The 287,866-nt window shown below is 44.4% G+C and overlaps 4 protein-coding genes across 6 annotated transcripts in view; all 4 read left to right on the plus strand.

Moving 5' to 3' along the window:
- Nucleotides 1–39,235: 39,235 nt before the first annotated feature.
- On the plus strand, nucleotides 39,236–58,381 carry LOC121282411 (extensin-like). Its single transcript, XM_041196128.1, has 5 exons — nucleotides 39,236–39,252; nucleotides 39,507–40,169; nucleotides 49,146–49,710; nucleotides 49,792–49,899; nucleotides 58,331–58,381. The coding sequence occupies exons 1-5, from the start codon at nucleotides 39,236–39,238 to the stop codon at nucleotides 58,379–58,381; spliced, it is 1,404 nt and encodes a 467-aa protein (XP_041052062.1).
- Nucleotides 58,382–60,081: 1,700 nt separating this feature from the next.
- On the plus strand, nucleotides 60,082–173,339 carry tmem9 (transmembrane protein 9). Of its 2 annotated transcripts, none has more exons than XM_041195392.1 (5): nucleotides 60,082–60,237; nucleotides 64,481–64,572; nucleotides 107,659–107,767; nucleotides 109,032–109,163; nucleotides 173,126–173,339. In XM_041195392.1, the coding sequence occupies exons 1-5, from the start codon at nucleotides 60,169–60,171 to the stop codon at nucleotides 173,327–173,329; spliced, it is 606 nt and encodes a 201-aa protein (XP_041051326.1). In that variant the 5' UTR covers nucleotides 60,082–60,168; the 3' UTR covers nucleotides 173,330–173,339. The 2 variants fall into 2 exon arrangements, with proteins under 2 accessions (XP_041051326.1, XP_041051327.1); XM_041195393.1 differs by lacking the exon at nucleotides 173,126–173,339 and adding an exon at nucleotides 148,064–152,857.
- Nucleotides 173,340–173,616: 277 nt separating this feature from the next.
- On the plus strand, nucleotides 173,617–174,316 carry LOC121282037 (achaete-scute homolog 5-like). Its single transcript, XM_041195394.1, has one exon. It carries the CDS (start codon nucleotides 173,626–173,628, stop codon nucleotides 174,211–174,213), a length of 588 nt encoding a protein of 195 aa, XP_041051328.1. The 5' UTR covers nucleotides 173,617–173,625; the 3' UTR covers nucleotides 174,214–174,316.
- Nucleotides 174,317–229,458: 55,142 nt separating this feature from the next.
- LOC121281904 (DENN domain-containing protein 2C-like) overlaps nucleotides 229,459–287,866 on the plus strand; it is a 218,084-nt gene continuing 159,676 nt past the window's right edge. The window contains exon 1 of one of the 2 annotated variants that reach the window (XM_041195063.1): nucleotides 229,459–229,659. The gene's annotated coding sequence lies outside the window, so the exon portion shown is untranslated. Of the gene's footprint in view, nucleotides 229,660–230,089; nucleotides 230,109–287,866 lie in introns of those variants that run through there. The other variant, XM_041195065.1, reaches the window with a different exon arrangement.

Consider the following 287,866-nt stretch of genomic DNA (forward strand, 5'->3'; position numbering starts at 1 on the left):
CGACTAAAACACAGCCCTTGTACTCACCGACTAAAACACAGCCCTTGTACTCACCGACTAAAACACAGCCCTTGTACTCACCGACTAAAAGACAGCCCTTGTACTCACCGACTAAAAGACAGCCCTTGTACTCACCGACTAAAACACAGCCCTTGTACTCACCGACTAAAACACAGCCCTTGTACTCACCGACTAAAACACAGCCCTTGTACTCACCGACTAAAACACAGCCCTTGTACTCACCGACTAAAACACAGCCCTTGTACTCACCGACTAAAACACAGCCCTTGTACTCACCGACTAAAACACAGCCCTTGTACTCACCGACTAAAACACAGCCCTTGTACTCACCGACTAAAACACAGCCCTTGTACTCACCGACTAAAACACAGCCCTTGTACTCACCGACTAAAACACAGCCCTTGTACTCACCGACTAAAACACAGCCCTTGTACTCACCGACTAAAACACAGCCCTTGTACTCACCGACTAAAACACAGCCCTTGTACTCACCGACTAAAACACAGCCCTTGTACTCACCGACTAAAACACAGCCCTTGTACTCACCGACTAAAACACAGCCCTTGTACTCACCGACTAAAACACAGCCCTTGTACTCACCGACTAAAACACAGCCCTTGTACTCACCGACTAAAAGACAGCCCTTGTACTCACCGACTAAAAGACAGCCCTTGTACTCACCGACTAAAAGACAGCCCTTGTACTCACCGACTAAAAGACAGCCCTTGTACTCACCGACTAAAAGACAGCCCTTGTACTCACCGACTAAAAGACAGCCCTTGTACTCACCGACTAAAACACAGCCCTTGTACTCACCGACTAAAACACAGCCCTTGTACTCACCGACTAAAACACAGCCCTTGTACTCACCGACTAAAACACAGCCCTTGTACTCACCGACTAAAACACAGCCCTTGTACTCACCGACTAAAACACAGCCCTTGTACTCACCGACTAAAACACAGCCCTTGTACTCACCGACTAAAACACAGCCCTTGTACTCACCGACTAAAACACAGCCCTTGTACTCACCGACTAAAACACAGCCCTTGTACTCACCGACTAAAACACAGCCCTTGTACTCACCGACTAAAACACAGCCCTTGTACTCACCGACTAAAACACAGCCCTTGTACTCACCGACTAAAACACAGCCCTTGTACTCACCGACTAAAACACAGCCCTTGTACTCACCGACTAAAACACAGCCCTTGTACTCACCGACTAAAACACAGCCCTTGTACTCACCGACTAAAACACAGCCCTTGTACTCACCGACTAAAACACAGCCCTTGTACTCACCGACTAAAACACAGCCCTTGTACTCACCGACTAAAACACAGCCCTTGTACTCACCGACTAAAACACAGCCCTTGTACTCACCGACTAAAACACAGCCCTTGTACTCACCGACTAAAACACAGCCCTTGTACTCACCGACTAAAACACAGCCCTTGTACTCACCGACTAAAACACAGCCCTTGTACTCACCGACTAAAACACAGCCCTTGTACTCACCGACTAAAACACAGCCCTTGTACTCACCGACTAAAACACAGCCCTTGTACTCACCGACTAAAACACAGCCCTTGTACTCACCGACTAAAACACAGCCCTTGTACTCACCGACTAAAACACAGCCCTTGTACTCACCGACTAAAACACAGCCCTTGTACTCACCGACTAAAACACAGCCCTTGTACTCACCGACTAAAACACAGCCCTTGTACTCACCGACTAAAACACAGCCCTTGTACTCACCGACTAAAACACAGCCCTTGTACTCACCGACTAAAACACAGCCCTTGTACTCACCGACTAAAACACAGCCCTTGTACTCACCGACTAAAACACAGCCCTTGTACTCACCGACTAAAACACAGCCCTTGTACTCACCGACTAAAACACAGCCCTTGTACTCACCGACTAAAACACAGCCCTTGTACTCACCGACTAAAACACAGCCCTTGTACTCACCGACTAAAACACAGCCCTTGTACTCACCGACTAAAACACAGCCCTTGTACTCCCCGAGTAAAAGACAGCCCTTGTACTCCCCGAGTAAAAGACAGCCCTTGTACTCACCGACTAAAAGACAGCCCTTGTACTCACCGACTAAAAGACAGCCCTTGTACTCACCGACTAAAAGACAGCCCTTGTACTCACCGACTAAAAGACAGCCCTTGTACTCACCGACTAAAAGACAGCCCTTGTACTCACCGACTAAAAGACAGCCCTTGTACTCACCGACTAAAAGACAGCCCTTGTACTCACCGACTAAAAGACAGCCCTTGTACTCACCGACTAAAAGACAGCCCTTGTACTCACCGACTAAAAGACAGCCCTTGTACTCACCGACTAAAAGACAGCCCTTGTACTCACCGACTAAAAGACAGCCCTTGTACTCACCGACTAAAACACAGCCCTTGTACTCACCGACTAAAACACAGCCCTTGTACTCACCGACTAAAACACAGCCCTTGTTCTCACCGACTAAAACACAGCCCTTGTACTCCCCGAGTAAAAGACAGCCCTTGTACTCCCCGAATAAAAGACAGCCCTTGTACTCCCCGAGTAAAAGACAGCCTTTATACTCACCGAGTAAAAGACAGCCTTTATATTCACCGAGTAAAAGACAGCCTTTGTACTCACCGAGTAAAAGACAGCCTTTGTACTCACCGAGTAAAAGACAGCCTTTGTACTCACCGAGTAAAAGACAGCCTTTGTACTCACCGAGTAAAAGACAGCCTTTGTACTCACCGAGTAAAAGACAGCCTTTGTACTCACCGAGTAAAAGACAGCCTTTGTACTCACCGAGTAAAAGACAGCCTTTGTACTCACCGAGTAAAAGACAGCCCTTGTATTCACCGAGTAAAACACAGCCCTAATACTCACCGAGCAAAACACAGCCCTTAGGCTCACAGAGGAAAACACAACCCTTATACTCACCCAGTAAAATACTGCACTTATACTCGCCTGGTAAAATACAGCCCTTATACGCACTGGGTAAAACACTGCCCTGGTTAGTCACCGGGTAATATACAGCCCTTATACACACCAGGTAAAACTCAGCCTTTATACTCACCGAGTAACACACAGCCCTAATACTCAACGGTTAAAACACAAACCTTACACTTACTGGGTTATACTCGACAGGAAACACACAGCCCTTATACTCACCAAGTAAAACACAGCCCTTCAGCTCACCCAGTAAAACACAGGCCTTACACTCACTGAGTGAAACACAGCCCTTATGCTCACCCATTAAAACACAGCACTTATACTTGCTGGGTAAAACACAGCCCTTATACTCACCGGGTAAAATTCAGCCTTTATACTCACCAAGTAAAACACAGCCCTTATGCTCACCAGGTAAAACATAGCCTGTATAATCACCGGGTGAAACTCAGACTTTGTACTCACTGAGTAAAACACAGACCTTGTGCTCTCTGAGTAAAACACAGCCCTTGCACTCACCGAGTAAAACACATCGCTTGTTCTCACTGAGTAAAACACAGTCCTGATAATCGCCAAGTAAAAAACATCCCTTATACTCAGCAAGTAAAACACATCCTTAGTACTGACCGAGTAAAACCCAGTCCTTATACTCAATTGAGTAAAACATAGCCCTTTTGCTCACCAGGTAAAACTCAGCCTTTATACTCACCGAGTAAAACACAGCACTTGTAATCACCATGTAAAACACAGACATTATGCTCGCTGGGTAAAACAGCCTTTAAACTCACTGATTAAAACACAGCCCTTGTACTCACCTAGTAAAACACAGCCCTTGTACTCACCGAGTGAAACACAGCCCTTGTACTCACCGAGTGAAACACAGCCCTTGTACTCACCGAGTGAAACACAGCCCTTGTACTCACCGAGTGAAACACAGCCCTTGTACTCACCGAGTGAAACACAGCCCTTGTACTCACCGAGTGAAACACAGCCCTTGTACTCACCGAGTGAAACACAGCCCTTGTACTCACCGAGTGAAACACAGCCCTTGTACTCACCGAGTGAAACACAGCCCTTGTACTCACCGAGTGAAACACAGCCCTTGTACTCACCGAGTGAAACACAGCCCTTGTACTCACCGAGTGAAACACGGCCCTTGTACTCACCGAGTGAAACACGGCCCTTGTACTCACCGAGTGAAACACGGCCCTTGTACTCACCGAGTGAAACACGGCCCTTGTACTCACCGAGTGAAACACAGCCCTTGTACTCACCGAGTGAAACACAGCCCTTGTACTCACCGAGTGAAACACAGCCCTTGTACTCACCGAGTGAAACACAGCCCTTGTACTCACCGAGTGAAACACAGCCCTTGTACTCACCGAGTGAAACACAGCCCTTGTACTCACCGAGTGAAACACAGCCCTTGTACTCACCGAGTGAAACACAGCCCTTGTACTCACCGAGTGAAACACAGCCCTTGTACTCACCGAGTGAAACACAGCCCTTGTACTCACCGAGTGAAACACAGCCCTTGTACTCACCGAGCAAAACACCACCCTTAGGCTCACAGAGGAAAACACAACCCTTATACTCACCCAGTAAAATACAGCACTTATACTTGCCTGGTAAAATACAGCCCTTATACTCATTGGGTAAAACACTGCCCTGGTTAGTCACCGGGTAATATACAGCCCTTATACTCACCAGGTAAAACTCAGCCTTTATACTCACCGAGTAACACAAAGCCCTTATACTCAATGGTTAAAACACAAACCTTAAACTCACTGGGTTATACTCGACAGGAAACACACAGCCATTATACTCACCAAGTAAAACACAGCTCTTGTACTCACCGAGTAAGACACAGCCCTTGTTCTCACCGACTAAAACACGGCCCTTGTACTCACCGTCTAAAACACGGCCCTTGTACTCACCGTCTAAAACACGGCCCTTGTACTCACCGACTAAAACACGGCCCTTGTACTCACCGACTAAAACACGGCCCTTGTACTCACCGACTAAAACACGGCCCTTGCACTCACCGACTAAAACACGGCCCTTGCACTCACCGACTAAAACACGGCCCTTGCACTCACCGACTAAAACACATCCCTTGCACTCACCGACTAAAACACAGCCCTTGTACTCACCGACTAAAACACAGCCCTTGTACGCACCGACTAAAACACAGCCCTTGTACTCACCGAGTAAAAGACAGCCCTTGTACTCCCCGAGTAAAAGACAGCCCTTGTACTCCACGAGTAAAAGACAGCCCTTGTACTCCACGAGTAAAAGACAGCCCTTGTACTCCACGAGTAAAAGACAGCCCTTGTACTCCCCGAGTAAAAGACAGCCCTTGTACTCACCGACTAAAACACAGCCCTTGTACTCACCGAGAAAAAGACAGCCCTTGTACTCACCGACTAAAACACAGCCCTTGTACTCACCGACTAAAACACAGCCCTTGTACTCACCGACTAAAACACAGCCCTTGTACTCCCCAAGTAAAAACAGCCCTTGTACTCCCCGAGTAAAAGACAGCCTTTATACTCACCGAGTAAAAGACAGCCTTTATATTCACCGAGTAAAAGACAGCCTTTATACTCACCGAGTAACAGACAGCCTTTATACTCACCGAGTAACAGACAGCCTTTATACTCACCGAGTAACAGACAGCCTTTATACTCACCGAGTAAAAGACAGCCTTTATACTCACCGAGTAAAAGACAGCCTTTATACTCACCGAGTAAAAGACAGCCTTCATACTCACCGAGTAAAAGACAGCCTTCATACTCACCGAGTAAAAGACAGCCTTCATACTCACCGAGTAAGACAGCCCTCATACTCACCGAGTAAATGACAGCCTTTATACTCACCGAGTAAAAGACAGCCTTTATACTCACCGAGTAAAAGACAGCCTTTATACTCACCGAGTGAAAGACAGCCTTTATACTCACCGAGTGAAAGACAGCCTTTATACTCACCGAGTAAAAGACAGCCTTTATACTCACCGAGTAAAAGACAGCCTTTATACTCACCGAGTAAAAGACAGATTTAATACTCACCGAGTAAAAGACAGCCCTTGTACTCACCGAGTAAAAGACAGCCATTGTACTCACCGAGTAAAAGACAGCCTTTATACTCACCGAGTAAAAGACAGCCTTTATACTCACCGCGTAAAAGACGGCCTTTATACTCACCGAGTAAAAGACGGCCTTTATACTCACCGAGTAAAAGACGGCCTTTATACTCACCGAGTAAAAGACAGCCTTTATACTCAACGAGTAAAAGACAGCCTTTATACTCAACGAGTAAAAGACAGCCTTTATACTCACCAAGTAAAAGACAGCCTTTGTACTCACCGAGTAAAAGACAGCTTTTATACTCACCGAGTAAAAGACAGCCCTTGTACTCACCGAGTAAAAGACAGCCACTGTACTCACCGAGTAAAAGACAGCCATTGTACTCACCGAGTAAAAGACAGCCCTTCTACTCACTGAGTAAAAGACAGCCCTTGTACTCACCGAGTAAAAGACAGCCCTTGTAATCACCGAGTAAAAGACAGCCCTTGTACTCACCGAGTAAAAGACAGCCCTTGTACTCACCGAGTAAGACACAGCCCTTGTACTCACCGAGTAAGACACAGCCCTTGTACTCACCGAGTAAGACACAGCCCTTGTACTCACCGAGTAAGACACAGCCCTTGTAGTCACCGAGTAAGACACAGCCCTTGTACTCACCGAGTAAGACACAGCCCTTGTACTCGCCGAGTAAGACACAGCCCTTGTACTCACCGAGTAAGACACAGCCCTTGTACTCACCGAGTAAGACACAGCCCTTGTACTCACCGAGTAAAACACAGCCCTTGTACTCACCGAGGAAAACACAGCCCTTAGGCTCACAGAGGAAAACACAACCCTTATACTCACCCAATAAAACACAGCACTTATACTCGCCAGGTAAAATACAGCCCTTATATGCACTGGGTAAAACACTGCCCTGGTTAGTCACCGGGTAATACACAGTCCTTATACTCAGCAGGTAAAACTCAGCCTTTATACTCACTGAGTAACACACAGCCCTTGTACTCACCCAGTAAAACACAGGCCTTACACTCACTGAGTGAAACACAGCCCTTATGCTCACCCAGTAAAACACAGCACTTATACTCACCGGGTAAAACACAGCCCTTATATTCAGAGGGTAAAACTCAGCCTTTATACTCACCATGTAAAACACAGCCCTTATGCTCACCAGGTAAAACATAGCACTTATACTCACCGGGTAAAACTCAGCCTTTGTACTCACTGAGTAAAACACAGACCTTGTGCTCTCTGAGTAAAACACAGTCCTAATTCTCACCGAGTGAAAAACAGCCCGTATAGTCAGCAAGTAAAACACATCCCTAGTACTCACTGAGTAAAACACAGTCTTTATACTCAATTGAGTAAAACATAGCCAAAATGCTCACCAGGGAAAACACAGCCCTTGTACTCATGGGGTCAAACACAGCCATTGTACTCACCGGTTAAAACTGAGTCGTTACACTGAATTGAGGAAAACATAGCCCTTATACTCACCAGGTTTTACTCACCAGGTAAAACACAGCCCTTATACTCCCATGGTTATTCTCAATGGGTAAAACACAGCCCTCGTACTCCCCGAGTAAACCACAGCCCTTGTACTCCCCGAGTAAACCACAGCCCTTGTACTCCCCGAGTAAACCACAGCCCTTGTACTCCCCGAGTAAACCACAGCCCTTGTACTCCCCGAGTAAACCACAGCCCTTGTACTCGCCGAGTAAACCACAGCCCTTGTACTCGCCGAGTAAACCACAGCCCTTGTACTCGCCGAGTAAACCACAGATCTTGTACTCCCCGAGTAAACCACAGATCTTGTACTCCCCGAGTAAACCACAGCCCTTGTACTCCCCGAGTAAACCACAGCCCTTGTACTCCCCGAGTAAACCACAGCCCTTGTACTCCCCGAGTAAACCACAGCCCTTGTACTCCCCGAGTAAACCACAGCCCTTGTACTCCCCGAGTAAACCACAGCCCTTGTACTCCCCGAGTAAACCACAGCCCTTGTACTCCCCGAGTAAACCACAGCCCTTGTACTCCCCGATTAAACCACAGCCCTTGTACTCCCCGAGTAAACCACAGCCCTTGTACTCCCCGAGTAAACCACAGCCCTTGTACTCCCCGAGTAAACCACAGCCCTTGTACTCCCCGAGTAAACCACAGCCCTTGTACTCCCCGAGTAAACCACAGCCCTTGTACTCCCCGAGTAAACCACAGCCCTTGTACTCCCCGAGTAAACCACAGCCCTTGTACTCCCCGAGTAAACCACAGCCCTTGTACTCCCCGAGTAAACCACAGCCCTTGTACTCCCCGAGTAAAACACAGCCCTTGTACTCCCCGAGTAAAACACAGCCCTTGTACTCCCCGAGTAAAACACAGCCCTTGTACTCCCCGAGTAAAACACAGCCCTTGTACTCCCCGAGTAAAACACAGCCCTTGTACTCCCCGAGTAAAACACAGCCCTTGTACTCCCCGAGTAAAACACAGCCCTTGTACTCCCCGAGTAAACCACAGCCCTTGTACTCCCCGAGTAAACCACAGCCCTTGTACTCCCCGAGTAAAACACAGCCCTTGTACTCCCCGAGTAAAACACAGCCCTTGTACTCCCCGAGTAAAACACAGCCCTTGTACTCCCCGAGTAAAACACAGCCCTTGTACTCCCCGAGTAAAACACAGCCCTTGTACTCCCCGAGTAAAACACAGCCCTTGTACTCCCCGAGTAAAACACAGCCCTTGTACTCCCCGAGTAAAACACAGCCCTTGTACTCCCCGAGTAAAACACAGCCCTTGTACTCCCCGAGTAAAACACAGCCCTTGTACTCCCCGAGTAAAACACAGCCCTTGTACTCCCCGAGTAAAACACAGCCCTTGTACTCCCCGAGTAAAACACAGCCCTTGTACTCCCCGAGTAAAACACAGCCCTTGTACTCCCCGAGTAAAACACAGCCCTTGTACTCCCCGAGTAAAACACAGCCCTTGTACTCCCCGAGTAAAACACAGCCCTTGTACTCCCCGAGTAAAACACAGCCCTTGTACTCCCCGAGTAAAACACAGCCCTTGTACTCCCCGAGTAAAACACAGCCCTTGTACTCCCCGAGTAAAACACAGCCCTTGTACTCCCCGAGTAAAACACAGCCCTTGTACTCCCCGAGTAAAACACAGCCCTTGTACTCCCCGAGTAAAACACAGCCCTTGTACTCCCCGAGTAAAACACAGCCCTTGTACTCCCCGAGTAAAACACAGCCCTTGTACTCCCCGAGTAAAACACAGCCCTTGTACTCCCCGAGTAAAACACAGCCCTTGTACTCCCCGAGTAAAACACAGCCCTTGTACTCCCCGAGTAAAACGCAGCCCTTGTACTCCCCGAGTAAAACGCAGCCCTTGTACTCCCCGAGTAAAACACAGCCCTTGTACTCCCCGAGTAAAAGACAGCCCTTGTACTCCCCGAGTAAAACACAGCCCTTGTACTCCCCGAGTAAAACACAGCCCTTGTACTCCCCGGTTAAAACACAGCCCTTGTACTCCCCGGTTAAAACACAGCCCTTATATTCACCCAGAAAAACGCAGCCCTTATATTCACCCAGAAAAACGCAGCCCTTATACGCACCCAGTAAAACAAGCCCTATAGGCAAACATTAAAACACACACTTTATACTAATTCAGTAAAACACCGTACTTATACTCACCGAGGAAAAGACAGTCCTTATGTCCATATGCTCACCAGGTAAAACTCAGCCTTTATACTCACCGAGTCAAACACAGCCCATATGATCACTGGGTAAAACGCAGCCCATATGCTCACCGGGTAAAACACAGCCCTTATGCTCACCGTGTAAAACACAGCCCTTATGCTCACCGTGTAAAACACAGCCCTTATGCTCACCGTGTAAAACACAGCCCTTATGCTCACCAGTTACAAGTCAGCCCTTATACTCACCAGGTTAAACACAGGCCTTATACTCACCAGGTTAAACACAGGCCTTATACTCACCAGGTTAAACACAGGCCTTATACTCACCAGGTAAAACACAGCCCTTATACTCACCAGGTAAAACACAGCCCTTATACTCCCATGGTTATTCTCAATGGGTAAAACACAGCCCTTGTACTCCCCGAGTAAACCACAGCCCTTGTACTCCCCGAGTAAACCACAGCCCTTGTACTCGCCGAGTAAACCACAGCCCTTGTACTCGCCGAGTAAACCACAGCCCTTGTACTCGCCGAGTAAACCACAGATCTTGTACTCCCCGAGTAAACCACAGATCTTGTACTCCCCGAGTAAACCACAGCCCTTGTACTCCCCGAGTAAACCACAGCCCTTGTACTCCCCGAGTAAACCACAGCCCTTGTACTCCCCGAGTAAACCACAGCCCTTGTACTCCCCGAGTAAACCACAGCCCTTGTACTCCCCGAGTAAACCACAGCCCTTGTACTCCCCGAGTAAACCACAGCCCTTGTACTCCCCGATTAAACCACAGCCCTTGTACTCCCCGATTAAACCACAGCCCTTGTACTCCCTGAGTAAACCACAGCCCTTGTACTCCCCGAGTAAACCACAGCCCTTGTACTCCCCGAGTAAACCACAGCCCTTGTACTCCCCGAGTAAACCACAGCCCTTGTACTCCCCGAGTAAACCACAGCCCTTGTACTCCCCGAGTAAACCACAGCCCTTGTACTCCCCGAGTAAACCACAGCCCTTGTACTCCCCGAGTAAAACACAGCCCTTGTACTCCCCGAGTAAAACACAGCCCTTGTACTCCCCGAGTAAAACACAGCCCTTGTACTCCCCGAGTAAAACACAGCCCTTGTACTCCCCGAGTAAAACACAGCCCTTGTACTCCCCGAGTAAAACACAGCCCTTGTACTCCCCGAGTAAACCACAGCCCTTGTACTCCCCGAGTAAACCACAGCCCTTGTACTCCCCGAGTAAACCACAGCCCTTGTACTCCCCGAGTAAACCACAGCCCTTGTACTCCCCGAGTAAACCACAGCCCTTGTACTCCCCGAGTAAAACACAGCCCTTGTACTCCCCGAGTAAAACACAGCCCTTGTACTCCCCGAGTAAAACACAGCCCTTGTACTCCCCGAGTAAAACACAGCCCTTGTACTCCCCGAGTAAAACACAGCCCTTGTACTCCCCGAGTAAAACACAGCCCTTGTACTCCCCGAGTAAAACACAGCCCTTGTACTCCCCGAGTAAAACACAGCCCTTGTACTCCCCGAGTAAAACACAGCCCTTGTACTCCCCGAGTAAAACACAGCCCTTGTACTCCCCGAGTAAAACACAGCCCTTGTACTCCCCGAGTAAAACACAGCCCTTGTACTCCCCGAGTAAAACACAGCCCTTGTACTCCCCGAGTAAAACACAGCCCTTGTACTCCCCGAGTAAAACACAGCCCTTGTACTCCCCGAGTAAAACACAGCCCTTGTACTCCCCGAGTAAAACACAGCCCTTGTACTCCCCGAGTAAAACACAGCCCTTGTACTCCCCGAGTAAAACACAGCCCTTGTACTCCCCGAGTAAAACACAGCCCTTGTACTCCCCGAGTAAAACACAGCCCTTGTACTCCCCGAGTAAAACACAGCCCTTGTACTCCCCGAGTAAAACACAGCCCTTGTACTCCCCGAGTAAAACACAGCCCTTGTACTCCCCGGTTAAAACACAGCCCTTGTACTCCCCGGTTAAAACACAGCCCTTATATTCACCCAGAAAAACGCAGCCCTTATATTCACCCAGAAAAACGCAGCCCTTATACGCACCCAGTAAAACAAGCCCTATAGGCAAACATTAAAACACACACTTTATACTAATTCAGTAAAACACCGTACTTATACTCACCGAGGAAAAGACAGTCCTTATGTCCATATGCTCACCAGGTAAAACTCAGCCTTTATACTCACCGAGTCAAACACAGCCCATATGATCACTGGGTAAAACGCAGCCCATATGCTCACCGGGTAAAACACAGCCCTTATGCTCACCGTGTAAAACACAGCCCTTATGCTCACCGTGTAAAACACAGCCCTTATGCTCACCGTGTAAAACACAGCCCTTATGCTCACCGTGTAAAACACAGCCCTTATGCTCACCGTGTAAAACACAGCCCTTATGCTCACCAGTTACAAGTCAGCCCTTATACTCACCAGGTTAAACACAGGCCTTATACTCACCAGGTTAAACACAGGCCTTATACTCACCAGGTTAAACACAGGCCTTATACTCACCAGGTTAAACACAGGCCTTATACTCACCAGGTTAAACACAGGCCTTATACTCTCCAGGTTAAACACAGGCCTTATACTCACCAGGTTAAACACAGGCCTTATACTCACCAGGTAAAACACAGCCCTAGTACTCACTGAGTAAAACACAGCCCTTGTACTCACCGGGTAAAACACAGGCCTTACACTGAATTGAGTAAAACACAGCCCTTATACTCACCAGGTTTTACTCACCAGGTAAAACACAGCCCTTGTGCGCACCCAGTAAAACACAGCACTTATACTCACCGGGTACAATACAGCCGTTATACTCATTGGGTAAAACACTGCCCTGGTAGTCACTGGGTAAAACACAGCCCTTATACTCACCGGGTAAAACTCAGCCTTTACACTCACTGAGTAAAACACAGCCCTTGTACATACCGGGTAAAATGCAGTCCTTACACTGAATTGAGTAAAACACAGCCCTTATACTCACCAGGTTTTACTCACAGGTAAAACACAGCCCGTATACTTACTGGGTTATTCTCAACGGGTAAAACACAGCCCTTATACTCACCGAGCAAAACACAGCCCTGAGGCTCACCAAGGAAAACACAGCCCTTATACTCACCCAGTAAAACACAGCACTTATACTCACCTGGTAAAGTACAGCCCTTAGGCTCACTGGGTAAAACACTGCCCCGGTAGTCACCGGGTAAAACACAGCCCTTATACTCACCAGGTAAAACTCAGCCTTTATACTCACCGAATAACACACAGCCCTTATACTCAACGGGTAAAACACAGACCTTATAGTCACTGGGTTATACTCAACAGGTAAAACACAGCCCTTATACTCACCAAGTAAAACACAGCCCTTGTGCTCACCCAGTAAAACACAGGCCTTACACTCACCGAGTGAAAAACAGGCCTTACACTCACTGAGTGAAACAAAGACCTTATGCTCACCCAGTAAAACACAGCACTTATACTCACCGGGTAAAACACAGCCCTTATGCTCACCAGGTAAAACATAGCACTTATACTCACCGGGTAAAACTCAGCCTTTGTTCTCACTGAGTAAAACACAGACCTTGTGCTCTCTGAGTAAAACACAGTCCTAATTCTCACCGAGTGAAAAACAGCCCGTATAGTCAGCAAGTAAAACACATCCCTAGTACTCACTGAGTAAAACACAGTCTTTATACTCAATTGAGTAAAACATAGCCAAAATGCTCACCAGGGAAAACACAGCCCTTGTACTCATGGGGTCAAACACAGCCATTGTACTCACCGGTTAAAACTGAGTCGTTACACTGAATTGAGGAAAACATAGCCCTTATACTCACCAGGTTTTACTCACCAGGTAAAACACAGCCCTTATACTCCCATGGTTATTCTCAATGGGTAAAACACAGCCCTTGTACTCCCCGAGTAAACCACAGCCCTTGTACTCCCCGAGTAAACCACAGCCCTTGTACTCCCCGAGTAAACCACAGCCCTTGTACTCCCCGAGTAAACCACAGCCCTTGTACTCCCCGAGTAAACCACAGCCCTTGTACTCCCCGAGTAAACCACAGCCCTTGTACTCCCCGAGTAAACCACAGCCCTTGTACTCCCCGAGTAAACCACAGCCCTTGTACTCCCCGAGTAAACCACAGCCCTTGTACTCCCCGATTAAACCACAGCCCTTGTACTCCCCGAGTAAACCACAGCCCTTGTACTCCCCGAGTAAACCACAGCCCTTGTACTCCCCGAGTAAACCACAGCCCTTGTACTCCCCGAGTAAACCACAGCCCTTGTACTCCCCGAGTAAACCACAGCCCTTGTACTCCCCGAGTAAACCACAGCCCTTGTACTCCCCGAGTAAACCACAGCCCTTGTACTCCCCGAGTAAACCACAGCCCTTGTACTCCCCGAGTAAACCACAGCCCTTGTACTCCCCGAGTAAACCACAGCCCTTGTACTCCCCGAGTAAAACACAGCCCTTGTACTCCCCGAGTAAAACACAGCCCTTGTACTCCCCGAGTAAAACACAGCCCTTGTACTCCCCGAGTAAAACACAGCCCTTGTACTCCCCGAGTAAAACACAGCCCTTGTACTCCCCGAGTAAAACACAGCCCTTGTACTCCCCGAGTAAAACACAGCCCTTGTACTCCCCGAGTAAAACACAGCCCTTGTACTCCCCGAGTAAAACACAGCCCTTGTACTCCCCGAGTAAAACACAGCCCTTGTACTCCCCGAGTAAAACACAGCCCTTGTACTCCCCGAGTAAAACACAGCCCTTGTACTCCCCGAGTAAAACACAGCCCTTGTACTCCCCGAGTAAAACACAGCCCTTGTACTCCCCGAGTAAAACACAGCCCTTGTACTCCCCGAGTAAAACACAGCCCTTGTACTCCCCGAGTAAAACACAGCCCTTGTACTCCCCGAGTAAAACACAGCCCTTGTACTCCCCGAGTAAAACACAGCCCTTGTACTCCCCGAGTAAAACACAGCCCTTGTACTCCCCGAGTAAAACACAGCCCTTGTACTCCCCGAGTAAAACACAGCCCTTGTACTCCCCGAGTAAAACACAGCCCTTGTACTCCCCGAGTAAAACACAGCCCTTGTACTCCCCGAGTAAAACACAGCCCTTGTACTCCCCGAGTAAAACACAGCCCTTGTACTCCCCGAGTAAAACACAGCCCTTGTACTCCCCGAGTAAAACACAGCCCTTGTACTCCCCGAGTAAAACACAGCCCTTGTACTCCCCGAGTAAAACACAGCCCTTGTACTCCCCGAGTAAAACACAGCCCTTGTACTCCCCGAGTAAAACACAGCCCTTGTACTCCCCGAGTAAAACACAGCCCTTGTACTCCCCGAGTAAAACACAGCCCTTGTACTCCCCGAGTAAAACACAGCCCTTGTACTCCCCGAGTAAAACACAGCCCTTGTACTCCCCGAGTAAAACACAGCCCTTGTACTCCCCGAGTAAAACACAGCCCTTGTACTCCCCGGTTAAAACACAGCCCTTGTACTCCCCGGTTAAAACACAGCCCTTATATTCACCCAGAAAAACGCAGCCCTTATATTCACCCAGAAAAACGCAGCCCTTATACGCACCCAGTAAAACAAGCCCTATAGGCAAACATTAAAACACACACTTTATACTAATTCAGTAAAACACCGTACTTATACTCACCGAGGAAAAGACAGTCCTTATGTCCATATGCTCACCAGGTAAAACTCAGCCTTTATACTCACCGAGTCAAACACAGCCCATATGATCACTGGGTAAAACGCAGCCCATATGCTCACCGGGTAAAACACAGCCCTTATGCTCACCGTGTAAAACACAGCCCTTATGCTCACCGTGTAAAACACAGCCCTTATGCTCACCGTGTAAAACACAGCCCTTATGCTCACCGTGTAAAACACAGCCCTTATGCTCACCGTGTAAAACACAGCCCTTATACTCACCAGTTACAAGTCAGCCCTTATACTCACCAGTTACAAGTCAGCCCTTATACTCACCAGTTACAAGTCAGCCCTTATACTCACCAGTTACAAGTCAGCCCTTATACTCACCAGTTACAAGTCAGCCCTTATACTCACCAGGTTAAACACAGGCCTTATACTCACCAGGTTAAACACAGGCCTTATACTCACCAGGTTAAACACAGGCCTTATAGTCACCAGGTTAAACACAGGCCTTATACTCACCAGGTTAAACACAGGCCTTATACTCACCAGGTTAAACACAGGCCTTATACTCACCAGGTTAAACACAGGCCTTATACTCACCAGGTTAAACACAGGCCTTATACTCACCAGGTTAAACACAGGCCTTATACTCACCAGGTTAAACACAGGCCTTATACTCACCAGGTAAAACACAGCCCTAGTACTCACTGAGTAAAACACAGCCCTTGTACTCACCGGGTAAAACACAGGCCTTACACTGAATTGAGTAAAACACAGCCCTTATACTCACCAGGTTTTACTCACCAGGTAAAACACAGCCCTTGTGCGCACCCAGTAAAACACAGCACTTATACTCACCGGGTACAATACAGCCGTTATACTCATTGGGTAAAACACTGCCCTGGTAGTCACTGGGTAAAACACAGCCCTTATACTCACCGGGTAAAACTCAGCCTTTACACTCACTGAGTAAAACACAGCCCTTGTACATACCGGGTAAAATACAGTCCTTACACTGAATTGAGTAAAACACAGCCCTTATACTCACCAGGTTTTACTCACAGGTAAAACACAGCCCGTATACTTACTGGGTTATTCTCAACGGGTAAAACACAGCCCTTATACTCACCGAGCAAAACACAGCCCTGAGGCTCACCAAGGAAAACACAGCCCTTATACTCACCCAGTAAAACACAGCACTTATACTCACCTGGTAAAGTACAGCCCTTAGGCTCACTGGGTAAAACACTGCCCCGGTAGTCACCGGGTAAAACACAGCCCTTATACTCACCAGGTAAAACTCAGCCTTTATACTCACCGAATAACACACAGCCCTTATACTCAACGGGTAAAACACAGACCTTATAGTCACTGGGTTATACTCAACAGGTAAAACACAGCCCTTATACTCACCAAGTAAAACACAGCCCTTGTGCTCACCCAGTAAAACACAGGCCTTACACTCACCGAGTGAAAAACAGGCCTTACACTCACCGAGTGAAACACAGCCCTTATGCTCACCCAGTAAAACACAGCACTTATACTCACCGGGTAAAACACAGCCCTTATACTCAGAGGGTAAAACTCAGCCTTTATACTCACCATGTAAAACACAGCCCTTAAGCTCACCAGTTAAAACATAGCACTTATACTCACCGCGTAAAACTCAGCCTTTGTACTCACGGAGTAAAACACAGACCTTGTGCTCTCTGAGTAAAACACAGTCCTAATACTCACCGTGTAAAAAACAGCCCATATACTCAGCAAGTAAAACACATCCCTAGTACTCACTGAGTAAAACACAGTCTTTATACTCAATTGAGTAAAACATAGCCAAAATGCTCACCAAGGAAAACACAGCCCTTGTACTCACCGGGTCAAACACAGCCCTTGTACTCACCGGGTAAAACTGAGTCGTTACACTGAATTGAGTAAAACACGGCCCTTATACTCACCAGGTTTTACTCACCAGGTAAAACACAGCCCTTATACTCCCATGGTTATTCTCAAAGTGTAAAACACAGCCCTTATACTCAACGAGTATATTTACCGAATAAATCACAGCCTTTATATTCACCAAGTAAAACACAGCTCTTATACTCAGCAAGTAAAACACAGCCCTTCTACTCACCCAGTAAATCACAAACCTTCTACTCACTGAGTAGACCACAGCCCTTATACTCACCAAGTAAAACACAGCCCTTAAACTCACTGGCTAAAACTCAGCCTTTGTCCTCACCGAGTAAAAGACAGCCTTTATCCTCACCGAGTAAAAGACAGCCTTTATCCTCACCGAGTGAAAGACAGCCTTTATCCTCACCGAGTGAAAGACAGCCTTTATCCTCACCGAGTGAAAGACAGCCTTTATCCTCACCGAGTGAAAGACAGCCTTTATCCTCACCGAGTGAAAGACAGCCTTTATCCTCACCGAGTGAAAGACAGCCTTTATCCTCACCGAGTGAAAGACAGCCTTTATCCTCACCGAGTGAAAGACAGCCTTTATCCTCACCGAGTGAAAGACAGCCTTTATCCTCACCGAGTAAAAGACTGCCTTTATACTCACCGAGTAAAAGACAGCCTTTATACTCACCGAGTGAAAGACAGCCTTTATACTCACCGAGTGAAAGACAGCCTTTATACTCACCGAGTGAAAGACAGCCTTTATACTCACCGAGTGAAAGACAGCCTTTATACTCACCGAGTGAAAGACAGCCTTTATACTCACCGAGTAAAAGACAGCCTTTATACTCACCGAGTAAAAGACAGCCTTTATACTCACCGAGTAAAAGACAGCCTTTATACTCACCGAGTAAAAGACAGCCTTTATACTCACCGAGTAAAAGACAGCCTTTATACTCACCGAGTAAAAGACAGTCTTTATCCTCACCGAGTAAAAGACAGCCTTTATCCTCACCGAGTAAAAGACAGCCTTTATCCTCACCGAGTAAAAGACAGCCTTTATCCTCACCGAGTAAAAGACAGCCTTTATCCTCACCGAGTAAAAGACAGCCTTTATCCTCACCGAGTAAAAGACAGCCTTTATCCTCACCGAGTAAAAGACAGCCTTTATCCTCACCGAGTAAAAGACAGCCTTTATCCTCACCGAGTAAAAGACAGCCTTTATCCTCACCGAGTAAAAGACAGCCTTTATCCTCACCGAGTAAAAGACAGCCTTTATCCTCACCGAGTAAAAGACAGCCTTTATCCTCACCGAGTAAAAGACAGCCTTTATCCTCACCGAGTAAAAGACAGCCTTTATCCTCACCGAGTAAAAGACAGCCTTTATCCTCACCGAGTAAAAGACAGCCTTTATCCTCACCGAGTGAAAGACAGCCTTTATCCTCACCGAGTGAAAGACAGCCTTTATACTCACCGAGTGAAAGACAGCCTTTATACTCACCGAGTAAAAGACAGCCTTTATACTCACCGAGTAAAAGACAGCCTTTATACTCACCGAGTGAAAGACAGCCTTTATACTCACCGAGTGAAAGACAGCCTTTATACTCACCGAGTGAAAGACAGCCTTTATACTCACCGAGTGAAAGACAGCCTTTATACTCACCGAGTGAAAGACAGCCTTTATACTCACCGAGTGAAAGACAGCCTTTATACTCACCGAGTGAAATACAGCCTTTATACTCACCGAGTGAAAGACAGCCTTTATACTCACCGAGTAAAAGACAGCCTTTATACTCACCGAGTAAAAGACAGCCTTTATACTCACCGAGTAAAAGACAGCCTTTATACTCACCGAGTGAAAGACAGCCTTTATACTCACCGAGTAAAAGACAGCCTTTATACTCACCGAGTAAAAGACAGCCTTTATACTCACCGAGTGAAAGACAGCCTTTATACTCACCGAGTGAAAGACAGCCTTTATACTCACCGAGTGAAAGACAGCCTTTATACTCACCGAGTGAAAGACAGCCTTTATACTCACCGAGTGAAAGACAGCCTTTATACTCACCGAGTGAAAGACAGCCTTTATACTCACCGAGTGAAAGACAGCCTTTATACTCACCGAGTAAAAGACAGCCTTTATACTCACCGAGTAAAAGACAGCCTTTATACTCACCGAGTAAAAGACAGCCTTTATACTCACCGAGTAAAAGACAGCCTTTATACTCACCGAGTAAAAGACAGCCTTTATACTCACCGAGTAAAAGACAGCCTTTATACTCACCGAGTAAAAGACAGCCTTTATACTCACCGAGTAAAAGACAGCCTTTATACTCACCGAGTAAAAGACAGCCTTTATACTCACCGAGTAAAAGACAGCCTTTATACTCACCGAGTAAAAGACAGCCTTTATACTCACCGAGTAAAAGACAGCCTTTATACTCACCGAGTAAAAGACAGCCTTTATACTCACCGAGTAAAAGACAGCCTTTATACTCACCGAGTAAAAGACAGCCTTTATACTCACCGAGTAAAAGACAGCCTTTATACTCACCGAGTAAAAGACAGCCTTTATACTCACCGATTAAAAGACAGCCTTTATACTCACCGAGTAAAAGACTGCCTTTATACTCACCGAGTAAAAGACAGCCTTTATACTCACCGAGTAAATGACAGCCTTTATACTCACCGAGTAAATGACAGCCTTTATACTCACCGAGTAAAAGACAGCCTTTATACTCACCGAGTAAAAGACAGCCTTTATACTCACCGAGTAAAAGACAGCCTTTATACTCACCGAGTAATAGACAGCCTTTATACTCACCGAGTAAAAGACAGCCCTTGTACTCACCGAGTAAAACCCAGTCCTTATACTCAATTGAGTAAATTTAGCCCTTATGCTCACCAGGGAAAACAGAGACTTTGTACTCACCGGGTCAAACACAGCCCCTGTATTCATCGGGTAAAACTGAGTCCTTACACTGAATTGAGTAAAACACAGCCCTTGTACTCACCGAGTAAAAGACAGCCCTTGTACTCACCGAGTAAAACACAGCCTTTGTACTCACCGAGTAAAACACAGCCCTTGTACTCACCGAGTAAAACACAGCCCTTGTACTCACCGAGTAAAACACAGCCCTTGTACTCACCGAGTAAAACACAGCCCTTGTACTCACCGAGTAAAACACAGCCCTTGTACTCACCGAGTAAAACACAGCCCTTGTACTCACCGAGTAAAACACAGCCGTTATACTCACCGAGTAAAACACAGCCCTTATACTCACCGAGCGAAACACAGCCCTTATACTCACCGAGCGAAACACAGCCCTTATACTCACCGAGCGAAACACAGCCCTTAGGCTCACAGAGGAAATCACAACCCTTATACTCACCCAGTAAAACACTGCACTTATACTCACCTGGTAAAATACAGCCCTTATATGCAGTGGGTAAAACACTGCCCTGGTTAGTCACCGGGTAATACACAGCCCTTATACTCACCAGGTAAAACTCAGCCTTTATACTCACCCAGTAAAACACAGGCCTTACACTCACTGAGTGGAACACAGCCCTTATGCTCACCCAGTAAAACACAGCACTTATACTCGCTGGGTAAAACAAAGCCCTTATACTCACCGGGCAAAATTCAGCCTTTATACTCACCAAGTAAAACACAGCCCTTATGTTCACCAGGTAAAACATAGCCTTTATACTCACCGGGTAAAACTCAGCCTTTGTACTCACTGAGTAAAACACAGACCTTGTACTCACCGAGTAAAACACACCCTTGTACTCAACACGTTCTATTCACCAGGTAAAACATAGCACTTGTACTCACCGAGTAAAACACAGTTTTTATACTCAATTGAGTAAACACAGCAGTTATACTGACCGAGTAAAACACAGCATTGTACTCACCAAGTAAAACACAGTCTTTATACTCAATTGACTAAAACACAGCCCTTGTACTCCACGAGTAAAACACAGCCCTTGTACTCCACGAGTAAAACACAGCCCTTGTACTCCACGAGTAAAACACAGCCCTTGTACTCCACGAGTAAAACACAGCCCTTGTACTCCACGAGTAAAACACAGCCCTTGTACTCCACGAGTAAAACACAGCCCTTGTACTCCACGAGTAAAACACAGCCCTTGTACTCCACGAGTAAAACACAGCCCTTGTACTCCACGAGTAAAACACAGCCCTTGTACTCCACGAGTAAAACACAGCCCTTGTACTCCACGAGTAAAACACAGCCCTTGTACTCCACGAGTAAAACACAGCCCTTGTACTCCACGAGTAAAACACAGCCCTTGTACTCCACGAGTAAAACACAGCCCTTATATTCACCCAGAAAAACGCAGCCCTTATACGCACCCAGTAAAACAAGCCCTTATACGCAAACAGTAAAACACACACTTTATACTAATTGAGTAAAACACCGTACTTATACTCACCGAGGAAAAGACATTCCTTATGTCCTTATGCTCACCAGGTAAAACTCAGCCTTTATACTCACCGAGTCAAACACAGCCCATATGCTCACTGGGTAAAACGCAGCCCATATGCTCACTGGGTAAAACACAGCCCTTATACTCACCAGTTAAAGGTCAGCCCTTATACTCACCAGTTAAAGGTCAGCCCTTATACTCACCAGGTTAAACACAGGCCTTATACTCACCAGGTTAAACACAGGCCTTATACTCACCAGGTAAAACACAGCCCTAGTACTCACTGAGTAAAACACAGCCCTTGTACTCACCGGGTAAAACACAGTCCTTACACTGAATTGAGTAAAACACAGCCTTTATACTCACCAGGTTTTACTCACCAGGTAAAACACTGCTTTTATACTCACCAAGTAAAACACAGCCCTTGTGCTCACCCAGTAAAACACAGCACTTATACTTACTGGGTACAATACAGCCGTTATACTCATTGGGTAAAACACTGCCCTGGTAGTCACCGGGTAAAACACAGCCCTTATACTCACCAGGTAAAACTCAGCCTTTACACTCACTGAGTAAAACACAGCCCTTGTACTCACCAGGTAAAACACAGCCCTTAGCCTCACAGAGGAAAACACAGCCCTTATACTCACCCAGTAAAACACAGCCCGTATACTTACTGGGTTATTCTCAATGGGTAAAACACAGCCCTTATACTCACCGAGCAAAACACAGCCCTTATGCTCACCAAGGAAAACACAGCCCTTATACTCACCCAGTAAAACACAGCACTTATACTCACCGGGTAAAATACAGCCCTTAGGCTCAGTGGGTAAAACACTGCCCTGGTAGTCACCGGGTAAAACACAGCCCTTATACTCACCTAGTAAAACACAGTCCTTACACTGAATTGAGTAAAACACAGCCCTTATACTCACCAGGTTTTACTCACCAGGTAAAACACAGCCCTTATACTCACTGGGTTATTCTCAACGGGTAAAACACAGCCCTTATATTTACCGAATAAATCACTGACTTTATATTCACCCAGTAAAACACAGCTCTCATACTCACCAAGTAAAACACAGTCCATCTACTCACCCAGTAAATCACAAACCTTATACTCACTGAGTAGACCACAGCCCATATACTCACCCAGTAAAACTCAGCCTCTATCCTCACCGAGTAAATCTCAGCCGGTCTGCTCTCCGGGGAAAACATAGCCCTTAACCTCACCCAGTAAAACACAGCCTTTGTTCTCACCGGGTAAAACTCAGCCCTTATAGACAACATGTAAAACACAGCCCTTATGCTCATGGGTAAAACACAGCCCTCGTACTCAACAGGTAAAACACAGCCCTTATGCTCACTGAGTAAAAATCAGCCCTTATACTCAACGAGTAACACTCTGCCCTTATACACAACATGTAAAACACAGCCCTTGTACTCAACGAGTAACACTCTGCCCTTATACACAACATGTAAAACACAGCCCTTGTACTCAACGAGTAACACTCTGCCCTTGTACACAACATGTAAAACACAGCCCTTGTACTCAACGAGTAACACTCTGCCCTTGTACACAACATGTAAAACACAGCCCTTGTACTCAACGAGTAACACTCTGCCCTTGTACACAACATGTAAAACACAGCCCTTGTACTCAACGAGTAACACTCTGCCCTTGTACACAACATGTAAAACACAGCCCTTGTACTCAACGAGTAACACTCTGCCCTTATACACAACATGTAAAACACAGCCCTTGTACTCAACGAGTAACACTCTGCCCTTGTACACAACATGTAAAACACAGCCCTTGTACTCAACGAGTAACACTCTGCCCTTGTACACAACATGTAAAACACAGCCCTTGTACTCAACGAGTAACACTCTGCCCTTATACACAACATGTAAAACACAGCCCTTGTACTCAACGAGTAACACTCTGCCCTTGTACACAACATGTAAAACACAGCCCTTGTACTCAACGAGTAACACTCTGCCCTTGTACACAACATGTAAAACACAGCCCTTGTACTCAACGAGTAACACTCTGCCCTTGTACACAACATGTAAAACACAGCCCTTGTACTCAACGAGTAACACTCTGCCCTTGTACACAACATGTAAAACACAGCCCTTGTACTCAACGAGTAACACTCTGCCCTTGTACACAACATGTAAAACACAGCCCTTGTACTCAACGAGTAACACTCTGCCCTTGTACACAACATGTAAAACACAGCCCTTGTACTCAACGAGTAACACTCTGCCCTTGTACACAACATGTAAAACACAGCCCTTGTACTCAACGAGTAACACTCTGCCCTTGTACACAACATGTAAAACACAGCCCTTGTACTCAACGAGTAACACTCTGCCCTTGTACACAACATGTAAAACACAGCCCTTGTACTCAACGAGTAACACTCTGCCCTTGTACACAACATGTAAAACACAGCCCTTGTACTCAACGAGTAACACTCTGCCCTTGTACACAACATGTAAAACACAGCCCTTGTACTCAACGAGTAACACTCTGCCCTTGTACACAACATGTAAAACACAGCCCTTGTACTCAACGAGTAACACTCTGCCCTTGTACACAACATGTAAAACACAGCCCTTGTACTCAACGAGTAACACTCTGCCCTTGTACACAACATGTAAAACACAGCCCTTGTACTCAACGAGTAACACTCTGCCCTTGTACACAACATGTAAAACACAGCCCTTGTACTCAACGAGTAACACTCTGCCCTTGTACACAACATGTAAAACACAGCCCTTGTACTCAACGAGTAACACTCTGCCCTTGTACACAACATGTAAAACACAGCCCTTGTACTCAACGAGTAACACTCTGCCCTTGTACACAACATGTAAAACACAGCCCTTGTACTCAACGAGTAACACTCTGCCCTTGTACACAACATGTAAAACACAGCCCTTGTACTCAACGAGTAACACTCTGCCCTTGTACACAACATGTAAAACACAGCCCTTGTACTCAACGAGTAACACTCTGCCCTTGTACACAACATGTAAAACACAGCCCTTGTACTCAACGAGTAACACTCTGCCCTTGTACACAACATGTAAAACACAGCCCTTGTACTCAACGAGTAACACTCTGCCCTTGTACACAACATGTAAAACACAGCCCTTGTACTCAACGAGTAACACTCTGCCCTTGTACACAACATGTAAAACACAGCCCTTGTACTCAACGAGTAACACTCTGCCCTTGTACACAACATGTAAAACACAGCCCTTGTACTCAACGAGTAACACTCTGCCCTTGTACACAACATGTAAAACACAGCCCTTGTACTCAACGAGTAACACTCTGCCCTTGTACACAACATGTAAAACACAGCCCTTGTACTCAACGAGTAACACTCTGCCCTTGTACACAACATGTAAAACACAGCCCTTGTACTCAACGAGTAACACTCTGCCCTTGTACACAACATGTAAAACACAGCCCTTGTACTCAACGAGTAACACTCTGCCCTTGTACACAACATGTAAAACACAGCCCTTGTACTCAACGAGTAACACTCTGCCCTTGTACACAACATGTAAAACACAGCCCTTGTACTCAACGAGTAACACTCTGCCCTTGTACACAACATGTAAAACACAGCCCTTGTACTCAACGAGTAACACTCTGCCCTTGTACACAACATGTAAAACACAGCCCTTGTACTCAACGAGTAACACTCTGCCCTTGTACACAACATGTAAAACACAGCCCTTGTACTCAACGAGTAACACTCTGCCCCTTGTACACAACATGTAAAACACAGCCCTTGTACTCAACGAGTAACACTCTGCCCTTGTACACAACATGTAAAACACAGCCCTTGTACTCAACGAGTAACACTCTGCCCTTGTACACAACATGTAAAACACAGCCCTTGTACTCAACGAGTAACACTCTGCCCTTGTACACAACATGTAAAACACAGCCCTTGTACTCAACGAGTAACACTCTGCCCTTGTACACAACATGTAAAACACAGCCCTTGTACTCAACGAGTAACACTCTGCCCTTGTACACAACATGTAAAACACAGCCCTTGTACTCAACGAGTAACACTCTGCCCTTGTACACAACATGTAAAACACAGCCCTTGTACTCAACGAGTAACACTCTGCCCTTGTACACAACATGTAAAACACAGCCCTTGTACTCAACGAGTAACACTCTGCCCTTGTACACAACATGTAAAACACAGCCCTTGTACTCAACGAGTAACACTCTGCCCTTGTACACAACATGTAAAACACAGCCCTTGTACTCAACGAGTAACACTCTGCCCTTGTACACAACATGTAAAACACAGCCCTTGTACTCAACGAGTAACACTCTGCCCTTGTACACAACATGTAAAACACAGCCCTTGTACTCAACGAGTAACACTCTGCCCTTGTACACAACATGTAAAACACAGCCCTTGTACTCAACGAGTAACACTCTGCCCTTGTACACAACATGTAAAACACAGCCCTTGTACTCAACGAGTAACACTCTGCCCTTGTACACAACATGTAAAACACAGCCCTTGTACTCAACGAGTAACACTCTGCCCTTGTACCCAACGAGTAACACTCTGCCCTTATACACAACATGTAAAACACAGCCCTTGTACTCAACGAGTAACACTCTGCCCTTATACACAACATGTAAAACACAGCCCTTACACTCACCCACTAAAACACAGCCCTTGTACTCACCCACTAAAACACAGCCCTTACACTCACCCACTAAAACACAGCCCTTACACTCACCCACTAAAACACAGCCCTTACACTCACCCACTAAAACACAGCCCTTACACTCACCCACTAAAACACAGCCCTTACACCACCCACTAAAACACAGCCCTTACACTCACCCACTAAAACACAGCCCTTACACTCACCCACTAAAACACAGCCCTTACACTCACCCACTAAAACACAGCCCTTACACTCACCCACTAAAACACAGCCCTTACACCACCCACTAAAACACAGCCCTTACACTCACCCACTAAAACACAGCCCTTACACTCACCCACTAAAACACAGCCCTTACACTCACCCACTAAAACACAGCCCTTACACTCACCCACTAAAACACAGCCCTTACACTCACCCACTAAAACACAGCCCTTACACTCACCCACTAAAACACAGCCCTTACACTCACCCACTAAAACACAGCCCTTACACTCACCCACTAAAACACAGCCCTTACACTCACCCACTAAAACACAGCCCTTACACTCACCCACTAAAACACAGCCCTTACACTCACCCACTAAAACACAGCCCTTACACTCACCCACTAAAACACAGCCCTTACACTCACCCACTAAAACACAGCCCTTACACTCACCCACTAAAACACAGCCCTTACACTCACCCACTAAAACACAGCCCTTACACTCACCCACTAAAACACAGCCCTTACACTCACCCACTAAAACACAGCCCTTACACTCACCCACTAAAACACAGCCCTTACACTCACCCACTAAAACACAGCCCTTACACTCACCCACTAAAACACAGCCCTTACACTCACCCACTAAAACACAGCCCTTACACTCACCCACTAAAACACAGCCCTTACACTCACCCACTAAAACACAGCCCTTACACTCACCCACTAAAACACAGCCCTTACACTCACCCACTAAAACACAGCCCTTACACTCACCCACTAAAACACAGCCCTTACACTCACCCACTAAAACACAGCCCTTACACTCACCCACTAAAACACAGCCCTTACACTCACCCACTAAAACACAGCCCTTACAGTCACCCACTAAAACACAGCCCTTACACTCACCCACTAAAACACAGCCCTTACACTCACCCACTAAAACACAGCCCTTACACTCACCCACTAAAACACAGCCCTTACACTCACCCACTAAAACACAGCCCTTACACTCACCCACTAAAACACAGCCCTTACACTCACCCACTAAAACACAGCCCTTACACTCACCCACTAAAACACAGCCCTTACACTCACCCACTAAAACACAGACCTTACACTCACCCACTAAAACACAGCCCTTACACTCACCCACTAAAACACAGCCCTTACACTCACCCACTAAAACACAGCCCTTACACTCACCCACTAAAACACAGCCCTTACACTCACCCACTAAAACACAGCCCTTACACTCACCCACTAAAACACAGCCCTTACACTCACCCACTAAAACACAGCCCTTACACTCACCCACTAAAACACAGCCCTTACACTCACCCACTAAAACACAGCCCTTACACTCACCCACTAAAACACAGCCCTTACACTCACCCACTAAAACACAGCCCTTACACTCACCCACTAAAACACAGCCCTTACACTCACCCACTAAAACACAGCCCTTACACTCACCCACTAAAACACAGCCCTTACACTCACCCACTAAAACACAGCCCTTACACTCACCCACTAAAACACAGCCCTTACACTCACCCACTAAAACACAGCCCTTACACTCACCCACTAAAACACAGCCCTTACACTCACCCACTAAAACACAGCCCTTACACTCACCCACTAAAACACAGCCCTTACACTCACCCACTAAAACACAGCCCTTACACTCACCCACTAAAACACAGCCCTTACACTCACCCACTAAAACACAGCCCTTACACTCACCCACTAAAACACAGCCCTTACACTCACCCACTAAAACACAGCCCTTACACTCACCCACTAAAACACAGACCTTACACTCACCCACTAAAACACAGCCCTTACACTCACCCACTAAAACACAGCCCTTACACTCACCCACTAAAACACAGCCCTTACACTCACCCACTAAAACACAGCCCTTACACTCACCCACTAAAACACAGACCTTACACTCACCCACTAAAACACAGCCCTTACACTCACCCACTAAAACACAGCCCTTACACTCACCCACTAAAACACAGCCCTTACACTCACCCACTAAAACACAGCCCTTACACTCACCCACTAAATCACAGCCCTTACACTCACCCACTAAAACACAGCCCTTACACTCACCCACTAAAACACAGCCCTTACACTCACCCACTAAAACACAGCCCTTACACTCACCCACTAAAACACAGCCCTTACACTCACCCACTAAAACACAGCCCTTACACTCACCCACTAAAACACAGCCCTTACACTCACCCACTAAAACACAGCCCTTACACTCACCCACTAAAACACAGCCCTTACACTCACCCACTAAAACACAGCCCTTACACTCACCCACTAAAACACAGCCCTTACACTCACTGGGTTATACTCACCGGGTAAAACACAGCCCTCATATTGACTGAGTAAAACACAGCCCTTACATGCATCCAGTAAAACACAGTCCTTATACTCACCCAGTAAAACACAAGCCTTATACTCACCGAGTAAAACACAGCCCTTATACTCACCGAGTAAAACACAGCCCTTATACTCACCGAGTAAAACACAGCCCTTATACTCACCGAGTAAAACACAGCCCTTATACTCACCGAGTAAAACACAGCCCTTATACTCACCGAGTAAAACACAGCCCTTATACTCACCGAGTAAAACACAGCCCTTATACTCACCGAGTAAAACACAGCCCTTATACTCACCGAGTAAAACACAGCCCTTATACTCACCGAGTAAAACACAGCCCTTATACTCACCGAGTAAAACACAGCCCTTATACTCACCGAGTAAAACACAGCCCTTATACTCACCGAGTAAAACACAGCCCTTATACTCACCAGGTAAAACAAAGCCCTTATAATCACTGGGTAAGACACAGCCCTTAAACTTATCAGCTAAAACGCAGACTTTATACTCACCAATTAAAACACAGCCCTTCTACTCACCATGTAAAACACAGCATTTCTACTCACTGGGTTATACTCACCATGTAAAATACTGCCCTTATACTCACCAGGTTATACTCACTGGATAAAATAATGCCGTTATACTCACTGGGTTATACTTACCAGGTGAAACTTAGCCTTTATAGTCACAGAATAAAACCTAACCCTTATACTCACTAGCTTCTACTCACCGGGTAAAACACAACCATTATACTCGTCAGGTAAAACTCAGTCTTTATGCTCACCAGGAAAAACACTGCCCTAATGCACGCCGGGCAAAACACAACTCTTATATGCACCAAGTAAAACATAGTCCTCATGCTTGCCGGAGAAAACACAGCCTTTATACTCACCGAGTAAAACTCAGCCTTATCCTCACCGGGTAAAATTCAGCCTTTATACTCACTGAGAAAAACACAGCCCTTATACTCACTGGGTTATATTTACTGAATAAAACACAACCCTTACACTCACTGGGTTATACTCACCGTGGAAAATACAGCCCTTATACCCACCAGGTTATACTCAACGGGTAAAACGCAGCCTTTACACTCACAGAGAAAAACACAGCCCTTATACTCACCAGGTAAAACACAAACCTTATATTCACCGGGTTATGCGCACCGGGTTATACTCACCGGGTGAAATTCAGCCCTTATACTCACAGAGTAAAACACAACCCTTATATTCACCAGGTTCTATTCACTGGGTAAAACTCAGCCCTTGTGCTCGCCGAGTAACACTCAGCCTTTATACTCACCGGGTAAAACATGGCCCTTAAACTCGCCGGCTAAAACTCAGCTAAAACAAAGCCCTTGTACTCACCGCGTAAAACACACTCCTTATACACAACTGAGTAAAACACAGTCCTTATACTCACCAGGTTATATTCACCAGGTAAAACACAGCACTTGCAATCACCGGGTTATAGTCACCGAGTAAAACACAGTCCTTATACTCATTGAGTAAAATACAGCCCTTAAACCCACCAAGTAAAACACAACCTTTACATTCATCGAGTAAAACACAGCCCTTATACTCAACGAGTAAAACACAGCCCTTATACTCACTGGGTTATACTCACCGAGTAAAACACAGACCTTATGCTCACCCAGTAAAACACAGGCCTTATGCTCGCCAAGTAAAACACAGCCCTTATACTCGCCAAGTAAAACACAGCCCTTATACTCGCCAAGTAAAACACAGCCCTTATACTCACCAGGTAAAACAAAGCCCTTATAATCACTGGGTAAAACACAGCCCTTGTACTCACTGGGTTATACTCACCACGTAAAATACTGCCCTTATACTCACCAGGTTATTCCCACCACGTGGAACTCAGCCCTTGTACTCACCGAGTAAAACACAGTCCTTATACTCACCGAGTAAAACACAGCCCTTGTACTCACCGAGTAAAACACAGCCCTTGTACTCACCGAGTAAAACACAGCCCTTATACTCACCGGGTAAAACACAGCCCTTGTACTCACCGAGTAAAACACAGCCCTTATACTCACCGAGTAAAACACAGCCCTTATACTCACCGAGTAAAACACAGCCCTTATACTCACCGAGTAAAACACAGCCCTTATACTCACTGAGTAAAACACAGCCCTTATACTCACCGAGTAAAACACAGCCCTTATACTCACCGAGTAAAACACAGCCCTTATACTCACCGAGTAAAACACAGCCCTTATACTCACCGAGTAAAACACAGCCCTTATACTCACCGAGTAAAACACAGCCCTTATACTCACCGAGTAAAACACAGCCCTTATACTCACCGAGTAAAACACAGCCCTTATACTCACCGAGTAAAACACAGCCCTTATACTCACCGAGTAAAACACAGCCCTTATACTCACCGAGTAAAACACAGCCCTTATACTCACCGAGTAAAACACAGCCCTTATACTCACCGAGTAAAACACAGCCCTTATACTCACCGAGTAAAACACAGCCCTTATACTCACCGAGTAAAACACAGGCCTTATACTCACCGAGTAAAACACAGGCCTTATACTCACCGAGTAAAACACAGGCCTTATACTCACCAAGGAAAACACAGCCTTTCTACTCACCCAGTAAATCACAAACCTTATACTCACCGAATAACACACAGACCTTATACGCACTGGGTTATACTCAACAGGTAAAACACAGCCCTTATACTCACCAAATAAAACACAGCCCATGTGCTCACCCAGTAAAACACAGGCTTTACACTCATCGAGTGAAACACAGCCCTTATGCTCACCCAGTAAGACACAGCCCTTATACTCACCGAGTAAAACACAGCCCTTATACTCACCATGTAAAACACAGCCCTTATACTCACCGAGTAAAACACAGCCCTTATACTCACCGAGTAAAACACAGGCCTTATACTCACTGAGAAAAACACAGGCCTTGTAAACACCGAGAAATACAAAGCCCTTGTACACACCGAGTAAAACACAGCCCTTGTACACACCGAGTAAAACACAGCCCTTGTACACACCGAGTAAAACACAGCCCTTGTACACACCGAGTAAAACACAGCCCTTGTACTCAGCGAGTAAAACTGAGTCCTTACACTGAATTGAGTAAAACACACCCCTTATAATCAGAAGGTTTTATTCACCAGGTAAACCACAGCCCTTATACTCACAAGGTTATTCTCAACGGGTAAAACACAGCCCTTATATTCACCGACTAAAACACAGCCTTTATATACATCCAACAAAAAATCAGCTGTTGTACTCAGCCAGTAAAACACAGCCCTACAACTCACCCAGTAAATCACAAAACTTATACTCACTGAGTAAAACACAGCCCTTATACTCACCAGGTTAAACACAGCACGTAAACAGACCGGCTAAAACTCAGCCTTTATACTCACCGGCTAAAACTCAGCCTTTATACTCACAAAGTAAAAGACAGCCTTTATACTCACAAAGTAAAAGACAGCCTTTATACTCGACGAGTAAAAGGCAGCCCTTGTACTCGACGAGTAAAAGGCAGCCCTTGTACTCGACGAGTAAAAGGCAGCCCTTGTACTCGACGAGTAAAAGGCAGCCCTTGTACTCGACGAGTAAAAGGCAGCCCTTGTACTCGACGAGTAAAAGGCAGCCCTTGTACTCGACGAGTAAAAGGCAGCCCTTGTACTCGACGAGTAAAAGGCAGCCCTTGTACTCGACGAGTAAAAGGCAGCCCTTGTACTCGACGAGTAAAAGGCAGCCCTTGTACTCGACGAGTAAAAGGCAGCCCTTGTACTCGACGAGTAAAAGGCAGCCCTTGTACTCGACGAGTAAAAGGCAGCCCTTGTACTCGACGAGTAAAAGGCAGCCCTTGTACTCGACGAGTAAAAGGCAGCCCTTGTACTCGACGAGTAAAAGGCAGCCCTTGTACTCGACGAGTAAAAGGCAGCCCTTGTACTCGACGAGTAAAAGGCAGCCCTTGTACTCGACGAGTAAAAGGCAGCCCTTGTACTCGACGAGTAAAAGGCAGCCCTTGTACTCGACGAGTAAAAGGCAGCCCTTGTACTCGACGAGTAAAAGGCAGCCCTTGTACTCGACGAGTAAAAGGCAGCCCTTGTACTCGACGAGTAAAAGGCAGCCCTTGTACTCGACGAGTAAAAGGCAGCCCTTGTACTCGACGAGTAAAAGGCAGCCCTTGTACTCGACGAGTAAAAGGCAGCCCTTGTACTCGACGAGTAAAAGGCAGCCCTTGTACTCGACGAGTAAAAGGCAGCCCTTGTACTCGACGAGTAAAAGGCAGCCCTTGTACTCGACGAGTAAAAGGCAGCCCTTGTACTCGACGAGTAAAAGGCAGCCCTTGTACTCGACGAGTAAAAGGCAGCCCTTGTACTCGACGAGTAAAAGGCAGCCCTTGTACTCGACGAGTAAAAGGCAGCCCTTGTACTCGACGAGTAAAAGGCAGCCCTTGTACTCGACGAGTAAAAGGCAGCCCTTGTACTCGACGAGTAAAAGGCAGCCCTTGTACTCGACGAGTAAAAGGCAGCCCTTGTACTCGACGAGTAAAAGGCAGCCCTTGTACTCGACGAGTAAAAGGCAGCCCTTGTACTCGACGAGTAAAAGGCAGCCCTTGTACTCGACGAGTAAAAGGCAGCCCTTGTACTCGACGAGTAAAAGGCAGCCCTTGTACTCGACGAGTAAAAGGCAGCCCTTGTACTCGACGAGTAAAAGGCAGCCCTTGTACTCGACGAGTAAAAGGCAGCCCTTGTACTCGACGAGTAAAAGGCAGCCCTTGTACTCGACGAGTAAAAGGCAGCCCTTGTACTCGACGAGTAAAAGGCAGCCCTTGTACTCGACGAGTAAAAGGCAGCCCTTGTACTCGACGAGTAAAAGGCAGCCCTTGTACTCGACGAGTAAAAGGCAGCCCTTGTACTCGACGAGTAAAAGGCAGCCCTTGTACTCGACGAGTAAAAGGCAGCCCTTGTACTCGACGAGTAAAAGGCAGCCCTTGTACTCGACGAGTAAAAGGCAGCCCTTGTACTCGACGAGTAAAAGGCAGCCCTTGTACTCGACGAGTAAAAGGCAGCCCTTGTACTCGACGAGTAAAAGGCAGCCCTTGTACTCGACGAGTAAAAGGCAGCCCTTGTACTCGACGAGTAAAAGGCAGCCCTTGTACTCGACGAGTAAAAGGCAGCCCTTGTACTCGACGAGTAAAAGGCAGCCCTTGTACTCGACGAGTAAAAGGCAGCCCTTGTACTCGACGAGTAAAAGGCAGCCCTTGTACTCGACGAGTAAAAGGCAGCCCTTGTACTCGACGAGTAAAAGGCAGCCCTTGTACTCGACGAGTAAAAGGCAGCCCTTGTACTCGACGAGTAAAAGGCAGCCCTTGTACTCGACGAGTAAAAGGCAGCCCTTGTACTCGACGAGTAAAAGGCAGCCCTTGTACTCGACGAGTAAAAGGCAGCCCTTGTACTCGACGAGTAAAAGGCAGCCCTTGTACTCGACGAGTAAAAGGCAGCCCTTGTACTCGACGAGTAAAAGGCAGCCCTTGTACTCGACGAGTAAAAGGCAGCCCTTGTACTCACCGAGTAAAAGGCAGCCCTTGTACTCACCGAGTAAAAGGCAGCCCTTGTACTCGACGAGTAAAAGGCAGCCCTTGTACTCACCGAGTAAAAGGCAGCCCTTGTACTCACCGAGTAAAAGGCAGCCCTTGTACTCACCGAGTAAAAGGCAGCCCTTGTACTCACCGAGTAAAAGGCAGCCCTTGTACTCACCGAGTAAAAGGCAGCCCTTGTACTCACCGAGTAAAACACATCCCTTGTACTCACCGAGTAAAACACAGCCTTTGTACTCACCGAGTAAAACACAGCCCTTGTACTCAGCGTGTAAAACTGAGTCCTTACACTGAATTAAGTAAAACACAGCCCTTATACTCACAAGGTTTTACTCACCACGTAAACCATGGCCGTTACACTCACATGGTTATTCTCAAAGGGTAAAACATAGCCCTTATATTCACCGACTAAAACAAAGCCTTTGTATACATCCAATAAAACACAGCTCTTGTACTCTGCCAGTAAAACACAGCCCTACTACTCACCCAGTAAATCACAAACCTTATACTCACCGAGTAAAACACAGCCCTCAAACTCACCGGCTAAAAGTCAGCCTTTATGCTCACCAAGTAAAAGACAGTCTTTATACTCACCGAGTAAAAGACAGCCTTTTTACTCACCGAGTAAAAGACAGCCTTTGTACTCACCGAGTAAAGAACAGCCCTTTTACTCACCGAGTAAAACACAGCCCTTTTACTCACCGAGTAAAACACAGCCCTTTTACTCACCGAGTAAAACACAGCCCTTTTACTCACCGAGTAAAACACAGCCCTTTTACTCACCGAGTAAAACACAGCCCTTTTACTCACCGAGTAAAACACAGCCCTTTTACTCACCGAGTAAAACACAGCCCTTTTACTCACCGAGTAAAACACAGCCCTTTTACTCACCGAGTAAAACACAGCCCTTTTACTCACCGAGTAAAACACAGCCCTTTTACTCACCGAGTAAAACACAGCCCTTGTACTCACCGAGTAAAACACAGCCCTTGTACTCACCGAGTAAAACACAGCCCTTGTACTCACCGAGTAAAACACAGCCCTTGTACTCACCGAGTAAAACACAGCCCTTGTACTCACCGAGTAAAACACAGCCCTTGTACTCACCGAGTAAAACACAGCCCTTGTACTCACCGAGTAAAACACAGCCCTTGTACTCACCGAGTAAAACACAGCCCTTGTACTCACCGAGTAAAACACAGCCCTTGTACTCACCGAGTAAAACACAGCCCTTGTACTCACCGAGTAAAACACAGCCCTTGTACTCACCGAGTAAAACACAGCCCTTGTACTCACCGAGTAAAACACAGCCCTTGTACTCACCGAGTAAAACACAGCCCTTGTACTCACCGAGTAAAACACAGCCCTTGTACTCACCGAGTAAAACACAGCCCTTGTACTCACCGAGTAAAACACAGCCCTTGTACTCACCGAGTAAAACACAGCCCTTGTACTCACCGAGTAAAACACAGCCCTTGTACTCACCGAGTAAAACACAGCCCTTGTACTCACCGAGTAAAACACAGCCCTTGTACTCACCGAGTAAAACACAGCCCTTGTACTCACCGAGTAAAACACAGCCCTTGTACTCACCGAGTAAAACACAGCCCTTGTACTCACCGAGTAAAACACAGCCCTTGTACTCACCGAGTAAAACACAGCCCTTGTACTCACCGAGTAAAACACAGCCCTTGTACTCACCGAGTAAAACACAGCCCTTGTACTCACCGAGTAAAACACAGCCCTTGTACTCACCGAGTAAAACACAGCCCTTGTACTCACCGAGTAAAACACAGCCCTTGTACTCACCGAGTAAAACACAGCCCTTGTACTCACCGAGTAAAACACAGCCCTTGTACTCACCGAGTAAAACACAGCCCTTGTACTCACCGAGTAAAACACAGCCCTTGTACTCACCGAGTAAAACACAGCCCTTGTACTCACCGAGTAAAACACAGCCCTTGTACTCACCGAGTAAAACACAGCCCTTGTACTCACCGAGTAAAACACAGACCTTGTACTCACCGAGTAAAACACAGACCTTGTACTCACCGAGTAAAACACAGCCCTTGTACTCATCGAGTAAAACACAGCCCTTGTACTCACCGAGTAAATCACAGCCCTTGTACACACCGAGTAAAACACAGCCCTTGTACTCAGCGTGTAAAACTGAGTCCTTACACTGAATTGAGTAAAACACAGCCCTTATACTCACAAGGTTTTACTCACCATGTAAACCACGGCCGTTACACTCACATGGTTATTCTCAAAGGGTAAAACATAGCCCTTATATTCACCGACTAAAACAAAGCCTTTGTATACATCCAATAAAACACAGCTCATGTACTCAGCCAGTAAAACACAGCCCTACTACTCACCCAGTAAATCACAAACCTTACACTCACTGAGTGAAACACAGCCCTTAAACTCACCGGCTAAAACTCAGCCTTTATGCTCACCAAGTAAAAGACAGTCTTTTTACTCACCGAGTAAAAAACAGCCGCTATACTCACCGAGTAAAAGACAGCCTTTATACTCTCCGAGTAAAAGACAGCCTTTATACTCACCGAGTAAAAGACAGCCTTTATACTCTCCGAGTAAAAGACAGCCTTTATACTGTCCGAGTAAAAGACAGCCTTTATACTCTCCGAGTAAAAGACAGCCTTTATACTCACCGAGTAAAAGACAGCCTTTATACTCACCGAGTAAAAGACAGCCTTTATACTCACCGAGTAAAAGACAGCCTTTATACTCACCGAGTAAAAGACAGCCTTTATACTCACCGAGTAAAAGACAGCATTTATACTCACGGAGTAAAAGACAGCCTTTATACTCACCGAGCAAAAGACAGCCCTTGTACTCACCGAGTAAAACCCAGTCCTTATACTCAATTGAGTAAATTTAGCCCTTATGCTCACCAGGGAAAACAGAGACTTTGTACTCACCGGGTCAAACACAGCCCTTATACTCACCGAGTAAAACACAGCCCTTATACTCACCAAGTAAAACACAGCCCTCATACTCACCAAGTAACACACAGCCCTCATACTCACCAAGTAACACACAGCCCTCATACTCACCAAGTAACACACAGCCCTCATACTCACCAAGTAACACACAGCCCTCATACTCACCAAGTAAAACACAGCCCTCATACTCACCAAGTAACACACAGCCCTCATACTCACCAAGTAACACACAGCCCTCATACTCACCAAGTAACACACAGCCCTCATACTCACCAAGTAACACACAGCCCTCATACTCACCAAGTAACACACAGCCCTCATACTCACCAAGTAACACACAGCCCTCATACTCACCAAGTAACACACAGCCCTCATACTCACCAAGTAACACACAGCCCTCATACTCACCAAGTAACACACAGCCCTCATACTCACCAAGTAACACACAGCCCTCATACTCACCAAGTAACACACAGCCCTCATACTCACCAAGTAACACACAGCCCTCGGACTCACCAAGTAAAACATAGCCCTCGTACTCACCAAGTAAAACACAGCCCTCGTACTCACCAAGTAAAACACAGCCCTCATACTCACCAAGTAAAACACAGCCCTCATACTCACCAAGTAAAACACAGCCCTCATACTCACCGAGTAACACACAGCCCTCATACTCACCGAGTAACACAGAGCCCTCGGACTCACCGAGTAACACGCAGCCCTCGGACTCACCGAGTAAAACGCAGCCCTCGGACTCACCGAGTAAAACGCAGCCCTCGGACTCACCGAGTAAAACGCAGCCCTCGGACTCACCGAGTAAAACGCAGCCCTCGTACTCACCGAGTAAAACGCAGCCCTCGTACTCACCGAGTAAAACGCAGCCCTCGTACTCACCGAGAAAAACGCAGCCCTCGTACTCACCGAGAAAAACGCAGCCCTCGTACTCACCGAGAAAAACACAGCCCTCGTACTCACCGAGAAAAACACAGCCCTCGTACTCACCGAGAAAAACACAGCCCTCGTACTCACCGAGAAAAACACAGCCCTCGTACTCACCGAGTAAAACACAGCCCTCGTACTCACCGAGTAAAACACAGCCCTCGTACTCACCGAGTACAACACAGCCCTCGTACTCACCGAGTAAAACACAGCCCTCGTACTCACCGAGTAAGACACAGCCCTCGTACTCACCGAGTAAGACACAGCCCTCGTACTCACCGAGTAAAACACAGCCCTCGTACTCACCGAGTAAAACACAGCCCTCGTACTCACCGAGTAAAATACATCCCTTGTACTGACCGAGTAAAACACATCCCTTGTACTCACCGAGTAAAACACAGCCCTTGTACTCACCGAGTAAAACACAGCCCTTGTACACACCGAGTAAAACACAGCCCTTGTACTCAGCGTGTAAAACTGAGTCCTTACACTGAATTAAGTAAAACACAGCCCTTATACTCACAAGGTTTTACTCACCACGTAAACCATTGCCGTTACACTCACATGGTTATTCTCAAAGGGTAAAACATAGTCGGTGAATATAAGGGCTAAAACAAAGCCTTTGTACTCACCCAGTAAAAGACAGTCTTTATACTCACCCAGTAAAAGACAGTCTTTATACTCACCCAGTAAAAGACAGTCTTTATACTCACCCAGTAAAAGACAGTCTTTATACTCACCCAGTAAAAGACAGTCTTTATACTCACCCAGTAAAAGACAGTCTTTATACTCACCCAGCAAAACGCAGCCCTCGCACCCACCCAGCGAAACGCAGCCCTCGCACCCACCCAGCGAAACGCAGCCCTGGCACCCACCCAGCGAAACGCAGCCCTGGCACCCACCCAGCGAAACGCAGCCCTGGCACCCACCCAGCGAAACGCAGCCCTGGCACCCACCCAGCGAAACGCAGCCCTGGCACCCACCCAGCGAAACGCAGCCCTGGCACCCACCCAGCGAAACGCAGCCCTGGCACCCACCCAGCGAAACGCAGCCCTGGCACCCACCCAGCGAAACGCAGCCCTGGCACCCACCCAGCGAAACGCAGCCCTGGCACCCACCCAGCGAAACGCAGCCCTGGCACCCACCCAGCGAAACGCAGCCCTGGCACCCACCAGCGAAACGCAGCCCTGGCACCCACCAGCGAAACGCAGCCCTGGCACCCACCCAGCGAAACGCAGCCCTGGCACCCACCCAGCGAAACGCAGCCCTGGCACCCACCCAGCGAAACGCAGCCCTGGCACCCACCCAGCGAAACGCAGCCCTGGCACCCACCCAGCGAAACGCAGCCCTGGCACCCACCCAGCGAAACGCAGCCCTGGCACCCACCCAGCGAAAACGCAGCCCTGGCACCCACCCCAGCGAAACGCAGCCCTGGCACCCACCCAGCGAAACGCAGCCCTGGCACCCACCCACGAAACGCAGCCCTGGCACCCACCCAGCAAAACGCAGCCCTGCACCCACCCAGCAAAACGCAGCCCTGGCACCCACCCCAGCAAAACGCAGCCCTGGCACCACCCAGCAAAACGCAGCCCTGGCACCCACCCAGCAAAACGCAGCCCTGGCACCGCACGGGTGGCCCAGCAAAACGCAGCCCTGGCACCCACCCAGCAAAACGCAGCCCTGGCACCCCACACCAGCAAAACGCAGCCCTGGCACCCACCCAGCAAAACGCAGCCCTGGCACCCACCCAGCAAAACGCAGCCCTGGCACCCACCCAGCAAAACGCAGCCCTGGCACCCACCCAGCAAAACGCAGCCCTGGCACCCACCCAGCAAAACGCAGCCCTGGCACCCACCCAGCAAAACGCAGCCCTGGCACCCACCCAGCAAAACGCAGCCCTGGCACCCACCCAGCAAAACGCAAGCCCTGGCACCCACCCAGCAAAACGCAGCCCTGGCACCCACCCAGCAAAAACGCAGCCCTGGCCACCCACCCAGCAAAACGCAGCCCTGCACCCACCCAGCAAAACGCAGCCCTGGCACCCACCCAGCAAAACGCAGCCCTGGCACCCACCCAGCAAAACGCAGCCCTGGCACCCACCCAGCAAAACGCAGCCCTGGCACCCACCCAGCAAAACGCAGCCCTGGCACCCACCCAGCAAAACGCAGCCCTGGCACCCACCCAGCAAAACGCAGCCCTGGCACCCACCCAGCAAAACGCAGCCCTGGCACCCACCCAGCAAAACGCAGCCCTGGCACCCACCCAGCAAAACGCAGCCCTGGCACCCACCCAGCAAAACGCAGCCCTGGCACCCACCCAGCAAAACGCAGCCCTGGCACCCACCCAGCAAAACGCAGCCCTGGCACCCACCCAGCAAAACGCAGCCCTGGCACCCACCCAGCAAAACGCAGCCCTGGCACCCACCCAGCAAAACGCAGCCCTGGCACCCACCCAGCAAAACGCAGCCCTGGCACCCACCCAGCAAAACGCAGCCCTGGCACCCACCCAGCAAAACGCAGCCCTGGCACCCACCCAGCAAAACGCAGCCCTGGCACCCACCCAGCAAAACGCAGCCCTGGCACCCACCCAGCAAAACGCAGCCCTGGCACCCACCCAGCAAAACGCAGCCCTGGCACCCACCCAGCAAAACGCAGCCCTGGCACCCACCCAGCAAAACGCAGCCCTGGCACCCACCCAGCAAAACGCAGCCCTGGCACCCACCCAGCAAAACGCAGCCCTGGCACCCACCCAGCAAAACGCAGCCCTGGCACCCACCCAGCAAAACGCAGCCCTGGCACCCACCCAGCAAAACGCAGCCCTGGCACCCACCCAGCAAAACGCAGCCCTGGCACCCACCCAGCAAAACGCAGCCCTGGCACCCACCCAGCAAAACGCAGCCCTGGCACCCACCCAGCAAAACGCAGCCCTGGCACCCACCCAGCAAAACGCAGCCCTGGCACCCACCCAGCAAAACGCAGCCCTGGCACCCACCCAGCAAAACGCAGCCCTGGCACCCACCCAGCAAAACGCAGCCCTGGCACCCACCCAGCAAAACGCAGCCCCTGGCACCCACCCAGCAAAACGCAGCCCTGGCACCCACCCAGCAAAACGCAGCCCTCGCACCCACCCAGCAAAACGCAGCCCTCGCACCCACCCAGCAAAACGCAGCCCTGGCACCCACCCAGCAAAACGCAGCCCTCGCACCCACCCAGCAAAACGCAGCCCTGGCACCCACCCAGCAAAACGCAGCCCTGGCACCCACCCAGCAAAACGCAGCCCTGGCACCCACCCAGCAAAACGCAGCCCTGGCACCCACCCAGCAAAACGCAGCCCTGGCACCCACCCAGCAAAACGCAGCCCTGGCACCCACCCAGCAAAACGCAGCCCTGGCACCCACCCAGCAAAACGCAGCCCTGGCACCCACCCAGCAAAACGCAGCCCTCGCACCCACCCAGCAAAACGCAGCCCTCGCACCCACCCAGCAAAACGCAGCCCTCGCACCCACCCAGCAAAACGCAGCCCTCGCACCCACCCAGCAAAACGCAGCCCTCGCACCCACCCAGCAAAACGCAGCCCTCGCACCCACCCAGCAAAACGCAGCCCTCGCACCCACCCAGCAAAACGCAGCCCTCGCACCCACCCAGCAAAACGCAGCCCTCGCACCCACCCAGCAAAACGCAGCCCTCGCACCCACCCAGCAAAACGCAGCCCTCGCACCCACCCAGCAAAACGCAGCCCTCGCACCCACCCAGCAAAACGCAGCCCTCGCACCCACCCAGCAAAACGCAGCCCTCGCACCCACCCAGCAAAACGCAGCCCTCGCACCCACCCAGCAAAACGCAGCCCTCGCACCCACCCAGCAAAACGCAGCCCTCGCACCCACCCAGCAAAACGCAGCCCTCGCACCCACCCAGCAAAACGCAGCCCTCGCACCCACCCAGCAAAACGCAGCCCTCGCACCCACCCAGCAAAACGCAGCCCTCGCACCCACCCAGCAAAACGCAGCCCTCGCACCCACCCAGCAAAACGCAGCCCTCGCACCCACCCAGCAAAACGCAGCCCTCGCACCCACCCAGCAAAACGCAGCCCTCGCACCCACCCAGCAAAACGCAGCCCTCGCACCCACCCAGCAAAACGCAGCCCTCGCACCCACCCAGCAAAACGCAGCCCTCGCACCCACCCAGCAAAACGCAGCCCTCGCACCCACCCAGCAAAACGCAGCCCTCGCACCCACCCAGCAAAACGCAGCCCTCGCACCCACCCAGCAAAACGCAGCCCTCGCACCCACCCAGCAAAACGCAGCCCTCGCACCCACCCAGCAAAACGCAGCCCTCGCACCCACCCAGCAAAACGCAGCCCTCGCACCCACCCAGCAAAACGCAGCCCTCGCACCCACCCAGCAAAACGCAGCCCTCGCACCCACCCAGCAAAACGCAGCCCTCGCACCCACCCAGCAAAACGCAGCCCTCGCACCCACCCAGCAAAACGCAGCCCTCGCACCCACCCAGCAAAACGCAGCCCTCGCACCCACCCAGCAAAACGCAGCCCTCGCACCCACCCAGCAAAACGCAGCCCTCGCACCCACCCAGCAAAACGCAGCCCTCGCACCCACCCAGCAAAACGCAGCCCTCGCACCCACCCAGCAAAACGCAGCCCTCGCACCCACCCAGCAAAACGCAGCCCTCGCACCCACCCAGCAAAACGCAGCCCTCGCACCCACCCAGCAAAACGCAGCCCTCGCACCCACCCAGCAAAACGCAGCCCTCGCACCCACCCAGCAAAACGCAGCCCTCGCACCCACCCAGCAAAACGCAGCCCTCGCACCCACCCAGCAAAACGCAGCCCTCGCACCCACCCAGCAAAACGCAGCCCTCGCACCCACCCAGCAAAACGCAGCCCTCGCACCCACCCAGCAAAACGCAGCCCTCGCACCCACCCAGCAAAACGCAGCCCTCGCACCCACCCAGCAAAACGCAGCCCTCGCACCCACCCAGCAAAACGCAGCCCTCGCACCCACCCAGCAAAACGCAGCCCTCGCACCCACCCAGCAAAACGCAGCCCTCGCACCCACCCAGCAAAACGCAGCCCTCGCACCCACCCAGCAAAACGCAGCCCTCGCACCCACCCAGCAAAACGCAGCCCTCGCACCCACCCAGCAAAACGCAGCCCTCGCACCCACCCAGCAAAACGCAGCCCTCGCACCCACCCAGCAAAACGCAGCCCTCGCACCCACCCAGCAAAACGCAGCCCTCGCACCCACCCAGCAAAACGCAGCCCTCGCACCCACCCAGCAAAACGCAGCCCTCGCACCCACCCAGCAAAACGCAGCCCTCGCACCCACCCAGCAAAACGCAGCCCTCGCACCCACCCAGCAAAACGCAGCCCTCGCACCCACCCAGCAAAACGCAGCCCTCGCACCCACCCAGCAAAACGCAGCCCTCGCACCCACCCAGCAAAACGCAGCCCTCGCACCCACCCAGCAAAACGCAGCCCTCGCACCCACCCAGCAAAACGCAGCCCTCGCACCCACCCAGCAAAACGCAGCCCTCGCACCCACCCAGCAAAACGCAGCCCTCGCACCCACCCAGCAAAACGCAGCCCTCGCACCCACCCAGCAAAACGCAGCCCTCGCACCCACCCAGCAAAACGCAGCCCTCGCACCCACCCAGCAAAACGCAGCCCTCGCACCCACCCAGCAAAACGCAGCCCTCGCACCCACCCAGCAAAACGCAGCCCTCGCACCCACCCAGCAAAACGCAGCCCTCGCACCCACCCAGCAAAACGCAGCCCTCGCACCCACCCAGCAAAACGCAGCCCTCGCACCCACCCAGCAAAACGCAGCCCTCGCACCCACCCAGCAAAACGCAGCCCTCGCACCCACCCAGCAAAACGCAGCCCTCGCACCCACCCAGCAAAACGCAGCCCTCGCACCCACCCAGCAAAACGCAGCCCTCGCACCCACCCAGCAAAACGCAGCCCTCGCACCCACCCAGCAAAACGCAGCCCTCGCACCCACCCAGCAAAACGCAGCCCTCGGCACCCACCCAGCAAAACGCAGCCCTCGGCACCCACCCAGCAAAACGCAGCCCTGGCACCCACCCAGCAAAACGCAGCCCTCGCACCCACCCAGCAAAACGCAGCCCTCGCACCCACCCAGCAAAACGCAGCCCTCGCACCCACCCAGCAAAACGCAGCCCTCGCACCCACCCAGCAAAACGCAGCCCTCGCACCCACCCAGCAAAACGCAGCCCTCGCACCCACCCAGCAAAACGCAGCCCTCGCACCCACCCAGCAAAACGCAGCCCTCGCACCCACCCAGCAAAACGCAGCCCTCGCACCCACCCAGCAAAACGCAGCCCTCGCACCCACCCAGCAAAACGCAGCCCTCGCACCCACCCAGCAAAACGCAGCCCTCGCACCCACCCAGCAAAACGCAGCCCTCGCACCCACCCAGCAAAACGCAGCCCTCGGCACCCACCCAGCAAAACGCAGCCCTCGCACCCACCCAGCAAAACGCAGCCCCTCGCACCCACCCAGCAAAACGCAGCCCTCGGCACCCACCCAGCAAAACGCAGCCCTCGCACCCACCCAGCAAAACGCAGCCCTCGCACCCACCCAGCAAAACGCAGCCCTCGCACCCACCCAGCAAAACGCAGCCCTCGCACCCACCCAGCAAAACGCAGCCCTCGCACCCACCCAGCAAAACGCAGCCCTCGCACCCACCCAGCAAAACGCAGCCCTCGCACCCACCCAGCAAAACGCAGCCCTCGCACCCACCCAGCAAAACGCAGCCCTCGCACCCACCCAGCAAAACGCAGCCCTCGCACCCACCCAGCAAAACGCAGCCCTCGCACCCACCCAGCAAAACGCAGCCCTCGCACCCACCCAGCAAAACGCAGCCCTCGCACCCACCCAGCAAAACGCAGCCCTCGCACCCACCCAGCAAAACGCAGCCCTCGCACCCACCCAGCAAAACGCAGCCCTCGCACCCACCCAGCAAAACGCAGCCCTCGCACCCACCCAGCAAAACGCAGCCCTCGCACCCACCCAGCAAAACGCAGCCCTCGCACCCACCCAGCAAAACGCAGCCCTCGCACCCACCCAGCAAAACGCAGCCCTCGCACCCACCCAGCAAAACGCAGCCCTCGCACCCACCCAGCAAAACGCAGCCCTCGCACCCACCCAGCAAAACGCAGCCCTCGCACCCACCCAGCAAAACGCAGCCCTCGCACCCACCCAGCAAAACGCAGCCCTCGCACCCCACCCAGCAAAACGCAGCCCTCGCACCCACCCAGCAAAACGCAGCCCTCGCACCCACCCAGCAAAACGCAGCCCTCGCACCCACCCAGCAAAACGCAGCCCTCGCACCCACCCAGCAAAACGCAGCCCTCGCACCCACCCAGCAAAACGCAGCCCTCGCACCCACCCAGCAAAACGCAGCCCTCGCACCCACCCAGCAAAACGCAGCCCTCGCACCCACCCAGCAAAACGCAGCCCTCGCACCCACCCAGCAAAACGCAGCCCTCGCACCCACCCAGCAAAACGCAGCCCTCGCACCCACCCAGCAAAACGCAGCCCTCGCACCCACCCAGCAAAACGCAGCCCTCGCACCCACCCAGCAAAACGCAGCCCTCGCACCCACCCAGCAAAACGCAGCCCTGGCACCCACCCAGCAAAACGCAGCCCTGGCACCCACCCAGCAAAACGCAGCCCTCGCACCCACCCAGCAAAACGCAGCCCTGGCACCCACCCAGCAAAACGCAGCCCTGGCACCCACCCAGCAAAACGCAGCCCTGGCACCCACCCAGCAAAACGCAGCCCTGGCACCCACCCAGCAAAACGCAGCCCTGCACCCACCCAGCAAAACGCAGCCCTGGCACCCACCCAGCAAAACGCAGCCCTGGCACCCACCCAGCAAAACGCAGCCCTGGCACCCACCCAGCAAAACCAGCCCTGGCACCCACCCAGCAAAACGCAGCCCTGGCACCCACCCAGCAAAACGCAGCCCTGGCACCCACCCAGCAAAACGCAGCCCTGGCACCCACCCAGCAAAACGCAGCCCTGGCACCCACCCAGCAAAACGCAGCCCTGGCACCCACCCAGCAAAACGCAGCCCTGCGCACCCACCCAGCAAAACGCAGCCCTCGGCACCCACCCAGCAAAACGCAGCCCTCGCACCCACCCAGCAAAACGCAGCCCTCGCACCCACCCAGCAAAACGCAGCCCTCGCACCCACCCAGCAAAACGCAGCCCTCGCACCCACCCAGCAAAACGCAGCCCTCGCACCCACCCAGCAAAACGCAGCCCTCGCACCCACCCAGCAAAACGCAGCCCTCGCACCCACCCAGCAAAACGCAGCCCTCGCACCCACCCAGCAAAACGCAGCCCTCGCACCCACCCAGCAAAACGCAGCCCTCGCACCCACCCAGCAAAACGCAGCCCTCGCACCCACCCAGCAAAACGCAGCCCTCGCACCCACCCAGCAAAACGCAGCCCTCGCACCCACCCAGCAAAACGCAGCCCTCGCACCCACCCAGCAAAACGCAGCCCTCGCACCCACCCAGCAAAACGCAGCCCTCGCACCCACCCAGCAAAACGCAGCCCTCGCACCCACCCAGCAAAACGCAGCCCTCGCACCCACCCAGCAAAACGCAGCCCTCGCACCCACCCAGCAAAACGCAGCCCTCGCACCCACCCAGCAAAACGCAGCCCTCGCACCCACCCAGCAAAACGCAGCCCTCGCACCCACCCAGCAAAACGCAGCCCTCGCACCCACCCAGCAAAACGCAGCCCTCGCACCCACCCAGCAAAACGCAGCCCTCGCACCCACCCAGCAAAACGCAGCCCTCGCACCCACCCAGCAAAACGCAGCCCTCGCACCCACCCAGCAAAACGCAGCCCTCGCACCCACCCAGCAAAACGCAGCCCTCGCACCCACCCAGCAAAACGCAGCCCTCGCACCCACCCAGCAAAACGCAGCCCTCGCACCCACCCAGCAAAACGCAGCCCTCGCACCCACCCAGCAAAACGCAGCCCTCGCACCCACCCAGCAAAACGCAGCCCTCGCACCCACCCAGCAAAACGCAGCCCTCGCACCCACCCAGCAAAACGCAGCCCTCGCACCCACCCAGCAAAAACGCAGCCCTCGCACCCACCCAGCAAAACGCAGCCCTCGCACCCACCCAGCAAAACGCAGCCCTCGCACCCACCCAGCAAAACGCAGCCCTCGCACCCACCCAGCAAAACGCAGCCCTCGCACCCACCCAGCAAAACGCAGCCCTCGCACCCACCCAGCAAAACGCAGCCCTCGCACCCACCCAGCAAAACGCAGCCCTCGCACCCACCCAGCAAAACGCAGCCCTCGCACCCACCCAGCAAAACGCAGCCCTCGCACCCACCCAGCAAAACGCAGCCCTCGCACCCACCCAGCAAAACGCAGCCCTCGCACCCACCCAGCAAAACGCAGCCCTCGCACCCACCCAGCAAAACGCAGCCCTCGCACCCACCCAGCAAAACGCAGCCCTCGCACCCACCCAGCAAAACGCAGCCCTCGCACCCACCCAGCAAAACGCAGCCCTCGCACCCACCCAGCAAAACGCAGCCCTCGCACCCACCCAGCAAAACGCAGCCCTCGCACCCACCCAGCAAAACGCAGCCCTCGCACCCACCCAGCAAAACGCAGCCCTCGCACCCACCCAGCAAAACGCAGCCCTCGCACCCACCCAGCAAAACGCAGCCCTCGCACCCACCCAGCAAACGCAGCCCTCGCACCCACCCAGCAAAACGCAGCCCTCGCACCCACCCAGCAAAACGCAGCCCTCGCACCCACCCAGCAAAACGCAGCCCTCGCACCCACCCAGCAAAACGCAGCCCTCGCACCCACCCAGCAAAACGCAGCCCTCGCACCCACCCAGCAAAACGCAGCCCTCGCACCCACCCAGCAAAACGCAGCCCTCGCACCCACCCAGCAAAACGCAGCCCTCGCACCCACCCAGCAAAACGCAGCCCTCGCACCCACCCAGCAAAACGCAGCCCTCGCACCCACCCAGCAAAACGCAGCCCTCGCACCCACCCAGCAAAACGCAGCCCTCGCACCCACCCAGCAAAACGCAGCCCTCGCACCCACCCAGCAAAACGCAGCCCTCGCACCCACCCAGCAAAACGCAGCCCTCGCACCCACCCAGCAAAACGCAGCCCTCGCACCCACCCAGCAAAACGCAGCCCTCGCACCCACCCAGCAAAACGCAGCCCTCGCACCCACCCAGCAAAACGCAGCCCTCGCACCCACCCAGCAAAACGCAGCCCTCGCACCCACCCAGCAAAACGCAGCCCTCGCACCCACCCAGCAAAACGCAGCCCTCGCCCTCGCAAACGCAGCCTCGCACCCACCCAGCAAAACGCAGCCCTCGCACCCACCCAGCAAAACGCAGCCCTCGCACCCACCCAGCAAAACGCAGCCCTCGCACCCACCCAGCAAAACGCAGCCCTCGCACTCCACCAGTAAAACGCAGCCCTCGCACTCCACCAGTAAAACGCAGCCCTCGCACTCCACCAGTAAAACGCAGCCCTCGCACTCCACCAGTAAAACGCAGCCCTCGCACTCCACCAGTAAAACGCAGCCCTCGCACTCCACCAGTAAAACGCAGCCCTCGCACTCCACCAGTAAAACGCAGCCCTCGCACTCCACCAGTAAAACGCAGCCCTCGCACTCCACCAGTAAACCGCAGCCCTCGCACTCCACCAGTAAAACGCAGCCCTCGCACTCCACCAGTAAAACGCAGCCCTCGCACTCCACCAGTAAAACGCAGCCCTCGCACTCCACCAGTAAAACGCAGCCCTCGCACTCCACCAGTAAAACGCAGCCCTCGCACTCCACCAGTAAAACGCAGCCCTCGCACTCACCCAGTAAACGCAGCCCTTGCACTCACCCACTAAAACGCAGCCCTTGTACTCCACCAGTAAAACGCAGCCCTTGTACTCCACCAGTAAAACGCAGCCCTTGTACTCACCAGGTCAAACGCAGCCCTTGTACTCAACAGGTAAAACGCAGCCCTTGTACTCAACAGGTAAAACGCAGCCCTTGTACTCAACAGGTAAAACGCAGCCCTTGTACTCAACAGGTAAAACGCAGCCCTTGTACTCAACAGGTAAAACGCAGCCCTTGTACTCAACAGGTAAAACGCAGCCCTTGTACTCAACAGGTAAAACGCAGCCCTTGTACTCAACAGGTAAAACACAGCCCTTGTATTCAACAGGTAAAACACAGCCCTTGTACTCACCGACTAAAACACAGCCCTTATACTCACCGAGTAAAAGACAGCCTTTCTACTCACCGAGTAAAAGACAGCCTTTCTACTCACCGAGTAAAAGACAGCCTTTCTACTCACCGAGTAAAGCGCTGCCTTTATACTCACAGAGTAAAACACAGCCCTTATACTCACCGGGTAAAACACAACCCTTATATTCACCGGGTTATGCTCACCGGGTTATACTCACCGGGTGAAATTCAGCCCTTATACTCACAGAGTAAAACACAACCCTTATATTCACCAGGTTCCATTCACTGGGTAAAACTCAGCCCTTGTGCTCGCCGAGTAACACTCAGCCTTTATACTCACCGGGTAAAACACGGCCCTTAAACTCACCGGCTAAAACTCAGCTAAAACAAAGCCCTTGTACTCACCAGGAAAAACAAAGCCCTTATAATCACTGGGTAAAACACAGCCCTTGAACTCACCAGCTAAAACTCAGACTTTATACTCACCAAGTGAAACACAGCCCTTGTACTCAACGAGTAAAACACAGCCCTTGTACTCAACGAGTAAAACACAGCCCTTGTACTCAACGAGTAAAACACAGCCCTTGTACTCAACGAGTAAAACACAGCCCTTGTACTCAACGAGTAAAACACAGCCCTTGTACTCAACGAGTAAAACACAGCCCTTGTACTCAACGAGTAAAACACAGCCCTTGTACTCAACGAGTAAAACACAGCCCTTGTACTCAACGAGTAAAACACAGCCCTTGTACTCAACGAGTAAAACACAGCCCTTGTACTCAACGAGTAAAACACAGCCCTTGTACTCAACGAGTAAAACACAGCCCTTGTACTCAACGAGTAAAACACAGCCCTTGTACTCAACGAGTAAAACACAGCCCTTGTACTCAACGAGTAAAACACAGCCCTTGTACTCAACGAGTAAAACACAGCCCTTGTACTCAACGAGTAAAACACAGCCCTTGTACTCAACGAGTAAAACACAGCCCTTGTACTCAACGAGTAAAACACAGCCCTTGTACTCAACGAGTAAAACACAGCCCTTGTACTCAACGAGTAAAAAACAGCCCTTGTACTCACCGAGTAAAAAACAGCCCTTGTACTCACCAAGTAAAAAACAGCCCTTATACTCACCAAGTAAAAAACAGCCCTTATACTCACTGAGTAAAACACAGCCCTTATACTCACCAGGTTATAGTCACCAAGTGAAACTCAGCCCTTATACTCACAGAGTAAAACACAGCCATTATACTCATCGGGTAAAACTCAGCCTTTAAGCTCACTGAGTGAAACACAGCCCTTATACTCACCAGGTAAAACTCAGTCTTTATACTCACCGAGTAAAACACAGTCCTAATACTCACCGCGTAAAAAACAGCCCTTATACTCACTGAGTAAAACACAGCCCTTGTACTCATCGAGTAACACACAGTGCTTATACTCAAATAAGTAAAACATAGGCCTTATGCTCACCGAGTAAAACCCAGCACTTGTACTCACCAGGTAAAACACAGCCCTTATGCTCACCGGGTAAAACACAGCACCTATACCCACCAAGTAAAACACAACCTTTATACTCACCGGCTAAAACTCAACCCTTGTTCTCACCGAGTAAGACACAGCCCTTGTACTCACCGAGTAAGACACAGCCCTTGTACTCACCGAGTAAGACACAGCCCTTGTACTCACCGAGTAAGACACAGCCCTTGTACTCACCGAGTAAGACACAGCCCTTGTACTCACCGAGTAAGACACAGCCCTTGTACTCACCGAGTAAGACACAGCCCTTGTACTCACCGAGTAAGACACAGCCCTTGTACTCACCGAGTAAGACACAGCCCTTGTACTCACCGAGTAAGACACAGCCCTTGTACTCACCGAGTAAGACACAGCCCTTGTACTCACCGAGTAAGACACAGCCCTTGTACTCACCGAGTAAAACACAGCCCTTGTACTCACCGAGTAAAACACAGCCCTTGTACTCACCGAGTAAAACACAGCCCTTGTACTCACCGAGTAAAACACAGCCCTTGTACTCACCGAGTAAAACACAGCCCTTGTACTCACCGAGTAAAACACAGCCCTTGTACTCACCGAGTAAAACACAGCCCTTGTACTCACCGAGTAAAACACAGCCCTTGTACTCACCGAGTAAAACACAGCCCTTGTACTCACCGAGTAAAACACAGCCCTTGTACTCACCGAGTAAAACACAGCCCTTGTACTCACCGAGTAAAACACAGCCCTTGTACTCACCGAGTAAAACACAGCCCTTGTACTCACCGAGTAAAACACAGCCCTTGTACTCACCGAGTAAAACACAGCCCTTGTACTCACCGAGTAAAACACAGCCCTTGTACTCACCGAGTAAAACACAGCCCTTGTACTCACCGAGTAAAACACAGCCCTTGTACTCACCGAGTAAAACACAGCCCTTGTACTCACCGAGTAAAACACAGCCCTTGTACTCACCGAGTAAAACACAGCCCTTGTACTCACCGAGTAAAACACAGCCCTTGTACTCACCGAGTAAAACACAGCCCTTGTACTCACCGAGTAAAACACAGCCCTTGTACTCACCGAGTAAAACACAGCCCTTGTACTCACCGAGTAAAACACAGCCCTTGTACTCACCGAGTAAAACACAGCCCTTGTACTCACCGAGTAAAACACAGCCCTTGTACTCACCGAGTAAAACACAGCCCTTGTACTCACCGAGTAAAACACAGCCCTTGTACTCACCGAGTAAAACACAGCCCTTGTACTCACCGAGTAAAACACAGCCCTTGTACTCACCGAGTAAAACACAGCCCTTGTACTCACCGAGTAAAACACAGCCCTTGTACTCACCGAGTAAAACACAGCCCTTGTACTCACCGAGTAAAACACAGCCCTTGTACTCACCGAGTAAAACACAGCCCTTGTACTCACCGAGTAAAACACAGCCCTTGTACTCACCGAGTAAAACACAGCCCTTGTACTCACCGAGTAAAACACAGCCCTTGTACTCACCGAGTAAAACACAGCCCTTGTACTCACCGAGTAAAACACAGCCCTTGTACTCACCGAGTAAAACACAGCCCTTGTACTCACCGAGTAAAACACAGCCCTTGTACTCACCGAGTAAAACACAGCCCTTGTACTCACCGAGTAAAACACAGCCCTTGTACTCACCGAGTAAAACACAGCCCTTGTACTCACCGAGTAAAACACAGCCCTTGTACTCACCGAGTAAAACACAGCCCTTGTACTCACCGAGTAAAACACAGCCCTTGTACTCACCGAGTAAAACACAGCCCTTGTACTCACCGAGTAAAACACAGCCCTTGTACTCACCGAGTAAAACACAGCCCTTGTACTCACCGAGTAAAACACAGCCCTTGTACTCACCGAGTAAAACACAGCCCTTGTACTCACCGAGTAAAACACAGCCCTTGTACTCACCGAGTAAAACACAGCCCTTGTACTCACCGAGTAAAACACAGCCCTTGTACTCACCGAGTAAAACACAGCCCTTGTACTCACCGATTAAAACACAGCCCTTGTACTCACCGAGTAAAACACAGCCCTTGTACTCACCGAGTAAAACACAGCCCTTGTACTCACCGAGTAAAACACTGTCCTTGTACTCACCAAGTAAAACACTGTCCTTACACTGAATTGAGTAAAACACAGCCCTTATACTCACCAGGTTTTACTCACCAGGTTAAACACAGCCCTTATACTCACTGGGTTATACTCACCGGGTAAAACACAGCCTTTATACTCACCCAGTAAAACACAGCCCTTATACTCACCCAGTAAATCACAACCCTTATACTCACTGAGTAAAACACAGTCCTTATACTCACCAGGTAAAACTCAGCCCTTATACTCAACGGGTAAAACTCAGTCCTTATTCTCACCAGATAAAGCACAGCCCTTATACTTGCCGGGTAAAACTCAGTCCTTATACTCGCAGGGTAAGACACAGCCCTTGTATTCACTGGGTAAAACACAGCCCTTATACTCACCAGGTAAAACTCAGCCCTTATACTCACCAGGTAAAACTCAGCCCTTATACTCACCAGGTAAAACTCAGCCCTTATACTCACCAGGTAAAACTCAGCCCTTATACTCACCAGGTAAAACTCAGCCCTTATACTCACCAGGTAAAACTCAGCCCTTATACTCACCAGGTAAAACTCAGCCCTTATACTCACCAGGTAAAACTCAGCCCTTATACTCACCAGGTAAAACTCAGCCCTTATACTCACCAGGTAAAACTCAGTCCTTACACTCGACGAGTAAAACACAGCCCTTGTACTCACCAAGTAGAAAACAGCCCTTATACTCACCGAGTGAAACACAGACCTTGTACACACCAAGTAAAACACACTCCTTATACACAATTGAGTAAAACACAGCCCTTATACTCACCAGGTTATATTCACCAGGTAAAACATAGCACTTGTACTCACCGGGTTATACTCACCGAGTAAAACACAGTCCTTATACTCATTGAGTGAAATACAGCCCTTAAACTAACCAAGTAATACTCAACCCTTATACTCACCGGGTAAAACACAGCCCTTATACTCACCGAGTAAAACACAGCCCTTATACTCACCCAGTAAAACACAACCTTTATACTCACTGATTAAAACACAACCCTTATACTCACCGAGGAAAAGACAGCCCTTATGCTCACCGGCTAAAACTCAGCCCTTGTTCTCACCGGCTAAAACTCAGACCTTGTACTCACTGAGTAAAACACAGCCCTTGTACTCACTGAGTAAAACACTGTCCTCACACTGAATTGAGTAAAACACAGCCCTTATACTCACCAGGTTTTACTCACCAGGTAAAACACAGCCCTTATACTCACTGGGTCATACACAGTGGGTAAAACAAAGCCCTTATACTCACCAAGTAAAACATAGCCTTTATACTCACCGAGTAAAACACAGCCCTTATGCTCACCCAGTAAAACACAACCCTCATACTCACGAGGTAAAACTCAGCCATTATACTCGCCCCGTAAATCACAGCCCTTATACTCACTGAGTAAAACACGGCCCTTATGCTCACCCAGTAAAACACAGTCCTTATACTCACCGAGTAAAACACAGCCCTTATACTCACTGGGTAAAACACAGCCCTTAGACTCCCCAGATAAAACACAGCCCTCATGCTCGCCGGGTATAACACAGCCCTTATACTCACCAGGTAAAATACAGCCCTTTCACTCACTGGATAAAACTTAGTCCTTATTCTCACCGAGTAAAACACAGCCCTCATGCTCGCTGGTAAAACACAGCCCTTATACTCACCAGATAAAGCACAGCCCTTATACTCGCCGGGTAAAACTCAGTCCTTATACTCGCCGGGTAAGACACAGCCCTTGAAATCACTTGGTAAAACACGGCCCTTATACTCACCAGGTAAAACTCATCCCTTATACTCGACGGGTAAAACTCAGTCCTTACACTCGCCGGGTAAAACTCAGCCTTTATACTCACCGAGTAAAACACAGCCCTTATACTCAATGGGTAAAACACAACCCTTATACTCACTGTGTTATGCTCACGGGTGAAATTCAGCCCTTGTGCTCGCCGAGTAAAACTCAGCCCTTATTCTCACCAAGTAAAACACAGCCTTTATGTTCACTGAGTAAAACACAGCCCTCATGCTCGCCGGGTAAACACAGCCCTTATATTCACCGGGTAAAACACAGCCCTCATGCTCGCCGGGTAAAACACAGCCCTTATACTCACCGGGTAAAACACAGCTCTTATACTCGCCAAGTAAAACACAGCTCTTATACTCGCCAAGTAAAACACAGCCTTTATACCTCATCAGGTAAAACACAGCCCTTAACTCACTGGGTAAAACACAGCCTTTAAACTCACTGGGTAAAACACAGCCCTTATACTCACACGCCATCTACTGTCCTACTGCAGCATCCTTATCCACACAAAACGTACAGCAGCATGAGGAATACTTGCTTCCTTTTGCCAACAATGAACAGTAGTGGGCTGGTCAAATATATCTTGGGCTTCCTTTATATTTAAAATTTTATTTTATTCATCAAGGCAAGGGATGTTAACACTGGAACATTTCATTTCGACCACCATTGATGGGCATGGCGGTGGCAACAACAATAACAACTTGTATTTATATAGCACCGAGCTAAAGAAAAGATAGAAATAGATTATTTTTTACAACATCTTTCACAACCTCAGAATGTCCCAAAGCATTTTACAGCCAATGAAGAGCTTTTGAAATGTTGTGATGTAGAAAATGTGGCAGCCATTTTGACACAACAAGCTCCCACAAACAGCAATGTGATGATGACCAGACAATCTGTGTAGTATAAGGATCTGGCATAGAAAGGGTGAAGGTGAGACTGAGTACGGTACCATGCACACTGTGATGTAAATGGACACATGACCTGAGTCTAAGGAGCAGCCTTGGACAGAACAGAGATGTGTGTAGAGGCAAGCAAGAAGACAGCTCCTAACTTAGACCTCATACTGATAATATGTATGTAGTTACTAGTAGCTAATAAACACTTACTGTTACACTATACAAGACTCCAAATCTCTTCATGAGACCTACTGAACTACATACAATATCTTATAACAATCTGTTTTAGTGATTTTGGTTGTGGGATAAACATTGGCCAAGACATCAGGAAGAACACCCCCCTCATTTCTTCAAATTGTGCCCTGAGAGCGTTTATATCAACTTGAGAGGGCAGACAAAGCCTCGCTTTCACATCTCAATCAAAAGGCACACCTCTGAAAGAGTAGCTCTCCCTCATTTCTGCACTGAAGCGTCATCCTAGATTTTGAGGTTATGGCTGTGGAGTGGGACTTGAACCAAACTTACTGACTCAGAAGCGAGAGTTCCACTCAGCCATGGTGAGAGGGATATTAGATCAAAAACTTCATCAAGGTGGTTTTAATGATGGTCTTAAAGTTGGAGCATGAGATGGAGTTAGTGAGGGAATTCTAGAGCATGGGGACGTAAATGGCTGAAGACATCTGCCATTGATGGGCAGAGGAGTGAACGGAGGATGTAACATATTGTTGCCGCCTGCTGCTCAAGCTCTGAAACCCAGATCTTGAACTCCTCAGGCTGACGAGAAGTGCCCTCGAGTTCCCACATGGCACAGGATATGCATTTGAAATGACTGAGGTGTCCTACCTCTCTTTATTAAACCACTATCAGAAATAAAACATAAAGCTTAAAAATATTAACATTAAAAGCTTGAAATACACATTTTTTTAAACCAGCTTTAATTATTCTAGTTCCTTATCTTAGATCCTTACTTCTATACTAATCCTCAATCATAATCTTAGTTCCCTCGGGCTCAACTCCTGCTCCTCAGTTTTGAAATTGTATGTTCCCTTTTTCATCCTATTGTTTTGTGATATTTTCTGTTACTCTCTCCATGCCTGCGCTTTATTTGTGCTCCTTGATTCTCCAAAGACTCTCCCTTTCATTGGTCAATAGTTGTGTACTCTTTAAAAATTCATTTGTTCAGGGGAAGTGGGCATCGCTGGCCAGGCCAGCATTTATTGCCCATCCCAGATTGTTCTTGAGAAGGTGGTGGTAAGCTGCCTTCTTGAACCGCTGCAGTCCATAAGGTGTAGGTACACCCACAGTGTTGTCAGGGAGGGAGTTCCAGGATTTTGTCCCAGCAAAATTGAAGGAACGAGGCGATATAGTTCCAAGTCAGGGTGGTGTGCGGTTTGGAATGGATCTTACATGTGGTGGTGTTACCATATGTCTGTTGCCCTTGTCCTTTGAGGTGGTAGAGATCATGGGTGTGGGTTCAATATACTTTAATGAAGTGAGGACTTGGGGCAATTTGATTGATGTCCACAAAATAACGAAGGGACTAATTTGTCTTCACAAGTAATGTCAATGAGATTTGCTTGCAAGGCCCAATGTTTATAAGTTAAGCAACAGTAGTGGAAGGTTGCATGTTGGGTGGCTCTTCTTTTCCCAGAGAATGGAACAAGTAGAGGTATGGAACAAGTTGCCAGCTCAAATCATGGGTGCTGATTCATGGAATAGAATCATAATCATAGAATTATAAAATCATACAGTGCAGAAGGTCATTCAGTCACTTGCACCAACTCTTTGAAAGAGCTATCCAATTAGTCCCGCTTCCTTGCTCTTTCTCCATAGCTCTGTAGATTCACTGAGTATCTTCAAAAGCGAGTTGCATGGATTCCTAGCTGGAGCAGAGATTACCACATACAAAATGTGGCTGCCAAGTAACAGTAATAATGGTCAATATCATCTTCTCTACTAGTTTTGATCATCTTAGGAGAATCATGAGGGAATTTTCCATATTTTTCTCCTAATTGGTTTTTTGTTTCTCCCAGGAGATTGCACAGCATGTGATGGATAGAAAGTGCCTGAATAATGCTTCATAAGGCATCACCATTGTATGCTGGATGGAACAGCTGGACCTTCACTGCCTAACATTGTTGTATGTATGTTTCTTATTTACAAATGAGCTCAGAGAGGGCATGTGGGAAAAATCGGAGAAAAAATAGAAAAGTGAGTTCAGGGCTAGTCTTGGGGAAGTCTTGGGGAATGTTTGCCTTGATGAGCAAAGAGAGGAGAAGGATGCAGCAGATACAGCTGAATATATGGTTTCATTCTTAGAAACAAAGAAGCTCATTGGCACTTGTTAGATGTGAAAGTGGAGAAGGGAGGAGAGAAGATTTAAGGCAATGGCTGATAGTCAAGAAAAGAAGCTGGGGGTTCTTTTTATTCTCCAGGATTACCCTGAAATAATGAGCAATATTAGCAGAAGAGAATGAGGCCTGATACTGCTGCATGTGGTTCAGCGGATCAGAGGTTTGATGACTAAACCACTCATGTGACAGATATGCTTCAGTCTGTGTCCCTTGCACTAGAGAGGGTGGAGATGAGTACCATACCAGGTAGACCAACCAGAGTGAGAGAGTGTAAGAGTTTTAATTGGGACAACGACATCAAATGGAATGGCTAAGCAGATAGACACCTAAAGAATTGTTATGGCAAATAGAGGGCAAAAGCTACACAGATGGGAGTTGATAATGCAGTTGTAAACAAATCGCTGGAGCATTTACTTCAGGTGTAGATGCAGATGGAAATGGGTTTGCAAGAGGGTAGGAGTGGAAAGAGTTACAAAGAGAAGATCAGAGATGGTTTTGTGTGTGATGTAGACTATGGAACTAGAGGGACCCTATGTGATGGGAAACTTGATGGGGTCACTGTGAACTTGGATGTTTATGTGGAGAGAGAAGTTAAGGAGGGTGCTGAAAATAGCAAAGAGGTGGGAAGTTGAACAGAGATAGAGGTTGAAATCACCGTGGGTGGATGAGGAGTCGCTCAATGCATAGCTCAATAACAGAAATACCTTATATCATGGCAATATCCCATTATTCCAATGTGCCTGATGCATCAAACTTCAATATGCCCCTGGCATGCAACCCTGGATCATGAAATCTTGCAGTCCGCACCACACAGTTTTGGACATCTTCTTGTTATGGAAGGGGGCAGCAAGTTTCAGACTTGAAACTTGAAAGGCCCCTTTTACTAAATTGGCCACCATCAATAATTAATTTCTGTTTCTCGGCCATTACCAAAATTTGGAAATTCCGCAGGCATCTTCAGCACTTAGCTGAGTCTGCATATGTCAGTTTCCTCAGATCTATTATTAACATCAAGAAAATGGGAAAAGTGAGACTTCTCAACACAAACACACTTTTTAATTGGAGCTATGGTTATTTGTTTAAAACAAGTTGAGAAATTGTCCTCCCTGATGAAGGATAAGTGACAGTTCTGCATTTGGACTGTTCCTTGAGATAAAACAGGGGCATCCAGATTGCACTCTGGATTTTGTAGTCCCCCCGCCCTCGCCCTCGCCCTCGCCCTGAAAACAGCAGAACTGCGCAGGCTCAGGACTACAATTCCCATAGGGCATGGCGGCCGGGAAACTGCATAATTGTCAGCCTCACAGACCAATCAGCAGGCTGGTTTTGGGGTAGTGGCGCTCCGTTGCGCCAATGGGTAGTGGCCGGGGGCGGGATTGAGCCAATAGGTAGAGGCCGGGGGCGGGATTGAGCCAATGGGTAGAGGCTGGGGGGTGGGATTATCTGTTTGGTGTTGCGATTGCGGGTTTGAGGCCTTGGGTTTGTTTCGTTTTTGCCTGTCCGTGAGGAGTGAGGCCATGGCAGTCGGTACTGTGTTCATGGTGCTGTATCTGCTCGTGGTGTTGGCGTTGTCTGAATCCTCCAAGGTAAGAGCCGATGTCTAGGCCGCGGCTCTATCCCTATCCTGGTGCAGGGAGGGTTGAGGGGGAGAGTGCCCATTGTACAGACTCACCTGATGGTACCCAGAGTGTTTATATATCTGTGCAGTGGGGCTGTTAGCAAGGATCCTCTACTGCAACAGGCGCTGTGATTCTATTTATATGTAAAATTATATATTATTTCTGTTGTATAATAACATGTTTACACATGTATATTTTCTATCGCATCTTTGTGTGTACATGGTCTATACACACATCGCCCCAGTACTGTACCCTGGTAGAATTTGGGTGAACCGCCATCAATGGGAGAAATGCAACAAGCAAACATGAAAAACAACAAAACCTACCACTCTGGGCTTTTGTTTGGATCAAGATTCTATGCACCCACCCTTCAGATTTGCGAAGAACCTCGCTCCCCCCCCCCTTCAGGAATTATAACTGCCTTCAAGAAGGGAGATATATCGTGCTGTGGAATCTGTCAGGGTATTTCCCTCTTGTCCATAGCAGGCAAAATCCTGACACTTTCTCCTGAATCACTTCCTGTGCCTGCAGAAATCCTCCCAGGGACATAGACCTTTAGACCTTCCAGAGGAACCTCCGACATGGCCTTTGTTGCCAGACAAATCCTAGAAAAATGTCAAGAACAAGACCAGCAACTCCTCATTACATTCATCGACCTGATGGAGGCACTTGACTCAGTAAACTTTGAGGCCCTGTGGATTGTGCTCCAAAAATTTGAATGTCCAAAAAATGTCTCCAGCAACTGCTTCATGATGATATGATTGCAACTGTCTTGAGTGGGAGATCTGAAACACAGGTCTTCAAAATCTGGACCAGTGTCAATCAAGGCTCTGTGATAGCCCCCATACTATTTACAGTTTACCTGTCAATGGTTATTCCTCATCAAAGACCAACTATCCTCTGGTGTCAGTATTAAATACCGGTGAGATGGAGAACTCTCTTTTTAAAAACTCAAGTCACCGTGCCAAAACTAAACTGATCATCATAGACTTACATGATCTACAGTATACAAATGACTGCAGTGCCATTGCCCACTCTGCACCAGATTTGCAAGTATTCTCGATCTCTTCAATCCCACATATGAGAAACCCAGCTTGTCCTTCAATGTGCCAAAACAAAACTCATATCAACCCACACCTGGTCAGGCAAATATTCCATGGTCAAACATGTTGAAGGAGAGACTCTGGAATATGTTGAGCACTTCCCATACCTTGGTAGCCACCTCTCTAATTGGCATTCTTCTCATTGGCATCTTTCAAAGTGATTGCAGATTTCTTTTTTTTTTGGACAAAACATAGTGCTCCACAATAAACAGCTCCACAAGCATTTGGGCAAAACTCCTGCAAAACTGATACTGTGCAGATGGCTGAAAAGGGTCTCCCTGCCATGCCTTGTTTTCTCAACTTTCAAATGCTTAGCATTACAGGGGAGAACAAAGACACTCTGAAGCTCCCCTTGCAGGGCAGAAGGATTGACATTAATGACTAGCAGGAGCTTGCTACCTACCATTCAAAATGGCAACAACTTGTCCATCAACCTGCATCACACTTTTGAGTCACAACATCTGAATGATGAGGCTGAGCGGCGGCAGAGAAGGAAGAAAAGGAAGCAAATCCTGCACCTCGGATCCTATTACCTTGTAGGATGCCCTGTCCCATGTACTCAGAGATATGCGGGTCGAGAATTGGCCTGTTCAGTCACATGAAGACCCATGGCAGAAACTTGTGACCCTGAGTAGATGTCATCCTTGAATTTTGGTACAGCTGAACAACAACAGATATAAAGTGGTAGCACTCTTGCCCTTGAGTCTATCAGTTTCAGGTTCAAGCTTCACTCCGGGCTTGAGTACAAAAATCAAGGCTGACGTTCCGGTGCAGTACTGAGGGAGCATTGTACTGTTGGAGGTGCCCTCTTTCGGATGAGACCTTAAACCGAGGGCCCATTGCCTGTTCGGGTGGGTTGTAAAAGATCCCATGGTACTATTTCAAGGAAAAGCAGGGAAGTTATTCCTGGTGTCCTGGTCAATATTTATTCCTCGCTGAGTATCATAAAAGGAGATGGTTGTTTGTGGGAGTTTGCGGAATGTAAATTGGTTACCGTGTTCCCCACATTACAACAGTGACTACATTCCTAAAATATTGTATTGGCTGTAAAGCACTTTGAGACGTCTCGTGTTTGTGAAAAGCATTATATAAACGCAAGCCTTTCTTTCTTTACTGTGCATAGCATAACATTTATATGCATGTGTGTATGACAACATTTTTAAGGCTCAGATTTTTCAGTCAATGGCAAAGTGACAATGCTTGTTGCTGACTGAAGAAAGCTGCCCACAAAGATCAACCAGACCCTGAGCCATGGATTTGCCCTTTTCTGACATGCATTCTATTCTGGCACCTGCTATAGGGAATCTTTAGCTTTTATTTTTATTCATACTTGGGATGTGGGCATCTCTGGCAAGGCCAACATTTATTGCCCTTGAGAAGGTGGTGGTGAGCTGCCTCCTTTGAACCGCTGCAATCCGTGTGGTGTGGGTGCACCCACGGTGCTGTAAGGGAGGAAGTTCCAGAATTTTGACCCAGCGACAGTGAAGGAACGATATATTTCCAAGGCAGGATGGTGAGTGGCTTGGCGGGGGAACTTCCAGGTGATGGTGTTCCCATATGTCTGCTGCCCTTGTCCTTCTAGATGGTAGCGCTCGTAAGTTTGGAAGATGTCGTCTAAGTAGCCTTGGTGAGTTCCTGCAGTGCATCTTGCAGATGGTGTACACTACTGCTACTATGCGTCAGTGGTGAAGGGAGTGAATGTTTGTGGATGGGTTGCCAGACAATCAGGCTGCCGTGTCCTGGTTGGTGTCAAGCTTTTTGAGTGTTGGAGCAGCGCTCATCCAGACAAGCAGAGAGTATTCAATCAGAGTGCTGACTTATGCCTTGTAGGTGGTGGACAAGCTTTGAGGAGTCAGGAGTTACTTGCTACAGAATTTCTAACCTCTTGTAGGCACAGTATTTATATGGCTGGTCCAATTCAGTTTCTGGTCAATGGTAACCCCCAAGATCCTGCAACGGTAGTTCCATTGAATGTTATGTGGTGATGGTTGGATTCTCTCTTGTTGGAGATGGTCATTGCTTGGCACTTGTTTGGTGCAAATGTTACTTGCCACTTGTCAGCCCAAGCCTGGATATTGTCCGAGTCTTGCTGCATTTGGACATGGACTGCTTCAGTATCTGAGGAGTTGCAAATGATGCTGAACATTGTGCAGTCATCAGCGAACGTCCACAATTCTGATCTTACATTGGAAGGGAGGTCATTGATGAAGCAGCTATGACACTACCCTGAGGAACTCCTGCAGTGATGTCCTGGAACTGAGATGATTGATTGACCTCCAACAACCACAACCATCTTCCTTTGTGCTAGGTATGGCTCCAGCCAGTGGAGAGTTTTCCCCTTGATTCCATTTGACTCCAGTTTTGCTTGGGCTGCTTGATGCCAAATCGTTTTGCAGACAGAAATAATATGCACACACTCTGCACCTGTTTCAGCTAAACAAAATAAGTGACTGCCCTGATGAATGAGCCAACGAATGGCTATACATTGACCAAACAGGATCAAGCTGTCTGGTTTAAATTTCAAACAATGCTTGGCAGTTAACTGTCAGTCACCATCACTGGTGCATTCTCCATGGCAACACCTCTGCCAACCAGAGTCCACTTGCCAACCAATCAGCACACTCCCCTTATACAGTTTTTCCCCTTGTATTGGTATTCTTGCGAAGTCCCCTGATGAGTGCAAGATGAAAAGCTTCAGCATGTCTCGTTGTTCAGCAGTATTCAAGTTCTGGACCACCAAATGACTTTTTCACTTCTCCCCTCTATCTGTTTTTCCAAATTTTTTTCTTTATCCCTTTTTCTCCCTGTTACTCTGTAATGATGATTATCCTATTGTGAATTTCTAAAAAAAAAAATCTGTTTCTAGTTTCAAGTTTTGAACTTGTGTGCTTTCTTTTTATTTCAGTTTTGGCCTTCCTGCTATTTGTAGAACTGCTCCTTTTGTTGCTGTATAGCCCCACTTTAGGGTCAATAATGAAGCGTTTATCCAAAACTCTTTATCCTCCTGACCTGTTCTGTAGTGCTAGGAGCAGGTGTTGTAGAACGTATCTTAACTGAATGTTAGTGATCTGAAGGGATTCTTAACTGATTTCTGACTCCTTCTCTAGAGCTCTGAAGATGTGAGATGCAAGTGCATCTGTCCTCCATACAGGAACCTGACAGGCCACATTTACAACAAAAACGTCTCCCAGAAAGACTGGTAAGGCATGGTCCTAACATCTTAATATTCCACTATTAACAAGAACAGACTTTCAGATATTGCATGGAAATGGGAGTCAGTGGATGAAATTCTGGTTTTATTGGATGGGATTCAGGGATTTTTACTGCTGCACTGTGGATTGATTTCAGCAATTCAATCTATTTTTCCATTAAATACTGAAAATCAGAGGCATTGGTTCTAAGCTGTTTATCAGAAAATCCCAGTAATATTGGAGAGTTAATGATGCGGTAGGTTGTTACCTAATGGAATGTCTGAGGTAGCTTGTGTGAACATAGTGAGTTAACAATTGTTTGGTCCTCCCCTCCAGGAGTCCAGGTGACTTTACTTGTCAAGTTCCGAACAGTGTACAAGCTAGTCTTCTGGTCTCTCACCTGGATCTAGCACACAAGTGGATCAAAAGTTGACCCAGCCACAGACTTGAGTATGACTTCAGTTGGCTGAGAATAGTTTTTAAAGTTGTTTCCCATCCAATGAAAACTAAGTTTGGTCCTACCTGCAAACAGGGACTATGAACTGAAATAGAGGAAGGAGGCAGGTGAAAGCTTTTAAACTTCTAATAGATTTAGAAAGACTTTAGTACAAAATACTGCCTATGCTGGAAATCTAAAATAAGAGCAGAAAATGCCAGAAATACTCTGCAGATAAGTCAATGATGAAAGGTTACCCACTTTCTGTTTCTCCTTCCACAGATGCTGCCTGACCTGCTGAGCATTTCCAGCATTTTCTCCTTTTATTTGCGATGATGTTTGATGAAATGAAATAAAACCAAGCATAAAATGAAAGGTTAAAAATGGATTAAAAAGAGCATAAGAATGTAGAACAGGAGGACCAGTGGAGCTGGTGTTTTAATTTTAATTGAGTTTTAAGTGTTTATTTTAGTCCCATACAATTAGCTCTACAGTGCATTAAATGCTACATAACCACATTGTGAGACTCATCATCTTTATACAGCTGTGGAAGCAATCCACTTATCTAGTTCAACCTGTTGACATCAGAGTGTCAACAGAATGAGTTTAATGATGTGGAGACAGAGGGAGGCTGAAAGTTTAGATGATTTGTTGGTGCCAGGCTATCACTGCAGCAGATTGTAAATGGATCATTGAAAAACCATTCACAGGGTAAGGCTATACAACATAGAATGGGAACTAATTGTAATGGTTCATTTTTGTGTCAACCCAATTTTCAAATATTTCATGCAATAATGTGCATTCCTGTCTGACTTACTAAAGTTGCTGTTTGTCTCCTCACCTGTTCCTTTCCAGACCGCTGCTGGTTCAGGAATTTGCTGAGGCCTTGAGTGGCATTTTTTTTCAAACCAGAAATGATATTATGGTTTGGAAAGTTTCAGGGACATCATCTCCTCGGGACCGAGGATGACTTTCTTCCACTCTAGAATTGTGGGTCCTGAGATGCCTAAAAAGTCCAGTGCTTAATCCACACACTCTGCCACAGGTTTTGATGAGGTGGATGGGAGCGATGCTCACATTTTGGTACCCTCCTTCCACTGTTTGTGCTTGGCATCCACCTGGGCCTGTCGGAGATGTTTGGAATGATTGGCACCTTCGCAGATGTTTCTTCTCCCGTTTGGGCGGTCTTGAGCAAGAGACTCCCACAGATCGGTGGGGATGTTGCATTTTTTGATGGAGGCTTTGAGGACATCCGCGAAACATTTCCTCTGCCCTCCTCGTGACCATTTGCAGTGCCGAAGCTTGGAATAGAGAGCTTGTTTTGGGAGTCTTGTGTCAGGCATGCAGACGTTGTGGCCTGTCCAACGTAGCTGATTAACCGTTGCCACGATACTGGGGATGTTGGCCTGAGAGAGGGCACTGATATTGGAGTGCATATCCTGAGACATGCAAGATTCACAAAGGATTAGGCTGCTGCTATTTGTTGAATTTATCAGAACAGTTATAAGAAAACAAATTTTATTGTAAAGCACTAATGGCATAATAAAACTCAACAGAGGTGTTCTTCCAGGAAAGAACACTGCAAATAGTTAAATAAGCATTATTCAGCACAAGGGGTATGTGGGGGCAGGAGAGCTGCTGCATCATTTTAAGTTCCTCTGGGAACGTGGTAGGTGTGGGCTGGATGTGCATTTTAGATCCCACCTGATTTTATGCTCCTTCACAGTCACTGGGCCTTAATCTCAGAAAAGGTGTGAAACTGGCATCTGACTCAGTTGCTGCTGGGCAGGTTAGGTTAAAATGATTCCTTTGTAGTCATTAACTTCAGGTTATATTTGTTATCTTCCAATTCTTCAGAACTGTTTTAGAATCTAAGGAATTCTAAGGATGCAGAAGTTGCAAAGTCTGGTTCAGCTTTGGAGAATGGCCAGGAAGTGAAATGGAGTCAGAGCTAGGCAGCAGCTTGTGGCAGGAATCAAAGACAATTGCTTCAGTTCCCAATTCAGTTTAATTGGAGAAAATTTCGTTTCATCCACTAGACTTGGACAAGCAATGAGAGGGATCAGAGGCAGGGGGTCGGGGGGGACGTCGAGAGGAGTAGCAGTGGTGCGGTGGGTGTTGTCAACATACATGTGAAACCTGATTTTTTTTTTGATGATGATGTCACTGAATTGCAACATGTAGATGAGAATTACGAGGAGCCCAAGGATCAATCCATGGGGGAACTCCAGTGGTAACAGAGACCAGGAAAAGAAGCCATTACAGCTGATTCTCTGGCTGTGATTGGACAGGTAACAATAGAGCCCGCTGCAGGTGTTGGAATGGTGTGCTCAACCCTGTCAAAGGCTGCAGACAGGCTAAAAGGGATGACGAGGGGACACGTTCCTTGGCCATTGTCACCTAGAATGTCATTTGTGACTTTGAGGGTCATTTCATTGCTGTGGCAGAGGCAGAAGATTGAAGAACGATGGTATTTGCCTGAACTGGCCTTTTAGCTACTGTAAATCGCAGCACATAAATCAAGCCAGCATATAAGACAATCCCGTTTTCTGGCCCCAAAAATTATTTTTTTGCATATGCTCAGTTTATAAGCGAGCCCTCCCTTTTTCAGACATGACAGACCCATTAGTAATCAGCCCAATTTTTCACCCCAATTATGCATGCTTTACTGGCGCCGTTATATCTGGGTACAAGATATCAAGCAGGTGATGTAGGCTGTGTTGCAAAGATCTCACTCTTTGTGAGATGACATTTAAAAATGGCAACCACCCCACCAGCAGTTCAATTTTATACTCAATGTATAAGTTGACTCCCATTTCTGGAGGGATTTTTTTGAGACTTCAAAAGTCTACTTATATGGCGACATCTATGGCATTTAGGGGTAATCATTGCGGTGTAAGCAGGTCTGTATGACGTATGTTTATACATTGAAACATGAAGGAGACAACATAGGCAGTTTGACCGCAGTATAATAGCCACCAGACAGGTGAAGTCATCCACAGAAGAGGGAAGGGCCATTGCAGATAAGATTCACCTTAATTCTGGCAAAATCATAGCATGCCCTCAATTTGAATGTTTTTGTTTTCAAGTCATTCCCTTAAAAGTAAACAGACTTCCAGAATCAAGTGTGCCTTTTGGTTTGTTTAAAACATGCACAAAATGTTAGGTGACAGCATTAAAGACATCAGTTATCTCTGTGTAGAAATGGGAAATTCACATCTTTTCCTTTTCCTTTTATATACCAGTTCTTTGCCAAACCATAATTCTTCCTTGTGGGAGCTTCCAGCAAATAAAATAAACTGGTTCTTTTGGACAGGAACTTGATTAATTTTGGCATTGAGCATTTGACCTGTCAGTTCAGATACTAGTGTTTTAATGTGGGTGAAGTAAAGAGGAAACAGATTCTAGTCTATTACCCCAGGTCATGGCAGTTCATTTTAGCTGTAAACATTAACTGATTTAAGCAATGTACAGAAAAGCATGAATCTATATTATATATTAAAATCACTGAATGGATCACCAAATTTTATGCACCCGGCACTGTAATAGCTGTTTTTATAGGATGACGTGCTGGAGTTTCAACTATCTGCAGTATTGCACTCACCACTGCGTGCATCGGCAACAACATGTTTCCTGTTATCAAAAAGATTGGCTGCAAGTTGTTGTCGGGAAATTGTCTATGATTAAGGATAACGTGACTGAATAACTTGAACATTTTCAGAGATGGCTAGCATGGATTTTCTAAATATTCTTTGTGGGACATGGACATCATTGGTAAGGCCAGCATTTGTTGCATCCCTAATTTCCCTTGAACTGAATGGCTTGATAGGGCACTGAAGAGTCAACCCATCGCTGTGGGTCTGAAATCACATGTAGGTCAGACCAGATGAGGATGGCAGATTTCCTTCCCTAAAGGACATTAGTGAACCAGATGGGCTTTTACAACAATCGATCATAGTTTCATGGCCATCATTACTGAGACTAGTTTTCAATTCCAGATTTATAATTGAATTAAATTCCACCAGCTGCCATGGCGGGATTTGCACCCCTGTCCCCAGAGTGTTAGCCTAGGCCTTTGGATTGCTTATCTAGTGACATTACTGCTATGCCACCATTTCCCCCCCGACCCCAAATTTTTAAAGGATGTATAATGCATAACAAATCTGATTGAAATTTTTGAAGGGGTGACTAAAGTAGTGAACAAGAGAATGTCTATGAATATTATTTATATAGTCTTTCAGAAGGCACTTGATAAAGCCCTTCTTAAGAGATTGATAATCTAAAGCTGAAACTTATGGAATTAAAGATTAAATTATTGATCTGGTCAGCAAATTGACTGCGTGGAAGGAGATGAAGTAAGGATAATGGGCAGGTATTCTAAGTAGCAGGATGTGACTACTGCTTAAAAAAAATTACGCCCCCACCCTGAGAAGGCTGTCAATGCAGTTTTTGCAATGTGCCCCAAAGTCAAACAGCGGGTTATGAATCAGCACACAGTATGGAAAAATAAATTGAACTCTTAAATCTTAGGTTTTGAGGCTGCTGTCCTTATCTGGTCTGGCCTATGTATGACTCCAGACCCACGTCAATGTGGCTGACTCTTGATGGCCTAACAAGTGTCCCAGTTCAAGGGCAATTAGGGATGAGCAATAAATGCTACCCTTTCCAGTGATGCTTACCAACAAACATAACAGTGAGTCAAAAGGTTGATTTTTGCTGAGTTTGAACATATTCAAAGACTTGTGTACATACACCCACAGGTCTTTCTGTTCCTGTACCACTTAAATATTTTAACATTTAGTTTATATTGTCTTTCCTCATTCTTCCTATCAAAATGAATCATTTCACGTTTCTCTGTTTAACTTTGTCTGTGATATGTCTGCTCATTTCATCAGTCTTTGTCCTCCTTAACTGTTAATAGTTTCCTTGCTGTTTAATACATTTGAGTTTCTTGTCATCTGCAAACTTTGAATTACCCTCTGGGTACCAAAGTCCAAGTCATTAATATATATCAGAAAGAGCAGTGGTCCCAACACCAACTCCTGAGAGATACCACAGCATGGCTTGAAAATCACAGAATCGCAGAATTGTTACTGTGCAGAAGGAGGCCATTCAGCCCATCATGTCTGCACTGGCTCTATGAATGAGAATTATGACTTCGTGCCATTCTCCTGCCTTTTCCCTGTAACCCTGTACATTGTTTCTATTTAAATAGTCACATAATGCCCTCTTGAATGCCTCAATTGATCTTGCCTCCATCACACTTTCCGGCAGTGCATTCCAGACCCAAACCACTTGCTGTGTGAAAAAGTTTTTTTTCTTGCATCGCATTTGCTTCTTTTGCAAATCACTTCAAACCTGTGCTCTCTTGTTCTCAATCCTTTTATGAGTGGGAATAGTTTCTCCCCATCTACTCTGTCCAGCCCCCTCATGATTTTGAATGCCTCTATCAAATTCCCTTTTAGCCTTCTCCTCTCCAGGGAGAACAGTCTCAGATTCTCCAATCTATCTTCATAACTGAAGTTTTTCATCCCTGGAGCCATTTTTGTAAACCTCTTCTGTACTCTCTCCAATGCGTTCACATCCTTCCTAAAGTGTGACACCCAGAACTGTACATAACATTCCACCTGAGGTCTAAATAGTGTCTTATATAAATTCAGCATAACCTCCTTGGCTCTTGTACTCTATGCCACTATTAATAAAGCCCAGGGTACTGTATGCTTTAACTGCTCTCCCTACCTGTCCTGTCACCTTCAATGCCAGGTACACACAGATCCTTCTGCTCCTGCACATCTTTTAGAGTTGTACCCCTTATTTTATATTGCCCCTCCATGTTTTTTTCTACCAAAATGCATCACCTCACACTTCTCCGCATTGAACTTCATCTGCCACCTATCTGTCCACTCCCCCAACTTTGTCTTTTGAAGCTCTATACTGTCCTCCTCACAGTTGACAGTACTTCCAAGTTTTGTATCATTCGCAAATTTGGAAATTGTCCCCTGCACAGCAAAATCTAAATTCGGGATAGTGGTAAAGGGCAGAGAGGGACAAGAGTGTATATCATATATAATGTATATCAGGAAAAGCAAGGGCCCCAATGCCCACCCATGGGGAACTCCACTACAGACTTTCCTCCAGACTGAAAAATATTATTTTTATCATCATTATCACTGTTAATCATTACACATTTCCTGTTAGCAAATTTTGTATCCACATTGCTACTGTTCTTTTCGATGAGCTATAAATTTTCTCAAGTCTGTTGTGCAACACTGTATCGAATGCCTTTTCAACCCTATCTGTTATCTCTTCAAAAAACTCCAAGTTAGTTAAACATGATTTTCCCTTAAGAAACCCATGCTGGCTCTTCCTAATCAACTCACATATTTCCGTGTGACTAGTAATTGTTTTAGAAGCTTCCCCACCACTGAAGTTAAACTAACTGATCTGTAATTGCTGTGCTTATCCTTACAACCTTTTTTGAACAAGTTCGTAATGTTTGCAGTTCTCCAGTCCTCTGCCACCACCCCTGAGTTTCGAGAAGACTGAAAGATTATGGCCAGTGTCCCTGCAATTTCCACTCCCGCTTCCTTCAATACCCATGGGTGCATCTCATCCGGCCCCAGTGCCTTGTCAACTTTAAATACCGACAGTTTATCCAATACCTGCTCATCAATTTTGGACCCTTCTAGTGACAGAGTTTCCTCTTCTGTCACCATGGCCTGGGCAGCACCTGCAAAGTATTCATTTAACACCTCACCCATGTTCCCTGCCCCCATGTATAAATCCCCCTTTTGATCCCTAATTGGCCCTACTCCTCCTATTACCAAGTTTTTACTATTATGTGCCTATAGAAGACTTTGGGATTCCTCCTTATTTTGGCTGCAATTCTTTTCTCATAATCCCCTTTTGCTTCTCTTCTTTGCTTCTTCACCTCTCTCCTGAATCTTCTGCATTCAGCCTGGTTCTCAGTTGTATTTTCTACCTGACACCAGTCATAAGCACACTTCTTCTTTATCTTAATTTCTATCTCCTTTTTTATCCAGGGATCTCTGGATTTGTTTGTCCTACCTTTCCCTTTTGAGGGCATATACCTTGACTGCCTGAACTATTTCTTCTTTGAAGGTAGCCCATTGCTGAGCCGCAGTACCACCAACCTTTGGTTCCATTGTATTCGGCGCAGCTCCATTTTTGCCCCATTGAAGTCAGCTCTTCCCCAGTTAATCTTACTCTGGATTGCCCATTGTCCTTTTCTACCATCAAACCTTATGATACAATGATCACTGTCTACTAAATGTTCCCCTGCCTATGCTTGATCTACTTGGCCCACCTCATTTCCAAGAACCAGGTCCACCAGTGCCTCCTTTCTTGTTGGACTGGACATATACTGCTGTAGAAAATTGTCCTGAGCGCACTTTAGGAACTCTTGCCTCTCTCTGCCCTTAACACTACCACTATCCCAGTCTACAGTTGGGTAATTAAAGTCCCCCATTATAACTACTCTATAATGGTTGCACCTCTGTAATTTCCCTGCAGATTTGTTCCTCTACATCCTTCTCACTAGTTGGTGGCCTATAGACTACCCTGAGCAATGTAATTGCACCCTTTTTCGTTCCTTAGCTCTAGCCAGATTGATTGTGTCCTTGAACTCTCCGGGACATCCTCTTTCTCCAGCACGGCAATGCTCTCCTTAACCAATACAGCCAACCCTTCTCCTCCTCTTCCTTTTCTATCTTTTCTGAACGCATTGTACCCAGGAATATTTAACACCCATTCTTTCCCTTCCTTGAGCCAGGTCTCTTGTTATCACCACAATATCATAATTCTGCATGGCAACCTATGCCTGTAACTCAACAATCTTATTTACTATACTCTGTACAGTCACAGACATGCAGTAACCCTGATTTAGACTTCATTACTTTTTCCTTACTTCGACTCTGCCTATTAACTTACTATTCTCTATTCTGGTGCAACCTGTCTATCCCAGTATTTTGTGCACCCTGACGTTTTTCTCTAATATTCTCTCCTTGCTTCCACATCCCTGTCGAGTTAGTTTGAAGCCCCCCACCCACCCACCAACAAAGCTAGTTATTTAAAGACACTTCCCAACAGAGCTAGCAAAACACCCCACAGGGAACTCAGTCCCGGCTCTTTTCAAGTGCAACACGTCCGGCATGTCCAGGTGCCATCTGCCCCAGAACCAGCCCCAGTGTCCTAGGAATCTAAAGCCCTTCCTTCTGCTGTATCTTTCCAGCCACGCATTCTTCTGCCTTATCCTCCTATTTCTGTACTCACTTGCATGTGACACTGGGAGTAATCTGAAAATTACTACTTTGGAGACCCTGTTTGCTAATTTTGTACCTAGGTCCCTAAATTCTGTCTACAGGACCACATCTCCCTTCCTACCTAAGTCATTGATACCAATGTGGACCATGACCTCTGGCTGTTTACCCTCCCGCAGAAGAATGTCCTGTAGCCGCTCAATGACATCCTTGACACTGGCACCAGGAAAAGCAATATGCCACCCTGGAATCACATCTATGGTTGCAGAAACCCCCTAACTAACAAATCCCCTATCACTATTGTTCTTCCTTTCTTCTTCCACCCCTCCTGTACAGCTGAACTGCTTGTGGTGCCTTGAACTTGACTGCACTCCTCTGAGGAACCAAAGCCCTCACCAGTATCTGAAATGGAAAACCAATTAGCGAGCTGGACCCCAGGGGACTTTTGCACTGCCTGGCTGATTCTCTTGGGCTGCCTGGCGGTCACCCATTCCCTTTCTGCCTCCGTGCTTCTAAGCTGCGTGTGACCACCTCTCTGAATGTGCTACCCACGTAGTTCTCAGCCTTGCGGATATGCCACAGCAACTCCAGCCACTGCTCGAGCGCCGAAACCCAGAGATCAAGTTTCTGCAACTGGAAGCACTTCCTGCACATGTTGTTGTCTAGGCCACCAGTAGTGTCCACGGCTTCCCACATATTGCAGGTCACACATTCTACACGACCAAGTTGCCTGTCATGTCTTAACTTCCCTTAAGTTAACTTTATTTTACTTTTGTTTGCTTGTATTACTTTACTGGCCCTGACTTCCCCTTATTCCTAGTGTTTCTTACTCAAATCTAAGTAGCTAATTTAAAAATAATATGCTTTTCTAATTATTTAGTTATTTAAAGACACTTCCTAACAGCAGTTTCTTACCAACCAATGAACTTAACGGTTTTCCTGCTTTGTCACTGTTTGATTTTTTTTTTATGTTGCTTCAAACTCTGCTCTGAAGGTGAGGTTTACACCCAGTTTCTGCTCAGCTGTTCCTGTTTCCGACTTAGGATAATCCCTATGTTTACCACACCCCTTTCCCACGTGAGCCTAATTTGTTACTCACTTGGTTTCCATCTCACTCCAGCATAGTCGCCTGTCTCCTCACATGCCCCTTACTGCAAAACAACCATTCATCACTACAATAAAAGCAAAATACTGCAGATGCTGGAAATCTGAAACAAAAACAGAAAATGCTAGAAAAACTCAGCAAGTCTAACAGCGTCTTTGGAGAGAAAAATATAGTTAACATTTCAAGTCCTTATGACTCTTCACAGCATCTTACTAAGCAGATCAAATCTCCTGTGAACTGAAACCTCTACCTTTTATACATTCCACATATGAGAAAATGTATCATGGTTACCACTTCCTATTGTATATCACAATAGGCACCATTTGGATGACCCACCATGTTTTCCTGACTACTGTGAAGGGCAATAAATACCTCACTACTAAACTATTGTATTCGGGGTAAGACTAGTAGTTGAGTTAATGTGCACACTAGTTGTTACACAGATGCTTTACAACAATGTACATTCTGTTTCCTTTAAAACAAAAAAATATTGATTGCTTAGCCATTTGTGGATAATTTATATTTTCTGCATCCCATAATCTGCATTATATATAAAATTTGCTAGTATTTTTATGATTCCTGTAGAGACCAATAACTATTTAAAAGATAATTGAATTCCCAGTGACTAACTGAAAGGAATTGCAAAACAAGATTTCAAATTTTAAGACATATACTGTAATAAACTAAAAGCAACTTGACTAAACATTACTTGGTAGGCAACTAATACTCTAAACTACCGGAAGATGACCCTTATTAATGTCCTAACGTGACTGATAACCCCATTCCGTGTACATATACACTTGGAGGCGGCGGTGTAGCGGTAATGTCACTGGACTAATACTCCAGATACCCAGGGTAATACTCTGGGGACCTGGGTTTGAAGCCCACCACAGCAAATGGTGAATTTGAATTCAATAAAAAAAAGTCTGGAATTAAAAGCCTAATGATGACCATGGAACCATTGTCGATTGTTGTAAAAACCCATCTGGTTCACTAATTTCCTTTCTTTAGGGAAGGAAATTTGCTGCCTTTACTTAGCCGGGTTTATATGTGACTCCAGACCCACAGCAATGTGGTTGACTCTTAAATGCCCTCTGAAATGGCCTAGCAAGTCACTCAGTTCTCGAGGACAATTAAGGATGGGCAATAAATGCTGGCCCAGCCAGCAATGCCCATTTCCTATGAACGAATATGTTAAAAAATCAGAATCACCACAGGATTTTACAGTCTTTATAGGAAATATTCCACAGTCACTCCCAGCTTCCATTGAGTTCATGTCTCTCTGTTTTGCCAAGATGTTATGCTGCATGTTAGTTTTCAAAGAATTTCTGAACGTATACCAGCAGTAAGGCCCACTCCAGCAACTGCTCCTTCCAACCTTGCCTGTACAAGTCTTGAGTGCCACAAGATGAGTCTCTTCGACTAGAAACTGTCTTCTCCCTCATATCCTGCCTGGTAGTTCATAAAAAGCCAGCACACTCCTTTCAGCTGGCCCCACTAGCAGCTTTTTGTCTCTCTCAGACCTCCTCTCTCTGACCCCCCCCTCTCTCTCTCTCTCCTTCATCCAAAAAAACTGAGACAGAAAGTCTGCAACAGTTAGCCCAGCTGCTCTTTGTTTCAGATGTGAACGTTTTGTGCCTTTTGGGCAGAATTTGAAGCAGATTATGTGACCCTCTTCGTTCCTCCATTTTACCTTGAATTAAAGAGAGAGTACCAAAACATAATCATCTTATAAAACATTGCATTCGTAACAGTATTTTGAAGAAGGATTGTCCACTTAGCTGACACATTATGACATAATTGGCCTCTGAATGCAGCAAGTGGCATGAACAATGATTTCTCATTGGAACTAGATATATATCTAAATAACATTACAGTATGTACAAACCATTTACCTGACAGAAGGAAAGGAATTCCTTTTTGACTACAGCTAACTGAAGCCAATCTAATTTTATACATTTGTTAATTATATTTGTGAAGCAAATAGGAGTAAGATGCCTCTGGATTTAGACTTGAGCATTGCCTCCAACAGTTCTTATTTTACTCTTATAAATATTGAGACTATATCACAGCATCTAACTCCACAATGAGTAGTTATTTTGTACAGAACAGGAAGGTCTCAAACTCCACCTCTGATCTACGCTTAGTCAGCAGGAGGGATGCTACCATTGTCCTCAGTACCTCCAGATTAGGGAGAGGAAAATCAAGCAGGGCTTCAGCACATAATTGCTGACCACCATCTTTTGCTTAAAGTGCCATATATCAGAGTGCTGTCTAGCATTCCAAGCTGACAAACAGCCTCGAGTCTCCAAAAAGGAGTATTGAGACCAGCCTCCTGGTTTGAACCATTTGATACTATTACATACACCATTTACAGCACTTAATGTGAGTGAGTATCATATTCCTTCTTTCTTTGGACAGAAAATCTAGACATAAAGAAACCTGCACTGTATATTCATTAAAGTAGTATAAGATGTGCCACAAAAATTGTTGTAACTTGACCCTTTTTGATTGAAGTGCTTCAGACAGCAGCTGAAGTAAACCACGCAAAGGTAATGATGACATTTTATCAGACATGTGAAAGCCTTTGAAAAAATAAATAAAAGGGTCTACTTATTTACAGTTTTGTATTTGTTTGCATTTAATTGATGTTTTTACATTTTTTTTAAAGTTCCTTGCGTGTGGTCCAACAGATGTAAAAGCCTTTTGACCACTTTTCCCCTCTGACCCAGTTTCCCCCCCGCCCCCCCGATTCCCCATTTCTCCTGAACAGACTTATCTTGTTTTTGTTGGGATACAGTTCTTCGGGTATCCCCCCATACCTTTAGTACTTCCCCCTCATGGCCACTCATCATCTGTAGATCAAGGCCTCATCAGCAGACTATTTGACTGAGTCCAACCTTCCCTTATCTAACCCCCACATGAGGCAAGTGGGAGCATAAACACTGCTGGTTTATCTTTTTTGCTACTCCCTAACCTAGTTTGCTGAGGTAATTTGTAATGGCCTAGTAACATTGATCAGGGAGTGAACCTGACCTTAATGCCTACACGGTCTGTTGAGCCATTAGACAGCTCTCTACAAAATTCTAATTTAAAAGATGAGCCATTTTTAAATGCAGAAATGGAGGAAATGTGGGGCAAAGAAAATTTGCAGTGACTTACCTAAAACTTCCAAATAAAGCACATTGATGAGTTCTGGTTCCTTATGGATTGATGTCATAAACATTGAAGCTCTGTTATATGAAGACCCTGTGTTTTCCCCAGCTGTATGCCATTATAAGATGGATGCAGTTACTCATGAAAGTGTACTTTTTCCTCCCATAACATAACGTGAAATAATATCAACACATCCGTTGAATACTTGAATATGATATCGATTTAGATTGAAGCATCAGAGGGCCTGCAATTCATTTTTAAATGGGATTATTTTTGCTGCAGTGGATGGAAATTTCAATCTTTATTTGCTTTAAAAAAACGGAATGAGTGAAGACTCCACTGTAGAAGCAGAGGTGTGTACATGGGAATACAGCTTGCATCTTTGCCAAGGCAGAAGCCAGACAGGGTGTGGGAGGGACTGGGCGAGGAGGCATGTTTATGGCATGAGTTCAGAGGTGATTTTGTTTCTCTTGAAAAGTCATTGAATATTTTAATGAGTTAAATAATTAATACTTCCACATCAAGATGAAAGTGAAGAAAAATGCACTTTTATTCTTAAATATTTTTGTGTCTAGTACACATCTCAAATGTTCTTTTACAGCCCTCTGGAAATATAGTCAGCCTAGTTGGTTTCAGGTGGATGGCAACACCCTAACATTTATGCATTGAGGGGTCATAAGTCATTGGTAAAGCACTGAAGGAATGTTCTTACAGCCTGCAGTCATCTGAATTCATATCCACTAATAACACTCCACAGATCCGTATGACACACTGCTGCCCTGATGTAACCTATGATGCAGCACCAACTGTATTTGTATAGCATATGCTTAGCATAGTGGCACATAGACAAGCAAAAGGTGTACATTGCAATCTTTGTGTCTCAGTGTGATATAAAACCTTAAGAGTAATGTTCAGGAGCTTTGTTAACAGAAGCTGTAAATGCATAAGCTGATGGGAAAGATGGCTGAGAGAGCTGATTGATTGGTGGGGAGTGCTCAAGTTTTTCCCGAGTTGGATCCCTTCTGTACATGAGTTAAATGATCCAGGATTGTTAGAGCTTTCTTTCACCTAAGATGTAGAAAGGTCTTGTGCCCCTAGCACCCTACATAGATTCTCCAGACATTTCACAGTTGCCCTGTCTTGGCTGCACCTGGTTGCTATCCCAGCGAATGTACAGAACCATTACAAATGAAATAATATGAAAACCAGCTGAAACTGTGTGAAATCTGTGGATGACTGACATTTAGATCACACTTGCAGCTAACCCAGAGAATGTATAATTATAAGCTGAAACTGAATGTTTACTCAGTATCTGCCCATCCAGGTGTGTACATTACACACACAACACAGGGAGAAATGTGATCATATTTGTATTCAGATTTTTTACTCCAGAAAAAGCAGCTGTAACCTATGTTTGTATTTCAATAATTGGGATACATTTTTGATTTTTACAAGAAGCAGGTGATATTGTAATTAAAAATCAGGAAACAACAAACTTGCTAAATAATTACTTTGTATTGGTCTTCACTGTAGAGGATATGGATGAAGAACAATCACAGAATCACAATGATTACAGCACTAAAGGAAGCCATTAGGCCCATCGTGTCTTTGCTGGCTCTCTGAAGGAGCAATTCGCCTACTTCCATTCCCTGGTCTTCTCCCTGTGTAGCTCTGCACATTCTTCCTTTTCAGATAATCCAATTTACTCTCTCTAAAGGCCTCGATTGAACTTGCCTCCACCATGTACTTGGGCAGTGCAATCTAGATCCCAGCCAATTGCTGCATGAAAATGTTTCTTCTCATCTCTCCATTGCTTCTTTTGCCAGTTACCTTAAATCTGTGCCCTCTCATTCTCGATCCTTTCACACATGGGAACAGTTTCTCCCTATCAATACTGTCCAGAGCCCTCATGATTTTGAATACCTCTTATCTAATCTCCTCTCAAGCTTCTGTTCTCCAAGGAAAACAATCCCAACTTCTCCATTCTATTTACATGAAGCAAAGTTCCTCATCCTTGGAACCATTCTTGTGAATCTTCTTTGCACTGTCTCTAATGCCTTTGTATCTTTCCTAAAGTGTGGCACCCAGAGCTGAACACACTACTCCTGTTGAGGCTGAATCAATGTACTGTACAAGCTTAACATAACCCCCTTTCTTTTGTACGCTCTGCCCTTATTAATAAACCCTGGATACTATGTGCTTTATGTCGTCTTCGATGATCTATGCACATATACGCTCTGGTCTCTCTGTTCCAGTATCCCTTTTAGAATTGTATCTTTTATTTTATATTGTCTCTCCATGTTCTTCCTACCACAATGAATACTCCATACTTCTCTGCATTAAATTTCATCTGCCCATTCCACCAACCTGTCTATGTCCTTTTGCAGTTCTACACTATCTTCCTCACTGTTCACGGTGTTTCCAAGTTTAGTATCATCTGCAAATTTTGAAATTTTGCCCTGTACACCAAGGTCTGGGTCATTAACATATACCAGGAAGAGCAGGGATCCTAACGCCAAATGTGGGGAGCTCCACAATAAACCTTCCTCCAGCTTGAGAAACAACCGTTAACCACTACTGCCTGTTACCTGTCACTTAGCCAATTTCGTTTCCACGTTGCTACTGTCCCTTTTATTCCACGAGCTCTAATTTTGCTCACAAGTCTGTTGTGTGGCACTTTATCAAATGCCTTTTGGAAGTCCATGTACACCACATCAACAGCATCGCCCTCATCAACCCTCTCAATTACCTCATCAAAAAACTTCAAGTTAATTAAACACAATTTTCCCTTAATAAATGCATGCCAGCTTTCCTTAATCCACATTTGCCCAATGACTTGAGGAAAGGTAAAAATAAATTAAGCGGAGGAAGTTACTAGATTTCATTTTTTTTTTGAATTGCTAATAGAGAAAATAATGAAACTGAGCACTGATGCCCCAGAACATTGAAAGAAGTAGCTGAGGAAATTGTAGATACTTTAGTCATGGCGCACACACACGTGCACACACGTTGTGAGGAAGTTACCAGAACCTATTATATGGAACAGAATGACAAAGCACTTGGGCAAATGTGATTTTACATGTCTAACGATCCTATTGAATTTTTTTGACGAGATAACAAAGATGGTGGATGAAGGAGTACAGTGGATGTTGTTTATATAAAGTTTCAGTGGAATTTGATAAAGTTTCAAAGGCAAGACTGTTAATAAAGATGAGAGCACGTTGGCAGTTTATTGACATGGGTAGGGAATTGGTTAGGAGGTAGGAGACAGTAGGGATAATAGGTTTGTACTTTCGTTGACAGGATGTGACTTGTGGTGATCCCACAAATCTATACTGGGATCTCAGTTTTACACTATCTCTCTATGACTTGGAGATATGGCACTCTATCCTTTCATCCAGGTTTGCTGCCAACACCAAGTTAGGTGTCACAGTAAATAGTACAGCTGGAAGGAAAGTTGCAAAGAGACTTCAGCAGACTAAGCAATGGGCAAAATTACAGCAGATGGAGTTCAATGTGGGGAAATGTGAGCACATCCACTTTGAACTGAAAAAGAATATATCAGGGAATTTTCTAAATGGTGAAAAGCTAGGAGCTGTGGAGGAACAGAGAGATAGGCACCCATGTACAAGAACCATTAAAAGCTAGTGGAGAGGTCCCAAAAAATAATTTAAAAAGCAAATTGAATGCTGACTTTTATCTCAAGTTCTTTCATCCATACTTCCATCTATTTCCCAGAAGATCACTGTGTTAAGAACCTCTTACCAGTGACATTGTGCTCTTACACATGAAGCCTCATTCTATCGGCTTGGTGCACTGGAGGATCTTGCAGTTGATCATTTTTTGCTGGCACTTGATGTGTAGGATGTTATGTTTTTGAGTAGAACTTGTCAGGCTACTAAATGCGATAGCACTAATTGATCCAGGATTTGGATGATGACAAGGGCCCTGTACTCTTTGTGGCTCGCTGTTTGATTGTGACCCTGTGATGTGCCTGGGGATGTTTTACTTCATTAAAAAGTGCTCCATAAATGCAAGTTGTTGCTGTTGAGTGTCAATTGTGGCTCAGTTGGTAGCAATCTCGCCTCTCAGTCAGAAAGTTGAGTTTAAGTTGCACTCAAGCACAAAAATCAAAACCGACAATCCAGTGCAATACCAAGTGAGTGTTGCATTGTTGGAGCTGCAGTCTTTCAGGTAAGTTGTTAAGCTGAAGCTTCATCTACACTTTTTAAGGTAGACATAAAAGACCCCACCGCAGTATTTCAAAGAAGAGCAGGGAAGTTATCCCCAGTGTCTGGCCAATATTTATCCCCCCCAGTCAGCATCACAAATACAGATTATCTGGTCACTATCACATTGCTGTTTGTGGAAGCCTACTGTGCATTAGATTGGCTGCTACATTTCTCACTTCGAAAGTATTCATTTGCCTAAAAACATCCCTTAGTCATGAAAAATACTCTAGAAATGCAAGTTCTTTTGTGCTTCCTTGCTTGCTTTCACATCGGTACTCTATAGGGAAATGCACTTTTAATTGGTAAACTGTAACATTGTGCTTTCTATGTGATCTTAATCCATCAGCTTGAATTTCTCCTATTACTAGTTGCAAACCCTTGAGAAACCAGTTTGGAGTTGGAGGTAGCCAAGCTCGCCTGGCCACACTGGGCTGAAGCCAGATCAGTTTAACTCTCTGGTCTTGTTTCTATCTCCCAGATGAGACTCCCTCCCAATCCCAGTTGGAATCAATACCTAGCTGGCTGGTGAAAGCAGGATTTTGGGTGACAGGAGGCTGCAGCCAGAGACCGTGACAGTCAGGTAAGTACACCAGGGTGGGAGAGGGGTGGGTTACTGTCCAAGTTCAAGCGTAGATGGGGTAGGGTGGGGTGAAGCATGGGGCAGAAAAAGTTTGAGCCTTTCTATGGGCCCCAAAGAAACAGTCCTGTTCCTCATAGCCCTCAAGGAAACCTTAAAAAAAACCTTTTTAATCTTTGCTTCTTGAGCTCCTTCAGCGCATACTGCTGCTGGATGCTGGCGCTGCACTTGGCATTATTTGTTAGTCACCTTATTGTGCCTTGAAGTTGTCAGTGTGCTGTTATATTGTATACACCAAGTTTTGTATGTTCATGAGGGCCTTCCTACTTGTAGCGAAGGCCTTCTAAATTACCGGAAACACACCAGTTAAATCATCAGCAATACGAGTGTGGCACCACCCTAGAGAGCAGATGTTGCCTCTATTTTAAACTCCTTCACTGTACACCCTCAGTGCTCCCTACCCTTGGTCCTAATCATAGTTTGGAAGAACAATTTGATTGTACTTGGTGCTTTTCAGTGATGGAATAGACTTCAAAGATATTTCACCTGCCTATCATTCTTGTTTAATCCACCCCAGTGACTACATGGGTTGCTCCTTTGACATATATCTATCAAGTCTGTCTTGTTTCTGCCCCCAGTTAGAGTTCATTTTAAGCATAAAGTTTCTATAGCGCTTGCAGAATGGATAGACCTGTAAATGCCAATCTGTTAATTGTTCATCTAACGTATATTTTTTTTTGCATGTTACATTTACTAGCTGTCAGTGTAGTGAGAGCAGAGTGTCATGCTTAAGCCCTTTAAGCTGCTGTGTATTTGATGTAAACCAATGCTACGCCAATTAGTTTCAGTGCTACATCTGGTGGACAATCAGACCCTTCAAAGATGTCCTTTTGTGTTGAGGTTGTTTTGAATGGTAACAATGTCATTCAGTAACCATTGGCAAGATAAAACACATTATTCAGTGTTACTTAATGTGCTTTACAGACTGAGAACCTTGGGGCAAAAAGCCTGCTACCTTTGCAGAGGGACAGGTAATTAGAAAGTGAATAGAATGTTATCATTTATCATGAGGGGAATTAATTACAAAAGTAGGGAGGTTATGCTTCAGTTATATAGGGCTATGTTGTGAGACTATATCTGGAGTATTGTGTACAATACTGGTCTCCTTTTTCAAAGAAAGATCTAAATGCTTTAGAAGCAGTTCAGAGGAGGTTTACAAGATTAACACGAGGAATAGGCGGGTTATGTTTTGAGGGAAGGCAGGACAGGTCAGGCCTGTATCCACTGGAATTTAGAAGAGTAAGAGGCAACTTGAGTGAAACGTTTATGATCCTGAGGCGTCTTGACAGGGTGGATGTGGAGAGGATGTTTCCTCTTGTGGGAGAACCTAGAACTAAGGATCATTTTTAAAAATAAGGGGTTGCTCATTTAAGACCGAGATGAGGAGAAATTTTTTCTCTGAGGATGGTGAGCCTTTGGAACGCTCATCCTCAAAAGGTGGTGGAAGCAGAGTCTTTGAATCTTTTTAAGGCAGAGCTAAAAATATTCTTGATTAACAAGGGAGTGAAAGGTTATCGGGGGTAGGCAGGAATGAGAGTTTGAGGTTACAATCAGATCAGCCATGATCTTATTGAATGGTGGAGCAGGCTCGAGGGGCTGAATGGCCTACTCCTGCTCCTAATACGTATGTTTATATGTACAAATCTTGACTAGCTTATAGTGTACGTGTATATACCAGAGTAGTGTGAGCATCAGGTTAGTGTTCTAGCTACGTGGCATAACTGTATTGTATATTTTTCACATTGAGTTATTGAAAATTGCAGCATGGAAATAAGCCATTAGGTCCCTGCCTGTGTTAATGCTGCACATGAGCGTCCTCGTCTAGTATAAAAGGGAATCCAAAACTGTTCTTTAGGTATATAAATAGTAAACAGAAAATAATTAGAAACCAAAAAAGGGATTTTATCCCTTATGGCAGAGGCCATGGCTGAAGTATTAAATGAGTACTTATCATCTGTCTTTACCAAGGAAGGAGATGCTGCCCAAGTCACAGTGAAAGAGGAGGGAGTTGAGACACTGGATGGGTTAAAATTGATGAAGAGGAGAAAATAGATAGGCTGACTGTTGATAAGTCACCACATTCAGATCGGATGCGTCTGAGGGCACGGAAGTAAGGGGGAAATTGCAGAACTACTAGCCATGATCTTCCAATCCCCTTTGACACAGGCAGTGTCAGGCGATTGGAGAATTGCAAATGTTACACCCTTGTTCAAGAAAGCATGTAAGGATAAGCCCAGCAAATACAGTTGGTTTAACAACAGTGGTAGGAAAGCTTTTAGAATAATTCAGGGCAAAATTAACAGTCATTTGGACAAATATGAATCAGTTACTTGAAGCTAGCACAGACTTGTTAATGCAATCGTGTTAACTTGATTGAGTTTTTTTGATGAGGTAACGGTGAGGCTGGTGAGGGTAACGTGTTTGATATGGTGTACATGGACTTCCAAAAGTTATTTGATAATGTGCTACATAACAGGCTTGTCAGTAAAGTTAAAGCCCATGGAATAAAGGGTACTGTGCCAGAATGGATGCAGAGTTGGCTGAATTAAAAGAAACAGAGTAGTGATGCATGGTTGTTTTCAGAATGGAGGAAGCTATATAGTAAGGTTCCCCAGCCATCAGTGTGAGGCCCACTGCTTTTCTTGATGCATGTTAATAAGTGTGCAGGTCAGAATTTCAAAATATGCAGATGGCACAGAACTTGCAAGTATTCTGAGCTGTGAAGAGGCTATTGATAGACTTCAAGAGGATACAGACAGGTTGGTGGTATGGGTGGCACGGCAGACGAAATTTAAAGCAGAGAGGTGTGAATTGATGCATTTTGGTAGGAAGAACATGGAGAGGTATAGTGGTATGGTAACTGGACTAGTAACCCAGAGACCCAGGGGACCCAGGTTCGAATCGCACCACAACAGATGGTGAAATTTGAATTTCATGAAAATCTGGAATTAAAAATCTAATGACCATTAAACCATTGTCGGTTGTCATAAAAACCCACCTGGTTCACTAACGTCCCTTAGGAAAGGAAATCTGCCTGGTCCGGCCTACATGTGGTTCCACATTCACAGCAGTGTGGTTGACTCTGCAATGCCCTCCGAATTGGCCTACAAGCCACAGTTGTATCCAATCACTAAAAAGTCAATAATGGTCTGTAATGTCTGACTAGTGTCGGAAAGTGCTGGCCCGCAGAAATTAGGAGAAATAAATGCCCACTTACCTGGTCTTGAAAATTGCATTGCCACTTCCGTTTTCTGAAGCTGCTTGGGGCCTGCGTCGAAAGACTCCTCGTAGGCCCCAGCAAAGTCCAAATCCAGTGTATTCGAGGAGGCCACGGCCCCTTTTTTTACGGCACTTGCTGCCATAAAACGGATAAGTTTAAAGGGCCAAGGAAATTGATAGGCCAGGGGAAGGTAAGTGTTTCAGGTAAGTAGATAGTATTTGGGGGTTGGGAGGTCTGGAGGCTGGGGCGGCCCTGGGGTCCGGAGGCCGGGGCGGAGTGCGGAGACCCGTGGGGTCAGTCTGGGTCTTTGCAATAGAGGTTTTAATTCTTCTAACTCTTTCTAGGTAACTATTGGTGTAACACTGGAGGAACCATGGAAGTTTGTGATTTAAATCGTATTTTCGGATTGTTCCCAGTGCAGCACAATTATCCAAAGGAAGTTCACATTTCTGGGCAATTGCTGCGCAAACCCCTGCCTGGGAACTTGCCAGAGGGATTCCCCAGTGCATCTTTGGGGTACCCCCAAAATCCGACGCTAGTGAGTGTGGAAGTTATGAGCCATTAGGAAATTAAACTGGACAGACCACCCAGCATTGAGCAAGGCACCAGAAATGACAACGGCAAACTTGGCCCTGCAAAGTCCTCCTTATGAACATCTGGGGGCTTGTGCCAAAATTGGGAGAGCTGTCTCTCAGACTAGTCAAGCACCAGCCTGACATCGTCACACTCACAGAATTACACCTTACAGATAATGTCCCAGACACCATCACCATTCCTAAGTGTGTCCTTTCCCATTGGCAGGACAGACGCAGCAGAAGTGGCAGCACAGTGGCAAAGAGTCAGGAGGGTGATTGCTCTGGGAGTCCTCAACATCAGCTCCGGACCCCAAGAAGTCTTGTGGCTTCAGGTCAAACGTGGGCAAGGAGACCTCTTGCAGATTACCACCTACCGTCCCACTTCAGCTGGTGAACAAGTACCCCTCATTTTGAACAACACTTGGAGGAAGCACTGAGGGTGACAAGGGCACAGAATGTACTCTGAGGCTTCGATGTCCATCACCAAGAGTGGCTATGTAGCACCACTAGAGACTAAGCTGGCAGAGTCCTAATGGACGTAGCTGCTAGACTGAGTCTGCAGCAGGTGGTGAGGGAACCAACAAGAGGGAAAACATACTTGACCTCATCCTCCCTGACCTGCCTGCCGCAGATGCATCTGTCCTTGAAAGTATCAGTAGGAGCGACCACCGCACAGTCTTTGTGGAGACAAATCCTGTCTTCACGTTCAGGATACCCTCCATTATGTTGTGTAGAACCTTGCTAAATGAGATTGATTTCGAACAGATCTGGCAACACAAAACTAGGCAATCATGGGGCACTGTGAGCCATCAGCAGCAGAACTGTACTCAGACACAATCTGTAACCTCGTGGCCTGGCATATCCCCCGCTCTACCATTACCACCAAGCCAGAGGATCAACCCTGTTTCAATGAAGAGTGTAGGAGGACATGCCAGGGGCAGCACCAGGCATATCTAAAAAAAAAGGGTGCCACCCTGGTGAAGCTACAACACAGGACTACTTGTGTGCCAAACAGCAAAAGCAGCAAGTGATAGACAGAGCTAAGCGATTCCAAAGCTGACGGATCAGATCTAAGCTGTGCAGTCCTGCCACACCCACTTGTGAATGGTTGTGGACAATTAAACAACCTCACTGGAGGAGAAGACTCCACAAATATCCCCATCCCCAATGATGTAGAGCCCAGCACAACAGTGCAAAAGATAAGGCTGAACCATTTGGAACAATTTTCAGCCAGAAGTGCCAAGTGGGTGATGCATCTCTGCCTCCTCCAGAGGTTCCCAGCATCACAAATGCTAGTTTTCAGCTGAATTGATTCACTCCATTTAATATCAAGAAGTGGCTGAAGGCACTGGATACTTATTGCAAAGGCTATGTGCCCTGACAATATTTCCGGCAATAATACTGAAGACTTGTGCTTCAGTACTTGCTGTGCCCTGGTACAGTTTCAGTACAGCTACAACACTGGCATCTACCTGGCAATGTAAAAAATTGCCCAGGTATGTCCTGTACAAGAAAAGCAGGACAAATCCAACTGGCCAATTACAGCCCCATCAGTCTACTCTCGATCATCAGTAAAGTGGTGGAAGGGGTCATCAACAGTGCTATTAAATGGCACTTGCTTAGCAATAACCTGCTCATTGACGCTCAGTTTGAGTTCCGCCAGGCTCACTCAGCTCCTGACCTCATCACAACCTTGGTTCAAACATGGACAAAAGAGATGAACTCCAGAGGCAAGGTGAGAGTGATTGTCCTTGACTTCAAGGCCACATTTGACCGTGTGTGGTATCAAGGAGCCCTAATGACACTGGATTCAGTGGGAATCGGGGAAACTCTCCACTGTTTGGAGTCATACCTAGCACAAAGGTGGATAATTGTGGTTGTTGGAGGTCAAACATCTCAGTTCCTGGACATTACTGCAGGAGTTCCTCAGGGTAGTGTCCTAGGCCCAACCATCTTCAGCTGCTTTATCAATTACCTTTCTTTCATCATAAGGTCAGAAGTGAGGATGTTCTCTGATAATTGCACAACATTCAGCACCATTCGTGATTCCTCAGATACTGAAGGCCATGTCCAAATGCAGCAAGACCTGGACAATATCCAGGCTTGGGCTAGCAAGTGGCAAGTAACATTGGCCATACACAATTACCAGGCAACGACCATCTCCAACAAGAGAGAATCTAACCATCATCCCTTGACATTCAATGGCGTTACCATTGCTGAATCCCTCACTATCAAGATCCTGGGCCAGATACTGAACTGGACTAGCCATATAAATACTGTGGCTACAAGACCAGGTCAGAGGCTTGAAATCCTGTGACGAGTAACTCACCTGACTCCCTAAAGCCTGTCAACCATCCACAAGGCATAAGCCAGGAGCGTGATGGTGTACTCTCCACTGTCTCGATGAGTGCAGCCCCAACAAGACTGGAGATGCATGACACCAACCAGGAAAAAGCAGCCGTCATGACTGGCAGCACATCCACAAACATTCACTCCCTCCACTCCTGACGACAAGTGGCAGCAGTGTGTACCATCTACAAATGCACTGCAGGAACTCACCAAGCCTACTTGGGCAGCACCTCCCAAACCACGAACACTACCATTGAGAAAGGCAAGGGCAGCAGATACATGGGAACACCTGGAAGTTCCCCTCCAAGCCACTCACCATCCTGACTTGGAACTATGTCACCATTCCTTCACTGTTGCTGGATAAAAATTCTGGAACTCCATCCCTCACAGCACTCTGGGTGTACGTACACCACATGGACTGCAATGGTTCAGGAAGGCAACTCACCACCACCTTCTCAAGGGTAATTAGAGATGGGCAATAAATGCTGGCCTAGCCAGCAACGACCGCACCCCATGAATTAATTTTTTTAAATTACAATTCTGAAGGGGTTGCTGGAGCAGAGGTGTATGGTGACCAATTATTGATGGTGGCAGGGGAGGTTGTGAAAGTGGTTAATAAGGCATTATCGGGACTGAACTTTATAAATAGTGGCATAGAGTAAGGAGGCTCTGGTGAACCTTTATAAAACTGGTTTGTCCTCAACTGGAGTATTGTGTCCAAATCTGAAGTCTTGATGCAGTCATGTTGCTGCAGTCTCTGAGGGTCAGTTAAAGTACTTGCCCTCAGTTTTTTAGTTTTGGGAGCGTCCTGGGCCCTGATGTTATTGGCAGTGGGAGTTGAAATTCAGCTGAAGAACCCAAAAGCTACAGTTGGACACTCTTGAGAAAAGTTCCCAACTGTGGGAAGGGAGCATCAGCTCTGCACTGTAGTTGGACAGACTGGGTTAAGTCCAGTGATCCAGTTGGATAGCAGAGGGTGGATTTGAGACTTGGGGGCTTAAGTGATAAGCAGTTAGATATTAGGCTAGGGAAGATTGAAACCTTCTTTGGGGGGTCTAGAGGGAGCTCTGCTGCTTTTCTTGGTCCCGAAGGAGTGCTAAAGGAGTCACATCTTGGGGAGTTGGCAGTTCCTGCCTAGGGTCATTTGTGGAAATTCTAGAAGCCAGGCCTCCCCCTCGTTTGTTAAATCGAAGTTGCAGTGTGGTTTTTGCCCATTGAGAGACATCACAGACATGCCATTCATTGCACAGCAAATTCAAGAAAAATGCAAGGAGCAGCACCAGATGTTGTGCATGGCCTTTTTCTACCTCTCAAAAATCTTTGACTCTGTCAACCACGAAGACTTTTAGAGTATCCATCTCAAATTTGGCTGCCTTCAGAAATTTGTCACTATCCTCCACCTGCTCCCCAATGACATGCAAGTTGTGATCCTCACCAACAGAACTACGACAGACCCTATCTCAGTGAAGTCTGTAGTTAAAGTTTGTGCCATTGGACCAACCCTCTTCTCCACCTTCCTCGCTGTAATACTGCACTTCTACAGAATGAAGTACAAAGAATCTACAGAACAGATGGGAAACTGGTCAACTTACCCCATCTTCAATCCAAAACCAAAATTCACTCCAACTTTAGTCGTCGTGTTCCTTCGTGCAGATGACGCTTATGTGTGCGCTCACTGAGAAATTGAGCTCCAGGTCATTGTCAGTTCTTTCTCCGAAGCTTATGAGAAAATGCACCTTTCGCTAAATAAGACAAAGACTAAGGTCCTCCTCCAACCAGTTCCCACAGCACAACACCGTCCCCAAACGATTAAGGTCAACTGCGAGATCCTGGAAAATGTGGACCATTTTCTGTATCTTGGGAGCCTCCTCTTGACAAAGGCAGACATAGATGATGAAATTCATCGTTGCCTCCAATGTGCCAGCTCAGTCTTCGGCTAACTGAGGAAAAGGACATTTGGGGACCAGGATTTCAAGCCTGAGGCTAAGGTTTACCGGGCAGCAGTAATCCCCCCACTCCTATATGCTTCAGATACTTGAACAACTACAGCATGCAACTCAAAGCACTGGAGAAGTACCACCAGTGTGCCTTCACATGATGCTCCAAATTTGGTGGCAAGAAAGGTGATCCAAGACCAGCCCCCTCTCCCAAGCCAATGTGTTCAGCATAGAGGTGTAAATCACTTGAAATCAGCTCTGCTGGGCAGGACATGCATGACACCAGACCTCTAAGGAACTGTTTGACTTGGAGCTCAGTCTTGGCAGGAGACTCCCAGGAAGACAGTGGAAACATTTTGGGAATATCCTCAAAGCATTTCTGAAGAGGTCAAACAGGCCCCTCAACTCATGAGAATCCCTGGCTCGTGACCAGCCAAAATGAAGAAAGTTCATTCCGGGAGGCACTGCAAAAATCGAGAAACTTCATCGGGAGCAAGCAGAGGCAAAGTCAAGGTGTCATAGGAGCATGCAAACCTCCAAACAACTCAACTGCCCAACCATTTGAGTACCACCACAGCATGTGGCAGAGTCTACAGATTACGCGTTTGATTTATCTCCAAATTCATTAAACTGCAGTGGAAGCAAGTCATCCCGATCCTGAGGGACTGACTAAGACGGGTGGGGAACCTTTTTCTTATCAAGGACCATTCACACACAGACAAAAATCATTTACAGGCTGCACACACACACAAATCAACAGTGTGGGTAGAGCTTTAGTACATAAAACTGCATTGTCAACTTGCAATCTGCTGATTTGAGCTCTTCCCACAGAACAGCAGCCATAGTCAAAGATGTTTCTCAGCATTCCTGGTGTCATTCTTTTGTTTAAATTAGATGACAAGTTTCCCAACCCAAAAGTCTAGCACTATCCTAACGTTCGCCCGGGACTTAATTGTTTTCATGCACCATCATGATCAGTTACAGAGACAAACGAGCAGCCATGCTGTCAGGATGAGATTGTACCGATCTCAGTAAAAATAACATCTGAGATAACAAAAAAAAGTAATTCATTTAGGCAATAGAAGGATCTAATACTGTATTGAGACTTTACACAAAGCATCTGAGCTCATTTTAATTTTTGAAAATCTTGCTGCGGGCTGGATGAAGTTGAGCAACAGGCCAGATCTGGCCCACAGACTGTAGGTTCCCCACCCTGGCCTAAGAAGAGTTTCTGCAAGAAGCAACTTTTTTCCAAAATACGTTTAAGTTTAAGTTTGAACTTATCATTTAAAGGAGAAGCAGACAGCATACTGTTAAGTGCTCGATCAGTGTGTTTGCAAGTATCTAATTTTATACTAAACTGTTTATAAGAAATATTGATTGTAACTTCTTTGTGTATATGTTCCTATATTACTGTATGACTGTCATTAATCACAGGACTCACAGCAACAGGTAGGGCCCTGCTTAGATTTCAAAAATGTCACCCCATGGCCTCAAAATGATTCTAAGAAAGTGGAACATGTCTTTCATTGAAATGTGCACACAGTTGCTGATGGACAGTATCTTTAATACAATGTGCATGCTGATCTTCCTCAGCATTTGAGCTATATACTGGCCCTGCTATATACTGTACATTCAAATATTATACAGGTAGATCTGTTCACAATTAATGATCAGCATTAAATGATGTGGTGTTAAATCACTCACTGCGATTGTTATATACCCAGGATGCTTAAGCAACGGCTTAACACTTCAAAGAAATTATTTATTTGAAGGTGGACCTACTGAATTTGTATCAACCTGTAGACTATGCACCTGTTACATGTGAATGGGTTATGATTCAGACGCTCATTCTTTAACAGTGTAATTGTCAGCATAAGTATGTTGTTGCATGTGGTGCCACTACATTTAATTAGGAACTAGCCCACTCAGCTTCTATACATCTTATAGGTCTCGGACTGTTTGTGCAGATGGCAATAGTGTTGTGAACCAATGTAGTGACTGAAGGGAAGTAACTGGTGCCAGATTACAAAAAAGAGACTAACTTGAGAAGCTATAAACCTTAGCACTCTGCACTACTAAGTAAAATATTAGCACCTTAACAAAGATGAAAGTGGTAGCAGGAGAATCAGTCTGAGGAAAGTAGAAAATGTGGCTTCACAGGTTATAGATCTTGTTTAACAAATACATTCGAATTCTTTCAGGATACAGCAGTCTTAATTGAGGGCAGCTTAGCATATTTAATAAACCAATATATCAGATTAATGTACCCAGACCATAGCAAAGTGTTTTAGAATGTCACATAGAAACTGGAAAAACAAAAAGGAGAGGGAGCTGCAGGTTTAAGAGAAAAGCATCCAATACTGTGAGCACAACTTGCACTATTGACAAAAGGAAACTGGATCATGGGGCTGTCCAGCTCAAAGGCTACAGCACAAATCCCAGGGAGTGTTACTGTACAAAGCATTGGTCTGCCCCCCTCTTGAGTATTCTGAGAGGTGGAGCACCCTGGCCTTGGAGGGAGCACAGAGTAGAGCTCTAATTTACCAAATGGAGTTGAACTCAAAACTCCAGGAAGAACTACAAATGCTACGACATATATTTTAAAGGAAAGGGAACTGAGCGATGATCTTCATTGAGTTATTGAAAATGCCAGAGAGATGTTTAAAGTGACTAAACTCCAGGATGAGGAACATGGATTCAAAACTTAAAAACGAGCGTTAATTCATAGTCACGGAGTCGCCGCAGAGTTGCCTCGCATGGCCATGGGGTCCATGTCAATAGTTAGATCATTTTGTAGATAAATTTAAAAATAAAATTTAAATTAAAAATAGCAGCATTGTTTAAATTTGCATTTTGTTTTACATTGCATCACTATGTAGTTGCTGCCTGCCCTGCTAAATGTTTCTACCATTTTCTCTTTTTATTATAGTTGAAACCTGATTGAGTATTGCAAATTTGGGAATTATATACTTCTAATGTAGCCACATGCTGCACTAATGGGTTTTGGGTGCGAGGTTGTCCCTTATTATAATCTATCTCAAAGAAACTGGCTTGGAAGCACCCTTTTCCTCCTCCTCCTCAACCTAAACATGGAGGAGAATTCTTTGGGAGAAAAAACCACTTTCCTGCACTGTACAATATACATGGAATCAGGAGCTGCATGTTGTCAGCCCTTTGGTTAGCAATGGTGATCTATGAAATTTTGTATTGCATCTATCCTCAGAATGTGATCAGGTCTTCGCATCAGTTACTCTGGTCTGTAACTTCAGAGCTTCAGGGCATTGTATCTGGGAGGTACCCCATAGAATGTCCCCCCACCCTCAAGAAGTTCCCAGGTAAGGACTGTACAGCAATTGCCCTGGAAGTTCAAACTTCCGATGGGCAATTTCCCTGCAAAGGGAACCGTTCGAAAATGCAATTTAAACCGCAAACTTTGGATGGTTCTGATTATGTTGCAGCAATAGTTACCCAGAAAAAGTTAGAAGTAAGTCTGACTTAATTGAATTCACGATTCCAGATCTATTGCAGCATACAACCCAAAGTGAGAACAGATTGGGTTGTATGCTGCAATAGATCAACCCAGCATCCCCTTTTTTTTAATTGAGATATGGGCATCGCTGGTAGGCCAGCATTTATTGTCCATCCCTAATTGTCCTTGCTCAGAGGACATTTAAGAGTCACATGTAGACCAGAGGATGGTAGATCAGTGAACCTGATGGGTTTTATGACAATCGACAACGGTTTCATGGTCATAATTTTTATTGAATTAAAATTTCATCACCTGCTGTGGTGGGATTCAAACCTGGGTCCCCAGAGCATTACACTAGGTCTCTGGAATATAATGATATGAGGCTTTATTACTCTTTACTATGGGCATGTAGAGTAAAGATTTTACCTACAGATAACTAGAACAGTTTGGGTTTGATAATCTTTTAAATCTTTTAAATAAATTTCAGCAGGTCTGGCAGCATCTGTGGAGAGAGAAACAGAGTTAATGTTTTTTTTTGAGTCTGTATGACCCAATTATACTTTCATGGTCATTGTTACTGAGACTAGCTTTCAATTCCAAATTTTATTAATTCAATTTAAATTCCACCAGCTGTAATGGTGGGATTTGAACCCATGTCCCCTGGGCCACTGGATTACACATCATGTGAAATTACCACTACCCCACAGCACCCACCCCCAGTTTGGGTTTGATACTCTTTTTGAGTAAACCTGTTTCCATCTGTTTCAGATGAAGTTACATTGTTTCATAGTTTGCCATTGTGAGATTTGAACTCTTGATCTTGGGGTTACAAGCCCAGTACCATAACCACTTGGCTATTTAGGCCAAGCCCCCAGTTTGGGTTTGATGGTGCAGTAGGGAACTTTGTGCTTTAATCTTACCTTTAGTTGCCCAGCTGTGTTGAATCTGCTGGCATTGTCACCTGCACAGATATAATGAACCAAATGGTGGCTGCCTGTGGTGTAAGCCTTTCTGTATTTCTGTAAACCATTATACCCTTGTATGTACCCTGTACATTTACAATATGGAATCCTTGGAAGCTGCTGTTGCAGATTGTCAGAAATATAGTGAACATAAGTGGGGGAATTGAGACACCTTGTATAAATATGCCCTGCTGAATACATGCTACTCGGGCTCTCTGAAGCCTTCAGTCAGAGCCTTCATCAGGCTGCATTGAATGGCTGCAATCTCTAGTCCCAGTGATGATTGTCACAGTTATTACATTATTTTTTCTCACAAGTGAGTTGTTTCAGGGCCTTGCAAATATTACTGCTGGCAACCACTAGATGGTGCGCAAGAGTAAATTGTGACTGAGTGTCTGGCCTTACATTGATGTGTCTTTAGCACGCTGTGAACGGGAGCTCACCATAAGAATCTGCATCTTTCAGTATGTCATGGTGTGTTGGACTCTACCGTGATAGTCTACATGTTTGGTCCTAAAAAAGACTTGGGCGGTGCAAATCCTTCTGTTTTGTTCTATCCTGTACAGTGTGCAGGATTTCAAGCTGGGGCCTTTGGGCCTTTAGGGTCAGCACTGGGATCCTAGTGGGCTGTTGAGATCTTTGATTTCTTTCCAAGCATCACTAGATTTTTGCATTTCCCAGTATTTTTAGATTGACTAGCACTATTGCTGTATGTTCATATTATCATTTTCAACAGTGATATCACTGTTTATTTTTAGGTTGCTGACATTGTTAGAACCTGGGCATGTCAATATTCGCCCTGAGATTCCCATGCAGAAAAGTATTGCCTTTATTCTGTTCTCTCAAACCCTGTCTAAACTCTTCAACCCAGCAGAAATGTTTAAAATAAAACAGAAAATGCTGGAAATACTCAGATATGGAGAGAGAACAGAATTACTGTTTCAAGTTGGTAACCTTCCATCATAAAATGGTTACAGCACAGGAGGCCATTTGGCCCATCATGTGAATGCCAACTCTCTGCACCAGCAGCTCAACTAGTCCCACTCACCTGCCCTTTTCCCAAAGCCCTGCAGCTTTTTTCTCTTCAGGCACTTATCCAATTCACGTTTGAAAGCTCCCATTGAACCTGCTTCTATCACACTCTCAGGCAGTGCATTTCAGCTCCTAACCATTCAGTGTTTAAAAAAAAATGGTTTTCTTCATGTAGCCATTGGTTCTTCCCCCATTCATCTTAAACGAGTGTTCTTTGGTTCCTCAACCCTTATGTCAATAGGAACAGTCTCTCCCTATCTACTCAGTCCAGACCCCTGTGATCTTGAATATCTTTATCAAACCTCCTCTCAACCTTCTCTTCCCCAAGGAGAGCAGCCTCAGCTTCTCCATTCTGTCCATGTAACTGAAGTCCCTCAGCCCTGGAACCATTCTCGTGAATCTTTTCTGCAGCCTCTCCAGTGCCTTTACATGCTTCCTTGGGCTGACAAGTGGCAAGTAACATTTGCACCACACAAGTGCCAGGTAATGACCATCTACAACAAGAGAGAATCCAACAAGAGATAACCTAACCATCACCCCCTTGACATTGAATGGCAATTCCATCACTGAAAGACCCACTATCAACACTCTGGGGATTACCATTAACCAGAAACTGAACTGGACCAGACATGTAAATACTGTGGCTACAAGAGCAGGTCAGAGGCTACGAATCCTGCAATGAGTAACTCATCTCCTGATTCCCCTAAGCCTGTCCACCATCTGCAAGGTACAAGTCAGGAATATGATGGAATACTCTCCGCTTGCCTGGATGAGAGGAGATCCAACAACATTCAAGAAGCTTGACACGATCCAGGACAAAGCAGCCCGCTTGATTGGCATCCCATCTACAAGCATTCACTCCCTCCACCACCTATGTACAGTAGCAGCAGTTATACCATCTACAAGATGCACCGAAGGAACTCATCAAGCCACCTTAGATAGCACCTTCCAAACCCATGACCACTACCATCCAGAAGGACATGGGCTGCAGACACATGGGAACACCAGCACCTGGAAGTTCCCCTCCAAGTCACTCACCATCCTGTTTTGGGAAATATATCACCGTTCCTTCACTATCGCTGGGTCAAAATCCTAGAACTCCCTCCCTAACAGTACCGAGGGTATACCTACACTACATGGACTGCAGCGGTTCAAGAAGGCAGCTCATCACCACCTTTCAAGTGTAATTAGGGATGGCCAATAAATGCTGGCCCAGCCAGCGAAGCCCACATCCCATGAATGAATTTTAAAAAAGGCATCCTGGATTCTGGCTTCATAAAGAGTGGCACAGAGTACAAAAACAAGGAAGTTATAATGAACCTAAACAGTGGTTCGGCCTCAAGTGGTGTGTTGTGTCCAGTTCTGGGCAGAACACTTTTTTGAAAATTCGTTCATGGGGTGTGGGCATCGCTGGCTTAGCCAACATTTTATTGCCCATGTCTAATTGCCCTCGAGAAAGTGGCACTTTCTCCTGTTTTTGTGGATTTGCCCTGATTTTTGTGTACAGGACATACCTGGGCAATTTTCCACATAGCTGGTTAGATGCCAGTGTTGTAGCTGTGCTACACTGAACGGCTTTGCTAGGGCACGGCAAATTCTGCAGCACAAGTCTTCATTCCAAAGCCAGAATGTTGTCAGGGCCCATAGCCTTTGCACTATCCAGTGCCTTCAGCCGTTCCTTGATATCACGTGGAGTGAATTGAATTGGCTGAAGACTGACATCTGTGATGCTGGAGACCTCCAGAGGAGGCTAAGATGGATGACCCATTCAGCACTTCTGGTTGAAGATAGTAGCAAATGCTTCAGCCTTATATTTTGTGCTGATGTGCTGGGCTGCCCCATCATTGAGGATGGAGACATTTATGGAGCCTCCTCCTCCAGTGAGTTGTTTAATTATCCACCACCGTTCATGACTGGATGTGGCAGGACTGCAGAGCTAAGAACTGATCCATTGGTTGTGGGATTGATTAGTTTTATGCTGTTTGGCACACAAGTAGTCCTGTGTTATAGCTTCACCAAGTTGACAGCTCACTTTTAGGTGTGCCAGGTGCTGCTCCTGGCATGCCTTCCTGCACTCCTCATTGAACTAGGCTTGATCCCCTGGCTTGATGGTAATGGTAGAATGGAGGATATGCCAGGGCATGAGCTTACAAATTGCATTCGAGTACAATTCTGCTGCTGCTGTTAGCCCACAGCGCCTCATAGATGCCCAGTCTTGAGTTGCTAGATCTGTTTGAAATCTATACCATTTAGCACAGTGCTAGTTCTGTTGGGGAGTATTTAAACTGGGGTGGGATCCCAGGAGTAGGATCAGATAGGTCAGATTCAGATCAGAAAAACGGAGGTAGAACATTAGCTAGGGACGTTGTGATAGACATGGAGTTGCAAGAAAAGCAAAGTTTACAAAGTGTCCAGCAAGGGAAATTGACGGGGTTAGACTGTTTATACTTCAATGCAAGGAGTATTACAAACAAGGTAGATGAGTTAAGGGCACGGGTAGACCATGGCAGCAGGATGTCATTGCTATAACGGGGACCTGGCTAAAGGAGGGACAAAACTGGCAGCTTAATATCACTGGTTATAGAGTCTTCAGACACAATAGAGTAGGAGATAAAAAAGGAGGGGAGGGTGGCACTAATAGTTAAAGAATCAATTCCAGTTGTGAGAAGGGATGATATACTAAATGGGTCAACAAACGAGGCTTTGTGGATTGAGCTTAGAAATAAAAAAGGGGCAGTCACACTACTGGGAGTATACTACAGACCTCCAAATAGTGGAAAGGGAGATAGAAGAACAAATATGTAGGCAAATTTCTGTTTGTAAGAACAAGAGGGCAATAATAGTAGGAGACTTCAACTATCCTAATATCAATTGGGATTCAAACAATATAAGGGGTACTGAGGGAGAAAAATTCATGCAGTGTGTCCAGGAAAATTTTTTCAACCAATTAGTGACAAACCCAATGAGAGGAGATGCTCGACCTAGTCTTCGGGAACGAGAAAGGACTAGTGGGTGAAGTAACAGTTGGCGACCATATCGGGGACAGTGATAATTTGTCTCCATGTTTACAAAGGAAAAAAAGGATGTAGATATAGTAGTCCAGGAGTAACACTGCGAGATATTGGACGGGATAATCATAGAGAGGAAGTACTCGAAGGGTTGAAATCCTTGAAAGTTGATAAGTCACCAGGGCCAGATGGATTGTTTTCGAGGCTGCTGAAGGAAGTCAGGGAGGAGATAGCAGATGCTCTGAGGATGATTATCCAATCTTCACTAGATACAGGGGAGATACAGGAGGACTGGAGAAATGCAGACGTAGTTCCATTGTTTCAAAAGGGATCAAAGGAAATGCCAAACAATTATAGGCCAGTTAGTCTTACATCGGTGGTGAGCAAATTAGTAGAATTAGAGAGATAGGATAAACTGTCATGTGGAAAGGCATGGACTAGTCAGGGATGGTCAGCATGGATTTGTTAAAGGGAGGTCTTGCCTCACAAACTTGATTGAATTCTTTGAGGAAGTGACAAGAAGGGTTGATGAATGCAGTGCAGCGGATGTTGTGTACATGGATTTTAGCAAGGCATTTGACAAGGTCCCACATGGTAGATTGGTCAGGAAAGTAAAAGCCCATGGGATTCAGGGTAATGTGGCAAACTGGATAAAAGGTTGGCTTCATAACAGGAAACAAAGGGTAATGGTCGATGGATGCCCTTGCGAATGGAAATTTGTCTCAAGTGATGTTCCACAGGGCTCAGTGTTGGGACCCTTGCTGTTTGTGTTATATATTAACGATTTGGACGTGAATGTGGAGGGCATGATTGGGAAATTTGCAGATGACACAAAGATTGGCCTAGTAGAGGATAGTGTAGAAGATAACCATAATCTCCAAAACTATATAGATGGGTTGGTGGAGTGGGCAGTAAAGTGCCAGATAGATTTTAACATAGAGAAGTGTGAGATCATACATTTAGGGAAGTCAAACAGTTACAGGGATTACACAAAATAAAAGGGAATATACTAAGGGGTAGATGAAGTGAGAGATCTTGGCATACAAGTACACAAGTCCCTGAAGGCAGCAGTTCAAGTAGACAAGGTTGGTTAAAGAAGGCATATGGAAGGCTCTCCTTCATTGACAGAGGTATAGAATATAAAAGTAAGGATATAATGTTGGAATTGTACAAAACACTGGTGAGGCCACAATTGGCGTATTGTGTGCAGTTCTGCTCACCACATTACAGAAAGGACGTAATAGCTCTGGAGAAAGTGCAGAGGAGGTTTACTAGAACATTCCCAGGGTTAAGAAAGTGTGGCTACGAGGAGAGATTGGATAGGTTGGGGTTATTTTCCCTTAGAACAAAGAAGGCTGAGAGGTGACTTGATTGAGGTATACAAAATTATGAGAGGAATAGATAGAGTGGACAGGATAAAATTGTTTCCCTTGGTGGAGAATTCTAGAACCAGGGACATAGATTCAAGATAAGTGGCAGAAGGTGTAGGGGGAACATGAGGAAAAACATTTTTGCACAGAGTGTAGTGGGTGTCTGGAATTCGCTGCCCAAGTTGGTGGTAGAGGCAGAAACTCTAAACTCTTTTAATGGGTACCTAGATCTGCACCTTAAGTGCTGTAAGCTGCAGGGCTGTGGGCCAGATGCAGGAAGGTGGGATTAGAAAGGGGACCTGGGGGTCCTCAGGCTGGCATGGACAAGATGAGCTGAATGGTCTCCCTCTGTGCTGTAACCTTTCTATGGTTCTATGGGTAGTGCCACACAACAGATTGGAGGGTCTTTTCAATGTGAAGGCAGGACTTTGACTCCACAATGACTGTGTGGTGGTCACTCCCACCAATACTGTCATAGTCAGATGCATCTGCGGCAGGCAGGTTGGCGAGGATAAGGCCAAGTATGTTTTTCTCTCTTGTTGGCTCCCTGTGTCCTTTAGGACTCAGCCAGCTCATTCAGTAGTGGTGCTACGAGCCACTCTTGGTGATGGACATTGAAGTCCCCACCCAGAGTACATTCTGTGCCCTTGTCACACTCAGTGCTTCCTCCAGGTGATGTTCAACATGGAGGAGCACTGATTCGTCAGCTAAGGGAGGACGGTATGTGGTAATTAACAGGAAGTTTCCTTGCCCATGTTTGACCCAATGGCATGAGATCTCATGGGGTCTAGAGTCGATGTTGAGGACTCCCGACTGCATACCGTCTGACTGTATATCACTGTGCCGCCACCTCTGCTGGGTCTGTCCTGCCAGTGGAACATGGTGACCCAGGGATGGTGATGGTCGTGTCTGAGACGTTATCTGTAAGAAATGATTCCGTGAGGATGACTATGTCAGACTGATGTTTGAATAGTCTGAGACAGCTCTCCCAATTTGGGCACTAGCCCCCAGATGTTAGTAAAGAGGATTTTGCAGGGCCAACAAGGCTGTGTTTGCTGGTTTTCCAGTGCCTAGGTCAATCACTCTCTTTGAGACTTTGTAGCAGTCTGGTACAATTGAGTGGCTTGCTGGGCCATTTCAGAGGGCATTTAAGAGTCAACCACATTGCTGTGGGTCTGGAGTAAGGATGGCAGATTTCCTTCCCAAAGAGCATTCATGAACTAAATGGGTTTTACAACAATTGACTGCTCATTAGTAGACTTTTAATTCCAGATTTTTATTGAATTCAATTCGATAAATTCAAATTCTACCATTTGCCTTGGTGGGATTCGAACCTGGGTCCCCAGAGCATTATTGTCACTGGATTACTACGCCTTCACTTCCCCCTATTCTCAACTTGCCCTACGAACTTCAAAGGTTTGTGCACATATGCCTCCCTGACCCAAGGTGTCAGCTGTGGCTCAGTTGGTAGCACTCGCACCTCTGATTCTGGATTCAAGTCCCTCTCCAGGGCTTGAGCACAAAAATGAAGGTTGATACTCCAGTTCAGTTGAGGGAATGCTGCATTTTTGGAGGGTGCTGTTTTTTGGATGAGGGATTAATCCAAGGCCCCATATATCTGCTCAGACAGATGTAAAAGACACCATGGCACTATTTTGAAGAAGAACAGGAGTATTATCCCCAGTGTCCTGACCAATATTTACCCCTGTATCAACAAAAAAAAATTATCTGGTCATTATCACATTGCTGCTTGTGGGAGCTTGCTGTGCACAAATTAGTTGTAGTGTTTTCCACATGCAAAAATGACCACACTTAGTAAATACTTTGACTGCAAAGTGCTTTGAGACATCCGGTGATCATGAAAAGTGCTATATTAATGCAAGTCTTTCTTTTTTTGACCTTTCTCTTCCTGCATTCCCTTCAAAATTACAGAGCTGGGAAATGTTAGAATGTAATAGGTTTTAAGCAAGTGAAAAGGAGTGGATGGAGAAAAAAGAACAAAACGGAAAGCCTGTGATTGGGTGGAAAGCAGGAGAGATGCGGTCTCCCCTACAATGGGGACACCTCCCCAAATGGGGAGCCCTCCATCAGCCCACAAGTGTGACTCCGAGGGCCACCTGTCATTTTAATTCTTGCTCTCATTCTGACTCCCCTGTCCTCAGCATCCTGCAGTGTTCCAATGAAGCTCAACTTTAACTTATGGAGCAACACCTTGTTTTACGATTAGGCACTTTACAGCCTTCCAGACTCAACATTGAGTTTAGAAATTTCTGGTAGTCACCTCAGTCCCAATTTTGTTTGTTTTTTTTCTGTGCTGGTTTTGGTTTTTTCTTGTTCCCTCACTTTTTGCTTTCAGACAGCAACAGAGCATGATTCTGTCGTTTGCACCTCCTGATGCATCATTTATTTCTTTTTTTGTCCCATTACCACTCCCTTTGGCTTTGCATCTTTTGTAATTTAATCTCCCCGCCTTCCACCCTATCACCAACCTGCCCTTTTACCCTCATACTCCTACTCTTCACTTACTTCAAACCTATTACATCTCAAACTTTTCCTAGCTCTGTTGAAAGGCCATTGACTTGAAACATCCTGTTCCTCTCTCCACAGATACTGCTAGACTACTGAGTATTTCCAGAATGTTTTTATTTTAGATTTCCATCATCTGCGGTATTTTGCATTTTTCCAAGTCTGGTAATCAGAATAGCTTTGAACTTAATAAACCCGTCTGGACCATTCGCATATCCACCTATCTGATTAAATTGCTAAATTTCCAATCTACACCTAGCAGATTACAAGTATAAAAGTATAGAAAGAGCCTTATAAAGAGTTACTTCTGAAGGTACAAAAGAAATATACAGTCTTTTAGTATAAATATCCCTTCTATTGTTGGACTAAAAATTTTGATGGTTGATTGTCCCGTGAAAGTAGATGCCAGATTTCAGGCAACTAGAATTTGTTCCCTTTTGTTATTGCTTATATACCTGAATATCTCAAAATTGAGTTACATTTCAAGTAGTGATGTGGCATCTTTTTATTATCAATCTTCTTTCTTTCATTTATGGGCTGTGGGCATCGCTGGCCAGGCCAGCATTTATGCCCATCCCTCATTGCCCTTGAGAAGGTGGTGGTGAGCTGTCTTCTTGAACTGCTGCAGTCCCTGTGGTATAGGTACACCAACAGTGCTGTTAGGGAGACAGTTCCAGGATTTTGACCCAGCAGCAGTGAAGGAACTGCATTATAGTTCCAAGTTAGGATGGTGAGTGGCTTGGAGGGGAACTTCCAGGTGGTGGTGTTCCCATGTGTCTGCTACCCTTAACTTCTGTGTGGCAGCATTCGTGGTTTTGGAAGGTGCTGCCTAAAGAGCTTTGGTGAGTTCCTGCAGTGCATCTTGTAGATGGTACACAGGGCTGCCATTGTGCGTCGGTGGTGGAGGGAATGAATGTTTGTGCCAATCAAATGGACTGTTTTGTCCTGGATTGTGTCGAGTTTTTTGTGTTGTTGGAGCTGCACTCATCCAAGCCAGTGGAGAGTATTCCATCACACCCCTGATTTGTGCCTTGTAGATGGTGGACAGGCTTTGAGGAGACAGGAGGTGAGTTACTCGTCGCAGGGTTTCTAGCCTCTGATCTGCTCTTGTAGCCATAGTATTTATATGGCTAGCCCAGTTCAGTTTCTGGTCAGTGATATCCCCCAGGATGTTGGTAGTGGGGTTTCAGTGATGGTGATGCCAATGAACGTCAAGAGACAATGTTAGATTACCTCTTGTTGGAGATGGTCATTGCCTGGCACTTGTCTAGCACAAATGTTACTTGCTGCTTGTCAGCCCAAGCCTGGATATTGTCCAGGTCTTGCTGCATTTGGACATGGACTGCTTTAGTACCTGAAGAGTCGCGAATGGTGCTGAACATTGTGCAATCATCAGTGACCATCCCTGCTTCTGACCTTATGAAGGGAAGGTCATTGATGAAGCAGCTGAAGATGGTTGAGCCGAGGACACTACCCTGAGGAACTCCTGCAGTGATGTCCTGGAACCAAGATGATTGACCTCCAGCAACCACAACCACCTTCCTTTGTGCTAGGTACGACTCAACCATTGGAGAGTTTTCCCCCTGATTTCTATTGACTCCAGTTTTCTAGGGCTCCTTGAGCACACTTGGTCAAATGCTTCCTTGATGTCAAGGGCAAGTCCCTCTCACCTCACCTTTGGAGTTCAGCTCTTTAGTCTGTGTTTGAGGCTTGTAAGGGTATTTGATATTTAGGAAAGACAGGCAAAAAGAAAAAGGAGGTTGGGTGGCGTGGTTAGTTAAAAATGAAATCAGTGCAACAGTGAGAGAGGATATTAGCTCAGAAAATCTAGATGTAGAATCAGTCTGGGTGGAGCTGAGAAGCACAAGGGGTGGAAAACATTAGTAGGAATTGTCTATAGACCTTCAAACGGTAGTGGTAACATAGGGGACAGCATTAAACATGAAATTAGAGATGCATGTAACAAGGGTGCTACAGTAATCATGGGTGACATTAATCTACGTATAGACTGGGCAAACCAAATTAGCAATAATACTGTCACGCATGAACTCCTGGAGTGTGTACGAGATGGTTTTTTTAAACCAGCACGTCGAGGAACCAAGTAGGGAAAAGACTAACCTGGATTTGGTATTGTGCAATGAGAAGGGGTTAATTAATGATCTTGTTGTGCAGGGTCCTTTAGGGAACAGTGACCATAATATGATCAAATTTTTCATTAGAATGGAAAGCGAAGTAGTCCAATCCGAAACTAAGGTCCTAAATCTAAACAAAAGAAGCTACAAAGTGTGAGTTGGCTAAGAAAGATTGAGGAACTTCATTGAAAGACATGACAGTGGATTGGCAATGGCTAATATTTGAGGAACAAATGTATGCATTGCAACAGTTATACATTCCTTTCTGGCACAGAAACACAACAGGAATTCTAGCCTAACCATTGCTAATGTAAGAAATTAAGGATAATATTAGACCCAAAGAGGAATCATGTCAAGTTGCTAGAAAAAGTAGCAAGCCTGAGAATTGGGAGCAGTTTAGAATTCAGCAAAGGGTGACCAAGAGATTGATTAAGAGAGGAAAAATGAGAATGAGAGTAAAATTAAATGGAACATAAAAGCAGACTGTAAAAGCTTCTACAAATATGTAAAAAGAAAAAGATTAGTGAAGATAAATGTAAGTCCCTTAAAGTCTGAAACAGGAGAATTTATAATAGAGAACAAGGAAATGGCAGAGCAATTAAACAACTACTTAGTTCTGCCTGCACAGAGGAAGCCACAAGTAACTTCCCAGAAATGCTAGGGAACCAAGGGTCTAGGGAGGAGGAGGAATTGAAGGAAATTAGTATTACTAAAAAATAGCGCTGGAGAAATTAATAGGACTGAAAGCCGATAAATCCCAAGAGCCTGATAATCTACATCCCAGGGTACTAAAGGAGGTGGCTATGGAAATAGTGAATGCTTTAGTTGCCATCTTCCAAAATTCTATAGTTTCTGGAATAGTCCTGGCAGATTGGAGGGTGGCAAATGTAACCCCACTATTTAAAAAACGAGGGAGGGAGAAAACAGGGAATTACAGACTGATAGGGAAAATGCTAGAGTCTATTATAAAGGATGTGATAACAGGACACTTAGAAAATATCAACAGGATTAGACAAAGTCAACATGGATTTATGAAAGAAATCATGAGGTTTTTGAGGATGTAACGAGCAGAATAGATAAGGGAGAACCAGTGGGTGTGGTGTATTTGGGTTTTCAGAACGCTTTTGTTAAAGTCCCACACCAGAGGTTAGTATGCAAGATTAAAGCACATGGGATTGGGGGTAATATAGTGACATGGATTGAGAATTGGTTAGCAGATAGGAAACAGAGCAGGAATAAATGGATCTTTTTCGGAGTGGTAGGTGGTGACTTGTGCAGTACTGCAGGGATCAGCGCTTGGGCCCTAGCTATTCCCAGTATATAGTGATTGGGTGAGGGATCCAAATGTAATATTTCCAGGTTTGCTGACGACACGAAACTTGGTGGGAATGTGAGTGGTGAGGATGTTAAGAGGCTGCAAGGTGATTTGAACAGGTTGAGTGAGTGGGCAAATACACGGCTGATGTAGTTTAATGTGGATAAATGTGAAGTTATCCACTTCGATAGGAAAAACCGAATTGCAGAGTATTATTTAAATGGTGATAGATTGGGAAATATCGATATACAAAGGGGCCTGGATGTCCTTGTACACCAGTCACTGAAAGCAAGCATATAGGTACAGCAAGCACTTAAGGCAAATGGTATGTTGGCCTTCATTGTGAGAGGACTTGGAGCAAGGATTTCTTACTGCAAATGTACAGGGCCCTGGTGAGTCCACACCTGGAGTATTGTGTGCAGTTTTGGTCTCCTTACCTAAGAAATGACATGCTTGCTGTAGAGGGAGTGCAACAAGGGTTCACCAGACTGATTCCTAGGATGGCATGATTGTCATATGAGAGATTGGGCCGACTAGGCCCGGATTCACTGGAGTTTAGAAGAATGAGAGGGGGTCTCATTGAAATGTATAAAATTCTGGCAGGGTTGGACAGGCAGACTGAATGTAGGGATGATGTTTCCTCTGGCTGGGGGGGTCTAGAACAAGGGGTCACATTCTCAGGCTACAGGGATGTCATCTGATTCCTGCTTTGTCCCAGGACATACCTGGGCAATTTTACACATTGCCAAATGCATTGAAGTGATAATGCATTGAAGTGATATTGCACTGCTGCAGAGTTGTAGAATCAGTCCAACACTCTGTTTACTGAAACAAAAAAGGAAAAATGTTCGATACGCTCAGCAGCCAAGCAGCATCTGTGGAGAGAGCAGAAGACAATGTTTTGGGCGTAGACCCATAGACATTGACTGACATGCAGAGTGCCCCCAATGTTTTCTGTTTTGGTTTCGGATTTGCAGCACCTGCAACATTTTGTTTTTTATCCACCTATTTGTTACATGTCTCATTTGCACCAAGATATGCTTTGAAAGGTAATGATAGGTGCAGTGTAATTTGCTCCTTCCACTTCTACACCCCCATTCCCAAATTAATGCAAAATACTGCTTCCAGGAGGGTAGCAGGAGTGCCCTCATGATTTAAAAATTATCGAAAAGTTAGTAAACCTATCACAAGTACCAATTAAATTAGATTGCATCACAGACATATGCACCCCATCAACAAAACAAAACGTGCCATTAGATGGAAAGCTTTTGAAAACCAACTGCATGTTAAAAGTTGCACATTTTTTGAGTGTCCTAGTCATTCAGTAATAGATGCTGTCTTGTGTTTTCAGTAATTGTCTGCATGTTGTGGAGCCCATGCCAGTGCCTGGCCGGGATGTGGAGGCTTACTGTCTGCTGTGTGAATGTAAATATGAAGAAAGAAGCACCACTACAATTAAGGTACAGCCAAGTCTTTTCCATGTCATCTGATTCCGTTCCCCCTCCCTAAAGCACTGTCCACCAGCTCCCTTAAGAATAGCTCCGAGCACTATTACTCATCAAGGTGACCCTTTGTCCGATGTGTTGGAGCTGATTTGTAAAAGTGTGCTTTGGATTTATTTCATAGTTCTGTTCATGTTTAGAATCATACAGCACAGATGGAGGCCATTTGGCTCTTTCTGTCTATGCCAGCTCTTTGAAAGAGCTACCCAATTAAACCCACTCCTCTTATTATCGGTCCTTCAATTTTCTCCTTTTCGAATATATGTCCAGTTTTGAAAAATACTATTTAACCTCCATCTTTTTGAGACAGTGCATTCCAGCTCCTCATAATTCTGTGCATAAAAAGAATTCCTATTTCTCCCCGCCATTTCTTTTGACAGATATCTTAAAGCCGTGTCCTCTCTTACTGACCCATCTGTTAGTGGAAACAATTTCTCCCTATCTACTCTATCAAAACCCAATCATGATTTTGAATACCTCTTACCAAATCTCCCCATAACTTTCTCTGCTCTCAGGATGATAATCCTGGATTTCTCAAGCAGTCCTTGCCGCCTTCACCTGTCATTTGGTGTGGTGACTGAAAACGAACTGGGAAGAAAAATGTTAAATTAGCTCAACCACTGCAGCTTAGTCATACAAATCAGGGAGGTCCCAGATTAAAACTTCAATCTGCAGTGAGTTTGCTGATTTACAACCAAAACAGAACCTGTCAAGCTGCAATTGGCCTGGCTGGGGGAGGAAAGGAAATAGCAAAGGGTTCCTGCTTCAGGTGACTATTGTGAGACCTTTGCTGAAATTGTATGCAAATCAAGTGGCGAGGCCTACTTCCTGCAGTTGAATAATCAATTAATCCTTACTATTGAGGCATGTACATGCATAATGATCATTGTCAACACTTGCTGGAAAAAGTAGGGAGGAAAATAGAGCACCCAGTTCATTAGTTTTGCAGATCATGGATGCAGCCTTGCAAATCAATGCTGTCTGATGTAGAACAATAGCACTCCAGAACACTGCTGCCTTCATTCTGAAGATTACTTTTGAAAGTTCCAGATTGGTTCACTGTCTAACTGTGGGAAATGAAGTTGATGTTAATCATGCAATGTTTCTTGTTTAAAGGAGTCCATTTGTATCACAGGGAGTAATGGGAAAATAAGCAAATGTGGGGCTGAAGTTTATGAATAATCAAAGATAGATTTACTCTTTTTAAATCTTGATTTGACAGGTAACAATCATTATTTACCTGACTGTTGTTGGAGCTCTGTTGGTGTACATGGCATTCCTGATGATAGTGGACCCACTTATCCGAAAGCCAGATTCATACATTCAGCCTCTGCACAATGAGGAAGACACTGAGGTAAGGAAAGTGAATGATAATTCTAGGTGGGTCTATATAAGTAAGGGGGGTAGCTACAAATATGTGGATCATTCACCTTTTCATGGCAAATATATTCCAGATGTGGGCGCTTCTTATTATAGGGTTTGATTTGCAAACACAATTTATTTTTGTACCCTGTATTTGTTACTAATAAGTTAACCTCTTTAACAGAGAATGTGATATACTTTTTCTTTTAAATCTTTAAAGCTATCCTTCATTACTTCCCATTGACTTTGGGAATGTTACAGATTAAACGGATGGTGACACTGCCTATGACAAAGTTTATTTAGCAGCATTCGTTCCACACGAAGGGTTCCCACTTAAACCAAAAGGCACAGAAATTCATATTGAACATGGAACTGGGTCTCAGCTAATGTACAAAATCAGAAACTGAACAGTCATGAAAGATGTAATGCAAGGATGGGGGATATAATGAACACAGTCCAGAGCTGATAGTGTTTTGGATTCTTTTGTTTCTAATTTCTGTTAGTGATCTCTTAATAGGCCAGCAATCCCCTTGTGCAGACAAATAGCAAATGAAAATTAACATTGATAAATGCATTGTAATAGTTGAACAAATGTGCATTATAAGAACAGTGAAATGAATTGATCTGAATGAGAGAGACTTGGAAAAGGATTTGGAAGTGTGGACGCATTGTAAGAATATATGACCAAACCATAGGGCACTCTGAGGTTACACTCTGGCTTTACGATGCATGCACATTCATCTCCAATGTAATATTATCATCAATTGCTATCTCACTCACCATCGCAATATTATCATTAATCATTCAGTACCTCACTCTCCAATGTAATGTTAATTACTCAGTACATCACTCTCCAAGGTGATATTATTAATCACTATCTCAGGCAGCTTCTAAAGCCCCAAGTCATAAAGAGAGAATGTATTGCAGTACCTTTCAAAAGTTGTACATTCCATTTGTGTCAACACACTGGTGCTTTGGCCTGTTGATTTGTATGCAGTGAACACAAGGAAATTTATACGTAGACTACTTGATGGCCTTGTGAGTAAAGCACTGCACAATCCAGAAAGGTCCCACGTTTGACTCGTGACCTATGCCTGGTTGACTAGGGAAACAGTTGGAGAACTGCTAATGGCCACGATGCCTCAAGGTTGAGGAGCAACAAGTAAGACATTTTTTCTGCTCCTTGCTGCCTGATAGCCCCTACTGAAAAGTATACATGCAAGAATGTTGTAGAATTTGGGATTTCTTTACCAGATCCCTGAGCTGTGAATGGTATGGTTCTGTCAGCAGCATTAGAGAAGCATGTTGTAAGGTATGTCACTTCCAATACATCTGACAGAAGGCTAGCATTAGTGGAGGGAGAGGATTGGGCCACATTATCTTCTCTCCACCTAGAAATGTTGATTGAAACCATACAATAGTAGAGAGGAGAGGAAAAGACCGATCTCTCTCGCCTACCCCACCCAGCTCCTAAGATCTCTGCCGTCATGAAAGAGGAGACCGGTAATGTCATAGAACACCAACTTCTGCAAGTTCTCCTCCAAGTCAAATCCTATCCTGACTTTGTCGTGTATTCCAGTTACTTCCTCAAAAGCTGATTCAAAAACCTGGAATTCCTACCAAGTGTCACCACCATTGCTGGAATCATTTTGGGAAAAGGCGCTCCACTGGCACCTGCTTTGAGTACCTCGAAATGGACATTGGATGTGACAACATTGGAAAGGCCAGTGGTGAAGGATAAAACAGGAGCTAAACTTTTATAAGCATTTATTCACATAGGTGCATGTTTGTAATGTATACCTCCTAAACTCAAACCTCAGTCTGTTCCGGTTTATAGGAGCCCAAGTGAATCCTGATTTAATGCTCACCACCTTCATCCAATCAAACACAATTAATATAAAACTAACATCCATGACGTTTTTTTAAAGGTTGAGCACCTAAGCCTCTGTCTTGGACTGTCTCCCTGTTTCAGCTCAGTGTGAATAAGGGAAGAAAATAAGTAGGATTGGCTGGAAGAAGTTGTCTAAACAAGAAAAAGTCTGATTTATGCTACAATGATGGGCTGGAGCTTTCCTTCATTGTAAAAAAACATGGACACATTGCCTAGATATGATTTAATTTCAGCAGCATTTTTTCACTGGATCAAAAAGTTGTAGCCTCAGGGTTCATTCAGAATGTTGATATTTAACTTAGACTGATGTTCTGGTGCAGCACTAAAGGAGTGCTGCATTGTCAGAGATGCATTCAGATAAGGCGTTAAGTGTAGCTCCTTTCAGCCTAATTTGATTCAAGTGAGCACTAACAATTCCATGTCACTATTCAAAGAAGAGCATTGAATTATCTCCATTCTTCCCTCAACCAATGCCACCACAAAAAAACAGATGAACTGTTTGTTCACCTTACTGATTTTTGTGATAATTTTCTTGTGCAGAATGATGCCTATGTGTTGCCTACAGAGCATAGTCGCTATATGCAGCACATTAAGGTGTTAAAATGAGCTGATAGTGTGCTATATAAATGTGGGCCTTGTATATTATGCTCATGTTTTCTACTTTCTAATTAATTTTCCAGTCACTGAGGCCATTGTCTCAAGCCTTTGCTTTTGGGATTATTTTTGTTGAGTGTTGTCCCCTTTTTGTTATTTTATTGTGGGGGAAGCTATGTTTAATCTCCAACTGAGTTTTACTTTGAGAATTTCCTTGTTCAATGGTTTTGGCTTTTAAAATTACCTGTGCAATCTAAAAATAAAACGTATATTTAAGATCAAACAACTTAAAGAAGCTTACCACACTTCCTGCCGCTCCTGTTTCAATAGAATTATTGCAGTCATTTCCTACTTTGTTTACAGTGTAGTGATGCTTCTAATACCAGGTTGGGTGAAATTAATTCATGCCAGTCTGTGTGAGGGCTGATGAGAGCCAGTGTAGGTGGTCTGATGATAATGACAGGAAATGAAAAATGATGTAAGTGCTTATTATGGGGTAAGAAATGACAGTGTTAGGCTGGTCGAATATCGGTAAGCAACGCACGGTCAGACACTTCAGGATATCATTATCAGCAGTAAAAAGTGTATCTCTGTGTTTAAAGGCAATCTCTGGACAGAGCAGGTTGTCACAACATGCGACTTCTATGGCTGTGCCGCGATGTTGGATAACGTCTGAAACCCAAAATTTCACTTTGTTGATGGTACTCGTGCTTTTTGAAGTTAATGATCAAGAGCAATTACAACTCAGCTAATTTCCATACACCTGTGATGGGTCTGATTGAACATAAAGAAGTCTGTGCCTGGTCTCCTCTTTGCTCTAGTGGGTGATGCCACACAGACCAGAAGGATCCCAAGTTTAGGCCATAGCCTGTACTGAGTTGACCAGCACAGCATTTGGAGACCTCACTACCCCAGGCTGAAGGGAACAGCCAATTTCCTTGCTCCCACTTGCTTGGTGAGTACTGGTAGATGGTTTCACATTCTTTAAAAAAAAATTGCAAGGCCTCTTTTTCATTTGGACAGGTTAAGAAACGTGGTGGTCAGGTCAGCTCAGACTAAATCCAAGAGCTTACATATGGTGTCCACACTTGTTGTCCAAAGTGCTGTCTTTCAGATGTAGCATTAAGCTGAGGCCCTCTCTGTCTGTCAAATGTATGTAAAATATTATATACCCCTATTCAAAGAAGAGCAGGTGTTCCCCATGTATCCTGTTAATATTCCACCTTTAACCAGCATTCACTTATTTGCTGAAGATGGGACATGGTTTTTTGTGATTGGCCACTGGTTTTGCCCATGTGACAGTAGTAGTTGCACTTCCAAGATAATTCGATTGAGTTGAATTCTGGCAGCCGTCTGATGAAAAAAGTGATGTGCTGCTCAGCAGTTAGGTGAGAAGTGTTCTCACTGCAGATGTCAGACTCCAGTAAGGAGACACGAATCATGGCCAGAGTGCTTCCATGCTAGAAAACGATCGAAAATATTATCAAATAATTTCTGTTTTGTCATCTAGTGAGCTGTGGGAATGGTTGAGGCAGAGATCAATGGAAATGCTCTGGGAAAATTGAAATAACATTTGAGGTGGATGCAAGGTAATGAGGGGTGAGCAGTGCATTGAGATTAGTTTTGGATTGCTCTGATAGAGAGGCAGCTTGGACACAATAGGCCAGATGGCATCCCGTCCTGTAAATTGCTGCAGTATATCCTGGAGCATCGTGTAGAATTAGTTGATGTAATAGTATTTTACAAATGTGCTTTGGTAAAGAAATCTGGTGTCCTTACCTGGTCTGGCCTATATGTGACATCAGACCCTCAGCACTGTGATTCAGTCTTAACTGCCCTCTGAAATGGCCTAGTAAGCCATTCAGCTGTATTAAACCACTATAGGAGAGTCTAAAGAGTAAAAGCAGATGGACCACCTGGCATGGAGCTTGGCCCATCAGACCTGTAGAATCCTCCTCACTAACACCTGGAGACTTGAGCCAAAATTGGCAGAGCTGTCCCACAGTCTAGTCAAGCACAGACTGTCCGAGTCATACCTTAGAGTCTATGCTCCAGACTCCTCCATCACCGTGATAAAAGCAAAATACTGCAGATGCTGGAAATCTGAAACAAAAACAGAAAATATTGGAAGAACTCAGCAGGTCATCTGTGGCGAGAAAAAATTAACGTTTTGAGTCCATATGACTCTTCTTCAGAAATGTTAACTATTTTTCTCTCCACAGATGCTGTTAGACCTGCTGAGTTTTTCCAGCATTTTCTGTTTTTGTCCTCCATCACCATCTCTGTGTATGTCCAATCCCACTGGCAGAACAGATCTTACAGAGGTGACAGTGTCAACAGTGGTATATAGTTGGAGAGAGTGGCGCTGGGTGCTCAACATTAATTCAAAAACCAATGAATTCTCATGTTATTAGGTCAAAATTGGGCAAGGAAACCTCCTGCTGGTTACCATGTACCACCTCCTTAAGCTGATGAATTAATACTCCTCCATGTTGAACATCCATGGACGCACTGAGGGTACCAGAGGCACACTGTACTCTGGCTAGAGGCCTTTTTATTTACTCATGGGATGTGAGCATCACTGGCAGGCCAGCATTTATTGCCCTTGTGCACGGGTCAGTGGGTCACATTACTTTGGGTCTGTAGTCACATGTAGGCCAGACCAGGTAAGGTTGGCAGATGGGTTTCCTGAACCAGATAGGTTTTTACAACAATTGGCAATTGTTTTGTGGGTCATCAGCAGACTTTTATTTCCTGATTTTATTGAGTTCAAATTTCACCATCTGCTTTGCTGGGGTTCAAACCCAGGTTCCCAGAGCAATATCCTGGGTCTCTGAATGCTAGCCCAATGACAATACCACTATGCCAGCACCTCTCCATAAATCCTCAATGTGCATCATCAATAGTGGTTTGGTAGCACCAGTACTGACCAAGCTGGCTGGGTCCTGAAGCAAATTGCTGCCAGGTTTGGATTGTGGCAGGTGGTGAAGGAACTGGAGGAAGTGAAAATTCTACTTGACCTCACCTCACCAATCTAACTGATGCAGATACATTTTTTTATGACAATATTGATAGGAGTGATCACAGTACAGTCCTAATGGAAATGGAGCCCCATCTTCATACTGAGGGCACCCTCCATTGTGTCATGTGGCAACACCATGCCAAATGGGAATCAATTCATTAGAGACCTAGCAGCTCAAAACTGAGAATTTGTAATGCATTAGGTGTCATCAGCAGAATTGTAATCTGCAACCTGTAACCTCATGACCCAGGATGTCCCTCATACCATCAAGCCAAGCAACCAACTTTAGTTCATGAGGAGAGTAGAAGAGTATGCCAGGATCAGCACCAGGTTTACCTGAAAAACGATAGTGACCGAGTAATCCTACAACACAGGACTACATGCATGCTAAACAGCAGAAGCAGCATGCTATATAGAGCTAAGTGATCCCACAACCAACCGATTAGCTCAAAAGTTCTGCAGTCCTGCCAAATCTAGTTTTGAATGATGGTGACCAATTAAAAAAACTAACAGGCGGAAGAGGCTGCATGAGCACCCTTATCCTGAATGAAGGCAGAGACCAGCACGTGAGTGCAAAAGACAAGGATCATCCAAGTAATATCAGCAACCTATACCAGTGAGCGAAGACTGTGAGCCACGGCAATGTCCCAGCTGCAATGCTGAAGACTAGTGCTACAGAATTAGCTGCACCTCCATCCAAGCTTTTCCAGTGCAGCTACAACGCTGGCATCTACTGACAATGTGGAAAACGGCCCAACTATGTCCTGTGGACAAAAAAGCAGGACAAATCCAATCTATCCAGTTACTCCCTTTTCAGCCTGTTTTTAGTTACCAACAGAGATGGAAGGTGTGGTCAGCAGTGCCATCAAATGTCATTTACTCAACAAAGATGCTCAGTTTGGGTTCTCCCAGGACCACTTAGCTCCAGCACTCATTACAGCCTTGGTCCAATATAGACAGAAGGTCTGAATTTGAGGTGAGATAAGAGTAAATATTTTTGACATCAGGGAAGCAATGCACTGTGTGTAGGTGGTGGCATAGTGGTATTGTCACTGGACTGGTAATCCAGAGACCCAGGGTAATGGAGAACTGGGTTCAAATCCCACCATGACAGATGGTGGAATTTGAATTCAATGAAAATCTGGAATTAAAAGTCTGATGATGACGACCATGAAACCATGCCAATTGTCATAAAAACCCATTTGGTTCCCTTTAGGGTACGAAATCTGCTGTCCTTACCTGGTCTGGCTTAGCCTACATGTGTCTCCAGACCCATAACAATATGGTTGACTCTTAAATGCCCTCTAAAACAAGAGCAATTAGGGGTGAGCAATAAATGCTGGCCTAGCCAATGACACCCACATCCCATGAGCGAATAAAAATAAAGCAAAGCTAATGGGCGTCAGGCTCTGCACTGGCTGGAGTTATACATAGCATGTATACACTGTTCCATTCACAATTTGTCAGATGATGAAACACTCTGCACTTGCATGTTGTAAGCCTGACAATATCCAGGCTTGAACTGGTGAGTAGCATTCTTTCCATGCAAGTGCCACACCAACAGAAAGGAGTTTAACTGCCAATGACATTACCATTATCAAATCTCCCACCACCAACATTCTGGGAGTCATCATATGGCTGCTTTGTCCTGGATGGTGTCAAGCTTCTTGAGTGTTTTTGGAGCTGCACTCATCCAGACTAGTGGAGAGTATTCCATCACACTCTGACTTGTGTCTTGTAGATGATGGACAGGCTTTGGTGAGTCAGGAATGAGTCACTCACAGCAGGATTCCTAGCTTCTGACCTGCCCTTGTAGCCACAGTATTTATATGGCGAATCCAGTTCAGTTTCTGGTTAATAGTAACTTCCAAGATGTTGATAGTGGGGGATTCAAGAATGGTAATGCCATTGAATGTCAAGGGACGATGGTTAGATTCTCTCTTGTTGTAGGTGGTCATTGCCTCATTCTTGTGTGGCGTGAATGTTACTTGCCACTTGTCAGCCCAAGCCTGGATATTATCCAGGTCTTGCTGCATTTTGACATTTACTTGAGTCTCCAAAGCACAAGTCAAGAGTGTAATGAAATACTTTCCGTTTGCCTGGATGAGTGCATTTCTAGCAACACTCAAGAAGCTTGAGTCAATCCAGGGCAAAGCAGCCTCTTGATTGGCACCCCATCCACCACACCCCAGTACAATATGCTTATTATATATGATCTACACGATGCATTGCAGCAACTTGCCAAGGCTTCTCCAATAGCAGCTTCCAAACATGTGACTTCTTCCACCTAGAAGGAGATGGGCAAGTAGTGCATGGGAGCACAATCGTTTCCAAACTCTCCCCAATTCACATACCTTACTTGGAAATGTACCACTATTCCTTCATCATCAAGTTAAAATCCTGGAACTCCCTTCTTTACTGCGTTGTGGGAGCAACGGTTCAAGAAAAAAGGAAATAGGGAAGTACAATAAGTGCTGCCCTTGCTAGCAATGCCCACATCCTGTGAATGAATTGAAAAAGGATATGCAAACAAAAATTATATTTACAGTAAATCCTCCTCAATGGTTATGCAATTATACTTTCAAATCTATACAAAAGTGTTGGCATAGTCAAATTTTACTACCTTCCAGCTTTCCATCAGTTTACATCAGAAGCGTTCTAACCCCAATCCTAGCTTTAATGTGCAGAAACTGTAGCAACCTAGTAATGGATGACAGTGGGAGAAGTCAGACAAACTGAAAATGCAACTTTCAAGCAGTTTATGACTGCTTTAAGCCGAAGTGTACTGTTGTGCTGGAGGAGTCCAGTGTGTGGGTGGTCTGAGAGATGTATCAAAACATTGTGCTGCCTTGTGTATCTTTCCCCATTTCTCTGTGGGCAGTCATGGTTCCAACACAGGTTGACAGCAGGCTGCTGCAATTGAAGGGCATGATCTTCTAAGCAGTACTAGTTAATAACAGAGCTTTTGTGTATTACATGAATAATGAATGCTTAAGATTCAAGGCTGAAGCACCCTCTCTTATAAATTGATTCCTAAGTGTGTGTGAGTAGATGTGTATCTTTATACTTGAATGATATAAACAATTGCAGAGTACTTGATGTTTTGATGTTTTGCTTTCCCCTGCCATTTTTGAGTTTGGGATTACTTGTGTTTCTTTGAGTCTACATTGACTTGAGTAAAGCTCAAGCTGTCAGCTTTGAGGAAGTATGCTTGTTTTCAGTTGTGCAGTTGTGTTCCTACTGTAAGATGTGAATTAATCCTTTGAGTGCTGGGCGGAGATCTGAATGTGTCTGGCAGTTTGTCTTTGTCACGGGAGATTTGAGTTGCCCTTACAGTCATGGTTTTAATATATTACTGGTCAGTTTTTTTTTGTAGTTGGTGGTTCTTGTTGTGGAGGCTCTTTGATCATAGCTTGTCCTATTTTTCAAGTTTTTTTATTGTAAAGATAGTGAAATCCTATGGGTTCTAACCTGGTTTTAAAAAGATCCCTGCTAAACCAGCACAAGACAAAGGAATGACTATTTTCAGCCAATATTAGTATTTAAATATTGAAGGGAGAGAAACCTATCAACAAAAATTGCTCATATTTCTCACATCACTTCAGAGAACTCATAAGATGGTGTCAGATTTTGCCTCTGGAATCAATGTGATGAACAGAGTAATATCCCCAATAAGTTGCTAAATAGAAGGGACAGAAAAAGTAGGAGGAGTGAGGGTTTTGTGGCCATGTGTGAAGAGTTATGTACTCCTATATCTCGATAAACCATCAGTGGGAAAGCCTTTACCAATCAGGGGATTCATTCATATCAGGAGGAAAGCCCTCAAGAATGTTAAATTTTACCTCAGCTGATAAAGCGCTGCAAAGAGATAGCACTGCAACACAAAATGATGCATTAGTGCCAATAGAAACAAGGTTCTGATAATCTATGGAATTCATAATTTTTCAAGAAACTGAAAATATACAACACGTTCTCACACACTGGCCCGAGAATGATTGTCAAAAGTCTTTTAGGGGTCAGATGATGCCAAAGAAAAGTGGACCAGTTACTTTCATTGCGCCCTTGCCATTTATAAGAGTACCCAATTTTACCAAAGTAAACTCTTAGTAAACTGCTGTATTCAATATTTTAATTGTTTGCTCTTGTTTCATTGCAGATTTGCTGATTGTTTTCTCTAAACTGTTTTTGTAGTTAAACTTTAATTCTGCAATGGATTTAAGGAAATTTGTGGACATTGGTTGAGGATAGGATTTAACTTGACTGGGTGACGTCTATGGTCAAATAGCCTACCTGTGTTTATTTTGTAGGTAATTTAAAGAATGTCTAAAAGCCCTTGGTAATAGAAGGCAACTGATGTGTGCAGTTATATCTCTGCATAAGTCTTTCAGGAGCGGGCAAGAATTTAATGCAAATCTAAATGGCCGTAAAGCGAGTTTTGAGCCTAGAGCTGCCAGGTTTACCAGGTCTTTTGGTTGATGCAGTATTTTAGAGTGTCCAATCCTTATGACGGTATTGCAAGAGGTGAGGTGAAGGTAAAATAAACCCCATAGTGCTGATAAGGGAAGAGTGGGTGTTGCTGTGGATTTGGAGTTTGCAAACAGAAGTATCCTGTGCCAAACTGGAATGAAGGTGGCCAAGACAGCAAAACTGTGCAAACGAAGACAGACAAGATCTGCTTCCTTCTGTAATTTTGGGGGTTTATTTTTGGTTTTTGGTTAACGTCAAACATATTACCAATCATTCCCAAAGATGGAGAACTGTAATCTGCACTACATTGTGTGTATTTTGACTGAATAGTGATTGTTTTGTAGGTTGTGCTAGGTTAATCCAGACCCCTTTTGTGCAGCCAAGTAAGTGATGTTTAACTGTTTCAGTGTTATGATGTACTACGCTAGCAGATATATCTTGTGTTGTTCATGGTGAGTCAAAGAATACATTGGTCCAGATCTTCTGTTCTCCAGAGGGTCATACCCTGGAGGTACCCCTTGGAAATCCCAGCGCACTGGTTACATGGGAATTGTCTGGTAAGTTTCAACCTCTGTTGGGCAGTTGTCCTGCGTAGGGAACCCTCCAAAATTATGATTTTAAAGTCAAAGACTTAGCAGAATAGTTACTCTGGAGAAGTTAGGATTAAAACCAGATCTAACTCCTGGGTAAATATAATACTGGCCTCCCACAACCCAACCTGCTGACTACCCACCACCTGACTACCCTCCCACTCCCAACTCCACTCCTGACTCATCCTAGCCCCTCACCCATGTACCTTACACACTTACTTTCTCTCCTAACTTGTCAAAGTGGCTGGAACATTTAAACCTACCGGAATACGGCAGCTAGTGCTGTTAAAAGAAGGGCATCGTTTCGCTTCCCCCTGCGCCCCTGCTCTCCGAGGAAAGGCCTCCAGGAACAGCTATGCTCTACATTTCTCAGCAAGCCTGGGTTGGAAGTCTGAGTGAGAAATGTGGAGCTCCAGTTTTAGATAAGATAGGAGTGGAGTGGCGATCCAATGGTGATTACCACTCTACGGAAGATTCGGCTTGCTGTTATTAGAAGAATAGGGTTCTTATCAACAAAGGATAACAGGGAAGGTGTTACACAACAAAAACAAAAGTACCTGGAAAAACTCAACAGGCTGTAAAGTGCATGGTCGGAAGATGAGGTGCTGTTCCTTCTAGACTCTTCCGACTAGGCACTTTACAGTCTTCCGGACTGAATATTGAGTTCAACAATCTTAGATCATGAACTCTCTCCTCCATCCCCACCCCCTTTCCGATCCTCCCCCCCTTTTTTCCCAATAATTTATATAGGTTTTTATTTTCCCACCTATTTCCATTATTTTTAAATGTATTTCCATCCATTGTTTTATCTCTACCTTTTAGCCTTTTTCAATTCCTTCACCCCATCCCACCCCCAGTAGGGCTTGTCCTGCTTTCTACCCTTAATTAGCACATTCCTTAGACAATATCACCACCTTCAACACCTCTTTGTCCTTTGTCTGTGACATCTTTTGGTTTTCTCCACCTATCAATGGCCCTCTATCCAGCTCTACTTGTCTCCCCCCACCTTAAACCAGCTTATATTTCACCTCTCTTCTATTTTTACTTAGTTCTGTTGAAGGGTCATTCGGACTCGAAACGTTAACTGTGTTCCTCTCCGCAGATGCTGCCAGACCTGCTGAGTTTTTCCAGGTATTTTTGTTTTTGTTTTAGATTTCCAGCATCCGCAGTTTTTTGCTTTTATCAAGGTGTTACACAAAGTGTCTAAAGAACCCAAGAAATAGGAGCAGGTGTAGCCCATATGGCCTGTCAAGCCTGCTCCAATACGATTATGGCTGATCTTGGACTTCAACTCCACTTCTCATCCATTCCCTATATCCCTTGATTCCCTGAGAGACCACAAATCTGTCTCTCCCAGCCTGAATAGATTCAACAATGAAGGATGCACAACCCTCTGGGGTAGAAAATCCCAAAGATTCACAGCCCTTTGAGTGAAGTAATTTCTCCCCATCTCAGTCCTAATTTGATTGACCCCTTATCCTGAGACTGTGCCCCAGTATTTTAGATTCCCTCTTACAGGGACTGTACAACAAGCAGGACTTTTGATATTTTTAGGCTGTGACTTACTGGCAAAACATAACAGGTTAGTCTGAACCTGTCAGCATGGACATGCTCATAGGAAATGTTTATGTAGCAATTTTCAATAGATTCAATGACCCATGTAAGAATTTTATATACAATTTGATAAAGTAATGTGTGCACTCGCTTACTATCCACAAAAATTTATTCTCTGTCACTTATATGTAAGCCATTATTAATTCCTATGCTGCCCCCTCAAAATCTATCAACTACTTATAAGGCTCAGATCAGGGTTATGCTGGAATATTCACCATTTGGGTGGAAATTTGGCCTCTTCTGCAGCCTTGATTTTAACCTCCCCACCATTGCAATCATACTTTTAGCTGCCAAGGCCCTAAGCTCTGGAATTCCTTTGTTAGGCACTCGAAATAGTTTAGTCATATTTATATTTGTGGATATTAGGAATGAGTTTTAGTTTTAATGTTTAAGTTTGGTTTGTATTTCTAATATGTGTGTTTAAAAAAAGAGTTTTTGTTTCACTTTAAAAGATGCCTGCATTTTTAATAAGTTTTATGACCTTTGAAGTAGAGAGCTGTGTTATCAAGTGTGTAGTAGTTTAGGGAAGTTAAAACAAAGTAGAAATAAACTGTCTTGTTGCCTAGCAACAAGGGTCCCGAGAGGGAGGCCCGGCACACACACACACCGAAAGCAGTTTGAGTTCAGTTGGTCACTGTGCTTTAAAGTTGAAAGGAGTTGCTAGCAGAAGCAGCATAGGAGAGGGACAGATAGCAAGTCCCAAACTAAAGTTGAAACCAGCTGCCAGGAGAGGCTAGACAGGAGGGAGCTGCAGGAAGCATGTTTCCCCAAAGAACAGAAGAACAGGGGTTCCAAGAGACCATCTAGTTAAAGGGAACGTACAGGAACCTGGAAAAGGCCCTGTTAAATGAAGTTAAGACTGAGGAGCAGAGAAAGGCCCCAAGCTTAAAGGGAGAAGCTGCAGGATGCAGATTTAAAGCAATATAGGTTTGTGAGAAGCCAGACGATCCAAGGAGAAAGCTTAAGTTCTGTAACACTTTACTATGGGCATGTGAGGCAGTGGTACTCTGTTGGCATGGCTGAGTCAGAGAGAGAGAGTGCGTGGAAGGAAACTTGAATGCACATGGCGATCCAGGGCCGGGGAATATCAGAAGGAGAATTCGAAACCCTGGAGGTGGACCCGTATGAAAGGCGTCAGAAAGGAAGTGTCATTTGGGAGAAGATTCCAAAGCGAGTTCTTCAAATTTGGAGATTGAAACCCGATGTGAAAGGAATTCAGTGAGACCAGTTGGCTCATGGTGTGACAAGCGTCTGGGGGGAATTAATGAAAGATCCATAGCATCTGTTTGGGGTGGCATCTGTCAATTGGTTTCGGAGTGTGGTATGTCTGACCATAGGTCGCTTATTGGTTTACATTAATGTTCACAATAAGTACACAGTTCAAGTATAAGGTAGCTTTTGTAACTTGTGTTATCCTTACAAATCTGTATAGATCTATGAAGGTATAATTGTGGGTGAAGGAGTATTGTAATATAGTTCATCTTTTCTCGTTTAATAAATGTTTTATTCTTTTCTTAAAAGTTCATCAGCTGACTCCAGTGACTCTGTTCAGTAGCCACACTCCATGTATCTAAATGATAAAACCAAAGTTAGGATCTGTCAAGCCGGGGTCCACTCTGGGATCTGGCTCCCCCAGTAGTAACATCAGCTGGGATCATAACACCCTCCATAAACCTCTTTGCCTGTCTACCTCTCATTCCTCCGTTAAGATCTCCTTCAAACCTACTTCTTTGACTAGCATTTGCTTATCTGTCCTAATATCTCCTTATGTGGCTCGGTGTAACATTTTGTCTACAGGATGCACTGCAGCAGCTCACTAAAGTTACTTCAACAAAGCATTGCCGCCCTACAACCTGAGTTGCCTTTATTTTCTTTGTGCATGGCCTGTTTTGCTGCTCCTGATTACAGCATAGCCTAGCAGTTTAAAAGGAAAGTTGCCTGCAGCTGTAACCTGTACCACTGAAATTAATATTGTGAAAGCACTGTCATCTGGCAGTTTACACACCATCCTGACCTTGCTGCATTTCACCATTCCTTTTCCTTCTCTGGGTCAGACTTCAGGAAGTTCTTACTTCGCACCATGTCTACAAGGGCTGGAGAATGCCCAACTAATTCCTCGGAAACTAGAGATGGGCATTAAATTCAAACTTGCCTATGTTGCCCACATACTGAGCATAATTATTTTTAAATAGTGATCTATAAATTGCCATTGATATGTTATTACTGAAAATAACAATCTATCTGTGACCAATGATTAGTTAATCCTGAACATTTGTTAGTTTAACTGTGGCCATCAATTTATTATTTTGATTATAGATTATCGATGTATGGCCATTAATTAGCTAAAATCTACCAGTGATCATAAATTCAGAAGCGTCTAATGTGGCTCAAATTTTTGCTTAACATCAGGGACACTGCCTAATCTTGGCTTTGCTTTGCCTTAACGAGCTAAGGAAAAGACAGTGAAGTCAAATAAAAATTAATAGATGGATTTTAAACAATGACGAAAGAAATATTAAGGTGTTTAGTATCTGTGAAAGTGGATAAATCACCAGACCCAAATGAAATGTATCCCAGGCTGCTAAGAGAAGTAAGGGAAGAAATGGCAAAGTCTCTGACGATTTTCCCATCCCCTCTGGGTACAGGCATGGTGCTAGAGGATTGTTAACATTGTACTGTTGTTTCAAAAGGGAGGAATGAATAGCCCAAGCAATTACAGGCCCGTCTGCCTAACCTGAGTGTTGGGAAAATTATTGGAAAAATCGAGAGACAGTATAAATCATCATGTAGAAACACACTGATTAATCAAGGGCAGTCAGCAAGGATTGGGGAAGAGGGGGTAATGTCTGAAGAACTTGGTTCAATTTTTTGTGGGGGTAAGAATGGGTATCAATTAGAGCAACATGCTTGTTGTAATCTATGGATTTTAGGAAGACTCTTGACAAGGTAGACATAGCAGACTGGTCAGAAAAATAAAAGTTCGTGCAACCCAAGGAAAAGTGGCAAATTGAATCCCAAATTGGTTCTGTGGCAGGAAGCAAAGGGTAACGGTCAACAGGTGTTTTTGTGACCAGAAGGCTGTTTGCTGTAGGACTCCACAGTGCTCAATACTGGGTCCCTTGTTTTCCATGGTACATATCAATGCTTTCGACGTAGGAGGCATGATTAAGAAGTTTGCAGGTAATACAGTATTTGGCTGTGGGATTTTGGTGAGGACGAAAGCTGTAGATTTCAGGAAGTTATCAATGGATTGGTCAGGGGTAGAAAATTAGCTAATGGAATTCAATCTGGAGAAGTGAGAGGTAAAGCATTTGAGGGCGGCAAACAAGGCAAGGGATAAACACAATAAATGTTAGGATAATAAGAAGCGTAGAGGAACAGAGATACCTTGAGTACATGTCCACAGATTCCTCAAAGTAGCAGGACAGATGGGTAAGGCGGTTAAGAAGGTATACAGGAAACTTTCTTTTATTAGCCAGGGCATAAGAGTGTAAGAACAGTGAGGTTCTTATAGCATTGTAAAAAAACACTACCTAGACTGCAGCTAGAGGACAGCATATAATTCTAATCACTGCATTACAGTAAGGGTGTCATCACCCTAGAGAGGGCACAGAAGAGATTTAGGAGGATGTTACCAGGAATGGAGAATTTTAACTGAGGAAAGATTGAGTAGGCTGGGGTTATCTTTGGAACACAGGAGGCTGAGGGAAGGTTTAATTGAGGGGCCCAGATAGTGGATAGGAAGGACTTATTTCCATTAGCACAGAGTTCAATAACCAGGGGCATAGGTTTAAAGTAATTGGTAGAAGGATTAGAGGGGAGTTGAGAATTTTTTTTTTCAAGCAGAGTGTGGTGGGAGTCTGGAACTTACTGCCTGATGCCAAAACCTCTGCTTTTTTTAAAAAAATGGATATGCACTTGAAGTACTGTACTCTACAGAACCACGAACCAAAAGCTGGGAGGTGGGATTTGGCTGATTGGCACTTTTTCAGCCAGCAAATTCACAGTGGGCTGAATGACCTCCATCTGTGCCATAATTATTCCCTGTTAATTTGATGTCTTGTACCTGAGACCCCATTCGAGCTTTACTTTTAAGATTAAGGTTTTCAATGTCAAGAGTCAATAACATTGGTACAATTAAGTGATAAGACTGCAAGCAATAAAACTAAGCTTGGGGGTCTCATATCAAAGTTCAATGTGTGGAAAATCGACTAAGATAATGCCATTTAACTGCTTTATTGGTAAATTTATAGTCTTAATTGTAGCCGTGTTATTTTTCCTGATTGTATGCAGTTCATGAGTCAGCATGTTTTATGTGCTAGCTAGCTACATCTTTTGGCAATGGTAATGTTTCTATCAACAGTGGTGTAATAGTCTAACACACAATGAGTCAGTTTTTTTTGTTACCCAAAGCAAGCAATAACACTTTTGCAGATTAGGTATTCATTTGGATGACTTAAATGCCTTTGCTTTGTCTTGAATTAACTCGTTTAGTGGGCTATTTAGCAGTCTCTTGGAAGTCCTATTTATCCTATTGCACTACATTTTTGTGAGAATTGTTTAAAAATTGCTTCTGCTGCATTTTGAAGTGCTTCAGAACACAGCGGTAGGTAAGAGGGTCTGTGTCCAGTAAGAACATTGGCACATGGCAGATGATGTGTGCCTATCTAAATTAACAAGCCTCCATATGCACCTGTGCAGTTAATCTTTTTGATCTAATGCTGATTTGAAAATTAATCATTTAATGTGTTCATAATCCTGAAGAAAACTGAATATTCGGGTGAATCCAGATTCCTTTTCCAAACTTAGGGTGCTTACATTGAAGTATTTATCTTTGTTCAGTACATACTGTGAAGGTAAACGTTATCCTTAATTTCCTTCTCTTTTATGATTTGAAAGATTGCTTTAGGGTTGCTACTCCATAGACACAGTGGGTCCTGAGTGTCTGTTAATATCTAATTAATTTAATAGAAATTGAGCCATCCAAGCAATCCTGTAAAAATGAAAACCCATTGTGCTTCCATGTGCCAGGAAGAATTCATTATTAATTTAAGGTTTTGAAAGGATTTTAGCAACAGAAAAGCAAATTTCAAAACCCAAGCCATGATCCTCCAGGCATCCAGATCCCTAGATTCTATTCTATCCTATTCAAAAAAGGAGAGAGAGAAAGCGAGGAACTACATGCCAGTTGGTTAGCCACCAACTAGTGTGGAAAAAGCTACAACTTATTATAAGGGACCTGGTAGCACACGTGGAAAATCAATATGATTGGGCTAAGTCAATACGGTTTTATGAAAGAAAAAGAGTGTTTTGCAAATCAATTAGTTTGTTGAGGATGTAACTAGTTGAGTGGAATAGGGGGAACCAGTGGATGGTGGTGTAACTCTTGAGTACAAACACGTTTCCATCTGTTCCTATTCAGATGAAGTTACATTGTTTCATAGTTTGCCATTGTGAGATTTGAACTCTTGATCTTGGGGTTACAAACCCAGTACCATAACCACTTGGCTATTTAGGCCAAGCCTGGATGGTGGTGTAACTCTTTCGAGTACAAACCCATTTCCATCTGTTTCAGATGAAGTTTCATTGTTTCATAGTTTGCCATTGTGAGATTTGAACTCTTGATCTTAGGGTTATAAACCCAGTACCATACACTTAGGCCTAAATGGCTATGATGGCTGTAACTCTTTCGAGTACAACCCCATTTCCATCTGTTTCAGATGAAGTTACATTGTTTCATAGTTTGCCATTGTGAGATTTGAACTCTTGATCTTAGGGTTACAAACCCAGTACCATAACCACTTGGCTATTTAGGCCAAGCAAAATATTTTTGGAGAAACAGTTTCTGAGAGCAGGTAGTCTTGGGCTTGTAACTCTTTCGAGTACAAACCCGTTTCCATCTGTTTCAGTTGAAGTTACATTGTTTTATAGTTTGCCATTGTGAGATTTGAACTCTTGATAACTGTTTCGAGTACAAACCCATTTCCACCTGTTTCAGATGAAGTTACATTGTTTCATAGTTTGCCATTGTGAGATTTGAACTCTTGATACTCTTTTGAGTAAACCTGTTTCCATCTGTTTCAGATGAAGTTACATTGTTTCATAGTTTGCCATTGTGAGATTTGAACTCTTGATCTGGGGGTTACAAACCCAGTACCATAACCACTTGGCTATTTAGGCCAAGCCAAAGTCAGAGCCGACTTCCTTCGAGCCAGAATTGAACCAGCGACCTAAGGATACCAGCTAGGACGATCACCTACAGTCCCCTGCTCTCACAGCTGAGCTATCGAAGGGGAGCCCTTAATAGGTGATACTCTTTTGAGTAAACCTGTTTCCATCTGTTTCAGATGAAGTTACATTGTTTCATAGTTTGCCATTGTGAGATTTGAACTCTTGATCTTGGGGTTACAAACCCAGTACCATAACCACTTGGCTATTTAGGCCAAGCCCCCTGGATGGTGGTGTAACTCTTTCGAGTACAAACACGTTTCCATCTGTTTATTCAGATGAAGTTACATAGTTTCATAGTTTGCTATTGTGAGATTTGAACTCTTGATCTTAGGGTTACAAACCCAGTACCATAACCACTTGGCCATTTAGGCCTAAGTGTATGATGGCTGTAACTCTTTCGCGTACAACCCCATTTCCATCTGTTTCAGATGAAGTTACATTGTTTCATAGTTTGCCATCGTGAGATTTGAACTCTTGATCTTGGGGTTACAAACCCAGTTCCATAACCACTTGGCTATTTAGGCCAAGCCCATGAAGTTGCATTGTTTCATAGTTTTGCCATTGTGAGATTTGAACTCTTGATCTTAGGGTTACAAACCCAGTACCATAACCACTTGGCTATTTAGGCCAAGCAAAATATTTTTGGAGAAACAGTTTCTGAGAGCAGGTAGTCTTGGGCTTGTAACTCTTTCGAGTACAAACCCGTTTCCATCTGTTTCAGTTGAAGTTACATTGTTTTATAGTTTGCCATTGTGAGATTTGAACTCTTGATCTTGGGGTTCCAAACCCAGTACCATAACCACTTGGCTATTTAGGCCAAGCCCCCTGGATGGTGGTGTAACTCTTTCGAGTACAAACACGTTTCCATCTGTTTATTCAGATGAAGTCACATTGTTTCATAATTTGCCATTGTGAGATTTAAACTCTTGATCTTGGGGTTACAAGCCCAGTACCATAACCACTTGGCTATTTAGGCCAAGCAAACACTGTAACTCTTTCGAGTACAAACATGTTTCCATCTGTTTCAGATGAAGTTACATTGTTTCATAGTTTGCCATTGTGAGATTTGAACTCTTGATCTTGGGGTTACAAACCCAGTACCATAACCACTTGGCTATTTAGGCCAAGCAAAGATGTAACTCTTTCGAGTACAAACACATTTCCATCTGTTTCAGATGAAGTTATATTGTTTCATAGTTTGCCATTGTGAGATTTGAACTCTTGACCTTGGGGTTACAAGCCCAGTACCATAACCACTTGGCTATTTAAGCCAAGCGAAAAAATGCTGAAGCCAGTTTGTAACTCTTTCGAGTACAAACACATTTCCATCTGATTTTCAGATGAAGTTACATTGTTTCATAGTTTGACCAGTGTGAGATTTGAACTCTTGATCTTAGGGTTACAAGCCCAGTACCATTACCACTTGGCTATTTAGGCCAAGCCCATGGATGGTGGTGTAACTCTTTCGAGTACAAACCCGTTTCCATCTGTTTCAGATGAAGTTACAGTGTTTCATAGTTTTGTCATTGTGAGATTTGAACTCTTGATCTTGGGGTTACAAACCCAGTACCATAACCACTTGGCCATTTAAGCCAAGCGAAAAAATGCTGAAGCCAGTTTGTAACTCTTTCGAGTACAAACACATTTCCATCTGTTTTTCAGATGAAGTTACATTGTTTCATAGTTTGACCAGTGTGAGATTTGAACTCTTGATCTTAGGGTTACAAGCCTAGTACCATTACCACTTGGCTATTTAGGCCAAGCCCATGGATGGTGGTGTAACTCTTTCGAGTACAAACCCGTTTCCATCTGTTTCAGATGAAGTTACAGTGTTTCATAGTTTGACCAGTGTGAGATTTGAACTCTTGATCTTGGGGTTACAAACCCAGTACCATAACCACTTGGCTATTTAGGCCAAGCAAAACTTTGTACTAGGTGTAACTCTTTCAAGTACAAACATGTTTCCATCTGTTTCAGATGAAGTTACATTATTTCATAGTTTGCCATTGTGAGATTTGAACTCTTGATCTTGGGGTTATAAACCCAGTACCATAACCACTTGGCTATTTAGGCCAAGCCTGGTAAGATGGCTGCTTTGTGAGAATCTATGGTATGCACATAACAGTCATTGTTTTTCCTGGTTTGCCATTGTGAGATTTGAACTCTTGATCTTGGGGTTACAAACCTAGTACCGTAACCACTTGGCTATTTAGGCCAAGCTTTTACATTGTTTCATAGTTTGACCAGTGTGAGATTTGAACTCTTGATCTTAGGGTTACAAGCCCAGTACCATTACCACTTGGCTATTTAGGCCAAGCCCATGGATGGTGGTGTAACTCTTTCGAGTACAAACACGTTTCCATCTGTTTCAGATGAAGTTACATTGTTTGCCATTGTGAGATTTGAACTCTTGCTCTTGGGGTTACAAACCCAGTACCATAACCACTTGGCTATTTAGGCCAAGCCCTCATAGTTTGCCATCGTGAGATTTGAACTCTTGATCTTAGGGTTACAAACCCAGTACCATAACCACTTGGCCATTTAAGCCAAGCGAAAAAATGCTGAAGCCAGTTTATAACTCTTTCGAGTACAAACACATTTCCATCTGTTTTTCAGATGAAGTTACATTGTTTCATAGTTTGACCAGTGTGAGATTTGAACTCTTGATCTTAGGGTTACAAGCCTAGTACCATTACCACTTGGCTATTTAGGCCAAGCCCATGGATGGTGGTGTAACTCTTTCGAGTACAAACCCGTTCCCATCTGTTTCAGATGAAGTCACATTGTTTCCCATTGTGAGATTTGAACTCTTGGTCTTGGGGTTACAAACCCAGTACCATAACCACTTGGCTATTTAGGCCAAGCATGTTGGCAGCTATGCACTAGGTATCCATCTAGTTTCATAGTTTTGCCATTGTGAGATTTGAACTCTTGATGAAGTTACATTGTTTCATAGTTTACCATTGTGAGATTTGAACTCTTGATCTTAGGGTCACAAACCCAGTACCATAACCACTTGGCTATTTAGGCCAAGCGAAAAAATGCTGAAGCCAGTTTATAACTCTTTCGAGTACAAACACATTTCCATCTGTTTTTCAGATGAAGTTACATTGTTTCATAGTTTGCCATTGTGAGATTTGAACTCTTGATCTTAGGGTCACAAACCCAGTACCATAACCACTTGGCTATTTAGGCCAAGCGAAAAAATGCTGAAGCCAGTTTATAACTCTTTCGAGTACAAACACATTTCCATCTGTTTTTCAGATGAAGTTACATTGTTTCATAGTTTGACCAGTGTGAGATTTGAACTCTTGATCTTAGGATTACAAGCCTAGTACCATTACCACTTGGCTATTTAGGCCAAGCCCATGGATGGTGGTGTAACTCTTTCGAGTACAAACCCGTTTCCATCTGTTTCAGATGAAGTTACAGTGTTTCATAGTTTTGTCATTGTGAGATTTGAACTCTTGATCTTGGGGTTACAAACCCAGTACCATAACCACTTGGCTATTTAGGCCAAGCGAAAAAATGCTGAAGCCAGTTTATAACTCTTTCGAGTACAAACACATTTCCATCTGTTTTTCAGATGAAGTTACATTGTTTCATAGTTTGACCAGTGTGAGATTTGAACTCTTGATCTTAGGGTTACAAGCCTAGTACCATTACCACTTGGCTATTTAGGCCAAGCCCATGGATGGTGGTGTATTTGAATTTTCCAAAAGCATTCAATAAGGGGCATGAAGAGGTTATTAGACAAACAGACTCACAGGATTGGATATTAAAAATATTAGCATGACTTGAGGATTGCTTAACAGACGGAAAACAGAGTGGGAATAGATCGGTCATTTTCATTGGCAGGCTGTAATTAGTGATAATGAATGGCAGACCATGCTGAAATGGTCAAATGGCCTACTCTTGCTTCTATTTCTTGTATTCTTTAGTTCTTGTGATTTGGAAGCAGTCAAGGGCTTATTCATTAACTGTCAGACCCGTACTCTATGCTGCTATTTATAATATCCAAAATTCTACTGGCTTTATTTACCTTAGTTTGTGAAATTATGTATTTGAACCCTAGGTGTTTATCTACATCTTTTAGTGTTTTTTATTCCCATTAAAATGCATTTGCCCGTTCTGATTACCTAAGCCTTTTATAGTCATCCAAATCTTCCAAACCTCCTTCCTTGGTACCATAAAATTTTGAGATTGTGTTCCTTTCATCCCAAGCCCAAATTATCTGTAGATATCAGAGAAAAGTGAATTGAGCACTGGAGTACGCAGTCTTTCTCCAATCCGAACAATATCCATTTGCTTTAATTCCTTGTTTCCTATTCATTAATCAAACTTTATATTCCTGGCACTACGTTTTGTTATGCCATATGCCTGAATTTTTGATACAAACTCCTTGTGAGGCAGTTTATAAAATGCCTTCTGAAAATCCATATATACTACATCTACTGCATTCCTTAACCTTTCCAACTGGTCACTTCTTGAGAATGAGGAAAGGGCGCAAACATGTTTGTTTGAGGTAGCAGTTCCATGGAGACAATGTAACATTAACAGTTTGAAACCTCACTACCTAGGTCCTCCACCTAGCTAATTGATATGGAAATAACTGGATGACACACTTTGGGAACTAAAGTTACCATTTAAGATCGTAAGAAATCAGAGTAGGAGTAGGCTGTTCAGCCCATCAAACCTACTCCGCCATTCAATAAGATCATGGCTGATCTGATTGTGGCCTTAGTCCACTTTCCTGCCTGTCCCCCAAACCTTTGATTCCTTTGTCAAAGTACTTATGGCATTTTGTTTATTTTATGTGGGCATCTTTTATAGAACACTGTGGGTATATTGTGTTGTTACAAGAAGGCAGAGAGCATAATAAGAGTTCATTAGTGACCTTCTAAATCTTGCACTCTGTTTTGGAGCCAATGGAGAGTGTCTTGCTCTCCATAATAACTAAGTATGGCTGCAAAAAGATGGAGAGTATAGAATACATTAAATCTAAGATAAGAATATGCTTTGTGCTCCTTTGGATTTAGCAATCTGTCTTTTTCAATTTTGATGCCAGCTTATCCCATAGTTTAGAAATCTACATATTTAATGGTTACTTATTGAGTTGTTTTTAGCTCAGCTATCTTGGTTTATTATCCTGTTTTGTTTCTGTAGAAATTACTTCTTAATGATTTCTTTTGGAATTTTAACTGGTTAAATCACCTTTCTCTCTTAATCCGCTTTTCCCCTATCCTATTGGTTTATCTTCTAATAGGTTAAACTCACTTGTCAGTGGTCAGAAATCTAGAATCAACTTGGTTTCCTTTCTTTTGAAGGTTTTCCTCATGACCACTTTCTTCATACAGTAGCCAAAGCGCAACACTGTCATTTTTGTGTAGTATCTTTAGAGGTCATGGGGCTTTACTTTGAGTTTCTGCTCTTTGTACCGCCCTAAAATCAATAGCAGAATCTCAAAAAAAAACATCTGAGATGTTTGTTGGCAGGAATATTCGGGATAGTGTATGCCTTTATTTCTAGACCTTGACTTTTCCAACACACTCCTGGCTGGCCTCATATCTGCCACCCTCCATAAATGTAAGGTCATCCAAAACTCTGCTGCTCATATCTTGACTCGCAGCAAACCATTCACCTGTAACCTCTGTGCTCACTTGGCCTACATTGGCTTCCATTTGAGTAATGCCTCTATTTTAAAATACTCATCTTTCTTTTCTTTCAAGTACTTTGCTCCTCCCTGCCTCTAATGTCCTCCAGCTCGAAAGCCCTCCGAGATATCTGCGTTGCTCCAGCTTTGGCTCCTTGCCCACACCCTCAGTTTGACTGCTGTACTATAGGTGGCCATACCTTCAGCTAAAGGCCTAAGCAATGGAATTCCCTTATTAAACTCCATCTTTACTTGTTTCCTCCTTTCAAGACTCCCGTTAAATGTCTACCTTTTTGGCCAAGCTTTTGATTATGTCGTAATATCTCCTCCTGCGGCTGAGTGTCAAATTTGTTTACTGCTCTTGTGAGGTGTCTTCAGTTGTTTTACCTTGTTAAAAGTGCTATACAAATGCAAATTGTTGATGTATATGGAGACACAAACTACTTGCATCTCCTTCAGTAAGAGGACATTCAACATTTTATTTGATCATTTGAAAGAAACATCTATTGTACTGTAAGTATTTGTACATTCACATGTTCTTCCCACAGGTTAAGAATACCGTTGTTTCCACTAATTGTTTCCTCTCTCCCTCTTCCCTTCTGCCTCCTCAGCTGCTGATGGCACTGACTGATGCTGGGGTGCAGTTCAGCAGGCACTTGGAGCCTTCTGGTACCTCACCCAGTGGCCATTTGCCACATGTGAGTGACTGTTGGCTATTTAATCATTGGGGATAGCACTGTTAAACCTAATGTGCAGTCCAGCATGGAGATTGAATAGCTGTCAGGTGTAGGAAACTTGGCTGATTCTTCTCTTCACCTCTATAACCCAGGCCAATCAAACCAATATTAGCATTCCTGCTGCCCAGCACAGCAGAACTCGACCAACTTAAAGGAGACCAAAATTAAACCTGGATGTGACCTCCTTGTTCTCTGTGGCACTTAGTTATTTGTTAAGCATCTCTTTGCGCACTGAGCCACTAGAGTAGTAAGTGTGACTTTTCTCGCAAGTTAGTACACCACTGTGACCTCAGGACTGGGAGATCGTGCAGTGGGGATTTTTTTTGAGAGGACCATAAGATCCCAGTTGTTCATTCATGATGCCATTCCAGTGGCTCATTAAGTTTGTTTATGCATGTGAGAAATCGGATGACAGGGCTCATACCTGTACCTATTTTCTTAAGCTTCAAGCTGCTCTACTGTACATTGATTGATGCAATACATGTATGATGAGCATTGTTGAAAGCTCCAATTAAATCTAGCCTTTGATATTTGTTGCTCAATGAAACCCCTCCTTTGATAACAGTCACTTCCCATTTAATGTTGCTGTTGACAGAACTGCAGCACTCTCTGACTGTTTCATGTTTCCTAGTCTTTTAAGATGAATTTTTCTCAACTGCAGCATGTATGTGTTTGGTGTGAAATGTGTCCTGTTGATTGATATGCCTCTGATCTTTGCAAAGTGTTGAGATTGATGGATTCCTCACCACTCTACTTCTCAACACTTCTTTGACCATGCTGCTCACAAGTCAATATTTGTATTAGTCACCACCATATATTAATCAAATTCGCAGACAGAGTTAAATGAGCCCTAGGTTTTTTTTTATTGAATTGACAACACCTCTGCAAACCTTCTTTGGCATCAGTCTAGATTTTTCCCATTTCCTCTGCGAAAATTTGAGACGAATATATGGTGGGAGACCATTACTAAAGAATGGGCGTGTCATTGTTGCGATCATGCATTGTGGTGAAAAATCAGAATAGTTTATAGTTATGTAATGTTGTGAATGTAGTAATTATATTGAGGTGCTTTGGAGAAGTGTGATGCTGATGAGTAGCAAACCCAAGAAAAGATCAAAAAAGTAGGTTTTGAAGAGGCTTTTGAAAGTGGGAAGAAAAGTAACAAGCTGGTTGGATTTAGGAAGGGTGATCCAGATTGGAGAGGTCAAAATTGCTAAAGGCTGCACCATTAATGATGCATTGGAACAATGGGGAGGTGATTAAGAGTAGACCGTAGTAAGAAGAGCAGTGAGCATGCACTGGCATAACTCCTTGGGGAGGTTGCAAAGATAGAATAAGCTAAGACTCATTAAGGGAATTTGGTGCAAGAATAAGGTTTTAAGCTCATTCCTTGGGGAGTGAAGAGCCCTTCGAGACTGACAAGGACAGTAATGTGAGTGGGATGGAAATTAATGTGGAATAGGATAGAGGTAATTTAGTTCTGATAAATTGGACTTTATGCAGGTTAGATCAGAGAAAAGAACACTGGAAGGTAAGCCTGGAAATTAAGGCTCTGCTAAAAGTTTCTATGGTGGTGAGTGATGTTGCAGAATTATAAACATTCTTGCTGATAATGGATGCAATATTGGAACTCGGTTCAGCATCAAACAGGACACCAAAGCTCCACACTGTCATGTTTTGCCTGAGCAAGCAGCTGCGAAAGGGGAATGGGGTTGGGAGCTAGGGTGTAGTGTTTTTGACAGGGGTCAGATGGCTTGCCTTCAGCCTTGATAATAATTTGGAGAGGAATCACTGGCTCATTCACAATTTTGTCGGATAATACTGGCTTAATGCTCCTTTTACATGACAAACCCTTTCAATGAATGAATACTCAAAATACCAAGTGTAGTTATCAGTAATTAACCAATACTAATACAGAGAGGCAGGTCAACCAATTGAATCTGACCAGGATCAAAAGATATTAAATTTCAAGAGCAGAATGTTTTAATATACATTGGCCTGCATTTTGTGGACAATGGCAAAGCGAAGGCACTTGCTACTGATCTTGATGAAGCTGCCCACAAAGATGTAGCAATCTCTGTGGCCTGGATTTTCCCTTTCACGACATCAGTGCGAATCTGACATCAAGTCAAGGGGCTGTCCAGGTGTCTAATATCAGTATCATCAATCACATTTCACAAACAACAGGCAAGGAAATAAAATGCACTGAATTCTTCACTTTTAATTAAAAATTTAAAGGAAAATCGAATGGGCCATATACATGGGATTGAGGTAGAAGCTGAAAAAACATTTTTTAAAATAAAACTTTTTGAAAACTTTTTAACCAATGATTATTTTTAATAATAGAGAAATTTGACATTCTACAGAAATAAAATTAGTTTTTCTGGAAAGATGAGGCATTTCTGAACCTAGTACACCTTCAAAAATCAAGCTGGCTTCATTCAACAAGGTGTAATATTTTCAAGGGTTATTACAGTGAAACTAATGGTGTAAAAGGTCAAGTTTTCATCAGTTTATAGTGATTTTCTATTTGATTGCAGCCTGGGGTGACTTCCTCCCAGGATGTGCTGTAGAAAAATAGAATCATTGTCAGCATTTTCTGGATTTCTACATTATTCTGCGCATGTGCGAATTCCAGATATTGCTCAGTTTCATTGATGTAATGATGGTGTCATTACCACCATAAAATCTTGGTGATTGTATAAATTACACTGGTGAAACTATACTGGTGCTGGGCACCATGCCATCTTGGTACATATACATATCACAATGACTTCAAATCTGGCTTTTAGCCCCTGCATAGTACTTCATAAACTTCATTCTATCCTGCCCATTCCCAGTTTGGCTAAAAGGACTCATCAGTGGATTTGCTCTCTTCTTAAGCTTTTTGGCAGTATTACTGATCTCTCTCAGATTACAATTCTATTTCTTATGGATACCTCACCTGTAACTCACTCAAGGTAAAAGAATGAACTACAGTAAAGATTCTCCCAGTAAATCCATTTGCCTCCTGATGAGAGGGACGAGGCAATTTTACATGAAGGTGTGCTGTCAATAATGCATGTGCAGTTCTTCTGCCATTAGTGCCGCTTTGGTACAAAGCCCACAGTCTCCAGAGACACTCTCTTGTAGGTCCTGCAAGTTGCCATTGGCCTCCACTTCCATTTTTTGCATAATATTCTTTTGTTTAGCGGTGGTGCCGTTAAATAATGGAAATGACACATAGTTTGAACACTGCTGATCTGGAGCCATAGTATTAAATGTAGAAAGGTTAAATATAGACAAGAGAAGGGTAATTTAACAGATGCCTATAAAATGGTGATGGGGTTTGATCAGGTAGGCATAGAGAAGATGTTTCCACTTGTGGGCAAGTCCAATTCCCTTGGACAAAGGGCTTAGACACTGTTGCTCCAACAGTACTGTCATAAAGGAAGTGTTCTGTCCATTGCTGTCAAACTAACCATTGACTTTTGCAGCAACCAAAGAAACAAACCTGCTTAGTTTTCTGTATCTGGCTCTTTTCATTTTTCTACAAAGTGTTGAGTTTGGTTTCCAAAGATTAATTAATCTTCTGTTAAAATCCCTAGCAGTTAAATATGAATTGCATCAAATTTCACACTGCAATTAAGATATAAAGCCTTGTAACTACTGCATACTTTCACATAAATTAATTTCAGGACATCCTATGCTGTCTGTTGGCCCACCTGCAAATAATTGGCAATGTAGCAAGTCAGCAAACTGAGGCTGAGGTTGTTCAGCAGTAATTTGTATACATGCTTCTGCATCATACTGGATTTACTGCCGAGTAATCAGCCAGAACTGCTGGTAAGGAAACACTTTGAACAGAGATCATAACATGATCAAATTCAATACATGTTTGAGATGGTGATGTGAGAGTCACAGAACAAAGTTTTAAACTTGTGCAAGGAAAGAATGAGTCATAAACTGACCATAATAAACTACATTGATAATAGATAAACCTACAGATAAACTGTGGAAATTACTCAAAGAAGTATTGGTACAATTGCAGACCAATAAAACTAGTTTTGTGTGCTTGTGTGTGGTGTTTGTGTGTCTATACATATTACGTATGTATTTGTCGACATAAAGGACTGAATTTTTCAGTCAGCAGATAAAGAATGACACTTGCCACTGACCTTGAAGAAAACTGCCCCCAAAAATCTAGTGATCTCTGTGGGTGGATTTCCCCTCTACCCATGGCAGTTTAAATCTGGTGCCAAGTCATGGGCATCGCCAGCAGTGATATCAGCAAGCAGGGTAAGCAACCTATCACATTGAATTATTCTAACAAACAAGAAAACAGGAAGTTCAAAGCACTTGATTATCCATAATTTTTAATTTCAATTTTCAGAAAGTGAAATAAATAACTATGACCAAGATAGAAATAGAAACTTTAAAGTATATGTAAAACATGGGCTTTTTTTTATCATTTGACATTTGACATTTCAGTACTTGTGAACTTAGTACACTGTTTAAGAATCCAGTTTCACCTGACTGAACAAGATGTAATGTCAAGGGTCTTGATGGCAAGATGAATAGCATAAAAGTGGAAGTTTTTGTCAATTCACTGATTTCTTAGGTATTGCTAATTCTCTGTGTATCTGCTGCCTCACAATTTGCTGACAGTTTAAACGGAATGACAACTGCAATTTCTGTCAGTTTCACCATTATTACTGATGCAAAACATAGACTATGTATATTTAATGTATGTGTGTTGTGTATTGGTGGAATCAGGCAAGATAACATTCCAGATACGCTCCATGTTCATGCAAGGTTAGCATTATGTATTAGCTGAATTAGTATATATGTGCCAATGCACTACAGAAAAATCTGTATTTTAGCCAATAGATTTTCTTGTTGAATTCTTGTGATAGTCCTAATAGATTTTTAGATGTTTATTTTTAGGTGACATTTTAATATAAAATGCCTTTTAATTATATATATTATTCACAAAAAAAGCATCTAATAACTTTCAGCAAATTGCTCCTATCGCCACCAAATGGCCATGAGTGCCTCACTCTGTTTTGACAAGCAAATACTACAGCTGAGAAGTTTGCAGAGTTCAGATGAACTCTGCTAACATCTCACATGCTACCATTAAGTTTTCTGAAATTCCTGTATTAACACAAAGGGAAGGTGTAAGTTGGAAATACACTAATATAGAATATTGGTAAAAGGCTTCCTTAGAGAATGTTACCATCAGGACTACAAGTCAGAGGAGGTTCTGATCATCTCTACAGTGTTCTATTCAATCACAGCTCAAGTACTGTGGCTCCCTGTATTTACCATAACAGGAGAGGCATTCAAGTGTCTGAGGCAGTGTAAAGAAGAACTATGGACTCGGATTTGTAAAAGTAATAATTTGGAAATTTAACAAAGTTCTTTGCAAAGTCACAGCGCATGGAATGGATTCCCATACAAAGTTGTAAAAACAAAAGCCATTGCATTCTGTAGTAGGAGGAATTATGAGTCATTGTGCGTGGAAGAATTAAGTTCGACTAATCAGTATCCCCATTAATTATCTTGTCAACACTAAAATATTCTATGTAGAATAATTGGAGCTTTCAAATCTGAAATTAAGATTTTTGTTAGGTAAGAGAATCAAGGGATTATCAAACCAAGGCAAGTAAACAGAATTGAGGTGAGGATCAGGCAGGATCTAACTGAATGGTGGAGCATTGCTTGAAGGGCTGAATGGCCTACCCCTGTTCCTAAGATTCTTATGACACCTGCAGCAGCACTACCACAGACCTTGCTGTAAACTGGATTTGGGCCAAGCTCACCACAAATACAGTACTAGACTCTACTGTGGGACTATTCATTTAAGAACGCTCCCTGGAACTGTGTACAGTACTGAGTACATTTCCTCTTGCAGTCATACCAGTCATGAGTCTGGACATTGTTAACCTGTCTAGGACCCTGTGAATTTTAAGTGCTGTATCAACTCTTAAAAATAATCCAGGAAGTACACAGCGATAATTCTCTGTGTAATTCACAGTTAATCAACTAGTAAGACCTGGGAAACGGGGAATATGTTTCCTTTCTGTGGTAACTTCTTTAGAATGCTCAAGGCTATTGAGATCTTAGCGGCGGAAACAGATGCAGCAGATAACATTTTCCCACACCCATGCCTGAGGAAATACTCCTTGAATGAATGACAGATGTTTTACTCAGGCATTTACATTTAGTACTTCAGATCATCGAGTGATTTTAAAGTGCTTGGCTACAGGAGCCTGATAGTAGTGCAATATACACAGTTGTAACAGAAGGACCACCAGCCCAGCAGAAAGTGATGCTAGAAATTTAGTTTATTGCAGTACTTTCCTTGCTGCAAGTTTATCTTATTAATACTGCAGAGTGAATTCAGCAGCACTGTAATCTGTACAAGATTTACTTATGTACTTTCATAACAATTGTGTGTCAGTTATATAGCGTCTTTCACAACCTCGAGGCATTCCAGAAGTACTGTATAGCCAATTCAATACTTTTTGAGTGTGGTCACTGTTGTAACGCAAGGAAGAGGGCAGCAAGAATCCACATACAGTATTATGATGATGACCAGTTAATCTGTTTTCAGATAAAAGCAAAATACTGCAAATGCTGGAAATCTGAAACAAAAACAGAAAATGCTGGAAACACTCAGCAGGCCTAGCAGATGATTAACTGGTCATCATCAAGTGATGAAAAAAAAAGTTAGCGTTTCAAGTCCATTTGACTTCTTCAGAGCTAAAGAGAAGTCATGATGTGATGAAATTTATGCTGTTTAAGGATGGGTGGAGGTGAAACTGGATAGAAGGCCAGTGATAGGTGGAGGCGAAGGAGAGATTGCCAGAGATATCATGGACAAAAGGACAAAGGGGCTGTTAATGATAGTGGTACTGGCTAAAGGAGCTGCTCATGGTGGCACTAAGGTCAGAAAGCAGAATGTGATTATAGGACAAAGGTAAGCACTCTGGGAAGAACAACACGAAGAAATGACAGATGGCCCTTGGGGGGAGAGGACAATGGTGGGGTAAAAGATTGAAAATAGGATACAAGTTGGGGACAAAACAATTAATAAAAATGAAAATAAATGGATTAAAAATGAAAGTAAATATTGAAAAAAGGAGTGAGGATGGAGGAGAGAGTTCATGGTCTGAAGTTGTTGAACCTAATTTTAAGTCCGGAAGGCTGTAAAGTGCCTAGTTGGAAGATAAGGTGCTGTTCCTCCAGTTTGCATTGGACCTCACTGGAACATTGCAGCAGGCCAATGACGGACATGTGGGCATGAGAGCAGGATGGGGTGTTGAAATAGCAAGCAACAGGAAGCTCTGGGTGATGCTTGCGGACAGACCAAAAGTGTTCCACAAAGCAGTCACCCAGTCTGCATTTGGGGTCTCCAATGTAGAGGACACCGCATTGGGAGCAGTAATTGCAATAGACCAAATTGATGGAGGTACAAGTGAAGCGCTGCTTTACCTAAAAGGAATATTTGGGCCCTTGGACGGTAAGGAGGGAAGAAGTAAAGGGCCAGGTGTTGCACCTTCTGTGATTGCATGGGAAGGTGCCGTGGGAGGGGGATGGTGTGATGGAGGAGTGGACCACAGTCCCTACGGAATGCTGACGGGTTTTGGGTGAAGGAAAGGTGTGTTTGGTGGTGGCATCATGCTCTAGTCCACCAACTCCAATTCCATAGGGGGACCGTTCCCTCTGGGTCACCCTGGCCCACTCCTCCATCAGCTCCAACACTTCATTCCCCTTCCATGGCACCTTCCCATGCAATCGCAGAAGGTGCAACACCTGGCCCTTTACTGCCTCCCTCCTTACTGTCCAAGGGCCCAAATATTCCTTTCAGGTAAAGCAGCACTTCAAATTGGTCATTCTCTGCTCCCAATGCAGTCTCCTGTACATTGGAGAGGCCAAACGCAGACAGGGTGACTGCTTTGCGGAACACCTTCAGTCTGTCCACAAGCGTGACCCAGACCTTCCTGTTGCTTGCCATTTCAACACACCACCCTGCTCTCATGCCCACATGTCTGTCCTTGGCCTGCTGCAATGTTCCAGTGAAGCCCAATGCAAACTGGAGGAACAGCACCTCATCTTCCGACTAGGCACTTTACAGCCTTCTGGACTTAATATTGAATTCAACAACTTCAGACCATGAACTCTCCCCTCCATCCTGACCACCCCCACCCTTTTTTATCCCCTTTTTTAAATAGTCTCTTTTATTTTTTATCCACTTATTTTTATTTATTTTCATTTTTATTCATTGTTTTATCCCCACCTTGTTTCCTTTTTTCAATCTTTTTCCCCACCACCGGCCCCACCCCACCTCCACAAGGGCCATCTGTCACTTGTTCATGTTGTTCTTTCCAGAGTGCTTACCCTTGTCCTGCTATTATCACATTCTGCTTAGTGCCACCATGAGCACCTCCTTTAGCCAGTACCACTATCATTAACATCCTTTTGTCCATGACATCTCTGGCAATCTTCTCTTTTGTCTCAACCTATCAGGGGCCTTCTATCCAGCTTCAGCTGCTCCCCCCGGCACCACCCCCCCCCCCCCCCTCACCTTAAACAGTATAAATTTCATTACTTCTCCTTAGCTCTGAATAAGAGTCATATGGACTCAACATTAACATTTTTTCTCTCCACAGATGCTGTTAGACCTGCTGAGCTTTTCCAGCATTTTCAGAATGTGTTTTCAGATGTTGGCTAAGGGATAAATATTGGCAGCACAACAGGGAGATCTCAAGATAGTGATATAGGATCTTTTGCACGCATGTGAGGAAGGGAGATAGGGTCTGTTTAACATTTCAGCCAAAAGACAGCACCTCAGTGCAGCATCCCTCAGTTACTGCACTGGGGTGTCAGTCTAGATTATGGGCCCAAGCCTCTGGATTTGAATTCATAACTTCCTGACCCGGGGAGTGTTATCACAAGCTACAGCTAACAGTAATTAGACATGTTCATTGCTCTGTCCTTCAAACTAGAACTTTTCCTGGTGTTAGAAGAAGCACAGTAATTATTAAGTTCTGTAGATCAGCTGAGAGGCTAGTATGAGGACAGCTGTACAATGAAGTACTTGACACAAAGTGTTGATGTCAACTGTTTACTTGCTGCAGCAGACACTTTGCTGTCACAGCCAGATGGAAGCTGGAACCCTCCTGACCAAGGCTTTGGCTTCTGCAGCATTGCTCTGCAGTAAACAGGTTGTTGCTGAGTTAAATTCCTGGACTTAACAGCATTGTTGGAGTACCTTCAGCACATGCGCTGCAGCGGCTCAAAAAAAAGACACAGCACTTCCATCTCAGGGTAACCGGGCAGCAATAAATGCTGACCTTTCTGGCATGTTTTCAGTGCAACTCCATTTGTACAATGAGTGCTGCTCACAGTTAATTTTATAACTATGTTAAACACTTAATACAGTTGGTGCTTTTGTTTCACTCCCAGTTTGCACCCTTAAATTATATTGTGGTGAATGTTTGTCCAGCCCTATGTCGTCCAACCTTGCAGTTAGAAACTTGTATGTATCTTATATTCTTATTGAAAGCTGATGGAGCTAAGGTTTAAGATCATGTACAAACTATAATCCACCTTCTGCATAGACTAGAGAGCTTCTCCTGTAAGTTCTCAATCAGATGAGGCCATTAAATAATCCAAGGAGTGTGATCCAGCAGACATAGGTACTTTGAGGAGGGGTGACTAAAGTTCTGCATTTGTAGCTTTTATCAAAGGTGAAGTTGTGCACAGTTAGTGAGCTGGATTAAAGATGTGTTTGGAAAATAGAAACAGCAAGTTTATGGTTCGCAGAAAAAGGTATGGGGCAGTTAGCTGAACCCTGGTGGACTCCCTTCTGCAGCCTCTGCTACTTATATGTAACTTATAACAATCAATGATATCTCCGATAATGTCACAATTGTTGTTGCTGTGAAGGAAATAAATCCAAGTGTATTTAAAAGTGGGAGAGTTAAGGATTGATCATTGGAAAATGTAACATGTTACATTGCAATCAGGAAACCTGAAGGACAGACACATTGTAAGTCTGCTGTCAGACATGGAAATAGAAAAATTTAGGTGAATTGTTGGCCATCCATGAAAACTATCTTAAGTTGAGATTCCTGTTGGTACTTTTCAAATTGTGATGTCTTTCAGGGTCACAGGATTGCACTTCAGTATTGGTTATTTTAACCAGGATAATTAATTGCTCACAGATTGCATGAAATTCTGATCACTTTTTTTTACTTTCAAGCAGACCTGGATGTGTTGGAAGAGTCAGAAATGTAACAAAAATTATTCCTAAATACTATGTTATCAGTATAGGTAGACCGAGATGATCTGTTGTCATTTGAAAGTTCTCATTGCAGTATTGACTACAGGTTAATACTACATGTGAAAAGCTGATACATGGTAAACACAAAGTAATACAGTATCATCAACAAGTGCCATCAGAGACCGATAACTTACCCATACAATTAGTCTGTGTACCATCATAGACCGGTACTTACCTACACAGTTAATCTGTGTACCGTCACAGACCAGTAGTTACACAGACAGTCTGTGTACTGTCACAGAATTAGTATTCAGTTCACTGAAATAAATGCTCTCGCTGCTGCAGTCCTGAAGCTTGCAAGTTAGCACAGGCTTCACCACAAGTACCACAACTGGCTGAACACAATACAGCTTCCTTTCCTTAAAGTACATTGAAATTTGACTACTACATTATAAAACCATGGTGAGTAAAATACTGGAAGATAAAAACACTTCCTATCTCATGGATATACCAGCTGACTTTACACTTTGTTGAAAGATTAAAAATTACATTAAAAAAATATAAGGAGGATCTTGAAGATCTTAAACCTTAAACAGAATATTTATTTCCAAGTAATCCACAGTTAAATAGCACTTAGTACATTTATAGCTATCACATACCAATCTTTGATCCTTCAGCATGGATCTTGCATCAGTAACATGGGGCAAGCTGAACATTAGTGTTTCTATACCACAATCCCATATATCATTGAATCCTACAGCACAGGGAGATCAGTTCACCCATTGTGCATGCGCCAACTCCTTAAAGGAGTTGTCCAATTAGTCCCACTCCCTTGCTCTTTGCTCATGATCTTGTCAATGTTTCCTTTTTCATATATATCCAGTTCCATTTTGAAAGTTACTATTGAATTAACTTCCACTACAGTTTCAGACAGTGCGTTCCAGATCATCATAACTCTGTTTTCTTTTAAAAACAATCCCGGCATCTCCCCTCTGATTATGTAGTATTAACAGCACAGAAATAGGCTGTTCAACCCAACAGGTCCATGCCAGTGTTTATGCTCCCCACGAGCCTTGTCCCACCCTTCTTCATCTAACCTCAACAACATACCCTTCTATTCCTTTCTTCTTAATATGTTCATCCAGCTTCTATGCTAGTCACCTTGAACTACTCCCTGTGGTGGCGAGTTCTACATTCTAATCACTCTCTGAGTAAAGAAGTTTTGTTCTGAATTCCTTATTGGATTTATTTGCGACTATCTTGCATATATGACCCCTTGTTCTAGTCGCCCCTGCAAGTGGAAATACCTTATCTACGTCTATCCTAGTAACCACTTTCAAAATCTTAAAAACCTTTCAAGTCATTCCTCAATTTTCTTTAGCAAAAAAAGAGCCCCAGCCTGTTTAATTTTTCCTGATAGCTCTAGCCTCTGGTTTGGTATCACCCTAGTAAACATTTTTTTGCACTTCCAGTGCCTCTAATTCCTTATTTGTAATGTGGAGACTGGAGCTGTTCACAGTTCCCCAAGAGTGCCGTCCCTAATTCACCCATTTACTGGTGCCTTCCTCCAATTGCCCCTTTTTTTTATATAGCACCTTTTGCATTGTAAACATTCTGAGGTGTTTCAGATGATCTTCTGCCAGTGAGAACCATTTCTTCTCTTTTACTCTTTCAAATCCTTTGTGATTTTGAACACCCCTATAAATATCCCATAGCTGCTTCTGCTCTACAGAGAACAATCCCAGCCTCTCTAGTCTCAAAACACTTCATAATTCTGAATACTTTTTGATACATATTTTTAAATTACAAATAAATGGGAGTAATGGAGACTGTAATCTCCTCTTGGGGTTAGGAGAAGGAACTCTAGTTTTCCTATCTTGGGGTACCTAATAACCAACAGGTACAATGGAATCCTCAACCGAAACACAACTTTTAAACAAAACTTAGTTCGCTGACCTGGGTACAGTTTGCACCTATATGGTTTTATACTGCTACAAATTGAAATGTTGCAGTCTATTACAGTCAGTTGCCCACAGTCATCTTATAGTCACAATCATGCCAAGCCACTGGTGCAGCTTTTGCAGTATCACACTAATGGTGGGAGCAGAAACTTGGCTATGCAGTTGGTGGGCAATGCAGAAATGAGGCCCCTATAAGATCATGGCTGATCTGATTGTGGTGTCGATACCACTTTCCAGTCCAGCACCTCCCCCGTAACCCTTGACTCCCTTGTCAATCAAAGATTTTTCTAGCTCAGCCTTGAATATATTCAATGATCCAGCCTCCACTGCTCTCTGGAAGAGAATTCCAAAGATTAATGACCCTCTAAGAAAAAAAATTCACCTCATCGCAGCCTTAAATGTGTGACCCCTAATTTTTAAACTGTGTCTTCTAGTTCTTGTCTCTCCCGAAAAGGGGACATCCTCTCAGCATCTGCCCTGTCAAGTCCCCTTAGGATCTTCTATGTTTCAATAAGATCACCTCTCATTCTTCTAAACTCCAATGGGCATAGGCTCAACTGCTCAGCCTCTCCTCATAAGACAACCACTTCATCCCAATAATCAGTCAAGTGAGCCTTCTTTGAACTGCTTCTGATGCAATTATATCCTTTCTTAGTCAACAATTAACAATCTTCATTAAAAGGGAGTATCTAAGAGAAGAATTTTGAAAACCTCTGGAAAGGCTCAGAAGGAATTTTGGCTCAAATGTTGTCTTTGTCGAGGCTAAAGGAGATAGGATGGGAGCAAAAAAACCTGAAAAAAAATAGCTGATAGAACAGTTCAAGGAGTGCCAATGAAGACAATTCAGCAATAGATTTAAAACACTTAAATCAATGCACTACTTACAACCTTTAATCACAAAACACCCATAACTGATGTCACAGCATCGAATCTTAATGGACACAAACATTACTGAGTACATATGAACATCGGGAAGTGCTGTATGGGTTGTTCAGTGCCTTCCTTACATATTTTCATGTAGTGGTCCCCTGGCATTTGGCTGGCACTTTCATTTCCCATTTTGCACACTCCTCTAATAAACAAACCGGATGGAGCTTTGACATCACAAAAATCTGCACACTTTTGCCATCAGGTTTGCCTTTATCTCTAATTAAATGTTAGTTTCTCTGATATATATTTACTTCTGACTCAAACTTGTACATCCCCAACCTCCATCACTTCACGATTGGCAACTGTGCCTTCAGCTACCTGGGGTCCAAGCTATAAAATTCCCTCCCTATATCCCTAAACCTTCTCTTTCTTAAAAGTTCCTTAAAAGTTACCTCACTGTGTAAAACTGACCTAATACCTCCTTACATGGCTCAGTGTCAAATTTTGTTTGATAATGCTCCTGTGAAGCACCTTGAAACTATGTAAAAGATGCTATGTAAATGTAAGTTATTTATCTGTTGGCATTTGCATGGTTTACTCTGGAAATGTATACAATTGATTTTTATAATTATAGAGAAACCAAGTAAAGAACTAGTTGGGAAAGAGTAGCAAAGGAGGTGAGATAATGCAGAAAGAATGATTGATTATGGGATAAGAAATTTGAGATTTAAAGGGCTGAAGATGATGGGAATAATGAAAGATGGAGGAAGATATGGTGTGATTTGAGATCTGAGATTAAGAGTAGTGAATTGCAATGTCATCACCTTGAGCAGGAAGAATGTTTAAGATGTCGTGCCTATACCTTAGAAGGGATAAAAGAGGAAAAGAAGTATTGGCCACAGTAATATGACTAAATCAGACTTGGAAAAGGAAGACTGTTAATAAATGCAATGAGAGAAAATCATCCACTTTAATTATCTTTATTGCAGGACACACGCCCATTTGCTCCATCCCATGGTCAAGCCCGTGCCAATACTGTTCTCGAGAGAGTGGAGGGAGCCCAGCAGCGGTGGAAGCGTCAAGTGCAGGAGCAACGGAAAACTGTCTTTGACCGACACAAAATGCTTAGCTAAACGTCACGTCTTTCAACTCATTGATTCAGGCCTAGTCATGTTTTCACTTTGAAGCATGAAAGTTGGTGTTAATTCTGAAAACTTAATGCTTTCTCCCAGCTTTATTTTAACCAGTCCGGTTATATGCATCACACATCAAAGTGAAGCATTTAAACAGTTTGCATGGTATTCCCTTTGAGGATGTGACTCTGTAAAGTGAATCCCCTAATGTCCCCTTTAAGTGCAGCTCCCTAATTAAATGTTCAAAAGAATACAACCCTGCACGTGTGAGGAAGCTTTGGTAGAAAAATATATAATAGAGCTTCACTGCCAAAACCCAATCGAAATTCTCTCTGCTTTTTCTGTTAAAGGGACAGGGTGCTCTATGCATTCCCCCATCTCCCCCCCAATCCCATGATGATGTGAATTAAGAGTACTACCCCATTCACGTTGTAAGTAAAGGGGACTTTCTTGATCACATCCCCAAAGTGCCCTGAGATAGTAGTTCAAAGTAATCAAGTACGGAGAAGAAAAGCCTGAGAGACAGCAGTAAGTGTACAGATCACTTTTCTTCTTTTTCTTTCTTTGTCACTCTCCTCTCGCTCTCATGTTTAGTATGATATGCTGGTCCAATATTCTATATACTGCACTGTGAAACTTTGTTCTGTGAAACAGTTTTCTCTCAAATTTTTGTCATGGAGAGGTGGCTGCAGTTTACAATTAGTCCTTCCACTGGAAATGTTTTACAGGAGATAAAGGAATTTGTGCTATAAATGGAAAATAAGTTTGACCACTGTAAAAAAAAAAAAACTTGGTTTACATTTGCTATCACCCATAGTGAATGTAGGCACAAATTCCTCCTCATACTTAATGAAACAGAGTTTTACAGTGCCCTGTTGTGTAAGTGCTTTCTGTTGTTACTTGGTGCTGTTTCTGGTATTCGAATGCTGAATGCCACGTGTTTCATATTGACATGTTCTTCCTATCCTGATCACCCTTAATATTCTTTTTCAATAATGTAGAGCTCAGATTTAGAGCTTTTGAACCTTGGGTTCTATTCTTGATTTATTAGTTTTCAAGCATCTTGAAGTGTTTTGTTACTTTGGGAACTTGCTTTAAAGGAGTACACTTGGGCTAAGTCCTAGTGTAAACATTTTTTTTAAAAAGATTACAAGGAAACTCGCTTTGAGGTGGCTTGCTCCTAGATTAATGGGATGCTGCCTTTCAGAATGAGCAGAAGCACAGTACATTATTTAAAGGATGCTTTGTCATTCAGCCTCTACTCCCACTGCCCAGGCTGGAAGAAGTCCAAGTGCAGACTCCCTGGCCCCCTTACAGAGTATGTTTTAACATTTGTGTTTCAGAATAAGCCCAGTGCTGATTGGTGTGATGTAAGTTTCTTGATGTATGTTCACTGCTTGGCCACTCTTGTGTCTAAGTGTAATTGTTGCTGTGGAAACTCTGCAGCTCGCTAACGTTTATAAAGCCCTAGAGTATAGCCTTTTTTATTCAGAGGTGACATATAAACTTGGACAGTAGATTTGTGTTATACTTAGAGTATTATTATGTTGTTCTGCAGCGATGGTAACATGGTACCGTGACAAACAGCTAATAATGCAGGTTGTCGTCTCCATTATTTCATACAGCTACTCATTTCTGCACTATTGGTCGGTTGAGGTAATTCCTTTGTTGCCTGTTAAGGAGTTAATTTGAGATGTCTCAACACTCCTTCCAAACAAGCAAACAGTAGAATTTAGACTAATATTTTAATGGAAGTGGATATGGAAACTCCAATGTATTTGGAGTTGTATTTATAGAGATCCAGATAACCTGGGATCTAGTGAACTTTTATTAAGATGGATGACCACAGCTGATGCCACCGTGCCATAGTGTTTTATTGTATCATGGAATGGCTGGACATAAATTGGTTTCTGAAACTCTTGTGTCTAGCCACGATTAATTTGCTAGGGAGGACTGGGAGTAGAGCAGTATTGGCCAAGATCTGAGGAACAGGTTTACCTATTTGCTCTTAGTTGACAAGTAATGTACTATAGCACAAGGTAAAGGGCAAAAAACAATTATTAGAATTCTATTGTTGAAAATCATCTGCAGTTAAAGTATCTCCCTGTCATACATGTGTTGGAGATGACTAACTGACCAAATAGAATATGTTTCGCACAATCCACCGATCCTAGTTGAGCAAGTTATATTCACATTGAACAGACCTCTGTTGTACAGGCCGGAATAAAAAAGGAGCAATTCCTGTCCTGTGTCATATATCAGCCCTTACAAGGCAAGGGTGCTACCATGTGTTGCTGAGAGAAGATCCAGCAGGTCAGTCAGCTCTTCTAATGGAGACTTTGTAGGAAATCACCAAATGCAATTCTATTTTGTCAAAAACGGGTTCTTTAATTTTAAATAAAGGAATACCATCTGAAAGAGGAATAAAAATATTGAGAAGTATCCCAATGAAGCAAAGGAGCTGAGTCAAAGTTGAAGCTTTAGACATTAAAGCGATGTTTATGGTGCCTGCAAACTGGTTGCTTGTTTTTCAGCCTTTTCAAAGTTTGTAGGTAACCCGCCTTGAGCAAGTTGGCAAGAGGAATTCTGCATTGTTGGCAAAAGAGTTTAATGCGTGAAGTCTTTTAGTCTAGCCTCAGTTTGGCATGGCTCTGCCCATGAAATCTTCCTGCTCTTTGATCATATCTTAACAGTAGCGGTCAGGTTACTAGTTTTGTGATCATACTTGTTACAGGTTCAAGTCCATGGACTCTGTAATGCCTGTACCTTAATCTATCTCTGTGATTGGCTCAATTGATTTCCTGTATCTAACCTTTTTACCTCTTTGAGTTAGAGAAGGGAAAGAAGATAAAAGGTATCATCACCATCTTTCTCCAGTGTAACTACACTTACATTGGGCCAAGTCATATTACAGTCCCAATCTTTCAGGAAGTCCCTTGAATCTTTTTGAAGACAAGTTGTTGTTGAAACTTGTAGAGGGGGGTCAGTGCCCATTTAAATTGAAGGTTCTCCAATACGCCACTGGAATCTCCTGGCTATTCTTGGTTTATGTAGGTCAGCAACTAGTCAGTGCTGCGGTGTGTACCACTTACGTTGGAAATTTCTGTGTTGCATTTTTGTAAAAAAAAAAGTATTAAAAGTTATTTTGTGAATACTTCCACTTTGCACAATGGAATCTAATGTCTAAATACTGACTTTAACAGAGACTTTTTGTGTAACCTGCTGGTTGCAGGAATTTCCATGTGTTTGCATGTTGACATAGAAAGGCCAAGGTGCAGTGGATAACCTGAGAAGTGAAGTCAGTATTTATTTTGTTACACTCATGGGCTGACAATATTCTAAAACAAATTGGAGATTGTGTACATTCAGTACATAACATCAGACAGTCCTAATGTCCAGGAAATCACTTACCAGATCATCACCTGCTAACATTAGTAACAAAATCTAACATTGCCCTTCCCATCAGCTAGTCTGGACTTTGAGATTTCTTTAATCTGTGGATCAGCTCACATTTTTGTAGATTTGTCAACTCTGATTTGATTCCTCTTGGTTCATTTTCCTCTGAAAATCAAATTAGCTACTACCTGCAAAGCATGCTCAGGAAGCTCTTGCTGCAAAATTAAACAACACTTCAGCGTTATCTAAAATTTTCTGGCTTAAATGAACACAAATTGTAAAAGATACTAGGTTACACTTAGCTTTGTTGGTACTTTTCATAATGGGATAACTGGATACAGCGACACTGTTAATTATTGCCTACATAATCACTACACTTCAAATGTAATTCATTTTGTGAAGTGTTTTGAGATGCTTCAATGCGATAATGTGCTTTGGAAATATGCAAATTAATATATACCTTAGTCATTGCACTGTTACTTGTACAAATTTACTAGAAAAGAACTATTTGAGGTTGTATAATTATTTGTTAACTAGAATGTTGTTTTTTCTGAACTGTGATTGGTAATTTTGTTGTTTTAAATAGAAATAAGCTGCATCAGTTTTCTTTGAGATATATCTTCCCTTTGATGCTGTCCCGATACCTGTAGTCTGAATAAGTGTCTAGAATTGCAGCTTTTGATTCATGGTAAACCCAGTATGGATTTTGCCCCAGCTTGAAATTTGCAAAATAACCCGCCCGAGACAAAAGCTCTGGTACGACAAATATTTCTCCAGGGGATGAAGTACGTGTTAGCATGGGCCTTGAGCGTGTCAGATCATTTGATCTGTGCTGATTGTAGCAGAGGGAGAAAGACGCAATGCATTGTGATCTGATCATCTCACCACACACACAGGACAAGGCAAAAGCCTACACACTAAAGCAGGAATCTTTGGAGATGTTCTGTAAGCTGAGCTAGTTAACCTGGGCACAACTTGATAAATGTGTTTATTCCAGCGGCAATATCGTTCTGACATTGTGTAAAAGCGCCACAATATCCCCAATATCTGTCCTTTTTTCCCCTCTAATGGTCTCACTGGTACTTAAGAGCTTAACGTCTCACTTTTTCCGCATGTGATTTACTGACTTGAAGTGGAACCATTTTGTTGTGTGTTCAATTTCAATGCTTTTGCCCCTGTAGAAATGACCTGTTTTATTTTCTATTTTATACACTGCAAGAGGAATCCAACACATAATAAAGATTACAAGAAGCATCAAGTGTTTGGTAGTTTATTCTAGGAGAAGACTTTGTCTTTTTCCATTTAATTCCTGTGTTCCTGTTATCATACTTGCAGCTCACGCCATCACACAACAATGACATTCTCTACTTTCTTCTGTATTAGCTATTACAGCGAACTGTTAAGAACTGTACACAGGTAATGATCCCAATAAATGCATTACTTAATATTAATCATCAGATAACATTGTAGTAGTGACTGGCAGGGCTAGGCTGGCAGAGAACACTTGACGCCTCCCAATGTAAAAGGAGGCGGGAGTGTCTGCCTGTAATGATTTTGTTTCATGGCTTCCAGTTTGTGAACCGGATCCTCCTCTGACTGACTGCACTGTGGTTAGCACAGACTATGGGTTCAGATGATAACAAGCCGTGATCTGTTGTCATATGGGTAAAATATAATTAACATTAAACAGTAATTATTGTGTTTGTTATTACATTGCAATCGTATAATTAACAATTTGAAAACAAAATTAATCAGGTTAACGCCCTGTTCTTGATTTGCAAAGCTGATTTCAAGGCCTGCTTGGAACACCAGATCTAAAATCTTTAATATTAAAGCCTTGGTATGCAAAACAAATGCGCTTTGTGGGTGCTCAATGTGGTGTGTTTGTGCTCTCCGATTTCCTCTCCCAAAGCCTTCATCTCTTATTAGGTTCTGGTTCTATTGCTGCTGATTGCCCTCCAGGACTTGACTTCTCACGCCAGCATCTTGGCTGATACATTCAGCGTGGTGAGTTAGATGATATACAAGACAGAAATAATGATGTAACTTTTACCTGCATTTAAAAAGAGGGAGAAGAGCAGAGAATAGAAGAGAAAGACAGAAGTATTCTTTTTTGATACCAGGGCATGGCCTTATAGTTGGGATCTTTACTCATCTAGCATTCTGGCTCGGAACGCATTACTTTTTTATTCATTCACGGGATGGCTATTGCTGGAAAAGCCAGCATTTATTGCCCACGAGAAGGTGGGGGTGAGCTGCCTCCTTGAACCACTGTGGCCTATATGGTGTAGGTACACCCACAGTGCTATTAGGGAGTTCCAGAATTTGACCCAGCGACTGTGAAGGAACGGCAATATACTTCCAAGTCAGGATGGTGAGTGGCTTGAAGGGAAACTTCCAGATAGTGGTGTTCTTGCACATCAGTGATAGGGAAACCTAGGATGACTGCAACCTGCTTACAATAAAAAAAATTGTTCACTTTATTAAAAGAAGGGCATTTACTGATTCACAAGAATACATCTGCATACAACTTTTACAGCTGGCTAGACCACATTTGGTGAACTGTGGACAGTTCTTGGAACCTCACATTAAGAGGATATATTGGCCTTGAAGGGAGTACGTTTACTATGATCCTTGAACTCCAAGGGTTAAACTATGAAGAGAGATTACACAAAGTAGGGTTGTACCCCCAAGAATTTAGGCAGTTAAGGGGTGAAAACACACACTGTTATGGACAGGAAAGAGAGGTGAACTGAACTCCTTTACTTTTCTCGCTGTCTGTCTATAAGCAGAGGTGTTTTAATTTTTGAAATAGGCTGTGGCATGTTTCCCCAAACCCTCATTCTGTGATTTTTTTTTTTGAATTTTTAAAGCAACTCGCAGCAAACTCTTCATCGGGGTTAAATCAAAAGTATTGTTCATTCGTATATTCAAACCCAGGGGATTGTCTTCGCAACAATGTGTACACACACAAACACAGAAGAAGCAGATGAGGAAAAAAAGAACTTTACAATTACAAAAAAAAACGGAGAAATGGATATCAATTCACGTGAATGTCAGAATCCAGTGAGGGACCCTTCACGTAGGCATTAAAGTTCAGGTGGGTTCAGCTAGCTGAAAGCAGGAGTTGCAGAATTCCTTTAAAGTTGGTGATGACGCAGAAAAATGAGGTTGGTATACAGAAACTTGATCCATTATACAGGCAATGGCAGGAATCTTCCAGAGAACCAGGATTTGTTGTCAGCCTGGAGTCTGGTTTTGGTGTTGACAGGCTGGATTTTAACAGCAGAGACTGTCCTGTGAGTCCAGGAAAGTAACTTCAAAGATTTTCAAAAGCCAAAGGAGATTAGGTCATATGAGGTTACCCACTGATGAATCAGTTTCAAGGTAACAATCAGTTTATATGTCTCTGGTCAAAATATTGTTCAACTTAGGAGATAGATGATGGTTATTTGCACCTCCGTGGGCATAACAAGTTTCAATGGCTCTCTTTGTAATATGCCCAGGATGGGGCGACAGACCATCTGCTGTCCCCTTGTTTCATTGATTGTAATGTGTCCACACAATGATAGGTGTGAGATTCCACAAGGACGAGGGCTGAGCTTTGTACTGTAATTACTGTTGGAAGTTTCCAGAACTGAAACCAACTTGAAAATCATGTGACTTGTAGCAACCATGTTTTGGTCCAGGAAAGCCCATTTTTAAATAAGCAGAAAGTAAGATTTGATTTACTCAGTGTCTGATTTCTTTCATGTCTTATGGACATGACAATAAGGCCAATATAGAGAAACCATGTCTGCTAGCTGAAGACGCCAGGACTAGGAGGCATCATCTAAAAATTAGAGCCAGACCCTTCAGGGCATGAACTTAGGAAACACTTCTTCACACAGGGTGGTAGAAGTTTGGAATTCTTCCACAAACAGCAATTGATGTTAGATCAGGTAATAACTTTAAAACTGAGATTCCTGTTGGTTATCTGAAGATATTAAGGGATATGGGGCAAAGGCAGATGTATAGAGTTAGGTTGCAGATCAGCCATGGTCTTATTGAAAGGCTGGCAGAACAGACTTGGGGGTGGGAGGATTGGTGGTGTTCAATTACCTCCTTTTATTCTTATATTTCCACTCTCAGGTTGATTAACAGTCAGCCTCCAACGAGAAGGTTCATTCTAAGCTGCAAGCAAGAGTGGTTAGCCTATCTGGAAGGGTTTTATGGGCCAGAGCCCATACACTCAACCCTTCACCACTGGATATCAGAGCTAGATCTATGCTTGCCGAGAGTGAGATTCAAATGCTGCATCTACTGACTGAGGACTGGAATGCTACCAATATTCAGATGGTTTGTTCCGGTAAGATCAACATATATGCCTGTGTTCATGCCAGATACGGACTTGAAGCAATCTAACCAAGTGAAGGGGCTGAGAATGCTAAACAGTTTATGTAGCATAATTGATTCTTTGCAAGCAAATGATTTAAATATCCTCCCAAGATTTGATGGAAATGGAGTAAGCTGCACATTGGTACTTGCAGAATAAGTTCCCTATTAATCACATGGATCAAGACCACCAATGTTTAACTGAATCCCATAAGCAAAACTGGCCAGAGCCTCAGGTAGGCAGTCAGAAGGTTTAGTGGAATTGCCCTTTAAAAGCAACTCTCCAGAAATCTCATGTAGCATAAATCTCTTGACCAGGCATTTGCTAACTCTGCCATGTTCTCTTCCTCATACAGTGGAGCTGCAGATTTATGACATATTAAACATGTGATAGTGTAAATCCTATATAATATCGCAATATCACAAGCTAATTCACAGATAAGTGAATTTCTCAGCGCATTCTGAGTGCAATTTTGTAAGCAGAAGGGCTCAGACTAAGTGTTAACAGAGCAGACAAGACCCCTACTGGATATCAGTCCAAACTGCATCACCCAACTACTCATCCAATAAGTGCATGGGCTGTGGGTTCAAACCTATCACTTTGCCATTTCTAAATCCAGGACAGATTTGAGAGAATGTTCATAGACCATTTGTGTTGGATCTCTATTATATGCAAATCTTTAGATTCTTTCATACATGGCTCCACTGCATATAAATAGATACCTGTAGGGGGCTGATTCTGTGGTGCTATACACTGGGATAGTCCCTTTGTCAACCAATGGTAGTGCTACCCTTACGTTGCAATCAGAGGCTGTTTATCCTCTGTCATCAACAAGTGATAGAATTGAAATGAAGGCTAGGTTTGTGCAGATGGGGAGGGAGATTGAACAATTGCCTTGTTCCCATTTCTTACTGAGGTGCAATTCTGCTGACAGTTGCATTTTGGTTGTTATGGTGCTTGTATCTACATTGTGCCTTAGTTTCATTCACTTAACACCTTGTGCAATTCTATGGGTCTTGCTCTCTTTTTACTTGAACACACATTTGAAACTTATATGGGGAATAAGCTTTTTTTTGTTGCAGTGTTTACCATACCTTTTAGTTTTTTCCATTTTTGGAGATTTATCAATAATATTTCTATGAGAATAAATTGGAGGAGGAATTATATTTTTCCATTATAATAGACACTAAACCTGAATCGGCAGCAGAGGATAAATGGCCTCTTTTCAAGCTCCACAGGAAACTCAGTTGTACAGCAGTTGCCTTCTGCATTAAGGACACCAAGAACCATGTTGTAACATAGGGGCAGCCCTGCCAGTGGCTTGCAAAGACACCATTATTCTCATTGTTATGCACATTGGCCATTTTCAGCTGCTGTTCTAATGCTGAGTATGCTGGCATCTGTTATTGGACTGTAGTAACCCAAAGACCCGGGCTAAAGTCCCTGGGACATAAGTTCAAACCCCACCGTGGCAGCTGGAGAATGTTAATTCAGATGGTAACTTTTTATTCCAATCAGTATGATCATGAAACTACTGATTGTTCTAAAAACCCATCTGGTTCACGAATGCCCTTTGGGAAGGAAATCTATTGTCCTTACCCAGTCTGGTCTACATGTGGCTCCAGAGCCACAACAATGTGGTTGACTCTTAACTGCTCTCTGAAATGGCTTAGCAAGCCACTCGGATGCACCAGACCACTATGCTTGCAATGGTTCAAGAGTGCAGCAAAGCAGTACCTTCTCAAAGGCAATTAGGGATGGGCAATATATGGCCAGTGACATCCACATCATGTGCATAAATGAGAAAACCAGGAGAGTGGGTAAAACTATTTCCTCCAGAAAGTGAGTCAGTAAGTAAAGCTTATAAAAGTTCAAATAATTGGCAGAAGAACTAGAGGGGCAATGAGGAGACTTCTTTTCACACTGAGTTAAGTTCAGGATTGGACTACCTGAAAGCAGATTGCATCAGAACTTTCAAAAGGCAATCGGGCATGTACATGAAGAGGATTCATTAAAGGTCATGGGTAAAAAGCTGGGCTGTGAGAATTTGATAGTTCTTTTAAAGAGCTGGCATGGGTGGATAGCCTCCAGTGCAGTAAGATTCTATGATATTTGCACTTCTCTCAAACAAGTGAATAATATATTGACCAATACATTCACCTCACTTTTCCACTGAATATGCAACACAACTGCAGTGGATGCTGGACTTCCCAAAGTGAAAGGGATCACTATTATGTGTTTAATCTGAAACCTACCATGTTCTCTATATTGGTCTCTGCTCTCTGTCTTGCTCCCCCGTTACTTCTCTTTTAATTTCTGTCCTCTTGTTCTCTCTTTTTATATTACTCTCTATACTGTTTGCTTTCGCTGTTCTCTCTGCTTTCTGCATTTGTGTCACAATTCTCAGTGTTGCTGTCTGTTTGTTTGTCCTTTATAAGTTCTGTGCTTCCTCCAAAATGGAACAGGCTCATCTGGGAAGGCACTGAACACATGGAAAGACTTCATCAGGAACGTGCGGAGGCATAAAGGGAGTGCATAATCCTCCAAACAACCCACTTAGCTGTATATAATAAAAGCAAAATACTGCGGATGCTGGAGATCTGAAATAAAAACAAAATGCTGGAAAAACTCAACAGATCTGGCAGCATCTATGGAGAGAGAAACAAAGTTAACATTTCAAGTCCAAAATGATTTCTTCAGAAGGCAGAACACAGTACCAAAGAAGAGTCATATTGAACTTGAAACATTAACTCTGTTTCTCTCTCCACAGATGCTGCCAGACCTCCTGAGTTTCCCCAGCACTTTTGTTTTTAACCCTTTAAGCACCACCTACCCTGCATGTAGCAGTTTGCAGATCACGCTTTGGACTTATCAACCATCTTAGCACCCATCAAACTGGAGTGGAAGCAAGTCATCTTCAATCCAGAGGGATTGACTAAGAAGTTGTTCCTCTTGTTTTTTCTCTCTGCGTTCTGTGTATTCTCTATTATCTGTTCTCCTCTTGTTTTGTCTTTCTCCATGTTGTTCTCTCTGTTCTCCTCATTGTTCTCTGTGTTCTCTCTGCTCTCTGTTATTTTCTCCATTCTGTCTCTGATCTGTGTTCTCTCTCCTCTTATATTGGTCACTTTTTTTTCCCTGTTTTATGAGTTCCCTTATATTGTTTGTCGATTTTAGAAATTTCAATGCCTTGCTCTTCTTTCCCTTGATCTTTCTTTTGTTCTCTGATGATTTCTGTTGATAAGTATTTTATACGCTATTTCATGTATCAGTCAATTCTCTCATCTCCAATTTTTTTCAGCCATTTGGCTCTCTGGGAAAATCAGCAGATAGACTTCAAGATAACCATTAGAACCCAAGAGCTGCTTTATGTGTACTATAGACTTAAAAATGCACTTCACTTACATGAATCTGGCACAAGATGGCAGAGATGTGAACCAGCCCAGCTCGGAATGCAAGTCCATTTTGCTGCCCCAATGAATCATAGAGTCATTATGGCACAGAAGAAGGCCATTCAGCCCATTGAGTCCATGCTGGAGAAGCAAAAGCAACTTTTTCTTACCATCCCCCCCAAGGTTAGCTACTTCATGCTGTGTTTAAAACATATTTTATTCTATACATTTGTATTCGTAAATGTTTACCTTACACATTTATACCTCTATTCACACATCCAGCCATCTCTCTTACATATCATTTCCTCTCTTATGTATTTCTCTTTTCTACCCCTTCATTTTATATATCTGTCCATCTCTCTATTGTACATATATTTATGCATTTCTCCTTCACGTATGTCTCTTCCTAAATTAGACGTCTGTTTCTCTATCTTATACTTCTCCCTATTTGTTTTACACAGCTATTTATCAATATTTAACATTTTATACATTTGTTTATACATCCATCTATCTATCTCTGCATTTTACACATTGGTGTGTCTCCCGCCTCTGAGTCAGAACATTGTTCTGACATTGACATTTCTGAGAGAGTGTTTTCAGTGAGACAGTAAACCCAAATCTCATCTGCCTGTTCAGATGGAAACAAAAAATCCTGTTGCACTTGATTGGGAACTCATCCTCATGCCCTGACCAACATTCATCCCATCACTAGCACCATTACTAGAACAGATTAACTAATAACTTACCTCACTACTGTTTGTGGGATCTTACTGTCCATAAACTGGCTACTACATTTGCTAGTCTAACAATAGTAATTCTACTTCAGAATTATTCATTTATTGGTTGTGATGTACATCATGGAGACTTGAAAGGTGCTTTAAAAATGGTTATTTATTTGATGTGCTTATTTATCGATTTTGTCTTGTTCACCAATCTGTGCAAGCCACATGTTTATTTTACCTGCACAATTATTCAATTCTCTACAACATCTCTGTTTAGGATGACATCCATTTTCCTTCCAAACTGTCTGTCCATCCACTTGTCTATTTTTAATCAATCTTTATCTGGCTGTTTATTTGCTTTTCTTGCTGACTATTTAGTACCAATTATTTCTCTATATGCCTCTTTGTCCAACTCTCTGTCTTTTAGTTGCTTGCCTGCCGAGATCTCTTTGTTTTTACCCTGTGCTGTGCAGCAGACTCCAATTTTGGGTTCTTTCTCCAGCTCCAGTATGACTCACACAGAAGCTCTGCCCTGGAGGCATAAGAGTGTTTGAAGTGAGATCAGGTATATGATTGCTGTGTGTCAGGACACCCAACTGACAACAGAATATTAATGAGAGCCACATCAAGTCTTCTGCCAACGTGCACAACCTCTATACACACATACACATACACACCTTTACAACCTGCAGGGCGGAATACACTGACACCAGCAAGGTCTGGCTACATTGCAACCCTTCCTCACTTTCTGTCCACAGCTGGGATTATAGAATTACTCAAATTCACCAAAAGAACCACAGAATGTTGGATCTTTAAGACTGAAAGAGCAGGATTATTTATATAAGGTAAGAATGTACACCGGTCTTAAATTCGGAATGTAAAGCATGCAGTGAATATGATTGTCATTTATTTCATTAGAACTTACTTAAAAAAGGTCATTTATTTTTAATCTTTGTTTTAGAATAATAATTTGAGAAGAGGTGATTTGAAGGATAAGCAGGAGCTCAAGATGTTCATCGATCTTTTATAATAAGAACAAGGTTATTCTGTCTCTCTGGAGACTTTGTCCTGAGAGAGTATGATCTGAACAGGGGTCTAGAGATACAGCTTGATATAACCCTAGAGAATAAATACCATCCATTTGCAGCTTCAAGATTGATGTGACCTTCACAGTTAGGAAGATCTGAACACAAACAATTCAGGAAGATCTAAAACCTTGTCTTTATCATTTTATTCATAAAGAGGACAGGAGTATAAATTTTCAGTCCAATTCTTCATACTATATTTAGCTGTAATTAATACTAATTAGGGTTAAGGAATGCTGGAAGTTCATTAAAAGTCAATTGAACTGTTGAACCCTCTTGTTCTATATGATCAGTTGATTTCTAACATCCTATGCTATATAATCTGTTAGTCTCTAGCCTCCTTATTCTATATGATCAGTGACGAACCCCTTGTTCTATATAATCAATCACTAACCACTTTGTTCTATATAATCTCTTGTTCTATATGACCAGTCAGTCACTAGCCCCCTGTTCTATATGATCAGTCAGTCTCCAACCCATTTTTCTATACTATCAGTCTCTAACGTTTGTTCTATACAATCAATGGGTTTCTAACATCTTATTCTATATGTTTGGTCAGACTGTAGATCCTTCTTCTATATGATTTGCTCACCCATTTAACAAGTGATTGGCTGAGCCACAGAGACCAGGAAAATCTTAGATTCCATTTATGCATCTGTGCCTGAGTTATAGTTCAGCTGGGGCAAAGGTAGAGCTGATGTGGTTGGCTTCTACGTTAGGAAGGAGATCTTTGGTCAGCTGCGACATTTCAGTGAGGTACTGAGAGAGTAGTATGCTGTTGGAGGTGCCACCTTTTGGATGAAACCCCTCAAGTGGATGTAAAAGATCCCATTGCAATCTTCGAAGAAGAGCAGGAGAATCCTCTCTGATACATTGGCCAATGTTTATCTCTCAACTAACATATAAACTAGATTATCTTGCCATTTATTTATTGCTGTTTGTGGGAGCTTGCTGTGTGCAAATTGGATGCCACTTTCCCTGTCTTTCAACAGTGACTATACTTCACAAGTACCTCACCGGTTGCAAAGCATGTTTGAACATCCCGAGGTCATGAAAGGCCCTATAGAAATGCAAACTCTTTCTTTATTTACCCTGCTTCCAATCACTATCCTTGGCTGTGTGGGGTTGTACGATGACTGGATTAGCCTGGACCCTGATACCATTTATGAAAGACATATAAATAATAGTAGGGTGAGATATTGGGATTAAAAAGCACCTATCAGATTATACCTCAAAAAGGGAGCAATGCTTTCAGGTGAGGCATGGGGAGAAAATGTTCAAAACTTGCCTAGTTCATATACCAGGATTAAAAAGCACCTATTGGATAATACCTCAATAAGGGAGCAATGCTTTCAGGTGAGGCATGGGGAGAAAATGATCAAAACTAGTCCACAGAAGGAAAGGAAGCATTTCACAACTAATGTTACAAATTGAAAATCAATTTTTCACAGTCTTACATTGGGAGTATTTGTAACATCAACACCAACTACAACCTCCCATCTACCACGGAGGATTGATTTATTGATTGAAGAGAGTATGTGCATAGATTCAGTTTGGTGTCCTATTGTAGTGACAGGAAATTAAATCTTACTTAACTTCAGCCAAAATATTTTAAATTGCCTTACCTGAGGCATTTGTTCTTATGGTTGTAGTGTGTTTGATACTGAATCAGGGACTTGGGAGGTGATTAAAGGAAGTGAACATCCTGCTCTCATCACCTCAGTGAAAGCCACAACCCAGACTAGAACAATCTTAAACATTCACCAAACCATTAGGAGTAAGTAGGTTTTAAATGCAATGAAATGACAGCTGTGCTGGAGCTCACATTGAGATGTCTGCACTCAGGATAATTGGATTGCTGTGTGGGTTAATGTGCCCACTAATTGGGAATACTGAGCTATTAATGGAAGTGGAAGGCACAAAATCTCAGGAAAACGCAAAGTCGCCAGAATCATAGGTTACAGCACAGAAGGAGGCCATTCGGCTGGCTCGCTGCAAGAACAATTCAGCTGCTCCCACTCCCCTGCTATTTCCCCATGTGTTTATAAACTCTAATAATCCCAGAGATCAGGAGATTACATTTGTGATGTCTGTTAACTGCCTGGACCAGCATCAAAGAACATTGGATAGTCAACAATGTGTCCAAAACAGTGGGACCCGGTTAGTCTTTGTTTTATTGAAAAATTTGGTGATTGGCCAAATGTACAACACCACTGGAAAACAAAACAGAAGAAAAAATCAGGAATTAGTGATCAGATATTTACACATTGATTTTTAAATGCTCTGGGTTATGGATTTTAGGAGAAAGGGAATCTGCATTGAGTGACCTCAATGCAGTTATAATAATTATTGAATCATGTGCATTGTTTCCAAGCATTAAATTACCACGTGTGTATTTCTATGTGTACATCTGTCTCTGTGATTGCCTGTCTGTGTGCATCTGTCTCTGTGATTGTCTGTCTATGTGGTCGGCTGTTCTGCCTCTCTGTGTGATTGTCTGCCTGTGTTTCTCTGAGATTGTGTGTCTCTCTCTCTGTGTCTGTCTTTCCGATTGTCCATCTGGCTGTCTGTGTCTGCCTCTGTGCTTGTCTGTCTGCCCATTTCTATCTGTCTGTATTTGTCTGTGTGCATATGTATGATTGCATAAAAATGGAAGAATGTGCATGAGAGACTGGGGTAGATCTTGATGCCGTGCGATCTTCTACAACGAGTGACTGTGAATCGATTAACTTTCCCAGTGGCTTCAATAGAAATAAAAATGTGGAAATGTAAAATGGGCTGTCATCTGATGTTTATGTCAACTTATACGAGCTTTAATTTGGATATAGTTTCCAATGACTCAGTGTTAACACTATACTAACGCTATAAAAATATACAATCGTTCTGATGGCATTTCAACATTACTTAAGATATCATTCATTTATGGTTTTAAAACATATTTACTTTTGGTATCACCCCTCAGACTTCCAAAAATATTTCCAGCTGCCTCAAACTCATTGATAATAATTACATCATCCAATCACTTATTCCACTACTGGCATTATCCTCTTACTGTTAAAGTCCCGCTGACTTCTCACTCCCTCCTTGATGCTTTTAATTTCATTCATTGAGAGGTTCCTGTATCAGTGTCTGGTTAACTCGAGAGTTAGAATTTTAAACAGTAGAATCTGCTCTCATTAAGGTTAACATCAAACTGTAAGCATTGCCACCTTTGTGTGTCTGGATTAGCCATGTTATACCAAAGCAAAATAATAGGTGATGCAGACACACTCTCTCTGCTGTATGGATACACACTGGGACTGAGAGTTCTCTATGGCTCTCTTTTTTATTTCATTTCTTATTTTTAAAATTAATTTAATGCCTTATTCAATTAATTCTACCTTATGTGAAGTGCTGTAAAAATATCTTTTTTGCATCTTAGTAAATACAAGTAGAGGTCTTGTAGTTTAGCGGGTAGTCTCTGAGCCAGAAGCTCTGGGTTAAAGTCCCATTCCAAGACTTGATGGCCACTGAAGATGCGATCATAACGTAGCCAAACAGGTCGGGTCTCAACTTGTAAATCCTTCCAACTTACATCAATGGCAGATGGTAAAATCGGGAGAGATTCCTGGTCAGCCTGGTGGTGGAAAGAAATTGGAGCCTCTACCATCACTATCCATAGCTCCAGGATACAACATGCATGTAAAAAATGTATGTTGCCACAGCAACTCCAACTCCTCAGGGGAGCCAGTTGGCTCAATTGGTTGGACAGGTGGTGTGGCTCAGATTGGTGCCAATAGCGCGTCCCACTGATTTAGCAAGCGAAACAAATGGAAACTTGACCCCTCTACCTATATATACTGGTAAAAGTAAAGATGCAGTTATTGTTTTGTATATCTACATATTATATCAATAAAGACCCTATAAATGGAATTGCATTAAGTCTATATACACACTTCAGATTATATATCTTCCTTGACTCACTAGGAGCAGTCTCACCTCTGAATCAGAAGGTCATAGTTTTAAGTCCCACTCTAGAGACTTGAGCACATAACCTAGGCTGGCATTTCTATGCAGAACTGAAGGAGTGCTGCACAGGTAGAGTACCGTCCTTCAGATGAGACAATAAACCAAAGGTTCCATCTTCTCTCTCAGGTGAACATTCCACCGCAATATTTCAAAGACAAGCAGGCAAGTTCACCCTGATGGCCCAATCAATTATTTTTTTCCAAAGCAAGATCACCAAAACAAATTATCTAGTCATTTGTGGAACATTGCTGTGCACAAATTGGTTGCCGTGTTTCTTACATCACAACATTGGTCATAGTTGAAATGTACTTCATTAGCCGTGGAGTGCTTTGAGTCATCCTGAAATACACTATATAATTTCAGGCTTCTATATTTAAATATACAGTATTGCCTCCTGTATTTCAATGTCTAAATATATTGCATCTCCTATGCATCATGTAAGTCTACATATAAAATGCACCTCCCTAAATATTCCAGATGTATTCCATAAAAGTGTAATTTCCCCACTTTGTAATCTCAGCAAGGATCCTCCTCCTTTGGCCAAGGCTGGTCACATTCTGAAAATTTGGACAAAATTTGCACAATTTTCTGGTATAAATGGTTGTAAATTTTGCACAACAAGTTCCAATTTCCCAAATGTGCTCTCAATTAACAGGCTTTCTGCCAAGAAACAGTTGTCCAAAAAGGATCCCTCTATTAAATCTCTTATTCACCTGTCTATTATATATTTATGGGGTGATCGGGTGAGGGATGTCAGTTCATGACCTTTACATAAAGTAAGGTTCGTCCTGCTCTTTGATAAATTTGACCTGGGAGCCTGGAGATGGAAGGAGAGTATGCTCACTCACACTAATGCCCTATCACTCATTTAAAATGAGGGATATATCTGCTTGTAGTTTATTTTTCAAGTAAGAAACCAATGTGAGGGAGTAAGACCTATGGTACAGATACCACCAGGGTGGGAATGATCTGAAGATCAGATGGAATAAATGAAGACACAGTGACCAGGTGAATACAAGTTTGGGTTTTGAAACCCTGTAAGTTGTGAGGGAAAGGAAGACTAAGGGAGGTAAAGAGTTGAGGTCCTGGAATAGAATGAGTTAAATTTGGAGTCCTTGTGCTGAGCCTCGATTTCAAGGTATTGAATATGTAGGGGAGAGAAAATTAATCAGTTTTTCAAGGAACAAGAGAAGAAAGCTTAAAGAACCAAGACACAATAAAAGGACTGACAAAAGAGAGAATTTTCTATTTTCTATCAAATATGAATTTGTGAGCATTACTGATTCAATGAATGTTCCTTAATGCTAACGAACAAAATTAAGACACAAGGATAGTGGCACTAAACTTTTCCTGGCAGTGTTAATATTTTGGTTTTGCATTCTCCCAGCTAGATTTTAATTAACCAAAGTACTGTCACATTTAGATACAGCATCCTTTATGTTGCAACATTTCCACATCAGCTTGTTTTATAACATTGCACAAACACTTTGAGATTTTCATGAACCAACGTGGAAGACATAGAAAAGGTGATTAAAGAGGGGATCCAGTAACTTATCAACTGTTCCATTCTCTTAGTTTCTCCATCGCTATCACATCTGTTTTGAAGATGCCATCTTCCACACCAATGTTTCTGATGTGTCTTCTCTTTTCCTCAACTGTGGAATCCCCTCCACTGTGGTTGACAAGCCCTTCATATTCAGTAGAGCCACTACAAACAAGCTAGGTGCTCGATTATTTCCTCTAGCAGCAGGTGCAATTCTGTGTGTTTTTGCAGCTTTCCTGTTCAAAGCCAAAGTTTGAAGGGTCTACAGAGAGTGATCTGGTTGATGTTGGTTCAATTCACTGCAAGATGATCTTCTGGAGTTGCAAAGTTGGCAGGACCAATGGGATATGGCATGCAATGCCAAAAAATGCTATCCTTTGTGTATTGCCAGCTACAAGGAGCCACCAACATATAGCTTTAAGTTCTGTAATCAAATTCTCCAAGTAGATACATGTCTATGCCTGGCGGTTCACCTTAAAAGCAATCGTTAGAGGATTCCACGTTCAGCCGGTAACATCCATAGCAAACAGGGCTCTCGGATTTCTGAGGAGGAATCTTTGGCATTGCAACAAAATATCAGAGTTATAACTTATCAAACGTTTGTTCATCCAATCCTGGAGTATGCAAGTTGTGGGATCATTATATGGTGAGAGATATAAATAAGATTGAAGCGATCCAAAGACATGCTGCACAGTCCTGCATGAATCAGTATGAGAAATACATTAGTCTCACATCCTGGATCAAAGATTTGGAATGCGAATCAGAACAACAAAGGAGGAGTTAAATAGGCTGACCATGTTCGAGAAAATATGGAATGGACAGGCGGGAATTGACAGAAACAAGTACCTGGTGCCCTCTGGCAATGACAAAGCACATGGTAACCATCCACACAAACTACAAAGACAATTTGTTTACAAGACAGTGCATCAACAATCTTTCTTCCCAAGAACAATCCCACAACTGGAACAAGTTGCCAAAGAAAACAGTCACAGTTCCATCACTTGAAATCTTCAATACCCATCTTTAGATTGTTTCCATTGAGATGTTTTCATTATCAGGACGACCAGCTCAGCAGCTCGTGCCTGGTTTAGCCAGCGCTATCCAGATAAATGTTGGTAGAATATGGATATTAGTCTGTGATACCAACTCAGCTACAACAGGAACAGAGGCAAAAGTTGAAACACTTGTTTGGTTATTTTAAATCTTATGTTGAAACAAGTTGCTTCCAGTCTGACTGGTAAAAAGCTGCTGACCTTCAATGGAGGAGTTTGCAGATGCCTTGGAGGATACCCTCAAGCAGCTCTAAACCTAGAGGGCCCATTTTAGACTCCATCATCTTGGCCTGGCTTGCACCTTTCTGGGCTGGCTGGCTGACAGGCAACAGCAAGGCCACTGGCAGAATGGTAGGTGTTGGAGTAGGTACACTATCAACCTGAGAGGGGACAGAGAGTTCCAATTCAATGGAGCTGCTGCCAATCCTTGGGTGGTGCCTTTGCGATCATGCAGATTCATTGGAGAACAGATTGATGGACTGCTATAATGCCCTTTCAGTACAGGTATCCAAGGTAACTGCAGTACTCAGACCTTTGATAGAAACTGTTTGGGCTGCAGCACAAGCTGTAGCATTGGCCATCAAATACTCCATCATTTGGGGTTCCACAGGTATGCTTGTGGAGGTGACAATCCATTCCACGTCAGAAAGGACGGGCTTCTGGATCTGCACAAAGCTCTGTGCCAAGTTGGTGCTCAACTCCATGCTGTCTGACATCGATCCCAGGCTTTCCAGTGCACCAAGCATTTGGGTATGTGCACCAATCCAGCCACCTTCTGTAAGTTGGCCCATCAAAGTCCTCATCGGAGTCCTCTGCAGCAGAGCTAGTGAGCCCTGCAGCGAGCTGGCACCTGCACCATCCTTTCCCTTGCCCTTGCTCTTGCACACCTTGTGACCAGTGCTCATCATGTGCAGATCCCTCTATTCTGGGCTCTAAAATATACACAGTGTCAGACTCTGAGCTGGTAACTGTGACTGTAAGATCAAATGATCGTCTCTTCATCTTCACTATCTTCTTCCTCTTCTGAATGGGTTCATGGGTATCTGAAATTAAAAAAAAGAAAGACATTTGTTCTTCCACCATTTGTAGCTTGATGGAGGGGGAAGTGGGAGGAAAGGAGGATAATTAAGTATGTAGATACCTTCATCATCGATCTAGCTCATCCCAGCAGTTGCTGCAGCCTCATAATGCATCTTTCCATGATAGCTAGCACTGTCTCCTCAATGGAGGTTAAAACACGAAGGTACACTTGGTCCTGTCCAGTTTCTTGCTGCTGCCTCCTGTCATGTGCCACATTCTCCTGCAAGAAAGAGGGAAGTGAGTCACTGAGTGTTCTGCAGTATGTTTGGGTGAGAAGCCATCGTGGTTGAAGAGCTGTGAATGAGCGCAAGGCTTGCAACAATGCCAAGTGTGTAAGAGTGAGGTGAAGCATATGAATGTTAGGGGTCAGTATTTATTGACAGAATTATTGGTAGATGGGTGATGGAGGATTAGTGAATTAGGCAATAGATGAGGTGAATGGTGCAGTTGGTAGTTTTTTTTACTCATTCATGGGATGTGGGTTTACTGGCTAAGCCAGCATTTTATTGCCCATTCCTAATTGCCCTTCAGAAGGTGGTTGTGAGCTGCCTTCTTGAACCACTGCAGTCCCTGTGGCATGGGTACACCCACAGCTCTGTTAGGAAAGGAGTTCCAGGATTTTGACCCAGCGACAGTGAAGGAACAGTGATATATTTCTAAGACAGAATGGTGAGTGGCTTGGAGGGGAACATCCTGGTGGTGGTGTTCCCATGTATCTGCTACCCTTGTCCTTTTAGATGCTAGTGGTCATGGGTTTTGGAAGGTGCTGCCTAAGGAACTTGGTGAGTTCCTGCAGTGCATCTTGTAGATGGTACACAATGCTGCTACTGTGCATCAGTGGTGGAGGAAGTGAATGTTCGTGGATGGAGTTCCAATCAAGTGGGCTGCCTTGTCCTGAATGCTGTCAAGCTCCTTGAGTGTTGTTGGAGTTGCACTCATCCAAGCAAGTGGGGAGCATTCCACCACACTCCTGACTTGTGTTTTGTAGATGGTGGACAGGCTTTGGGGAGTCGGGAGGTGAGTACTCACCGCAGGATTTCTAGTCTCTGACCTGCTCTTGTAGCCATAGGATTTATATGGCTAGTCCAGTTCAGTTTCTGATCAATGGTAGCCCCCAGGTTGTTGACGGTGGGGGATTCAGCGATGGTAATATCATTGACTGTCAAGGGGCGCTGGGTAGATTCTCTCTTGTTGGAGATGGTCATTGCCTGGCACTTGTGTGGTGCAAATGTTACTTGCCGTTTGTCAGCCCAAGCCTGGATATTGTTCAGGTCTTGCTGCATTTGGACATATTGTATTTAAAGGTGAGCTCATGCACCTTGATATTTCATGTCAGATCATAGAACTTTTTCTTGCATCTTAATCTGTGTTCTTGGGATAACACACCTGGCACTAGCTTCAACTGCTGCTTCTTCCCATTGTCACCTGAGCATATGTCTGGAGGTAAGCTTGTGGACATAGGATGTCTCTCCTTCTCTCCACTTCTTACATCAACACTTTCAGTGTTTTGTCAGAAACTTTGGCGATTGCTTTCTCTCAACCTAAGCTATTCGTCAAAGTATCACAAAAACAGATTCCAATTTCAAAGCACTTTTTGCAGCCACAATCTACCTTCCCTTTGAGAGGTGCAGGCTGCCTTTCAACACCACATGTTACTCATGTAATTGAGACCATAAGAAACAGGAGCAATAGTAGGCCATTTGGCCCCCCAAGCCTGCTCCGCCTTCGGTAAGATCATGGCTGCTGATCTGTTTGTGTGGTGGAACAGCATTGGTAGCACTGGCAGGACGCAGTAATCATTTTAAAACAGGCAGCACCAAGTTAACCTGGTTAGCTCGCCACAGGTTGATAGAGCACCAAAATCTCCACACCCATTTTGTGGGTGTTTATCCAATTTAACCTCCACACGTTTTCCAGCATGGGGCACTAGACAATAATTAGGATTGGGAAATGCTCTCTCATTTCCAAACATCAGGAGATTGATACCCAATTGCAGCATCCCTAGATCCCCATAAATTAGCACTCTGAGAACTAGCAATGATCATTATCACTATCATTACTGCCTCAGTGTAGAGCTTGAGATGGTGAGGGGTCATTGAGTGTACTTTCACATCAGAGGCTGTGATGAACCAGATTGATGTGTTATGGAGGGATTCCTTTATTAGTGTCTGAGTCAGTGTAATAATCCAATAGTGACTGGTGATGGTTAATAATACACTAACAAACCATTGACAATCCAGATTAAATTAGGCTGTGATGGATCAAAGTAGTATGTTGTGGAGCACAATGTTGGTGAACTGTTTACAATCTTTCAGTATTAGTTATGCTACTTGTATTTAATCTATTTTTAATAAAGCAGGAATTGTTGAAAATATACAACAGAGCTGACAGCACCTATAAGTATTTAATTCAGTTAATGCTTCATCAGACTGAATATGTTTCGGTTTGACATTATTTTTGTTTTTTCAGGTCTATTGCGATATTTTATTTAATTGTTTCAGTGGGTGGAACATTAAAGGTCAGGATTGTGGAACTTTGTTGATGTCCTGGGTTTTAGAAAATGTTACAAACCAATCATTGCTCCCTAGTGTTCAGTGAGTCGATGACTGTCTGATGTGCTGGAGATTCCGATAATCCAAGAGAAGATCCCAGCTTCATCCCCCTTGTCCAGCTGTGTTAACTGATCTCTGCTGGGATAATGGGAATGCCATAACTGATCTCCATGTCCTGGTAAAGAAACAACTTGCATTTATATAGCACCTTTCACCACTTCAGGAACCCCCCCCTCCCCCCACGCCACCGCACCTCCACCCCCCCCCCCCCCCCCCCACCCCCCCCCCCCCTCCCCGCCCCAAAGTACCTTACAGCCAATGAAGTACTTTTGAAGTGTAGTCACTGTTGCACAGGAAGGTAATGCAGGAGTCATTTTGAGCACAGCAAGATTCCATTTATAGAGGCAAGTGACCTCAGCACCAAAATGGACTTGGGGGTATTAAAGCTACTGCTGTAAAAAAGAAAGATTTGCATTCATATAGCAACTTTCATGATCTCAGGATGTCCAAAGCACTGTGCAGTCAATAAACTTGTTGGAAAGTAGGAGAACTGGCAGTCAGTTTATTCACAGCAATGAAAGAGAATGATCAGATCGCTTGTCTGAGTCATGTTGGCCAGGACACCAAGGAGAACTACACTGCTCTTTCCCAAAACGGTGCAATGAGATCTTTCACGTCTTCATGACAAGTTAGTCAGTGCCTCGGTTTAACAATTGATCTGAAAGACAGCACCTCCAACAGTGCAGCATTCTCTCATTTTGTCAGGATTATATGTTCATATCTCTAGATCGGGGCTTCAACCCATAACCTTTTGCCTTACCCAGTGAGCCCCAGTGCTGTATGGCACTGAGGACAATGTAGCATGTCTATTAATTCCTTAGATGAAACTCAGCAGAGGTCAGTATAGAAGGGAACCTTCTGACCCAGAAGGGAAAGTGCAACCACTGAGCCAAGGATGATAGACTTTTGAAGGTGGAGTGCCCAGACTGAATGCAGTATTTTACATCTGGCCTTGCCAATCATCCACAATTATACTTTTCCTCAACTCAGTTCTGAGCTAGTGTGACACCAGAGCATAAACCTGTTCTCATCTGCCACTAATTGACATCTCAATCAAAGAGTAGTGGAAAATGACAGGATCTGGTGCAGGGCCAGCACTGCCAGCAATTTGAATCCCTGACATTCCCTCCCAACGAGGAGCTGGAAGTCACACTCCAACCTTTCAATGCAAAAACTATCTCTGAGAAGAACAACCACTTATTGGACCATAGCTCAACCAGAGTCAGCAAGTTTAGGAGAGGGCGGGGGAACCAGCAAATCCAATAATGCATGTTTTCTGTGACTTCCAAGTATAAAAACCCAAAGTAATGCTCTTTAATTACAGCATCCTTAAACTGCTGTTGAATAAAGGCCAAAGGTTATTATTAAATTCATTCTCAGGGTGTGGGAATTATTAATACCCATCCTTGGTTGCCCATGAGAAGATGCTAAGCTTTGGTACAATTCAGTGCATTGCTGGGCAACTGCAATGCATGTTAAGTCAATCATATGGATGTGGGTCTGGAGTCACATATGGGCCAGACAGGTTAAGGCTAGTAGGTTTTCTTCCCTAAAGGACCTCAGTAAACTGGTTGAGGTTTTACAACAATCTGACCGTTTCAGCAGGATTCATGTACAATTGTTGGACAATCATTAAAACACTTCCTTTCATTCTAGAGCCTGGTAATGAGAACCATCTGCAGTGAGCTGTCATCAGGCATTTCGGAATTGCGTGGCCTTCCTCAACATTACCTGTTGGTCGAGCTCTTCATGGAGACAGATGATTGCAATTTTGGATCACTCACAGTGCGGCATAAGGAAGACACTCCCTGCTTCAAAAACTGCTCAGAGTTAAAGAGGCGACCCAGACTTCAGAGTTAAGGAGGAGTACCAAACTCAGAGTTAGAGGGGAGGCTGAGAGCTCAGAGTTAGAAGGGGAGTCCCACTGCTCAGTCTGCCTGACCACAGCTTCAGTCTCTGAATCTAAAGTAGACTTTGACGTGCGTTATTTAAGAAGGACCCATCTCTGATGTCCAGGGGCTGTGGAGCAGAAGTGAAAGTGTAGCTTCTGTCTGATGTCACTCTCAGGGCAGTGCAGTCCATCCAGCCAAGAGTTGGTTTCATGCTTTAAGATCTGAAAATTTTGAGTTATTCTTTATTTTGCTGCAGAATCCAAGATGAATAGTAATTATCCCAGGTCACTGATAGACAGGAGACCAATGAATGCCCCTAACTGCATGCAAATAGGTATGCCTCTACCCTCTGATCCATCCACACATCAACATCTACCCCATGGGGACAGTGTAACACATGTCCCATTTCTGGTCTATCCAACCAGCTTGGAGTCAACCTATTATGATAGTTATGGTAGCATGTTTCCCTACATGCCCTTCCACGGGCACTTTGGTGTCTATGACTGTCCCTTTGAGCCAGCCTTTATTCAAAAGAGAAATGAGAGGGAGAGGCAGAGGGTTAAATGTGTGAACGAGGGTTATGCCAGACTCCGCGATCACCTCCCAGAGGCAATGTCGGAGAAACGTTTGAGCAAAGTGGAGACCTTGAGAGCAGCCATCAGGTACATCAAGTACCTACAGGATTTACTCAGCCACAGCCCTGACAGCTCCCCGCAGTTAAGGGAAGAGCCCCAGAAGGACAATAAGGCTCACGATTCTCCTGTCTCCAAGCAGGACTGTAACAGTGACGGGGAATCGAAAAGCTCCTCACCATACTGCGAGTCAGAGGTTTCCACCTCCGAGCGAAGCTGACGGTGTGGCTTTCAAGAAATAAACTTTCGTAGCAATATCTCATCAGTTCTGCAAATCATCAGAGAGCAATTCGTGAAGCTTCCATGATTATTTTACTACACAAGACAACAGTTATAATAAATAAAAATACTTAAAACATGGTACTGTTTCTGTGATTGACACAGACTTGTCAATATTGGATTTGAATGAAAACTATGGGTGAAGAACAATACCCCAGGGGAATTGCGGGATTAACAGGATACAGACTTGGAAATTGGGATAAAGAGGGATGCTGTGGGATTAACAGGATACAAACTGAGAAACCGGGATAAACATAGAAACTGGGATTAACAAGATACAGGAACGGAAACCGGGATAAACAGGGACATTATGGGATTAACAGAATACAGACTGGGAAACCGGGATAAACAGGGAAACTGTGGGATAACAGGGTACAGACTGGGAGACCAGGAATAAACAGGGAGACTGTGGGATTAACAAAATACAGACTGGAAAACAGGGATAAACAGGAAGACATTGGGGTTAACAGGATACAGACTGGGAAACCGGGATAAATGGGGAAAATGTGGGATTAACAGGATACAAACTGGGAAACCGGGATAAATGGGGAAACTGTGGGATTAACAGGATACAGACTGGGAAACTGGGATAAACTGGGAAATTGTGGAAATAACAGGATACAGATTGGGAAACCAGGATTAACAGGGTACAGACTAGGAAACTAGGATAAATGCAGAAACTGTGGGATTAACAGAATACAGACTAACGAGCTATGGGATTAACAACAAATACATTAAGGAACTATAAAATGAATGGAACACACATTAAGGATTGATGGATAAGTAGCGAATAGGGAGAGGAGAGGAGGACATATAGATTGACACATTAAATACAACTGGCTGCTTGTAGATACCTGCCCTTGGCTCCCCACATTCATTGAACAGGAAAGGTTATCAGAGCAAGGGGATCTGCACTGGACTCCTGCAATTTCTCAGCCCTCATAAGAACTACATTGGCAAAATCTTTGGGGAAAAAAAACAGAAATGATTGAGAATGCAGGAGGAAACTGGCAAATTCTTACTGTTCATGAAAGGAGAATGGGTCAGAGTTCCCCAGCTCTGATCTTTGTGGGTGGAATCAAGGAGCTTTTTGGAAAACAAAACTCTGGCAATCATCTTTGAAAGGTGTTTGAGAGTATTTCAGTTAATGACAGCTTTGTCCTGTGTCTTTAAAAACAGCTTCAAAGGGAATGCAAACAGGGAGCTTCAAAAGCGGGAGACCATCAACCTTTCAAGGAGATACATCACCCACAAGAGCTCAGAAAGCCTATGTCACTGGCATGTGATATCCTTGCATTTTGTGTAGGTGAATATGGACAGACAGCAAAGTTCATAATTAAACAATGTCAAGGTTAGATCTTTGCCACAAGGAATGCACATGAACAGAAGGTCCCAAGTTCATCTCCCAGTCTGTGCTTATTTAGCTGTTAACAGCAAGCTACCATCAGGGGTGCTGCAGTCAAGGATTCCACAGCCAGTTACCACTCAGGCCAACACAACACTGTTAATGTATAGACACTACAATCAGTTTCCACTGAGGTGAAAATGACTGCCCTTGGCATCAAGAAATCTTCAACCAGGTGTGGCCCTAGTATGATTGAAGTTAATGTCAATCAGGCTGAAAATTCTTCAGTGATTGAAATCATACCCAATGTACCCTCTGATATTTGATTCTAAGCCTTGGTGACCTGTTTATGTGTGTGGATCCTTTAAATTTCCCTGGGGTGGGGCGGGGGGTCTGCTGCATGTGCTGTAACTTAAAGAGACTGACTTGTGTGCAACCTATGCATGAATTTTCAGGTTGCTGTGCAGCCACATGGCTTGGAGGGAATATCGGTCATACGTGGCACAAAGGAAGATGGTTGTGGTTGTTGGAGGCCAATCAGCTCAGTCCCAGGTCATCTCTGCAAGGGTTCCTCAGGATAATGTCCTAGGCCCAACCATCTTCAGCTGATGCATCAAAATAAAGCTTCCCTTCATCTTAAGGTCAAAAGTCAAAATGTTTGCTGAGGATTGTAGTATTCCGTTCCATTCACAATCAGATAATGAATACTGATCAGATAATGAACATAAGAAATTGGAGTTGACCTTATGCACATCGAGCCTGCTCCATGGTGCATTATAATTACGGCTGATCTGCCTCAACACCACTTTCCCACATGCTCCCCATATTCCTCAATTCTCTGAGACCAAAAATCCGTCTATCCCAGCTTTGAATATATTCAACAATGGAGCACCCACAACCTCTGTGGTACAGAATTCCAAAGATTCACAATCCTCTGAGTGAAGAAATTCCTCCGTATCTCAGTCTTACATCACCGACCCCTTATCCTGAGACTGTGCCCCCATATGAAGAAGTCTTGGGTCAAATTCAGCAAGACCCAGACAACATTCACACTTGTATTGATGTGGCAAGTATATTAGCTCCATACAAGTGTCAGGCAATGAACATTTCCAACAAGAGAAAGGCTGACTACCTGCCCATCACATTCAATGCCCTCACCATTGCCAAAACCCCCAATATCAACAGTTTGAGGATCACGATTGACCAGAAACTCAACTGACCCAGCCATATAAACATTGTGGCTACTGGAGTAGGTCAGAGGCTGGTTACTTTGTGGTAAGTGGTTCACTCTTTACTCTCCAAAGCTTCACCACCACTTGTGTATGCCACAAGTCTGACTGAGTACAGATTGGGCCACTACAGCCAGGGCATTACAAGGGACACTTCAGTCAGTTTACATCAGGAGCAATGCAGACTTTAACAGCTGACAATAATACAACCAAGGTGTCAGAATGGGCACTAATTCCATTTAGGGTAACTGCAGTACGTTAACACTAAATAACTAGAGACAGGGTATCGCTATGGACACAAAAGCCAGTTAGCATTAGGGAACTACAGCCGTGCTTTTACTTGAGACCCTACAACCGTTTACAGTAAGGGGCAATACAACCAGTTACCACTTGAAGCAATACATTCAGGTTGCGAAAGTCACTAAGTTCAGTAACCATTATGGGAACTACAGCCAAATACAGATACCTTTGCAGGCATTACAACAAGTGACCATTAGGGGCAGCACAACCAGCGACCACAAGCAACATCACAGTCAGTTACTGCTAGGGATACTACAGATAGTGTAGTGAGCACAACAGTCACTTATTACTAAGGGCACGATAACCAGGTTACCACTAGATGTATTACAGTAAGCTATTGTATAAGACACTACAAGCAGTTAAAACCAGGGAAGGTACAACCAACAAACTGCTAGGAAAATTACTGCCAGTTACCATTAGGGGCAATACAGCCAGTTATCACTCAGGATGCTAAAGCCTTTAGGGGGCAGTACAATCAGTTACCATTATAGGAACTATAGCCAGGTACCACTCGGGACAACACATATGGTTAACACAGTGGTACTACAGCCAATTAGCAGTGGGAACACTACAGCCGGTTACCACTGGAGACACTACAAATCATACCACCAGGAGCACTACAGCCAAGTCAATGCAGTCAATTACCAATAGGGCTACACAACTAGTTATTAGTTACCACTAGAGGCATTGCAGTCAGTAATGCTAGGGGCACAATAACTAGTGTGCCAGTCGGCACTACAGTCGTTAACTTGAGGGACTTCTTACCGTTAGGGGTGCTACAGTCAATTACCATTCAAGGTACCATAGCTAGCTACCATAAGGGGCACCATAGCCAGTTCCACTACTGGATCCACAGCCAGTTAGCATTAAGGGCATTATAGTTAGATTAGTTAGATACCATTAGTATTCTAACCTAATCATACACCTGTTCCAACACTGCTGCAAGTGGTTGTAGTGTGTACTATCTCCAGGATGAACTGCAGCAACTCAGCCAGGAGGCTGAGGAGGGATCAACAATCAGTTTTGGCCAGGGGACAACAGACAGTTACCGCAATGGGCACCACAACCATTAATCCTAGTGGTATAACAGCTAGTTACTGTTAGGGCCACTACTGTCAGAATCTATTAGGGGCACTAGAGTAACATTATGGGGGCTACAGTTAGGGCATCACTCGGAATATAGCTGGGTTAGTTATGGCACTGCATCTGTTTTACTGGTAGTGGCAGGGTACTGCTAAGAGAATTACCACCAGGGCAGGGCAGTCAGTTACCATTGAGGCACTACTGCCAATGTTCCATTAGTGGTACTAGAACAAGGATATTGCAAGGAGCAATATAGACAAGGTACTGTGAGAGGCAGTACAGCCAGGGTACCATTATTGGCCCCTTCAAAAGGAAGGCACCACTAATATACCAATAGTTAAATCATCTATTCAACATTGTTCAACAAGGAATCAAGAGGAGAGGAGGAGGCAGGATAGTTAAACCTTGCACTCCTTTTGATCAGTTGAATGTGTACTGGGGACATGGGAACACCAGCACCTTCAAGGTCTGATCTGAGGCAGAATAATAAAACAGGTTCTGCTCCAAGGCTGTGTGAATAGATACTCTGCTGCCCTCTGATGTGAATGACTAGTTGCTACACCTATTTATCTCCCTCCTTACATCACAAGCTGTTAGAAGAATGAAAAAGAATGTCATATTTAACTGGCATATTTTACATCCTCAAGACAGCCCAAAGAATTTCACAGCCAATGAGGTACTTTTAATGTACAATGTTTCTTGTTTTGTCAGCCCACGCAGCAGTCAATTTGCGCACAGCAAGGTCCAAAAAACTGGAATGAGATAAATCTCTTTTAGTGATGTTACTTAAGGGACAAATGTTAGTCGGGGCATCGGGGAGATTTGCCCCTGGTCTTCTTTGAAATAGTCCTGTGGGATCACTTACACCCAATTGGGAGGGAAGACTTGGTATAATGGATATCTCTGGAGGTCAGGTTCAAGTTTCTTCATTTCCATTGCTTTCAATCTTTCTTTTTCCTATTCCTCTATTTGCAATTCATGCTTTTTCATTTCCATTTCTTTTGCTAATTCAAGTTTTTTCTTAATTTTTCTATCTCAAGCTGCTTCATTCGCAACTGAATTTTGCTAACTCTAGTTGTCATAGACCCATTTCAGCTTTCTCTCCTTTTAATTTTAAATGCTTTGTAATTGCCTTAATCATATCCTTACAAGGCCCTAATTTTATTTCCACCTTCAATTTATCTGCTAACTCTCTTAGTCAAGGATTTCAAAAATCTACTGTTACACTTTCTGTGCCTAGAAAAGTCTTAGCAACAGTCAAAGCCTGGGCAAGGACCAGGACATGGGGAGGTGAACAAGGAGAGGTCCCACAAGAGCATCCCTGGCAGGGACAAAGACAGGGATCAGAAAGAGGTTGCAGAAGTCAATTTAAAAGAAAGAACAGAGCAACATGTTTCAAGTTAAAGAGGGAGCTGTGAGGAGCAGACTTGAAATGAAGTGGGCTTGAGAGAAGCCCTGAAGTTCCATGAGGTCAGCTGAGGACTGTAGGGGCAAAGGTACCACTTTGGAGCAGTGGTGTTCTGCTTGGCACGGCCGAAGATCTGAAACTGTGCTTGGAAGATAAAGCTTGAGTGTACTCAGAGATCCAGGAGAAAGGAATCTCAGAAGGCCAGATTAAAACCCAGGAGGTGGACCCCTGATGAAGCCGACCGAGCAGGCGAAACATTTGGAGAGAATTCCAAGGCAAGTCCTTCAAATGTGGAGTTCTTCCCTCATGAGAAAGGCAGAGTTTCAGTGAGACCGACAGATTCACGGTGTGACAAGCCTTTGGGTGGGTTGTTGAGAAACCCATAGAATCTGCTTTGGGTGCATCCATCATTTACTTTGGAGTGTGATGTGTCTGTCTACAGTTCACCAGTTGGTCCATGTGTACTGCATACTTACCCTGAATATTAGAGTGTAAGATAGATATTGTAAATTGTTTTATCTTTCAGAATTTGTATGTGTCTGTAAAGATACAGCTGCAGTGAAGGAATATTGGGAAAACTGAATCATTTTCTTGCTGGAATTGAGATCTTTCCAACCTTTTCTTCTGGTGTAAAATAGTTCATTTTTTCTTGTTTAATAAATGTTTTATTCTTTGTGTTACAAGTTCATCAGTGGACTCCTATGAATCTGTTCAGTATCTTACCTCCTTGGTTTACTAAAAGAAAATAAAAGTTAGAATAAAAGCCAGGTTTCACCCTGGGATGTGACTTGTCAGGTATTAACAGCAACTGGGATTATAACAAAGTGAGGTTTGCCCAGGATCAAAAATCCTTTAGTTTAAGTGGGGTTTGAGGATCCTTAAAGAAATGAGTATGAGGTGCTGGGAGTAGGAACAGGGTTTGCTGTGAAGTATATTGTACTGGGTGGAATTTAAAAATGGCTTTAGCTGTTGCTAAGACTTCTGGGTGCAGAAAGTGTAACAATAGATTATTTGAAATCCTTGACTAAGAGAGATAGCAGATAAATTGAAGGTATAAAAAATATCAGGATCTCGTAAGGATACGATTAATGTAATTACACAGCATTTAGAAGTAAAAGGAGAGAAAGCTGAAATGGGCCTATCACAGCTAGAGTTAGCAAAATTCAGTTGCAAATGAAGCAACTTGAGATAAAAAAATGATGAAAAAACTTGAATTAGCAAAAGAAATGGAAATGAAAAATCATGAATTGCAAGTAGAGCAATAGGAAAAAGAAAGATTGAAAGCAATGGAAATGAAGAAACTTCAACCTGACCTCAAGAGACAGAAATTAGCAAAGAAGGAAGGAAATAAGGAAAGAGATAGAGTGTTTCAAAGAGAGAAAGGCAGCATTAACTGGCTAGAAAAAAGCTTAAGGTACAGGGGGAAAGAATAGCTAGTAGTTCGGATGACAAATCAATTTTTAATATAATGAAGAGCCTTCACCCAGTGCCTAAGTTTAAAGAGGTGGGAGTTGAAAATTATTTCACCTCATTTGAAAAGATAGCTATGAGGTTGAAGTGGCCAAATGATGCTTTGGACCTTAATGTTACAAAGTGTCCTGACAGGTACAGCTATGAATGTGTACACTAGCCTGTCAGAAAAGTGATTTGCAAACAATTCTTATGGCACAGCCGATGGTAAATGCTGAGATGTTCAAATCCCAAAGGGAAACTTGAAACAACTACCACAACTTGTTTTGCAATTTGAATAAATTTCAAGATGCGTGCCTTGAATTCAGTAGTAATAAGATCACCAAGTCTTATGGGTTTTTCAAAACTAGATTAAATATTTATTAATAAGGGAAATTATTTTAAACACATACATAGATCTACAAATTACTACTATGATAACTCCTAAATCTCCTACTTAATCTGACTCCCAGTTGCACTTTCATTAAAGCAACAGTAAGACATAGATTTTAAAAGACCCAGGCAAGGTGACACACAATGCCCTGAACCAGTCAAATTCAAAGTGAGTTTTCTTAACTTCAGTTCTTTGAGGACAGCAGCTTGAGGCATAGATGCTGAAGGCTTTTCACACTTGTTAGATCTTAAAATGCCTACCCTTACAGTCTTCGCTCTTTTATACATATTTTCCCCTTTGAATGCAAATACCCATTGTTTCACACTACCTTTGGACGTTACCTTTCTGATCATAAAAATGTAGCATCGTACCCATTTTACCAGTAATCTTTGGAAAAAATAAATACTGTTTCTAAACTTCACCTGGCTAAGTGACACATTTTACTCCTCCTTTGAACCAATTTAGCCTGGTTTATTTAAAAATGCAAATGTCCTTTTATACCTGTTTCTAAACTACCCCCATGTTTACCATGTTTACATCAAAGCCTTCAGACCAGCTGCCTTTAATCCAATTAAGCCTCTCTCTTTTCTAACACACACACACATACATAGACACAGATACCATAATTTTACATTAAATTCCAATAATATTATTAGAATCATTATATCTTCCTGACACCCCCTCCTTATTAAAAAATGTATCATCATAATTTAAAAAGATGGCTTCATTTTTATTAACCCATCTTATACCATCTCCTATACTTATACTTTCGCTATTATATTACCAGATGCATGCATTAACATAACAATATATATACTAACCCTTTGTATCAACAGAAATTATTTCAGTTCGGTGTCCAGGTTTTAAACATCCAATTTTCCCCATAATCTTCAACCCTTGATAATGCATCTGCAATCAGATTCCCTCATCCTGCTACAAGTATAATCTGTAGATTAAATGGTTGCAGTAATAAACTCCATCTGAGTAGCCTTGCACTTCTGCCTCAAAATTTGTCCAGAAACTTTAAAGGATTGAGGTCTGTATAAAAATTGTTTCTGATGAATTGTTTGCAACATAAATCTCAAAATGCTGCAACGCTAACACCAAACCCAAAGTCTCATTTTCAATCATTGAATATCTTCTCTGTTGTACATTCAACTTCAGTGAAAAACACCCTATCGGATTTCAATTCCATTTTCATCTCCCTGTAACAGTACGGCCCCAATGCCTATATCGCTTGTGAAAATGGCCAACTTAAATTTCTTGGTGTAATTGGGTAATGCCAACACTGGTGTTGCAGCTAATACAGTTTTCAAACTATCAAATGCCTTCTGACCATCCGGTGTCCATTGAAGCTTCTTGTTCTTTTTTAATAATTCAGTCAGTGGAGCAACCACACTGCTAAAATTTGGTACAAATTTCCAATAAAACCCACTCAAGCCCATTTATGTGACTGAAAAAGCTTTTCCAAATTACTTTGAAATTTGCCTGGAAGGTAACTAAATTTTCAAGTACCTCCTCATTATCCAGTTTGATTAGAGGGAAACCAATTTCAGAATCCTGCATTTCTATTTCTTCTTCATTATCCACCACTACTAATACCCCATTTTTGTCTTCTTCCCTGTCAAAGTACTTTTTAAGCATATTTACATGACCTACCCTCTATTTCTTTCTTCTTTCTGGAGTATTTATTAAACACTCAATTTCTTTTCAACCCTGTAAGGCCCACTAAACTTTATCTTTAACAAGTCACACAGAACTGGTAACAGAACTAACACTTTCTCCCCAGCAACAAAACTATGAGCTGTAGCTGTCTTGTCTGCTTTCACTTTCATCACTTGCTGTGATATCTTTAAATGTTCCCTAACCAATTCACATACTCTATGTGAATCTCTCTCTGAAGTTTGATACATAATCCAGGGCAGTAGTTTCTGAATTTTGACCCACCAATTTCTCATGAATCATTTTCAGTTGTCCTCTCACCTTATGACCATAAACTAGTTCAAAAGGACTGAAACCAGTCAATGCATTAGCAGTGTTCCTAATAGAAAATAACAAGAATGGAATTCCCCTGTCCCAAGCCTGTGGATAATTCTGACTATATGCTTTCATCATAGTTTTTAGAGTTTGATGCCATCTTTTCAAAACCCCTTGTGACTCAGGATGGCAACCTGTTGACTTCAAGTGTTTTATTCCCAAACTGTTCATTACTTCTTTAAACAGGTGTGACTTGAAAGTTGAACCCTGATCTGATTGTATTTCCTCAGGTAAACCACATTTTGTGAAAAGTTTAGTTAACTCTTCCACAATTCTCTTTGTTGTAATATTTCTCAAAGGTATTGCTTTAGGAAACACGGTACGCATCCATCATTGTCAGTAAGCACTGATTTCCACTTTTAGTCTTCGGGAGGGGTCCTGCATAATCAATCAGGACTCTAGTAAAAGGTTCTTCAAATGCTGGAATGGGAATTAAAGGTGCGGGCTTAATCACTGCTTGTGGTTTCCCTATCACCTGACATGTGTGACATGTTCCACAAGATTTGACTACATCCCTATGCAATCCAGGCCAATAAAATGTTTTTGTATCTTTGCCTGTGTCTTTCTAATTCCTAAATGTCCCCCTGTTGGAATTTCATGAGCTATCCTCAGAATATAATTTCTTTATCCAAATGGAAGTACAATCTGCTGCTCGTCCCTCCAGCTTCCATTTGCTGAAGCATGATAAGGCCTTCATTTTCTCATTAAAACATTACCCTTAAGGTAATAACGTTCTGGAATACATTTTGTCTCTGTTTGAGTAAGCTGTCTGATATAAATATTTTATTTGCAAATCTTTTTTCTTTAACTCCACTAACCTCCTTGAGTTAAACACTTCAACTGAATTGCCCTCTGTTCTTTCTTCCTGAACAATCTTATCAAACACAGTGTTAACTAATTGGATTTCCACAACTTCTCCCTGCCTTTGAACTTCCTGTTCTTCTTGTTCCAGCCTATGAGCTTGTGATCTCATTATCATGCAATTTAGAAACAATCCAGGATGCTCTCTCTGCAATCTTCTGTTGAAAACACTTCTACAGGCTGCTCAACTGCCATAGGCATCACCCACATTTGTGATCCAGCTATACCCAGAATAAATTGAACCCCTGTAATGGGCAATTTTTCCACTACTCCAACAATCACCTCATCTACTTTCCACTTTCTCTTTAAATTTACCTTCCACAATGGAATAGGGTTAGCATCTCCATGAACCCCACTTATTACCATCTGTTCCTGCAATACTCCCTCTGAACAATAAATGTCACTATCCCACAGCATTAAGGATTGACTAGCCCCTGTGTCTCTTAAAATTTTAACAACTTTATCTACTCCATTCTGTACACATAGAAAGACTTTCCCTTCACACACAAAATCTCTAAACTTTTCTGCAACCTGCTCCTCCAAATTATCTTGGGTAAATTGTGAGCATGTTCCCACTTCTTTACCTATCACTGATTCTCCCTGTTTTACCTGGTTGGCAGACAGTAAACATAGAGTAGAAATAAACGGGTCTTTTTACGAATGGCAGGCAGTGACTAGTGGGGTACTGCAGGGATCAGTGCTGGGACCCCAGCTATTCACAATATATGTTAATGATTAAGATGAGGGAACTCAATGTAATATCTCCAAATTTGCAGATAACACAAAGCTGGGTGGGAGGGTGAGCTCTGATGAGGATGCAGAGATGCTTCAGTGTGATTTGGACAAGCTGAGTGAGTGGACAAATGCATAGCAGATGCAGCATAATGGGGATAAATGTGAGGTTATCCACTTTAGTAGCAAAAACAGGAAGGCAGATTATTACCTGAATGGTGATAAATTGAGAGAGGAGAATGTGCAACGAGACCTGGGTGTCCTCGTACACCAGTCACTGAAGGTAAGCATGCAGGTGCAGCAGGTGGTAAAGAAGGCAAATGGTATGTTGACCTTCATAGCGAGAAGATTCGAGTACAGGAGCAAGGACGTCTTGCTGCAATTATACAGGGCCTTGGTGAGACCACACCTGGAATATTGTGTGCAGTTTTGGTCTCCTTATCTGAGGAAACATGTTCTTGCTATAGAGGGAGTGCTGTGAAGGTTGACCAGATTGATTCCTGGGGTGGCAGGATTGACATATGAGGAGAGATTGAGTCGGTTAGGATTATATTCACTGGAGTTCAGGAGAATGAGGTGGGAATCCATAGGAACCTATAAAATTCTAACAGGACTAGACAGGGTAGCTGCAGGAAGGATGTTCCCGATGGTGGGGGAGTCCAGAACCAGGGGTCACAGTCTGAGGATACGGGGCAGACCATTTAGGACTGAGATGAGGAGAAATTTCTTTGCCCAGAGAGTGGTGAGCCTGTGGAATTCATTACCACAGAAAGTAGTTGAGGCCAAAACATTGTATGTATTCAAGAAGGAGTTAGATATAGCTGTTTGGGTGAAAGATATCAAAGGATATAGGGAGAAAGCAGGAGCAGGCTATTAAGTTGGATGATCAGCCATGATCATAATGAATGGTGGAGCAGGCTCAAAGGGCTGAATGGCCTACTCCTGCTCCCATTTTCTATGTTTCTATATTTCTATGTTACCTGTACACAAACTACTGGTCTTTCTTGTGCCTGAACCTCAGAACCCACAGTACTTGTACTTCCAGAACTTTTATGCACCCCTATAATTCCAACAGATTTTCCCTGCAATTTTCAGCACACAGATTTCATATGTCCAACTTTATTACAATGAAAACACCTCAATTTTCAAATGCCGCTTCTACCCCCAGCACCTTCCTTTTTATTCTGAGAAAAAAACTTCCTGCGAATTTCCACCTACTCTTTCTCTTGCCTGACTACCCACCTTCCTTTCACCTTCCCACCTTCTATCCTTTACTGATTTAAAATGGTGGCGGGAAAAATGTTTAGCTCTATGAACTAACTCATAATCATCAGCTATCTCTGCTGCTTGTATCACCGTTTGAACCCTCTGTTCCTCCACTTGAGTTCTCACTACCAAAGGGATTTCATCTTTAAATTCTTCCAAAAGAATTACCCCTCTAAGAGCTGCATATGTTGTTTTTATCTTTAATGCCCACATCCATCGGTCAAATTTATTTTGTTTTGCACTTTCAAACTCAATATAGGTTTGCCCAGGCTGATTCCTCATATTCATAAATTCCTGCCTGTATGCCTCAAGAACCAACTCATATGCACTCAAAATAACCTATTTTTTTAACCACATCATGGTTCACCAACATTTCTTCTGACAGTGAAGCATAAATCTCATGTTCTCTACCCACCAACCTGGATTGTAACAACAATGTCCAGTTTTCATGTGGCCGTTTCATCTGTTTGGCTATCTTCTCAAATTAAATAAAGGAAGCATCCACATTCTTTACTCAAACTTTGGAAAAGCTTGTACAAATTTAAGCATCTCCCCACTGGGTTTTAGGTTAAAGGTTTTCCCCTCATCAGGACTTTCCTCAGCATCTGATGTCTCCTTTTTAACATCCAGCTTTTCAAGCCAATGTTCTCTGTCACTTTCCTTAATTCTCTCTTCCAATCCTAACTTTTCTCTGGAGATCAAGTTTTCGCATTTCCATTTCTTTTCAAAATAATATCTCTTTTTTCCTTTCCTTTTCTGCTGCCTCTAGCTTCAGTTTTTTCATTTCCAATTCTTTTTCCCTTTCAATTGCCTCCAATTCAAGTTTTCTCAGTTCTTTTCTTTGTTCAAATTCAAGCCTTTTCATTTCTAACTGAAGTCCCAATACCTCCAGCTGCGACTCACTAGCATCAGGTATCACTTCCAACTTTAAATGTTGTGCTATACCTTCAGCTTTCTTCACCCCTGCAGGTAACCCTCATTGTAATTTATCTGCCAATTCCATTAACTTAACTTTAGTTACTTTTTGTAAACAAGTCAAAGTTACAATTTCAACTCCCAGACAAACCTGAGCATCTGCCAAAGCCACATTGCAGTCTCACCACTTCAAAAAAACCTCACACCAACTCCTGAATTCAAAGTGCTTCTCATACTCATAACCTTAAGATTCACTAACTCCAACCCAATCAAAGAATTTCAAATATCTCCCACCAAGAGCCCCCAACTATGTTATGGCATAGCCGATGGTAAATGCAGAGAAGTTCAAATCCCAAAGGGAAACTTGAAAACAACTACCACAACTTGTTTTGCAATTTGTTTAAATTTCAAGGTGCATGCCTTGAGTTCAGTAATAATAAAACTACCAAGTCTTATGGGTTTTTCCAAAACTAGACTAAATATTTATTAATAAGAGAAATGATTTTAAGCACATACATAGATCTACAAATTGCTACCATGATAACTCTTAATTTCCTACTTAATCTGACTACCAGTTGTACTTTCGTTAAAGCAACGGTAAGACGCATAGATTTTAAAAGACCCAGGCAAGGTGACTCATGATGCCCTGAACAAGTCGAATTCAAAGTGAGTTTTCTTAACTTCAGTTCTTTGAAGACAGCAACTTGAGGCATAGATGCTGAAGGCCTTTCACACTTGTTAGATCTTAAAATGCCTTCCCTTACACATAGTCTTCGCTCCTTTGTACACATTTTCCCCTTTGAATGCAAATACCAATTGTTTCACTACCTTTGGACTTTATCTTTCTCATCATAAAAACGTAGCATGGTTCCCATTTTACCAGTAACCTTTGGGAAAAATAAATACTGTTTCTAAATTTCACCTGGCTAGGTGACACATTTCACCCCTCCTTTGAACCAATCTAGTCTGGTTTATTTAAAAATACAAATGTCCTTTTACACCTATGTTTCTAAACTTCCCCCATGTTTACAATATTTACATCAAAGCCTTCAGACCAGCTGCCTTTAATCCAATTAAGTCTCTTTCTGTCTTACACACACATGCACATATACACACACACATACACACACACACACACACACACATATCAAAATTTTGCAGTAAATTCCAATAACATTGTGAGAATTATTCTATCTTCCTGACACTATGAGGTGGTTAAAAGGGCAATAGTCTATGTTCACGAGTTTGTCCCTGAAGCATACCAGTTGAAATTTTGGACTTTAAAGAAAAGGTTAAATGAAATATTTGTAGAGTTTGCCAGGGGAAAATAAATTTGCGGGATCAGTGGTTTCATTCGTTAAAGTTGGAAAACAATTTTAAGAACATGAGCGAAATTATGATTATGGAAGAATTCCAAAATAGCATTCCAGTTACCATTATTTAAGTACACTTCAAGGGAACAATTTTCCCCCAGTTGGGGGGGAAGTGTGGGACCAGGCGTAGGCAGACGTGCCTCCGATCAGTTCCCCCAGTTGGGGGCGTGCCTTCATTTTAAGTCGGCAGACCAATTAAGGCCTGCCCAGCGTGATGTCCACCAGGAAGTGCTATGTGTTTCCTGTGCAGGCGGAGGGGGGTGGATTTCCCTCAGCCGGGAGTGTGCTCTTTCGCGCATGCACACAAAACAGCACATTGTTCTCCCTGAGGCTAAGTGCTGCCTCAGGGAGATCGGCTCTGAATTAAAATTTGCAATAAAAATGATAAAAAAAATTTCCCTGACATATCTCCTCATGTGACACAATCACATGAGTTGGATCATGTCCATAACTTTAACTGAAACCATTATGAAAAATTTAAATACCCTCATGAAATCTCATCCCGCCTGTGGATGAGTTTTCATTGCTTTTCTGAAGCCCGTCAGGGCTCCCAGCTTGCCCACCAACATTAAGGCTGGATATGCAGGTCCATTAATGATCTTAATTAGTTTCTCAATGGCCTCAATAGACTGTTGACATGTCGGTGGGTGAGCAGCTGACTCAGCTGCGCCCATGCCGACCTGAAAATGGCAATGACGCGGGGTGACATTGGGAGTTCCACCTGAATTCATCCCGCATCATTTTACGTATCGGTGAGCAGGCCCCACCTCCCCTCGCCGACCGGTAGATCCTGCCCTAAATATCAAAGATCCAAGAAGCCGCAGTTTTGGCTGATACTTATGATATTTCACACAGACAATTACATGTGGGGGTAATGGTTATATGGGGAATCAACAGAGAAACTGGAGGAACACGAAAGAGTCTAACCTTATGGAGAAGGAGGAAGATGTTCCAGTCAAGAGAATTGATAGTGTGGAGATAAAAGGAGTGAAAATAAACTGATGTGCTTTTATTGCCATAAGATAGGGCATCTCAAAGCCCCATTGTTGGAAGCTGAACAGTAAAGCAGTGGCAGTAGTAGGAATGTTTAAGGGATCCTCAGAAAAGGCTGTACCAGAAAAGGAAATGGGCTTTAAAAGCATAGCAATGGTACAAGTGAAACGTGTTCCCTCAGAACCTACTAGGAAGGAGGATATGGCCCAGGGTAGTCCAGAGAATTCTTCCTGAACTACTGTTAAAGACAGTCAGGCCACTCATGGTTCTGGATGTTTTGCCTCAAAGGGAAAAGTGTTCCCTTACACCTCCAACAAAATAAGTAAACAAATTCAAATTTTAAAAGACACTGGGACAAATCAGTCATTGATGGTGGCTGCTGATGCCATTTTTGTTGCTGGTAGTTTGAAGAAAAAGGTATTAATAGGAGATATTAATGGAATTTCTAAACCTGTTCCTTTCTGTAAAGTAAATTTATGAAGTAACTTAGGAAACTGAATATATTCCTAGGCCACCTAATGAAGGACAGATTTTACTCTGAATAATGATTTGGCTAGGAGAGACAGGAACATGGCAACAATTGTATTGTTTCATCATGCTGACCTCAACAAACTCCAAAAAATGACTGTGGCCAAATACAAGAAGCTTATTGCTGATAACGAGCATTTGAAGGAAAACCTGATCAGTATGGAGAACCAACATTCATGCACGACAGATGAGTTTGCTAATGAAAATCGAGTATTGATGAGAACAATTGAATGTCAGTCACAGGAAGCAGAACCCTTGACTGAGGACCTAGAATGTCTAAATGATAAGCTTGTAGAATGAAATTCAACAAAGGTAGAGCTTCAGTTAAAACTTCATGAATTTCAAGCAGCAGAAGTCTCTATGAAGCATTATGAAAAATGCTTTGAACAGGAAAAGTAATTGCTGGTGAATCAGAACAGTCTGTTGAATGCAGAATTAAAAACCAAAATGAATGAATTGTTAGAACTTCGTTGTGAAAGGAGGAATGAGATTTTTGAACTCCAATAAAATTTAGAGAACCAAAGAATGAGATGTATGGTGTGGAAAAGCAGACCCAGAACTTGAAAGCAGATAAGGAAAATTTTAAGAAACAGATTGATGATCTAATGAGTGAATTGAAGAAGTCTAAAGAGCATCCAATAACCATGGAAGAAAGCTTCCAAAATGAACTGAATACCCATATGAAGTTGTTAACCTTGTATATGGGTTCTGCAGATAATTCTGAAACCAAGACAACTGAACTCACCAGAGTAGTTGCTGAACTGAATAAAAAATTAACAAACTTAGAAAAGAACTGGAAAATGAGAGAGCAAACAAATACTTGGATAACATTGCGAAAGAAGCAGGAATAAAAGTTTTGTTTTGAAATGTCAAAGGGAAGAATATGAACATGTAGAAGGCTGTGGAACAACACTTGGATAAACTAGAAAATGATTTGAGTGAAGAGGAGAAAAGTCCCGTAAGACCATAAGACATAGGAGCAGAGATTAGGCCAATCGGCCCATCGAGTCTGCTCCGCCATTCAGTCATGGCTGATAAGTTTCTCAACCCCATTCTCCCACCTTCTCCCCGTAACCTTTGATCCCCTTACCAATCAAGAACCTATCTATCTGTCTTAAATACACTCAATGATCCTGCCTTCACAGCCTTCTGTGGCAATGAATTCCCTCGGTGCAAGTATATTTATTTTGGTGATGATCAAAACAATGAAAAAAAGAAAATCTGTTATGGAAGAGATGAATGGGGAGAATAATTTTGAAGTCAATTGTCAATCAGCCTTATGCGGTACATGTTGCGAATGTAAAGTCATGTTTCCATTAAGAGAGGAGAAGAGTAAGAAAAATCCCTTGTTCTTCTGTATTAAAGTTGAGGAACCTAGGCAAAAATAATTTTTATAACATAAATATGGACGCATGTCAATCCTATTTGATGATTATCAATCATATTTGCCGAGTGGATGATCCAACTGAAGTCTTCAGCATCACCGATGCCAGTCTTCAGCCAATGCGATTCACTCCACGTGATATCAAGGAATTGCTGAAAACACTGGATACTATAAAGGCCTGGACAATATCCCAGCAATAGTCTGAAGGCTTGTTCTCCAGAACTTGCTGCATGCCTAGCCAAGGTGTTTCAGTACAGCTACAATACGGGCATCTACCCAACAATGTGGAAAGTCGCCCAGATATATCCTGCACACAAAAAGTAGGACAAATCCAAAGCAGTCAATTACCTCCCCATCAGTTTAGTCTCAATCATCAGCAAATTGTCGGAACAGCGTATCTGCAATGCACAAATGCCAGGCAGTGGCCATCTCCAACAAGAGAGAACCCAACCATCGCCCCTTGACATTCAAGTGCATTACCATCACTGAATCCTCTACAATCAACATCCTGGGGATTACCATTGACAAGAAATTGAACTGGACTAGCTAGCTAGGAATTAGAGACAGTTTAAGTAAGTTATATTGGTATTTGTGGGTGTTAGGAATGAGTTTTAGCTTTAAAGTTTAATTTTGATTTGTATTTCTGTATCTGTGTGTTAGAAGGGTCAAATTGAGTTTTAGTTTCACTTTAAACAGGTGCTTGCATTTCTAATGAGATTTTTATAAATTAAATTGTTAAACAAACACAAGGGTAGAAGAATTGAACTGTTGCCTAGCAACAGGGATCCAGAAAGGCAGGTCCCCCCCACAGATCCACATAGAAAAAGAAAAACAGCCGTTTGGTTTTGGAAGCTGTTGGAGTTCAGTTGGCTAAAAATTGCTGCCAGGAGAGACTGGAGCAAAGAGGACAGATAGCCTGTCCCAAGCTAAAGAAAAATCCCAAAAATTGAGGGGAGTGGAAAAGGGGAAAGTCCAAATAAGGACACCTAGTCAAAGGAAGGACAGGAACCTAAAAAAGGTCCTATTAATGAAGTTAAGAGTGAGGGGCAGAGAGAAAGGCTCCAAGCTTCAGATTTAAAGAGACAAAAGCTACAGAAAGCAGATTTAAAGTGAGAAAACTTGCAAGAGGCAAGAAGGTCCACAGAGACAACTGAAGGTCCATAACCCTTTGCTATGGGCATGTGAAGTAGTAGTAGTACTGTTGACAGCTGAGATGGTGAGCGAGTACATGGAAGACATCTTGGATGCATGTGGTGACCTGGGGAAAAGGAACATCAGAATGAGAGTTTGAAACTCTTGTGGAAGGCACCTGAGAAAGCATCAGTTTGGGAGAAGATTCCAAGGCGAGTTCTTGGAGAGTGGAGATTGGTAACCCTCGTATGAAAGACGGATTTCAGTAAGACTGGTTAGTTCATGGTAACAAACATTTGGAGGGAGTTGAGGAGAGATCCACAGCATCTGGTTGAGGTGGCATCTGTCACTTAGTTTCAGAGTGTGGTGTGTCTGACCACAGGGTGCCCATTGGTACATGGACTGTATATTTACTGTAGACATTAGAGAATAAGATAGCTTTTGTAACTTGTGTTATCCTTACAAATCTGTATACATCTATTGAGTTATAGTTGTGAGTGAAGGATAATTGTAATATAGTTCATCTTTTCTTGTTGAATAAATGTTTTATTCTTTTGTTAAAAGGTCGTCAGATGACTCCTGTGACTCTGTTCAGTAGCCACACTCCACCTATCTAAACAAACAAATAAAAGTTAGGACCTATCAAACTGGGTTTCACTCTGGCATCAGGCTTGTCCAGGGATAACCTCAGCTGGGATCCTTTACAATATAAATACTATGGCTACAAGAGCAGGTCAGAGGCTAGGAATCCTGTGGCAAGTAACTCACCTCTTGACTCCACAAAGCCTGTCCACCATCTACAAGGCACAAGTCAGAAGTGTGATGGAATACTCTCCACTTGCCTGGATGAGTGCAGCTCCGACAACACTCAAGAAGCTCGACACCATCCAGGACAATGCAGCCCACTTGATTGGCAGCACATCTACAAACATTCACTCACTTCACCACCAACGGAGAGTGGCAGCAGTGTTCACCATCTATAAGATACACTGCAGGAATTCACCAAGACTCCTTAGACAGCACCTTCCAAACCCATGACCGCTACCATCTAGAAAGACAAGGGCAACAAATGGGAATGGCACAACCTGGAAGTTCCCCTCCAAGTCACTCACCATCCTGACTTGGAAATATACTGCCATTCCTTCACTGTTGCTGGGTCAAAATCCTGGAACTCCCTTCCTAACAGCACTGTGGGTGTACTTGCACCACATGGACTGCAGCGGTTCAAGAAGGCAGCTCACAACCACATTCTCAAGGGAAATTAGGAATGGGCAATAAATCCTGGCCTAGTCAGCAAAGCCCACATCGCAAGAATTAATTTAAAAAATTTGAAGAGCAAAAGACCACTGGAGTATTGGTTCACAGTCACACCAGCAAGGTTGAAAATCCTACTACAAATAGAAATACAAATTGGTCAATATGTTGCTAAAGAAAACTTTAATGTATCTTCACTACTTTTGGTAGACCTTAAAAGGATTATAGCCAAAAAAAACATGTAATTGTTGGTGTTCAAAGAAAGTGTGTCAGAGAAAAGGCAGATTCTGAGTTATGATAATTCTATGGTGCTCAAATTCTGCTAATCTTACTTATTACAGGTATTGATTTATGTTTTGATTAAAGCTTTGTAATTGTATAAAATGACATGTAATTGTGAAACAAAACGAAAGGATTATCTGTCTAGTAAGTAATAAGCTACTTGTCAGGAGTTTATCATGTTAAGCTCTTGTAAAGAAAGTGTAAAGCCATTGTAAAGAAACCTTCAGTGAAGCTTTCTTTCCTCAGAGGGAAAGATGTGTTATGAAACGCAAATGCTTAATTTGATTTAAAGTTGAAGATTGGGAACTCCAGTCCCCCATGGGCCTCAGGCCTTCTGCGCATGCGCTATCCAGGAAGTAGCCACACATGCACAGTTGGTGTCTTTTATCAAGTAAGGCCAGGAACCAGCCCTGCATGCCCGCTCAGACGAAAGGAAGAACAAATGGTGCAAAAAGCAGGTCAGGTGACCTGGACCAGAGCACCATTACTGAGGAAGGTGTCCTAAGGAGCAGGACACTGGGAGGCAAACAGGGAGAGGCCCCAGAAGAATGTCCCAGGCAGGGACAAAGACAGGAATCAGAAAGAGGTCACAGAAGTCAAGCTAAAAGTTAGGAACTGAGCAATAGGCTTCAAGTTAAAAAGGGAGCTGCGAGTAGCAGACTTGAAGTAAAGTGGACTTGAGAGAAGCCCTGAAGTCCCGAGAGGTCAGCTGAAGGTTGGTGACTCCATGCTGAGGACCATAGGGGCAAAGGTGCCCCTTTGCAGCAGTGGTGTTCTGGTGGCATGGCCAAAGATCTGAAATCGCTCTTGGAAGGTGAATCTTGAATGTACTCAGAGATCCAGGGGAAAGGAATCTCAGAAGGCCAGATTGAAACCCTGGAGGTGGATCCTTGTTGAAGCCGTCAGAGTGGGGGCAACATTTGGAGAGAATTCTAAGGTGAGTTCTTCAAATGTGAAACCTTGTGAGAAAGACGAGGGCGGAATAAAAAGGAGAATGGGACAGCACACTCCCCTGGAAATCACGTTAATGTGAAGCCAGTTGCTTCCACGCCAACCAGCCCGATGCAATAAAGCATTGCAGGGCTTATTAACAAGGGCTGAGTGGGACTTCTGCCCCTCATTCAGGTGGAAGCCCCACCGTCTGGAGCTGCCAGCCAATCCGATCACTTCTGGCAGCACCAGGAAGGCATTAGTGGCAACTGCTGGGACTGCAGCTGAAGAGAGGAGCTCAAGGCCTAGGATCTCCGAAGCAGGTAAGTCCAGGGTCTTGGGCCATTAGGGTTTGGGAGTGTTAGAGAGGAGTGGCTGAGGGGGGAGGAGGGTGATTTTAAAAGAGGGAGCAGATAGGAAGGAAGGGAGTGTTCAGTCTAAGGGAGCCTGCTCCATGATTGGCCAAGGGAAGCCCCTGAAGAGAAACTGCCCCCCTTCCTTCCCACCCTTTAACCATTTGAGGTTAAAAATCAGGCTTCCTGCTCCTGCTCTGCTGCCCATGCCAAACGTATTATGGTGGAGGCAGCATATTATTAGAGTCAATAGGCCTGCTAGCAAACCTAACCAACCCTTAATTGGTCACTTTAATATGCCGGTGGGCTGCTGATTTCAGCGCCCGCCCCCCATATTATGGGTTGAGTGAGAAGGTGGTAGGATGGGTTCCCATCCCAATCTACGTGTCCCCCGCGGGAAATATGCTTGCCGGAGGCAAGTAAAATTCAGCCCAGAGTTTCAATGAAACCGGCTGGTTCACGGTGTGGGTTGTTGAGAAACCCATAGAATCTGCTTTGGTCGCATCCATCATTTACTTTGGAGTGTGGTGTGTCTGTCTACAGTTCACCAGTTGGTCCACGTGTGTTGCATACTTACCCTGAATACTAGAGTGTAAGATAGATATTGTAAATTGTTTTATCTTTCAGAATTTTTATGTATCTGTAAAGATACAGCTGGGGTGAAGGAATATTGAGAAAACTGCATCATTTTCTTGTGTTTGTATTGAGATCTTTCCAACCTTTTTGTCTGGTGTAATTTGGTTGATTTTCTTTTTGTTCAATAAATGTTTTATTTTTTGTGCTCAAAGTTCATCAGCAGGCTAGTTCTTCAAATATGAAACCTTGTTGACCCTGTACCCTTCCCATTTCCTTTTTGAACATCTCCCACTGTTCCTCTAGATTTCCTCACAAGTAACTGTTTCCAGTCTACCTTGGCCAGATCCTGCCTTATTTTACTAAAATCCACTCTCCCCCAATCCAAAACATTTTTTTGCAACTTGTTGATTTCTTTGTCCATAACAAACTTAAACTGTACCATGTTGTGGTCGCTATCACTAAAATGCTCGCCCATCACCACTTCAGCCATCAGTCTGGCTTCATTCCCAACTCAGAGGGTTGTGAATCTTTCTAATTCTCTACCCCAGAGGGCCGTGGAAGATCAGTCATTGAGTATGTTTAAGGTAGAGATTCATTGATTTCTGATTAACAATAATGTAAAGAGTTACAAGGATAGTGTGGGTAAAAGGCATTGAAGTGGTCGATCAGCCATGATCGTATTGCATGGAGGAGCAGGCTCGACGAGCTGAGTAGCCTTCTCCTGTTCCTATGTTCCTGGACTCCTGTGACTAATGTGGTTCTGTGGCACAATGGAAAGCGTGTTGGAATTCTAGTCAATAATAAGAAAAAAAATTGTTCAGTAACTTTCCTCCACAGTTTCAAATAAAAAGATAGGATCTATCAAGCCAGGCTTCACTCTGGGATCTGACTTGTTCAGTATTATCAGCAGTTGGGATTGTAACACTACCAGGAAATGTACCACATCAAATGTGACAAATAAAATTCTTATTTTTGTTCAATGTTGCAAATCTTTGGAAATGTTTTCCAGCCAGAATCTGCTCTTATATTGTGAGTTCGGGACAACATTTGAAGTATTTACCTGAAGTTTCAAATACTAAGTTAAGCTTTGGTCATTTTTTTTTACTATTGGTCATCACCTCCTCCCAGTGGATTATTGTCCATAACATCACAGGAAGCTCTGTCTCTTTTCATGTTGGCCCCTGATTGCAGTTGCATTGCCCCCCTTCCTGAGGCCACGCAACACCGCCACGTTTCAGTGGGGGGAAGGGATGTAGTGCACCAAGATTTTTATTATCACTGGCAGCCAGATGAGCCAGTCACATTACTTGCTAGGATTTGCTGTTTATATGTTCCATATCTCTCTTCCACCACCATCCCAAGTTAGTGATGACAAAGAGCTGGTAGACTAAAAGCCAGGAGCCAAAATCACGACACTGAAGTTGACAATGATTTTATTAATGCTTCTTGTATCAAATATCAAGACAATAACTTTCGAACTTTACCTGTGATAACTAATCACTAATACAAGGGACTGCTTATTTGTGCAATATGGCATCTTACCTGTACAGATTTCTCTATTTCAGTAACTATGGTGCATGAGGGGGACAAATGTATTTCTTTACTAATCTATCTCATGTGGTGTTGTAGAGAGGAAGTGAAGAGCAATTGCAGCATTCAGGGGATGTTCAGGGATGATTAGGTGAGTGTATGCAGACATAATTTAATTCTGAGGAAAAGTCGCATTCTAATCAAAATGTAACTGTTTCTCTCTTCACAGATACTGCCAGACCTGCTGTGTTTTTATTTTGACAATAATTCAGTCACTGCTTTAAAGGCATTCACCCTGTACTTTTTTTAAATTAATACTTTCATAGAAATCAACACATCTCTGACAATCTTTCCAAATCCAAAAACTGATCTTGTGCACCCCTTTCCCATTCCCACTATCTCAACATCCCTTCTACGAACTTAACCTCCAACTCACCCTAAGAATAATACATGAGACCCACTTAGTAATACGTTTAAAAACTTATATAAAGCACACATCATATTTCAAATGATAATCATGTGGAATAAATATAGTAAATGATCATGTGCTTGAGGTAACAGGGCAGGAAAGAAATCTGAGGGTTTTGGTAGAGAGCTCATTTAAATTGATGGTGCTTTGTTCACAGGTAGTCAAGAGTAAAGTAAAATGTGAAGTAGAGTTAGGAGTTCACTTTATAGGTACAAAGAGGTGATGTTGAGGTTGTATTTAGCTGTGGTGAGGTTGTGCCTGGAGCTCAATGTTCAGTTTTGGTCTGTATTATGAAAGAATATAGAGTTATTGGGGAAATCCCTGAGGTGGACTATGGACCTGATTACTGAATTTAAAAACCAGGATAAGAAACAATTGTCTACTCTGGGGCTTTACTGTCTGGGGTAGACAGGGATGAGGAAAAAGTTGATAAACTTATTTTAATATTTCCATGAATATGGAGAAATTAGATCCAGCAAAATTCTTCTGTTGGTTACAGGGTTTGAGAATTAGGGCACCCTGTTTAGAGTTAAAGATGTTGGAGAAATAAGAGATCTAGGGGTAAGTATTGCACTTATTTAGCAACTTTCACAAGTTCCCTTGCTCTTCTTTGAATATGGGTTCTTTAATATTCACCTGAGTGACCAGCTTTTCCTTAACATCTCATCCAAAAGATGGATAGGTATCATTTAGTCAGTATGAGGACTAGTAGAAATGTGGAATGGATTAACAATGGAACTGGCGGAAGAGATAGCCCAGCAGGGTTTAAGAAAGATAAAAACAAAAAACTACGGATGCTGGAAATCCGAAACAAAAACAGAATTACCTGGAAAAACTCAGCAGGTCCGGCAGCATTGGCGGAGAAGAGCCGACGCTTCGAGTCCTCAGGACCTTCAGTTTAAAAAAGTGCTGGATGAAGTCGTTAGTAAAGGGGACAAGGGTAATTAATTCCCAAATCACTATATTGTTCCTGGCGGACATCAGGTAGGGCAGGATAGATGGACCAATGTTCTTCTGTCTGAAACATGACTATACTGCCATGTAAATAAGTTCACAGCACAGCCAATCTGATATACTTTTCTGATTGGTTACTGGGAAATTTTAGCTGATGAAAATCACTTTTTCACTATCCACTTCCCTCACTGTGTCTCACTACATCTTTCACATCCTCTGCCATACCCTATGAATCACTAGAAGCAATTCCATGTTCATTGGTAGACCTTAACATAGCTGAACATTCCATATGTTCACACAATTCCTGTTATCATGTTTTTGTCCCACTTCAATGTAAATCTTTCCCTGTAAGCTTGTCACACTAATTGTGCTCTCCTGCCAGTGGTGTCATTGTAGTGGTACCATTTTGTATCTCTCAGTTACCCAGTCTGTACTGTAAAGAGACTTTAATGCTACAACCAACTCAACTTTAAGTTGCTATAAGCTTTGCTCTTTAACTGCAAGTAATATCACATCAAATATATGAAAGATTAGAAAATGATTACATGTAAAATAGAGACTGAATTATGTCTGAGTGCAATTATTTCCCTACCCTCTCTAACCTTGCTTCACCTGAAGACTACACTTGATTTTGACTCTTCATGTGCAATGTATGAGAGCTCAACATGTATGTCTCGGCACATCTTATGCCAAACCATCTATTTCACTTGAACGTATCCCATTGCAATGTCTATTTTGAGAGGATAAGTGGGAAAGAATAATTTCACTGGCTGATGATTCAGTCACTTGAGGGCTTAGGTTTAGGAGAAATATTTTGCACAGGGAATTGTTAGGTCATGAAAAACTCAACCAAAAGCAGCAATGGAAGCAAATCCACAAGAAATTTTAAAAGGCAGATTTAATTTATTTGGCAAATAAAAATGCACATAGGTAGGGAAGAATGATAGGGGATTGAGAGTAAGTGGGTAGAACTTTCATTGAAATTTACATCATCAATGGAGGCCATTCAGCCTATCATGTATATACAAGTTGTTCATTGGAACAATCCAAAACCAATCCAGCTGCCCTGATTCAAATATTTATCCATTTTCCCCCTAAAAGGTGCAGTGGTTTCTTTCTCAACCACTCCATATGGCAAAATGTTCCATGCTCCAATAACCCTCTGTATAAGGAAATCTCTTTGAACCTTTGTCTTCACTCACTTTCTGACAATCATCCTGATTCCCCAACTGAAAGTAAAAGTCTCTCCTTATTCATTCTATCAAAACCCTTTAAAATTTAAAAATCTCCATTAAAGTTCCTCTTAACCCTCTCTGCTATTATGGAAATAGTTCCACCACTTCAAGTCTCTCCTCATAAATGTTTAGATGAGGTTTCACTTACTCTATGAGCAACTTGAAGATTGTCAGTATATCATTTTTCTTGAAACTATTTATTCAGAACTATTCAAAAAGACCTCAATGTAAGTGCACAGTTCTCAGGACACAAGCTGTTCTGTGTTTTGCTCTCTCGGAGCCTCTTGCTCATCTGACCCTGATGTCATGCTTGCATTATCATTAACATTATTGTCTCAGTAACATCATTGTCCTATTAACCCTTCATTCTACATAACCTCCCCCCTCCCAAATATAATCTCAAAACTGTTAAATTATTTTGTTAAACCATTTATGTTATAACTACATTTTCTCCTCTGGGCACTATCCTGGTGAACCTATGCTGTATTGAGCTTATGGCTTTAATATTCTTTCCAGAATGAGTGTCCAATACTACACACCCTTAACTGTGATCTAAACAATGTTTCATACTAATTTTTCATTATTTTTTCACTGTTGAAATCTCTCTCCATTTATAAAACCTACAATACTTTTGACCTTTCCTCTTGGTTTTATATACTTGTCCTCACACAGAGAATTATGTGTTTGAATTCCTGGGTCTATGTTCAACCAGTCACTTCAATATCTTTCCAATTTACTCCCAAAACCTATTTCCCCACACAGTCCAGCAGTATATTGGCACACACACAATTCACAACCCTCGGTACTATCAACCTATACTTAGACTAAGGTAAATGGGGAAATGTGTGCACTCCAGGTGAATAGAGACTACTTTTCTTGACTGGAGAGAAGATGCGGTGGGGTGCCCTAGGGGTTAGCATTGGGACCATTTATTTTATAAATAAACGACATGGACTTCAATATAGGGAGCACCATTTCAAAGTTTATAGACGACACAAAACTTAATTACATAGTAAACAGTGAGCAGGTTAGTCACAAACTTCAGGAAGATAAAGATGAATGGTTGAAATGAGCAGGCACAAAGCAATTGCAATTTAATGTGAATAAATGTGAAGGGATGTACTTTGGGAGAAACAACATTGAGAGGTAATATAATCTATATAGTACATAGATAGAATTGCATAGAATACACAGCATAGGAACAGGCCATTGAGCCCACCTAGTCTGTGCAGGTGTTTTTACTCCACATGAATCTCTTCCTATTCCATTTACCTCAGCTCAGCCTTTCAGCATATTTTTCTATTCCTTTTTCTCTCGTGAAATCATTCAGTTTCCATTTGAAGAAATCTGTTCTATTTGCCTCAATCAATTCCTCTGGTAGTGAGCTCCACATTCTAATCACTTTCTGAGTAAATACATTTCTCCTTATTTCACCACTGGGTTCATTAGCAACTATCTTGTATTTATGACCCTAGTTTTAGATTTGCAGACAATTAGAAACATTCTCTCCATATTTAACAGGTCCAATCCATTCATAATTTTAAAGGCCTCTGTCAGGCCACCTCAAAGCTTTCTCTTTTCTAAAGAAAAGTCCCAACCTGTTCAATCTTTCCCAATAGCTGAATCTCTCAGCTCGGGTACCATCCTTGTGAAACTTTTTTGTACATTCTTCCATGTTCCTATGTACAGAGACCAGAGCATGTACTGTATGTTAAGTGTGGCCTAACCAGGATGCAAAACATGCCTAACATAACTTCACTTCTTTTAAATTCTGTACTGCAAAAAATAAATCCCAGTATTCTGTTAACAGTGTAATTGTTTGGCTGATCTGTATTGCTGCTTAGAATGATTTCTCCACCAATATCCCCATCCTTTTGCCTTTCTACCCCATTCAGCTTCTTATTTTTCGAAATTGTAAGTGATGTTTCTGTTTTCCCCAACCAAATTACATCACCTCACATTTATCTATGGTAAAGCTCATTTGCCACCTAATCTTCAAGTTTTCTAATGTCTTTTTGTATATGGCTGCAATCTTCCTCACCCCAAACCACCATCACCTCTACCTCCCACATATCTCACCCCCCACAACACCCAGTCCCCAGTTTGGTATCCACTGCCAATTTTGTTATTGGGTTCCTTGTTACTAAATCAAAATAATTTATGTAAATTAATAATAACAGTAATTGCTGAATTAATTCTTGTGGAATACCACTTTTTAATCTTCCTCCAAACTGAATAACAAGCCTTTACCTCTATTCTATACTTCTGGTTTTTAGCCATCATGCTTCCCATTCAGATCTCTGTACCCTGACTCCACAGACCTTTGTCATTAGCCTATTATGTGAGACCTTATCAGAGGTCTTTTGAACATCTGAGTACAATTATTTGGCACTATTTTGAGAGGGATGGTGATATTGCATATCTACAAATCCATGAAGGTGGCAGGAGAAGTTGATAAGGAAATTAAGAAAGGATATATGTAAATGGTGGCGTTAGCAAAGAAGTCATGCTTTACAAGTCAATGGTTAGACTTCAGCTGGAATATTGTATCCACTTCTGGGCACCACACTTTAGGGAGGATGTTAAGGTCTTGGAGAGGGTACAGTGGGGGTTTACCAGGATGATGCCAGTTATGTGGAAAGATTGAGGAAGCTGGAATTGTTCTTCTTAGAGCAGAGATAGTTACAAAGACATCCAATATTCAAAACTATATGAAGACTTTTGATAGAGAAAGTCTGGCAAGTCAGTCAGTAACCAAAAGTCATAGGTTTAAAATAATTGGCAAAAGAACTAGAGGGAAAATTAGGAGAAATTATTTCTTATAGAGGGTTGTTAAAATTTGGAGCGTACTACCTAAAATGGTGATGGAATCAGATTTGATAAGAACTTTCTAAAAGTATTTGGACATGAAATAAAGATGAAAGGTCCAAGGAATACTCTGGTACAAAATTTCAACACTCAGAGTCCAGATGCAATATTCTAGTGGTTCCTTTATTACACATGTGGGGAGCAAACGCTGGGCAATCCAGGCGCTTCTCCACCAAGGTTCAAATGAGCACAGTTTATATGTTTTTTACTATCAGTTACAACTTAGTGGTATTAGTTAGACAAAGGCCACAGCACAATGGTGGGCTGATAATTGTGTTCTTGTACAGTAATTGCAGTTTAGAGACTGGGTATTGTCCTTTTGGAGACAGCAAAGAATGTATGTTTTATCTATACAAAAGGTTAACGGGAGCTGACTGGATGTGGCTCAAGACCATCAGATGGTGTGAAATGGCTTTCCCCATTTCTTGATTGAGTCATCCCATGTCTTTGATTGTTTGTGTCTCCCATTTCCTAATTGCAGATTTACAGCTGAGCCCTTTGTACAAGTTTTTACCTTTCATATAAGGCTGTGCTTGTCTGTGTATGCTTTGGTGCCCTAGCTGCTGGTCCTGGCTGGCACTTTAAAATAAATCCAAATTTTTTGCCCCTTCAGTCCCCCCTTTTGGGTGCGTAACCATTAGGTTAGGCTAGCCAATTAATCTGTGTCCGATGATTCTGTCATGGCTCCGGTGGTACCGATCCGAGCAAGTCCTATGGGCCATGGCTTCACCTGGACCTCTCCCCAAGTTTTTAAACTTCATAATGTCCGACACTCTTATCTTTCCGGTGGTGCACGGCCACTTAGACAGGAGGCTGAGACCTTACTACATTAATATTGTGCCCTGTTCCAGCAGCCATTGTTGCTCCTTTAACATTATTTTTGTCCTATGTCTAAGGGCTTTCTTCTTACAGGTGTGACATGCTGCAATTTCCCCCGCCAATGCTAACATTAGCTCTACAGCGACGAGTATATGAGAGATTATTCTTATCCAAGGGTGTATATCCACATTCAGCCCCCAATCCCACACTTACTCCCACCATGTCGGATCTCTCAATTGCTCCTCCATATCATTGATTAGCCTTTTAAACACCGCCTGTAACACATAACACTGTTTCATCACCTTTTGTAAGTCACCTTTAATCTTTGTCAGACTTTTGGGAAGGTGGGGAACTGGGGCCTGCTTAGGTTTCTCATACTGTTCTCGGGTATCGTGGAGTGTGTCGGAGGCATTGACTGAGACCTGACCCCTTTGTTGGATGTACACCATTCACGTGTGTCTGATAGTAACTGGGAGCCAGGGTTTAAAGCAGAAGTTGGGGGTGGTGATGTTGCAATGTAGGCTCCTGTATGTGTATGACTGCTCAGTAGTTGTCACACGGTATTCCCCCTTTCCCTTGTATCCTGAGGAGGTGTGATGGTTTTCTCTGTGGGTGATTTCTAACATGCAACCCACCGTTCAGTACCTCCCCCACTTTGGATCTGGACCAGATTATGTCTAATTGCCCAATCATCCACTGGCCATAAGCATGGCACAGCTGGCTTTTTTGGGTGCTGTCCTCTTGTCGTTCCTCCCTTTCTATTAATTGGTGGTTTTAGCTTGGGTCTCTATAACATGTATGCTTTCCAATAGAGATGCCACACTCTTGCCCCCAGGGCCCCTGCCTATTCTCTGCCCCTCGCTGCTCTTATGAGCAGCTGCCTCATGATCCCTTTAAGATTCGTGACCTCGGAGTTGATTCCTTGAATGTCGAGAGAGTTTACCAGGGAAGTCCCTGTGTTCACCCCTATCAGTGCATTGTTAACTAACCCTCTCTTCTGGCGGTGGAAAGCAGCATATCCCCTGAATCTAGTGACGCCCGTGGCATCGGCCGCCTGATTAATCACAGCCTTACTCAGTAATTTGTATAGTTTTCATAAGGGCGCTTGGTTACTGCAAAACTCAGGCAGTTGTATACCTGCCAGGTTCACAATTACCAGTACAATTTCATGTTTAACGTTATTGTACAATAGTTCACTGTCCGTATACAGTACCAGTCCATTCTGTGGTCCAGGGGACATGTCTGGTCAAGATAGTCTCTGTGGTGTCATTGTGTCCTGTGATAGCAGGGTGGTGTTGGTCCGGGGTCCGCCATTGTAGTCAACTCTGCGTGTTTAGGCCTTAAGATCCAATGCCAGGTATCTGTCATTCCCAAGTCCTCCTCCCCAGGACAGTAACCCCAGTTGTTGTTTTCCCGGGGTGTGAAGGTAAATTACAAAAAAATCTCTCTCACATTGTATCTGGACCTGTGCCCCCTTCTCACATGTCCAGGGTCCATCTGAACCATCACTGATCTGGAAGTATATTGGGCCCTCATTTTTCCATCGGAATTCCATTCCCATATGCGAGCTCTGTCCTGGGCTCTCTCCATCGCTCATTCCAACGGATAGTTACATGAACCCAGTGCCACACATGAAGAGCATTGACCTTTCCGTTGTGATATTCATACTTCCTTTCACGCAATATCCAGTGCTGACATTCTTGTAGTATAAACCCATACCGGCGGCTGCGACATGGTTTACGTTCTGTATGCCAGTGACTGCGATAGCCAGGGCCCTGGTAATGACTATCGACATCCAGCTTTTTTTCATCTTGGCGTGGAGGTTACCCAGTTATTGTTATTTCTGTAATGAAGCATACTGCTGGTGATCACCAGGGGTTAGGTTGTATATAAGAAACAACTTTCTCCTTTTCACCCCTCCTTGTGCACAGCCCACGGTGACCCTCCCCGTAGTTGAGGATTCCCCCTTTTGGCTTTCGGATGGCCAGTCCTCCAGATTGGGAATGAATCCTGAACTACTTGGCTAACACAGTATGGACTGCTCGTTGTCCAGTTTCACCCCACTGCCCAGTAATTCAGTCTTTCTTACTTACAACATACATTTTCAGTTGCAACCAGTGTTTCCACCTACCTTTGCCCTTCATATCGACGCAGGCACATGAATTAAAGGTCAAAATAATTTCATACAGTCCAGCCCATTTTGGGACAAAATCTGGTTGGATCGGGGTGATTTGAACAAACACCATGTCTCCGACCTCAGCCAGTGGTGACGGAGGCCCCCCTTTTGTCCTCTCTTCTAAATCCCTGATAGCCTGTTGGTCCTTCATTTCTTGTAGTAATTCCTTTAGCTGTCCATCCAATTGCTTAATATAGTTTTTAATTTTATCTTTAATAGCTCCCATATCCTTGCTTCTGGTGGCTATGCTCTCTGGCAAGCGCATAGCCCTCCCAATCAGCAATTCATAAAGGGTTAACCCAGTTGTCCTGTCAGGGGTAACCCTCAGTCGCATCAATATGCAGGGGAGCACATCCATCCATCCCCTACCAATTGCTGTGATTGCCTTTTAAATAGCGTTTTTTAATGTGTGGTTCATGTGTTCTAACATTCCTGAAATTTCTGTTTTACCCCGAGCAGCTCACACGTTCTTTCCACAACACAGCCCGTAAAATGCTTTCCTTGATCCGAATCTATTTGTAAAGGGATTCCCCACCTTGATACTACTTCAAAAGCGAGGATATTTGTGACAGTGGTGGCACTGCAGTCCCTGGTGGGGAAAGCCTCCACCCATCTAGTGAACTGGTCGATTATGATCAGGCAGTATTTCTTTCCCTTGCTGTCGGGAAGGGGGCCCGTAAAATCTATCTGTAGGTTTTCTCATGGGCCCTAGGGGCGCAGCTGGTGTGATAGCCTTACTTTGATCGGTTTGTCAGGGTTATGCTGGGCACAAATGATGCATCCTTAATAATACTTGGCGACATCCCTGCCAATGTCAGTCCCCCACCAGTTCTGAAGCAGCCTACTGAGCATTCTGCCCCGTCCGCTGTGGTCTGGATCGTGATACAGTTTCTCCATTTTTCCTTCTCCTCGGGATCTGTATCTGCCTGTAATTTCTGCACATTCATCTCCTCTGGGCTATATGCAGCCATCCGGAATATGCACCATTCCTCTTTCTCGGCTGCCTCTTTGGGCGCTGTGTCTGGCAGCATATCACCCCTTTGTTGCTGGTTTTCCACCTTCCTTTACGCCTGTATTTTAATAACTGTTGCCACTGGGGGTGCCCAAGTTGCTTCCACTAACTCTTGTACTACATTCTCTTGCCTTATGTGCTCCCCTCCTGAGGTGATGAATCCCCTCCTATTCCAAGCTGCCATGTAGTTGTGGACTACCCCAAATGCATACCGGCTGTCAGCATACATGTTCACCCCCTTGCCTTTAGCCACTTTGAGGGCCTCTGTAAGGGCAATCAGTATCTGAGCTGACAGGGACCCTTCTAATCCCCCTTTTAGGATAACCTCTTCATTCTGGTCTACGACTGCCTACCCAGTCTGAAATTGCCAGTTTATGTATCTTGTAGATCCATCCACATAGAGGATCAAATCTGGGTTCTCAAGTGGTTCATCTGAGATGCCCCCCTCCACCTCTTGGTCTAATCTCATCTAATACCGGTGCAGTTCCCCTTCGGATATCATTCCGTCTGCTGGATTAACTTTAGTATCCCTTATGATCTGTACTGTCTTATCTTTTGGTAGTAACACAGCTTCCCATGCTGCCCGTCTGGAGTCTGACACTGCTTTCAATTTCCCAGTGTTTAACAACTCCACTAAAATATGCTGGGTGTTCAGTATTATTTGTCCAGACACGGTGACAGGTTCACACACCTGGATTGCCCACATGGCACAGCTGCCACACACCTGGCCCGTCCCTTCACTACAGGGGACTGCTATGTAGAATAATATGCTACGGGCCTCATACTTTCTCCTCGTTGTTGTGTCACTACTGCATTGTAAAAATCCCCATCTATACTGCTGTAAACGTGGAACGGTCTGGACATGTTGGGTAGCTTGAGGGCTGGTGCTGACATGAGACCAGCCTACAACACTGTATATGCTGTCTCTTGCTCTGGTCCCCATTCTTTTTTTTCCGTCCCGGGCTTTCCTCCCTTTACTAACCTCTGTATCGGTGCGGCCGTTGCTGCAAACTGGGGTAGGAAGTTGCAACAGTAGCTGAACAGCCCCATGACCTTTCAGACCCCCCTTACTGTGATGGGGCGAGGCATGTCCGCGATGGCCATTTTCCTGCCCTGCGCTAGGATCTTGTTTCCCTGACTGATCTCGTATCCTAAGTACCTAACCAGTGTTTGCCCTACTTGCGCCTTTTTGGGGTTTAACTTGAATCCAGCATTTTTCAGTGTCCTTAAGACTACCAAGAGAGCCCCAATGTGGCCCCTTTCTGATTGTGACGCTATTAGGATATCATCTACGTATTGTAAGATTGTACTGTTGTATGGTTCTACGTCAGACTGACTCAGCTTCTCACTCATGACCTGATGGAAGATTTTCGGGCTGTTGTGGAATCCCTGTGGGAGCCTCGCCCAAGTATACTGTCTCCCTCCCACTGTGAAAGCGACTTTATCTTGGGGTTCCTGGTCCAGTAGTATCGACCAAAATCCATTGGCTACATCTAAAACTATAAATATTTTATGTTCAGGTTTCAACCCGTTAAAGATGGTTGCCGGACTTGATACTATTGGGTGTTCCCATGATGTTACCTTTTTCAGCGCTGTATAGTCTATCGTCGATCAATATGACCCGTCGGGCCTTTTGACCGGCCATGCTGGGGAGTTGGTGGTCGAGGTGGTTGGCCTCAGGATTCCCTGATCTGCGAGTTCTTGCACAATTCCCTCCACAGCCTTCATGGACACTGGTTTTATGGGGTATTGTCTGTGGGCCTGGTGGAGCGGCCCTGGGACCACCACTGGTGGGGTATCAATTAGCCCGCAGTCCTGTTTGGTACATGCCCATACCTCAGGTAGTGTTTGGCACAGGAGTCCATATGTTCTGTCCCTGGACCAATCCCATGTTAAGACTGAGGAACTTCCCAAGATGGTTACATTTTTGGCTAGAGCCTGTCTCCCCTTCATTTTCTGTATCTTCCCCTGGTTATCTGTCCAAATTATCTGTTTATTCCTAGGGTCTACTAATATATCTAATTCATTTAATATATCTACCCCCCAGTATTGTACCTTCGGGGTTGTTACAGATCCAGAATTGAGCTGGGATTAACAACCCTTTTATTTCTAACACCTGGGTTTGGCTTTAGTATGCTGTTACTCCTTGTCCCTCTACTCCCTGAATAGAGCTTGGCCTAAATAGCCAAGTGGTTATGGTACTGGGCTTGTAACCCCAAGATCAAGAGTTCAAATCTCACAATGGCAAACTATGAAACAATGTAACTTCATCTGAATAGGAACATAGGGAAATGTGCTTGTACTCTTAAGAGTTACTCCCTGAATAGTTATAGAATGCCTGGTCAATGGTAAATCTAAATTGGTTATGGATACTGATGCCCCTGTGTCTACTAATATATCACATTGCCAGCCCCGTAACAATGCTGTTATGTATGTGTGAGGTTAGGTTCCTTCCTTGGGGACTGATGCTATCTATTGGGGCTTTGTCTTGGTCAGGTTCTCAATGATACTGATCAGTTGGGAGTTTGACATGTCCGTTAGATTCGCTGAGACGCTGTTGGGGTTTTGTGTTGCCTTGTTTTGTCGGGGTCCCTCCCCTCGGCCCCTCTGCCTTTTGCCCAACAGTCTCTTTCTGTGTGTCCTAGCCTATGGCAATTGTGGCAGTGCTGGCAGTTGTCTCGCCTTGGGGCTTTACACTCATTTTACTTATGCCCTGGGTTTTTACAATTAAAGCATACCTCGGGTTTAAGGATGGCTGTCGCGGTGGCCACCGTCACTGTGGGGTCTGTAACCTCCACTGCCGACACCTTTATCTTAGTTTTCCCTATGTGGTTATCTACCCCAGTGGCCCATTTTTACAGCTCATCATATGTGTTCTTACCTACTAACCTGGTGTCTAGGATTGCCTGGTGGGCCGGGCTAAGCCAATCCTTGTACAATTGTATAAACTGTGTATCATCTCGGTTCAGCACAGCATCTGCACCCCTCGGGGTTACAAAATGCCTCAAACTTCCAATTGCCATATTCATGGGCACCCTCACCCTTTTCTTGTTTTACTCCAGTCACTATATTCCAATTAACTGCGGCTTGCCCTAAGACTTGTGCTATTTCTGCTCGGATATCGGCTTGCTGCTGTGCCTGGTCTGCAGCGATATCATTACGCTAGGTTCCATCCTGATACCCTTGCTGCAACCGTCCCCAATAGGCCTCAGGTAGTTTCATCCGGACTAACCTGTGAACGTCCCTGTTATGGCATTGCCGTATTTCCTGAAATTTTTGCCATGACATCTCATTTCTGTGTCTAGGTTTTAGTTGGGGTAATTTTTCCAATAGCTTCATGGTGTCACTAGGTGACAGGGACACATATGTGGTTCTTAGTTGCGCCAGGAACCCCCTTATAGCTGCCTGTCCATGTATTGTCGCCTGGGCCAGCTGCCCATTTTGTGCCAGTACAGCCACTTGAGCTGGTCTGCCTGGTTGTCCGGGCACTGGGGGCATATACTCTATCTTAACTGGGGCCACAGGATATGGGGGTGGTGATTTCCAACCCGCTTCCTGTTGTTCCTCACATCCTGCTGCCTGTTCCGCCAGCCCGTTCCAATCTACATGATCTGTGTATTGTGGAGCTGCTGGTGGCTGTGTTAAAGCTGGCGAAACTGACATGAGATTTTTTGCCTGTACTCGCCCTTCATTTTGGGATTTGTTGGCCAACATTCTGTTTATTTTCTTACTTAACTCTACGTGTTGTCTTAACATTAGGATCCATGCTTTATCATCTTTGTCTTTTTTCTGATTATCCCATTTTCTTTGATCAGCAGGTGAGTCAAATGGGTGCCTATTGTTCTTTATCATTTTGCCTATCAATTTCTTATTTTTGTCAGCTGAATGCCATGTCAGGGATCCCTCTGGACTCCACTTGAGTTTGTCACTACTGGCTACCTCTAGGTAAGACAGTCAGGGTATAGTTGTCTTCAGCGATACGGTTCTTACCTGGGTCCTTTCTGACCAAACTCATTACTTGTGACTAACACCAGATGTAATTATAACAATCCATAATACAAGTGTTTCTACCCCACCCTTACCACCCCTTGAACTATTGCCTAGGTTTCAGATACGTGGGGCGCCTGACACTTCCTGGGTCCAGACGGAGTCAGATTTAGAATGAATAAAAATGTACTCACACTGTGACTCGTCCCGGTTCCCCATCGATGTCCTGCGTCTTTTGCACCCTGCTTGCAGCGCCAATTGAAAGGTCTGAGGAATACTCTGGTACAAAATTTCAACACTCAGAGTCCAGATGCAATATTCTAGTGGTTCTTTCATTACGCATACAGGGAGCAAACGCTGGGCAATCCAGGTGCTTCTCCACCGAGGTTCAAATGAGCACAGTTTATATGTTTTTTACTATCAATTACAACTTAGTAGTATTAGTTAGACAAAGGTCACAGCACAATGGTGGGCTGATAATTGTGTTCTTGTACAGTAATTGCAGTTTAGAGACTGGTTATTGTCCTTTTGGAACAGCAAAGAATGTATGTTTGTTCTATACAAAAGGTTAATGGGAGCTGACCGGATGTGGCTCAAGGCCATCAGAAGGTGTGACATGGCTTTCCCATTTCTTGATCGAGTCATCCCCTGTCCCCACCCATGTGTGTCTCCCATTTCCTATTAGCAAATTTACAGCTGAGCCCTTTGTACAAGGTTTTAGCTTTCATGTAAGGCTGTGATTGTCTGTGCATGCTTTGGCGCCCTAGCTGCTGGTCCCGGCTGGCACTTTAGAATAAATCCAAATTTTCTGCACCTTGAAAGAGAACTAATTTGAAGGGTTATGGGGGAAAAGCTGAGGTGTGGAGCAAAATTGGTCAGCTCTTCCAAAGAGCCAGCACAAGTTTGACAAACCGAATGGCAGCTTTTCTATGTTGTCAGATTCTGTGATTCCACTTGAGTGTATTCTGCAGTAGAGTAATTCCTCACTTAATGTCACATTTGCGTTCTTGAAAAGTGCAACTTCCAGTGAAATAACATTAAGTGAATCAGATTTTCCCATGAGAACTAATATATTAACCAGAGTTAAGTTCTTTTAACATTTAAATTATTCACAGGTGTACACCATTGAACAATCCGACAGTAAGAATAGAATCATTAAACACAGGGCTGGTGAACTGAATGCAAGCACAGAATATTGGGATAAAATTAGATGATCATTAACAAAGAGATTGCAAAGAGTGAATATTCCAGACAGGCAGGGAAGACAACACTTTGAGAAGGAGCAAGTATGAATAATTCACATGGATAAACAGATGAAGTGTCCAGTTGTTGAGTTGAAGTTGTTTTTAGGTTGTTGTCAGTTTGGCTGAGTTATATTGTTTGACTCACTGCCTGTGTGTTTATCCCTGTCAAGTCCTCAGTCTGTTTTTGAGAATGTTTCTTTTCCTTACGAACTGAATAAATAAACATAGTCTCAGTAATTCACTGATGGTAGTTCATTAATTAAATGCTGCACTTTAAGATCACTTTAAGATTCAATAGAAAGTGAGACTGATTTCATTAATTTATTTAAATACTCCTGATTGTGGCTCACTGGCAAACAACATAATAGTGATAAAGGCAAAATACTGCAGATGCTGGAAACCTGCAATAAAAACAAAAAATGCTGGAAAAACTCAGCAGGTCTGACCGCATCTGTGGATAGAAAGACAGAGTTAACATTTGAGTCCATATGACTCTTCTTCAGAACTAAAGGGAAGTAGGAAAGTGATGAAATATATAATGTTTAAGGGGGGTGGAATAGGTGAAGCTGGATGGAAGGCCAGTGATAGGTGGAGGCAAAGGAGAGATTGCGAAAGATGTCATGAACAAAAGATCAAAGGGGTGTTAATAGTGGTGGTTCTGGCTAAAGGAGGTGCTAATGGTGATATTTAGTGTAGAAAGCAGGATGTGATAATAGCCGGACCAGGGTAAGCACTCTGGGAAGTGTCAGGTGGCCCTCGTGGTGGTGGGGTGGGGGAGCTGACAGTGGTGGGGAAAAAAATTGAAAATGGCAGAGGATTATCCTTTGGATGCGGAGGCTGGTGGGATGAAAGGTGAGGACAAGTGGGACCCTATCATGATTCTGGGAGGGAGAGGAAAGTGTGAGGGCAGAGGTGTAAGAGATGGGTCGGACACGGTTTAGGGCCCTGTCATCCACTGTGGGTGGGAAACCTCGGTTAAGGAAGAAGGAAGACATGTCAGAAGAACTATTTTGGAAAGTGGCATCATTGGACCAGGTGCAATGGAGATGAAGGAACTGAGAGAATGGGATGGAATCCTTGTAGGAAGCAGGGTGTGAGGAGCTGTAGTCGAGGTAGCTGTGGGAGTCGGTGGGCTTGTAATGAATATTGGTGGACAGTCTGTCATCAGAAATTGAGACAGAGAGGTCAAGGAAGGGAAGGGAAGTGTCAGTGATGGACCATGTGAAAGTGATGGATGGATGGAAATTGGAAGGAAAATTGATAAATTTTTCCAGGTCCAGACGAGAGCATGAAGCTGCGCAGAAACAGTCATCGATGTCTGGAGAAAGAGTTGTGGGAGGGGGCCTGAGTAGGACTGAAAAAAGGAATGTTCTCTATACCCCTTAAAGAGACAGGCATAACTGGGGCCCATGCGGGTACCCATGGCTACACCTTTTATTTGGAGGAAGTGAGACAAGTTTAAGGAGAAATTGTTCAGTAAGAGAACAAGTTCAGCCAGACAGAGGAGAGTGGTGGTGGATGGGGATTGTTCGGGCTTCTGTTCGAGCAAGAAGCGGAGAGCCCTCAGACCACCCTGGTGGGGGACAGAGGTGTAGAGGGATTGGATGTCCATGGTGAGGAGGAGGCAGTTAGGGCCAGGGAACGGGAACTTGTTGATATGATGTAGAGCATTAGAGGAATCGCAGATGTAGGTGGGAAAAGACTGGACAAGGGGAGAAAGAACAGAGTCAAGATAGGAAGAAATGAAGCAGGAACAGGCTGACATGATCGGTCTACCTGGACAGTCCTGTTTGTGGATTTTGGGGAGAAGTGGGCTTTCTGAGGTTGGGACACTATGAGGTTGGGAGTTGTGGTGGGAAGATCTCTAGAGAAGATGAGGTCAGTGACTGTCCTGGAAACAATGGCTTGATGTTCGGTGGTGGGGTCATGGTTCTGGGGAAGTAGGAGGAAGTGTCTGAGAGTTGGTGCTCAGCCTCTGCGAGGTAGAGGTCAGTATGCCAGACAACAGCACCACCCTTGTCAGCAGGTTTAATAACAAAGTCAGGGTTGGACCTGAGAGAACAGAGGGCAGCGAGTTCAGAAGGACACAGGTTAGATTGAGTGAGAAGAGTGGAGAAATTGAGACGGTCGATGTCACGCCAACAGTTCTCAATGAAAAGATCAGGGTCAAGGAAGAACCCAGAGGGAGGGGTCCAGCGGGTGAAAGAATCCATTAAATGGGAAAGTGAGCACGGAGATGAAGGCGGCAGAAGAAGAGTTCAGCATCATGCCGAGCCTGGAATTCATTGAGATGAGGGCGTAAGGGTATGAAAGTAAGTCTTTTGCTGAGCACTGAAAATTCAGCATCAGAGAGGGGAAGGTCAGGGGGTATGGTGAATACACGGCCAGGGCTGGGATTAGAAGATGGGATGGGGTCAGAGGGACGGGAAGGGCTGGAGGGTCCTGGATGGGCGTTGGTATCAATGAGCTGTTGGAGCTTGTGTTCCTTAACATCTGAAGAAAGAGACAAAGTTTCTTGTTAAGGCGTCGGATGAGATGAAGAAAAAATGAAACTGGAGGCAAGGATAGCTTTGAGATAGGATGAGTTGGTGCTGCTGAGGGAGAGGTCGAGTGTGTTCATATGGCGGCACATGCACTGAGTGTGGATCTCAGGATGTAGCAAGAACAGCAGTCCGAGGAGTGTTGTATGTCCCGGACATACCTGTAATCCTGGGTGGATTCAAAACATGAGGGATGGAACTTCAGTTGGAATCCAAGTGGGGTAAGTCGGAGACGGAGACAGTCACTGAGGAAGGAAATATGGCTGTGAAAGCAGGTTTTAGTAAACACCTTGTCAAACACCAGGAGAGAAATGGAAAGCAATGAAGGTGAACAGGACAAAAGAGACAAGCGGAGAGAAGAGCAGTACTTCTTCAAGGTAGTGATTCCTGAGAGAGAAGTGGCAGTGAATTAAATACCAAGATAAGGGCAAAATAACTGCAGATGCTGGAAATCTGAAACAAAAACAAAAAAATGCTGAAAAAGCTCAGCAGTTCTGACAGCAGCTGTGGAGAGAAAGACAGAGTTAACGTTTTGAGTCCGTATGACTCTACTTCAGCGTTAAAGGGAAGTAGAAATGTGGGGAAATATATACGTTTAAGGGGAGTGGGACAGGTGAAGCTGGATAGAAGGCCAGTGATAGGTGGAGGCAAAGGAGAGATTGCAAAAGATATCATAAACAAAAGGTCAAAGGGGTGTGTAATAGTGGTTCTGAATAAAGGAGGTGCTAATGGTGATATTAGAGTGGGAAGCAGAATGTGATAATGGTTGGACCAGGGTAAGCTCTCTGGAAAGAACAACATGAGCAAGTGACTGATGGTCCTTGTGGGGGTGGGGTAGGGGAGGGTATGGTGGTGGGGGAAAAAATTGAAAATAGGCTAAACGCTGGGGATAAAACAATGAGTAAAAATGGAAATAAATATTAAAAAATAATAATAATAATAAAAATCAGTGGAAAAAAATTAAAATTAAAAAATGAGAATGAATATTGATAAAAAGGGATGGAAAAGGGGTGAGGATGGAGGAGAGAGTTCATGATCTGAAGTTGTTGAACTCAATGTTAAGTCGGGAAGGCTGTAAAGTGCCTTGTCGGAAGATGAGGTGCTGTCCCTCCAGTTGGCGTTGGACTTCACTGGAACATTGCAACAGGCCAAGACCAACATAATAGGCCAAATTAACAGTGAACGTTGCAACGTTAAAAGGATATATGTTTCTTATTCTATCAGATACGTTATAACAACGTTAACTAAATCAATGTTAATTGAGGAAATCTCTGTACTTGAGTTTGGAGACTGGGAGTTGGAGCGGCGGCAGACCTGCAAGGAAGAAACCCGAAGTCAGGGAGTATAAATTGGGAAATAGGCTTGAAGCCTACACCACTTACCTGGGAGTGGGAGAGCAGGCGGACCTGCAAGGATGAAACCCGGAGTGAGGGAATATAAATCAGGGCCAAGACTTGAGGCCTACACCTCTTACCTGGGAATCGGAGAGGCACACCAGCCAGCTGCTCAGAACCAGCCTGCGCTGAGTTCGAAAGGAGAGTAAGAAAAAGCAAATAGTGACATCACAAGAAAACCATAAGTTCATTGGTTGGCAAGAAACTGCTGTTAGGAGCTGTCTTTAAATTGCTGTAAATTAGAAAAGTGCATTACCTTTAAAGAAGTAGCTATACTTGAATTTAAGTGGAAAACACCAGGAATAAGGGAAAGTCAGGGCCAGTGTAATAAAGTAATGTAAATGTAAAATAAAGTAAAATAAAGATAAAGCAGGACAGGGCAGCTTGGTTGAGTGGAATGTATGTCCCGTAATATGTGGGAAGTCATCAACGCTACCAGTGTCCTAGACGATCATATGTGCAGCAAGTGCTGCCAGCTGCAAAACCTAGAGCTCGGGGCTTCAAATTTCAAATGGCACCTGGATTCACTGTGGCACATCCACAAGACTGAGAGTTATATGGATAGCGTGTTCAGAGAGGTGGTCACACTACTGCTTAGGATCCTGGAGGCAGAGAGGGAATGGGTGGCTACCAGGCAGTCCAAGAGAACGAGGTAGGTAATGCAGGAGTCCCCTGGGGTCCCGCTCACAAATCGTTTCTTTGTTTTGGAAGCTGGTGAGGGTGCTGGTTCCTCAGAGGAGTGCAGTAGGAGCCAGGCACCATGAGTGTCTCGGCTGCACAGAAGGGGAGGAAGAAGAAAGTAAGAGCAATAGTGATAGGGATTCATCAACCAGGGGAACAGACAGGCCTTTCTGCGGCCATAAACATGTCTCCAGGATGGTATGTTGCTTCCCTGGTGCCAGGGTCAAGGATGTTACCGAGCAGCTGCAGGACATCCTTCTGGAGGAGGGTGATCAGCCAGAGGCTGTGGTCCACGTTGGTACCAATGACTTAGGTAGGAAGGGGAATGTGGTCCTGCGGTAAGAATTTGGGGAGCTAGGTCAAAAATTAGCAAGTAGGACCTCAAATGTAGTAATTCCTGGATTACTCCCAGTGCCATGTGCAAGTGAGTATAGAAATATGAGGATAAGGTAGATGAATGCATGGCTGGGAAGATGGTGCAGAAGGGAGGGCTTTAGATCCTGGGACACTGGGAATGACTCTGGGGGAGATGGAACCTATATAAGCCAGATGGGCTGTACCTGAACAGAGCTGGGACTGAGTTCCTTACTGGGTGTCTTGCTAGTGCTGTTGGGAGGGCTTTAAACTATCTCGGCAGGCGCGTGGGAACCAGAAGGGAATATTAAGAGAGTAATACCAGGGTACACAAAATACTGGGAGAGAGAGATCACACGAGTATAGAGAATAGTAGGTTAATAGGTGGAGTCAGGTAAGGGAGGAATTCATGGGGCAGCATTTTCCCATCGGCAAGCGGGGTGCAGGGCCCACAGGTAAAATGACGCACGGTGATGTCCCGATGTCACTGCGCATCATTTAGATTGTCAGTTCGGCGGGCACACAGCTGAATCGAATGCATGCCTGCCGAACTGTCAAAGGCATGTTAAGGCCTTTTAAAAACTAATTAATCCAATTTAATGAGCTCCTGTCAAACCTTAAGGTTGGCGGGCAGGTAGCCTTCACATTTTTCATGAAACCTCGCCCACGGGCGGGATGAGGTTTCATGAACTGTTTTAAAATCTAATAAAAATGTTAACATTTATTCTTTGACATGTCCCAGCTCATGTGATAGTGTCACATGAGGGAACATGTTTTAAAAGTTTAAAAATCCTTTATTTTAAAGTTTAAGACTGAAACAAATCTCCCTCCTCAGGGAGGTCTCTGTGCTCTTTGGCACGCATGTGCGAAAGAGCACAGGGAACCAATCAGGGGATCTGCCCCACACAGGGAGTGCCCACCGCTTCCGGACGCATGTCATGATGGGCAGGCCTTAATTGGCCTGTCCATGTAAAATGGTGGCACAGCTCCGATTCAGGGCGCTGATTGAGCTTGCGCCCGCCCCTGCCCCCACCCCCACACAACCCACCCCCCCACCTCCGATGGGACGAAATTTCTGGCCATGATGTCTAAATCAGGGTTACTGTGCCTGTATGTGAATGTATGGAGTATAGTAAATAAGATTGGGGAGTTACAGGCGCAGATTGCCATGTGGAAATATGATGTTTTGGCGCTAATGGAGACCTGGCTCAAGGTCAAGACTGGGTGTTAAATATTCCTGGGTACAAGGTGTTTGGAAAAGATAGGAAAGGAAGGAAAAGAGAAGGGGCGGCAGTATAGGTTAAGGAGAGCACTGCAATGCTGGAAGTCGCAGAAGGTTCAAGGACAGAATCAATTTGGCTGGAGCTAAGGAACAAAAAGGGTGCAATTACATTGCTCAGTGGAGTCTATAGGCCACCAACTAGTGAGGAGGATGTAGAGGAACAAATGTGCAGGGAAATTGCAGAGAGATGCAAGCATTACAAGATAGTTGTAATGGGGACTTTCATTACCCAAATGTAGACTGGGGCAGTGGTAGTGTAAAGGCCGGAGAGGGGAAAGAGTTCCTAGATTGTGTTCAGGACAATTTTCTACAGCAGTATGTGTCCAGTCCAACAAGAAAGGATGCACTGTTGGACCTGGTTCTTGGAAATGAGGTGGGCCAAGTAGATTAAGTGTCAGTGGGGCAACGTTTAGGAGACAGTGATTATTGTATCATAAAGTTTAAGACGATGGTAGAAAAGGACAATGTGCAATCCAGAGTAAGGATAAATAACTGGAAGAATAACCGACTTCAATGGGGCAAGAATGGAGCTGGGCCGGATAGACTGGAACCAAAGGTTGGCGGGAAAAACTGTAGCTGAACAATGGGCTACCTTCAAAGAAGGAATGGTTCAGGCACAGTCAGGGTATATTTCCTCAAAAGGGAAAGGTAGGGCAAACAAATCCAGAGCACCCTGGATGAAAAAGGAGACAGAAATGAAGATAAAGAAGGAAAAAGTGTGCTTATAACACGTATCAGGTAAAAAAACACAATTGAAAACCAAGCAGAATACAGAAGGTTCAGAGGGGAGGTGAAAAAGCAAATGAGAGAAGAGAAGAGGGATTATGAATAAGACTGGCAGCCAATATAAAGGGGAATCCCATAGTCTTCTATCAGCACACAAATAGTATGAGCGTGGAAAAAGGAGGAATAGGGCTGATTAGGGACCAAAAAGGTAATTTACACATGGGGGACATGGCTGAGATGTTAAATGAATAATTTGCATCTGTCTTTACCAAGGAAGCAGATGCTACCAATTTCACAGTGACAGAGGAGGAAACTCTGTCACTAGAAGGGTTCAAAATTGTTGAAGAGGAAGTGTTGGACAAACTGGTGGTACTTAAAGTTGTCAAGGCACCAGGGTCGGATCCAAGGATTTTGAAGGAAGTGAGAGTGGAAATTGCAGGGGCAATGGTCATAATTTTTCAGTTTCCCCTAGACTCAGGGGAGGTGCCAGGGGACTGGAGAATCGCAAATATTACGTCCTTGTTCAAAGAAGATTGTAAGGATAAGCCCAGCAATTACAGACCAGTCAATTTAATTTCAGTGTTGGGGAAACTTCTGGAGACAATTATTCATGACAGAATTAATAGTCGCATGGAAAAATGTGGATTGATTAGGAAGGGCCAGCATGGATTTCTAAAGGGGAATTCATGTTTAACTAACTTGCTGGAATTTTTTGAAAAGGTAACAGACAGGGTAGATGATGGTAATTCTGTTGACGTGGAGTACATGGACTTTCAAAAGGCATTCGGTGCAGTGCCACACAACAGACTTGTGAGAAAAGTTATAGCTCATGGAATAAAAGGGACAGTAGCAACATGGATACAAAATTGGCTGAGTAATAGGAAACCAAGGGTAATGGTCAATGGACATTTTTCGGGCTGGAGGAAGATTTGGAGTGGAGTTCCCCAGAGGTAAGTATTGGGATCCTTGCTTTTGTTGGTATATATTAATGATCTAGATCTTGGTGTGCAGGGGACAATTTCAAAGTTTTGTGGATGATACGTAAACTGTGAAGAGGACAGTTTAGAATTTCACAAGGACATAGACAATTTGGTGAAGTGGGCAGATAGGTGGCAGATGAGGTTTAGTGCAGAGAAGTGTGAAGTGATGCATTGTGGTAGAAAGAACATGGGGAGACAATATAAAATAAGGGGTACAATTGTTTAGGGCGTGCAGGAGCAGAGGTACCTGGGTGTATATGTGCACAGATCATTGAAGGCGGCAGGACAGGTAGAGAGAGCAGTTAATAAAGCATACAGTATCCTGGACTTTATTAATAGGGGCAGAGAGTACAAGAGCAAAGAGGTTATGCTGAACTTATATATGATACTAGTTAGACCTCAAATGGAATGTTGTGTACAGTTCTGTGTACCACACTATAGGAAGGATGTGAACACATTGGAGAGAGTACAGAAGAGGTTTACAAGAATGATGCCAGGGATGAGAAACTTGAATTGCGAAGATAGATTGGAGAGGCTGGGGCTGTTCTCCTTGGAGAGGAGAAGTCTAAGGGGAGATTTGATAAAGGCGTTCAAAATCATGATGGGGCTGGACAGGGTGGATAGTGAGAAACTTTCCCGCTTGTAAAAGGATTGCGAACGAGAGGGCACAGATTTAAAGTGATTTGCAAAATAAGCAAATATGATGTGAGAAAAAACTTTTTCACACAGTGAGTAGTCCGGGTCTGGAATGCACTGCCTGGAAATGTGTTGGAGGCAGGTTCAATTGAGGAATTCAAGAAGGCATTAAATGATTATTTGAATAGAAACAATGTGCACGGTTACGGGGAAAAGGCAGGAGAATAGCACTGAATCATAATGCTCATTTGGAGAATCAGGGCAGACACGATGGGCCTGACAATTCTGTGATTCAGTAATTCTTAAGCTTGACAGTTCTGGTTGGATAGTTTCCAGGATATTTCATCACCGCTGTGCCCCAGGCTGTAGCTCCATGCATCCATCAAGGTTGTGCACTGTGCTCCCACACTGATTAGAAAGTGAACAGACTCCCTGTTATCCAATTGGATGATTCCTGTCCTTTTTGTCCTGCCACTACCGACCCCTCTACCACAGTTCCAATATTATTGAATCAAATCAACAGAAGTATTTGAAGAAAATGAAACAAAAATGCACCATTTTATTTAATGCTTCATTGATGTTCCTCACAGGTGGTTCCCGGCTATGTCCGGGATATTAATCTTTTATTTTTGAAGACTCGAGGACAATCCTGGTGAGCTAGCGACCCTACTCTGTGGATTTAAGCATGTTGGCCAACTTGCTTATTAAAAAAAAGTTCCAGAAAAGATCCACAAATTCCTATGGTTAAGCTTCTGTTTCGCGTTATTCTAATTTGGACTGGACTGTCCGAGGCAAGTTACACTGTTGCTTCAAAATATAATATGCAAAATATAAAGGAGGCATAAATAAATTGGGCCTACATTCTCCGGAATTTAGAGGAATGAGAGGCAGACTCATTGAAACCTACAAGATTCCAAAGGGGCCTGACAGTGTGGATGCTAAGAGATTGTTTCCACTGGTCAGGGAATCTAAAACACTGGGGCACAGTCTCAGGATAAGGGCCCGATCAATATAGGACTGAGATGTGGAGAAATTACTTCACTCAAAGGGCTGTGAACCTTTGGGATTCTCTACCCCAGAGGGTTGTGTACCCTTCATTGTTGAATCTATTTCAGGCTGGGAGAGACAGATTTTTGATCTCTCAGGGAATCAAGGAATATGGAGACTGGGCTGTAAAGTGGAGTTGAAGCCCAAGATCAGCCACGATCATATTGGATGGCAGAGCAGGCTCAACAGGCCACATGAGCTACTGCTGTTATTTCTTGTATTCTTGTAATTGGATAAAATATGCTCACTGTAGGAGCTGATCCACTCACTAGGTGGCGCACTTGCTATTCAGTGTGCTAACTATCCTGTGACACTACAGCATCCAACTGAAAGGGGTTGAGATACAAGAGTGTTATGTGAGCACTCTTCATTTAATGTTTTTGCTAATTAAGGAAATGAGTATTAGAGCCATATGGACTCGGCACTTTCCAGCGTCCTCAGCTGGCACAGTGGTGAGGTCCTTAACGTCAGTGCTTCAGATTTTGGGAGAGGACAATTTAGACAGAATTCTGATCCTGGTTTGCAACCCAGTGACCCTGCTGGGAAGTCGGCTTGTATAGGTGTCGGATGAAGGCAGAATAGAGCCTGCTGAGAAGTCGGCTTGTATAGATGTCAGATGAAGGCAGAATAGAACCTGGCTCTGATGGCCCTGCAGTTGAATAGCCTTTCAATGCTCAATTTAAGGCTTGTACAAAAATAATGTACTCTATGTAAAGAACTAGAGAGTAATGAGGACAAATGGATTGTACCCGAATGGGGAGTCAACACTATCCCTCAGAGAGATAATGGAGAAGACAGGAAAATTTTAAAAAATTTAGTAATTCATGAAATGTGGGTGTCGCTGGTAAGACCAGCATTTATTGTCCAACCCTAATTAACCTTGCAGGATTGACAGTGAGCTGCCATCTTGAATCATACCATGTGGTGTAGGTACACATATAGTACTGTTATGGAGGGAGTTAGATTTTGATGCAGCGATGATGAAGGAACGGTGATATATTTCCAAGTCAACATGGTGGGTGGCTTGGAGAGAAACTCATAGGTGGTGGTGTTCCCATACACCTGCTGCCCTTGTTCTTATTGGCAGTAGAGGTTGGGGATTTGGAAGGTGCTGTCAAAGGAGCCTTGGCGAGTTCCTGCAGTGCATCTTGTATCTAGTACACACTGCTGCCACAATGTGCTGGTGGTGAATGGAGTGAATGTTTAAGGTGATGAATAGAGTGTAGATCAAGGGGGCTACTGGATGGTCTTGAGCCTCTTGCGTGTTGTTGGAGCTGCACTCATCCAGGAAAGTGGACAGTATTCCATCACACTCCTGACTTGTGCCTTGTAGATGGTGGACAGGCTTTGGAGAGTCAGGAGGTGAGTTACATGCTGCAACATTCCCATCCTCTGACCTGCTCTTGTAACCACAATTTTTTTTCTGTTGTGTGTGTGTGGGTGATTTGTTTAAGCACATGGCTCCTTTAAATCTTCTTCACAGCTGCGCACAAGCGTTAACTTAAAAAGGTTGATTTGTGGATAGCCTACACTAACTACCGGTTTACTGTGCCACCACGTAGTTTAGAGGGAACATTTGATCATTGGTAACTACCATGATGTTAATGGTAAGGATTTGATGATGGCAATGCATTGAATATCAAGAGGAGATGATGTCCCACAATGCCTATTGCTTAAACTCTCTCTTTTATTGATGATGATCATTGCCTGGCACTTGTTTGGTGCAAATGTTATTTGCCATTTATCGGCCCAAACCTGGAAGTTGTCCGGGTATTACTGTATGTGGGCATGGACTGCTTCACTAACAGAAGAATTGTGTTTGGCACAATTAGGTGCATAAAATATCACAATTGAATGCAAATGTGAAATATAGTCATTCCTTTTTCAATTTTAGTTATAGAAGAAGTTTATTGGAGCAAATTTATTAGTGTGATTGCGTCTTACGTTCATTTTCTGATTTGACCCATAGATTCCTGTTCATATAGGTCCTTCTCTTCCCAGTACTTTAGCCATTCACTCTTTACTCTGGTGTTGGTCTGTAGGCGCCAGGTGCCATCTGGTACTTTATTAAGAGACCATACTTCAGGTGAATTCTCGATAGTGAGCATTGTAGATTAAGTGACTGGATTGGCTTCATATCACTGGAGAGAAAAACCATTCCAACCTCAGGAACCAATACAGAAAATAAAGTAATTTCCCTTCCTCTGATTCTCTCCTTCACAATCTATATTCTCAGGAGCCTAGAAGAATGAAAGGTGATTTTACTGAACCTAATAAAATTCTGAAGGGGTGTGACAAGGTAGACACAGAGGTTGTTGCTGTTGACTGGGAATATAGAACAAGGGGCCACAGTGTCAGGATAAAGGGTTGATCATTTGGAACTGAAATTAGGAGAAATTTCTTCATTCACAGCATTATGAATCTTTGGAATTCTGTATTCCAGAGAGTTGTGGATGCTCTATCATTGAGCATATTCAAGTCTGGGGTAGACAGATCTTTGGAGTCATGGGGGAATCAGAAAGGGAAGTGAAATTGAGTTCAAAGATCAGCCATGATCAGATTGAATGACTGAGTAGGCTTGAGGGGCTGTAAGGCCTCCTCGTGCTCCTATTTCTTATGTTCTCCTCCCCACTCCCTTTGACTGTATTTTCTCATTGCTCCTGTCTTTAATTTCACATTAGAATTTAGATCTGGTCATTCCCACCAATTGTCCCTCTCTTGATTGTAGCAAACCCTGAATGGCTGCTGTGAGGATGGTTGAAAGGCTATCCTTTGTTGTAAAATAAACAACTCTGTGCAGTCAATAGCAACAATATGCATTTATATAGCACCTTTAACATAATAAACTGTTCCAAGGTGCTTCACAGGAGTATTATGAAACAAAGTTTGATACTGGGCCACATAAGGAGATATTAGGATAAATGGTCATTAGCTTGGGCAGAGGTAGGTTTTAAGAAGCATCTTAAAAAAGAAAGAGGCAGGGAGGGAATTCCAGAGCTTAGGGATTGGCAGATAGAGGCACAGCCAGGATGCAAGGACAGGAAATCAAGGATAAATAAGAGGCCAGAATTAAAAATTGTTTGAAGGTCTCCATGATGAGAGTGGTAAAGTTGAATAAGACAATTTTACAGTTACACCATGTAAAATATTAGATCTGAAATGAGCAGTTAAGGTAACATTAAGCTCCTCCAGGGAACTCTCAATTAAAAGAGTTCCCTTGGAGAACTGATAAGCCTCAACCTTTAAACAGCATACTCCACCCATCATCCAGAGGAATGACTGGAACAGGTAAAAAAGGTAGCTATATATGATGGAGTGGAGTGGAGTTACTGCTGATTGGTCAGGCTATTGTGTTTGTACAGGGAGGTACATGTTAAAATTCTCACTACTGATTGGTTGATTGTGCAGAATAGATGGTAATGTGTTTCTTGAGGAAGGGTAGTCAGATGTCACTAATGAGAAAGTGGCTGCCTTGGGGAACAGTGCGGTGTTGGTAAATCTCTGTAGCCTCTCTGACACATCTTGTATGCCAGTGCATGATGGATGAGATCAGTTTTGAGTTGCACCATTGGATTGAGTTGAGCGGGTTTGATGATAGGTGACTTGTCCCATTCACTGCGTTTGAAGCAGGTTTCATGTTCCTTGTAGGCTGCGGCCTGTTTCCCCACTGAGGCCAAGTCCACAATTGTATAGTATACTGTAAGTTCCTAGTTTATTGTGAGATGGTTCCTTGTTTTTGTGGGTATGAAGAATGGTGTGGAGGGTCTTAATGGCTTGTATCAGACTTCTATATCCGCTGACCTGAGTATATGTTGTAATCTGTCAAGGTGGATCTGATGTATGGGGAGGTGGGCGAATGATTCTTGTCTTGTAGTTGTTATGGAGCCAGCAACAATTTAATTCAATTCAATTCCATGAACTTTATTGTTCTTATGGAAATTTGCTGTGGGTACAATTGCATATTCGTAACCAACAAAGAAAGAAGAAAGAATTACATAAAAATATAACAACCCATGTTGCTACAGTGCAGTGCCAATATCATCACCAAAGGGAATAAAAAGATAAAGATAGGAAAAAAGAGTCATAGGACTTTATGCTCCCTCTCACACAGGTGTATCCGATAACTATGTCTAAATTGGTGATCTGATTGTGTCCTCCAGACTGTCTTCTGTACCAGGCATCGATGGTATATCGAGGGGAATGGAGATGAGGCAAATACAGAGTTTTAGGATGCTCTCCAGTCCTGGGTAGTCATAGACCGTTGGCAGACATTCAGCCATCATTAATATCCTGCTATTTCTCCTGTACCAGAAAGCTCCAGGCCAAGGAGACCACCTACTTTTGCTGGCCCAACACATTCCCTTACAAATGGACTCCAGCCAAAAGCCCCCTGCTGAGCGACAAAAGCTCCAATGCAGTGACTCCCATCTCCCAGATTGCGTGCTTGCAGGTCCAGCGCTAACCAAAGAACTGATCCAGGAAAAGGGGTCTTAGGGAGATGAGTGATGCTTTTGGTACCTCTGAGTTGCAGTTGATGCAGCCAAACCAAACAGGGCAACTCCAGCCTGACTGAGCACTGTACCGGAGTTCCATCTCCCCGACTGCATGGAGCCTTCTTTCAAACCGCCACCATCTTGTTGGCATTAACAGGCAGGTGTGTATTAATCTTATCCATTGAGTTGAAATGTAGAATTAATATGGCGAAGTTCTTGTTGTAGATGTTTCCTGTCACTGACGAACTGGCTATTCTAATGAGAGTGTTGGTTAATGAAGAGTTAGAAGAAGAAGCACTTCAATTAGCAGTTTTCAACCTGGACCCTGGCTTCGATATGTTGATGATGCTTTTATCATATGGCAATATGATAGGAGAGAACTTCAGTTTTCTACAATGTCTTAACAATTCAACATTGGAGTATTAATTTTCCATGGAGACAGAACAACAACTTTCCACACCATTTCTTGATGTTCTCATTAGCAAGTCTCATAGCGGCACACCAATACATCAAGTCACACTGACAGATACCTGAATTAGCAACCCATCCATCACAACTCCATCAGTTTCCAATGCCCTCATTAGAAGAGCCTACTATTCCAGTACATGAAGCTTGAGAACAATTTGGCTCAACCTGAGAAAGGGATCAGGAAAGAGGATGAAATTGATGGCTTGGAAACATAGCTTATGATGGAGGCTGAAGACAAAGACTTGAGTCTTCCCATTCTTTCATTGGAAGAAATTTTGCTCCATCCAATACTGGATGTCAGGCAAGCAGTGTAATAGATCAGAGGTAGTGGTGAGGTCAAGAGATGTGATGGTGAGGTAAAGTTGGGTGACAAGTCATCTCCTATCTCTTGTCAACCATACACCCGAACATAGCCTGCTCCTATGTGGGTACTGTAGTTGCTTTTGGGGTTCAAACACCTTCTCCAACAGGAAAGATATAATTTATAACTTCATGATGTTCCAACACACATTACAACAAATGAAATACTTTTTGAAGTATAGTCACTGTTGTAATGTAGGAAATGGGGTAGCCAATTTGCACATAGAATGCTCCCATAAACAGCAATTTGTTAATGAGCAGATAATCTGCTTTAGTGATGTTGGTTGAGGGATAAAATATTGACCAGAATATCAGAGAGAATTCACCTGCCCTTCCTCTAAATATTTCCCTGGGACCCTTTACATCCACCTGAAAGGACAGATAGAACCTCAGTCTTACAACTCATTTGAAAGCCAGTACACCTCTAGCAGTACAGCACTCCCACAGTACTGTTCTATAAGGAAGTGTCAGCCTGAATTTGTTGTCCCCGTTTCCCAGAGTGGTTGAGCCCACAACTTCCTGATTGAGGTACAAGTGTGCTATGCACTGAGTCACAGCTGACAGTTATTTCATGGTGAGCTGAGAATCTTCCATTTGACGCTGAAGACATGGATATCAAGAAATCAGTTGTAGTGATCTATTATTTTTAAAATGATTTCTCCCCTTCTCTGAACTTTTTGGCTCTTTCCTGAAGTTCAGCTCCACTGGGCACAATCTGGAACTTATTGAAGAGTGTATACATTTCAGTTATCTGCCTTTCACATGAACAAGTTTTGGTGACTCATCTTGGGAATGCTTTCATAGATAAAAGATGTCAAAGACCTGCCCAGTGCTGCTCCTAACCAAGTCCCATTGTAGCTTTAGTCTAGGTGATTCCAGCCACTACATAGTGAGGATGGGAACTCCAGCAAGAGTCTATAGCTTGGAACATAACCTGGAATCCCTAACACCATCATTGGAGCATCAGCAGCAGGAGGACTGCACCAAATTAAAGACACCTATCACCACCTTCTCAGGACAATTAGGAATGGGCAATGTCTCACACAAACCCACAGGCTGGCTTTTGTCACATGTCAAGAACAAAATAAAAACTAAAAAAAAGTAATTTGGAATATGTAGACACAACATCCCAAATATTGACCAACAGCCAGAATACCTGTTATCTCAGCAGGTCTGGCAGCAACTGTGGAGAGGATCACAGTTAACGTTTTGAGTCTGAATGACCCATCAATAGAACAGAGTCATGCGGACTCGAAACGTTAACTGTGTTCCTCTCCACAGATACTGCCAGACCTGCTGAGTTTTTCCAGGTAATTTTGTTTTTGTTTTGGATTTCCAGCATCTGCAGTTTTTTGCTTTTACCTGTTATCTCTGACTGATGTTACAAACTGAACTCAAAGAGAAATTAGGGGGAATCTAAGCTGAACAACTGAGAATCATTGACTATTGCCCTCAGCACTGCTTACTTAATACGAATTATACCGTGTGACCTGAGAGGAATACAGCTGCTGCAGAATAATACAAAGCTCCCTCTACCTCTTCAGGTGGATGTAAAAGAAAATAGTATTTTGAAGAAAAGCAGGAGTGTTCTCCCTGGTACCCTGCCCAATATTTATCTCTCAACCAACATCAGCCAATGAAAATCCCTGGTCACTATCTCAGCTGTTGTTTTTGGGATCTTACTGTGCACAAATTGGCTGCCACGTTTCTGATACATGACAACACTTCAAAAGTACTTAATTGAGGGTAAACATCTTGGGATCGCCTGAGTTTGTGAACGCGCTAGATGAATGCAAATTCTTATTATTATATAGCAGGGACGAGGCCATTCAGCCCCTCATGTCTGTATTAGCTGTTTGTAAGAGCTATCTGATTCGTCCCGCTGTTCTGCGCTTTTTCCCATTGTTCTCCATCGTTTTACTTCCAAGTTTATTTCTCCTTTAAAGGTAATCTGCTTCCTTCCGGGCAGTGCATGGATGAACACAGAGGCAATGTATCATTGAGATTAGGTTACTAAGCAAGTGTGTTTAAGCGGGCGTTCTTCTCCCTGTGAGAGAGGCGCTGGTTCTCATTGATATGCAGGCACACTACTTCCGCCTGAGCTTCATCCAGCCAGGATCGGAACTCACTCAGCAAATACACACACATCGTGAAAGTGGACCAGACTGTAAGCTGTGCTCCGAGGTCTGGTCATTCACCCGGGCCCAATGTAGTCTCTTATTGACAAGGGTGGGATGTGAAAAAGTTGCAAGCGAGGAATCCACCCCCCGAAATTAATCATGGAATTGGACAACAGCCGGGAAGGGCTGGTAAGAAAAAGGATTTCATAACTTCTCTGCAAAAAAAAAGACAGAAACTTTTCAAGTGACTTGTTCCACTGTCTGTGGGAGCAAGGTTTGGTGGAAGAAACTTTTATATAACAGTTCGCCTTGTGCACTTTAGAGGCGTGATCTTACTCCAGCTTTAGTGATCGACTCCTAATTATTGATACCTCTGTGGTTAAACCGGTCTGAAACCTGTTCTTAATCATTGAAACCTGTCATCCTGCGAAAGTATAGTTAAGAAACAATCGTGTGGGAAGGAGACGTTCTTATGGGATTTAACCGAGAGGTTCTGACTGGATGGGTATACGAGTTGTTGGAAGAGGTCAAGGGTGCCCGTGATGTCTGGAGTTTGTGTTAGCGATTTGTTGTGGCTGTCGAAGGGGATGTGCGTGTGAGGGGAAGGAGAGAGGGCAATGCTGGAAACCTGTGTGTAGGTGAGGCATCCGGTGGAGTGAATGTCTCCCTCGCTGCGGGGGATAAACTGCGGATCCTCCGTGTGTCTTCAGCAATGTCTCAATGAGCAGAATTGTGTCGAAGGTTTTTTTTTAAATGAGGGTGTGGTTCACTTTCTAAGATACGTTTCTTCCTTAATTTCACTGTGCTGTGCACTGTGGTCCTGGAGAAGGGTTACAGGTCAAGACTTGTTGCCAAGTCAATGGCTGTGTGAAAGAGCCCCCAGGAGGCGCCCCCGAAACCCCAGCACCTTCCCCTGGGTGAGGATCCGCTCCGCTCTCTCCCTCCCCCCACTGACAACCAAGATCAGACACTCAGTGAAGCAACACGTTTGGGTTGCAAATGGTCGGATTTCTGTCGCGTGTTTGTACGCGTGAGTACAGCATTATCCTGATTCACATCCCAAAAACCAGAGTTTCTGCTCTCGAGTTGTACAATGTATCCATCCCGTCTATTTTGAGCTCTGTAACACTTGGCAGTGCTGGTGGGGTGTACAGACCCATGTTTGTTGGGCATACTTAATTGCCCTTGCTCAGTGGTTTGCTCTGTCACAATGCTGGACTTACAGGTAGATCAGACCAGATTTCTATCCTTAAAAGACATTAGTGAACCAGGTGAGTTTTACAACAATGGGCACTGAGACTGCCTTTTAATCCCAGATTTTATGAACTGAATTTAAACTCCCCCAGTGGGATTTGAACCCATGCCCCCCCCGTTAGTCTGGGCTTCTGGATCACTCACCCAGTGACATTACTACCATGCCACCATCAGTTCTTGGAGGCTATAAGAATGAAGCTTAATCTCCAAGAATTGCAAACAAACCAGGAGAGCATTAAACAAAACTTTTTCTTTTCATTATATTTGAACACTTTGTTGTACACTTTGGAGATGGGGATGTGGTGGAATGGTTTCAGCAGCAGCCAAGGTTAATCCAATTGAGCCTGTTTCCATTTCACTTGGTATATAAAGATAGCATGTCTGGAGAATGGATCAATGGTAGAAGTGTGTGATCATTTGAGGTAGGTGGATTTGTATTGAAAATATACCCAACCAAATTTGGTATCCCTATGGCTTAGTGATGGATGCATTTAAGAATAAGTCTGGCAGAGTATAATGCATTGGTACCAATTCACTAAACAAACCCATAGAGAACAGTGGAAGTTAATACAACCGTGAGCACTGCTCCCCAATGGACTTGCATCCATCTACAGCCCATGAATAAGGAATTACATTTATAAAGTGCCTTTCGTTATTTCAGGATGCCACAAAGCATTTTACAGTGAATTAACTATTTTTTTACTGTAGGAAACATAGCAGCAAATTATCACACAGCAAGATCCCACAATCAACAATATGATAATGACCATATATTTTATAGCGAAGTTGTTTGAGGGATAAATATCGGTCAGGACACCAAGGGGGACTCCTGTGCTGTTCTTTAAATTAGTGATGTAGAATCTTTTACATTTACTGAGAGGACCTCAACCTAAAGTCTCATCTGCACTGGAATGTCAGCCTAGATAATGTGCTCAGGGCTCTGGAGTGGGACTTGAACACACAACCTTCTGAAGTCATGAGAGGAAAGTGCTGCCACTGCATCACAAAATAGCAGTTAAATGGAAAGGAGGGGTGTTTGAGTTTTCTGTCTCTGGTTATTTAGTTACCTGGACCACCATGATACTAAATGTAACACTGAGGTTGGGAGGTGGTAACCATGGCAACAATTAATTATACAGACAGCATCTTTTGTAGCTTGTCCATGGCTGATAGCCGTGGGGAAAAGTTGTCTGATGATTCAATTCAGCAGGAGGTTAGTGCATACAGCAGCTCAAAGCTGCTGAACGTCAGGGATGGAGAGTAATGAGAGCAGTGCTCACACATTTGACACTTGTAGCAGCAAGACCTGATTATGGGAAAGACAGCAGAGTGTGCAATGAGCTGAAATCTGAGCGAATTGAAACAGTCCTAAAGCAAAAGCCTGAATGTTAAATTTGTAGCCCACATGGTAGTCACCACTACAAGGCCCTGCTACACTTTCTGCAACCACTTCAGGGCAGTAACGTTGTCAATTCTGGTTGGAAATGTTCCTGAAGGTTTCATCATATGACCACTTAACCTCAACCACCCCACCCCCATTCTCCTGCCATTGGTCCCCTGACATATCCATCCTCACATCGTGTCCCCTTATGTCATTTGGATGGCAGGCAGACTCTTCATTATCCAATTGGATGATTTTTTTTGTTCCTGGAACATGGGCATTGCTGGCTGGGCTAGCATTTGTTGCCCATCCCTAATTGCCCTTGAGAGGGTGGTGGTGAGCCAAGTTCTTAAACCGCCACAGTCCATGTGGTGTCGGTACACCCATAGTTTTGACATTTCTGTAGTAATTTAATACAAGTAATTAAGAAGGCAAATGGAATTTTGGCTTGTATTGCTAGGATTTAAAAATAGGGAAGTCTTGTTACAACTGTACAGGGTGTTGGTGAGGCCATACCTGGAGTACTGTATACAGTTTTGGTCCCAGTATTTACAAAAGGATATACTGGCATTGGAGGCAGTTCAAAAGAGCTTCACTAGGCTGATTCCTGGGATGAAGGGATTGACTTATCAAGAATGGCTATACAGGTTAGGCCTTTATTCATTAGAGTTTAGATGAATGAGGGGTGATCTTATTGAATTGTACAAGATTATGAAGGGGCTTGACAGGTTAGATATTGAGAAGATGTTTCCACTAGTGGGGGAATCTCAAACTAGGGGACATAGTTGCAGAATAAAGGGGCACTCATTTAAAACTAAGAAGCGAAGGAATTTCTTCTCTCAGAGGGTAGTGAATGTCTGGAATTCTCTACCCCAGAGAGTTATGGAGTCTAGATCACTGAAAATATTTAAAGAGGAGGTAGGTAGATTTTTGAAATATCGGGGAGTTGAGGGCTATGAGGAACTGGCTCAAAAGAGGAGTTGACACCTGGGGCAGATCAGCCATGATCTTATTGAATAGCAGGGCAGGTTTGAGGGGCCAAATGGCCTGCTCCTGCTACTTTTTATGTTCTTAACTGAGTGGCTTGCTCAGCCACTTCAGAGGGCAGTTAGGAGTCAACCACGTTGCTCTGGTCTGGAGCCAGAGCAGGTACGGATAGAATATTCCCTCCCATAGTGAACCAGAGGAGTTCTTAACAACAACCTGGTAGTCTCATGATTATTAGTAAAACTAGTGTTTTATTCCAGATTTATTAATTGAATATAAATTCTGTGATGGGACTTGAACTCCTGTCTCTGGATCACTAGTCCAATAACATTACCACCATGCTACCATCCTAATTCCTGACCATCAGTCAAATAGGCTTTTCCTCCATGTCCAATATTTTAATAGTGTCCAAAGAATATTTTTTGAAAACATAATTCCTTGTCCCTATATATTTTTTTTATCCCTGGTTGCTTGCAGCAGTGCCCTGGAGATTTAATTTCTGCAGACTCAAGATCATATTGGATGGAAGTGAACTCTACTCTCCTTTATTAGGACCTTATCTTCAAAGGTATGTTCCAGTCATGGTGGGGACCATTGTTCCCACTAAGCTGTGCACAGCCGTACAGCAGCCTGGAAGGCACAACACAGGCCTTGTTCACCAAAAAATACCACGGGTGCATGGCCTTGCCAAAGTATCTGAAGGTAGCGTGGATTGAGAATGCTGCCATTCATATCAACATTTTAAAGAGCACATTGGTCATCACACCTGCAAAGCAAAGGAGTGCTGCATTGCCAGGGTAGTAACTGTATGATGAGAAGTTAATCAGAGACCTTGTCTATCAATAAAATATCCTATTGCACAGTTTGAAGAAGGACAAGAAGGAATTATCCTCGTGCCCCGCCCAACAATCTACCCCTCTCCTAAAAACAGAGAAAAAATCATTCTCCTCACTTCTCCTTAAGCAGCATGGCTGTGGACTAATTGCCTGCTGCGTTTGCCTGCATTCCCACCACTTCTGTACAGAGCAGTGGAAGGATTTTGCCATTCCTGGCTTGTGTGAATCTTCCCCCAATCCTTGGAGAAGGTTCAGGATGCACTGATTGGCTGCTAAAATGCAGACTGTATTTAAAGCTCCAATCACTACCAGGCACTCCCAAGCTTGTAGTGTAGTGTTGTATAAATGGATGGTATCTTTGTTTGATCTGTCTGGTGTAGACCCACACCAGACAGTGGGTACTGACCCATGAAGGGTGGAGGTAAAACCCACCCACTCATGAGCTCTTTGGGGTGTTTTTCATTTGACGATTGCTTTGTAGAATCATTCAGCACAGTGAAAAGCCACCTGGTCCGTTGAACCTGTGCTGGCTGTTTTGAACTAGTTGGATAGTTGTTTCAACCCCGCCCCTCTATGGCCTTGCAAGTTTATTTTTCCTTTTCAAATATACATCCAATTCTTTTTGAAAATTGACCATTGAATTTGCTTCCACTACTTTTTCAGGCAATGTGATCCTGACCATCATAACTCACTGCTCTAAAACATTGCCCCTCATTCCCCTATCTGTTTCTTTTGCCAGTTATCTTCAGTCTATGTCTCTGGTTACTGACCCTCCAACCAGTGGAAATAGTTATTCCTTATTTGCCTGATCAAAAGCCCTTAACAATTTTGAACATCAATATTAAATCTCTCCTTAATCTTCTCTGCTCTAAGGAGAACAATGACAACTTCTCTCATCTCTCCACGTAGCTGAAGTCTCTCATTCCTGCTGCGTTAACTGCTTTTCTTGCAGTTACACAAGGAAACAGATGGTTTTCAGTAGGTTAAGATGGGAATATCCTCTTTGCATTAAGTTGAACCTCTGGGGTTTATGTACTGTATGTAGCAGAAACCTAACCGTGAGTGACTCCCTAAACACACCCTACCTCATACTGTAAAAGCAGAGAACATGTCTTTACTTTTCTCTCTCCAACCTGTCAGGACTTGAGGGGATTAATGTATTTGTGTACATCTTGTATGTGGGATTTTTACATTTTGTTTGAAGTAAATTGAACCAAGCTTGCTTTCTAATTAAATGAAAGATGTTTTTCACATTTGCATTTTACCTTTTTGTTTGGAATAAAAGAAATCCCATTTTAGGTTGGAAACTGACAGCCATCTGTCTGCGGCATGTGACCTAGATGGAATCTATCAGCTGTTCTAACACTGGAATTCTCCTCTTATGTCAGAGCAACGCTTTACTGGAAAATAATATTGTCCCCACAGGACATGATGGAAAATCCTGTGTTTTCCATGCTCACTATTTTTGTTGAGTTATGGTGTTGTGAGATGTGACATGTTCATTCCAATACTCAGCTAGTCATGGTATTCTTGTCTTCACCTGGGCTGTTTCAGTTCCACCAGTGGAGTTCTCTCTGCTTTGATTCCCTTGCTAAACATCTTTTGGCCTTTCACATGTCACTGTGCCTATGGATGAATTCCTTCTGACATAACCCTATTGAATTTATTTTCCACTCTTTCTCTCTTCACCGCCCCCAACCAAACTCATGTTGCAGTACACAGCTTGGCACCCATCAAGGATATTTTAGACAAACTGGCACTCCAGAGGGGGGTGACACTTTGGGTGATCTGACACAGAGAAAGACAGGGAAGAGTTCAGTCTGTGTCAGAGGGTGAAGAGAAAAGTACAAGGCTAGTGGGACAGTAGCTAACTGAGTAGTCAGTTATAGGACTCAGTAATGTGATCAGTTTAGTGGTGTAGCTACTGGAAAATGGTTAATTTTGGGTGTCTCAGGGAGAGGTTAAAGTAGGGTGAGAAGCATCAAGTGAACGCTCAAGAATTCACTGGAAGAAAACTGTTTGCATGGGTGCCAGTCCCAAGCAAGGAGCCTTTGTGTCAAACTAGTGGTAACTCTTCACTGGTGTGCCTGTAAGGATATTGCTCAGTAAAGGAATGGAGGAAATTGAATCATCATCTTGTGTTTGTACTGAGATCTTTCCAACCTTTTTGTCTGATGTAATATAGTTCATTTTTCTTGTTTAATAAATATTTTATTTGTTGTGTTAAAAGTTCATCAGCAGACTCCTGTGAACCTATTCAGTAACTTTCCTCAATGGTTTCTGAAAATAAAAGATCTATCAAGCCAAGTTTCACTCTGGGACCTGACTTGTCCAGTACTAACATTAGCTAGAATCATAACACAATGTGAATTTAAACTGAGGCCCCGTTTACCCCTCTCAAGTGGACCTAAAAGATCCTATGGCAGAACAGCTGAGTTGTTTCTACAAAGATTCTAACTGAAACAGATATGATCATTTATCTCTGCTGTTCATGTGACCCTGTGTATGAAATGGCTGCTACGTTTGCTAGATCACAACAGTGGCTACAGTTCAAAAGCGCTTCATTGGCTGTAAAGTCTTTGGAAAGTCTTGGAGGAGATGAAATCTGCTATATAAATGCACATTATTTTCCCCTTTTGGTAGCTTGAGTTAAACGCTTCCTCCCATCTTGGCTGGTCAATGTGACTCTTTAACAATCACTGCCTTGCACAGATGCCCGATATCAGAGAGTGCAGCAAAGCAATCATTGTTGGTAGCTTAAAACATCAATGGGCTGTGTGCTTGTGCAATGAATATGGCCAATGTAGAATTAACATAGTATAAGTGGATTGTTTTCTACAGCAGCTGGTGTTGGCAGTCAGTGTAAGAGCAGATTAACCGAGGGCCCATTTATCTGTTCGGGTCAGTTCAGGTGGATGTTGAAGATCCAGTTAATTGATAAGAGCAGTGAGTTTTCCTGGTGCCTGGTCCAACATTCCTCCCTCAATCAGTAGAACAATAGAATCTTGCAACATGCAGGAAGGGCATTTGTCCCATAGATTCTGTGCTAGCTTTTTAAAAGCGCCATCCAACTAGTCTCTCTTACTCTGCTCTTCACCATGACTCTACACATTTTTCCAATTCAAGTGTATATCCACTTCTCTTTTGAAAGTTATTATTGAATCCCTTTCTACCACCCTTCAGGTCACAACAACTCACTGTATATATTTAAAAACATGCTCCTACCCCTTGGGTGTTTTGCCGATTATCTATAATCTGTGTCCTCTGATTAGTGACCCTCTCAAAAGTGGAAAGTTTCTCCTCTTAGCAAAAATCTTCAGAATTTAAACACTCTTATTAAATCTCCCCTTAACCTTCTCTGCTCTGAGAAGATCAACTGCAGCTTTCAATACAACAGAAGTTCCTCATCTCTGGTGTCATTTGAGCAAATCTCCTCAATAAACCTTAACTGCGTGCTTGTCTAATTTGCTGTTTTGTGGGATGTTGTTCAGTACAATGTTTTGATTGAGGTGGCACTTCATAAACCAGGCTGTTTAAATTTAGGAGCTTCTTGACAACACTGTAGTGTTGGAATTTTTAAAAATATTTGTTCATGGCATGTAGGCGTCGCTGGCTAGGCCAGCATTTATTGCCCATCCCTAATTGATCCTTGAGAAGGTGGTGGTGAGCTACCTTCTTGAGCCACTGCAGTCCATGTGGTGTAGGTACATCCACAGTGCTGTTAGGGAGGAAGCTCTAGGATTTTGACCCAGCGACAGTGAAGGAATGGCGATATATTTCCAAGTCAGGATGGTGAGTGGCTTGGAGGGGAATAATGTGAGAGGTAATTTAATCTGAAGAATTTAAAGGAATTCTGTAATCCAGTAAATTGCATTATTATCAACATACTGTTAATAAATACATCAATGGTGAAATTGCACACGTTGTTTTGACTGTTTAAAAAATGTATCTATTTCAGCTCAAGTTTAAGATGGTGTAAAATGTTGGTGCTGTAACAAGCGCTAATTTCTGTCATTGTGTTATGGAGTGATAAAAGCAAAGTTCTGGGATTGCCTCTCCTGCAGTTAAAACCTTCAGTTTGCCTCAAGCAAGAACGTTAGACAGGGAAAGAGGTACTGTTAACAGTAAGAAGTGTGTAATATTTGCAGCTGTACCTCCTGGTATCATTTGCTTTGGAATTATTCAGTGTGAGTGCCAGTGAGTGAAGTCCTTCACAGTCATACTGTGTTTCAGGAACCATAGTACCTCATTCAGCCCCTCGAACCTGTACCACCATTCAGTTAGATCATGGCTGATTTGTACTTTAACTCCATTTACTTGCCTTGATTCCACAACACTCAACCTCGGCTAACAACAATCTATCGTGCTCAGTTTTGAAATTTTCAATTGACCCCTAGTCTCAAAAGCATTTTGAGGGAAAGAGCTCCAGATTTCCACAACCCTTTGTGTGAAGAAGTGCTTTCTGACAGCACTGAACAGTCTCATTCTAATTTGAAGATTATTCCCCTTTTGTTTTGGACTGTCCCATCAAAGGAAATAGTTTCTACCCTATCAACCCCTCTTAGTCATCTGCAAAATTCCAAATAACCGTTGCATTCTGTTTTTCATGAAGATGTTTCTTTTTAGTGTTCTTTTTGATCTGTGGTCTTCCCCAACCCAGTCGTGGGATCTGGAATGTACTGCCTGAGTGTGCTGGAGGCAGGGTCAATTGAGACAATTGGATTATTATCTGAAAAGGAAGAATGAGCAGGGCCACATGGGGAAAGTGGGGGGTGTGGCACCAAATGAATTGTTCTTTCAGAAAGCCAGCGCACCCATGACAGACCAAATGGCCACCTCCTGTGCTTTAACCATTCTGTAATTCGGGTGCCCGTTCCATGTGTCTCTTGGAGCTGAGAATGGGTGGGTATCACATTTCCAGGTTTACGGTTATAAAAAAAAAAAGCCCCATCTTTGAGATTGCCCCTGTCCAGGAGGATCAGCTCTGAGTCAATGATTATTGCATACCCATAATGATGTGAGTGGAACTGGGAATTCAGCAGCATCAGGTTCTGAGTAGAGAAGCCATTGCTCCCTACTGCTATGTGTTGATACTCTGTTTAGCAAAAAAATCATTCTGGGATAGAGGCATTGCTAGCAAGGCCCAACATTTGTTGTCCATCCCTGATTGCACTTGAGAAACTAGTGCTAGACCATTTTTATTGAACCACCGCAGTCCATCCAATGTAGGTACTTCCACAGTGCTATTCAGGAGGGAGTTCTAGGATGTTGACCCTGCGACAGTGAAGAAACAGTGATAGAGTTTCATGTCAAGATGGTGTGTGACTTGGAGGAGAGCTTGCAGATTAAGGTGTTCCCATGCACCTGCTGCCCCTATCCTTCTAGATGGTAGAGGTTGAGAGTTTGGAAGGTGCTGTTGAAGGAACATTGGCGAGTTGTCGCAGTGCATTGTGTAATGATACACTGTGCTACAGTATGCCTCTGGTGAAGTGAGGGAGTGTTTAAGGTGGTGGGTCAAGCGGACTGCTTTGTCCTGGATGACGTTGAACTTTTCAAATGTTGTTACAATAATATTGGGGTCAGTGTGAAAATACCATAGCTGCTGCTACACAGGGATTCCGATTAGCTATAGGGAGGCTTCTCTATGGATTACTGGTAAATATGAATATCTCAGCACTATTATTCAGACCAGAATCTCCCAGCTTTGATCATGATCTGTGTTGAGTTGAAGGATCACTGCTGGGATGTTAGTGCCACAGTGCCCCACCCGTGCTCTGGGTTAGCGAAATGGAAAAAATATCAGGTTCCTACTTCTTGCTAACCAGTGACACCTGCTGCACATGTTAGATGACAGCATTGAGTTTGACTGGTAAAATTATCTAGCAGCATTTACAGGTTTGGTTCACAGATGAAGATTGGCCAGTTTGGTGTTCTGTTGACAATTGTCTGGTGCAGCAGTGCCCCAGCGGATGCAGGAAAGACACGTCCACAACTGTGCCCCAAGCAGGAGTCAGTGCTACAAGATGGCAAGAAAATTAGAACTAGCTTCTCAAGATACTCACTATAACCTGTAACCAAACTGATGTGGCTAGTCCAAGTTTTCTTCCTGAAGTGACGGTATTGCAAAGGCTCCCTACACAAGAGAAAGGGAAGCATTATTCCAAAGTTTTTCTTTGTGGTCTGGTGACGCCCTGTCAGCTGAACACCATGAAACCTGGTTGTACTTTTCTTTTGACCTCAGCCCTGACCCTTAACCCTGATTCTCAAATTCATGGAATCACTGTGCTGAGATTTATACAATCCGCGATGATGTTCAGTTCCCACCACCCCCACTGTTTATTTATCTGCAAATGGTTCTTGATAATTGGAAAGTCCACAATGTGATAGCTTTTGTTTTCAATCCCTGTGCTGAGCTCAACCAATCTGCTTGTATCAGAACATCCTCCTACACCAGTGTCATTACTGTCAGTCCATCTGCAGTTCAAACACATTTTCTGAAAATCATAAATCACATCGCCTTTGATTTGATCTAATCTTCATCCTTTGCTCATCACAGTTATTGAGAATGGCTCTAGATTACAGCTGGTGTTAAAGCACTGATATTGCAGTCAAATGATGTGACCAAGGAACATTGCCCCACTGGCAGTGTGAGTGTGAAGGAATTATACTGTTTGAAATGATGAAGGTCACTTCTTTAGCAGCAACTTTGCACCCTTTACCTTTTATGGGGTGAACATCTTTTGCCAAGTCCCACATTAGATAGGGTGGAGTTGGGGGAGTCACAGCCAGATAAGGAGGGGTTGGGCCATGGCTGCATAGGGTGAGGATCACAGCCAAGTGAGATCATGGCAGGTGAGTGGAGAGGGAGGTCATGGCTGACCAGTGAGAGAGAGTTGGTCTTAAGTTCTGATGCTTCCTCTGTGGATTAAAAAATTAACTAACTTCCAGCTGCTGGGGTATGGAAGTCTTAAAAATGGGCCTTTATTTTAAAACAAGGTGTATCATTCTGCTTACATTTAGAAATCTCGGAGAAAATCTAGACTGTAGCTGATGGGGTTCCCAACCCTCCCATAATGACCGGGAGCCCACCAGAATCGATGGCATTCTCCCGGTGGCCAAAGAAATCAATATGGCAGATTTTAAAATGATATTTTAGACAAATCACTCCCGTAATTCATCATCAGCCACCAAAAAGAAGGGGAAAAAGCTACAACTCCCATCCGATGCCTTGACTTCAAACAGGGATATTAAAAGCTGCTAAAACTGAGGAGAAAAATATTTTTTTCTCTCTCTCTCTCTCTCCAGCTCTGTGTTTTTAATGACATGAAGTGATCCAAACCCCAACTCGTGCCCTTTGCAGTCAGACTAAAGCTCGCTGCTCATGCCCGATCCTTCAATGAAGTTCAAACCGCACCAAACCCATCACAGATGACATTTAACTGGTGCCTCTCTCAACTTTTGTCTGATGAGCCAGTCTTCATTTGGGAACCTGGATTTCCTGATTTGGAAAACTGCTGAATCAGTGGTGTTAAAAGTCATGTTTCTGGCTGCATGGTTCTGGCCGGAGATTCCCCTCTAGACTTTGGGTGATGTCAGGGGTAGGAGAGGGGCCCCAAGTCTCTGGCAGGGCAGGCCTTGGACACCCCATGGCTCGGGGTGAACTTAGGGGTGTGGTGGCTTTGAGGCCCAACTTACCTAAGGTCAGAATAAAATGGCTACTATACTGAAAGGTTTGAACGAAGAAGTGAGGGCAGTAGTACCACAAATGCCTCTATCATTCCATACAGTTGGTTGTTTATGCTGCGGAAGAACTTTCTCAGTGCATGGGAGGTATCTCCAACCACATCTTGCATTTGTAAAGCATCATTAATGTAGGAAAACTTAATAAAACATGTCAAGGTGCTCCACAGGAACGTCATCAACCAACATTTGACACTGAGCCACATTAGGAAATGTCAGAGATAAAAACAAAAAACTGCGGATGCTGGAAATCCAAAACAAAAACAGAATTACCTGGAAAAACTCAGCAGGTCTGGCAGCATCGGCGGAGAAGAAAAGAGTTGACGTTTCGAGTCCTCATGACCCTTCAACAGAACTAAGTGAATCCAAGGAAGGGGTGAAATATAAGCTGGTTTAAGGTGTGTGTGTGTGTGTGGGGGGGTGTGTGGGGGTGTTGGGGGGTGCGGGGGGGATGTGTGTGGATTCACCCAATCCCTCCCACCACTCCCCGCCCCCCCCCCCCACCACACACACACGCACACACACACCTTAAACCAGCTTATATTTCACCCCTTCCTTGGATTCACCTAGTTCTGTTGAAGGGTCATGAGGACTCAACATCAACTCTTTTCTTCTCCGCCGATGCTGCCAGACCTGCTGAGTTTTTCCAGGTAATTCTGTTTTTGTTTAGGAAATGTCAGGATTAGTCAGTTAGATGTATGTCTTTTAAAGGAGGGGGAGGGGTGGAACCCCTAAATGAACTCCTGATTTAAAACTTGAAGCAGTAATTGATGAGGTGCATATCTACAAATTACACTCTGGTTACACCTGTATCTGTACTTGCATATTCATTACACAATTGTCTCAGCACATTTGCATGTTAGACTCTGGTTTGTTGTGGTTTTCTGAGGTGTTCTGAGGAATGTAGAACACAAACATGCCGGGTACAGCATGAGGGTCAGTTTGTCACTGAACATGTCATCCAGAGAAAGTGAATTGAACTCCCACCATGTCAGGTTGAGAATTTGAATTCGATTGAAAAAGTTTTTGAACATCTGGGCTTTTAAAAGCTGGTTCCAGTAAAAGTGCCCATGAAGTGACCTGATTGTAAAACTTTGGCTGGTTTATGAATGTCGATTAAGGATGGAAGTTTGCTGTTGGAATTGTAGAATGGTTATAGCTCAGAAGGAGGCCATTCAACCCATTGTGTCCATGCTGGCTCTCTGCAAGAGCAATTCTGACACTTCCATTCCTCTGCCCTTTCCCCGTAGACATGCATTTTGTCCCATCAGGCCATATAAAATTTCCTTTTGAAAACCACGATTGGATCTTCCTTCACTACACTCTCAGACAGTTTATTCCAGATCCTAACCACTCGCTGCATAAGGACATTTTTTCTCATTTCACCGTAAACCTGTGCCCTCTGGTTCATGATCCTTACACCAATGGGAACAGTTTCTCCCTATTGACTCTGCCCAGACCCCTCATGATTTTGAATACCTCTATCAAATCTCCTCTCAACCTTATCCGAGGACATCAGTCCCAAATTCTCCAATCTTTCCATGGAACTGAAGTCCCTCAGCCCTGAAACTGTTCTCATGAATCTTTTCTGCAGCCTCTCAAGTCTTCATATCCTTCCTAGGGTGCGGTGACCAGAATTGGATACACTAGTCCAGTTGTGCTCAAGCCAGAGTTTTATAAAAGATTCATCATAACTTCCTTGCCTTTGTGCTCTATAATTCTATTTATAAAGTCCAGGATACTGATATGTTTTTTTAACTGCTATCTCAACCTGCCCTGCCACCTTCAATGACTTTTGCAAGAATACTCCCTCTGCTCCTCCACCCCCTTCCGAATTTGGAATTGTATCCTTTATTTTGTGTTGTCTCGCCTTGCTCTTCCTACCAAAATGTATCACTTTACAATTTTCTACATGAAATTTTGTCCACCATGTGTCCGTCCATTCCATCAGCCTAAGTCCTCTTGAAACCTATCACTATCCCCTTCATAGTTCACGATCTTTTCAACTGCAGATTTTGAAATTGAGCCCTGTACATCCAAGTCTAGGTCAATAATCTATGTCAAGACCCCTGGGAAACCTCACTACAGTAGATAACTTCCTGCAGTCTGAAAAACAACCATTCACTACTCACTCATTTCCTGTCACTTAGCCAACTTCATGAAGGTTATTCCATGACCTTCAACTTTGTTGACAAGCCTGTTGTGTAGCACTTTATCAAATGTCTTGGAAGTCCACGTACACCACATCAACTGCATTATCCTTATCAACCATCTCTATTACCTCAATTTTTTTAAAAAAGCTCAATCAAATTATTTAAACGTGATTTGCCTTTAACAAATCTATGCTGACTTTCCTTAATTAATCTGCGCTTGTCAAAGTTATTGTCCCAGTTATTGTCTTTAAAAGCTTTCCTTTCAAGGGTAAACTGATTCGCCTCCAGTTGCTGGGCTTATCTGTGCACCCTTTTCCTTGAACAAGAGTGTAAACATTTGCAGTTCTCCAGTCCTTTGACACCACCTCTGTATCTAAGGAGGGTTGGAAGATTATAGCCAATGCCTCCAACCTCACTTCCCTTACCATCTTCAGCTGCACCCCATCCGATCCATTTATATATTCTTTAATGGGATGTGGGAGTTACTGGAAAGGTCATCATTTTTTGCGCATCCCTCGAAGGTGGTGGTGACTCCTGGCAACTTACCAACTTTAAGTACAAGCAGCCTTTCTAATACCTCCTTTTTCTTTCAACTTTTAGCCCACCCAGTTCCTCAATTATCTCCTCTTTCACTCTGACTTGGGAAGCGTCTTCTTCCTTGGTAGAGACAAACACAAAATACTCATTTAGCGGGGTTTGAGACACCATACCTGTACTATGAAAAAAACAGAGATGGCTGAAAACTGGACATTTTTAAAAGCTGCCATTCATGAACTTTAATTCTTCCTAAATGAGCAAAATAACTTGTATGGCTTAGGTGCTGCATTGGCTTGGTGGCGCACCTGACTTATCAGCTTCATGCGCTGGTCTTTTCCAGTGGTCCAAGTGGCCCTTGATCCGATCTGACCTTGCCTGGCTCTGCCAGATCTGGCCTGACCCAAAAATTGACAAGACCTGATATGTGGCAAGAGCTTGGTTCCAAGGTTGCTGTGCCTGTACCTCAGCCATACTCTCCAAACGTATGTCCCCTGTTTGGTCTCCAATTGGCTGCACCCTTCCTCTTGCTATTTTTCAAGTATTTATATGCCTAAAGAAGTCTTTTAGATTCCCTTTTTATGTTAGTTGCCTATCTCTTCTTGTTCTGTCTTCAGTTCTCATGTCTTTTCCCGTTTCTCCTCTGAATTTCTGTCTTCAGCTTGGTTCTGACTTGTATTGTCCAGCTGACGTCCAGCTGACGCTTTTTCTCCTTCATCTTGCTCTCTATTTCTTTTGTCAGTCAGGGAACTTTGGCTTTGTTCACCCAACTTTTCTTCCCAAGTTACTACCCAAATTTTACCTTGGACAGATCGGATGCCATGAGGTTGAGGGGGTGGATGGCATTGATGGGGATGACTTGGCATTGGGATGAAATGAGGGTGATAGAGGGGTGAAAGGAATGGGATCCGTGTGGCATGAGAGGGAAGTCATGGGAAGGATAGAATAGCATGGGATGGGGATTTAAAGAAGTACTGTTGCAATAAAGATGCTCATTTTGCTACAAATGTTTTGTGGGTCTCTGCTAATACCTATTTTTTACTCTAGTACTATGTGCTTCTCCCAATCCTTTTGTGCACCTTGTTTATCCTTACTAATGCTACGTCCTGTTGTGCATCTCCAGCCAAGTTAGTTTAAACCATCCCCAAATAGCACCAGCAAATCTCCGCACAAGCACATTTGTTCTCTGTCCAGATGCAATCCGCCCAGTCTGTACAGTTCCCATCACCCCCAGAGCCAGTCCCAATATCCGAGCAGTATAACCCTCCCTCTTGCACCATATTTTTAGCCATGCATTCATCTGCTTTATCCTCTTATTTCTATACTCATAGCGCATGGTACTGGGAGTAATCTGGAACTCCCTGCCCCTCCTCATCAAGGATTCATTTCTGGTGCAGAAATAGCTGAAGGCACCAGAGACAAAACACCCAAAAAAAAGTGAAACCACAGGTAAATGTTGCTGAACTGATCACGTTGAGACTTGAGCAACCTAGGATGAGGTTTCACAAGTTAGTTTCCTGCCTTCTCAATTGACTGTGAGCTCATCTGTAATCACACCCAGCTACCTGGTTCTAGTCTCACCATGTCATGAAGATCTAATGTACTACAGATGCTGCCAAGTCTCGCCGTCTGTCAGATAGGCAGACCAATTACTTGGACTCCTATGCTTTATCATGTCTTTTTCCTCAGTGAATGTATTTGTGTTTGTCGTTACATCCTCTGGAAGTTCAGCCAATAGTCTAACCTGTGATGTACAGCCACTACATAGACAAATGCAAGTCTCAGTGCAAAAGCAGATTAATCAATGTTCATCTGTTTTTTGGGGGCATTGATTGAGGGAGGAAGGTTGACCAGGACAACCCTGTTCTCCTTTGAATAGTACCACCAGATTCTGCTACAGTTCTGCTAAATTAGCTTGTTTTTTACCTAGGGCACAGCTATACCAACTGCAGGGCACAGTTGTTTCCCCAGTACCCTTGGGTTATTGAGTCAGGTACCCATTCCTCATCACTCTCCTGGCTGCAAAATGCATCCTTATGACAATTGTGCAAGCCTACCCCGATCCCAACTACTTACCCCGATCCCAGGATCAAACCTGGGACTGTCCTAGTCAGTAGATGTCAGAGATTCTCTGAAAGTTGAGAGGGCTCATGTTCTTCCTTTCTGTCTGTAATTCCTAAATGATGCCAGTGTGGTTTCTGTCTCAGGTTCTTCCCTAATTCAGTGTGCCTCTTGTCTCTTGTGTGCCATGACTCCACAGGTTGGGCTATTTGGTTACCTCTTGTACTTGGTCCCATCATGGGTTGGAGTGCTGAGTATCAAGTGGAAGTGCTAACATATCCATTTATTTCCCCAATCCTCCCTGCAACCCCTAACCTGGCACTTCTGTCCCACATGAAATGTCCTAAAGTGCTATCAGACAAATTTGACACAGAGCCACAGAAGATGATATTGGGACAGTTGAAGGTAGGGTTTAAGGAGCATCTTAACAGAAAAAAGAGAATTAGAGAGGCAGAGAGGATTAAGGAGGGATTTTCAGAGCTTAGGATCTAGGGAGGTGAAGGTATGGCTGCCAGTGGTAGAGCAAAGGATGGGGTAATGCACAAACCGTGGAGAGTTGTAGGACTTGAGAGGGTTTTACTGAGATGGATATGATCCATGGAAGCTTTGAAAATAAGGATGAGAATTTGAAATTGGCAGGATTGCTGAACCAGGAGCCAACCTAGCTCAGCGAGCACAGAGCTTGGTGCGCCAATAATGCCAAGTGTCGGTAAAAGTCCCTCTTGTGTGGATTGTGCCGGAAACTGATCTCTGTGGTCAGGTCAGACACAGTAAGACAGTAAGCTTAATGGGACTGGAAGCTGAATGTTTTCTGTGGCTGGGTTCAATCGCTGATTTGAAAACTGGTCTACAAACTGGGGGGAAAAAAACTGAAGCCAAGGATGTGGAGCGAGGCTGGGAGGCCTGACCAAAGTTCTTGCAGAAAAACAGGAAATGCTGTCAGTTCCTGTGAAGGCGAAAACTGGGTTTCAACAAATTTTCAATTCGCTCACCAGGAATGTTAGTACAGTACACGTGGAATAATCCTCACTGGAACCTTGGCTGGCTTATAATATTTCTCTCCCTTTAGAAAGAAGATGCTTGAATAAAATGTGAGCATTTTTTAATTCCATACTCCTGGTGGTATGACGAGTAACCAGCAAGTTCAAAGTCCAGATACTGGCAACTAGGTGAAAGGTTACATGACCTTGTGGAAATCAATGCCTCAGTGTCTTGTTATTGAGGAAGGGAATGTTTTTATTAAACTGCAGAGTTTCTTTGGTACTTCAATGAGATTGGCAAATTATAAGTGATAAGATAGGTTCAAACCCAGTGATAGAATGGTTATATTCAGGAAAATTGCAGCAAAGTACAAGAAGTCATTTATAAACTTTTAGAATAAGAACATAAGAAACATAAGAAATAGGAGCAGGAGTACGCCATTCAGCCCCTCAAACCTGCCCTGCCATTCAATAAGATCATGGCTGATCTACCCCAGGCCTTTAAAAATTTATCTACCACCTTTTTAAATACTTTCAGTGATCTAGCCTCCACAACTCTCTGGGGTAGAGAACTCCAGACATTCACTACCCTCTGAGAGAAGAAATTCCTTCGCATCTCAGTTTTAAATGAGTGTCCCCTTATTCTGTAACTATGTCCCCTAGTTCGAGATTCTTCCACTGGTGGAAACATCTTCTCAGCATCTACCCTGTCAAGCCCCCTGAGAATCTTGTACGTTTCAATAAGATCACCCCTCATTCATCTAAACTCTAATGAATAAAGGCCTAACCTGTTTAGCCATTCTTGATAAGTTAACCCCTTCATCCCAGGAATCAGCCTAGTGAAGCTCTTTTGAACTGCCTCCAATGCCAGCATATCCTTTCTTAATTATGGGGACCAAAACTGTACACGTTACTCCAGGTGCGGCCTCACCAACACCCTGTACAGTTGCAACAAGACTTTCCTATTTTTAAAATCCAAACCCCCTAGCAATACAGGCCAAAATTCCATTTGCCGCTTTAATTACTTGCTGCACCTGTATGCTAACTTTTTGTGTTTCATGCACAAGAACACCCAGATCCCTCTGGCTGCACTTTTTTGGAGTCTCTCTCTATTTAGATAATAGTCTGCCTTTTGATTTTTCCTACCAAAGTGCATGACCTCCCACTTTCCTTCATTAAACTCCATCTGCCAAGTTTTTGACCACTCACTCAACATGTCTATATCCCCTTGCAGATTCCTTATGTCCTCATCACAACATGCCCTCCCACCTATTTTTGTATCGTCAGCAAATTTGGATACATTATGCTCTGCCCCCTCCTCCAAGTCATTAATATAGATAGTAGATACTTGAGGACCTAGGACTGATCCTTGTGGCACTCCACTAGTTACATCTTTCCAACTGAAAAGGACTCGTTAATCCTGACTCTGTCTTCTGTGTGCTAACCAATCCTCAATCCACACTAATACATTACCCACAATACTGTGAGCTCCTATTTTGTGCAATAGCCTTTTATGTGGAACCTTATCAAATGCCTTCTGGAAATCCAAATACACTACATCTGTCGGTTCCCCTTTATCAACTCTGCTTGTTATATCCTCAAAGAACGCTAGCAAATTTGTCAAATATGATTTCCCTTTCACAAACCATGTTGACTCTGTTTGATTGCGTTAAGCTTTTCTAAATGTTATTTCTTCTTTAATAATGGAATTTAGCATTTTCCCAATGACAGATGTTAGGCTGACTGGCCTATAGTATCCTGCTTTTTGTCTCCCTCTCTTCACGAACAGGGGCGTCACATTAGCAGTTTTCCAATCCGCTGGGACCCTCCCGGAATCCAATGAGCTCTGGAATATTTCGACCAATGTCTCCACTCTCTCTGCAGCCTCTTCCTTTATAACCCTTGGATGCAGGCCATCTGGTCCTGCTGTCCTGTCCATCTTTAGCCCCATTAGTTATTCAAATCCTTTATCCCTCATGATTGAGACTGTTACAGGATTTTTCCTCCCATTAGCTCCTTGCTTATCTTTGGAATGTTTATGGTGTCCTCCACCGTGAAGACCAATGCAAAATATTGGTTTAAATTATGTGCCATTTCCCTGTTTCCCGTTATCAATTCTCCAGTTGCATCCTTCAAGGGTCCCACGCTCACTTTTGTTACTCGATTTCCTTTTATTTACCTGTAGAAGCTCTTGCTGTTTGTTTTTATGTTTCTTGCCAATTTACTTTCATAATCAATTTTTTCCCTCTTAATTTGCTTTTTAGTCATCCGCTGCTGGTCCCCAAACAAAATTCTCAATCCTCTGGCCTATCACTAGTTTTGGCCGCATGGTATACCTTAATTTTTGATTAGATACTCTCCTTAACCACCTTTGTTAACCACGGGTGGTTCATCCTTCTCATTGAGTCCTTTTTGACCGGGATAAATTTTTGCTGAGCGTTATGAAATATCTGCTTAAATGTCTGCCACTGCTCATCCACTGACTTTCCCCTTAGTCTATTTTCCCAGTAGCTTTAGACAACTCTTTCTTCGTAACTCTGTAATTGCCATTATTTAAGTTGAGGACACTGGTTTGAGACCCGAGTTGTTTGCCCTCAAACTGAATTTGAAATCCTGCCATGTTGTAATTGCTACCCACAGAAGATCCTTAACGACAAGATCTCTTATTAATCCTACCTCATTACACATTACTAGATCTAAAATAACCTGTTCCCGAGTAGGTTCTGCAACGTATTGCTCTAAGAAGCCACCCCTAATGCACTGTACAAATTCGCCCTACATGTTACCCCTGCCAATCTGAGTTGTCCAGTCAATATGCAGATTAAAATCACCCATGACAATTCTAGCGCCTATCTTAAATGCCTCCATTATTTCTCGATTTATATTTTGTCCTACAGTGAAGCAACTATTCGGGGGCCTGTAGGCAACTCCCACCCATGACTTCTTCCCCCTTCCCCTTATTTCTACCCAAACTGATTCCAATCACTCCCTATGCCACCTGTATCACTTCTTGACACCGCACTGCTAGCTTCCTTTATTAACAAAGCTACTCCATCTCCTTTTCCTTTTTGCCTATTTTTCCAGAATGCTGAATACCCTTGAATATTGAGTTCCCAGAATTGGTCACCCTGGAACCATGTCTCGTAATAGCCATCAAGTCATATCCATATATTTCTATTTGTGCTGTCAACTCCTCTATCTTGTTACAAATGCTGCGTGCATTCAAATTAAGAGCTTAAGCTTGACTTTTTAACCTTTATTACTCATTCTGGTTCTAATTTTGCTGCACTGTTCCTGTCATGCTTTATCATTCGCCTTTTCACTACCCTGCACTTTTGCTCTCTTGTTTCTTTTTAATTTTTTTTTAAACTTCCCTTCCATTGAATCCTCCCTCCCACTAATTAGTTTAAAGTCCTATCTACAACCCTAGTTATATGATTCACCAGGACACTGATCCCAGCATGGTTCAAATGAAGTCCGTCCCAATGGAACAGCTCTCTCTTTCCTCAGTACTGGTGCCAGTGCCCCATGAATCAGAACCCATTTCTCCCACACTAATTTTTGAGCCACGCATTTACTTCTCTAATCTTATTTACCGTACACCAATTTGCACATGGCTCAGCTATTAATCTGGAGGTTATTATCTTTGTGGTTCTGCTTTTTAATTTAGCCCTGAGCTGCTCATAGTGCCCCAGCAGAACCTCTTTCCTAGTCCTATCTATGTCGTTGGTATCTACGTGGACACAACAACTGGATCCTTCCCCTCCCACTCCATGTTCCTCTCCAGCCCAGAAGAGATGTCCTTAACCTTGGCGTCAGGTAGGCAACACAGCCTTTGGGACTCTCTGTCTTTGCTGCAGAGAACAGTGTCTAATCCCCTAACTATGCTATCCACTATTACTACCACATTTCTCTCTTTTTCCCCCCACTTGAATGGTGCCCTGTACCACGGTGCTGTAGTCAGTTCACTCATCCTCCTTGCAGTCTGTGTCTTTGTCCACACCGGGAGCAAGAACCTCATACCTATTGGACAAGGGCACCAGCTGAGGCTCCTCCAAAGCTAAATTCTAGATCCCCATACCTACCTCACTCGCAGTCACACTCTCCTGTCTCTGACCATGGACTAAATTTGATGTAATTAATCTAAGGGGTGTGACTGCCTCCTGAAACACAGTACCCAGGTAACTCTCTCCCTCCCTAATGTGTCACACTGGCCACAGCTTGGATTCCAGCTCATCAACTCTGAGCCGAAGTTCCTCGAATAGCCAAAATTGGCTGCTGGTGTGGTCACTGTGGATCGCACAGGCATCCACCAGCTCCCATGTGCTACAGCTACAACACATCGCCTGCCCAGCCATCTCAATTCTATTTAATTAATTAATTTAGATGTTAAATAATTTAAAAGTGAGTTTCTTAACTGTACTGTTCAGCTGTAATAATGTTTCCTTATTTAAACCATTTGACCAATCAAAAGAGACACAGAAGAGGCCCCTGCCAATCACCTACTTGTTTTCCTATGACATTATACTTGGCTCTGACAGGTAGAAACAGGTTGAAGGGGCTCTCTGCCACCGGTTTTTATCTCCCACCACTGTTGCCCTTCTCTCGCAGGTCCACTCTCCATGTGCTCCCGGCTCTCCCCTTGCTGTTTTAAACTGTAAAAATCCCAGCTCTCCTCTCGCTGTTTTAAACTGTAAAAATCCCAGCTCTCCTCTCGCTGTTTTAAACTAAAGATCGTGGTTCTCCTCTCGCTGTTTAAAACTGTAAAACTACCGGCTCTCCTCCGTTGTTTTAAACTGGGAAACTCCTGGCTCTCCTCTGCTGTTTTAAACTGGGAAACTCCTGGCTCTCCTCTGCTGTTTTAAACTGGAAAACTCCCGGCTCTCCTCCGCTGTTTTAAACTGGGAAACTCCCGGCTCTCCTCCGCTGTTTTAAACTGGGAAACTCCCGGCTCTCCTCTCGCTGTTTTAAACTGGGAAAGTCCTGGCTCTCCTCCACTGTTTTAAACTGGGAAACTCCTGGCTCTCCTCTCGCTGTTTAAAACTGGATGTGTAATTGATCAAATGGATTTTAAGATAGATAAATATGAATTGTTATATTTTGGTGGAAAAAAAATGAGACGACAGTGTTTAAATGGGTTAGAGGATGGAGTCCCTGGATACAGTTACACAAGTCACTAAAATGACATGCAACTGGGCTTTTTCCTCTTGAAAAAGATTGAAGGGGAATTAATAGGTCTTTACAATTATGGAGGAGTTTGAAAGGATGTTTCCACCTGTGAAGGAGACTAAAACTAAAGATTATAAATACAAGATATATATATATTCATGATCACAGGTAATTAATGCAAAAGATGCGTTTAAGGGAAAGCTAGACAAACGCATGAGGAAGAAATGAATAGAAGGTTGATTTTTTTTTTTTAAGCATTTTCTCTGGCACTCATCAGGACAAACTCAAGAATGCCAAGTTATTATTATAATAAAACTATTAATGCACTCAGGATTGTTCAGTAAGTGCTTCCCATTTGCAGAATCAAATCTAACGCCCAGCATTTTGATTTTGGTTTTGCTAGGACGGGCTGTTTGAGTACAGTCTGTACTCTGCCATACTCAACCAATTCTACATAATGTCCTGCTTGCTGACTGAACCACTGACCTTTTGTCACACTTAAAGAAAACTGGTGCCATTACGTTGCAACTGTGTTGCAGATCGAAGTTTGCCGTAGGTTTAAACACATAATACGTTTGTATACTGATTGCCTTATCCACTCCCATTTGCTCAGTAGTTATGGCCATGGTTGGTTCGGAGGCCTTGTGACCGGTTCCCTGATACATTAGATACACCGTGGCACTGAGCAGGATGACCTCAAGTTCAATGGCTGTTTTGTTAAGAATTAGTTGATTTGAGCTCATCATTGTCAGCTAACAGCATCCTGGAAGGGCAAGGAAGGAGTACTGTGATCTGTGCTGACCTTATGGTCCTCTGCTGCTTAATCATCCCTTAAATTCTATCATTCCTGAAATTGTATCCACTTTATACATGTTGAATCATTCAATATGCATTTCCCTTTTGGTCTCCAAAAGCAATAAATAAAAACATTTAAGTAGACAGGAACCAGTAGTTTAAGAAACAATAATGTAGAGTGTGGTTCTTGTGGTTGTGTTGGTGTTTGTGCATTGGTCACGGACTATTTTCAGACTTTCTGAGTGGGGTTGGCTGTGATTGGATACAGAGGGGGCTCTGCGATTGGCTGGGTGCACAGGGCCCCAGGGCTCTGCGATTGGCTGGGTGCACAGGGCACAGGGGCTCTGCGATTGGCTGGGTGCACAGGGGCCCGGGGCTCTGGTATTGGTGTAAAGGCGATAGGGTTGAAACGATGTAGTGTATATTTTGGTTTTGATGGTTCAAATCCTCTCCATTAAGGAAGAGTATTAATTTTCTCAATGTTTTTGTTTACTATCTCTTCTTCTCTGGAACCTGATGAAACATAATGGCAAGGCCTTCAGGCAGATGCATAATAATTAGTAAGAGGAAGTTCACACTGGAGTTTGAAGGCCAGTTTGACTCCTGTCTCCCGACGTTCCCAGCCTCAGTTAGGCTCTCACTTCCTGAGTCTCAATAGTTTTCAAAAACACAAATAAGTGGTGCGAGGAAATGAGTTTGCATGTTAAATACCTGATGAAACTGTGAAGAGTACGGACAGAGCCTGATAAACACATCGCTAGCCTTACCAAACATAGCACACTGTGAGCATCGCTGGACTCTAGCAGATGCAGCTGAGGGAAACCTCACTGTGCACAGCAGAGAGAAACCTTTTTCAGAGCAGACAGCTAGACTGTGCTGTGACATCGAGACAATCTGTGGCAAATAGATCATAATGTTCAGGTGTTCAATGTGAGAATGGTAGAATGTGATCGGGGATGGTTCCAAGGATATGAACATAATCTCTGTGCGTAATGTTCTGGCGATAATCCCAGAACTTTGGGAAATATCAGTAAGCTGCTGACATGCTCGGAGTGGGTGCTCGGTTCAGGGTGGGGGAGGGGTCAGGCTGGGAGCGGGTGCTGGGTTTGCGGGGAGCGGGTGCTGGGTTTGCAGGGGTCAGGCTGGGAGCGGGTGCTGGGTTTGCGAGGGTCAGGCTGGGAGCGGGTGCTGGGTTTGCGGGGAGCGGGTGCTGGGTTTGCAGGGGTCAAGCTGGGAGCGGGTGCTGGGTTTGCGGGGAGCGGGTGCTGGGTTTGCCGGGGTCAGGCTGGGAGCGGGTGCTGGGCTTGCGGGGAGCGGGTGCTGGGCTTGCGGGTGTCAGGCTGGGAGCGGGTGCTGGGTTTGCGGGGGTCAGGCAGGGAGCGGGTGCTGGGCTTGCGGGTGTCAGGCTGGGAGCGGGTGCTGGGTTTGCGGGGAGCGGGTGCTGGGTTTGCGGGGAGCGGGTGCTGGGTTTGCGGGGAGCGGGTGCTGGGTTTGCGGGGAGCGGGTGCTGGGTTTGCGGGGAGCGGGTGCTGGGTTTGCGGGGAGCGGGTGCTGGGTTTGCGGGGGTCAGGCTGGGAGCGGGTGCTGGGTTTACGGGGAGCGGGTGCTGGGTTTGCGGGGGTCAGGCTGGGTTCGGGTGCTGGGTTTGCGGGGAGCGGGTGCTGGGTTTGCGGGGGTCAGGCGGGTTTGCAGGGGTCAGGCTGGAGCGGGTGCTGGGTTTGTAGGTGTCAGGCTGGGAGCGGGTGCTGGGTTTGCGGGGAGCGGGTGCTGGGTTTGCGGGGAGCAGGTGCTGGGTTTGCGGGGGTCAGGCAGGGAGTGGGTGCTGGGTTTGCAAGGGTCAAGCTGGGAGCGGGTGCTGGGTTTGCGGGGGTCAGGCTGGGAGCGGTTGCTGGGTTTGCGGGGAGCGGGTGCTGGGTTTGCCGGGGTCAGGCTGGGAGCGGGTGCTGGGTTCACGAGGAGCGGGTGCTGGGTTTGCCGGGGAGCGGGTGCTGGGTTTGCCGGGGTCAGGCTGGGAGCGGGTGCTGGGTTTGCGGGGAGCGGGTGCTGGGTTTGCGAGGGTCAGGCTGGGAGCGGTTGCTGGGTTCACGAGGAGCGGGTGCTGGGTTTGCCGGGGAGCGGGTGCTGGGTTTGCCGGGGTCAGGCTGGGAGCGGGTGCTGGGTTTGCGGGGAGCGGGTGCTGGGTTTGCGAGGGTCAGGCTGGGAGCGGGTGCTGGGTTTGCGGGGAGCGGGTGCTGGGTTTGCGGGGAGCGGGTGCTGGGTTTGCGGGGAGCGGGTGCTGGGTTTGCTGGGGTCAGGCTGGGAGCGGGTGCTGGGTTTGCGGGGAGCGGGTGCTGGGTTTGCTGGGGTCAGGCTGGGAGCTGGTGCTGGGTTTGCGGGGAGCGGGTGCTGGGTTTGCGGGGAGCGGGTGCTGGGTTTGCGAGGGTCAGGCTGGGAGCGGGTGCTGGGTTTGCGGGGAGCGGGTGCTGGGTTTGCGAGGGTCAGGCTGGGAGCGGGTGCTGGGTTTGCGGGGAGCGGGTGCTGGGTTTGCGGGGAGCGGGTGCTGGGTTTGCGGGGAGCGGGTGCTGGATTTGCGGGGGTCAGGCAGGGAGTGGGTGCTGGGTTCGCGGGGAGCGGGTACTGGGTTTGTGGGGGAGCGGGTGCTGGGTTTGCGGGGAGCGGGTGCTGGGTTTGCTGGGGTCAGGCTGGGAGCGGGTGCTGGGTTTGCGGGGAGCGGGTGCTGGGTTTGCGGGGGTCAGGCTGGGAGCGGGTGCTGGGTTTGCAGGGAGCGGGTGCTGGGTTTGCAAGTGTCAGGCTGGGAGCGGGTGCTGGGTTTGCGGGGAGCGGGTGCTGGGTTTGCGGGGGTCAGGCTGGGAGCGGGTGCTGGGTTTGCGGGGAGCGGGTGCTGGGTTTGCAAGTGTCAGGCTGGGAGCGGGTGCTGGGTTTGCGGGGGTCAGGCTGGGTTCGGGTGCTGGGTTTACGGGGAGCGGGTGCTGGGTTTGCGGGGGTCAGGCTGGGTTCGGGTGCTGGGTTTACGGGGAGCGGGTGCTGGGTTTGCGGGGGTCAGGCTGGGTTCGGGTGCTGGGTTTACGGGGAGCGGGTGCTGGGTTTGCGGGGGTCAGGCTGGGTTCGGGTGCTGGGTTTACGGGGAGCGGGTGCTGGGTTTGCGGGGGTCAGGCTGGGTTCGGGTGCTGGATTTGCGGGGAGCGGGTGCTGGGTTTGCGGGGGTCAGGCGGGTTTGCAGGGGTCAGGCTGGAGCGGGTGCTGGGTTTGTAGGTGTCAGGCTGGGAGCGGGTGCTGGGTTTGCGGGGAGCGGGTGCTGGGTTTGCGGGGAGCAGGTGCTGGGTTTGCGGGGGTCAGGCAGGGAGTGGGTGCTGGGTTTGCAAGGGTCAAGCTGGGAGCGGGTGCTGGGTTTGCGGGGAGCGGGTGCTGGGTTTGCGGGGGTCAGGCTGGGTTCGGGTGCTGGGTTTGTTTGTGCAGTGTAAATAAACTTTATTGCCTGGTATGGGTTTTTTACCCCTAATATTATTGAATATGTTAATTCGGTTTTTATTCCACCATCCTTTTTAACTTCTCCATTTTTGCTGCCTCCTCTGTGAGAGTGCTGGTGCCAGGGTGCAGCTACCCTGACTGTCGCATCTAATCTCCCTCTCCGGTCACAAAAGGTCACTGAGATCTACTAAGCTTTTGGCATTAGTCAGGGCTGTGAGGTGACTTCTTGCCATTAAGTGTTGAGAAATCATCGTGTGAAGTTACTGGTTGCAAACTCTCCTGGAGACCCAGGAATAAAGGATTCATCTTCCGGATTATGACATGAGCAGCCCAGAAGAAATGTTATAGTGCTGATTTTTAAAAAAAATCCTTCAATACTTTTATTATAAACATATTGCAGGGAGAAAAAATTTGCTGTTTGACCTGGTGGGCACTTGTAGACAGGAAGACATGTTTTATTATTTGTTCATGACACGGTCGTTGCTGGCTAGCCCAGCATTTATTGTCCATCCCTAATTTCCCTTGAGAAGGTGGTGCCGAGCTGCTTTCTTGAACCGCTGCAGTCCATGTGGTGTAGCTACACCCACAGTGCTATTAGGGAGGGAGTTCCAGGATTTTAATCCAGCGACAGTGTAGGAACATATTTCCTTGGAAATATATTTCCAAATCAGGATGGTGAGTGACTTGGAGGGAAATTTGCAGGTGCTGGTGTTCCCATCTATCTGCTGCCCTTGTTCTTATAGGCAGTAGAGGTTGTGGGTGTGAAAGGTGCTGTTGAAAGAGCCTTTGCAAGTTGCTGCAGTGCATCTTATATATGGTGTACACTGACGCTGTGCGTCAGTGGTAGATGAGGCACTGTGCAAGTGGGCTGCTTTGTCCTGGATGGTGTTAAGCTTCTTGAGTGTTGTGGGAGCTGTGCTCATCCAGACAATTGGGGCGTATTCCATCACACTCCAGGCTTGTGCCTTGCAGATGGTGAACAGGCTTTGGGGAGTCAGGAGGTGAGTTATTTGCTTCAGGATTCCCAGCCTCTGGCTCCTTGTAGCCACAGTATTTATATGGCTAGTCTAGTTCAGTTTCTGGTTAATGGCAACTCCCCAGGATGTTGATAGTGGACATTCAGCGATGGTATTGGGAATGTCAAGGGCGATGGTTAGATTCATTCTTGTTGGAGATGGTCATTGCCTGGCACTTGTGTGGCACGAATGTTACTTGCATGTGATGAAACCTCCATAAATGCATCCAACCAGAGATGGCACTACTTTACTTGGCATCGTTAGGGACCCAGCTATTGTAATTCATTACTGGATCCCATATCATTGAAATTGACAGCACAGCCATTTAGCCCATTATGTCCATTGCAGACCGCAAACAGCTGTCCAGCTGAATCCTATTTTCCAACTCTTGGTCTGTGGCCTTGAAGTTTCTGACAGTTCAAGTGTGTATCCAAGTACTACTTAAATGCTGGAAACACTCAACAGCTCAGGCAGCATCTGTCAAGAGAAACAGTTATCGTTTCAGATTGAAGACCTTTCAGAGCAGAGTTCAGATTTTTAGCATCTGCAGTATTTTGCTTTTGTGCTTCTTAAATGTGAATGAGGGTTTTTGCCACTTCTACCCTGTCAGGTTGTGAGGTGCAGACTCCAACTGCCCTCTGGATTAAAAAAGGTTCTCTGAAACTCCCTGCTAACCTGTCCACTAATTATTGATCTCTCGGCTAAGAGAAATGCATCTCACCTAGCCACTCTATCCAGACCCCTCATAATTTTATACACCTCAATAGATCCCCCTCATGCCCTCACCTGTTCCCATCATACAATTCCAATAATATCCCATCTTTCCTCTTTGCCAAAATTCTCCACCTGGTAATATCCTTGTAAATCTCTTCTGTACACTCTCTACTGTGGTCACATCCTTCCTGTAATGAAGTGACCAGAATTGTACGCAGTACTCTAGCATTTTCTACACTTCTAGCATAACCTCTCTGCACTTAAATATGCCTCCTGTATGATTTCTAACCACCTAATTTACCTGTCCTGCTACCTTCTGTGGATATGCAGTCCAAGGTCCTTCTGTTCCTCTACATTTCTCAATTTTTTTCTAATAATTTGCTCACCACTGAGGTTAAGGGGGCTGGTCTGTAATTACTATCCATTTCTCCCTTTTTAAACAATGGTACAACATCAGCATTAACCTAGCACCATGCCTGCAAGGGGAGAGGACTGGAAAATGATGGCCAGTGCTTCTGCTATTTCCTCTGTTTTTTTCTCTCAGCAGCCTGGGCCACATTCCAGCTGGGCTTGATATTTGAGGATCTGGTAACTCCGATGAGGCTGGTTGGTATAGAGCAGTGAATATTGACGGTCTGTCATCTACACAAAAGGAACACACTACAGAGATTTACATTATGGCAGAACAGGCTGAGAGGGTGGGGTATGTGCATAGACCAGGCTGAGCAGGGGTAAACCCCAGGCTGAGGTGGGGTCATTGGGGGGAGGTGATGCTGGTGAGAATCCATTCTGAAGACTAGGAAGAGAAGCAGAAGACTAAGCTGAGGACTGGGAGAGGATGCCAAACCAGGCAGGGTTGCAGAAAGAGGAAGGAGGCGAGGCTCAGCACTGGCCATGGAGACCAGGATTGAAGAACACAAAACTAGGGTGAGGCGGACTGTAGCAGGGTTGACCAAGGGAGCCAAGAAGTTCCATAGTCTTCCAATCCTAGGAAAGAATGACCAGGCTCCACAATAAGATTTGATTTTTTTGTAATCTTTACTGTCATCATCAGTAAACCAAATTTGTATCTGACCTATTTTTTTAAGGCATACCTTCAACAAAACCTTTCAGAAACTCCATTCTAAGCTGAAAAGCCAGAGAACCTCCAAATGCTTCTCACTGTTTCAACTCTTTGTCACTGGGTATCAACCTGATGGCTCTTCCAAACACTAGAGGCAGTGCTGAGAAGTCTTCATGTGTCCTGGTGACCAGGACTGGTTATAGTACTTCTTTTTATTATTTTCATGGGATGTGGGTGTAACTGGCAAGGCCAGCATTTATTGCCCATCCCTAATTGTCCTTGAACTGAGTGGTCCTGCAGACCACTTCAAAGGACAATTAAAAGTCAGCCACATTATGTGGGTCTGGAGCCAAATGTGGGCCAGACCATATGTGGATGGCAGAGTTCCTTCCTTAAAGGGCATTAGTGAACTAGATGGATTTTTATAACAATCGATGATAGTTGTCATGATCACCGTTACTGAGACCAACTTTATATTCCAGGCTTATTGATTGAATTTTTAAATTCCACCAGCTGCCATGGTGGAATTTGAACCTATGTCCCCAGAGCATTAGCCTGGGCCTCTGGATTACTAGTCGTGGTAATCTGAGTTGCAATACACCTTTAAGAGAACGTGAGCAGATTAACCACGTGATTGCGTTACCCAAATGCTGTGTAGCGCGGGCTATAATGTTAATCAGTAGTTTAGAATAGGGTCTGGTTTGAGAGGCACATGCGTTAGTGCTCTGTGACTTGTGTTAATAAACAGCATGCGCTTCATCTTACATTGGTGTCTCTGTCTGCAGTACCTTGTTTACCAACTCACTCACCAATAGATAGGCATGCAACCATGTTTGCTGAGCTAAGCAACCCGAAGGAACATAACACTAGTCCGGTGACATTAGCACTATACCACCATCTCCTGTGACTCACAGTCCAGTCTGACCACAGCACAATGCAGTTTGGTAACCATTTTGCTCTGACATATTTCACTGTTCTGAATGTGTAGTTCACCACCTGTTGGTTTTGATTACTGTTGCACATGATTTGAACATGTTGAGCATTGTGGCTGCAATGACTCCAAGTTGTATCTCTGCTTTTATTCCAGGCTTTTTTCAACGTCATACACAGAGTCCCTGTGTCTCTTACTCTTCCTTCTTCTGTACAGCATTTGTGCATCTATGTAACCTTCTGCTGCCATTACCCTCTCACTTTTACATGTCACTGAGCTGCTTCTTCCTCTCGCCTCTTCCAAATCCCGTGATATCTCCTATAAATCTGACTTCTGCATCTGCCATGCATTTGCCCACTCACTCAGCTTGTCCAAGTCACACTGAAGAATCTCTGCTTCTCTGCTGCCCCCTTCTCTCTCCTCCTGCCCCCACCACCCCCACATCACTCTCTGCCCGTTATTGGTTGCAAGCAGCAATTGATGAGAACATAGAAAGGCGTACATTAGAGTTCGATTGGTCAACAAACTCATTTACCCAAGACATTAAAGTTACCTTTGCCTCAATGGCCCAGTACCACACAGTCATTAACATTCTGCTTTTTTTGGATCTCCAGGGCTTCTCCCAAGCCCTCTACACTTGACACCTACCAACCACAGTACTTTTGTTACTTGGAGCCTCTTTCTTTGCTCCTCTTACTGGTGGTTTCTCCTGGTGATGGTCTTCATCTGGTGGCTCCTTCTCCAGTTGTCTGTCTGTCTCTCTCTCTGGGACCTCGCCCTGGCCCCCTCACCCTGGATTCTCTTGCCCTGGGTCCCCTCACCGGGACCTCTCCCTGTCCGCTGCCTGGAACACTTTTCAGTTTTGGCGCCCCATTCTGGGTCCTGTGATCCAGTTTTTGTGCCTTTTTTTATCACACAGGCACCCTGAGAACTTGTCCCTGGCCCAAAGAACTCCAAAATGCTAGACTGCATATGCATAACCCACTCCTGATCCATGTACGTGCGGAAACCCCTGAGGCCTGTTGGGACTTGCAGTTCCTGACCTCTGCCTGACAACAATGTAAGTTTGGATCCAGAAGTCATTTGACAAGGTGTCACATCAAAAGTTGCTACACAAAATAAGAGCCCATGGTGTAGGGGGTAACATATTAGCATGGATAGAGATTGGTTAGCTAACAGGAAGCAGAGAGCAGGCATTGTTATGACCACAGCCAATGTTAAATGCTGTGCAAACCAATCCCAAAGGGAAAATTGGCTTACAGGTCACAGTCTTCTGATAAGACGACAACATGCTGATGTCAGCAGTAAGAGGTCCAGTAACGCATTTGGATTTTTAAAAAGTAAAAGTTTTATTAACAAGAAAGAAAAGTAAACTTAAGCACACAAGATTACAGTGATGCAATTACGGTTTCTCTTACAAAAGTTTCCCCCAAATCTCTTAACTTGGTCAAATCCACAAGTAAACACTTTCCAGGCAACACTCCCTTATAGATATTTAAATATGAAAAATCCAGTAATATCACACAAGGCAAGCTGCTGTAACTTCAGTACAGGTGTACCACATGACCTTTACCCTCTTCTAATCTGCTATGGAATCCACTTCAGAATAAAACTGCTTGCTGTAGCTCAAGGCTTCTCAACAGTTCAAACAGCTCCAGCTATCTGCAGCCGCCTCAAGCTTAACAGCTATCCAGCTCAATAGCCAATCCCAACTATCCACAGTAACTCTCATATACCTTTGCCCCGTCATCTCAGTCCCATTGTTCTCACACCCCTTTGAAACTCAAACCCTCCCAAATATAAGACCTTTCATGTTTCCATCTTGTCTTTGCTTTTGGGTCAATAAAATATCATATCCCCACCACTTGTTTACTTGTGAACTTCTGCAAGATGTGCACATTTTCCTTGTTACCTCTGACTCCCCTTTGAAATTCCAAGAACCTCTCAACTTATCTAAAACTGCAAATGTTAGTTCTAACCCATTTACTTATACCTTAAACTTAATACCTCTATCTTGTTCATGTTTCCAAAGCCCCAGACACCCTGACTCCTATCAACCTCTTGCTCAGCTTAATTAAATCACACGCAGACACCCAGCCTTCCTTGCCGAGTACCACAATATTCTTCAAACTATTAAAAAAAATCTAGTCTCACGGCATAAATGGGACCTTTTTGAGTTGACAAGATGTGATGAGTGGACTGCCACAGGGATCAGTGCTGGGTCCGCAAACATTTATAATTTATATCAATGACTTGGATGAAGGGACCGAATGTGTGGTTGCCAAATTTGCTGATGACACAAAGATAAGCTGGAAAATAAGTTGTGAAGAGGATAAGAAGCCTGTAAAGGGATATAGACAGGTTAAGTGAGTGGGCAAAAATTTGGCAGATGGAATACAATGTGGGAAAATGTGTACTTGTCCACTTTGGCAGGAAGAATGAAAAGGCAGCATATTATTTAAATAGAGAGAGGCTAGAGAACTGAGGTACAGAGGGATCTGGGTATCTGTACATGAATCACAAAAAGTTAGTATGCAGGTAGAGCAAGTGATTAGGAAAGCAAACTGAATATTGTCATTTATTGCAAGGGAATGGAAAATAAAAGTAGAAGTTCTGCTACAGCATGTTGGTGAGACCACACCTGGAGTACTGTGTACAGTTTTGTTCTCATTTAAGAAAGGATATAAATGCTTTAGAAGCAGTTCAGAGAAGGGGCACTCGACTGATACCAGGCATGGCAGCTATCTTATGAGGAAAGGTTGGGCAGTCTAGGCCTGTATCCATTGGAATTTAGAAGAATGAGAGGTAGTCTTATTGAAATATAAGACCCTGAAGGGTCTTGACAGGGTGGATGCTGAAAGGATGTTTCCTCTTGTAGGAGAGACTAGAACCAGGGGACACAATTCAAAAAATAAGAGGTCTCCCATTTAAGATAAGAAGAAATTTTTCTGAGAGTCGTGAATCTTTGGAACTCCCTTCCCCAGACAGCGGTGGAGGGAGGGTCATGAACATATTAATGGCAACGGTCGATAGATTCTTGATTAACAAGGGATTCAAAGGCTGTCGGGGTAGGCAGAAAATGGAGTTGAGGCAACAATCAGATCAGCCATGATCTTGTTGAATGACGGAGCAGGCTCGAGGGGCCAAATGGCCTACTAATTCATATGTTAGTATGCTCTTAATGGCACAGAGTATAAGAGCAAGGAGATAATAAACTTGTATTGAACATTGGTTCGGTCTCAGCTGGAGTATTGTGTCCAGTTCCAGAGCCACACTTGAGGAAAGATGTGAAGGCATTGGAGATAGTGCAGAAAAGGTTCTTGAGAATGGTCCCAGGGATGAGGAATTTCAGTTATGTAGACAGGAAAGGTTAGGACAGTTTTCCTTAGAGAAGAGAAGTTTGAGAGGAGATTTGATAGAGGAATTCAAAATCATGAGGATAGAGTTGATGGGGAAAACATGTTCTCATTGATAGAAGAATCAAGAAGCAGAGGATAAAGATTTAAGGTAATTGGTAAAAGAAGCAATGGCGACATTTTTTCATGCAGCGAGTGGTTATGGAAACCACTGCCCAAAACTGTGGTGGAAGCAGATTCAATGGAGGCAATCGAGAGGGAACTGGATTATTGTCTGAAAAGGAAGAATGTGCAGGGTTACAGGGGAGAAGGTAGGGGAATGGCACTAAGTAAATTGCACCTTTGGCGAGTCCAATGGCCTCCTTCTGCTCATTAAGCTTTTTGTGATTCTGTGAACATCTTACTATGTGTTCCAGTTTAGGAATGAAAGCCATTCCTGAGACTTGAAACAGTTAGAGGCTGTGACAGAGAATAGTTCAGTTTATGCACGTCCCTCTTTTTGTCCATTTGTCTGTCTGCCTGCCTGTTTGCCAGATATTGTCTCTGTCATTGTTGAAAACTCTGACCTGCTTCCTTCCATGGGTGACAGGAGACAATGTGCTCTTATTGACTATTGTATTGTAGAGCAGTGTACTGCCAAAGATACACAGACCCCTGGCTCCAATCCAACCCAGCAGTTTCTGAGTGTGTCCTTGTTTGTTCCACTGTTGATCAGACACTTTATAGAGAAGATGGTAGTCTTCCTGTTTGTGCAATCTGTTGCTTATCAGATTGGTTGCTCTGATATTACATTCATTACTGTCACTGGTTGTTCCACAATTTGGAATCCAGTTTACCCAGAGCAAGACCACAATGACGTTACTACCAAGGAAGGTTGTTATTGTACACCTAGCTTCCCTGATTAATACATGTTAATGAATCCTCTAATTATCAGTCACTCTGCCCAAAATTGCAATCATGCGAGGCATAATGTATCAGGGGACTTAGATACGAACATAAGAATTAGGAGCAGGAGTAGACCATTCAGCCCCTTTAGTCTGCTCCGCCATTCAGTAAGATCATGGCTGATCTGAATGTAACTTCAACTCCACATTCCTGCCTACCCCTGAAAACCTTTCATCCCCTTGTTAATGAAGAAACTAAATACCTCTACCTTTAAAAATATTCAAAGACACTGCTTCCACCGCCATTTGGAGGAAGAATTCCAAAGACACTCTACCCTCTGAGGGAAAAAAATTCTCATCTCTGTCTTAAGTGAGCAACCCCTTATTTTTAAACTGTAACTCCTAGTTCTAGATTCTTCCACAGGAGGAAATATCCTCTCCACATCCACCCTGTCAAGACCCCTCAGGATCTTAAAAGATTTCAATTAAGTCGCTTCTTATTCTTCTAAATTCCAGTGGATACAAGCCTAAGCTGTCCAGCCTTTCCTCATAAGACAACACCCCCCCCCCCCCCACCCCCCATTCCTGGTATTAGTCTAGTAAACCTTCTCTGAACTGCTTTTAACGCATTTACATCTTTAAATAAAGAGACCAGTACTGCACATGATACTCCAGATATGGTCTCACCAATGTCCTGAACAACTGAAGCATAACATCCCTACTTTTGTAATCAATTCCCCTCACAATAAATGATAACATTCTATTAGCTTTCCTAATTACCTGCTGTACCTGCATACTAACCTTTTGTGATCCATGCACTAGGGCAACCAGATCCCTCTGAATCTCAGCTCTGCAATCTCTCACCATTTTAGATGAGCTTTTTTATTCTTCCTGCCAAAATGAATGATTTCACATTTGCCCACATTATACTCCATTTTCCAGATCTTTGCCCACTCACTTTCCTATCTATGTCACCTTGTAGCCTCCTTATGTCCTCTTGACACAAAGATAGGTAGGAAAATAAATTGTAATCAGCAAATTTAGCAACCATTTCCTCAGTCTCTTCATCCAAATCATTTATATAAATTGTAAAAAGTTGAGGCCTTAGCAGTGACCCCCGTGGCACACCGCTCATCACATCCTGCCAAACAGAATGGCTAGCTAACAGGAAGCAGAGCATTTACAATCTTGTATCCATGCCACTGTTACCCCCTACACCATGAACTTTTTATTTTCTGCAATAACCTTTTGATGTGGCACTTTATCAAATGCCTCCTGGAAATCTAAGTACAGTGCATCTACCGGTTCCCCCTTTGTCCACAGCACGTGTGACTCATTCAAAGAGCTCCAATAAATTGGTTAAACATGATTTCCCTTTTACAAAATCATGTTGACTCTGCCTGGTTACCTTGAATTTTTCTAAGTGCCCTGCTATGACATCTTTAATAGCTTCTAACATTTTCCCTATGACAGATGTTAAGCTAACTGGCCTGTACTTTCTTGCTTTCTGTCTCCATCCTTTTTTGAATAAAAGAGTTACATTTGCTATTTTCCAATCTAATGAAACCTTCCCTGAATCTAGGGAATTCTGGAAAATTAAAATCAATGCATCAGCTGTCACACAAGCCACTTCTTTCAAGACCTTAGGGTGAAATCCATCCGGACCTGGGGATTTGTCAGTCCGCAGCCCCAACAATTTGCTTAATACCACTTCCCTGGTGATTGTAATTTTCCCGGGTTCCTTCCTCCCTTCCATTTCCTGATTTACAGCTATTTCCAAGATGTGACTTGTGTCCTCTATAGTAAAGACCAAAGCAAAATACCTGTTTAATTCATCTGCCATCTCCCTACTTTCCATTTTCAATTCCCCAGAATCACTCTCTATAGGACCAACGCTCACTTTGTTAACTCTTATTTAAAAATCTGCAGAAATTCCTACCATCCATCTTTATATTGCTAGCTAGCTTTCTCTCATACTCTAATTTTTCTCTCCTTATTAATCTACTCATCATCCTTTGCTGTTTCTTATATTCTTTCCAATCTTCTGACCTGCCACCTGTCTTTGCGTAATTATATGCTTTTTCTTTAAGTTTGATATTGTCTTTAACTTTTTTAGCTAACCACGGATGGTGGGCCCTCCCCTTGGATTTTTTCTTTCTCGTTGGAATGTATCTATTCTGTGTATTTTGAAATATCCCTTTACATGCCTGCCACTGAGCATCGATTGAACTATCCCGTAACCCCTGCACTGAGCATCGATTGAACTATCCCGTAACCTCATTTGCCAGTTCACTTTAACTAGCTCTGCTTTCATGCCCTCATAATTGCCCTTATTTAAGTTTAAAATACTGGTCTTGGACGCACTTGTTTCTCCCTCAAATTGAATGTAAAATTCAATCATTATGATCACTGCTACCTAGAGGTGCCTTCACTTTGAGGTTATCAGTTAATCCTATCTTATTACTCAACACCAGGTTTAGTATAGCCTGCTCTCTGGCCCTAGAACATGCTGTTCTAAGAAACTATCCTGAAAACATTCTATGAACACCACTTATGCTCCCTTTGCCCATCTGATTTTTCCAGTCTATATGTAGATTAAAATCCCCCATGATTATCACTGTACCTTTCTGACAAGCTCCCATTATCTCCTTTTTTATACTCTGTCCTACCATGTAGTTACAATTAGGGGGCCTGTACATTACTCCCAAAAGTGACTTCTTGCCTTTATCATTCCTTATCTCAACCCAAACCGTTCCTACATCCTGGTTTCCCGAACTTAGGTCATCCCTCTCTATTGTGCTAATACCGTAATTAATTAACAGAGCCCCCCATCCATCTTTTCCTCACTTCCTGTCCTCCCTAAATGTCACGTGCTCTTCAATACTCAGGTCCCAATCTATGTCATCCTGTCGCCATGTCTCTGTTAAGGCTATCAGATCATACTTACTTATTTCTATTTGCTGTTATAACATATATTTCAGGCTGGGATAGACAGATTTTTGGGGTCCTAGGGAATCAAGGGATTTGGAGAGTGGGCGGGAAAATGGAGTTGAAGCCCAAGATCAGCATGATCGTACTGAATGATGGAGTTGGATGGAGGGGCTGTACAAACAACACCTATTTCTTGTGTTCCTGTGATTGTTGACGTTGCATCAGTGGGATGGGGTACTGAGTGTGAGAGGTACAGAATGATAACGAAGAGTGGGACTGATTGTAGAAATGGGGTAAGCTCTTGCTCACCAGTCATCTGCGCTGAATATCCTCTGGATGTGGCTTGGAATGGGGGCAAGATTCATGAAGAGGTACTCTTGGCCCCTTCTGCTAATGCTTATAATCTTGTACTGCCAGTGACAGTGACCCAACAAGTTTTGCAATTTGGTCGGGGAAGGGCGTTGAGAGATGAGGAGGGGAGTGCGATTCGTCCCCCCCCCCACTGCCTTCCCCAGAGAATCTCTGTGTTCCTCCCTGTATTACTCAGTTGTGTGAGAGTTGAAACTCAATTGAAAGAGTGCCTTGGCCTGTAGTAACAGCTTGGTGTGATTTCACGCAGTAATCCTACCTCCCAGTCATAAACTGCTCTTGTGATTCATGGTGTCAGCAGATGCTGCTGATTAGATTTCAGGCTGAGTGCTCTGTCCACCACCCCCCCCACCGCCCACTCCAAACCACTTGTCTGATGTCGGCACTGAGACAACTCTCGACCAATAATGAAATGTGCTTTGAAACCAAATATGAAGAAACTGTGATCAGGGAATTACAGTAACTAAGTCCAATTTTGTCCTTGCTACAGAAGGCTTTGGGAGATTGAAAGCCACAGTTGTGTCCATTTTACCTTGAGACAGAAGAGGGAATTGTCTAGACCACGAGAAAGATCCTAGTAACCTTGGCACTCAACACGTGGACAGGAAGGCTGCCTGTGAACCACACGCACGACAGGTGGACCGGGAGGCTGCCTGTGAACCACACGCACGACAGGTGGACCGGGAGGCTGCCTGTGAACTACACGCACGACAGGTGGACCGGGAGGCTGCCTGTGAACCACACGCATGACAGGTGGACCGGGAGGCTGCCTGTGAACCACACGCACGACAGGTGGACCGGGAGGCTGCCTGTGAACCACACGCACGACAGGTGGACCGGGAGACTGCCTGTGAACCACACGCACGACAGGTGGACCGGGAGGCTGCCTGTGAACCACACGCACGACAGGTGGACCGGGAGGCTGCCTGTGAACTATACATATTGGGTGCTCAGTGATATGGTATGTGAAGCAGTGTGTGCTCCATCCTCTACAGGTGGAAAGAGGGCAAGTTCTGCAGTTTGACTATTCATTCAGACAAGAGGATGGAGAGTCCAGCATGTGGATTATCCATTCCAAGTGAGCTGTGTCCAGCTCCCCGCTCAAGCTGGATAGACGGTGATGCTAATCTAATCATTCCCCAAAGTTTAAAAATGTTAACATTTAAAACTCCGGGTGGAATTTTCCCAGAATTGCACTGTCTGGTAGTGAGCAGATAAAATGGAGTCCTACCTGCTGATGAAAATGGCGGGTTTTAACTCTGTATCACCCTGAGCCCACCTCATTATTTATTCATCCCCCGAAACACGCTGTTTCCATAGTGAGCGGGCTCTCATTCACCTGCCTGCCATCACTCCATTGTTGGATCACATTGGCCGTCATCTTTAAAAGGCAGCCGTCAGCAAAGTGATCATCACCACCAGCTCACCACCGCTGTCCAGGAGACGTGGCCAGCAAAGGGAAAAAACTGCAGCTCCCTCCACCCCCCCTCCCCACCCCCAGGTTCAACAGCGGGTCCCTCAAGCGGCTGCTGGATACCGTGGATGCTCGCCCGGGTGTGCTCTACCCGCGCTCTACCCGCAGGTGGGCAGCAAAGTCACCAACCTGGCTTTGGCAGTAGTGGTCAGCGCAAACACCCTGAAAAGGAGGACAGCCACCCAGTGCCACAAAACTTTGGGGAATGATTAGAATGATGAACTCTGTTCCGCCAGGGTAAGTCATTCCCAACTCTCAAACTCACAACCCCATCATACACCCACAGGGCCCTCACTCACTGCCAGTGCAAGGGACATCACCATTCATTCTTTCACACACCATCATTGTCCTCATCCTGTCCATGGGACCACACACCACCCACACAGGCCAGGCATACTTATCATCTGGCCTGGCAGGCATCCTGATACAGTCTCCCATCTCTATCCATGCAGGACAAACTGGCACACAACAGGAGGGAAAGGTTGCAGACAGGTGGAGGGATGCCAGAGATCAAAGTTCTGACAGTATTTGAAAACAGAGCCATCCAGCTGGCCAGTGGTGACTGGGACCGGTCCTGTGCAGATGGTGAGGTTGGCGCTGCTCTACCAAGTGAGGGTCCAGCAGTGCAACATCCATCAGACAGCCATGCTGGGAGTGATGTGTCCTGTTTCACAGGCCACTGCCATGCATTAATTATCTCCCCTTGCTTTCGCAGGCACATCTGCCAAACACCCGACAGAGTTCATGACCCAGGGCCTCCAATCAAGCCCTGAAGAAACCCCTGAAGAGGAATCTGAAGGCACCCACTCTGAAGACCCATCACAGCGCTCACCCACACCCTCTACCAGTGCAGAGACACACACCTAGGTGGGACCTAGTGTTAGAGTAGCTTTAGGATCACAATCTGGTGAGCGCATCACACTTTCTGATCCACAGCAGGCAGAAATAGGGACTTCCCAGGTCCCCAGCACATGGAGGACTGCTGGAGGCCAGTAAGTTGCTGAGTCTGAGTCAGATGACGAGCCTCTGGACTTGGCCATGTCTCAGTTGCTGGAGCTGCAAAGGCAAACTCAGGAATATCAGGAAGGGATGTCCGCTACACTCTTCAGATTGCATGGCATGATGGAGGAGTCTGCCTGTCTTCAGGCTGAGGTGATAGCACCAGCATTGCAACGCACCTAGGTCAACACTGGTGGCCACCATGGAGACCTTGGTCCAGGATGTCACTGCTGCACAGGCTTAACTCCATCGCTGATGCCATCGTTGGCCTCCAACAGTGTGTATGCGAGAGGGGCACTGGGCAGCTCAAATCTCACTCCAGCTTCCCCTTCCACTCATGGACTCAGCTAGGGTCCCTCGGACACCCATAGAGAGGAGGATCAGAAGGTGCACGCTCCAGGACCACCCACTCAGGTGACTCTGGGAGTGACTGGCCCATCTGACTCCCCTCTTCCTGTGACCTCCACAGCTCCAGCTTCACAGGCCGAGGAAGGTGTCACTGCCACACAGCAGGACCCCGAAAGCAGGACGGGGCCCTCCAAGCCTCGGCCCTCCAGAGGACACCTGCCAAAGTCATCACAGACAGGGCATCACAGTCAGCAGGCTGCCTCTATCTCCGCTGTGGATGGACGGGGAGCATCAAGACATAGTGGAAGGGTTAGGCAAGTTAGTTAAAATTAGTTACACAGCCTGGGCATGGGTGTTAATAATTTGTACATACTGTTCACTATTATCAATAAACTCCCAAGAATGCCTCCCTGCCTGTGGCTCCTTGTTCTGATGAGCAGTGTTCTTATCACTCAGATCTGAAACTTTTCTGCACAAGATAAAGACAGGTATCTCAGTCCAGGGCCTTTTCCCTGTGCATTGTGCAGCCTTCAGACCACAGTGATGATCCAGCCTCACACTCCCTGGACACATTACTGATGCCTGCACCTCCGATAGTGCTGGTCATTGCTGTCAGAATGTAGTGGGAATACGCCACAGAGCTCTCTCATTCCCTCTGTGTGTTCTCAGCACCTTAAAGGTGGGGCTGGCCCCCATCAGACCAGCATCTGTGACCAATGATGCTGTGCACCAGCTCCTGAAGGGCTGAGGTGCTGAAGGCAGACACAGCATCAGATGTGACTAAAGTTTCACGGCTGCGCCTCTGAGATGGCCCTGATCATGGAGCGCAAGCGAATTGCCCTTGGCCAGACATGAGTCAGACATTCTCAGAGGCTGTATGAAGATCTATGGAGTGTCCTCACTGCATGTTGTCGTCATCGCCCTGCAATTGAGCAACTATTGGGCCCCCACTGCATCTCCATGACAGAAGCATTCTTACAGAGTGTATTGGTGCGACCATAAGCCAAACTGGAGTCAAACGTCCACAACTGCGCTGTGAAGATCTATGGGGACACCTTACTGCATCTCATTGTCATCATCCTGCACAAATCTGGCAGCTATGAGGACCTCCCGAGCATGCCTGCCTCGTCTAGCCAGTGCAAGAGCCTCATCCCCATCATCGCCACCACCGAGGACCCCCTCAACCCCTTCGGCGTCCTCCTCATCTGAGGATACCTCCAGCTCCTCTATCTCCTCCTCAGCCAGTTCCTCACCCCAGTTGCAGCAGCAATTTGTAAAGAGCACAGCAGACGACGATGTGTGACATGCTCTGTATTGCAGGGCTCCACCAGACTGGTCCAGGCACCGGAACCGCATCTTCAGAATCCCAATGGCCTGCTCTACAAAGTTGCAAGTTGCAGCATGAGCCTCGTTATTACTTCACTCTGCTGCAGTCTGAGGCTGCCGCCCAGGTATTATCAGTCACAGCCTCTGTGGGTAGCCCTTGTCCCCGAGGAGCCATCCCTGCAGCCTCTGTTGACCCTGGAAGACTGCAGAGATCTGTGAGCGATTCAGGCATCGTGCGCACTCCCTGGAAACAATGTGCGTACCAGCTGCACGTTCAGTGAGTGGAAGCCCTTGAGGTTGATGAAGTCCACTGAGTGCAGTGACAGAGATCTGAGCACCACATGAGTGCAGTCAATCGCACCCTGTACCTGTGGGAACCCCGTGATCAGGGCGAATCCAATGGCCCTTGCATCCTGGCTGTCCTGGTCCCGGGTGAAATGCACAAAGTTGTGTGCTATGGAGAAGATGGCATCCGTGACCTCATGGATGCATTTGTCGATGGCGGATTGTGAAACCCCACAGAGGTCGCCTGTGGAGTCCTGAAAGGAGCCACTGGCATAGAAAATGAGTGCTTCAGTCACTTTCACAGCCACTGGCAGTGGATGCCCTCCATGTCCCATTGGCGCCAAGTCCTACAGTAAGTGGCAGATGTGAGCTACCAGGTCCCTAGATATGCACAGTCGTCGGTGACACTGGTTCTCCCTCATCTGCAGGAATGGCAGGCGGCATCTATAGACCCTGGGTGTCACTAGGCGCCGAGCAGCCACGGCTCGCTGTCCCTCCTGGGCAGCGTATGCAGGAGCCCCTGCTGCCCCTTCATGAGGTTCCTGCTCCTGCCTTTACACAGCCAGGAGCCTCAGTCACTCTCTCCTCCATCTTCTAGAGTCCCTGTAGGCCATCAGGCACATACAGCTAGGTCACCAGGATCCATGATCCTCACGTGGTCCTCCTGCAGCATGAAAGAGAGAGAGAGAGAGAGACGTTATCATGACTGTACTTAGTACCTTCTCTGGCCTGTGTGACCGCCCCTTAACACTTCCTGGAGAGTGCTGGCCACCCCTCAGATGGCCAGAGATGAGTGCACTGCATGACTGCCCTGTCAGCCTGCGACATAGGGGACACTGGTCAAAGTGAGATGCTGAGATTGCAAAGGGCTGTGAATGCCTCCAGCAGTGACTGCTACATGGCCAGTGTTGGCAAGGAGATTGTACAATGTGTTCAGTCCAGCTGCACCGCCGTCCAATAAAGTGGTGGTGGACTCGAAGTCTGTGCCTGTGGGGGTGGGGGTGGGGCTATGATGTGGAGTGCTTGGTGGCCCTTTTATGCCTCCACGTTGCTTGTATGGGCAGACAGTCTACGAGCCTGACCCCAATCATATCAATGGCTGCGCCTGATCCGCCTCTGTTGCAGAGGCATGCTCCGTTTATGCAGGAGTCCCTAATACATGGCCACGTCCCTCGCTTACCCTGACCCCCACCATGATTACCTATGCGCGGCATGCAGCACCAGGGCAGCACTTGACCACCTCCCCCATTCCGCACCCCCGCAACCCGACACCCGACCAACAACAGTCGCTTCCAAGGCTAGCCAGCACTTGCCCCCAGACACCCCCTCCTCAGCAGTTGCCTCCGAGGCTGGCCAGCACTTGCCCCCAGACACCCCCTCCTCAGCAGTTGCCTCCAAGGCTGGCCAACACTTGCCCTCAGACACCCTCTCCTCAGCAGTTGCCTCCGAAGCTGGCCAGCACTTGCCCTCAGACACCCCCTCCTCGGCAGTTGCCTACAAGGCTGGCCAATACTTGCCCCCAGACACCCTCTCCTCAGCAGTTGCCTTCGAGGCTGGCCAGCACTTGCCCTCAGACACCCCCTCCTCGGCAGTTGCACCCGAGGCTGGCCAGCACTTGCCCCCAGACACCCCCTCCTCAGCAGTTGCCTCCAAGGCTGGCCAACACTTGCCCTCAGACACCCTCTCCTCAGCAGTTGCCTCCGAAGCTGGCCAGCACTTGCCCTCAGACACCCCCTCCTCGGCAGTTGCCTACAAGGCTGGCCAATACTTGCCCCCAGACACCCTCTCCTCAGCAGTTGCCTTCGAGGCTGGCCAATACTTGCCCCCAGACACCCTCTCCTCAGCAGTTGCACCCGAGGCTGGCCAGCACTTGCCCTCAGACACCCCCTCCTCGGCAGTTGCCTACAAGGCTGGCCAATACTTGCCCCCAGACACCCTCTCCTCAGCAGTTGCCTTCGAGGCTGGCCAGCACTTGCCCTCAGACACCCCCTCCTCGGCAGTTGCACCCGAGGCTGGCCAGCACTTGCCCTCAGACACCCCCTCCTCAGCAGTTGCACCCGAGGCTGGCCAGCACTTGCCCTCAGACACCCCCTCCTCGGCAGTTGCACCCGAGGCTGGCCAGCACTTGCCTCTGGACCCTGCCCCCTCCTCTCCCCCCAGCCACAGCAGCCGCCTCCAGGCTAGGCATCGGTTGCCCCCGCACCCCCGGCACCCTGAGGCCTGTAAACAATGAGTGAGCCATGGAGAATGCTGCTGCTCACTCACCTTAATTCTCCTAAAGTAAAGGTCACCAAGTGCTTTCCCGCCGACATGGACGGACGATACAGAGGGGTTCCAAGAGCCTGGCGGGGTGGTTTTTAATTATCTGCTAATATATTACAAATAGCTCCCCGCCGACCGATGGTGGGAAACGCGGCCCACTGTCAGCAGGCTGAGCGGATGATTGCGACCTTCCTTCACGCCGTCGTGAAGCAGGTTCACGCCATATTTTCCACACAGGCCACCTATCGTGCCCGCCACCAGTGGGCTCTGAAAATTCCGACCTCATACCACTTAGCTACTTTTGAGTGATGTTGAGCAGCCAACTAAAAAAGGATGACTGAAAATTGTGCCAGTGACAGCCCATCAGGAGGATTCACATTGCAATGGGAGAATACGAAACTGTGAGAAAGTACACTTTTCTTTAAGTGGTGTTGAGCATCAGAGAAAATGGCAGTGCAGAGAGCTGAATCCCATCCTGGAAGCAAATCTGCCCCAGGCTCAGCCTTGTTCCAGTTTACTACTTCTTATCTGTGTATTTTCTTCTGTTTTCTGTTCTTCGTGTTGAGGACAGCTATTTGTGCAGTGCAGCTACTTGCCTGTTTCGTACAGCCATTGACAAAAGGTTTACTGTCCAATCTCCATAGGCAGCTTCAAAGCGGCTGTGACAGTTTTACGGCTGGCTAGTGTGTGAAATTAGGAATGTTGGCACTGGCTGATCAGCCTGGGTGCATTGCTGAACTCTTTGTTAAAGTGCCATTCTCATCACTGTTCATGAAGCAACCATTGACTCTGAGATCGGGCAAAAAAACCACAAAGCTTATTGGTTAACTTTTGCTGATGATGTCAGTGTCTTTTTTAATCCAACACAGTTCTGTTCTGACCAGACCCGGCCCTCCTGTCCCTTTACTGCACGGAGAGCGATTTAGTGAGCAGGGAGTCACTCCAGAAGGAGGTTGTTTTCATCACTGATTCCAGATGACTGTTTGGAAGAAACTCATTGTGCGAGTCAGCAGTCCCATGTCTCCACTCACTGCTGATGTGGTTGTCGGGAGAGTTTGATTGCATTGCCTGTCTGGAGGGAACTGCTTTTGTGTGCGATTATTGTGTTAGGAAAATGTGAAGGAAAAGGACATTACGTGTGAATGGAGCGAAACAATGAGAATAGTACAAGTGGCCTGGCACACTGGACTGGCTCTTGGGAGACGAGAGTGCACTGGGTTCCAGTAGATCACGAATCTTGAGCCTCACCACACACTGACTTGCGAATTAAGAAAAATCACTGCTTGAAGCAGTAACTGTGCAATAACTAATGTACAATGGGTAGTTGCGTAGGATCTTGTATGATGCACATTGCACAGTGTTGTAGTGTTTTACTGTGCACTGCAGTTATTGTATGGTCAGCAATTACTACACAATGTAGGTTGTGACATAATACTAATTGTGTAACATTGTAGTTAGAATAATCGATGATAGTCTCAGTAATGGTGACCATGAAACTAGCTTTCAATTCCAGATTTATTAACTGAATTTTTTAATTCCGCTCTTGACTGCTCCACTCTTTCTAAATTGTCAGGCTGCTTGTCTGACATCCAGTACTGGATGAACAAAATTTTCCGTCCAACTAAATATTAGGAACACCACAGCCATTGTCTTTGATGCCTGCCACAACTGTTCAGCTGCAGTGGTGGGATTTGAGCTCATGTATTCAGATCAGTAACATCTGTTACTGTATGTGTACCTTGTGTGGTGCATAACGTTCCAATAATGTACATTGCGTAAATGTGTAGTTACTGTGCTGTAACACATATTCAGCAGCAAAAAGTATAACTATCGCAAGTTTTTAATGTGATTCTCTGACCATCAGTTTGAGTTTTGCAATCAGTGTTATTAAACCAGCTACATTTTATCATTTTGCTTCAAGTAAAACTGCCCTAGCAAGTTATGATGGAATTAATTACTTTTTGAATAACCTATTTGGTGTGAATGCTGTATAAAAAAATCAGCTGCTATTGAAATCAGAACTGTAACTTAATCTGGCATCTTCATGGATTTTCATAAAATACTTGTATTTCCCTGGGCAAGTATTATGTTGTCATAACCCACCAATTGAATTACAACCTACTTACTGCTGCCAGGCAATGGTTCTCAATAACTCAAGAGTTTAAACACACCTGAAACTTGCAGATTTGTTTCTCTCTTTGGGCATATCAATACAGGGATTTCTTGTGCAATATTAATCTCCTGCCTGTTTTAATCTTCTGCTCAGTTTTGCAACCTTAATTGTTTTCATTTCCTGCCAAGTATTACACCTTGCACTGTTTGAATCCTCTGTCCACTATTGCACCCTGCACTGTTTTCATCTCCTTTCAAGTAATATACACCCTGCACTGTTTTAATCTCCTGCCTAGTATTACACTTTTTAAAAATTCATTCACGGATGTGGGCTGCACTGGCTAAGCCAGCATTTATTGCCCTTCCCTAGTTGCCCTTGAGAAGGTAGTGGTGAGCTGCTGCCTATAACCGCTGCAGTCCATGTAGTGTAGGTACACCCACAGTGCTGTTAGGAAGGGAGTCCCAGGATTTTGACCCAGCAACAGTGAAGGAACGGCGATATATTTCCAAGTCAGGATGGTGAGTGACTTTGAGGGGAACTTCCAGTTGGTGGTGTTCCCATCTATCTGCTGCCCTTTTCCTTCTAGATGGTAGTGGTCGTGGGTTTGGAAGGTACTGTTGAAGGAGCCTTGGTGAGTTTCTGCAGTGCATCTTGTAGATGGTGCATCTTGTAGATAGTACACATTGCTGTTACTGTGTGTCAGTGGTGGAGAGAGTGATTGTTTGTGGATGTGGTGCCAATCAAGTGGACTGCTTTGTCCTGGACGGTTTCCAGCTTCTTCAGTGTTGTAGGAGCTGCACTCATCCAGGCAACTGGAGAGTATTCCATCACACTCCTGACTTGCGCCTTGTAGTTGGTGGACAGGCTTTGGTGAGTCAGGAGGTGAGTTACTCGTCGCAAGATTCCTAGCCTCTGACCTGCTCTTGTTGCCACAGTATTTATATGGCTAGTCCAGTTCAGTTTCTGGTCAATGGTAACCCCCAGGGTGCTGATAGTGGGGATTCAATGATGGTAATGCCATTGAACATCAAGGGACGATGGTTGGATTGTCTCTTGTTGTAGATGGTCATTGCCCGACACTTGTGTGATGTGAATGTTACTTGCCACTTGTCAGCCCAAGCCTGGATATTCTCCAAGTCTTGCCGCATTTGGACATGGACTGCTTCAGTATCTGAGGAGTCGTGAATGGTGCTGAACATTGTGCAATCATCAGTGAACATCTCCACTTCTGACCTTATGATGGAAGGAAGGTCATTGATGAAGCAGCTGAAGATGGTTGGGCCCAGGACACTACCCTGAGGAACTCCTGGGGTGATGTCCTGGAGCTGAGATAACTGACCTCCAACACCCACAACCATCTTCCTTTGTCCAACCATGGGAAAGTTTTCCCCCTGATTTCCATTGACTCCAGTTTTGCTGGGGCTCCTTGATGCCACACTCGGTCAAATACTGCCTTGATGTCAAGGGCAGTCACTCTCACCTCACCTCGGGAGTTCAGCTCTTTTGTCCATGTTTGAACCAAGACTGTAACGAGGTCAGGTGCTGAGTGACCCTGGCGGAACACAAACTGGGCAGCAGTGAGCAGGTTATTGCTAAGCAAGTGCTGCTTGATAGCACTGTTGATGACCCCTTCCATTACTTTACTGATGATGTAGAGTAGACTGGGCAGTAAGTGGCTGGGTTGGATTTGTCCCGCTTTTTGCATACAGGACATACCTGGGCAGTTTTCCACATAGCCGGGTACATGCCAGTGTTGTATCTGTACCAGAACAGATTGGCTAGGAGCGTGGCAAGTTCTGGAGCACAAGTCTGCAGTACTATTGCTGGAATATTGTCAGGGCCCATAGCCTTTGCAGTATTCATTGCCTTCAGCTGTTTCTTGATATCACATGGAGTGAATCGAATTGGCTGAAGACTGGCATCTGTGATGCTGGGGACCTCTGGGGAAGGCCAAGATGGATCATCCATTTGACACTTCTGGCTGAAGATTGTTGTGAATGCTTCAACTTTATCTTTTGCGTTGCTGTGCCGGGCTCCTCCATCATTGAGGATGGGGATATTTGTACAGCCACATCCTCCAGTGAATTGTTTAGTTGTCCACCTCCATTCAGGACTGGATGTGGTAGGACTGCAGAGTTTAGACCTGATCCATTGGTTGGGATTGCTTAGCCTTGTCTATCACTTGCTGCTTATGCTGTTTGGCATGCAAGTAGTCCTGTGTTATAGCTTTACCAGGTTGACATCCCATTTTTAGGGATGCCTGGTGCTCCTCCTGCACTCTTCATTGAACCAGGGTGGATCCTCTGGCTTGATGGTAATGGTAGAGTGGGGGATATGCTGGACCATGAGGCTACAGATTGTGTTTGAATACAATTCTGCTGCTGCCCACAACGCTTCATGGTTGCCCAGTCTTGAGTTGCGAGATCTGTTCAAAATCTATCCCATTTAGCACAGTGGTAGTGCCACACAACACGATGGAGGGTATCCTCAATGTGAAGGCTGGACTTCATCTCCACAATGACTGTGCAGTGGTCACTCCTACTGTTACTGTCATTGGCAGATGCATCTGCGGCAGGCAGGTTGGTGAGGATGGGGTCAAGTACGTTTTCCCCTCTTGTTGGTTTCCTCGCCACCTGCCGCAGACCCAGTCTAACAGCGATGTCCTTTAGGACTCGGCCAGCTCGGTCAGTAGTTGTGCTACTGAGCTACATTGAAGTCCTCCACTCAGACAACATACTACGCCCTTGGCACCTTCCATGCTTCCTCCAAGTGATGTTCAACATTGAGGAGCACTGATTCATCAGCTGAGGGCGGTACATAGTAATCAGCAGGAGGTTTCCTTGTCCATGTTTGACCTGATGCCATGAGACTTCATGGGGTCCAGAGTTGATGTTAAGGACTCCAGGGCAATTCCCTCCCAACTGTAAACCACGGTGCCGCCACCTCTGCTGGGTCTGTCCTGCCGGTGGGACAGGACGTACCCAGGGATGGTGATGGTGGGGTCTGGGATATTATCTGTAAACTATGATTCTGTGAGATTAACTAGTCTGTGAGCTCTCCCAATATTGGCACTAGCCCCCGGATGTTAGTAAGGAGGCCTTTGCAGTGTCGACAGTTGTTGTTTCCAGTGCCTACGTCGATGCTGGGTGGTCTGTCTGGTTTCATTCCTTTTTTGTGTCTTTGTAGCAGTTTGTTACAACTGAGTGGCTTGCTAGGCCATTTCAGAGGGCATTTAAGAGTAAACAACATTGCTGTGGGTCTGGAGTCACATGTAGGCCAGACCAGGTAACGATGACCCTATAGGACATTAGTGAACCAGATGTGTTTTTACAACAATCAACAATGGCTTCATGGTCATCATTGGACTTTTAATGCCAGATTTTTTTTATTGAATTCAAATTCCACCATTAAACCCAGATCCCCGAAACATTACCCTGGGTGTCTGGATTACTAGTCCAGCAACAATACCACTACGCCATCGCCTCCCCCCCAAATCTGCACTGTTTTAATCTCCTGTCTAGTGTTACACTCTGCACTGTTTTAACCTCCTGTCAAGTAATATATATTGCGCACTGTTTTAATCTCCTGCCTATTAATTGTCATGAATATATTAATGTATATAAAGTTATTGGAAATTATTTTAATTGAATTTGTAATAGGGTCTGTGTCTATGGGTGAGTGTGTGTGTGTCTTAATTGGATTAAAGCCAGCTAGACTGGGTACTTTGATGTATAGTAGTTTTGAGATGTAAAAAGTAAGGTAAAGAGTACATTTTCATTTTGTTGAATGAACCATTTGAAGACTGGGGGTGAAATATTGCACCTAGCTAGGAGACACCAAGCAATATATTTATATTACTAATAAAATTGGTACCATAAAAGGGGTTTTACTGTTAGAGTGGAGTTCAAAGGGCCTGGGGAAGGTGAGGTATATACAGAAAGGAGTTTTGTGTGTGGAAGTCAGATGCATGTAATACCTAAACAGCCTGTAAGCCCAATGTCTGCGAAGGAACAAATTGAAGTCAACTGCATTTTGAATTTGTAAGATAAAATGTGCTTTGCCTGGTGCCTGTTTAAGTCTATGGGTTATTGTTGCCTTGGTGAAGATTTAACCTAGGAGTGATTAATTTGGGGATTTGTTCAAAAGTTATTATGGTAGTAATTTGTAGACGTGTATATGTTTAGTTCCTTGTTAAATTAATTAATGATTAATTTATATTAAAAAAACCTCTGAAGACTTGGTGGTTTCATCTTGAATTCAGAGTTACATCTCAAACATACCAATTGAAAATATAGGTTATGATAGTTATTTAAAGTTTCTCTCTGGGATTTTAAATAACTCAGCCTTTACCAACTGCTGTGTCATAACATAATATACACTCGGCACTGTTTTAATCCCCTGTCTAGTATTACAAACTGCACGGTGTTAATCTCCTGCTCAGTATTTCACACTGCACGGTGTTAATCTCCTGCTCAGTATTACACAATGCACGGTGTTAATCTCCTGCCCAGTATTACACACTGCACGGTGTTAATATCCTGCTCAGTATTACACACTGCACGGTGTTAATCTCCTGCCCAGTATTTCACACTGCACGGTGTTAATCTCCTGCCCAGTAGTACACAGTGCACGGTGTTAATCTCCTGCCCAGTATTACACTCTGCACGGTGTTAATCTCCTGCCCGGTATTTCACACTGCACGTTGTTAATCTCCTGCCCGGTATTACACACTGCACGGTGTTAATCTCCTGCCCGGTATTACACACTGCACGGTGTTAATCTCCTGCCCGGTATTACAAACTGCACGGTGTTAATCTCCTGCCCGGTATTACACACTGCACGGTGTTAATCTCCTGCCCGGTATTACACACTGCACGGTGTTAATCTCCTGCCCAGTATTACTGTTTAATGCACTGTTTAATCATATACACCCTGTACTGTTTTATTCTCCTCTCTCTAGTAATATACAGGCTACACTGCTTTAATCTCCTGTTTAGTATTACACCCTGCACGGTGTTAATCTCCTGCACAGTATAACATGCTGCCTTGTTAAATCTCCTGTTTTATACTACTTCCTGCCCTGTCTTAATCCTCTGTCTAGTATAACGTCATGCACTGTTTTAACACCCTGACCAGTATTACACCTTTTCCTGTTTTAATCTCCTGGCTAGTATTGTACCCTGCACTGTTTTAATCTGCTGCCAAGTAATACACCCTTCACTCTTTTAATCTCCTGCCTGGTATTACACACTACTGTTTTATTCTCCTGTCTTGTCAGATACACCCTGCACAACTTGAAACTACTGCCCAGTATTACACCCTGCCCTGTTTTCATCTCCTGTCTAGTTTACACCTTGCATTGTTTTATTCTCCTGTCTAGTAATATACACCCTGCATTGCTTTAATCTGCTATTACTATTCCCTGCACTGTCTTAATCTACAGCCCAGAATTATACCCTGTTTACACCTTGCATTGTTTTCATCTCCTGTCTAGTAGTATACAACATGCCCTGTTTTAATCTCCTGCCGAGTATTACACCCTGGTCTGTTTTCTTCTTCTGCCTAGTATCACACACTGCACTGTTATCATATCATCTCTCTAGTAATATACACCCTACACTGTTTTAATCTCTTTGTCTAGTATTACACCCTGCTCTGTTTTAATCTCTTGCCCAGTATTACACCCTGCATTGTTAATTTCCTGTCTAGTAATATACACCTTGCCCCATTCTAATCCACTGACTATTAATATACGCCATGCACAGGGAGCGGGGGAGGCGGTGGGCAGATCAGAGGACCTCCTCATTAGTCTGCTCCTGGGCCTGGCCAAGGTGATCATAAACAGGTCCAGGCAGCGGGCAGTTGAGGGGTTCATTCAACCTGACTGTCTGCCTCTCTTCCGTGGGTTACGTTCATGCTCGGGTGTTCCTGGAGAAGGAGCTTGCAGCCTTTCGCGACCAGTGAGCACTGCAGGGTCTGGAGTGGATCATCACCACCAGCGATGAGCGACATTTTAATTTGATAAGTTTCTGTTGAAGTTTTTGTTTTTTAAGTTACAGTAAAATGATAGTACCTTTTTAAACAAGTTGATCATTAGTTAATTTGTTTATTATGTTCTAAAAGAATATAAAGAAAGTCTTGAGAGACTGGTAGGTACTGTTAAATAGGAGGCAGAGGTATGTAATGCTGCATCCTGTAGGTAAACCAACTACCAAGCAAAGCAATTGTGTCTAGTTTCATCCTTTATGATCTGCTTGGGATTCTTTTAACAGGTTACTGCCATGACGACTCCTAAAAATTAGACCCACTTTGTTCAACTATTCCAAGATCTCCTAGGGCAGATTCTATGGGATCAGTAAATATAAAATAGCTGTTCTGATTACTGAAGGTGGAACTGCCCATGCTGGTTATTTAACAGGAACACAGTACGATTAAGTGGGTCAGCACCTTCCTGGCTCCCTCCTATTCAGTGTTTACTTACAGTTGGTGTAAAACAGGCCAAATAAAGGTAAGAATCACCCCACTTTTTCCATTTCATCAGTTCAAGAACAGGATCAAGTTGGAGTTTGTAGTGTTTCAATGTCATTGGGCCCCACACCACATCTGCATGGTGACAGCAGTAAATTATAACTGTCAGAATATGGCTCCATTTAGCCAGTGGCCTGCTGATGGCCAAAGAACTGGTTGCCCTAGTGACGGTTTTAACTGCTAAGTTGCAAGGTCTTCAGTGGGGTAAATAGTCTTTTAACCAGGTTAGACAGCTGGATAGAGGGCAGGACAGGGGCTGACTGCTGGTGTTTGCTTTGCTATTGGTGAAAACTCTAATCTCAATCCATTCATTATTACTCATCTAAACGAGTGTTAAAGGCAGACTGAGTTCATGAGTCACGGGGCGTTTTAGCATTCCTCCAGTGACTTTTGAACAAGAGGCTGGTTATAGGACTGCAGCACTGGCAAACATACTTCTGGGTGATGTGGAATTTTACAGCACAGGGACAGACCATTCAGCCCATCAGGTCTCTGCTGGTGTTTCTTCTCCACATGAGCCTCCGCCCACCTTCCTTCAGCTCACCCTATCAGTAGTATGTTTGCAGACCTTATAAAATAGTTGTGAATCGCTTTCCAAAGCACACTGCTCGTGTCTCACAGCTTTATAAATCCCAGCTTGTAAAATCAACACTGTGTAAAAACAGCAGCAGCGCGGATAGACGCAGTGCCTGGTAGTTTGCCCATGTCTTGCCAGTGCCTGTGTTAAAGCTGGCTCTTTGTGTGGGTCTGCCTCCAGCAGAGGATTCCACACACAGGCAGGGCCTGTTGATCCCCCAGGCAAATAGCCCAGCACCCAAAATGCCAGCACTTTTTGATCTGAATGATAGGGATGCCACCTGATTTTTTTTTTATTTTAAGCCCTCCGTTGTTCCATGTATTGAGAAGGAGGTGAGCACGGAGCCCTCCCTCCCTCTCCCTCCCTCTCCCTCCCTCTCTCTCCCTCTCTCTCTCCCTCTCTCTCTCCCTCTCTCTCTCCCTCTCTCTCTCCCTCTCTCTCTCCTCTCTCTCTCCCTCTCTCTCTCCCTCCCTCTCTCCCTCTCTCTCTCTCCCTCCCTCTCTCCCTCCCTCTCGCTCCCTCTCCCTCTGACTCGCTCTGGCTCTCTCCCCCTGGCACTCGCTCTCTCTCTCTCTCTCTGGTGTTCTCTCTCCCGCTCTCTCTCTCTCTCTCTCTCTCTCTGGCACTCTCTCCCTCTCTCTCTCTCTCTCTCTCTCTGGCTCTCTCTCTCTCTCTCTCTCTGGCTCTCTCTCTCTCTCTCTCTCTGGCTCTCCCTCTCTCTCCCTCTGGCTCACCCTCTCTCTGGCTCTCTCTCTCCCTCTCTCTGGCTCTCTCTCTCCCTCTCTCTGGCTCTCTCTCTCCCTCTCTCTGGCTCTCTCTCTCCCTCTCTCTGGCTCTCTCTCTCCCTCTCTCTGGCTCTCTCTCTCTCCCTCTCTCTGGTTCTCTCTCTCTCTCTCTGGCTCTCTCTTTCGATCTGGATCTCTCTCTCTATTGATCTGGCTCTCTCTCTCTCGATCTGGCTCTCTCTCTTGCTCTCTCTGCCTCTTTCTCTCTCTCTCTGCCTCTTTCTCTCTCTGGCTCATCTATCTCTCTCCCCCTCTCTCTGGCTCTCTCCCCCTCTCTCTGGCTCTCTCCCCCTCTCTCTGGCTCTCTCCCCCTCTCTCTGGCTCTCTCCCCCTCTCTCTGGCTCTTCCCCCTCTCTCTGGCTCTTCCCCCTCTCTCTGGCTCTTCCCCCTCTCTCTGGCTCTTCGCCCTCTCTCTGGCTCTTCGCCCTCTCTCTGGCTCTTCGCCCTCTCTCTGGCTCTTCGCCCTCTCTCTGGCTCTCTCCCCCTCTCTCTGGCTCTTCGCCCTCTCTCTGGCTCTCTCCCCCTCTCTCTGGCTCTCTCCCTCTCTCTCTGGCTCTCTCCCTCTCTCTCTGGCTCTCTCCCTCTCTCTCTGGCTCTCTCCCTCCCTCTCTGGCTCTCTCCCTCTCTCTCTGGCTCTCTCCCTCTCTCTCTGGCTCTCTCCCTCTCTCTCTGGCTCTCTCCCTCTCACTCTGGCTCTCTCCCTCTCTCTCTGGCTCTCTCTCTCTCTCTCTCTTTCTCGATCGATCTGGCTCTCTCTCTCTCTCTCTCTCTATCTCTCTATCTCTCTCTCGATCAATCTGGCTCTCTCTCTCTCTTTGGATCTCTCTCTCTGGCTCTCTCTCTCTCTGGCTCTCTCTCCCTCTGGCTCTGTCTCTCTATCTCTCTCTCTCCCTCTGGCTCTCTCTCTCTATCTCTCTCTCTCTCGATCTGGCTCTCTCTTTCTCTCTGGCACTCCCTCTCTGTCTCGATCTGGCTTTCCCTCTCTCTCTCGATCTGGCTTTCTCTCTCTCTCTCTCTCCCTCTCTCGATCTGGCTCTCTCTCTCTCTCTCTCGATCTGGCTCTCTCTCTCTCTCTCGATCTGGCTCTCTCTCTCTCTCGATCTGGCTCTCTCTCTCTCTCTGGCTCTTTCTCTCTCTCTCTGGCTCTTTCTCTCTCTCTCCCTCTCTCTCTGGCTCTCTCTCTCCCTCTCTCTCTGGCTCTCTCTCTCCCTGGCTCTCTCTCTCTCTCCCTGGCTCTCTCTCTCTCCCTGGCTCTCTCTCTCTCCCTGGCTCTCTCTCTCTCCCTGGCTCTCTCTCTCTCTTTCTCTGGCTCTCTCTCTCTCCCTGGCTCTCTCTCTCTCCTTCTCTGGCTCTCTCTTTCTCTCTGGCTCTCCCCCTCTCTCCCCCTCTCTCCCACTCTCTCCCCCCCTCTCCCCCCCTCTCCCCCCCTCTCCCCCCCTCTCCCCCTCTCTCCCCCTCTCTCCCCCTCTCTCCCCCTCTCTCCCCCTCTCACTACCTCCCACTCCCTCCCACTCCCTCTCGCTCCGGCTCTCTCCCTCTCTCTCTCTCGATCTGGCTCTCTCTTTCTCTCTCTCTCTGGCTCACTCTCTGGCTCACTCACTCGCGCTCTCTCTCTCTCTCTCTCTGGCTCTCTCTCACTCTCTGGCTCTCTCTCTCACTCTCTCTCTGGCTCTCTCTCTCACTCTCTCTCTGGCTCTCTCTCACTCTCTCTGGCTCTCTCTCACTCTCTCTCTCAACCCTCTCTCCCCCATTCACTCCCTCTCCCTCCCTCTCCCTCCCTCTCACTCTCTCAATCTGGCACTCTCTCTCTCTCTCTCTGGCTCTCTCTTTCTCTCTGGCTCTCCCCCTCTCACTCCCTCTCACTCCCTCTCACTCCCTCTCACTCCCTCTCACTCCCTCTCACTCCCTCTCACTCCCTGTCACTCCCTCTCTCTCTCGAACTGGCCCTCTCTTTCTCTCTCTCTCTCTGGCTCACTCACTCGGGCTCACTCTCTCTCTATCTCTCTCTCTCTCTCTGGCTCTCCCTCTCTCTCCCCCTCCCTCCCTCTCCCTCCCTCTCCCTCCCTCTCCCTCCCTCTCTCTCCCTCTCTCTCACTCCCTCTCACTCCCTCTCTCTCCCTCTCTCTCCCTCCCTCTCCCTCCCTCTCCCTCCCTCTCCCTCTCTCTCCCTCTCTCTCACTCCCTCTCTCTCACTCCCTCTCTCTCACTCCCTCTCTCTCACTCCCTCTCTCTCACTCCCTCTCTCTCACTCCCTCTCTCTCACTCCCTCTCTCTCACTCCCTCTCTCTCACTCCCTCTCTCTCACTCCCTCTCTCTCACTCTCTGGCTCTCTCTCTCACTCTCTCTCTGGCTCTCTCTCTCACTCTCTGGCTCTCTCTCACTCTCTGGCTCTCTCTCACTCTCTCTGGCTCTCTCTCACTCTCTCTGGCTCTCTCTCACTCTCTCGATCTGGCACTCTCTCTCTCTCTCTCTCTGGCTCTCTCTTTCTCTCTGGCTCTCCCCCTCTCTCTGGCTCTCCCCCTCTCACTCCCTCTCACTCCCTCTCACTCCCTCTCACTCCCTCTCACTCCCTCTCACTCCCTCTCACTCCCTCCCACTCCCTCCCACTCCCTCTCTCTCTCGATCTGGCTCTCTCTTTCTCTCTCTCTCTGGCTCACTTGGGCTCACTCTCTCTCTATCTCTCTCTCTCTCTGGCTCTCCCTCTCCCTCCCTCTCCCTCCCTCTCCCTCTCCCTCCCTCTCTCTCACTCCCTCTCTCTCACTCCCTCTCTCTCCTTCGCTCTCTCTCCCTCTCTCTCCCTCTCTCTCCCTCTCTCTCCCTCTCTCTCCCTCCCTCTCACTCCCTCTCACTCCCTCTCACTCCCTCTCACTCCTTCTCACTCCCTCTCTCTCTCTCTCTCTGGCTCTCTCTCTCTCTCTGGCTCTCTCTCTCTCTCTGGCTCTCTCTCTCTCTCTCTCTCTCTCTCTCTCTGGCTCTCTGGCTCTCCCTCTCTCTGGCTCTCTCTCTCTCCCTCTCTCTGGCTCTCTCTCGATCTGGCTCTCTCTCTCTCTCTCGAACGATCTGGCTCTCTCTCTGTC

Source organism: Carcharodon carcharias, chromosome 9 (genome assembly GCF_017639515.1).
Source record: "Carcharodon carcharias isolate sCarCar2 chromosome 9, sCarCar2.pri, whole genome shotgun sequence".
Classification (NCBI taxonomy): Eukaryota; Metazoa; Chordata; class Chondrichthyes; order Lamniformes; family Lamnidae; genus Carcharodon; species Carcharodon carcharias.

Coding starts and splice junctions, on each gene's coding strand:
- LOC121282411 (XM_041196128.1), top strand. Junction 40,170..49,145: donor GCAGCCCTGGCACCCACCCA/GCAAAACGCAGC, acceptor GCACCCACCCAG/CAAAACGCAGCCCTCGCACT. Junction 49,900..58,330: donor GCAGCCCTTGTACTCAACAG/GTAAAACACAGC, acceptor TGTTTCTCCCAG/GAGATTGCACAGCATGTGAT.
- tmem9 (XM_041195392.1), top strand. CDS start 60,169: ATGGCAGTCGGTACTGTGTTCATGGTGCTGTATCTGCTCGTGGTGTTG. Junction 64,573..107,658: donor AACGTCTCCCAGAAAGACTG/GTAAGGCATGGT, acceptor TTGTGTTTTCAG/TAATTGTCTGCATGTTGTGG. Junction 109,164..173,125: donor ACAATGAGGAAGACACTGAG/GTAAGGAAAGTG, acceptor CTTTCATTCTAG/AGCCTGGTAATGAGAACCAT.
- LOC121282037 (XM_041195394.1), top strand. CDS start 173,626: ATGAATAGTAATTATCCCAGGTCACTGATAGACAGGAGACCAATGAAT.